At 39.7% G+C, this 278,791-nt stretch overlaps 2 protein-coding genes and 3 long non-coding RNA genes across 7 annotated transcripts; 1 reads left to right on the top strand and 4 right to left on the bottom strand.

The window, feature by feature from the left end:
* Positions 1-81,826: 81,826 nt before the first annotated feature.
* On the bottom strand, positions 81,827-93,253 carry LOC145520239 (uncharacterized). Its single transcript, XR_014064335.1, has 4 exons — positions 92,544-93,253; positions 91,434-92,034; positions 83,547-83,652; positions 81,827-82,620 (listed from the first exon to the last, which is right to left on the bottom strand). It is a non-coding gene; the product is annotated as an uncharacterized LOC145520239 (long non-coding RNA).
* An 11,523-nt stretch (positions 93,254-104,776) lies between these two features.
* Positions 104,777-220,677, bottom strand: COL12A1 (collagen type XII alpha 1 chain). 3 transcript variants are annotated; one of them, XM_081530778.1, is made up of 66 exons: positions 220,278-220,677; positions 217,259-217,366; positions 210,197-210,313; positions 208,210-208,353; positions 207,705-207,764; positions 205,165-205,428; positions 204,791-204,955; positions 203,272-203,445; positions 201,217-201,507; positions 200,167-200,769; positions 198,790-199,062; positions 195,785-196,057; positions 193,479-193,751; positions 184,008-184,280; positions 177,760-178,026; positions 177,115-177,307; positions 175,672-175,793; positions 173,790-173,939; positions 173,589-173,708; positions 173,326-173,490; positions 172,597-172,743; positions 169,777-169,916; positions 169,112-169,241; positions 167,155-167,297; positions 166,723-166,852; positions 164,894-165,030; positions 163,582-163,711; positions 160,982-161,121; positions 160,638-160,770; positions 160,499-160,525; positions 160,013-160,155; positions 157,356-157,485; positions 156,303-156,442; positions 155,744-155,873; positions 154,170-154,312; positions 152,694-152,823; positions 152,246-152,388; positions 150,271-150,400; positions 147,982-148,101; positions 146,768-146,914; positions 145,201-145,317; positions 144,909-145,055; positions 144,335-144,409; positions 142,352-142,491; positions 140,576-140,699; positions 140,267-140,410; positions 138,635-138,799; positions 137,299-137,337; positions 137,064-137,202; positions 134,329-134,471; positions 133,925-134,034; positions 128,908-129,057; positions 126,809-126,886; positions 125,384-125,470; positions 123,917-123,970; positions 122,737-122,832; positions 121,433-121,486; positions 121,028-121,081; positions 116,841-116,894; positions 115,375-115,446; positions 111,414-111,449; positions 111,238-111,304; positions 109,960-110,148; positions 108,951-109,019; positions 108,012-108,182; positions 104,777-105,813 (listed from the first exon to the last, which is right to left on the bottom strand). In XM_081530778.1, the coding sequence occupies exons 2-66, from the start codon at positions 217,329-217,331 to the stop codon at positions 105,638-105,640; spliced, it is 9,363 nt and encodes a 3,120-aa protein (XP_081386904.1). In that variant the 5' UTR covers positions 217,332-217,366; positions 220,278-220,677; the 3' UTR covers positions 104,777-105,637. The 3 variants fall into 3 exon arrangements, with proteins under 3 accessions (XP_081386904.1, XP_081386903.1, XP_081386905.1); XM_081530777.1 differs by having other exon boundaries at positions 163,582-163,707; positions 164,890-165,030; XM_081530779.1 differs by having other exon boundaries at positions 104,777-106,965; positions 163,582-163,707; positions 164,890-165,030.
* On the top strand, positions 117,325-118,750 carry LOC145521833 (uncharacterized). Its single transcript, XR_014065721.1, has 3 exons — positions 117,325-117,413; positions 117,985-118,152; positions 118,535-118,750. It is a non-coding gene; the product is annotated as an uncharacterized LOC145521833 (long non-coding RNA).
* A 48,376-nt stretch (positions 220,678-269,053) lies between the features above and the next one.
* COX7A2 (cytochrome c oxidase subunit 7A2) lies at positions 269,054-274,771 on the bottom strand. Its single transcript, XM_081530781.1, has 4 exons — positions 274,684-274,771; positions 273,062-273,151; positions 270,778-270,862; positions 269,054-269,254 (listed from the first exon to the last, which is right to left on the bottom strand). Exons 1-4 carry the CDS (start codon positions 274,699-274,701, stop codon positions 269,196-269,198), a joined length of 252 nt encoding a protein of 83 aa, XP_081386907.1. The 5' UTR covers positions 274,702-274,771; the 3' UTR covers positions 269,054-269,195.
* On the bottom strand, positions 274,150-274,681 carry LOC145521835 (uncharacterized). The gene is made up of 2 exons (XR_014065722.1): positions 274,563-274,681; positions 274,150-274,266 (listed from the first exon to the last, which is right to left on the bottom strand). It is a non-coding gene; the product is annotated as an uncharacterized LOC145521835 (long non-coding RNA).
* Positions 274,772-278,791: the final 4,020 nt, after the last annotated feature.

Below are 278,791 nucleotides of genomic sequence, written 5' to 3' on the forward strand. Positions count from 1 at the left end.
ATTCTGTTTAGAAAAAACTTGATTAATTTCAGTGTTCTAATCATGATTTTAGTCAAATGTATTATTACAGGGTATTCAAAAGATTTTAGTGAGAAATCCAGTGGTGTCTTTGTGAACTTGATTTGCTCAAAGTGTGCATATGGTAAGTTTCATGAGGAAAAGTGACAGAGTTTTGTCTTGCCCGCAAATCTAGCACAGTGCGCAACCCACAGAAAGACCTCAATAGGGAAAAATTTATAGAAAATGGTAGTGGTTTTTCAGCCAGAAAGTAATCTAAAGTGGACCTGCTGGCTCCAAGGATATGCTCATTTGAAATTTTTAAGAAGTATAGATGCCCTATCCCCAAGAAAGGTGGTACAAATTTACTTTTTTCACTAACAGGGAAAAATGTTCATTTCCTCAAATCCTCACCAATGTTCAATTCTGTTAGTATTCCTACCCTTTGCCAGTTTAATCAATAAAGCATTATAATTTGATGTTCTTATTTGCATGGCATAGATATAAGGTTGATTATAATTTTGCATCTATATCAATCTAGTATTTTTCCTTCTGTGAAGTATCTGTGTTCTTGCATATTTTCTTAATGATATGCTTACATTTTTGCCTATTGATTTTATTACAGTTTTTGCAGATATTTTTGTGAATTTAATGTGCATGTTTTTATTTTGCATTTGTACTCCCGTGCTCACTAATAGAGAATTTGTCTGAGTAGAGGATAATACACGTATACCTTGGAATATTACATGGTAAAATAAAATAAGAAGGTAGATCTTTATTCACGTACAAGCACATGTTCATTACATATTGTTGAGTTTACATGAAAACACAATAAAGACTGGTTGGAGTTTTGTTATCTTCTTTGTATAAAGTGTGTTAATATATGAGTAAGTACTAAAAGGTCAGCATTTTCCAGATTTTTTGGTTTTGTTTTCCAAAAAGGAATTCCAGTGTCATAAGTTTTGAGAGCTACTGCATGCTAACTTTTTCTTAGTGGTTCTCACAGCATAATCATATAACAGAGAGACATGCTTAACATTGTTCAACCTAGCATTTTTCAGACTTAATTGATCACTAAGTCTTTTTCATTAAAAAAGAATGTATTAATTGAACCAGAGTTCTGAAAGCAGTTTCAGAACTGTAGTATGGAAAACCATTTGGAAGGGCATCTACCAAGATGGTCGGAGTTGTTATCGTTGGATACTAGAATTTAGATAACTTTTACTTTGTTTTAATATTTTTCTTAAACTTTGGGATTTTTATGTGTATTATTTTACAGTTAAAATAAATAATAAAACTTTTTTCTTTTTGGAAAATGAAAGGAAAAGCTTAAAAGAAAACCAAATTTAGGGATCTTAAAAATTAATCACCATCAGTTTAACTGATTTGTCATCAGGAGTTTAATGACACTTGTTTTTTAAACAAAGATGTTATCAACATTGTCTGGAATTGTTTTTCCAGTTACGTGGGTGGATTTGAGCTGATTCTATCCTACTCATTTCTCATACTAGAGAGTATACATCTGTGTACTGATATAGATAGCAGTTCCCCAGCAAAGAACTGCTCTTCTGCTAGGCAAAGGGATAGGAGACAGAGAGATGAGCAAGGAGTGAGTTGAAAGATAGCTGGCAGATTAGGGTTTTTATGGACCAGTGTCCTTACCCTCAACTTGATGTCCAGCATCTGCCCACTTCCTTAAGGATTGTGTTTGTATAACCTGTCGTAGTGATCAAGTTGTTTTAAGACAGGAGGAAAGAAGGGATGGAGAAGGAAATGGAAACCCACTCCAGTATTCTTGCCTAGAGAATCCCATGGACAGAGGACCCTGGTGGGCTACAGTCCACTGGGTCACAAAGAGTCAGACATGACTTAGCAACTAAACAACAAGAAGGGATATCACTCAAGGAAAACATATCTGACATTCTCATAAAATGTCTCACAATTTTTACTTACAAAAGCTTTTTCTTTCAGTATTTGCTGAAAGTGCCTTTAAAAAACTTTCTAAAACAAGCTTCAGCTTGGATGGAAATGCAGTTGAGCCTAAGTAGCCTGAGTTCTTAGGGAGGACGTCTCTTCATCAGCATCTGTGAACAAAATCAAAGGCACAATTTTGCAAGAGATTTTGGTCATATGGTGGCACTTACAGGCATTGCCTCTTTGGGCAAGCAGCAACTTGGAAGGAGTCATGCTGATTAAAGCAAAAAAAAAGGTTTTATTAAAAGTATAGGCAAACTACAAATGGTATTCATATCAGAAGAGGTGCTGCCAAAGGCCCTAGGGGCAAGAAAAACAGTGCAGGCTGGCACCACAGTTGTGTGACTCAAGCTTAGTCAAAGAGTTATGTCAGTCTTTCAAGGTTACCTCAAAAAAATATCTAAATATCTGGGGGAAACAATTGGTTCTAGACAAAGAAAATATTAGAGCTCAAATTTAAAACAAAACTAAGATTCCTCTTAAGAAAGTCCAATGAATCAGGAGCCCATGACTCTGAGACAGAATCGTCAGCAGTAATCCCAGTAAATCACTCCACATCCCTGGCACAGAGGGGTTTTCAGTGGAAAATGTACCTAATTTTCATCAAGATGGTGGAATGTGCCAGTTCAGCTGTCAGAGACTAACTAGCACAGAGCTGAGAAAATCATGTAATGCCACACTTACTGACTTCTAACCCAGAATTGAGAATGGATTTCAGGAAGAATTCATGTTCACATTGCACTATTTAAGACCATTTGTATGTTCTTGAAGCCCAATGCTGTATCGTCTGATTTTTCCCATGGGAATGAAAGGTAAATTCTGATAATAAAGACCTCTCAAACCTCCCCTAAGAAGACTTTTCAGATTCCCTTCGGGGTTATTTATCCCTCTCAACTCTTTAACACTTTCTTGATGTTTCCATTTGGATTTGAAAACATAGATCTAATTTTTCATATCTCTGTCCCTCTCTATATATATTTTTACAGTGAAAATAAAGGGAAACAATGAACATTAGAAGTCAAAAGACAATGTGACCGAAGTTGTTCTTTCCATTTCTAGGCAGAAAGTCACTTAATCGATTCAGAACTATGTTAGGTAAAGACCACTCAGGAAAGTTGCCTGAAATACAACTAAGGCGACTCTCCCTATTTGCACATGTATTTATTCTGCTTTTTTTTAGATTGTAACCAATATTTATAATACTAGATTGAATTATAGGTAGTACACTTCTTTAGCTTGAAGAACTTGAGCAGTTACCAAGTAATAATGAGTCAACACTTACATTGTACTAGGGGCTTAGTAGTTATTACTCACAGAATCCTTACAAAAATCAGATGTGTTGGTTACTACTACTATTGTCATTTTACAACAAAGAAACAAAGCACAATGCTTTGTCATATGCTCATAGTCATGCGATTAGTAATTGACAGAATCAGGATTGGAATGTAGACTGTCTGGTCACACAGGCGGTGTCCCCAGAGCATCCTCCTGTATTTTGGCTCAACTGATCCTTTTACAAATAGACTCAGTGGGATTCACGGACTTCCTAAAGACATTCCTGCACCCAAGATCAATATTCTTGTTTTCTAAATTCGGGTACAACCCACTCAGCTACTCACAAATAATTTCCCAGAGAAGGACCATGGTATTTATTAACAAACCTCCAAAGAACAGATTTAATAATTTACAGGAATGTATGACAGCCACACTGGCAAATCCTTCTTTTCATCCAATCTGGTCGCTGCTTCTCCAGTGTCTTCACCCTCCAAGGACTAAGAACAGTATCCCTCTGCAGAGCAGCTCTTCATGGGGTGCCTAACAGGGGAAGGGGAAGCAGCCCTGAATCAGGCATCAGTATATCTGAGTTTCAGTCCTGGGTCTACACTGACCAGGTTTGTCAGTTATGGAAAAGATTCAATCTCATGTGGTATAATTCCTCACCTGGAAAATAAATGTCAGATAGATTGGTTTAAAAAATGAAAAACCCTCTGTTTTCAATAATTTGTATGACAGAGTACCTAGCACAAGAGTGTAGGTGCTAGTCACTGTTTATTGCACTAAGTAAACATTGGTCAGACACTTAGTGTTTGAGCATTCTGTTTTTACACATTCTTGTCTTCCTTCAGTCATTAATTATGTTGGTTCAGTTTTCGAGCTGGGACATCCCCCTACAGACAAAAGAGAAGGCTATAAATGCTAGTGGGAACCTCTCAACTTGCCCAACTGCGTCGGTGACATCAGTAACCACCCCTTATCTCAGAAAACTAACTGTGAATAATACTACGAATAATATTTTGATCCAAATTTCTACCATGCTGATTGTTAATCAACTAATTTTCTAAATGCTTTGGGAAGTAAAATGATATCCTTGAGATGATCCAAACTCTAGCTTTCCCCTACCTCTTAAAAGATGCTAAAGTCCTGGGAATAGGTGTCCAGTTGGCACAGTGTGTGGAACACATGTCCATATACCGAATGTCTCCGGGGCAGTAGAATAATCTGGCTGCTTTGACGCTTTGTAATAAGAGGGAAAACTGGGAATCCCTTAATGTCGAGGCCATTTACAATGGTAATTCCTCAACAGGAATTCCATGCTCTCCTGTAACTAGAAAGGAATATTGGAAAACCAAAGAACAAACAAATGTGCACTGACAATATTAATGCATAAATCCCAGATTTTCTGTAACAAAGTCAAAGTGACTAATCATTTGTTATTTCTGATGTAATATGACCTGACATATACTTGCCAGATTTAATAGATTACAATTTTCCTGCTGAACTTGAGGATAAAAAGTTTGGACTGCACTGAAATATTCTTGCTAAAGAATCCAGAATGGCTCTTTTGTTCATTGTTTCCAGATTTTCCTTATAAAATAATCCTGTTTGGAATTTCACAATCACACTAGTATATTAAAATCTGTGTGTAATTCTGCATAAAAAAAAAAAAAAAACTTGTTTCACCTGGTTTAATCCACATTTACTTAACCATGGAATGATTATTTTATTTTTATTTGACTCTGCCTGTGTGTGTGCTGGGGCTTCCCTGATAGCTCAGTTGCTAAAGAATCCGCCTGCAATGCAGGAGACCCCAGGTCAATTCCTGGGCCGAGAAGATCCACTGGAGATGGGATAGGCTACCCACTCTAGTATTCCTGTGTGTGCTAAGTCGCTTCGGTTGTATCTGACTCTTTGCAACCCTAGGGACTGTAGCCCGTCAGGCTCCTCTGTCCATGGGATTTTCCAGGCAAGAATACTGGGGTGGATTGCCATGCCCTTCGGCAGGGGATTTTTCCAACCCAGGGATTGAACCAGCATTTCTTATGTGTTCTACACTGGCAGGCAGGTTCTTTACCACGAGCACCACCTGGGAAGCCCAAGTGACTGTACTTTTTCACAAAATAGATACCATTTCAAAGAAGTATTTAACAGGAAATGCATATCAAAATCATCTCTGGAATTTTTTTAAATGTATATGTAGCTCTCCCAACTCCATTTTGGGGGGGGGGGCGGTGCAGACAGAATAGAAGATATCTGTACTTTTGAAATCTCAGGAATGACACTCACTCCCAGTTGGAAATCAGCATCCTAGAAGAGGGCAAGAGTCCTGGTGAACCCAGCATGAGCCAGGCTTCCTCAGCTGATGTGGGTAAATACTAGCCATTTTGCTCTTTATCATTCAAAACACAGATTTCTGCTCTTTTAGACTGAATATCTCCCTAATAATCTGTATATTCTAGTGCTATGCATTAGAAGGTGTACAAAATGGTAGCTATTTTATAAATAACATATAGCCACAGAGGAAAGAAATCTGCAGTAAGATATGACATAGTAAACCTGCGTTGCTATTTCTCATTTAAAAGATCATCACGTGAAAAGATAAGGTGACCTACTCAATCTGCTTCTTTTTAGAGTGAGGCATATCAGAATGAATTCTCAGAATTTTGTGGACTCATCAGTATGGCTCCTGGGAAGTGCTGTGGGTTTAGGAGCCTTGCCATACTGGAATAATGTTTCTTTCTTTCGCTGTAACTCTTTGAAGCGTGAGTTTTGTCCCTTTCTGGTTTTGATTGCAGTTGTGGACTGTTTTAGCCTTAAATTTCCTTTGTCATTATTTATTTTATTATGAATTGGAACAAGAAGATTCTACAAGGCAGATTCATTTTGGTATCTTATCCAGAAAATCTCTTAAATGTAACTAAGTTTATGAAATCATTTATATTTAATTTTATATTAACTAGTTCTTTCAAACTCAATTATTTTTCTGAAATCTAGGCACAGAGCTTCTTACATTTAACCAAATTGGAGGCTGTAGACCTTTCATTTGAAAGAGGAAAAACATGAAACCAGAAATCCAAGTCTTCTTTTGACAGTCAGTTGTAATTTTTTTTTTAAATTGTTAAGCCATTCATCTATTTCTGAGGGAATTTATTTTATTCCAGCATTGTGACATATATCTCTTCTCTTTGCTGGTGATACAAGTTTTGAGGATACAGAATACATATGGCTCAGGCTCCTAAACTAAGGACTTTCCTAACAATGCTCTAGAGCAACTGAAATTATTTTCTGCTGTATCTTCCCACTACTCGGTGTAAAGAAGTAAGGATTATATTGCTATTAAATTCTTTCACTATTTAGTTAATCGGTAAAGATAACCCTGTATGCGAGACATCAAAAAGAGACACAGATAAATAGAACAGTATTATGGACTCTGTGGGAGAGGGCGAGGGTGGGATGATATGGGAGAATGGCATTGAAGCACGTAAATTATCATATGTGAAACGAATCGCCAGTCCACGCTCCACTCATGATACAGGGCGCTGGGGGCTGGTGCACCGGGATGACCCAGAGGGATGGGATGGGGAGGGAGGTGGGAGAGGGGTTCTGGAAGGGGAACACATGTACACCCATGGTGGATTCATGTCAATGTATGGCAAAACAAATACAATATTGTAAAGTTAAAAAATAGATAAATAAACTAATTTAAAATAAAATAAATAAATAAAAGACTTCTTTTAGATAACAGCTCTATAAACTTTTTAAAACTTTTATATAAATGTAAAGAATCGTGAAATATATTTTATGTTATTGTGGTAACTCACAATCTAAAATGTGATATTTAATTTTTGATTTTTCTCCCCAAAGCTATACCCCCTGTTCTACCTATACCATAAACACTACTATGTTAGTTTCAGTGTTTGAAACAGTAGCATTCTGTCTCTACTCTGATATCTTTAAAATGAAAATTGCTTCTAAAGTCACAAATCCTGGAGCAGACCTCAAAACTTTGTTTATTTTTCAGCAAGGTCAATCTGTAGAAAAAAAATTTATTATTGCACTATTAATTTTAATTATTTTCTTCTCCCCTCTTTGCATCATATATTCTTTCCTCTTTATTTATGCTCTTCCTCTTTTATGTGAACTTCTCAATGCCTATAATTTTCTACTCCTTGTTCATAGTGGTCAGGTCATTCCAAAGCCCAACAAGGATGCCAAATAGCATATAAAACTTTTCTCTGACTTCCAAGGAAAATCATTTAGAGCATCCTGCTATAAATGGTGTTATTTTTCCAAACTCTCCTATTGTATTTCTATTGGCCCTATGTGAGTCTTGTTCTGTCTACTTATCCTCAAATAAAGAAAGCCCTGTAAGACCTGGTGTTTCCAAAAGACCTAGTACATAGCAACTCGTTGGCCCTGCTTATCCTTTATTTGGGTGCTGGTCAAACTCCCATCCATCAGCATTCTGTGGAGAAACAGGTTAACTCACACAGTTTTGAATCCAGTTCCCAGTGTCTCTGAGGTTAAATTTAGGTGAGATTATGTTCAAATCCCACTCCCCAGATGTCTGATATTCCCAACAGTTTGTGTGCATTTATAATCCACAGCATCTACTGAAACCAGGACTCTTTTTGCTTCTATCCCATCCACTTCAATTTTAAATGTCCCAGGATGCAGTGATCATACCTATTCCCCATTTTTTTCTTGCTTCCTAACCTGTGAGAGGAGAAGGCAATGGCACCCCACTCCAGTACTCTTGCCTGGAAAATCCCATGAACGGAGGAGCCTGGCGGGCTGCAGTCCATGGGGTCACTTGAGTCGGACACAACTGAGCGACTCCACTTTCACGCCCTGGAGAAGGAAATGGCAACCCACTCCAGTGTTCTTGCCTGGAGAATCCCAGGGACGGGGGAGCCTGGTGGGCTGCCGTCTATGGGGTCACACAGAGTCGGACACGACTGATGCGACTTAGCAGCAGCAGCAACCTGTGAGAGCTAAGACCACTTGTGTCCACAGAGCTTAACTATCAGAATGGAGGAATCAGGCCACAAGTGTCAACATGACTTAGTCAAGGAGGGATATTAGTAAAGGAAGATAGAGATGCAAATCAATAAATAATTTCACTGATGGCTTCAGTAAATTCCTGCAAACCAATGTATTTTTTTAACCTAAGCAAACAGCTTGCTTATTTTTATTTATTTATTTATTTTAATTGGAGGCTAATTACTTTACAATATTGTAGTGGTTTTGCCATACATTGACAGGAATCAGCCATGGGTGTCCATGTGTTCCCCATCCTGAACCCCCCTCCCATCTTCCGCCCCATCCCATCCCTCAGGGTCATCCCAGTGCACCGGCCCTGAGCACCCAGTCTCATGCATCGAACCTGAACTGGTGATCTGTTTCACATATGGTAATATACATGTTTCAATGCTATTTTATCAAATCACCCCACCCTCCCCTTCTCCCACAGAGTCCAAAAGTCTGTTCTTTACATAACAGCTTGCTTATTAAGACTCACTCAAGCTCATAATTCCATCACATTCACAAATGCTAAACTATTGTGTCATGACCTTTCAATCCTAATTCATATGCTCCCCACCCTGAAAGACTAGTTTTAAGCCACTTTAGCCCGGACGCTAACACCCTATAAGTATCCTTCCCTGACCTCCCTCTTCAGAGACACTAAGACAACAAAGGTAGTATTTTCCTTTGATTGCATTAGGTCTAATAAATACAGTTTTGACTGATTATTGGGCCTTGTGGTAGTCTTCAGAGAGTTGACATCTTCTGAAGATACTTCTCATCCTAATGAGTTTGCCATTTTTTAAGAAGGAAAAAGAAAAAATGGGAGTTGAAGAACAGTATCATGTTCCTCTAAAAGCATTAGTAGAATAATCTCTTGCCTGGTTTTCTAGCTGATTCACCACCTGGGTCTGATTTTAGACTAGTAAATCAAGGAGATATCTCCCATTATTTCAGGTATATGAGGTTTGTTTTGTAACAGTAAGCTAAATACAGCTAAGCTAGTTTATTATTATCAATCCGGATATTGACAGTCTTATAATCTTGGGATTTTTCCAAGAATTTGCAGTAGGTTATCTCTAAGAGTTACATGTAGGTTGTGTTTTGATTTTTTTACTACAATTTTATTTTTTTTTAAGTATTTTAGAAGATGTTGGAAGATACTCCACAAACAGTTTTTAGACGGGTATCATTTTAAACCACAGCTTCCATGGTGGTTCAGTGGTAAAGAATCCACCTGCCAATGCAGGAGATGCAAGAGACATGGGTTCGATCTGTGGGCCAGGAAGATTCCCTGGAGAAGGAAATGGCAACCAACTCTAGTATTCTTGCCTGGAAAATCCCATGGGCAGAGGAGCATGGCAGGCTATTGTCCATGAAGTCTCAAAACAGTTGGACATGACTTAGTGACTAAACAACAAGAACAACATTTTAAACTGCACATTTGTCCTCCTTTTCAAAACAAAATATCTGTGTCTGTTATTCAAATTTGCCATTCACTTGTTTTTGTTTTTCTTTTCCTCTTTGAAATTAACTGCTACCCTGGGCCAAGCACTGGGAAAGGAGTTAAAGATTTACCTTCCCACTCTCAAGGATAATACATTAGGATAGTCCTATACAAGACAGCTTTTATCTACCTACCATTTATGTGAGCACAGATTTTCTCCTTGAGAAGAAAAAGCTATCACATAATGAGAAATGTAATGGTAGAGATGAGCAGAAGGTATTTAAAAGAAATTCCACTTATTTAAATTAGAAAAAGAGTTTTGACTCAAAATCAGTTTTCTCCTTGAGAAGAAAAAGCTATCACATAATGAGAAATGTAATGGTAGAGATGAGCAGAAGGTATTTAAAAGAAATTCCACTTATTTAAATTAGAAAAAGAGTTTTGACTCAAAATCAGTTTCAAAAAGACCACATTTTCAACAGACTTATTTTTTTCTCAAGTTTTCTTTAGAATAGTCTTGTAAATAGTCACTTCCATAAACACCAGAGTTGTGATGCGTCCCAGGCTAGAAGCTGACCCTGACTTCACTCCACTTTCTTTTATACACCTCCTCACCAGAAGCAGAGTAGCCCATAAAAACTATGATGGACAACTAATGTTCTGTGTGTTTACTGGAAATGATTTTCAAATGAATTCTGTAATCATATCCTCAAGTCCACTTATACAAGGTTATAAATCTTACTGAAGTGAAAGTGACTTCAAAGAATTTTTAATAATGCGTTAGCTTTCCCAACTTATGTTTGACCATTTTCGAGAGTTGATGTTAGTAGCCTAAAATCCCTGTTAACTAATTTTTTAAAAAATGAGAAGGTAATGTTAGGCAGGATCTTGACTCAGAATCAATACAGAAAAAGTCAGATTTATGAAGATACGAAGGATGACCTCTAGCGTGGAATGAAATATTGCCTTAACTTTTCCAGGACGATTTCTAATTCAAGTGTTTTGCTTTGTCATCATATGAAGACTGTGTAAAATAGTTTCAAGTCAGAAATTATGATCAAAGTTCCTATATCGTATAATTGCTACAGAATGGAGTCTGCTACTTAGCATTCTATCTCCCATAGTATTGACAGATTGAAATTTCACTAAAGGTTTCACAGTTGATTTATTCAGCAATCCTTGCTATGAATAGTCCTAGTAGTACTCACCTAATGTAAATGCATTTTTCATCTTCTCTTGATCAAGCTTTTTAAAAGAGGAGTGGGGAAAATGTGTAAGAATCCTGGGTATGTGAGAGTCTTGGAATTCATATTAGAGAATACTAGACCAGGGCCTAGACATGGAGATTAAAATTATAAAAACATATATTTCGTCTCCTCAGAATTTGCCTACATTTGACCCTGCATGCAATGGCTTCTCTTTTCATGAATAGTAAGAGTTCCATATCAGTTATATTCTCAATTTACTTCATTTACTGTGCATATCAATAGCTATTAATAGGAGAATATTGTTCTCCTTTTTCTGAATACAAACAGGAGAAAGAGATTTTTAACGGTAACCTAATACCAAAGGTGATTTTGAGGAAAGGAAGGTATTTTTCTACCCCTAATTGTTGCTCAACTTTATCCCAGCTTTAGCAATGTTTACTGAGGCCAGATTCCACAAATTAAACCCCAGTCTTTGCACCCAGCATAAAAACCTCTGTAGGCAAGCCAGTTCTAAGGCCACTTTGGAATTAAAGTTCAGAACAGAGTTTGCTCAAAGTAGACCTGAGGAGTTCTTAACAACCCAACCTCTGAAATTTGACCTGGGGCTGAATCTGGAATTCCTAGTCAATTTCAGTGTCAAGTTATCCTCTGAAATGAAAGAGACAAAAGGATTTGACACCTTGTCAGTTCATATCATCCAGATGTGCCTTTAAACAGCAGGCAGAATCTTAAGAGGTATCACTAAGATGCTAGAGAAGAGCATTGGCAAAGAATCTGCATGGACAGAAGTGAGAGTTTGCCTTGGGGGAGGAAACAGCCCTCTGAAAGTCCGCTCCAGACCAAGACATTTCAGGACCTAACATTAGACTCAACCTGTAAGGGGATTGTTGTGCTGCTCACGGTCATAGTCAGTTAAGTCTTTGTGCTTTTATTTAATGCAACTGGAAACACCACAATGGACGAAGAAAAACAAGGTCAATATAATCCTCTTACATCACCGGGAAGAGTGATAACCATGCAGAGGACAAAGAAAGGAAACAGGAAGCAAAGGAGGCATCCAACCAGGAAAGGAACAGAAACTAACAGATGAGCAAGGGACTTGCAAAAAAAAAAAAAAAATGCTTCAAAATGAATACCCCAACGCTGATGTGATAAGCAAGTCCTATATTAGTTTCTGTTTTACACAGAAATGTGGCTCTAGGCTGACCAAGGGAATGGAGGAACCAGAGCCTGAGAGGAAGGCACAGATTTGAGGAGGAAATGGGAAGAGAGGCTATATATTATCAGCTTGTAATCTTCAAAGGTACAGAATCAAGTTTTCAACTTGCAGATGTTGATGGGAGCCAATCTGCAAATTCTCAAAATAAGATGTTCCTGGAAGCAGAGGGAGGAGATTGGTCACGAAAGAGGTGGAGGAATTTTATTAGCCAAAGAAAAGGCTTTCTGCAACTTGGAATTCCTTTCAGGTTAAGTTGGCATGCCAAGAACAAATTCATGCCAAGGTCTTTTCAAAGAAGTTTGCAGTGAGTTAAAAACACCTGTCATGACTCTGGTGAACCCCTCTGGACAATTTGGCCAAAAGGAAACCTCTTCCTCTGTCATGGAGAGAGTGCACCCATTTCCATGCTGTAATTATCGAGTAATCTGTTAAATAGAAGGCTTCTCAGGTGGCATCAGTGATAAAGGACCTGCCTGCCAATGCAGGAGACTCAAGAGACATGGGTTTAATCCCTGGGTTGGGAAGATCCCCTGGAGAAGGAAATGGCAACCCATTCCAGTATTCCTACCTGGAGAATTCCATGGAGAGAGGAGCCTGGCAGGCTACTGTCTATGTGGTTGCAAAGAGCTGGACATGACTGAACATGCACACACTGTTATTAAGAAGACAGACTGTATATGTAACCTGATTTCAAAGACTGACACTGGCCTGGCTGCTGAATAGTAGTATTAAATTCTATAGCCTGGGGCCTTTCTCCGTCTTTAAAAGCATGAGAAGGTCTTCTCTATTCCTATGACCTAGTTGGGAAGGCTGACTACAGCAGACAGTGCAGCACCAGCTTCACCACCTCTGTCCATGAGCCTTCTGCAAAGGGATTGACCCCATACATGATGCCTACACCAGTGAAGTCTGCAATCAGCTCACAGGCTCTTCCTAGGCAAACTCAGAAAGTAAGCAAATTAATCTCTTTTTAGCATTTCTATGAGGGAGCAGTTGCCTCAGTCACTCAAGGCCAAAATTACATGACTGAATGGACCTGGCAGCTTCCATTATTCCAGATCGTTACACCTCCTTCCCCTAAAATCATGACAAAAGTCACAACAACTGGCTGTAAGTCTATAAATAAGTTAATCAGCTTGCCAAGCCTTGGATCTCTTCATGTTTTTAAATGCTCACTGGGCTCCCCTGGTGGCTTAGATGGTAAAAGAATTTGTCTGCAATGCAAGAGACATGGGTTGGGAAGATTCCCTGGAGAAGGAAATGGCAACTCACTCCAGTATTCTTGCCTGGAGAATTCCATGGACAGAGGAGCCTGGAGTGTTAGAGTCCATGGGTCGCAAAGAGTTGGACACGACTGAGTGACTAACAAAAATGTCCATTGGTTTTATACTTCTGTATTCTAGGTAAATTTTCATTGATGAATGAGATCTGTAACTCTATTGGTGTTCCCAATTGCAGGCAACAGAAACCTGCTAAAAAAAAAAAAAGAATTTAGGAAATTTATTTAAGGGACCTAGCTCATAGGATCTTTAAAATGGCTGCAAAACCTGGAATGCAAGCTACACAGCCAGAGCAATGCCTAATATCACAAAGCAGAACTGCTCTGCTGGTGAAGGCACAGAACCAACACTGGTTCACCCACTGACACCATCAAAACTCACTACACCACCACCCTGCGCCAGAATGGATTCCACACAACCCCTTACTCTTCTTGTCACTAAATTCTTGAACAATTATAAACTGTTTTTATTATCCTAATTCTACTTATTTTTGGTCATTAGAAATAAAACTAAATTTATTTTCAAATAATCTACAATTCAGATTTTCTCACAAGTCATATTGGGCTTTTCCTCCTTAATTTATACCAAATAATTACTTTTACCTATAACTAAATTACCCTATAATTGAATAACTGTAGTTACCATCAAAAAAAATAGACAACAGAGTAAGTCCACAGCCTTCTATTAAATATCAGAGAAGGCAGAAAGATAGGAAAGGTTTGAGTTTTTTAAAAATCAGTGCTTGAACCATTGTTGTTGTTGTTCGGTCGCTCAATCTTGTCCAACTCTTTGCGACCCCATGCACTGCAGCACGCCCGGCTTCCCTGTCCTTCACTATCTCCCGGAGTTTGCTCAAACTGATGCCCATTGAGTTGGTGATGCCATCCAACCATCTCATCCTCTGTAGCCCCCTTTTCCTGCCCTCCATCTTTCCCAGCCTCCGGGTCTTTAAGCCATTATCATTTCAATTCAAAATTATGATGATTCGAGAGAAAACATGAAGTAGCTGACCTAAAAAATTGATTTAGGTATCCATTCATGTGTTCATGCAAAACAATATTTTGAAAAATATTCAATGACATGATAAAATGCTTATATTTCTTGTTAAACAAGAAGAGCAGATGTCACAGTAGCACGACTACTATGGTCTTAATTTAATGTGTGTGCTTCTATACATAGACAAACACACATACCCATGCATACAGACTGTGGGGATATGTTCCAAAATTCTTAATGCTTTTATTTTTAAAACTTGAAGTAATTTTATCTCAAAATATGTCATCTCCAAGTGGTCTAGTATTTTACATTTTCAGTTCTCTCTCTGATGGTCAGCCCAGCAAAACTATTGCACTTCACTGGCTAGATCCTTTCTAGTTTATCTTTTGAGAATGGCTTTCTCTTTGTCACTTAGAAAACAAAAGAAAGCAAGAAATCCAAGCTTATCCCTTATTATCTCTAATGCTTTCTCTCTTGACACACTTTTCCACTAGAAATTCATGGAATCTGGACTTCTTTTAAGTAACAGGAAACTAGTCGGCTCCTTAAGAATTTGGAAGGACTTCACGAACCTGCATGCAAATTTCTCAGTTTTCTCTCTGACTGCTTTGCTGCTGTCTCTACCTCTCTTTCTCCTATAAATATCCATATTTTCTAGGAAATCAATTTCTCAACTTCTCTTCTTGCTCCATGCTTCTGCTAAGATGATCCCATCCACCACTCTTCACATATCCAGAACATTCAAATCTGTATTCCCTGACCTCTCTTCCTACCCCAAGACTGACATCTGCAGTTTCCCTTTCAATCTCTTTCTCAGTCACCTAACGGAGTTCAGCATTTCACAGACCTCTTTCCCTTACTGTGTTCCTCCTTCTAGGAATTAAGCCAGCAGCATAAAGGTCATCCTTGACTCCTACTCCTCCCTTTACTCTTTTCTCGTATATAATCAAATACCGTTTCTGTGAATTCTACCTCCTAAAGCATGTGTCAGACCCTCCCCCCCCCCACTCTAAATGTGGTCAATTGGTTGTGGCCCTCTCATCTCTCACAGGGACCACCTACTCACCCTGTGTGCAGCCTACTTGTTCTGTTCTCTCTACTGCTTCCAGAGTGACATTTATAAAATGAAAGCCTCGTCATGTCTCTACCCATTTTAAAATCTCAGTGGCACTCCATAGCTTTCAGAACAATAGCCAGTATTTTAAGCATTGATGTCCATAGTTCATATTATCCTGGTCACCGCCTATCTCTCATTTCGTATTCTGCTGCTCTGAAGAATCCACTACAGGGAATAAAACCAAATAACATGCAGTTCCTCAAAAATAAAAAACTCGCTTCATATCACATGCTTATCTCCTCTCTGTCTGCTGTGCTCATCTTTACTCTCCCCTCATCTTCCTGTTGGGCTTCCCAGGTGGCTCAGTGGTTAAAAAAAAAGATCCACCTGCCAATGCAGGAAATGCAAGAGACATGAGTTCAATCCCTAGGTCAGGAAGATCCCCTGGGGGAGGAAACGGCAACCCACTCCAGTGTTCTTGCCTGGAAAACTCCATGGACAGAGGAGCCTGGTGGATTACAGTCCATGGGGTCACAGAGAGTCAGACATGACTGAGTGACAGAGCGCACACACACATCTTCATGTTACAAACTCAACTCCAGGAGGCTTCCCCTATATCCACACAAATGGCCAATGTGCTCTTCTTTTGTGCTTGCAGCATCTTTCCCATACCTTGTAATAACTATCTCCACTCTGTGTTGTAGTTTGTCTTAGTTTTCTGACTGCCTAACTGGAGTAAGAACTCATTTGAGCCCATGGACAGTGTTACAACAAACTGTTAAGAGCAGAGATCTCTTGGGTTTGAATCCTGGTTCTGCTTTTATTAACTCCATGATATGGGCAAGTCATTTAAATTCCCAGTTTCCTCATTGGTAAAATGAAGGAAATAATAACATCTTAGCACATAGGATTATTGAGGAAATGAACTTAGTTAATCCATCTTAGATATTTTGAAGAATGGTACTCTTCATTATCACCATCATACCACCTCTACAAATCTAGTGTCTAGCTAAGCACACAGCACATCAGATATGTTGTTTGTGGAATAAATTCATATTTAACAGTCTTTATGGAAGTAACCGGAGAAGGCAATGGCACCCCACTCCAGTACTCTTGCCTGGAAAATCCCGTGGACGGAGGAGCCTGGTAGGCTTCAGTCCATGGGGTCTCAAAGAGTCGGACACGACTGAGCGATTTCACTTTCACTTTTCACTTTCATGCACTGGAGAAGGAAATGGCAACCCACTCCAGTGTTCTTGCCTGGAGAATCCCAGGGACGGGGGAGCCTGGTGGGCTGCCATCTATGGGGTCGCACAGAGTCGGACAAGACTGAAGTGACTTAGCAGCAGCAGCATGGAAGTAACAGCTAGAATAGGAGGATGCTATTTTGCCCCCTGGGCTTCCCTAGTGACTTAGTGGTGAAGAATCTGCCTGCAATGCAGGAAATGTGGTCTTGATCCCTTAGTTGGGAAGATCCCCTGGAAGAGTGCATACTGCAGTATTCTTGCCAGGAAAATCTCATGGACAGAGGAGCATGGCACGCTACAGTCCTTGGGGTTGCAAAGAGTCAGACATGACTGAAGTGAGTGGGGTTGCACGCATGCATTTTGCCCTCTGCCATCCCAAAGACAACAAAGGCAAAAATATACAGAGCCAGTGAAGTCCTGAAAGGTACTCATGATTAGTAGAGGTGATACAGGGTCACAAGAGCAGAAGAAGAGGCTGTTCTGAAGTAGAGGTGATGAGGTTTAGCATGTCAGGTACAGGTTCAGAAGACAGAAAACTGAAGCAAGGCCATTTGGATCAGGGCACTTTCAGTGGAATGGGCCTGATGAGAGAGTCATGCTGCTGGAGGTGGGGAGGGTGAGGGAGTGGTGAGGAAACCTGACACAGGTATAGACCAGCTCGAGAGATCTGACGGTGCACAGGGGAGAAAAGTAGGACAGAGATTAAGGGAAGAAAGAATGCTAATGAGGCAGTTTTCCAAAAACACCAGTTGACTGGTTTTCCCTTTTCAGGGGATAAACTTTGCCTTAACCAGAGGAGAGAACTTCTCACTCTGTGGCCAATTCCTCTGTTTGCTAATCAACAGCGTCTTGCCAAGAATAAAATAGGTGACAAATTCTATGGGAATGTCTGATTTTTATTTTTTTAACTTTTTGAATTGCTCTATTTACTGGAAGAAATTCATTGTTCCCCTACTCTTGCCACATTTTAAAGCTGAAGAGATAAACCCGAGAGAGAAGAGCAAGGATGTCACCTGCTTGCTGAAACTTGCAAGGAATGAATTAAATGTTTGAGTCAGAGATAGTCATCAAGCCATTAGTCAACTTTTCGTAGTTCATCATGAGACACTTAAGTTCAAATTATCCAAGTAAACTAAACTTATTACCAAAGTAAATACTAAATTTTTAACTTTAGTATCTTTCTCCTTATTAACAAATTAAACTTCATGTGGAAACTGTAAAAAATGTAAAACATAAAAAACAAAAATTAAAACTCCTATAATCCTACCATCCAGGAAAAAAAATACTATTGACCCTTTAATATATTTCTAAACAACTTTGTTCACTATACATATGCATACGTGCACACACACACACACACACACACACAAGCAAATTCTTAACAAAATTTATAGCATACTCTATACAAATTTTCTGTACAGCCATGTTTCACTCAGTATCATATCAGGACATTCCACGTCTTGAAAATTCCTTGAAAACATAATTTATAATAACTATATAATATTCTATTTATTTTATTTGATCATCTTATTTTTGTTGGGGAGTTCTTTCCAACTAATTTGCCACTATAGTGAGGCAAAAGTTCTAGTTGTTTATTAGCATTTGATTCTAAGTCTTATAGTTTCCTAAGAATGGTTTCCTAGAATGATTACAGTGTTAAAATGCTCCTCACCAGAGAGCACATATTGCTATACACCTTTCCAAGAATTAATAACAATTGATACCAACAAAGACATATTCTATAACACATTGAACTCTGCTGGATGTTAAGTGCTGGCCTGGATGGGAGGAGGGTTTGATGGAGATTGGTTACACATATATGTATGACTGAGTCCCTTTGCTGTTCACCTAAAATTACCACAACATTGTTGACTGGCTGTACCCCAATACAAAATTAAAAGTATAAAGTTAAAAAAAACACCAGTTGACATTTCTACCACTGACATGGGATGGGGCCAGTCTCCCTGTACATGCCCTTGGAAACATTCTTAGTAGCATTTTCCATGTGAGTTGTGAGAATCCAATTTTTCTTGCATTTTCACTTATCAGTGAATTTGAATCTTTATAGAACTCATTATATCCCATTTACATTTCCTGTTTTTATGTTGCTTGACCATTATTTTATTGAAAGCTTGATGTTTTCTTAATGACATTCCCTGAAGGAAAGATATTAATTCTCCTGTCACATTTATTTATCTTTTAATTTTGATGATATTTTACATTTTTTACATAACTAAAATTTGGTACAGTTAAACTTTATACGTCAGAATGTTAATGAAGTGTAAATATTTGGCACTTTTTCATGGCTTTTATTGTTAGAAAGATTTCCCTAATCTTAATCAGATGAGTTTTATTCATAATTTTCCTTTAAAAATGGTTGTATATTTTACATTTAAATCTTTTAATCTATCTCGAGTTTACTTTGAAATATATGACAAGTTAAAATTTTACCTTTGTATTTACTAAATATTACTTAATCATCACAATGCAATTTTACTAACCTATAACCCAACATTGCCTTCTACTACTGATTTGTAAGACTGCTTTTATGGATAATACACAGTTTCTGCCTCTACTAAGATCTACTTTTCTATTTTTTATTTTATCTGATCTGTTTATTGATTCTGCTACTAGCAAAGTAACATTATAATGACTAGCTTTCGAGAATGTTTTGGTGCCTCATAGGGCATTAGTGGTTTATTGTTTTAAATCTAGAACTTCCAATGCTTTTCTTCCCAAGGGACAGACTCTATCCTCATACTGAATTCTCAAAACATTTGTAGGAAATACAAGTCTTTGATCCCAAGTGATGCTATCAAAGATTTCTAAGTGACCTCTTAATTCTTAGTAAACATTCCTTCCCTAGTGATAAAGTCATGGGAAGATAGGGCCCAGATATCTTCTTAGTACAGGTGGTTAAAGAACAAATCACCCAGGACTAGGAACGTATCACGTCAAGAACACTGCTTCCTTTGTTGTAACGATAACCCTATATGCGAGACAGAATAAGAGACACAGATGCATAGAATAATTTTATGGACTCTGAGGGAGAAGGTGAGGGTAGGACGTTCTGGGAGAATAGCATTGAAACATGTATATTATCATATGTGAAACAGAACACCATTCCATGTTCGATGCATGAGACAAAGGCTCAGGGCCGGGGCAATGGGATGACCCAGAGGGATGGGATGGGGAGGGAGGTGGGTGGGGGGTCCAGGAAGGGGAACACATGTAAACTCATGGCTGATTCATGTCAATGTATGGCAAAAACTATTACAATATTGTAAAGTAATTAGCCCCCAACTAAAATAAATAAATTTATTAAAAAAAAAAAAAAGAACACTGCTTCCTAAACTACACATGGAAAAGATGTGAATGACTAACTTTCAAAAGGAGGATCTGTAAGTTTTCAATAAAAACTAAACCAAACAGGTATCTTTTTAGACTTTCAGCCCTCCCATCATAAACCTTCATTGAATAAGAAAATTCTTCCTCTTCATCAAGCTATCTAACAAAATATATTCAGTTTGTTAATTGGTCCTCTAACACAAGAAGGCGAACAGTGTTTATACTATTATTATTATAACTTGACTAATATAGTTCCCTTCTTTAGTATAAAGAGCACAAGATAATGATTCCTACTCATTTCTCTGCATATAAGTTAAATAAGCAGGGTGACAATATACAGCCTTGACGTACTCCTTTTCCTATTTGGAACCAGTCTGTTGTTCCATGTCCAGTTCGAACTGTTGCTTCCTGATCTGCATACAGGTTTCTCAAGAGGCAGGTCAGGTGGTCTAGTATTCCTATCTCTTCAAGAATTTTCCACAGTTTATTGTGATCCACACAGTCAAAGGCTTTGGCATAGTCAATAAACCAGAAATAGATGTTTTTCTGGAACTCTCTTGCTTTTTCAATGATCCATCGGATGTTGGCAGTTTGACCTCTGGTTCCTCTGCCTTTTCTAAAACCAGCTTGACCATCGGGAAGTTCACAGTTCACGTACTGCTGAAGCCTGGCTTGGAGAATTTTGAGCATTACTTTACTAGCGTGTGAGATGAGTGCAGTTGGAACAGCAGACTGGTACCAAATAGGAAAAGGAGTACGTCAAGGCTGTGCATTGTCACCCTGTTTATTAAATTTATATGCAGAGTTCATCATGAGAAACGCTGGGCTGGAGGAAGCACAAGCTGGAATCAAGATTGCTGGGAGAAATATCAATAACCTCAGAGCAGATGACACCACCATTGTGGCAGAAAGTGAAGAACTAAAGAGCCTCTTAGTGAAAGTGAAAGAGGAGAGTGAAAATGTTGGCTTAAAGCTCAATGTTCAGAAAACCAAGATCATGGCATCCGGTTCCATCACTTCATGACAAATATATGGGGAAACAATGGAAACAGTGGCTGATTTTTATCTTTTTGGGCTCCAAAATCACTGCAGATGGTGACTACAGCCATGAAATTAAAAGACGTTTACCCCTTGGAAGGAAAGTTATGACCAACCTAGACAGCATATTGAAAAGCAGTGACATTACTTTGCCAACAAAGGTCCATCTAGTCAAGGCTATGGCTTTTCCAGTGGTCATGTGTGGATGTGAGAGTTGGACTATAAAGAAAGCTGAGCGCAGAAGAATTGATGCTTTTGAAATATAGTGTTGGAGAAGACTCTTGAGAGTCCCTTGGACTGCAAGGAGATCCAACCAGTCCATCCTAAAGGAGATCAGTCCTAGGTGTTCATTGGAAAGACCGATGTTGAAGCTGAAACTCCATACTTTGGCCACCTGATGAGAAGATCTGACTCATTTGAAAAGACCCCGATGTTGGGAAAGATTGAGGGCGGGAGGAGAAGGCGACGACAGAGGATGAGATGGCTGGATGGCATCACCAACTCAATGGACACGAGTTTGGGTAAACTCCGGGAGTTGGTGATGGACAGGGAGGCCTGGCGAGCTGCAGTTCATGGGGTCAGAAAGAGTCGGACACAACTGAGCGACTGAACTGAACTGAACTCATTTCTCAAGTTGCTATTCACAAATGGAAGCAAGTCGATAGTCACAAATTGTATTAAAAGTCTGTTCCTCCCTGGAAATAAAAATGAACCCAATGGGGGAATTCTCTTACGCTCCAATGATTAGGATTTCTCCTTCCAGCACAAAGGGTGCAGGTTCAATCTCTGGTCAGAGAGCTAAGATCCCACATGCCTTGCAGCCAAAAACCCAAAATATAAAACAGAAGCAATATAGTATTAAATGCAATAATGACTCTTTTTTTAAAAGGAGGAACACTATGATTATTTACTAAAAATATTATTTTACCAGCTGTGAAATATGATTTACAGCTCTCTCTGGTTGGTGACTATTCAGAGGAGGGGACTCAGGTAATTTCAAGAAAAAAAAATTTACATTCATGGCCATTTTTCAAGGATGTATTTTTTTAATCACAATAGCACTAATAAATACTCTTCTTCAGATAGCTTCATGTTTAAACCTTGCCAAGTCACTTTTTTAGCTTCATTGGCTAGTGCACAAACTTTGAATTTTTTCTTCCCTTAAATTAATCCAGTCTAAACATATCCGTGACTAACTCTGTATGTGCAATCTAAATGTCAGCATTCTCCACCGACTTAGTAAAGGGCTTTCTTGTAAGGAAATCCTAAGAATTCATATTCCAGAGAGATTGTTTTCATCTAAAAACATTAACACTGATTAACTCAAAATAACCCTGTGTTTGAAAGGAGAAAGAAAAGATTTTGGTTTTCTTTGAGAGGTTTGCGGTCTGTTTTCAGGTACTCTAATAAACAATCCTAAGACTTATAAATTATAAAATAAAAATGTGACATTATTTAACTGAATTCAATAAGCTTTTTTTCATTTTATTTGCAAGCAATTGGAAGAAAATTAGTTCTGTTTATTAAAAAAAAAGAAGATTAAATTCTCTCTCATGATCCAATTTGTAAGTCTTAGAAAAGACCTTGAAACTGTATTTAACATTTCTTGTCTGCATATTTAATGCCTTTGTTTAATCAGTGGACAACTCCAAAGCCAACATCACTGACCAAATCAGTAGCGATTTGTAATTTATTTGGATTGACTTTGACTTTTACTTAATAATAAAATATTCTGTAGTTTCTTCTCAAATGGCATTCAGGTTGACGGTTTGCATAAGAACTTACAAGAGATTTATAGTAACCTGAAAAATATAAGCATTGCATAGCACTGGACAGATAAAAGATTGAAGAATCAATTATTAGAATAAGTTGAACTACCAGTGCATATTTGTGGCTCAGTCATGTCCAACTTTGCGACCCCATGGACTGTAGCCAGCCAGACTCTTCTGTCCATGGAATTCTCTAGACAAGAATACTGGAATGGGTTGTCATTCTCTTCTCCAGGGGATCTTTCTGACCCAGGGATCAAACTTGAGTCTCTTGTAATGCAGGCAGATTCTTTACTGCCTGAGCTACCAGGGAAGCTCAGGAGGATAGAGATGTTAGATAAAGGAATATCTGGTGCCCAGAGCCTCAAATAGCAAGGAAACAATGGGAAAATAGGCAACAATGAGCATGTATGTATGTATGTCGGGGGTGGGGCAAAGGTAGAAATGAGGGAAGGGAAGCATGGGCTAATATATTTCAAACCAGCTTTAAAAACTGATTAACAGGTATTCATAAACATACAATAAAAGTTAATTTTTTCTTAGGGTAGTCAATGATTGCTTAGTTCCATAATTAGTCCTTACAACCATCTTAGGAATTATATATTATCTTCAAAGCAAGCACAGTTGATGTTCAATTTAATGACCAAGCATTATTTAGCATCTAGTCTATGTGAAGCTGTTTTCTAAGTACCACCCCTCTAAGGGACAGTGCACCAAATGTTCTATAGTATTCCCAGTATTTAACACTCCATGGCTTAAAATGAACACAACAATCTTTCCTATTTATGTTTCCTAATGAAGTATTGTGCTGACTCTTCTACAGCTACAGATATTGAACTTAACCCTTTAAAGATTCATTTCCTACCCTTTACCTTAAAATTCAAGCTCTACTGTATTTAAAACAAAGAGATTCTATTTCCTAAATGTATTATTATACTTGATGCCCTGAAATGAAGAGAGTGTTCTCTTGGATTATACCAAGAGGAGCTGCCCCAACTCTGACTGCTCATCAAAAGATAGAGTAAGACTTCTTGTGAGGCATAAGATAATATCACCCAAACCACTATGATATTTATAACTCTTGGCAGTCAATCACAACTTACCAGTATTCTCAAAAATATTAATAGAATTAGAGAATAAATAAACTTTAAAAATTCACAGGTGATCCAGATTTTCGAGTTATCAGTCATGGACTTTAAAATAATTGTGATGACTATTTTTAAGAAAAGAGATGAAAATGGAGATTTTTCCAAAAAATTGAAACACAGGAAAAAATGTGAAGTTCAAGAACTTTAAGATAACTAAGTTAGGAACACATTAAATTAATTTAACTTGTAGAATGTAACTGTAGAAGGAACAGTGAATTAAAAGACAGATCAGTATAATAGAAATGTAAACATACAGAGAAAAAAATAGAAAATGCAGATTACAATGTAAAATACATGGGCTATAGTGAATATTTCTATATGGTATAATTCAAGCCTTGGGTGAGAGAGAAAGAATGAAGTGGAAATAATATTTAAAGAGTAATAATCCTTATCTAGGTTGACTAGATAAAAAAGAGAAAATTTAAATTACTAAAATTATGAATGAAAGAAGGAAATCATTACAGACATTCAGAAAAAAATGTGTAAAGTAATATTAAGAACAAGCATACAGCAAACTAGATAACTTAGATGAAATGGAAGAGTTTCTAGAAATACTAATTACCAAAAATGACTGAAAAATAAATAAAAAATCTGAACAGAACTATAATAAGTAGACAGACTCCATTAATAGTCTTAAAACCCTCCCAGACCCTAATACCTTCCTTGGTAAATTCTTCTAAACATTTAAAGAAGAATTAACACCATTTTTCACAAACACTTTCCATGAAACAAGGTAGAAAGGAATGATTCCCAGCTCACTGTATGAAAACAAATATTATCCTGATGCCAAAGCCAGGCAAAGGTGTAATAAGAAAAAATGCTACAAGCCAATAGCACTTATGAATATATATGGGAAAATTCTATCAAACAAAATCCAGCAAACTACAAAAAATATCATACACCACAATCAAATAGTATTTATTTCAGGAATTCAAGGTAGAACTAATATTCAAAATTCAATCAATATGAATGAGTGACCAAGATAGTACAGTAGGAAGATCCTGAGCTCACCTCCTCCAATGAGCACACCAAAATTACTACTACTTACAGAGCAAACTTCTATGAGAAGAACCTGAAGACCAGCAGAAAATATTTTCCACAACTAAAGATATAAAGAAGGAGCCACAGTGGAATGGATAGAAGAAGCGGAGATATGGTATATGCAAGACATACACCCCTGATAAGTAACCCACAAACAAAAGATAGTCACAATTGCAGAGGTTCTCCTCAAGGGGTGAGAGGTTCAAATCTCACATCAGGGTCCCCAAGCCAGGGGTTCTATACCAGGAAGATGAGTCCTCAATCCCGGGTTCTCCAAGAAGATGAACATCTGGTTTTGAAGATCTGTGGGACTTGCATATAAGAAAGTCTGAAAGTTGTAGAAAACAGACTCCACTTTCCAAGGGCACACACAAAAGCTCACACAAGCCAAGACTCAGCACAGAGGCAGTAATTTGAAAGAAGTCTGGGTGAGATCCATTTGCTGATATTGTGGAGCCTACTAGAAAGGCAGGAGGACACTAGGACTCCCCCTGAAGACACAGACACTGGCAGCCTTTTTAGGGACCTTGTTTTACCATGAGGACACTAGTGCTTGTAAGCAACATTCTGAAATACTACCTCCAGCCTATTAGTGCCAGGGGCTTACTGTCTTCCAGCACACTTGCCTCAGCCTTGGGCACACTAGCACATGCCAAGAACCAGCCTTGACCATCAGCACGCCAGCCGCCACTGCATGAGGCAGTGCTTGACAGCCAAATGGGCCAGGGTGTAGCCCCACCTACTAATGTGCTCACAGTAATCAGCCCCACCACAACAGAAGGACCCACAGAGTCCCCATAAGGAGGATCCCTAGAGTATATATTTATAGATCTGGTGATCAGAGGGTAGTATACTGCTGAGCTCCACAGGCTATCTCCTCCACAAGACTGTGTCACTAAGATTGGAAAACATAATCTACCTACCTAATATATAGAAATAAACATAGAGACTTAGACAGAATGAAGAGATAAATAAATATTTTCCAAATAAAACCCCAGAAAAACAACTAAATGAAGTGGAGATAAGCATTCTAACAAATAAAGAGTTCAAGGTAATGATTATAAAGATACTTAACAAACATGGGAGAAGATGTGAATAAATATGAATTTATGAAAAAGAAAAACAAATAGATGAAAACAGTGAGACATTCAACAAACAGTTATAAAGAACTAAACAGAGATGAAGAATACAGTAACTGAAATAAAAATACACCAGAAGGAATCAACAATGGATTAGATGCAACAGAAGACTGAATTAATGGACTAGAAGACAGAATTAGTCTTGGAAATTAGTCAAGCAAAACAGAATAAAAAAAAAATTCTTAATGAGATAGTTTAAGAGACCTCTGGTACAACATCAAGAATTATAGGAGTCCCAGAAGAAGAGAGAAAGAGCACAAAATCTATTTGAAGAAATAATAGCTGAAAAATTCCCTAACCTGGGAAAGAAAATAGACATTTATGTCCAGAAAGCACAGAGGGTTCAAACTAAGAGGAAATCAGTAAAGAAAATCCAACCTTAAAGAACAAATTAGATCAGATGAACTTAATAAGTAAATATACATATATAGAATATTCCATCTAAAAGCAACAGAATACATGTTCTTTTCAAGTGTGCATGAAACATAATACAGAATAGATCACATGCTAGGCTCTAAAACAAGTCACAGTAAGTTTAAGAAGGTTGAAATCATATCAAACATCTTGTCTAACCACAATTCAATGAGTCTAGAAATCAAGGTCATGGGGTGGTGAAGAGTTGGACATAACTGAGCAACTTCACTTTCACTTTTCACTTTCATGCATTGGAGAAGGAAATGGCAATCCACTCCAGTGTTCTTGCCTGGAGAATCCCAAGGACGGGGGAGCCTGGTTGGCTGCCGTCTTTGGGGTCGCACAGAGTCGGACACGACTGAAGCGACTTAGTAGTAGTAGTAGTAGTAGAAATCAAGTACAGAGATCAAAAAGCTGCAAAAAACAAAAACACAAACGCATGGAGGCTAAACAATATGCTACTAAACAAACAACGAATCACTGAAGAAATCAAAGAGAAAATCAAAAAATACCTGGAGACAAATGAAAATGGGGAAAAAGTGATTCAAATTTGTGGGATACACCATAGTTCTTAGAGGGAAGTTTACAGTAATGCAAGCCTACCTCAAGAAAAGAAAGAAAAAAAGTTCCTTACACAAAAGGAACTAGAAAAAGAACAAACTGAACCCAAAGTTAGTATATGAGAAGAACTCATAAAAATCAGAGCAGAAATAAATGAAATGATGCTTTGAAAAAAAAGTAGAATGGGTTAGTGCCTGCTGCTGCTGCTGCTGCTAAGTCGTTTCAGTTGTGTCCGATTCTGTGCGACCCCATAGACGGCAGCCCACCAGGCTCTGCCATCCCTGGGATTCTCCAGGCAAGAACACTGGAGTGGGTTGTCATTTCCTTCTCCAATGTATGAAAGAGAAAAGTGAAAGTGAAGTCGCTCAGTCGTGTCTGACTCTTCACGACCCCATGGACTGCAGCCTACGAGGCTCCTCCATCCATGGGATTTTCCAGGCAAGAATACTGGAGTGGGTTGCCATTGCCTTCTCCATTAGTGCCTACTAAGAGTTAGTTTTTTGAAAAGATAAATCAAATGTATAAACCTTTGGTCAGATTCACCATGAAAAAGAGAGAGGGCCTCCCAAAATAAAACCAGAAATGAAGTTACAACTGACACCATAGAAATGCAAAGGATCAAAAGAGATTGCTATAATTAAAAACCAGTAATATAACCTGCAAGAAATGGATACATTTCTACAAATGTGCAATCTCCCAAGACTGAATAAGGAAGAAGTATAAAATATTATTACCAGTTATAAAATTTAACTAGTAATGTTTTTAAAAACCCAACAAACAAAATTCCAGGACCAGAGATAGCTTCACATGTGAATTCTAAAAAACATGTAAATAGGAGTTAACACCTACCCCTCACAAGCTATTCCAAAAAAGGAAAAATAATGCTTTCAACTCATTCTCCATGGTTAGCATCATTCTTGTACCAAAACCAGACAGACACCACACACACGCACAAATTACACTCCAATATCACAAATGAACATAGATATAAAAATTCTCAACAAAATATTAACAAACTGAAATCAACAATGTATTAAAAGGACCACCGACCATAATCAAGTAGTATATATACCAAGGATGAAGAATAATTCAATACCCACAAATAAATCAATGAGACACAGGACATTAACAAATTGAAGAATAAAATTATATGATCTCTCAATAGATATAGCAAATGCTTTTGATGAAATTCAGCATCCATTTATCATAAAAATTCTCAAGAAAGTGGGTACAGAGGAAACATACCTCAAATTAATAAAGGCAATATATGACCAGCCCATAGTTAACATTATTCACAATGTTGAAAAGCTAAAAGCATTTCTTCTAAGATTAGGAATAAGACAAGGATGTCCACTTTCACCACTTTTATTCAACATAGAATTGAAAGTCCTAACCACAGTAATCAAATATGAAAAACAAATAAAAAAATCCAAGTTGAAAAGGAATAAGTAAAGCTGTCACTATTCGTAAATAACATGACACTAATATATAGAAAACTCTAAATATGCCACTGAAAAGCTATTAGAAGTAATAAGTGAATTCAATAAATTTTCAGGATACAAAATTAATACATACAAATCTGTTGAATTTCTATACACTAGCAACAAATTATCAGAACAAGAAATCAAGAAAACAATTTCATTTAAAATTGCATCAAAAAGAATAAACTAAATAAAAATTAAAATTTAGAGTTTGATCAATTTAGTGTTAGGTTTAGGTTAGGACTAAGCCTAACCAAGGAGGTAAAAGACTTGTACAAGACTATAGGACAATGATGAAAAAAACTGAAGGTGACACAAATTGTTATGCTCATGAATAGGAAGATTTAATATTAAAATGGCCATGCTTCTGAAGGCACCCTACAGATTCATTTAAATCCCTATCAGAACACCCATGGCATTCACCACAGTGGTGGTTTAGTTGCTAAGTTGTGTCTGACTCTTGTGATGCTATGGACTGTAACCTGCCAGGCTCCTCTGTCCATGGGATTCTCCAGGCAAGAATATTGGAGTGAGTTGCCATTTCCTTCTCCAGGAGATCTTCCCAACCCAGGGACTGAACCTTGGTCTCCTGCATTGCAGGCAGAACACCAATGGCATTCATCATAGAAGTAGGACAAATAATTCTAAAATTTACATAGAAACACAAAAGACCTCAAATAGCCAAAATGATGTTAAGAAAGAAACACAAGGCTGGAGGTAGCACACTCCCTGATTATACTGCAAAACTACACTAATAAAAACAGCATGATATTTAAAAAGATACCTATATGGTCAATGGAACAGAGGCGAGAGCTCAAAAATAACCCATTTTTCATCTATGACAATATGGGCAAGAACATACACTAGGAAAAAGACAGCCTCTTTAATAAATAATGCTAGAAAAATTGGATAACTACAACTAAAAGTATCAAACTGGACAACTTTCTCATACCAAATACAAATATAAGCTCAAAATGGATTAAAAACGTAAATGTAAGACTTGAAAATATTATAGTACTAGAAAGAAAGAGGCAGTATGCTCTTTGATGTCAATTTTAGCAATATTTGGGGAAGGTGTTTTGACTCCTCTGAAAAGGGTAACAAAAGAAAAGCTATACAAGTGGGACTTCCTCAAACTAAAGAGCTTTTTACACAGCACAGGAAACTATCAACAAAATGAAAAGTTGGCTAACTAAAGAGAAGATATTTACAAGCAATATATACAATAAGGGATTAATATCAAAAGTATTGAAGAGCTCATATACCTCAAAGTCAAAAAATCAAACAATTGATTAAAAAATGGTCAGTGGACCTGTGTAAGAAGACTATACAGATAGTCAGCAGATGCATGAAATGATGTTCAATATCATTAATCATCAGGGAAATGCAAATCAAAACCACAATGAGATACCACCTCACACCTATCGGATAGCTATTATCAAAAAGGCAACAAATAGCAAGTTTTGATGAGGATGTGGAAAAAAGGAAACTGTAGTGCACTATTCATGGAATCATAAATTGGTGCAATCACTATGGAAAATAGTATGGAGGCTTCAAAAATATTAAAAATGGAACTGTGTTATGATTCAGAAATTTTACATCTGAATATTTTTTTCTAAGAAAACAAAAACATTAATCCAAAAAATTATATGGACTCCAATATTCATTGCACCATTATTTAGAACAGCTAAAATATGGAAGCAACCCAAATGTCCATTCATAGATGAATTAATATATAAACATTGGAATATTTTATTCAGCATTTTTTAAAATCTTATCATTTGCAAAAACGTGGATGGATTGAGAGGTGTTATGCTAAACAAAATAAGTCAGACAGAGAGAGATGAATACCATATGTTCTAACTTGTATGTGAACTCTAGAAAATAAAATGAATATTCAAAGCAAAAGCACACATAGATACAGAGAATAAATGAGTGGTTGCCAAAAAGGAGGTAGGTAGAAGATGGATAAAATATCTGAAGGTGATTAAGAGGTACAGATGTCCAGCTATATTATTAAAAAGTCACAGGGATATAATGTATAGCATAAGGTATATGGTCAGTAGTATTGTAATTACTTTATATGGGAACAGAAGGTTACTAGATTTATCATGGTGATCATTCATAATATGTGCAAATGTCAAACCATTATGTAGTACACCTGTAGCTAACATAATATTGTACATCAACTATATTTCAATTTTAAAAGGTCCAATTTATTGAATACACCATATTAGCAGGATAATACACAAAAAGCAAATGATCATTTTGTAGGCAAAGAAAAAGCATTTGACAACATCCAACAACATATCATGACAAAAAAAAAAAAAGCACTCAACAAACTAGGAATAGAATAAAAGTTCAACCTGATAAGGGGCATCTACCAATACCTACAGCTAACATAGTACCTAATGGTGGAAGACTGAATGCTTTCTCAATAAGATAAGAAACAAATCAAAGCATTTCCTTTCACCACTTATATTCAGCATTGTACTGGAGGTTGTAACCAGGGCAATTAGCAAGAAAAAAAATAAAGGCATTCAAATTGGAATGGAACAAATAAACCTATATTCAGAGAACACGGTGTTATATAAAGAAAACTCCAAGTAATTCATCAAGAAATAATGAGTTAGGATTTTTCAAAACTAATAGCAAGTATAAGCCATAGATTTAAGAAGCACAAGAAATCAAGCAAGATATATACAAAGAAAACTTCACCTAGCCACAGTTTTTCAGCATAAAACAAATGAAAACCAAAGACAAAGAAAGTAAAAAAAAAAAAAAAAATTTATAATAAGCCACATCAAAAATACATTATATTTAAAGAAGCAACATTAAAATTGACACCTCCCTTCTGAACAGAAGGGATATAAACCATAAAAAATACAATCATAACTTTAAAATGCCAAAAGAGAAAAAAAACTATTCAAATTTCAATACCCAGCAAAGATACCTTTTTAAATGAAGGTAAAATAAAGATATTTCCAGACAAACAAAAAGTGAAGGCACTATTGCTAGAAGGCCAAAGGGAAAAAATATAAATGAAGTTCCCTGGGTAAAAGGAAAATTATCCTATATAGAAACATGGAAATGCAATAGCAATAAAAAACAATGGGATGTGTAAATATGTATTTACTTTGTGGTCATATTTGCTAAAGTTGAATGTATGAATATTCTGTGAACTAGTAAGTCTAACCCTCTCAGAAATGCATGTTTATGTGCACCAAAAATATCGTATGAAAATGTAAAGAGTAGCACTATTAAAAACAGGCAGGTACTGGGGAAAAATCTAATGTCCATCAACAAGAGAAAAGAGAAATAGATTGTGACATATCCATTTGATGGAATACCATTCAGCAATGAGAAAAATGAGCAACTCTTACAAACAATAACATTGATGAATTTTCAAAACATAAAAGAGTATGTGCTGTGTGTCACCATTTAATAAACCTCTAAAACAAATAAGACTAATGAATGTTGCTACATATCAGCATAGTGGTTCACTCAGTGGAGGAGGACAAAAGGAGAGGTGCAATGGTTGACACGTTGATACAGGAAGTGATTATATGGATATATGTACCATGTGAAAATTCTTCCAGCTATGCTCTAAAAACTTACACACTTTTATTTCTGTATGTTTCAATCAAAAGCTGTAACTTTAAAAACACAAGCATAATGATTATTTGCAATCATATGTTATTCACTTCACAATTTTACAAATATAGGATTTCCAATGGTCTTTGCAAATCCATACATGTTGCTCCTCTGCTAACCTTTTGTAATCAAACTTGCAAGTGGCCTTTGACTGGTCCAAGATTGTTAGATCTTTAGCTCTTTTTCAAATGCCTGCTTGAGGGTAAAATGCCCAGTAAACTCCTCTTCACCTTCTTCAGAGATCAGAATCAGCCCCTCCTCAAGGTATTTTTATTTCAAAAATATCTAAAGTGTGATTTTCCTTAAACATTTGATGTAAAATCTATTAATCTTGATCCCACTCCATTGCAGGGGACAAGAAATCTTTCTGATTAAAACTGTGAAATAGGGTTCTGTATTTCTGTACATTCTCTTTAGGAGGCTACAGGATGTCAGTGGGTATTACTAACACTCACTGTACATGAATGTGGCTGATATTTATGCCAAGTTCTTGTTCACTCTGCAGAATTTGTGTTCTGTCTGCAACAGATAGGTGCTTCCTCACATCCCAGTGTTGTGCATATAACTGCAGGCCCCTGTAATCTCTCCTCATGAAGACCCTTTATTCATGTCTTCCATTTGGAATTATTTTGTCTACACCCAAATTTATAGTCAGAAGGGAAAAGAGAGAGAGAGAGAAAGAGAGGCCCATGGTTCAAGAACTATCTTTGCAGTTAATCAGGTGTGTGTACAGGCAGGTATGAGGGGCCGTGCCAAATGCATTTGTTCTGACCCAGATAATCTCGCTTGCTTTTGTGGTTGGGTATAATATATATCATCATCACCAAGTCTGCTTGTTTTGGCTATAGAAAACAAGCTCACACTCTTGAAGAGAGTAAGTTAAAGGGAAAAAAAATCCATTTCCAGCATCAGGAGAGAGCCAAACTCTTGGCTGCATTCACTTGACATTTTCTGGCTGGGGTCCCATCTCACAGCAGACAGTGTGTGGGCAGCATCAGAGGCTGATAAACCTACCAGACATGCGATGGTGGGGGCAGTGTTGCTCTGAGCATTTTCTCGTCCTCCAGACCAACCTCAGGCCTGCCTTCACGTCCGAAAGCTGGCTAGAATAATAACATCGATCACAAGGGTTTCCTGTTAGACATCACTGATGTATGGCTAAACCCAGAGATTAAACACCTTCAGTTTGAAAAACTCTGAGACTGAATCATTCAACATTATTTAACTGGACTGATATATTGTAAATTGGAATTTTAAAATGGTTTCAATTTAATAAGTTTTTAAATCTGTTTATACTGTGGAGTAGGCCAGAACTTCTTTTAAAACATCAGGTCACAACCCTCTTCTGCTCAGCACTCTCCCTGGCTTCCTCCTCACTCAGGGTGAGAGCCAGGCCTCACTATGGCTGCAAGCCAGTGAGATATGCCTAGTCCTTCCTCACTACCTAACCTCTCCCCTCACTCTGGATGCTCCCACCTCAGCTATTTGCACTAGCTATTCTCTATGCCTGCCGTGCTCCTCCCCCATACATCCTCTCCATGCTTTTATATAGCTGTCACCATCTCATGCAGAGAAAGCAATGGCACCCCACTCCAGTACTCTTGCCTGGAAAATCCCATGGACAGAGGAGCCTGGTGGGCTGCAGTCCATGGGGTCGCAAAGAGTCGGACACGACTGAGCGACTTCACTTTCACTTTTCACTTGCATGCATTGGAGAAGGAAATGGCAACCCACTCCAGTGTTCTTGCCTGGAGAATCCCAGGGACGGGGGAGCCTGGTGGGCTGCCGTCTATGGGGTCGCACAGAGTCGGACAGGACTAAAGTGACTTAGCAGCAGCAGCAGCACCGTCTCATGAGGCCTTATTCAAAGTTTCAGCACCCACACTAACCCTACACTCCTAATTCCCCCACATACTCTGTGTGTTTATCTTTTCTTACAGCGATTGCCACACCTTCAAAAATATCTGATTTACTGATTTATGTAAGTTGATTTTGTTGTTCCCTCTCCTCCAAAATATGAGCCCAGTGAAGGCAGGAATTGCTTTTTGATTGATCGATTTATCTTCAACTCCAGAACAGGGCCTGCACCATGAGAGTTGTGAAATAAATATTTTTTAAAAAATGAATTATTGAAATACAATCATTTCCTCTGAATTCAGAAACTTGACAGCTGCTAGAATTGTAGAACCAAGTTTCAAACCGTTTTCCCCATTTCCCAGTGGACTGATTCATATGGACCCTGACAAATACAGCCAGCTTTGGAGATTTTAAGACTCAAGCTCTAGACAAGATACAGAAGCCTTAAAAAAACAGTAGGAATTAGGCTTTGTTTAATGCCTTACAAATTACAGAACACTTTTTCATTAGACCACCAAAGGAACGTTTTGAAGATTACAATATCAGCTTTATTTTTAAATAAAGGAATAAAAATCATATATTCTAATTTAATTTTCCAAAATCTCTTTGTGACTAAGTGATAGAGTCAGGACTTGAAAATGGGTCTTTGTCCAGATTTTGGTTTTTCTATCATCCCCAGCCTCTCATATAACAACAACATTCTGGGGACTAAGCCAGAGATTCATACATTTAATATTTTTAAAATCATATACAAAGTTTGGTTACAGACAGCCAAGCACTGCCCAAAAAATTACATCATGCAGAATATCAACAAACTGAGCCTCGTAGCCTTGTGTTATAACCACAAGACATAACTCTGTCACCTTCCTTGCTGCACAGCAGTAAAAGAAAATTTCAGCATACTTATCAGCCACATAGCTGTTCAGTGGCAAGTCTAACTAATATCTGTAATAAATTTTTAAAGCAGGTTAATTTCTAACATGGAAATGAACTTGAGCAAATACTGGGAGACAGTCAAGGACACGGAAGCCTGGCATGCTGCAGTCCATGAGATCGCAAAGAGTCAGACATGACTTAGCAACTGAACAACAATTTCTAACAACTATGACAATTCTAGAAAATACCCAGAACTTAGCATTATAGATAATTTAATACAGGAAAAATTATTTTATACATAACAAATATAATAACTTTCATTATTTCACCACTGAACAATGGAGATATTCTGGTGCTGATAATTTAAGCATATACTTGGGATTATTGAGCTTAAACAAAAGAAATCATTTTCTGAAGTAACAGGCTAAGGTCTCTTATCTTTTACTTTACTTGAATTTAACATCTATTTATTGGGTACATCATAGATGACAATAACTGGTAGGAAAAGAGGAGCTTGAAAGCTAAGAGAAGGAATAAAACAATTACAGGCATACTTATAATGAAAAACAGCACACAGTGCTATTAAGAGATACAAAGCTCTTTGAGGCTTCCAAAACTAAAGAGGTCACATTTTGTTGAGATATTTAGAAAATATAAAAGGTATTGGTTTACTCTCCTGCCTAAAGCTAATGAAATATCCAAACAAAATATATAGAACAATAATTTTCAAGACATTTTTATTGTTGTTTTTCAGCCTCTCAGTCTTGCCCAACTCTCTGTGACCCCATGGACTGTAGCACGCCAGGCTCCCCTGTCCTTCACTATCTTCCAGAGTTTGTGCAAACTCGTGTCCAATGAGTCAGTGATGCCATCCAACCATCTCATCCTCTGCTGCCCACTTCTCCTCCCGCCTTCAATCTTTCTCAGCATCAGAGTCTTTTCCAATGAGTTGGTTCATCTCATCAGGTGGCCAAAGGATTGGAACTTCAGTTTCAGCATCAGTCCTCCCAATGAATATTCAGGGTTGATTTCCTTTAGGATTGACTGGTTTAATCTCCTAGCTGTCCAAGGGACTATCAAGAGTCTTCTCCAGGAATGCAGTTTGAAAGCATCAGTTCTCTGGTGCTCAGATTCTTTATGGTCCAACTCTGACACCCATACATGACTATTGAAAAAACCATAGCTTTGACTAGATGGACCTTTGTCCATAAAGTGATGTCTCTGCTTTTTAATACGCTGTCTAGGTTGGTCATAGCTTTCTTCTAAGGAGCAAGTGTCTTTCAATTTCATGGCTGCAGTCACCATCTGCAGTGATTTTGGAGCACAAAAAAATGAAGTCTATCTCTGTTTCCATTGCTTCCCCAACTCTTTGCCATGAAGTGATAGGACCGGCTACCATCATCTTAGTTTTCTGAATGTTGAGTTTTAAGCCAGCTTTTTCACTCTCCTTCACCTTCATCAAGAGGCTCTTTAGTTCCTCTTAGCTTTCTGCCATAAGGATGGTGTCATCTGCATATCTGAGGTTATTGATATTTCTCCTGGCAATCTTGATTCCAGCTTGAGCATTTTGCATTCCCAGCCTGGCATTTTGCATGATGTACTCTGCATATAAGTTAAATAAGCAGGGTGACAATATACAGCCTTGATGTATTCCTTTCCCAATTTTGAACCAGTTTGTTGTTCTATGTCTGGTTCTAACTGTTGCTTCTGGACAAGACACTCTATCAGATGACAAAGAACAGCAATCCAGAAGAGGCCAGAAATAACCAAGGAGAGCCAGCTGCTAACCTGACTTCCTTGAGAAAGTTTCCAGGAGAGCAGGGAACCCAGATGGAGATCTGTGGATTCTCTGAGTTGAGGAGAAAGAACTGAAAGTCTGGTATCCCAGTGGTTACAGTTTGCAGGACAGACTGCTGACAATGCAAGAGCTTAGAGAAAAAGAACTCCAAGGAGCTTCAGAGGGAAGGCATCCTCCTATAGTGTTTAGCAGACTACTGATCAGTATGTGCATATAAAGAAATTACCCTAGCCCAAAGGAAGAGCTGTCTAAGGATTAGAGGAAAACAAGACCAGTGCTCACACAAAACATACATAGTGCCTGGTTTTACCAGGCAGATAGAACAACCACATAATTCGTGGAGATTTGGGTAGGGTACTCAGAAGCGTCTTGCCTCAGTCGTAGGGAATAATTAGCTCTACACTGGTCCCATCTAACAAATTTTAAATGCAAAACATAAGAGAATTGAAGTGCCTCCAAATGTTTTAAGTGCATTCCAGAACAAAGTTCAAGAATATTTATAGATGTACAAAAATATCCAACACCCAAGAAGGTAAAATTTCAAAATATTCTGAATTTTATAAAGCCAGACAAAAAAAAGAGTAAATACTGGATACTGAATGATACTATACATTAAATGATTCTATGTGTACAGCTCTAGAAAAAGCTAACTAATCTATAGTGACAGAAAGCAGATCAATGTTTGCTTGGGGAGGAGGAGGTATAGAGGAGGCACTCTGTATCTTAAGTATCTATAGTTTAGTGTATATCAATTATAGCTCAATAATGCTATTTAAATAAAATGTATACCAGTCAGAATAGCCATCATCAAAAAATCTACAAACAATAAATGCTGGAGAGGGTGTGGAGAAAAGGGAACCCTCTTGCTCTGTTGGTGGGAATGTACATTGATACAGCCACTCCAGAGAATGGTATGAAGGTTCCTTAGAAAACTTGGAATAAAACTTCAATCCCAACAATCCCACTACTGGGCATATACCCTGAGAAAACTGTAGTTGAAAAAGACACATGTACCCCAATGTTCATTGCAGCACTATTTACAATAGCTAGAACATGGAAGCAACCTAGACGTCCATCAACAAACGAATGGATAAAATAACTGTGGCACATATATACAATTGAATATTACTCAGCCATGAAATGCATTTAAGTCAGTGTTAATGAGATGGATGAACCTAGAGCCTATTATACACAGTGAAGTAAGTCAAAAAGAGAAAAACAACTATCATTTATTAACGCCTACACATGGATCTAGAAAGATGGTACTGAGGAACCTATTTGCAGGGCAGTAGTGGAGATGCAGACATAGAGGACAGACTTACAGATACAGGGGACAGGGTGGGAAAGAGAGAATGGGACTGATGGAGAGAGTAGCATGGAAACATATACACTACCATTTGTAAAAATAGATAGAATTTGCTGTATAACTCAGGGAACACAAACCAGGACTCTGTGACAACATAGAAGGATGGGAAGGGGTCGGCGATGGGAGGGAGGTTCAAGAGGGAGGGGACTTAATGTATATCCATGTCTGATTCATAATGATGTATGGCAGAAACCTGATGCAAAGAGCTGACTCATTAGAAAAGACCCTGATAATGGGAAAGACTGAAGGCAGGAGGAGAAGGGGACAACAGAGGATGAGATGGCTGGATGGCATCACTGACTCAATGGACATGAGTTTTAATAAGCTCCAGGAGATAGTGAAGGACAGGGAAGCCTTGTGTGCTGCAGTTCATGGGGTCACAAAGAGTCAGACATAATTGAGTGACTGAACAACAACAACTATGGAAGAAACTAACACAACATTGTAAAGCAATTATCCTTCAATTAAAAATAAGTAAAATTTTAAAAATAAAATGTATAGACCCGCTTCACTAAAAATCCTTCCCCACTTGGGTCCTGTAGTCATGTGAGTTTGCAAGAGAAGAGCATGTAATTTTGCTTAATGGAATACAGACTATATTCGGGAAAATAGCAGAGGACAAGTGGAAAGGAAAGCTATGTGCATGTCCTTAAATGGCATTTTAATTGGGTAGAAAATGAGTAGCCTACAAAGGGTTTAGAGGTGGTTTTTTTCTTTTTTTAAAAAAGATATATGCTCAGCGTTAACACTTGATGAAGCTAAGTTTGCTAAATTTGGCAGTAGTGTTTTAAAGAAAATACTTTAAAAGTGTGAAGATTATTTCAGAAGCTATCATATTAGCCTGATTAGCGAAATTAAAAGTTGAACTGGAATGTTGCCTGTGTGATTTCCAAAGAGAGGATAAAGACAATCGCCTTTGCAAAAATAGAAGAGGTGAGAGAAGAGGAGGATCTGTACGATCAACTAGAAATGCTTTCGACAGAAATTATTCCAAGGAGTTGATTTAGTACCAAGTAGTACTAACTGGTTTAGATTCATAGAAACTCATTCATTCAGTAGTGATCTGGAGGTTCACTAGTGTGGTTTATCTTAGATGGGAATTCACTGGCGGGTCTATGAAGGAAAGACTGTTTCTAACATCTCAAAAAAATGATTTACTCCCAAATCATTGTCTCATATAAAATGTTCTTTACATTCATTACGTTTAGTATCACCTAAGAACTCTGTTACTCAGAATTCCTGCTTTATTGCTATCCACTCTACTTTTTCAAATCACAGCTGCCAAACATGTATAAAGTGTCTATTGAGAAGTTTATAGCATCATTGGGAGGTTCAAATGGGAGGTTAAAAGAGCTAGAGTATTTTCTGAGCAAAGAGATCTCATATCTTTCCAGGAAGAATCATATCCAAGTCAACAGATGTCATAGTGAAATAATTTTTTAATGCATATATAGAGTTTCAAACTTTGTAACTGATTTGGCAGACAAAGTTAAAAATTCTGTTTGAGAAAAACTGTGGTGAGAGAAGCCATTGAATTGATGTGTATCCCCAGAAAATTCTGGAAGGAAAAAGACTGTTCTAATTCAGAGTCCATTTAGTTTAATAAATGGAATTACTATCAGTATGTTAATTGTGTGAATGGCCAACTCTTTCAAAAAATTCACTCCAGAACAAAGAAACAAACTGTGACAAGTAGCAGGGTAACTCTGAGAAAAAGTCTGAGTCCTTAATAATGAATCAAAAGTATTAGTGAAAGACAGTTAATCATATTAAATGGCAAAGTAACAAGCCCAAGAATGAAAGGCTCCCGTTTCATTCCTCACTTGGGATTCTAACAGCTAGAGAGTTGACTAGCTCTTACTTTCTTATATGATTTGCAAAATTAACCCTGTATTTGCATTGTGGCTCAGACAGTAAAGAATATGCCTGCAATACAGGAGAGCCAGGTTCCATCCCTGGATCAGGAAGACACCCTGGAGCAAAAAACGTCAACCCACTCTGGTATTCTTACCTGAAAAATTCCATGGACAGAGGAGCCTGGGGTTGCAAATAGTCAGACACGACTGAACAAGAGGCTGCTGCCCAACTCATGAATTATGAATCTCATCATGCAAATGAATGTTGTCTTTCCAATAGTCACCTGGCCTTTCAGATTTAAGTTTTTGAAGACCTTCCCAAAACAAAAAGAAAAACAAACTCCCATTTTTAAACTCCCATATATAAACAAAGAACCACAACACACAAAGATCACAAAAAGAGGTAAGACAGGTAAACAAGTCAGCAGAGGAAAGGAAGTGCTAAACCAGAGGACTGGAGTAGGAGATACCCACTAGAAATAGACTACAGGAATCTAGTTATCTGAAACATCAGTGATGGCGGAAGGAAAGAGTGAAATAAGGCCACAAACCATAAGTGGAGATTTGAACTCTATCTATGGAGCAGTTAGATCCCTCCGCCCTAACTCCCATTTGTCAATGACTACTTCCCTTCACTATAGGAGAAAGAAATATATTTTCTACACGAATCGAATATGAAAACTAAGACATCAGGGACTGGGTAATAGGAACAGGAGGAGGACTAGAAGGAGGTGGTAGGCTAAAAACTAGTGTTGCTGTTGTTCAGTCACTCATTCATGTCTGACTCTTTGGGACCACATGAACTGTAGCCTGCCAGACCCCTCTGTCCATGGGATTTCCCAGGCAAGAGTACTAGAATGTGTTGCCGTTTTCTTCTCCAGGAGATCTGGCTTACCCCAGGGGCCAAACCCATATCTCCTGCATTGGCAGATAGATTCTTGATCCCTGCGCCACCAGGGAAGACGTGAGGTAGAGTGTACTCAGTGAAAATGTACACAGTGAAAAGCGAGATGAAACTTGCAGTTGGGAGCCTTCACCTATGTGGATCCAGAATGCCACTTTCCAGTCTTACATCATCTCTGGACTTCCACCAGATGGGAGAATCTACCCTTCTCTGGAGAAATGTAATAACTAGAAAAATGTCTGATAAGTAGGTTATAACCCCAAAGCTGGCTAACTGCCCATTTTCATAAAATGAGTTCTCTCTGCCAATGAAATAAACTACACAGAAAGGATTTATTACTGATCCTTCAAGTTCTCACTTTCAAGTGTGACTGTTCATTCACACTTGAACCAACAGATGTTTGGTTTTTATCACCAACAGATATTTGAGTAAAATTTATTACATGCAGAAGATAAATCATGTACAGTAATCAGGATGTCAGAGGATGAGATGGTTGGATGGCATCACTGACTCAATGGACATGAGTTTGAGTAAAGTCCAGGAGTTGGTGATGGACAGGGAAGCCTGGCGTGCTGTAGTCCATGGGGTCGCAAAGAGTCGGACACGACTGAGAGACTAAACTGAACTGAACTGAATCAGTAGAAAGTAAGACTACAAGTAGAAGAAAATAAAACAGCAGAAAGAAAAGAAAAATCTATATCATGTAACCTCAGGAGTAAGAGCATATTTTCTATGCATGGAGTAGGAACAGGGTATTATTTTAAGGAATATTTAGAAACTATAAAGGAAATTTAAAATATAGCAAAAGTAAAAATTATCAGCACGAGTGGGAAGATGAAATAAAGAACTCTTCCTAAAAGTAAAACATGGAGATAAAAATGAAGAGAAGATAATACTAGAGAGTTGCCATGTCAAATCTATCAAGATTTTCAGAACAGATGTAAAAAAATAGCACAAGAAATATTTTTAGAACTGGAAAGCATAATGTTCTCAATTGAAAACTTTCAGAACAATGAACATAAAAAAGTATTCATTCTAAGACACCTCACCATGGCTTTTTAGGGTAAAAAAGAAAATCATAGAAAAAAAAATAGGTTAGAAGCAAAGAATTGAGATTAAGCGTCTCACTGGACTTCTTAACAGCAATAATGGAAACAAAATACTGGAATAACATCTTCAAAATTCTTAGGAAAATTATTTTCTACTTTAGAAGTTTATGTCTTACTAAGCTATAAATGAAGTGTAAGAATGGAATGGAGACAAATTCAGACATTCATGGTCTTTATTTATGTCCTGTGTACCCTTCTTGGGAAATCTACTGGACAATGTGCCTCACCAAAATAGGAGGGAAAAAAGAAAGACAAGATATGAAACAGGAAATGAGAATACAATGCAGAAACAAAATGTGGAGAATTCCTGGAACTTCTGCTAGAGTCTAAAGATGAAAGGCATGCTCCTGCAGAGCAAATCTAAATTGAATCAAGGAAATAGACAGCACCTAAAGGGAAGTCCCGGGAAGGAAAAATGGAAATTACAGATTACGTGGCCAACTTAACCATATAGGAAATAGTAAAGGGAGGTAGTGTACAGAGCAATTGGAAAATATGTGTCAATTCAGTCTTAGGTTCAAAGAAACAGCAAATTTAAAAAAAAGAGAGTGAGAGAGAAGGAAAATTATTAACTCCAGGAAAAGTAAAAAGCAGTAAAGAAAAGAGAACAACATTAGTTGACTGAGCAGTGAATAATATTTAATATCATAATAATGAAAGCATTTAATAAAAATGTACAGTACAAATATACAAAAAAAATGGAAAAAGTGAGAAGCAATAGAGTTAAAATCTTTATGTACCAAAATAAGAAGTCAATATACAATGCATTAAAAATGCTTAATCAAGAGGAAGCATTCTACATGTATTAATACATTATTTAGAATTATGAAGATAATTTAAAGAAGAATTGATAGCTAAAAATTAAAAGTAGCTGCCTCTTCTAAGTGTAGTGGGATGAAAAAATAATCCAATAGGGATCTACTTTTTTTTTCATTGCAAGCTTTATAGCACTATTTAAATGTTCAAATTATCTTCAATATTTGAAGCTTTCATTATTTCAAAATCTTCCTCTGCAAATGGCAGCATAACCAGTAATTCTTCCTTTCAATTGTATTGAAATTGAAATTGACTAATATTGACTAATAACATTTTTTTGGTTGCTGTGGATCTTTGTTGCAAGCTTTCTCTTGCTGCAGAAAATGGGGCTACTCCTTGTTGCAGTGAGGGGGATTCTGATTGCGGTGGCTACTCTGTGGAGCACAGGCTTTAGGCTCAGTAGTTGCAGCATGTGGGCTGAGTAGCTGTAGTGTGTGGCTCTGGGGCGAGGGCTCAAAAGCTGTGGCACACAGGCTTTGTTGCTCCATGGCATGCAGAATCTTCCTGGACTATGGATTGAACCCATGTCCCCTGCATTGGCAAGCAAATTCTTATCCACTGCACCACCAGGGAAGTCCACTAATAACTAATGTTTAAATTCCCTTTTCAACTTTTGCCAAGTAAACACTGAAGTCTTGGTTTTCTCACTGGTCACAGAAATTCATTTTGTAAATTCAGAATTTTTTCTAAATACTTTCTTTTAAATGTTTGGTCAAATGTATTTTCACATATTTTATCAACTTCTCATTGAAACATTTAAATTTTTGCTATGTGATCAATATCATATTTGAAATTATCCAGAAAGCTTCATTTAAAAAGTTACATGATTAAATTTTAAGTATAAAGTTACTTTAAAAAAATTCACCAAGGTGTCTCCTGAGTTTTTTGCAGTTCTTCAGTTTTCATATACTGCCTAAGTTCATATTCATCAATAACGTTCATTGTTCACCAGCAGTATTTTTACAACTAAGTACATAATGCAACTTGTGTTCAGTTCTAACAGGGTACTAAATTGGAAGTTTCAGCTAAAGCACCAAGGTCAATGGATATCATATATCAAAATGAGTTATGAAACTAACTTGGAGGAATTCACAGTAGTTTGAACATCAGTTAGATAAATCAAATATATCTAGGTTCTGAATTGAACCGTGGCCCACTAAAAAAGATATGTTGAAATTCTAACCACACTACCTCTGAATAAGACCTTATTTGGGAATGAGTATTGCAGATATAATTAGTTAAGTTGAAGCCATACTGGCTTAGGGGGCCCACTAACATAATGTGACTGGTGCTCTCATAAGAAGATAGCTAGTGAAGCGAGACAGATCTACAGGGAGAATGCCCTGTGGAGACAGAAGATCAAAGTGGTGCATTTATGAGCCAAGAAATGCAAAAGATTGCCAGCAAACCACCAGAAATCAAGCAGAGGCAAGGACGGACTTCCCTATAGGTTTCAGAGGGAGCATGACCCTACCAACACCCTGATTTCAGATTTCTAGCATCTAGAACTGTGAGACAATAAATTTCTATTGTTTCAAGCTCCCACTTTGTTATACATTGTTACAGCAGCCCTAGGACACTAATGCAAAGGTTTAAAATGTTAAGAGATAGAGTTTGAGAGAATTGGGGGGTTTTTTTAAGATAGAAATTCCTTTCAAGAAGCCTGCTAATGTACCATGAGTTAGCAAGGGTGTGTGTTTTCTCCAAGGATAGAGGAACTTCAAAAAGTCCAGTCAGAAGGGTTGGTATGTCTTTCTTATCATATGAAATGATACATTAAAACACTTAATGAATCTAAAGTCAAATGTCTGTGACTATCAGCACAAGGTAGTAAAACAGACAGATCAGAAATATATTTTAAAACCAGTGTTTTTGAGCTGTGGTGTTAGAGAAGACTCTTGAGCATCCCTTGGACAGCAAGGAGATCAAACCAGTCAATCCTAAAGGAAATCAACCCTGAATACTCATTGGAAGAACTGATGCTGAAGCTCCAATACTTTGGACATCTGGTGTGAAGAGCCAACTCATCAGAAAAGACCCTGATGCTGGGAAAGATGGAAGCCAAAAAGAGAAGTGGGTGACAGATGAGATAGTTATATAGCACCACTGACTCAGTGGACATGAATTTGAGCAAACTTCGGAAAATAGTGGAGGACAGAGGAGCTTGGCGTGCTGTAGTCCATGGGGTTGCGAAGAGTCAGACACAACTTAGCGACCGAACAACAGCTGCACTTTCACTGACATCAGAGGCAAGTATTCCGACTCTCTCTTATGAACAATGTAGGGATACAAGGGAGAGAGAGGTGATCTAAAGTCCTTCCAAAGATAGATACCTAGAAAAGCAATGAAATCTAATTAGAAAGAGACCTTCCAAGAGACCACAAGGAAATCAGAGGATGACAGTAGAGTGCTCAGATAGAGGAAGATGTACTGACTATGATACAAGGAGGGCAGATAAACATTTAGAGTGGGACCTCAGAAAGAACTACCAAAATATCCACAAGAGAAACAAGTCATGTTAAATAAAGTCATCTTACTGCACTAACAATCAAATAAGAATTTACATGTATACTTCATCCACCTCTCTCCATCTTTTTGATGGTGGTTAGCAAAAGAGGAAAGGGGAAGGAAAAGCCTATGGCAGTGTCAGCTAGGGTTGATGGGGTGAAAGAGGGATGGTCAAGAGAAAGTTTAGCTTAAAATTGATTTCAAGGAGAACTTCTGTCTATGTTAATCTAACTTGTAGAAGACTCACCACTTCACTAAAAATAACTAGAGAAGCTGCATAAATTCAAAACTGTATGGGCTTTCCTGGTGATACAGTGGATAAGAGTCTGCCTGCCAGGGCAGGAGACATGAGTTTTGATCCCAAATCTGGGAAGATTCCACCCGCTGTGGACAACTAAAGACTGTGCACCACAGCTACTGAGCCCATGCTCCAGAGCCCATGAGTCACAACTAATGAGCTCCTGTGTCACAACTACTGAAGCCCATGAGCCCTAGAGCCTGCACATCACAACTACTGAGGCTGCACGCTACAACTACTGAAGCCCATGTGCCCTGGAGCCTGCACACCACAACTACTGAGGCTGCACGATACAACTACTGAAGCCCGTGCACCTGGAGCCCCTGCTCTGCAACAAAAGAAGCCACCACAATGAGAAGCCTGTGTACCGCAATGAAGAGTAGCCCCCCATTCACCACAACTAGAGAAAGCACAAGTGCAGCAACACAGACCCAGCATATCCATAAATAAATGTTTTTTTTTAGTGTATGTTTGGAGGTATCATGAAGATAACAGGGCAGCCACTCTCTGAAGGGTCAAGATTGTAGAGCAACTTGCAGCACAGTGAGGTGACTCCAAAATTCTAGCCTGGTTCTTTTTCCCCATAAAATATTTTCTGATAAGTGAATTGACCAAGAAAACTGAAAAGAGTAACAGAGTTTCCCACATTAACCCAGTACTGAGGAGACAAGAACTGGAGCTCAAGCTTACCGAGGCAGGAAATATTTAAATCAAAAGTTCCAGAGGTGATAATAGCAGCACCTGACATTCTGCACCTCTTTTTCCCTAGCAGCGTATGCCGATTCCTTTCTGGTAAACTCATCAGAATTTCTGATGTGAAGGACAACATCGCAAGAATAAAAGCACAGGGTAAATAAAGAGACTTTATGAAGACTGAAACCCAACTTGAATTTGTTGCAGCTTTGTACAAAGATGATCTGGTAGAAGCAATTAATCCTCTCAGGAATGAGATAATAGTCTCTAGAGTTTTATAATGTTTTCACATACACACAAAAAATCCTAGTATTAAGTAAAAAGTTGCCAAGTTACCTGAATATGGATCAAAAGAAAATAAAGTATATAAATACAGCTAACATGAATTATATGTTAGATTATTACATATAGACTTTAAAATAACTGTGATTAATCTGTTAAGAGATGAAAAGACAAAATGGATGTACCCCAATATTCATCGCAGCACTGTTTATAATAGCCAGGACATGAAAGCAACCTAGATGTCCATCGGCAGATGAACGGATAAGAAAGATGTGGTACATATACACAATGGAATATTATTCAGCCATTAAAAAGAATGCATTTGAATCAGTTCTACTGAGGTAGATAAAACTGGAGCCTATCATACAGAGTGAAGTAAGTCAGAATGAAAAACACCAATACAGTATACTAATGCATATATATGGAATTTAGAAAAACGGTAACAATGACCCTATATGCAAGAGAGCAAAAGAGACACAGATGTAAAGAACAGACTTTTGGACTCTGTGGGAGAAGGTAAGGATGGGATGACTTGAGAGAATAGCATTGAAACATGTATATTATCATATGTGAAATAGATCACCAGTCCAGGTTCGAGGCATGAGACTGGGTGCCCAGGGCCGGTGCACTGGGATGACCCAGAGGGATGGGATGGGGAGGGAGGTGGGAGGGGGATTCATGATGGGGAACACATGTACACTCATGGCTGATTCATGTCAATGTATGGCAAAAACCACTACAATACTGTAAAGTAATTAGCCTCCAATTAAAATAAATAAAAAAATTTTTTAAAAAGACAAAATGGAAAATTTTGCTGTCAAATTAGAATTTAAAAAAAATTAATCTAAAGGAAATTCCCCAACTCGATGACATTAATAACAAAATTAACTGAATTGACTGGTTTAAAAGCAGGATGAATTCAACTGAGGGAAAATGATAAACATATTCAGATGCAAACTGAAACATGAACAGGACAAGAAGATAGAAAATACATACATAAATGGTAATTACATAGTGAAAAAGCCTATCATAAATGTAACTGAAATTTTAGGAAAGAGTTGAGCAAAAGCAATCTTTAAAGAGATAATAATTAATTTTCTAAGTTTGATGAAAGTCACAAGTAACATCATGAAAAACCTCACATACTCAAAGTAGAATATAAAGAAAATGACGTCCAGAAACATATACAGTAAAACTGCTGGAAGAAGATAATCTTATAAGCAGCCATTTATTTTTATAAAAAACAAAGAAAAACTTTTTCAATATAGCAATAAGACAGACTCTTAAGCAGAAATGATGGAAGCCAGAAAATAATGGAATCATAGCTTTCAAGAGCTTAAAAAAATAGTTGCCAACTTTAAATTGTACACATTTTAGAATATATGCTTTAAAAATTAAGACAAAACTAAACAAAAATAAATGACAGCTCTTCGGACAAAGGAAAAATTATTTAAACCAGAAATATGGCAATTAAGAAAGAAACCTAAATCAATATGACAGCATAAAACAATAATAATAATGTTATATGGTATTTAAGCTATATGTAGAATTAAAATAAACAGCAAACAACAGCAATAATATTAAAGGTGGTAGGTGGTGAATGAAGTTGTAATATTATACAGAAACTGGTAAACATACTCATTTGTGCTAGGCTCTATTAAGTAAAAACAATATGTTTTAACACAGGCTAACTAAAATATAACTAAAAGCTAATTTTAAAAAATATAAAATTTTAAATGAATTGATTTAATAAATAATGCACTTCGGTCACAGAAGAAACCACAGTAGAAATTACAAAACACTTAGAACTAAATGAAAATGGAAATACATCACACCAAAACTTGTCAGATGCGGCTGAAGACTTGCTTAGAGGAAAAATTTTAGCCTCAAATGCATATTTTAGAAAATGTAGAAAGGCATAAAATCAAATTGTCTTTCACTCAACTCAAAAAGTTAAAAAAAAAAAAAAAGACTGAGAATCAACCCAAAGAAATTAGAGAAAAAGAAATGAAAAGAGTGAGAGCAGACATTAATTAAATGGATGAACTGTAGTAAAGAAAAATAAACAAGAACAAAGGAAAAGCAAAACAACTACTACAATATACAGAAAGAAATAGAAAATGTGAATATTCACATACCTGCTGCTGCTGCTGCTAAGTCGCTTCAGTCCTGTCCGATTCTGTGCAACCCCATAGACGGCAGCCCACCAGGCTCCTCCATCCCTGGGATTCTCCAGGCAAGAATACTGGAGTGGGCTGCCATTTTCTTCTCCAATGCATGTATACGTGGTAAGTCGCTTCGGTCGTGTCTGACTCTGTGCGACCCTATGGACAGCAGCCCACCAGGCTCCTCCCTCCGCAGGATTCTCTAGGCAAGAATACTGGAGTGGGTTGCCATCATATATCTACTAAGCAAACAATCCATTTTTAAAACTTCCCCTGAAGAAAGCTCTCAGGTCTCACAGAGGACCCAGTGACAGCCAAGAACCAAGTAGATTACTCAAGCAGTGATTCTCCAAGAGCCTAGAGAGGTTTAGAAAATAATTTGATAGCAATACCATGAAATAATACAGAGGTAAAAGAAAAACATAGACAAAAATAAAACTGATTTCTGAAAGTGTCTCTTCATCAATGTACTTGTGAAGCAATTTTTTTTCCTTTAAATTCAATACAGAAAAAAATTGCTTTTAAAATCTTTCGTACTTACCTAGTGCATATAAGACGTTTTGTTTTTCTATTTTGAAATTGTGCTTATAGCTAGCAAATGTATGCTGGCTGAACTTTTTAAACCTATCTTTTCAATTGTGAGGCATTTTAAGATACTACAATAAGACATTTGTTTAAGAAGAGGAGAAATGGTGATAAGAGTGCCAGAGACTATGCATAACAGTATATATTTCCAAGAAGGCAGAACAAGGAGAAATTTTCATGTGAAAGCAAGTAGGTTACATTTAACAATCTCCATATGGGTTTGCAATAAGTATTTCCATTTTTACCTAAAGGCTTTCAGCTACCATTTTGTGAAAAGGCAGTATAAATACATGTGTTAATTAAGTCTCAGATTTACCAGCTATTGGGCTAAATTGAAGGAATTCACTCTTTAATTCTTTCATCCTGCCTGGCTCCATTCTCAACAGTGGGCATGAGTTTACACTGGCAAACACATGCTTCCCACGAGAAGTGCTAGAAACATTTCTTATATTAAATACAGGAATTTTGGGTTAAATAGAAGACACTAACTCTGATAGGTTGAGAGTTAGTGCCTGGGTAAGTCAGATGCTCCTAGCCTTAAACTTTTAGACTTTGAATACAAATGATATTTTTGGCTAAACCCATGTACCATGTTTCCGTAACTGCACTTCTTTAATAAATACTTCCTTTCTGGTTGGTATGTTTAAATCTTCTGTGAATTGTATATCAATAAAACTGTAATTGAGCAATAACTTTCATATTTATTTCAGACAGTGTGAAATAAATTTACTTTACATTGACAGCCTCACTTAAAATTAATTTGATTTTTCAAAAATTTATAGGATGGTAATATTATCAGGAGAAGTCTCTTGGATTTTCTTTCAAGTTTATATGCACCATTAATGTGATGAAGCTGTATGATAAATATCCAGATCTACAAAAAAAGCAAATCAAAAAGTGGCACCCACATTAAAAAATAAAACTAGCAATACTTTCAGCTTTGCACAGTTAAGTAAGATGTGGGATGTTGGTTTGTCATATAGGGCTTTCATGATGTTAAAATATGCTTTCTTTATACACACTTTGTTGAGCAATTTTATCATAAATGGACGTTGAATTTTGCCAAAGGCATTTTCCAAGTCTAATGAGATGATTTTTATTTTTCGGTTTGTTAATGTGGTGTATCGCATTGGTTGATTTGTGGATACGGAACCATCTTTGCTTCCCTGGGATAAACCTCAGTTGATCACGGTGCGGGTTCCTTTTCACTATTGTTTAATTCCACTTGCTAATATTTTGTATAGGACTTTTGTACCTATGCTAGTGAATGATATTGGCCTGTAATCTTTTGTTGTTGTTGTTTCTTTGTCTGCATTTGCTATCAGGATAATGCTGGCCTTATAAAATCAGGTTGAAAGCATTCTTTCCTCTTCAATTTTTGAAATAGTTGGAGAAGAATAAACACTAATTCTTCTTTAAATATTTTATAAATTTCCCCAAAACCAGTCTGGAGAAAGAACAGCCAGAAATAATCATCATGAACTCTACATTATCTTCTTCAACAAAAAAGCTCCAATAAAGTGGGCAAAGAAATCCCTTCAAAACTACCTATTGAAAATAATTGTTTATTATTCTATTTTAATTGAAAATTCCATGTCCTTTAGGAATTAAAAAATTGAGGGCCAAATTGCCTTCTGCATTGTTCCAGAAAGAGATGCAGGAAACTTAAAGACCTTCCAGAAAGTCACTGGTTGCAATTCAGTTGTTTAAAACCCTAAATCTGTTTTTTGGTTGTTGGGGTTTTTTTGGTTTTTGTTTTTTTATTGTTTGCTTAACTTTTATCAGCCTGTTAGGCAGTTAGAATAGGAAAAAGGAGTCCAGAATGGTGGTGGCTAAAAGACAAGAAAGGGAAAAGCCCATGAAAATAGAACAAAGGAAGGTCCGAGAACCGAGTGAGGACCTCAGGTAGAACAGCACTCCTGGCTAGCTCAATTTACATAGGGCAGGCCCAGGAGGAGAGAAAAAACTTATAAAAAGAGGAGCCAAAGGGCCAGGGGTCTCTCTCCCTCTTCTCTTCATGTCTTTTGGGTCATCGTGCCCTCACACCTCAAGGATGTATTTTCCTTTATTTTCTAAATAAAACTGAGCTGTAACATGGAGCTGTAACACTGGTCCATCTGAGAGCTGGTCCGTCGCTTCAAATTTTTGTTGTGATGAGACAGAACTGAGGAAACTACACACTCCCCCAACAAGCCTATGACTGACTTCACTGACATGAGAAGTGTTTGTGTGGTGTGTATCTGCACATGTAATATAGATCTTTACAAATTATTTGCACCATCTGCATTTCTACTTTCTCTTACAATCTTATATGATAATCAGGTATTAATTTTTGTTATCTATGTATTCTGAAAACAGCATTTCTGTCTTCCTCACAATAGATGTGCATTTAAAGACCACAATAGATGTGCAATTAAAGACCACAATAGATGTGCAATTAAAGACAATAGATGTGCAATTAAAACTCTATCTAAACAATCCAAATTATGAAGGAATTATAGTTAACATTGTATTCCTAAACCAAAACTATATTAAGTTTAACCTAAATTAGGTTTTCCCTCATATAGCATTTTTACATTATATTATTCATCCTAGAAAATAGTTTTACTCTGAGTAAACACAGCTCTGACAGCTGTGTTTACCTAAAAGATGTCCTTGCCAAATTATTTGTTGCCTTTTGCTTTTTAAAGTTGCTTTCTTCTTACACCTCATGTTCTGAATTAATCTATTCATTCCTTTACTTCCTCTTATAGCCTCTGTTTCACTCATTTTCTACTCCTTTGTTTTTTGCCATTCTGGTTGGATTTCAAGGATTTTAAAACAAACAAAAACTACAGTTTAACTCTATGTCACTGTATACTTTCTTTTAGCAAAATCATGTTTACTAAATGGAAAGAAACATAGATTGGGACTTTAAAAATCCTCTTTATGCCTATGTTATTATGTCAGCATCCTAGCTCTTTTCCACATTACCTACAGCCTTTTGCCAAAATGCTTTTTTGAGCACTTCTATCATGTCACGTTTTTTGTAGGCAAATCTACACTAGCTGACTTTTCACTCCCTTTCCAGGTCTAAATGTCTCTCCCTTGTCATAGTAGATGGAACAACTGTCCTCCACCCAACCAGTCCAGCACTGTTTCTCCCCTGCTGTCCACCGTGTGGTTTTTCACTTTTAGCAAGGATATCTTGTTGTTAGTAAACTTGGCAGAAGCATCACTGCCTCTAGAAGATTGTGCTATCATTCTCCTCTGGAATTTCTTTATAGTTCAAGAGCTGTCTTCCATTTGAGAATCTCTCTCACTGCCTTAACACTTGAGTTTTCTTGAGTTTTCTCTTGTTTACATATTTTCTTTATCACCAATCATTTCAAGAACATTTCGTATCACCTTAATTAAATTGCAACCTATTAATTTAGAAAAAAGAAAGAAAAATTACAAAGTGCTCACGAAAATGCTGGTTAAGTGCAAAATCTGATTTTTACTGGTTGAAATATAAATTATTATGATCTTAAAGGAAAGTAATTTGTGGTAACTATTAAAGCTTAACAGTTATCCTTTGACCCAACAGTCACACTTCTCGGAATCACTGTTTTAAAGGAATAACATTTTAATATAAAAAGATGTATTTATAAGAATGTTCACTCACTGTTGCTCTGGTTTCTGTGATAAAAGTCCATAAATACCCTCAATGTCTCAGTAAGGACTGATTAAATGAATTTTTTTCTAAATCTTACTTATTTTTAAATGAATTCTTGAGTAAATGAAATGAATTGTAGTACATTCATGCTAAATTACATATAGTTAGTTTGGTCAAAGTATTTCGACCTTAGAAAATACTCACAGTGCATTGCTAAGAAAAAAAAAGCAAGCTACAGAGCTACATTAAAAAAAAATGGCTATATTTTTATAATATTTAAAGCACAAAGCATAAAAAGTAGAAAGACAGTCACTAGATTAACACTGGCTACTTGGTTAGGAAGGTAGAAAATTGAAAGGAGAGAGAAAGGGAAAACAGGAAAAAAGACAAAAGCAAAATGGAAAAATGTATGTGATGGTCGCTTATTCTGCTCACCATGCTGGATTCTCCTCCCTTTTGTACACATGAAGCTCTGAACTTCCTGGTTTTTCTAGGCTAGGGGGTCCATGTGACTAATTCTAGCCAATCAGTTGAGAGCAGAAGTAAGTTGTGGCATTTTGGACCAGAGCACTTAAATGACAATTAGAAACCTTGGGTTTCCATCCCACTACTGCAATAATTGTGAAAGTTCACTCAACGCAGAGCCTCTATTCCTTGGTTCCTGAGTGACCACAGAAGTACAGAGACTTCCATTGACTCCATTTGCACAAGAGGCATATGTATAACTTTTCTTGCATTGAGCTATTAAAATTTGAGGTTGTCTGTTACTGCAGCATAACTTAACCTATCCTGATAGATATAATAAAAAGACATCACTTTTAAAATTTAGTTTTATTTCATGCAAGCTATTATTTAAAATTCTTATAGCACCGAAAAGCTACACAACAGAAATCTTACTTCATCCTTACTGAAACCAGGTCCATTCCCCAGAAGCAACTTATTTCACACTTTTAGCAAATGTTATGGTGGTCAATTCTGTAACACTTTTGCTTCTACTGCTATTTCTGGATTTACCAATTTTAAACACTATTATGGTAAGTCAAGATGCTACATTTTTATACCACAATCACTACTCCCAAATATCATCAACAATAATAAACTATTTTAAGCTCTCCTAATATAATTATATCACATTTTTGGTCAAAATAATAATTAATGTTTACATTATTACAACTATGCAAATAATCATTGACTGGAACAACCTTCGCTGCTAGACTTCTTCTGGCCATCATCCTGAAAATTCCTTATCTCTTACTTTTCCGTATCCCATACTTCTACTTCTTATATGCTTCAGTGAAAAATCATGTAGGACAGATGATTTTTCAAGACCTTGAATAACCTAGTACTATCGTTTCTAGGAAGGATATATTTTTCCCCCATAATTTTTAAAGCATTTCTGCATTTTTCTCCAGCTCAATTTCTTTGAGCAATCTACAGCATTCTTAGGCCTAGATTGAAAATATGACATGTCATCAACCTAGATTTTTTCAGAATCTTTTACTTTCTAATAAATCTTGATGTGGGTCTTTTTTTTACTATTCTGTACATTTGATAGGCCCCTTAATCTGGAAATTTATGTACTTGTATTGGTTATTTGATGTTGTTCCAATTTTTCTGTTCTCAATTTATAATTTCCCTTCAGTGAATGTTGTCTTTTAAAGATTTCACAAAATTTAAGACTGAGTTTCAATTTTTCTTTTTTCTTTGTCTATATCTCTGTGTGTTATTCTGCTTTATTGGACATTTCTCAAACCTTGTCTTCTGCTTAATTTTAATTTGAGGTATTGTATTTTTGATACCCATGACTTTTCTGGTTCTCAGTATTACTCTTTCCAGCATCCAATTCTAATACTAGGGATGCAGTGAACTTTATCTCTCTGAGAATATTAACTCTATTCATGTTAAGTTAAAGTCTGTTTCTTTTTCCTTCATTATATTTATTTCTTTTTTTTTTCTGTTTACTTATCATAACCTCTGTTTAATGAAGGAGGTTTTTACTGAATAGTTCCTGGTGATCCTTGGATATCGGTTTATGTTTAAGGCGAGGCTACAAACAAGGATGATTCGATGTTCCCCATGCAGGCAGAGGTGAAGAGGAGAGAGTATCAGGCGCAAGGAGGAAGAGCTGTCAGTTAATGGTTTTCACTAGAGTGACCAGGCAACAAGATGGATTTCTCACTGTGATTTCTCCAAACATCAGAATGCCCAGATCCTTTCAGTTTCTCCAAACAAGGATTCTCCCATCTCCTGCCTGGAAAGTGGATGCCTGAGAACCAGCATCCTGGGAGGCAGATGCTGACAATCATGTGACTCACCATCCATGTAAAGACTTCACTTGATTCCCTTTTTCAGCCCGGTGGGTCACTCCTGTTCCCTATCTCCCTAAATCAAGAACTAATCTGGTGTAATGTTCCCATAGAAAGAAATCCCCAGGCCTCTGCACCGGTGGAGAAGTGCTCGCCAGTGCTCCAGGAGGGAACAAAGACCTGGGAGTTTGCTTCCTACACCAAATCCCCATTCACTCTTCCAGTTTTAGCCCCATGATTTTTGAAGCACTTGGTGCCTCCACCTCAGGATGGAGATGGGGTCTGCAGAAAAAAATCACCTTCCTTTCCTATGCAGTTCCTTCTGTAGACACTCTCAGCTGCATCTTTCTTTCAAATCAGTTACAAATCCTCTAACATCTAGCTTCCAAAACTTGTAGTCATCTCTCACCTGCTGTTACCTCCTTGCTCTGCCTCTTCATCCTTTTGGTTTATTCATCCTTTCTGTTTATTCTGTTTTACCTGTGCCATTAGCTTAGTAGGATTTTGAGAGAGAGTAGATACAAACACTTGTCTCAATTCTGCTTTGTCTACCCTGCAGACAAATAGAAATTTTCAAATAAAACAATTAAAAAAGCAAATTGCAAGCTCTTTGGAAACAGCTGACCCACAGCACCTCTTATAGGAAGGAGAAGACAGAAGTTAGTAAGAACTTCATTTATTTTGAGAGGAGCTTGCAGGTTAAATATTCACAGACAGTGTACTGGTATTTCAAAAACTAGAACAAAGGATTTCTTCCTTGTTCTGATAGAGCCTCTTTCTGGAGGCTTTTACAGCAAATTTAACCAGATCCTTCTCTCCCACTCATTTTTCTATTTGTTTTCATTTAGGATAAAAAAAGAACATCTTGTTTAGTCTTTTCTTCTGCAGACATGTGTGCGGGTGGGAAATGGAAAGGGGCTTTTGTTACCATTACTCACGTGGGTAGAAGTGGCCTGGGAACCCACGCACGTGTCCAGCCAAACCACAGCCTACGCACCACAGAGCGCAGTGCTGACTTTTTTCCACATATCCAATACCAGATAAATGTAGGATACATTAAAGATGTTCAAGCTGGATGGTTCTAAAAGACAACGGAGGAAAGAGAAGGGCACATTTTTCGATGATTTGGTTTTGCCCCAAAATTCACCACAACCTTGGCTTCTTTAGAACCTGACGCTGAGGCACTCCACAGCTGGAGGAATTGGCTTTCAGCTTGCCCAGTGAATTGTAATTTTCTCTACTCGTGGCCCTCAGATTTAGATATCAGAGGTGCCTGAACCCTTCATCTAAATAAACAGACCCAATTCTGGCTGGAGGAGCATATCTGAGTGATGTCTGTCTAAGAAATAGACCCCTCTCCACATGCCAATTTCACCATGAATTCCCACATATGGAACTGTCTTCTTAGAGATGGGGTTTAGCTTATTACAAGATGTGGAATCTGTATTATATAATTTCTCATTTACAAGTCAGTAAACAAAGATCTTTTCGAGAAAATTTATACCAGAATTTAATCAAAGGAACATTTTTGGACTTATAATTAAAATTCCAAAAAGAACCACAAATTCTGCTGTTTCTGCCTCAGCTCTGATCCCACCTCATCCTTTCATAAAAACACCACTATTAAGCAGTTAGTAGCTAAGAGAAAGGAAAGGAGAGAAAAAGATTCAGTTTACTATGCTCACAATGCAATCATCTTAAAGGATATGGAGAGATGAATAAGCTATTGGCTCTTATGTATTTTAACTAGATTTTATGAAGATCATATTTGGGAAGAAAAAGGGGATTTTTTCATTAATTTTTTTAATTCCCAGTGCATTAGAGGAAATAGAAGCATCCGCCATTTATTTACTGTCAACTTTGTGCCAGGAACTTTGTTGTTCCTTTTTGTAGATTCTCTCATTTAATATTCACAGCAACCCAGTAGAATAGGTGTTATTGCGCCTATTTTACAGATGACAAAACTGAGGCCTGGTTTCTAGGGTTACTCAGTTAACACGAAATCTAGCCAAGGTTTGAATCTAAGTGTTTTTGAGTCTGAATTATGTGGGAAACAGCACTATATGTGGTAAAAAGCACAGATTCTAGATCAAGATTGCCTGTGTTTGAATCCTAACTCTACCTTTTCTAAGTGACCATAAGTAAGTTGTTTTGATTATCTGTGCTTTAATTTTCTCATCAAAAAAGTGAAGATGATCAAATTAATAATCTCACAGGAATATTGTAGAAATTAATGAAGTGATGCCTTCAAAGTCCTTCAGAGCAGTGCTTTACAAATAGTAACCTTTCACTAAATGTAGGCTATTATTATTATATTATCTATTTTCATGAAAATGTTTCCCTTATTTATAATTTCTAACATAAAAAAATGAAGAAATTTCATAAATAATAGACCCAATAAGAGGCATTTTCATCTCCCAAATTTTCACTTCATATGAAACAGAAGCTGAATTTGCCTGGGCATTCAACCAAATTGGAAGTTACAAATAAGCTTAGTCATCTGTTCATTTATACATCCCAAAGGACTTCCAATATCTCTTTCCTAAAATTTCAAGTATTTTTATTGGCTCTTGACACACATATTTTGATATTTTAAAATTTAAGGCAAAAGAGCTAGTTAGGAAGTAGAGTTGGCTGACATTATGGGTAGTAAGTACTTTTTGTAACCATATTAAGAAGAAAAAAAGGCTTAAGTCTAAAGTATTCTCTTAGACTTGAGAAGAACCAGAGTAGACAAAATAGGACAGTGAAGGTAAGCTCATATTCTTAATTACTTCTTAGTTTAATGATTAACAGATTCAAAGTGTTTCCACAAACGTATTTCGAGAGTCTTTATATTCCTAACATTCTATTCTCTGCTTCTAGTGATGTCAAGCTCATTGCTCTGAAGAGGGGAAAATTGGTGAATTTAATATTTGAAAATTTTTATATCAGTCAAATTCCATCAGAGATTTAAAAAAAAATATATCTTATGAATTCCTCTTTTCTCTCTGGTTGCTGAATTTCTTGGAATTGATTAAATTGACTAAGCATTTACAGTCTTTAGGCTATTTTTCCAACCTGCAGAATGAAACTGTTCATAAAGCTCTCAGAGATCCATAAAAATTCAGCATATGCCATTTTAATGCATGTTCCAGGTTAATTAGTACATAGTCAGTGGGATGGTATAATAGGTGGCAGGAAAACAGCAGGAAAGGAAAGAAAACAAAGCAGTAGTTTTTAGAGAATTTGCACCACAAAAATGTGCTTACATATCCATATACTTGTCTTATAGTGAAAGTGAAAGTCGCTCAGTTGTGTTCGACTTTGCAACCCCAGGGACGATACAGTCCATGGAATTCTCCAGGCCAGAATACTGGAGTGGGCAGCCTTTCCCTTCTCCAGGGGATCTTCCCAACCCAGGGATCAAACCCAGATCTCCCACATTGCAAGCAGATTCTTTACCAGCTGAGCCACAAGGGAAGCCCAAGAATACTGGAGTGGAAGTAAACAAGATGTGCTCTTACAGAACATCACATCAGGTGTCTCCTGTTTGTTTAAGTGGTTTAGGTTTAAGGAAAACAAGACAAAAAAAAAATACTTCTCAGTTGTCATTTTACTTTTGTAAATATATTTTTTGAACTTTAAAAGAAATATGAATGTTCGCCATCGTATACACACTTTTTTAGTCACTCAGTTGTGTCCAACTCTTTGCGACCCCATGGACTGTAGGCCACCAGGCTCCTCTGTCCATGGAATTTTCCAGGCAAGAATACTGGAGTGGATTGCCATTTCCTTCTCCAGTATACACACTTACTCATATAGTATGTGTGTGTGTCTAGAAATTGATGCCACACCTGGATAAGATAAGCGTAGTCCCAGGTGGGGAGCTGTTTGATGAAAGAAGTTTTTAAGGAAGGAAAAAGAGTTTAGATAAAAGTGCAAGAGAATCAGAAAGAATCAGGGATGGCAGATTCTCAAAACTGGTCTTTGACTCTCTTCTGCCTCTCATACACACTAACTTTTTCCCACATACAGAACAGCCCATGAAATCGCCCCAAGATTTTTCATCACACAATGAATCTGGCTATACCTTTAAAGCACAGTATAAGGGAACTCTGCTTAAATATTTTTAGATCCAAAGATAATACCATCATCATTTACATGAGTCCTCTTTTTACCAATAGGTTTTAAGCGGCACAAAATGGGGGATGCAAAGAAGTTCCAATATCTGCCTGTCTCATCACATGATTAGCAGAAATGAACATAGTTATTTACTGCACACGATTCACTAATCTCTATATTTCATTTACATTAACATCAATCATAGCAGTTGGCCAGAGAAGTAGTTTAATATTCCTTTGAAAATAAAGCAACTGTGCATCATTGACTTTTCTTTTCCACCTAAACTAATTAAAGTTGTGTCCGTTTCTATATGTCATAGAAGTATTTTTCTTGGGCATTTACCCACCAGTTTCTATAGGGGGCTGAATTTCAGATGTGGTGTGTTTTTCAGGGAGTTCAATCAAACAATCCTGGATTGAATTCAAGAGTGAAAATGAAGAACAGTAGTATAATTCTAAAACAGGTCTTGATTTTTGTGTAATCAAATATCTCCATATTTGATTTTATTTTGTATTTTCTCAACCAGATTTGGTTGAAAAGGTCTGCCTTGCCTCTAAATTGACACATCTAGTCTCCCAGATTTTTTGCAAATATTTATTTTGCATTTTTTAGTTGCTAGTCTATGTGAAATCTATATCTGTGTGTGCTGCAAGATAATGGCTCAGTTTTCTTTGCTCTCATGTGAGTAGCCAATCTTGCAATGGCATTATTTAGTAACTAAGTAGTCATTTTCCATTGACCTGAAATACCAACCTTAACATATATTAACTTCTTCTACATAATGGGAAATATTTCTGCTGTATCTACTTTATACCTTCTATTTATTTCTATTCTTATATTAATATTTTATTGATTTGATCACAGAGATTTTTTAACATATTAGTTACATCTAAGGAAAAATATTTAAATAAATGTTTAAATTTAAAGAAACTTTATTTATATTTCCTCTCCATATCAGATATAAACATTGGTTGATATGGTTTAACTTAAGGTATTCTTCAGTGAATCAATACATGGAAAAGTCAATAACTAAACTCACTTTTACAAACCAATGCCAATCATAACATTAGTTTCAAATATGTAGAATATCCAAGCTTGGTAGCTGGCAATAACTTAAATGCAAAAGTACTTAACTTAGATGCTGGTCTCTGTGCTTTCAACCCTGGACTCTACTTTGTGATTCTATTGTAGATTCTATTCTATGCTCTGATTCCTAAGAATTGAGATTCTAATATACCATAAATACTAACGCTCTGGAGATCAAACTAGTCAATCCTAAAGGAAATCAACCCTGAGTATTCGTGGGGAAGACTGATGCTGAAGCTGAAGCTCCAATACTTTGGTCACCTGATAAGAGCCAACTCATTGGAAAAGACCCTAATGCTGGCAAAGATTGAAGGCAAAGGGAGAAGGGGAACAGAGGATGAGATTTTAAGATAGCTTCATTGACTCAATGTACATGAATGTGAGCAAAAGACAGGGAAGTCTAATGAGCTGAAGTCCATGGGATCGCAAAGAGTTGGATACAACTTAGCGACTGAACAGCAATAACTAATGCTCTGACAATAATTCTGACCCAGGTAAATGACCTTGGCAAGCAATCTGCTGTCATAAACTGAGGGCATACAGGAAAGATGGTCAGGAAAAGAAAAGCTACTGAGAATGAAGCATTGGTTCTAATAGATGTCTGACAAATACCACTGGGGCCAATCCATAAACTGGTCTCGCATTAAACTGGAAAATCACTTCCCTAGGCATCATATTTCCTAAAACAGTGGCCCTGAAAAAACCCAGCCTTTCAGAAAGATCCCCATGCTCTCCTGTAGCAATATATTCCATATGCAAGTGAGCAACAAGTTCTAGAATTACACTCTGCCTAGGAGAGCTGGAAAGACCCCAGATAAGCCTGTTGAGTCCAATTTCTTCATTCATGTAGTTAGAAATTGTCGTCACACAATTAAATGCTAATTGGTTTGATCTAAAGGAATATGTTTCAAACACTTTGTTATAAACATGCATAAACAAACTTTAATAATATTGTCTCTATTTCATAATTTAGGCATGCAGTGGTTCTAGAGGGGAAATTTTCCAGCCTGATGCCCAAATTAAATTCTTATTCAACACAAAGCTCTTATATCCAGCTTGTCAGAACAATCAGAGGTACACCACATATAAATTAGACAGGATTCCAGAGTTAATCCACTTCTTCCTCCATAGTACAGAATTTTAAAAACTGTAATAATGATATTGATGTGTGTGTACACACACAGACATATACATGTATATTTGTGTATTAGCATCCCACCGTGCTCTGAAATGGAATGATGGCATTACACAAAGTTATAGAAAATAAAGCCAGATAGTATAAATTAGAAATAAATGAGAAAGAAAAAATAAACTTAGGAATAAAGCAAATGCAAACCTTTATATATATTTATATTTGAATATAAATATTCAAATACATTTTGAATGTATTTCAAAATGTATTTGAATTCATATGCACTTGGTACCAATGTGCAACAAAGATGCACTAAGATTTCTCAAGAGCAATACTGCTATTTCGTATCTACAGCACTTTGGGTAGATTATATCACTAATGGCCTTGTGCCTACAGTGCAGATGAAATAATACAGTACTCAAATGTAGATTCTAACATGCAGGACATCATGGGACAAAAAACTTTAAGCCTCACAAAATACACTGTATGCCATGAACAGCCCTCAGATTTTTCTTAGGGAGTACTATGCAAGCATAATGTTTTAGGAATCAAACGGAATATATGTACAAATAATAATGACTTACTGAATGCTTGCTATATTCTAGGCACTTTTTTCTAATTAATGTATTACTGATGAAGATCTAAGCCAGTTATCAACGGGCTTATTTGGACTGTGAGAAAACTAAAGACTGGCAAAATGAAAGAACTCACACAAGATTAGAAAGACTTAACACTAGAGATCAGCGCTCCTTCCACTGCTGTGTCAATCTATAGATAAAGTTAATAGTTTATTTTAGACTTGGGATCACCATGAACTCCTAGCAATCCAAAGCATAAATTTAAAAAAGGGGGGTGGGTTGTAAATTAAATATAAATTGAAAGTATTAATCGCTCAGTCACATCTGACTCTTTGGACTCCATGGACTATATCCCTCCAAGCTCCTCTGTCCACAGGATTCTCCAGGCAAGAATACTGGAGTGGGTGTCCATATCCTCCTCCAGGGGATCTTCCTGACCCAGGGATCAAACCCAGACCTCTTGCATTGCAGGCGGATTTTTTACCATCAGGGAAACCCATAATTGTTTCTATTATCTGTATACAGTGAATTGTCTATTCTAAGCTTATTTTATACTTGGGTTTAATTTTCTAATCCAATTGTTTAAGTATATTTAGTAAACATTTTACTTAAAAGGATATTAAATGAATATCTATAATAGCAATGTGTATAATAACAATGGTAATAACTATAGTTTAGCATTCTTTCCAACTCTGACATTCAATAATAACATATCCTTGAATATTGTATAACAGTTTACTTAAATCTCAGCATTACTGTTAACATGTTTTGTATATTTCATACAAATTTCAGGTTTTCAGGTCAAAAAATAATTAAAAGTGAGGATTTTTCTCTAATGCATTGAAGTCTGCCATTTCCCTGACAACAAAATGAATAAGAATTTTCAAAATGAAGTCTTTGTAATTGGCATCAGAATAACTCCAAAACTATAACAAATACTTTCTTTACCTCTGTGACCAAAGTCATCCAACATATAATAAACAAGAAACCATTTAATTATTATTACTGGCAAAATAACTAAAATAAACTTAAGGAATGTTTAGGTTTTGTTGATAGGTTTTTTAAAATCCATGAATAAAAAAGTTAAAATGATCAAATGAGTCAAGAATGTAAATAAATATATTGAGGTTGATAAAAGTAAACATCATGCCAAAAACATAGTACAGAATGTTCTGGAAAAAAAAAGAATTGCTGTGCAAACTAGAAAGGCAAAGCTCTGGGGGTAAAATAAGGAAAAGGTATATTATTTAAAAATCTGTATTTTATAATGAAAAGAAGTTGTGAGATCAATTAATTCCACCCTCCAATAACTGTAAAATAGATGATTACTATTCTGCTGAAAATTAAATTGGAAGTTTTTAGTCCTGAATTTGAGCTACTGTCTCTCACATTCTGAATCTAAGTCCTCAAATCTCACTCAATGGTGAAAAATCAGAAAAGTCAGGATAAAATATTTCCCTTTGACAAGTACATAGAAACACTCACCCTTCACCAAAACAAGAAAACTACATTTGAAAATTAAGCATGACACGTAGAAGCCTTATTCATGGAACCTTCTGTAAAACTCCACCTCCCAGTAGATGTGACCATGTAGACAGAGTTGCCCATGAACATTGACTTAGTGTGAGTTAGGCACTCAGAAAAATCATCAAGGAGCAGCACTGAAAGGAATTAGAGGTTATCTTAGACTAAACCCTTCATGGTAGAGTTGAGGACACTGGAGCCGGAGGGTTTAAGTGACTCATCCTAGGTTACACAATCAGCAAGTGCAAAGTTTGAACTTGAACATATATATCTCAACTTCAGGCCTGGTCTGCTTTCCACTTACCTTCTGAGCATTCTGGTTCAGTGAAAACAGCTTCAGACCACAAATCACAAATGCTTGCTGACATTACTTTGATCATCAGGAGTGAAGAATATGATTCTATATTTTGGAGAAAAGGTAAAACACAGCCACACTCATAGTCATGTTCACCACATTGGCTTCCATTGCTGCTGTAAGAAATTACCACAAACTGTGTGGCTTAAACCACAAATTTATTATCATATAGTTCTGTAGGTTAGAAGTCCAAGATAGGTCTCACTGAGCTAAAAGCAAAGTATCATCAGGGCTGCATAACTTTCTGGAGTTTCTAGGGGAGAATCTGTCTCCATGCTTTTTCCAGCCCTTAAGAGTTTGTCGCCACATCTTGGCTCATGGTCCCCTTCTCCATTTTCAGTGCCCATAGTGTTACATTTCTCTGGCTATTCTTCCATAATCATATATCCCTCTTATTTTGACCATAGCATGGAATGATTCTCTGTGTTTGATTCTTTTGATTAGACTGGTCCCATCTGAAAAATCCAGAATAATCACTCCTGGAGAAAGGGGAAAACCAGTCCATCTCCAAGGAGAATTTAAATTTTAAATCAGAATTCTTGAGGCTCTAGCATCTTTCAGATGCCATATTTAAAACTGACTGAGGGTCCTTTCATCTTCAGTCCAAAAGCCTGTACTGCTGGACCACCATATTTCCCCTTTACCTTCTTCTCTCTACTCTCTAGAACATGCAGAAACCAAGAAATTGTATCCAGTTGAAATTAAACAAAAGCAGTAGATTCCAAGAATGTAGAATCTCAAGGGGAATTCACAGATGGTGAAATGCGATTCTCTTTCCTGTCCTCAATTTTTCGAATAAACAAACTGTGACCAGAAGTTTAAAGTTCTTTCTAGAGGCCATTCTGTGAGTGAGAGGGCCAGAGCTTGAACCCAGGTATAGGAGAGGGCTCTTTGCAAAGCATGATGCTTTTATGGGTCAAACCTCCAAATCTTTCACATTTTAGCATGTCTTTATCTTTGTTTCAGTCAAGGATCCTTTGGCTACAAGAAGCAGTAATTGCCAAGTTAAAAGAATGTTAAAAGAATGAGGGGCTCTCACAAATTTGGGGCATAGCAGATATTTCCCAGCATCACGGGAACCTGAGAGTAAGGACCGAAAAGCCTTCATGCCCCCTTGTGGGGCTAATGGTCCCTCCTTCTCATCCCCTCTAATGAATCCTTACATTTGCTTCCTTTACTCACTCAAACTCGAGTCAAGCACATGGTACAAGGTCATGCCCTCCAATCTCTTCAACATCAACTGTTGAGGAGACAAGCTTCCCTGTGTGTCCTTCATTTCTAAGTTTTACAAAATGAAATCTGATCAGAAAAGATCAGCTGTACTTGGGCACAGCTTGTTCCTCTAGGAACACAAAGGAATCAAGTGTTCACTTTTGGTTCAGTGGCCACATCTGGCTCGGTGGGTAGTGGATTAATCTACAAAGGGAGGATGGACATGACAGGAATGTTGAATTATAGTTCTACAACTTTTACTTGACACATTTTTCCCTTTTAGATGTAGAGACCAAATCTACTTTAAAGGTTAGTTTCTGAACTTGCCCAAATTTACGTTTGTATGTTGAAAGATTGAGTAGGCTCAATTCACTGCAGCTTAGTAAGACCACGGAGAAGGCAATGGCACCCCACTCCAGTACTCTTGCCTGGAGAATCCCATGGATGGAGGAGCCTGGTAGGCTACAGTCCATGGGGTCGCTAACAGTTGGACACGACTGAGCGACTTCACTTTCACTTTTCCCTTTCATGCACTGGAGAAGGAAATGGCAACCCACTCCAGTATTCTTGCCTGGAGAATCCCAGGGACGGCGGAGCCTGGTGGGCTGCCGTCTATGGGGTCACACAGAGTCGGACACGACTGAAGCGACTTAGCAGCAGCAGCAGCAGATCAGGAGACTTGAGGATGCTCTGAGAAGGTTAAACATTTAGTACTCCTGCAAACCTCAAATACATAAATCCCTTTGAACCTTTGCTTAGTCAGGTAAAAAGAATTGGATTTTTCTGCTGATAAAAATTGTATGTTCTCTGCTCACATTCAAAATAAGGAATTTATTACATGCATTAACTTCTTGTGCTTCTGAGCTAGTCAGCATCTTGGGAGGCATTTGAAAGAGTTTAACTTGAGATAATAAAACAAGCCAATTGTCTTGGGAAACAGCCTCATGCCATATCTTATTCAGTTTCAGAGTAACAACTGACTATGCCTAACAACTTTGGAAGGGGGAAGTTTCTTGTCTCTTGGTAGAGTGGCTTGGAATTTTTCCATGAAGTTTGCACATAGTTTTAACAGAGATGGACAGGCATAGATGAAAAGTGTTTAGATTTCTACTTAGGGACACTGTCTCTATTTGCTGGACCAAGACAACTGATATTTCATCAGTTACGTAAGTAGCAGTGGAAATCTGAGTTAACTGGTAGCATGTTTCTAATGTATTTTAGTGACTTTTCTTAATGCTTCTTAATCTGGCTCTTGTTCAGATTGATAATAACTTGAGCTTCTGAAATCTCTGAGTTTCCTGACTATAATCAGACCCAAATACCTTCGTAAGTGTTAATTGCCAAAAAAAACCCACAAATACAAAAAATGCTTTTCAGCAAGGTACTTGTCTATGAAAAGGAGGGTTGGTATTCCAATTCATGGGTGTCATTAATTTTAAAAAGATAAAGCAAATACTTTTGCCCCCATGAACACAGAAACAAATGTCTTGAGCTGGTTTTCTCCTTGCACAAATCAATAAAGAATCCCTTAAGGACTCTAGACAGCAGTCTTAAGTTCTCAGCCTCATAAAACAACTATTTTAATTAAATACAGAGATTCCCCAACAACTTCAATCCTCAATTATTCACGACTTTTTAAAAAGGCATTAAACAGCATTAATAAAGATACTGACAAACTCATGACCATGAGAGCAGAATATGAGTTTTTAGTGAAAGCAATGGTTATAGCTGCTTTATAATAAATGAGGCCCTATAATTAGGAAGGTCTGGGCACTGCCTCTCACGCTGTTTAAATTAATCCATAAAACCCTACATGTGCAGCTTGTTCCACATACACCCTGAAAAAATCTGACTACAGAAGACAATGAAATCACAATGAAAATCTAGGTCTACTGATAGTAACAAAGGCTCACTCTCCTTTACCCTTTGTAAAGGACTGGGATGTGCACAGTTAAGGTTAAGGTTAATAATCTGAGATAAAAAGAAACATCATCGATGCTGCTCCATAAACCTGAGTGTTCAGATATCTCTCTGCACCTGACAACTACAGAAAGAAAAGGGCAAATCTATGTACAATAATGACTCTGCCAGGAGAATTTCCTTTCCTGGTTGTAAGAACTGTCACCTCTGCACATCACAGTCACTGCTTTCTCATGAATCTAAGAACATGATTAGGATAAAAAGTATAAAAGTTACATACAGTAATTTACATAACTTTTTATTTTTAAATCCAAACTTTTTAAAAGATGACTAATTTTTAGCAACAGGAAAAATCATTTTATCCAATGTAATATTAATTGGTAAATAAATAGAATATGTATGCTGTTTTTAAATAAATGTTTCCCCAAAAGCTATTTCAACCACATAGGAAAATCCCATTGAAGGAAAGTTAATGTGGAATAAATTCAGTCTTGTTCCAACAAACACACATCAAAAGTTGGCATTCTGTAATCCTTAGGCAAAACTAGCATTCCATTGAGTACCAGAGATGCAAGCATTTTTCCAGATAAGTAAATTCTATTTCTGGTCTATTACTTTGAAAAGGCTGAACTTACTTAAGTATATGGAATGCCCTCATCAAAGAGTCTCCAAGCCACAACATCCTGGAAAAATCATATCAGTCTTTCTTTCTAACATCTATAATTAATTAAAAAAAATATGAAGTTTCTATATATTATGTATAAATCCAGATCGTAATAACAGACTACAATAACTTCATAGGGAATATTTGAAGGTTTTAAAATAAAATCTGAATACTGATTCTCTGATACTCCCTCTGAGTATCAGAGGGAAGGACATACTATATTCATAAATGGAAAATTCACTATGATTAAAATGACAATTTTATCTCAAAATAAAATACAATTTAAGGAAATTCCAAGTAGAATTTCAATGAGGTTTTATTTTGAATTGATTAAAATAATCACGTATTTCATATGACTAAAACATATATGAATGAATAAATAAGTGAAAATTGTCAAGTGTTTAAAAGTAAAAACATTGAGGGGGAAGAGACTTATTAGAGAATCATGCCTCACTAGATATTGAAATTGACTATAAAATCACTATCACCAAAACAAATTGACATGAAAATAGACAAATGGATAAATGGAATTGAGTAAGAAAGTCCAAAGAAATCTTACTATACAAAAAAATTTTCAGTTCTTAATGGATGAGCTATTTAATGGTACTGGCACAAGCATTATCTATCTAGAAAAAAGTCATGCATTTACGTGAATGAATTTCAGATGCATTAAAGCTTTTATTCGTGTGTGTTAAGTTTTTTTTTAACTTTTACTTTGGTAAGAACACTTAGCATGAGACCTTTACAGACTTTTAAGTGTACAGCTTGGTCCTGTTATCCAAAGACACAGTGTGGTGCCTCTAGATCTTATTCATCATCAGATCTCTAGAACTGGCCCATCTTCCATAACAGAAATTTCACACATGTTGATTAGGGACTCTCCATTTCCCACTCTTCCCAGTCCCCGGCAACATTCTATTCTATGAGTCTGGCTATTTTAAGCAACTCATATACCTATTTTAAATCATGCAGGATTTGTCCCTCTGTGACTGGCTTATTTAATGAAGCATGAAGTTCTCAAAGTTGATCCATGTTGTCACATATTGCAGAATCTAATTTTATATATATGTAACACGGTATATTTATAGACCTTCATCAGAAACACGAAATCTAGAATTCCCCAGAAGAGAAGATTGCCAAATCTGACTTCATTAAAATGTAAAATATCTCTTTGATAAAGATTGCATTTTCTCACAGGAGGAAGACATTTGCAGCCCCTGTAATTAACCATTGTTAAACATCTATAGTGGAGAAGGAAATGGCAACCCACTCCAGTATTCTTGCCTGGAGAATCCCAGGGACAGAAGAGCCTGGTGGGCTGCTGTCTATGGGGTCGCACAGAGTTGGACACGACTGAAGCGATGTAGCAGCAGCGGCAAACATATATAGACAAAGAGCCTCTCAAACGATGCATTTGAAAAATGGCCAAAGGGTAACTGAGAGAAGCAGAATAGAAAATTTGAATGAGCAATCAGCATATAACATGTGCTCAAGCTTATGGTCATCTTCAAAATGCAAAGAAAAAAATGATAATGAAGAGGCTATCTTTCACTCACAGATGGGCAAATATTAGGAATCACTAATGCCTGGTCTTGGCAAAGGCTCTCATATATGGGTGATGAGAATATGAGTTGATATATTTCTAGCAAGTGATTTGGTGTATCTGTTAAAACGACAATAGTGTGTAACCTTTGATTCAGTAGTTCCATATCTAAACTTCTATTCATAGAAATAAGATAATCAGTACCTAATGATGAATGTTCATGAATGCTTTCTGCAGCACTGTTTGTAATAGTGAAACCTATTAACGTCCATCCATATCAGTAGAGGAAGAGGGGGATAAACTACCACAAAATCGATAGAATATCACGTAGCTATTGGAAAGTATAGGCTTACTGATACATATTTACCAGAAAAGCTTTCATCTTATATTCCTCAGGTTAAAAAAAAATACCATATAATGTGTATAGTAGCATATTGAAACTAAAAAAAAATCTTTGTGTATGAGTATATTTGTAGATAAACAGAAAAAATCATGGAATGATACATACAAAATGACTAACATTAAATTCAAACAGTAGATATTCATAAAATAGATAACTAATAAGAGCCTATTGTATAGCACAGGGAATTTTACTCAATACTCTGTAATGGCCTATATGGGAAAAGAATCTAAAAAATGAGTGGAGATATATATACATATATATATATATGTATATATATACACACATATAACTGATTCATTTTGCTGTACAACCGAAACTAACACAGCATTGTGGATTAACTATACTCCAATAAAGCAGAGGAATCAGAGATCAAATTGCCAACATCCACTGGATCATCAAAAAGGCAAGAGAGTTCCAAAAAAACATCCATTTCTGCTTTATTGACTAGGCCAAAGCCTTTGACTGTGTGGATCATAATAAACTGTGGAAAATTCTGAAACGGATGGGAATATTAGACCACCTGACCTACCTCTTGAGAAACCTGTATGCAGGTCAGGAAGCAACAGTTAGAACTGGATATGGAACGACAGACTGGTTCCAAATAGGAAAAGGAGTACGTCAGGGCTGTATATTGTCACTCTGCTTATTTAACTTATATGCAGAGTACATCATGAGAAACGCTGGGCTGGATGAAACACAAGCTAGAATCAAGATTGCCAGGAGAAACATCAATAATCTCAGATATGCAGATGACACCACCCTTATGGCAGAAAGTGAAGAACTAAAGAGCCTCTTGATGAAAGTGAAAGAGGAGAGTGAAAAAGTTGGCTTAAAGCTCAACGTTCAGAGAACTAAGATCATGGCATCCGGTCCCATCACTTCATGGCAAATAGATAGGGAAACAGTAGAAACAGCAGCAGACTTTATTTTTGGGGGCTCCAAAATCACAGCAGATGGTGATTGCAGCCATGAAATTAAAAGACGCTTACGCCTTGGAAGGAAAGTTATGACCAACCTAGATAGCATATTAAAAACAGAGACGTTACCTTGCCAACAAAGGTTCATCTAGTCAAAGCTATGGTTTTTCCAGTAGTCATGTATGGATGTGAGAGTTGGACTATAAAGAAAGCTGAGCACCGAAGAATTGATGCTTTTGAACTGTGGTGTTGGAGGCTCTTGAGAGTCCCTTGGACTGCAAAGAGATCCAACCAGTCCATCCTAAAGGAGATCAGTCCTGAGTGTCCATTGGAAGGATTAATGTTGAAGCTGAAACTCCAATACTTTGGCCAGCTGATGGGAAGAACTGACTCATTAGAAAAGACCCTGATGCTGGGAACGATTGAAGGTGGGAGGAGAGCGGGATGACAGAGTATGAGATGTTTGATGGCATCACCAACTCAATGGATGTGAGTTTGAGTAAACTCTGGGAGTTGGTGATGGACAGGGAGGCCTGGCGTGCTGCAGTCCATGGGGTCACAAAGAGTCGGACACAACTGAGCGACTGAACTGAACTGAACTGAATAACATTTTTTTAAAAGCTTCATATAGCAGGAGGAGAGACTTCGTAAATCAGAAAAAGAAGGTTAATGTTAGATTTGTTATACATTATAAGGCAATATGGTCTCATTGTTCACAGAAACATTTCTCATCTAAAATTTCACCTGCCCCTTTGGCCTATGCATGTCCCCGCTGCTGGCATCTGGTCTCCCAAAGCAGGGGATTCATGGATAAACTGACAAAGAATAAGGCTGATTCAAAGCATTTATCTACTAAGACAGTGCCCAAGTATGACCTAAGAGAGGATGCCCAAAAATTAGTAGTGAAAAGGAAATTTCAACCTAATTTTCCCTGTGAGTAGTCAATGAAGAGGAAAGGAAATGTAAGCAAAGCTTCTGATATCTGAACACTTCAAAATTGTGTAAAACAATCTGTGATCTGAGATTTCTCTTCTTCTAAAAACCTAGCCTCAGTAGGAAGGAATCTCAAACCAGCTCAGCTATTTATCCAATTATTATCTGAAAGCATATCCATTGACACATGAGTATGTTTATACTAAAATACTCATGAAGTTTTACTTACTAAAGAATGGGAACAGACTTCGCTGGTGGTCCAGTGATTAAGAATGTGCCTGCCGACGGCAGGGGTCATGGGTTCGATCCTTGGTCTGGAAAGATCTCACATGCTGTGAGGCACCTAAGCCCGTGAGATATGCAGATGACACCACCCTTAAGGCAGAATGTGAAGAAGAACTAAAGAGCTTCTTGATGAAAGTGAAAGAGGAGAGTGAAAAAGTTGGCTTAAAGCTTAACATTCAGAAAACTAAGATCATGGCATCTGGTCCCATCACTTCATGGCAAATAGATGGGGAAGCAATGGAAACAATGACAGATTTTATTTTGGGGGCTCCAAAATCACTGCAGATGGTGATGCAGCCATGAAATTAAAAGATGCTTGCTCCTTGGAAGAAAAGTTATGACCAAACTAGACAGAATATTAAAAAACAGAGACATTACTTTGCCAATAAAGGTCCATCTAGTCAAGGCTATCGGAGAAGGCAATGGCACCCCACTCCAGTACTCTTGCCTGGAAAATCCCATGGATGGAGGAGCCTGGTAGGCTTCAGTCCATGGGGTTGTGAAGAGTCAGACATGACTGAGCGACTTCACTTTCACTTTTCACTTTCATGCATCGGAGAAGGAAATGGCAACCCACTCCAGTGTTCTTGCCTGGAGAATCCCAGGGACAGGGGAGCCTGATAGGCTGCCGTCTATGGGGTCGCACAGAGTCGGACACGACTGAAGCAACTTAGCAGCAGCAGCAGCAGTCAAGGCTATGTTTTTTCCGGTAGTCATGTATGGATGTGAGAGTTGGACTATAAAGAAAGCTGAGCACTGATGAATTGATGCTTTTGAACTGTGGTGTTGGAGAAGACTCCTGAGAGTCCCTTGGGCTGCAAGGAGATCCAACCAGTCCTTTCTAAAGGAGATCAGTCCTGGGTGTTCATTGGAAGGACTGATGTTGAAGCTGAAACTCCAATACTTTGGCCAGCTGATGGGAAGAACTGAGTCATTTGAAAAGACCCTGATGCTGGGAAAGATTAAACGGGGAGGAGAAAGGGATGACAGAGGATGAGATGGTTGGATGGCATCACCGACTCAATGGACATGAGTTTGAGTAAATTCCAGGAGTTGGTGATGGACAGGGAGGCCTGGAGTGCTGCAGTCCATGGGGTCGCAAAGAGTCGGACACGACTAAGTGACTGAACTGAACTGACACTGCAACTAGAGAAAGCCTGTGCATAGCATCGAAGACCCAGAGCAGCCAATAAGTAATTAATTTTTAAAAAAATAAAGAATGGGAACAATTTTAAAAATTGATAGAAAAATGTTACTGATGAAAGTATGCACAGGGCAAGGATAGACATGCAGACGTAGAGAATGGACTTATGGGCTCGAGGGGAAGGGGAAGATAGGACGAACTGAGACTAGCATTGATATATATACACTTCCATTCCTGCTCAGTTGTTCAATCATGTCTGGCTCTTTGCGATACTATGAACTGTAGCCCACCAAGCACCTCTGTCCACAGGATTCTCCAGGCAAGAATATTGGAGTGAGTTGCCATTTCCTTCTCCAGGGGATTTTCCTGACCCAGAGATTTAACCCAATCTCTTGCATCTCCAGCATTACGAGACAGATTCTTTACCACTGAGCCACCTGGGAAACCCATATATATACTGCCATGTGTAAAATAGATAGCTAATGAGAAGTTGCTGTATCATGAAGGAAGCTCAGCTCAGTGCTCTCTGATGACCTAGAGAAGTGGGATGGGTGAGGAGGGGAGGAAGGCTCAAGAGGGAATGGATATGTGTGTACATATAGCTGATTCAACTTTGCTGTACAGCAGAATCTAACACAACCAATCATACTCCAATTAAAAAAAGAATAGCAACAATTTTCAAACTTTTAAGCTCTTTTGTAATAATAAGAAAAAAATTACTAACACTTTTGGAAAGCTTACTTTGTGTCAGGCACCGTGCTAAGTGTTTCATACACTATTTTATTCCATTATCACAATTCCATTAAGTAGATAATATTATACACTCTGTTTTACAAATGAAGATGCTAAGGTTAGGGACTCTATGTAATCTATGCAAAGCTATGCAGCCATCAGGGAATCCACTTTGCTTCCCTATAGAATAGCAGAGGCCCTATAGAGTAGCAAAGATTTCCCTCAGAATGTTCTAAAGGCTGGTGAAACAGATCAGCCAGGGGTCCCCACATAAACAGGAACATAGGTGTTCCAAAGGAACATTCATTCTTAGGATGGTTCAAGGATAATGAGTTGTCAGCCAACGAGCTTTGACTTCATTGTCTAAATCCTACAGCAACAGACACACTTAGAGGCAATTCTCAGTGGTAACATATTTTATCCCATGTGCCAGAGTAATGCGATGGAAAAGATAGCCAGCACCATGCAGCTTCAAGTAGACCAATTTGCAGCAGGCCTGAGTCAGACAAGAACTTCCACTGGATAAGGATGATGCAGAGAAATGTCTCACTGTAACTGCTATCTATTCACCCTACTTTTAAAAGCATGCACCATCCTTACAGAAGCTTCCCTAGATCTAACCTATATTTTCCCATACAAAGAACTTTGGATGATTCTTCCTCATCTTTTAGTTTTGAGGGGAATAGCCTTTAAGGGGAGCTCATTCTATTTAGTATGTGAAGGTCGGGACTGCCCTGGCAGTCCAGTGGTTAAGAATCTGCCTTCCAAGGCAGGGAACGTGAGTTCACTCCCTAAGATCCCATGTGCCACCAGGCAACTAAGCCTGAGCACCACAGCTACTGAGCCCATGAGCCACAACTAGAGAATCCGTGAGCCACAACGAAAGACCCTGCATGTGGTAGTGAAGATCCCCTGTGCTGCAGCTAAGACCCAAGGCAGCCATACAAACAATAAATACATAATTTTCTTTAAAAAACCACACCACTTTTTTAAAAAAAGAGAGTCAAACGTGACATTAAGGTATATACAGCCATAGATAAAGTGAACTCCAAAAACTTATAGAACAGCAGTGCCTACTGGAAATACAAGGTTGACGTCCCAATTTTCCTACTGCAGGAATTTTTCTGATGAATTGATTTCAGTCTATGGAACAAGCTAACAACTATTATGGCATGGTATCAGAGAGATTTAAAAATTGAAGAGATTTGTTGTAGTGATCCTCTGTGTCAGCTGAGATACCAGCAAGAAACAGATGGAATGCTCAATAAAGAAAATATAAGAACTTGAAGAAAGAATGGTTGACAGTGGTGTGGGTAGGGTGTAGAAAAACCACAAGGGCTTGAGGGGTAGTCATACTAGTTACCACTCCTGAGCCTGAAGAGGGAAGGAGAGGCAGGTCTACCAAGAGAACTGTGTGGAGAAGACCACCCTAAAGGGGCTGGGACTCTCAACCAAGGCACACAATCAACCAATTGAAAACCCACAAGAAGGGGTGCCTCCCATGGGCTAAATCCAGCCCATAATGAGAGAGCAAGAGAGACCATTGATGCAATCCCTAAAGGTCAGCCTGCTTGCCATAGAGAAGGGCGGAGAACAAGAAAGAGTGACTCTGAAGGGACAAAAGGAAGATGCCCAGCACAGCATCTGTCTTTCCACTCACTGCCTGTGGCAGGCCAGACTGATGACGGTTTAGAACTAAGGAAGCACACAGTATCTTTTGGCATAGTCCATGGAACAGAAACAACTCATTCAGCGCACAGACTGAATGGCACAAACATGCCTTTGGCAGTTTGGTCAGAGGACAGGGGTTCATTCACTGCAAGAACAAAAAGATCATTAATTTTAGACTTGGCTTCTCCTACTCAGTTTGTAGGAGCAAAATATACTACAAGAATACATAGCTGCAGTGTCGATGTAAATCTGAACCCCCATTTCCCCAGCTGCTTTCACTACAGCACCTGACATAGAAAATTAACTGGCAAGGGACAAAACGTAAGGAAGGTGAATATTCCTAATATTACTACAGGCCACATACATACATCTTAATCATTACTTGTTTCCAGCAGTTCAAAGTGCATTGCTGATTACCTGTAGGTGAGCAAATTGTGATGGCCTCCACTTGGGCCACTAAGCATTCCATGTGTCCAAGAAGGTTCAGTTTTCAGTGTATGCTATTGGCAAGTTATCAGAATTGTATGAAAGGTTTGGACTTCCTTCCTTCTCATTGGAATATTTCAAGAGTAATTTCAACTGACATCCAGGATTCATGACCATGAGATAATATGTCACTGTAAGATTTTAACATTTAGATAGCATCACCAACTCAATGGATATGAACTTGAGCAAACTCCAGGAGATAGTGGAGGATAGGGAAGCCTGGCATGCTGCAGTCCATGGGGTTACAAAGGCTCAGACATGACTTAGCGACTTAACAACAAGTTCAATTGTTAACATAAGAATATCATCCATTAATATCTCTGTAATGAAACGTATGACAGAATATCTTTTATACTGCCTGCTTGCTGGGTTTGCAATATTTAGATAATATATAGATAATAAATTCTTGGCCCTCCTTTTCTACCCTTTTTTTTCAATTTACAGAAATAAAACTTAGCTCATTTCTTAGGCAAAATGAATCAAACTTCCAACTAGGAATTTCAGAGAAAAGTTTGCAGTGTATCAAAAAATAAAAAAATTATCTTTCAGTTACTTTGGCTTGTAAAAAAATGTTGGTCAGAGAAGGATTCACTCCTGAGGTCTCCGGAAGCATTCTTCCTGCTTGTTGTAAGATGAACTCTTGGTCACTAGGGCCCACTTCGTGAAACAGTGGACTGATGGAGAATTCCAGGCCCAGATGGTTTCACGAGGAATTCTGCCAAACATTTAAGGAAGAAATAATAACAATTTATCAAAATCTCTTCCAGAAAATAAGAGGAGGGAACACTTCTTAACTCATTTTGTGAAGCCAGCATCAACACCCTGATACCAAAATAGAGACATTACAAGAAAACCACGGCCCAAAAGTGTGAATTCTCATGAACAAAAACCAGGGATCAGCAAACTGCAATCTGTGGGCTGGCTGGCTGTAAACAAGAGAACACAGCCACATCCATTCATTTGCTATGACAGAGTCAAACAGTTGCAGATGCAATGGAAAATATGTGGTCCAAAAGTCAACAATATGTACTCTATGGCCATTTACAAAGTTTGCCAACTCCTGACACAAAACAACAAATAGCAGCAAAGTTGAGTTGAGCAATATGTAAAAGTATATAATACCTACCGACCAGGTCCACAAAGGGTATGACAAGGATGGGATAGACCCCAGAGCCAAAGCAGGGTGAGGAGGGCCCCTACACATGGGGACAGGCAGCAATGGCAGTAAGAAGACAATTACCTACACAGGGAACATAGACTGTGTGCAAGTATACAGAGAATAATCTTCTTGCTCCAGAACTAAAAATCCTTAAAAAAAAAGTCCATAGAGAATCATGAAGATATATGAGAAGGTTGTTGCTGTTGTTCAGTCACTGAGTCCTCTCCAACTCTTTGTGACTCCTTGGACTGCAGCACACCAGGCTTCCCTGTCCTTCACCATCTCCCAGAGTTTCCACAAACTCATGTCCATTGAGCCAGTGATGACATTCAGCCATCTTATCTTTTGTGGTTCCCTTCTCCTCCTGTCCTCAATTTTTCCCCGCATCAGAGAAGGTAAGAGGTGCCAGTTTAAAGAGCCTACTACTGGCCAAATTGTGGACAATTTGAGCATCAAAATAAGTGATGATAATAATTGTTTGCAATCTATTGGCTAAAAATAGGTATCAATGAGTTTATACTCAGTGCTCAGTTCAGTCCAGTTCAGTCACTCACTCGTGTCCGACACTTTGCAACCCCATGGACTGCAGCACACCAGGCCTCCCTGTCCATCACAAACACCTGGAGTTTACTCAAACTCATATCCATTGAGTCGGTGATGCCATCCAACCATCTCATCCTCTGTCATCCCCTTCTCCTCCCCCTTCAATCTTTCCCAGCATCAGGGTCTTTTCAAATGACTCAGTTCTTCCCATCAGCTGGCCAAAGTATTGGAGTTTCAGCTTCAACATCAGTCCTTCCAATAAATATTCAGGAATGATTTCCTTTAGAATGGACTGGTTGGATCTCCTTGAAGTCCAAGGGACTCTCAAGAGTCTTCTCCAACACCACAGTTTAAAAGCATCAGGTTTTCAGCGCTCAGCTTTCTTTATAGTCCAACTCTCACACTCATAGATGACCACTGGAAAAACTACAGCTTTGACTAGACAGTTCTTTGTTGGCAAAGTGATGTCTCTGCTTTTTAATATGCTGTCTAGGTTGGTCATAACTTTTCTTCCAAGAAGCAAGTGTCTTTTAATTTCATGGCTGCAGTCACCATCTGCAGTGATTTTGGAGCCCCCCAAAATAAAGTCTGTCACTCTTTCCACTGTTTCCCCATCTATTTGCCGTGAAGAGATGGAACCGGATGGCACAATCTTAGTTTTCTGAGTGCTGAGTTTTAAGCCAACTTTTTCCCTCTCCTTTTTCACTTTCATCAAGAAGCTCTTTAGTTTTTCTTCTTATAACTTTCTGCCCTAAGCATGATGTTATCTGCACATGTGAGGTTACTGATATTTCTCCTGACAATCTTGATTCCAGCTTGTGCTTCATCCAGCCCAGCATTTCTCATGATGCCCTCTGCATATAAGTTAAATAAGCAGGGTGACAATATACAGTCTTGACATACTCCTTTCCTTATTTGGAACCAGTCTGTTGTTCCATGTCCAGTTCTAACTGTTTCTTCCTGACCTGCATACAGATTTCTCAAGAGGCAGGTCAGGTGGTCTGGTATTCCCATCTCTTCAAGAATTTTCCACAGTTTGTTGTGATCCACACAGTCAAAGACTTTGGCATAATCAATAAAGCAGAAGTAGATGTTTTTCTGGAACGCTCTTGCTTTTTCGATGATCCAGCGGATGTTGGCAATTTGATCTCTGGTTCCTCTGCCTTTTGTAAATCCAGCTTGAATATCTGGAAGTTCATGGTTCATGTACTGTTGAAGCCTGGCTTCAAGAATTTTCATCATTACTTTACTAGCATGTGAGATGAGTGCAATTGTGCAGTAGTTTGAGCATTCTTTGGCATTGCCTTTCTTTGGCATTGGAATGAAAACTGACCTTTTCCAGTCCTGTGGCCACTACTGAGTTTTCCAATTTTCTGGTATATTGAGTGCAGCACTTTCACAGCATCATCTTTTGGGATTTTAAATAGCTCAACTGGAATTCCATCACCTCCACTAGCTTTGTTTATAGTGATGCCTCCTAAGTCCCACTTGACTTCACATTCTAGGATGTCTGGCTCTAGGTGAGTGATCACACCATCGTGATTATCTGGGTCATAAAGGTCTTTTTTGTTTAGTTCTTCTGTGTATTCTTGCCACCACTTCTTAATATCTTCTGCTTCTTTTAGGTCCATACCATTTCTGTCCTTTATTGTACTCATCTTTGCAGGAAATGTTCCCTTGGTATCTCTAATTTTCTTGAAGAGATCTCTAGTCTTTCCCATTCTATAGTTTTTCTCTATTTCTTTGCATCGATCACTTAGGAAGGCTTTCTTATCTCTCCTTGCTATTCTTTGGAACTCTGCATTCAGAAGGGTATATCTTTCCTTTTCTCCTTTGCCTTTCACTTCTCTTCTTTCTCAACTATTTGTAAGCCCTCTTCAGACAACCATTTTGTCTTTTTGCATTTCTTTTTCTTGGGGATGGTCTTGATCCCTGCCTCCTGTACAATGTCACAAACCTCTGTCATAGTTGTTCAGGCACTCTGTCTATCAGATCTAATCCTTTGAATCTATTTCTCACTTCCACTGTATAATCATAAGGGATTTGATTTAGGTCATACCTGAATGGTCTAGTGGTTTTCCCTACTTTCTTCAATTTCAGTCTGAATTTGGCAAGAAGGAGTTCATGATCTGAGCCACAGTCTGCTCCCGGTCATGTTTTTGCTGACTGTATAGAGCTTCTCCATTTTTGGCTGCAAAGAATATAATCAATCTGATTTCAGTATTGACCATCTGGTGATGTCCATGTGTAGAGTCTTCTCTTGTGTTGTTGGAAGAGGGTGTTTGCTATGACCAGTGTATTCTCTTGGCAAAACTCTAGTAGCCTTTGCCCTGCTTCATTCTGTACTCCAAGGCCAAACTTGCCTGTTACTCCAGGTATTTCTTGACTTCCTACTTTTGCATTCCAGTCCCCTATAATGAAGAGGACATCTTTTTTGGGTGTTAGTTCTAGAAGGTCTTGTAGGTCTTCATAGAACCGTTCAACTTCAGCTTCTTCAGCATTACTGGTTGGGGCATAGATTTGGATTGCCGTGATATTGAATGGTTAGCCTTGGAAACAAACAGAGATCATTCTGTCATTTTGAGATTGCATCCAAGTACTGCATTTTGGGCTCTTGTTGACTATGATAGCTCCTCCATTTCTTCTAAGGAATTCTTGCCCAAAGTAGTAGATATAATGATCATTGGAGTTAAATTCACCCATTCCGGTTCATTTTAGTTCACTGATTCTAAAATGTCGATGTTCACTCTTGCCATCTCCTGTTTGACCACTTCCAATTTACCTTGATTCATGGACATAACATTCCAGGTTCCTATGCAGTATTGCTCTTTATAGCATTAGACTTTACTTCCATCACTAGTCACATCCACAACTGGGTGTTGTTTTTGCTTTGGCTCCGTCTCTTCATTCTTTCTGGAGTTATTTCTCCACTTATCTCTGGTAGCATATTGGGCACCTACCGACCTGGGGATTCCATCTTTCAGTGTCCTATCTTTTTGTCTTTTCATACTCTCCATTGTTAGGTATTAATAATCATTGCTAGGTATCAATAATTCATAATGAGTTCATCAATGAGTTCATAAATAAATAAGCTGTTCTTTAGGTTTAGAAGGCCAACTAATAAGTATAGAAGGAAGAACTGAACTATAAAACTTACTGTTTGGCAGTTTTCATAGTAATAATTAATTCGGCCAAGAAACACAAATGGATATTCAAAATAGAATCATTTGTGCATTGGAGTTGTTGGACCTTAAAATTCCTGAGGATTTAACAACTTCAGGAATTTTAAGCTTAAAGTTGTTAAAATTATTGAAGTTCAGATTTTCTGACTGTGCAATTAAATTATGTTTAAATGAAGGTACAGACAGATTTGATCCCTCAGTCGTGTCTGACTTTGCGGCCCCATAGACTTTAATCCACCAGGCTCCTTTGTGCATGGAATTTTCCAGGCGAGAATACTGGAGTGGGTTGCCATGCTCTCCTCCAGGGAGGACTGGGATAGAATATGCCCACTGTAGAGGCCAGGGCCAGGTGCCCAGCCCTGGACCCAAGAAGCTGGGCCAGACTCTCTGGGACCATGTGGGCTGAGGATGATGGGAAATTTGATTCTCTGGAGGAAAACTGAGAACTAGATGAAGGAAGGGGCAGAGGAGGCGAGGGAGAGAGCAACAGTTCAGTCTTCTAGAATGTGCTAATATCCTAGGAAGCAGGAAAGAGAGTCATAAGAAAGGGACGGGGGCAGGGGGCAAAGTGTTTTATTTAGCAAACATCAAAAAGAAAAAAAACATAAAAAGGAAAAAGTCTTTGTATCCAGCAATCATTAACAACATCACAAGGGCGACTTGAGCAGAGTCAGGGACGTGGTGCTGGTCATAATCAATAGTTGATAGAATGATGGTTTCAGTGGATGGTGGGGAGATGCAAATAACAGAGACTCATTTTTCAAGAAGTTTCTCTATGAAAGGCGCAAACGAGACAGTGTGCAAAGGCGAGATTTTTTAAGGGAGAAACCTGAATATATTTAGAGGCAGACAGGAAGAAACACCTGAATTGTGCCATGTTTGAGAATGCTGGAAATTTATTGAAATAAAGGAGTAAGCTAGTGGACTACTGTTGGAGCCGTGTTCCACATGATCTCACTTTCATACTTTCTAAGAAATGCTCCTTTGTCTTGAACCAAATATTCGTGAAGGCCAGAGGTTATCTTACTTCATCGGTTTACCAAAAATGGCGGACACAGTGCCACTGAATAAATTAATAGTGAAAACATATTGTAAGTGTGCTCTGTTGAGTTAGAGGGCTCAAGATGGACAAATTGTTCTTGGATTTCAAATCTTTGATTCCAAGCAAATAGAAGCAAACAAAACAAACCTGACCAATGCAGCAAAATTCCCACAAAGAGTGACACATCCAGATAGTTTAGTCTTATACTGGAGCATCATATATCCATAAGTCATTCAACTTCCAGGAGAACATTTGCTCAATATTTATTTTTAAAATATTTGATTGCCTACTATGCATTTTAGTCATTACCCTTGTCTATAACTTGGGTTTCTATCAGTGTAGATTGAGAAGCTCTTTTGTTTGATTGTTTTCCAGATAACGTCTCTGATTTTTCAGTACTGATCTAAAAATATCAACCATGGGGACAGTCCTCCAGTTTGGAAATCTGGATGCATTCTCCAGTGAGAACACGCTGCGCCTGGGGCAGGAACTGAATCTCTTTGTCTCCTCTTTTTCTCCTTCCTCTTTCCTTGAGGGTAAGACTGGCTTAGAAGAATAATCACCCATTTGAACAGTGAACATAGCTGCCTGCTTGAGAGAGTTCTTTTAAGTCCACATCTGCATAATCCTAATGAAAAATGAGAAAGAGGAATGAATTAAGAAAAGTCCCTTAATAACAATAGAATGCCTCTGTCCCTATTTGTAGGCTCTGAGTTTCCATTCAGTCAGAATTGGCTAGGAAATTCAAATGTGTCTTCAGTGCAGCAAAGGACACAAAACAGATGCATAATGAGGAAGAGCTATTGCTCTTCTGATCTCCTGCTTCTATTTAAGCAAATATGTTGACAGGTCATCTAACAGAAATTTTATAAGCAAGTTCAGTTGTCCTCTGAATTAAGCAAAGGAGTCATTTCCCAGGCAAGAAGGGGGCTCTAAGGAACCCAATGCCCCTCTGGCTCATGGCTGCCTCTCTGTCTCAGTCAGTGACTGGAGGGGAGAATTCCAGAGTGACTTTGTGACTCGGCCGTGCCAGGGGAAAGCCTGGATTAAATAAATCCAGGCACTTCTGATCATGTCACACTCTGAGTGACTATCTCCCTCTCCGTCTCTCCATCAACTCCACACTCATCCTCAAGATAAAAGTTACATTTCTCAGCTTGACCGCAAGACCCTTTCTCCTCCCTCTGGTTCCCTTTTCACTCTCCCAACACATCTCTGTGCCCGCCCGTCTCCCTTCCCCCTTCCCTGTTCCTTCACACCTTTTTATAAGTGGCTTCATCGGCCAGAAATGCCCTTCCTCTAGAAAACAAAAATTGCTCAGTTATGCTGCAATGTTCTTGTCTGAGAAAATAGTAAACCCCCACAGGTAATGCCTCACTGGTACATCTTACCACCTATAAAATGAGACTATGTTTCAGTCTAAAGTTTTGCTTTTGATTTTTTTTAGGGAAGCCTAAACTGTTTTTGGTAATCCACTTTGAACTGATAAGTCATCAGAATTCTAATGGAAACAAGAATAACACCAATGAAACATCAAAAGAAACGTATACTCACCAACATATACGTGATAGGTGCAATTTGACTTTCAGTTTAACGGTGTGGATTGGCCTTTCTTATGCATTATATTTGCAGGCACTGTTGTTCACTTAGAGCTGAAATGCTGAAGTGACAATGATTAACATTCTCAACAGGTATCAACAAAAATTTTTAAGCAAAAGTCATTTGAAAAATTTTAATTAAAGCCTATAATTTAAAAGGAAACTATAATTTCAGCTATTGAGGCCCTTGAGGATTCAAGTAGTTAATTTCAGATCAATTCTCATGACAATGATGTATCATTTCTATAAAAGCTAAAGCATCAGAATAACTGGAAATCACTTATAGTCTACAATTTCATTTGTTATTATCATTAAGTCATATCCAACTCTTTGCAACCCTATGGACTGTAGCATGCCAGGCCTCCCTTACCATCTCTCGGAGTTCGCCCAACTTCATGTTCATTGAATCAGTGATGCTATCCCACCACCTCATCCTTTGCCACTAGTGTTATGAACATAAAGGGTCACTAGGAATTTCTTATAATCTATGATAAATATCAAAAGGGAATATCTTAATGATATTCATCAGAATCTAGAGAATTGGTGACCAGTCTCTTCTTTGGTATTTCTCTCATATATTTTTCATCTCTACAACCTCAGGAGGAACATGAGCTATAGATAAGGCAACAAGAAGAAGGAAGAAGACTGCAAAATTAAGTACCATGAATAACGACAGTATACACGCCAAAACATGACATATTAACAGAATGAGACATTTAAGTCTTGCTCTGATGTGCCAAACCTGAATAAGGATTGCTTGGAAACTTAATGTGCAAATGATACTGGCTGCATAAAAAATATCCCAAATAAAATCAAACAGAACTAATAAAAGTTGGAAGAACTTCAAAAAGAAATCCATATAGCATCGGTGTAACAGAGCATGTTCCTTGGCCTTGGAAGCTGAAGGATTTTTATACCTAGAAAAGTTATCCCCAGCACAGACATCAATTAAATGATTGCTGTCACTTTTAGTAAGAATGCCTATGCTCATCTCAAATGACCTTTCCTTTCTCATGATGAATAAAGAACAATGAACAAAATCAAGTGGGGATATTATTCCATTTGTTCTTTTTTTCAAAATGTATTAAATTATGTTAGACAGCTATCCTTGAACATTTTCAAAAATTCATTCATCCACTATTATATACAGATTTTTTTGTGAGTCATCATCTTCAGTATTGCTTTTGGAAATTTTACTTTCAAATTAAATATTCAATGAAAAATGCTCAAAATATCACTAAGATGGTTTTTCCCTCCTTCTTTGTTTAGTCAAGAAGCTAACACAATGTAGCCATCATTGTTCATTTAAGTAAAATTTAGCTCCCAGTCCCCCACTCTTTCTCAGTCTCCCTCTTTACAAATTTATTTCTTCTCTCCATCAATTTCTTCATTTATTTTTCCCTGCTTGCTTTTTTCTCCATAATCTCCTATTCATCCCCACATTTGACATCTCAGTAGCTTACCTCCTGAAATAGTTCTAATAGCACCTTAGAGCTCTCCAGGAAAGAGGAACTCTGGAAGCTGAATGAATCACTCTAGTTTTATTTAAAATTTATGTGGTTCTTCAAAAAAATATAAAGTACAGTTGTCTTTAAACCTTTCGTTTTTGTGCTCTCTGAGACCTGTGAATGGAAAATTGTTTAAAAAAAAAAAAGAACTCATTAAGAGTGACAAGTATAACCTGATATGGTCTAAAAACTGAATGAATGAAACAGTGGCCCCAGATGGGCACCTAGAAGGGTATAGAACTAGAGTCCAAGGGTTGTTCACATTGTCAGCTGCAGCTCCCCACACGTGCTGTTAGGCAATGGTGGCAACCCACCCACATCTCCACAGTGACGTAATCCTCCTTAACTACAGCATTTTGAATCAAGGAAATGGCTGCCTTGTCTCACAGGAAGTCCTTATGATTCTACTTCTGCCCAGCTTCCTGGGCCCTTGCATCAGTTTTCCTTATCTAGAGGAAATCCAGCCCGAGATTATGTGTGGCTTGAGAGAGAATTTTCTTAGTATTTTTTCCCTTACAAAGAAAAACATTTCCCCACAGCACCTGAATAGTTTCCAATGCAGCCTGTTTGCACTTGGATCTGTTTCCATTATCTAAAAACGACAAGGCTTGTCATTCAGTCCGACCTGCCACTTTCTCTTACAGCCATTTATGCGATGTATGGTTTCGAGTCAAGGAATAAAGTCCTGCCCTTTCTACACAAGGTGAAATAGAGGTTCAGAGAAGCTAAAGCATTTTCTACAGGGATCACAGAATCAGTTAGTGGCCAATCTACTTCAGATTCCACTCCAGTGTTTTTTTGCTGTTTTGTTTTTTTTAATTAGTTTATTTATCTATTTTTTAACTTTACAATATTGTATTTGTTTTGCCATACATTGACATGAATCCACCACGGGTGTATATGATTTCCCCTTCCAGAACCCCCCTCCCACCTTCCTCCAAACCTCCCTCCCCATCCCATCCCTCCGGGTCATCCCGGTGCACCAGCCCCAAGCACCCTGTATCATGCATGGAACCTGGACTGGCGATTCATTTCACATATGATAATTTACAAGCTTCAATCACCTCGTGCGTCAGTCAGCGTCCCAGAAGACAAGAAGTAGCTCCCAAAGGGTGCAAATGATATAAAGCTTGAGTAAAGAGATGATTTACATAGGTGTGAGTAAGTTCAAAAGAAAATAAATTTAGAATGGTAAAGTGTTCAGAAAATGGCAACCGGAACTTGCTCATTGGAAGGCATTAGCATTCCCAGCGCTGGAGACACACAGGAAGAAACATCAATGCGGTTGTTGTCAGAGTTCAGTAGGAGCTGGGGCTGAGGAGAGGAAGACACCCAGCAAGAGGCAGAGTGTGGTGGGACGTGGCTACTGCCCAAGATGAGACAGCAAAGACTCTCCTCCTCCCTCAGAGCTCCCACTGGTGCTTCCTGTTGCCTGAGCCCCACCCAAAGCAAGTCAGTAAAAGATCCCACCGTGATTTCCTCCCAAGGAGTTGCCTTCCACAGGCCGGGAGTGCAGGATGGATTTAGAGGTTAGGACCAGAGGGTGAGGAACAAAACAGAAAGCCAGAACACTTTATTTAGGCCACATTTGTGAACTGATGATTCTATTTTTCAAGGTATAATTCATACCACTAGAGATATGAATGACTCCCATTTTAAAGAGTCTACTTAACACCTAAATGACGTTTCATCCTTGTGTAGTCTTGCACATAAAAAGAGCGTACAACCTCAAATACTCCTAAAAACTTTAAGATTCATGGTTTCTGGCCAACCAGTCATCTAGCATCAGAAAATTCATGTTACCAAGCCAAGAGCTTTCTGAAATGAGTATGAGCCTCCCTAAGAAAGTCTACAGGCTTCCCTGGTGGCTCAGATGGTAAAGAATCTGCCTGCAACACGAGAAACCAGAGTTTGATCCCTGGGTCAGGAAGATCCCTGGAAAAGGGAACGGCTACCCACTCCAGTAATCATGCCTGGAGAATTCCATGGACAGAGGAGCCTGGCAAGCTACAGTCCATGAGGTTGCAAAGATTTGGACACAACTGAGCAATTAACACACACAGGAGAGTCTCCGTAGACCACATGAGAATTTTTAATGCTCTTTCTCATGAGAGGCTCCATGGGAAAAGGTGGAGAGAGACCTGAAAATCTGATCAACACAAAATATTGCAATTTGTGAACATTCTTAACCTCCACAGTCACTGAGTCAAATACAGCCCTAGGTCCACTGCTCCAACAGCAGAGAATACCCTTGCATCTCATCAAAGAAAAATGTTTTGTTACCAAACCCTTTATATTCTATGGATCTTCAACATGATTTATCAATACTTCCTACCTTGTGTCTCTTTAACAGTGCTTTCTCATTTTATCTTCTGTATATTTCCACCAACCAAAAGGACTACAGAGCTTCATTCTCTGCAATTTGTGTTACTAAGTAAGTATATTGAACTTACATCTTGAAATACACACATATGCTCACCCTTAAATTCTGATGAGATCCTTACCCATCCGCAAGAAAATGTTCCCCCCAACAATTGAGAATCACTAACCTAGAGTCCTTGGGCCACACAGGTGGAGAGCATTCAAGCTAAAGATATCTAGATTATACTTTGATAGTCCAATTGTCTTCTGCAAGTATTCCCAGCGCATTCTTCAGGAGGGGTTTCCCCCTGGCTTTCTGCGATTTTAACTCGACTAAGTCTGTCATACACATGTGTATCTGGTACAGCTACTGGCCCCAAGAGTCCACATAAAGGCAGGACAAAGACTTTCTTGTCCTGTCCGACCCATATGGTCTGAGGCCTTTATCTGCAGAATTCATGTCTATAAAATGTAATGCCCGAAGGAGAGCTCTAGGTTGAGCTATGGCCTTAACAACGGAAGCTTCTGGTTCTGCCTTTTCTTAGCCCTTTGCAATTTCATTCACCAAATATCTTTACACAACATCTGGTGTCTTCATAGGTTCTTCCTAGTTTTTCTAATAAAATCTTCAAAAATTCATTTACTCTAAATATAGACCACAAATATCCCAAAGTGTCCTCCACCACACCCGCCACCACCATCACACACACACACAGACAATGGACTTGATTATAAGCAATGATCAAAGGGACTTGATTATAAGCAATGATCAAAATCAGACAAGAAAGGAGCAAGCCAAACATCAGTGGAAACTGATAAGATCTCCAAAAGAAAAAGTCTTGGACATCAAATGCTCTGGATCTCTCTGTCTGACTCAATTTTTACTTTCTCGTCTTAGATTTCTGGGATCCCTCTGTGCCTTTACCAGGCCCAAATGCAAACCTCTTTTTTCCTATTTTTAAATGTTTTAAATTGTGTATCTTTTTTCAAGTATAACTAAATACAGCATTATATTAGTTTCAGGTGTGTGAGGTAGTGACTCAACATTTATATACGTTACAAATTAATCACCATGTTAAGCCCAATAACGTCTGTCACCACACCAGAGTTATTACAATATTATCAACTATATTTCCTATGCTGTTCATAAAATCCATGACATTTATTTCATAACTGGAAGTTGATATCTCTAAATTCCCTTCACCTTCTTCACCCAACTGCCAACCCTCCTCTCCTTTGGCAACCACCAGTTTGCTCTCTGTATCAATGACTCTGTTTCAGTTTTGGGTTTTGTTCATTTGTTTTGGTTTTTAGATTCACATGTAAGTGAAATTATGCAATATTTATCTTTCTCTGATTCATTTCGCTTAGCATAATACTCACTAGGTCCATCCATGTTGTTGCAAATAGTAAGATTTCATTCTTTTTTATTGCTGAGTTATATTCCTTTATATATATATATATATATCATCTTTTTATCCATTCATCTAATTATGGACACTTAGGTTGTTTCCGTATCTTGACTATTGTAAATAAGGCTGCAATGAACATAAAGATGTATATATCTTTTCAAATGAGTGTTTTCATTTCTTCTGACAAATATCCAGAAGTGGAACTGTTGGATTATATGCTAGTTCTATTTTTAATTTTTTGAGGAAAGTCCATGTTTTCTATAGTGGCTGTGCAAATTTACATTCCCACCAACAGTGTACAAGGGTTCCTTTTTCTCCACATCTTTGCCAACACTGATTATTTGTTGCCTTTTTAATAATAGCCATGGTGACAAGTGTGAGGTAATATCTCATTGTGGTTTCTATTTGCATCTCGCTGATGGTTCATGATGAGCATTGTTTCACGTGTCTGTTGGCCATCTATATTTCTTCCTTTGAAAAATATCTTTGGTGGTCCTCTGCCCATTTCTAATCAGATTTTTTTTATATTGAGGTGTATCGTTGTTCAGTTGCTAAGTCATGTCTGACTCTTTTGCAATCCCATGGACTGAAGATCAGGCTTCTCTGTCTGTGGGATTTCCCAGGCAAGAATACTAGAGTGGATTGCCATTTCCTCAGGGATCAAACCCTCATCTCCTGCATTGACAGGCAGATTCTTTACCACTGACCCACCTGGGAAGCCCATTGACGTGTAGTTTTTATATACTTCGAATATTAATCCCTTATCAGATATATCATTTGCAAATATTTTCTCCCATTCAGTAGACTTCTCTTTAATTTTATTGATGATCTCATCTGATATGCAAAAGCTTTTTAGTTTGATATAGTTTTGTTGGTTTATTTTGGCTTTTGTTGTTCTTGCTTGAGGAGACAAATCCAAAAAAAAATATTACTGAGACTGATGTCAAAGAGTGTATGGTTAATATTTTCCCCTAGTTTTCTAATATCAGACCTTATATTTGTCTTTAATCAAGTTTGAGTTTATTTTCATTTAATAGTGAAAGAAAGTGATCTAGATTCATTCTTTCACAAACAGTTGTCTGGTTTTCCCAACAACACTTATTGAAGAGATTGTCTTTTCCTCATTGTGTATTCTTGCCTTCTTTATCAAAAATTAATTGACCATATAAACATGAGTTTATTTCAAGACTCTCTATATTGTTCACCAGTTTATGTGTCTGTTTTTGTGCTAGTACCATACAATTTTGATTACTATAAGCTTTATGGTATAGTTTGAAATTAGGGAGCATAATATATCCAACTTTGTTCTTCTTTCTTAAGAATATTTTGACTATTTGAAGTATTATGTGTTTCCATACAAGTTATAAAATTATTTGTTTTGTATTTTGAATAATGCCATTGGTATTTTGATAGCGATTACATTAAATCTGTAGATTGCTTTGGATAGTATGGACCTTGTAACAATATTAATTATTACAGTCCACTAGCACTGCATGTCTTTCCCCTTACTTGTACCATCTTCAATTTCTTTCATCAGCGTCTTACAGTTTTCAAAATACAGTCCTTCACCCCCTTGGTGAAATTTATTCTTTTTTGTGTAAATGTAAATTAAGTAGCTTTCTTAATTTCTCTTTCTGATAGTTCGTTATTATTGTATAGGAATACAATGAAATTCTGTTATTAACTAAGTGTCCTACAACCTTACTGAATTCATTTATTCTAATAGCTTTTTGAAGGAGTTTTTAGGGTTTTCTATATATAATATTATGTCATCTGCAAAGTGACAGTTTCACTTTTTCCTTTCCAGTTTGGATGTTTCATCTCTTTTTATTTTCTAACTGCTATGACTAGGACTTCCAATACTACATTGAATAAAAGTGGTGAGGGTGAGTGTCCTTGTCTTGTTTCTGACCTTAGAGGAAAATCTTTCAGTTTTTCACCATTGAGTATGATATAAGCTGTGGGTTTGTCATTTGTGGTCTTAATTATTTTGAGGTATGTTCCCTCTGGAGAGTTTTTATCATAAATGGGTGCTGAATTTTGTCAAAAGATTTTTCTGCTTCTATTGAGATGATCGCATGTTGTGATGGAAACAATGTTTGATATGATTTCTTAAATTTATTAAGACTTATTTTGTGGCCTAACATGATATTTCCTGGAGAATGTTTCATGTGCAGGTGAAAAGAATATGTATTTGGCTGCTTTGGGGTGGTATGTTCTATATATATCAATTGACACTATCTAGTCCTATTTGTCACTTAAAATCAGTATTTCCTTGTTGCTTTTATCAGGAAAATCTGTCCATTGGTAGAATTGGGTGTTAAAGTCTCCTATAATTGTTGTATTACTGTCAACTTCTCCCTTTATGTTTGCTAATATTTGCTTTATGTATTTAGGTGTTTCTATGTACAGTTATTTCAAATGCCTTGTTGGGTTGATCCCTTTATCACCATGTGATGCCCTGGAAGGGATGAGAAATTCTGACTTTCTGAACCTCCCAGGAGATACCATAGTCCTTAACTGAGAGCTGGGGGAAGAGAGCTCCCTGTTCGTCACACTCACCTGAAATGCAGCCAAGTTCAGCTTGGGGACGCGAGGAGGAAGTGATGGAGCAGTTCATGGCTCAGGTGCCAAAGAGGCTTAGTATTCTCACCCAAATATAATAGATTTTCTTTCATAAATGTTTCTTCATATACAGGATGCTCTTTGGACAATTTTCAAAAGTTTAAATGGTTGTTTTTTCAATTTCACTAGTTACGGTGACTTCACTGGAAAGCAGACCCACACTGCTCCTCACACCACATTTACAGAGTGGATCTTTCCTCAGGTCTGTTTTCACATGTACTTGCGGACCCTGCCCCTCCATTGCAACAGAAGCTGTGAGAGAAGAACCTAATGCTAAAATTTCAGATGGGAGCAGGTGTGGGGGTGGGTATTAGAGGCACCTTCTTAGGTCCCCAGAAATGACCAGTCTCAACCCAGATGAAAGTATAAAGAGAAACCTTCCATCTCTTCAAGCTGGATCTGGCACCCATGGTTCCATCTTAGGGTACCCCCAGTTTCCAGAAAAGTGAGGACTGTGCTTCTCATAAAACATTTGCTAATAATCTTTTGCTTTCAGATTGAGTGGCTTTCCTGATATTTCGCTAATCTATCACAAGAGCTGAAAGAGAAAGAAATGGAGGAAAGCAAAAATAATTAGAAGAAAGAGCAGAGAGCACACAAATAAAAACAAAACCAAAGGTTTCTAGTTTGCTGAAGTTTGTAAATGCAGCTGACTGGCAAAGTGTTTTATGCAGATCTAATTGTAGAAAGTGAAATCCACATAAACCCCCAATATAATCTAAGGACTATCAGATTTGCTTCTTAGGTTTCCCAGGGGCTGCCACTTGCCTTTACTGACTCCCATGTTGGCCTGTCTCCTCCCCCACTATATGATTTCTTATACCAACACAAATTCATTTCTTATACCTAGTTAGACATTTTTTTACCAATATTATCAGACTCCTGGTACATTGGTAGCCCCTGTAAATACTTATCTACTTTATCTCCAGAGATTTCAAATATTACTAATTAATAAATTTTTGTTCATTACAATGTACAACATATATCAGGGCTTAAAAGAAAACTGACTAGCAATAATCTAGACTAAAGTAATATGAATTAACTCACGTTCTCCTTGTGTTGTGGTGCTTAGTCACTCAGTCGTGGTTGACTCTTTACGATTCCATGGACCGTAGCTCACAAGGCTCCTCTGTCCATGGGATTCTCCAGGCAAGAACATTGTATACTGGAGTGGGTTGCCATGCCCTCCTCCAGGGGATCTTCCCAACCCAGGGACTGAACCCAGGTCTCCCACATTACAGACTGATTCCTTACTGTCTGAGCCACCAAGGAAGCTCCATGTTCTCCTTACTATTACTTAACATAGATTTAGCTCGCAGGTTGTTAGAGAATAATTTAATAAACTGAATCACAGTAATTCAGTTTGGGCACTCTGAGTTAGAGATTCCTGAATTCCAATCCCAAATTTGTAAATTTACTAGCTCTGTGATCTTGAGTAAATTACTAAATCTCTTCAAACTCTGGCCTCACATTCATTTTGTAATAGATTATATATAACAGCAGATTTGTGATAATAATAATTGCCAAAAATACTTTTGAGCATTTACTGTGTGCCAAGAACTGATCTAAGTACTTTTCATGCATTAACTCTTTTAATGCCTATCATACGATTATCACCATGGTGACACATGATAAAAAAAAAACTGTAAAAGTGATTGTTATTATTAGTAATGTTAATGAATCAACTTAAATTTTGACTATCAATTAGAAAGAAGAAATAAAACAAGAGTCTATCACTTTTTATCACAATAAAAACTATCTTGTTGCTGTCATTCAGTTGCTAAGTCATGTCCAACTCTTTGTGACCTCATGGACTGCAGCATTCCAGACTTCCCTGCCCTTCACTATTTCCTGGAGTTTGCTCAAATTCATGTCCATTGAGTTGGTCTGTTGCCCCCTTCTCCTCCTGCCCTCAGTCTTTCCCGGCATCAGAATCTTTTCCAGTGAGTCAGCTCTTCTCATCAAGTGGCCAAAGTATTGGAGCTTCAGATTTAGCATCAGTCCTTCCAATGGACACCCAGGACCGATCTCCTTTAGGATGGACTGGTTGGATCTCCCTGCAGTCCAGGGGACTCTCAAGAGTCCTCCAGCATCACAGTTTGAAGCATCAAATCTTCGGCACTCACCCTTCTTTATGGTCCAACTCTCAATCAATACGTAACTACCAGAAAAACTATAGCTTTGACTACACAGACCTTTTCAGCAAAGTGATGACTTTACTTTTTAATACATTGTCTAGGTTTGTCTGTCTTGGACTTCCCTGGTGGCTCAGATGGCAAAGCGTCTGCCTACAATGCGGGACACCCGGGTTCGATCCCTGGGTCGGGAAGATCCTCTGGAGAAGGAAATGGCAACCCACTCCAGTACTCTTGCCTGGAAAATCCCATGGATGGAGGAGCCTGGTAGGCTACAGCCCATGGGGTCACAAAGAGTCAGACACGACTGAGCAACTTCACTTTCAACTTCACTAGGTTTGTCAGAGCTTTTCTTCCAAGGAGCAAGTGTCTTTTATTTTCATGGCTAAAGTCACCATCCGCAGTGATTTTGGAACCCAAGAAAATAAGATCTGTCATTATTTCCACTTTTCCCCCTTTTATTTGTCATGAAGCAATGGGACCAGATGCCATGATCTTAGTTTTTCTAATATTGTTTTAAGTCAGCTTTTTATTTTCCACTTTCACCCTCATCAAGAGGCTCTTTAGTTCTTCTTTCTGCCATTAGAATGGCATCATCTGCATATCTGAGGTGGTTTGATATTTCTCCTGGTAATCTTGATTCCAGCTTATATTGTATTTATTATTATAATTGTAAATATATTGTAATTATAGATTATTAGTACAGAATATAATCTTTCTACATATTTATTTCCAAATATGTTGTAGGAATATACAAGTATGTTGTAGGAATTTTATCAAAGAGATTTGAATAGCGCCATCCTTGACAATGATAAAAGCGAAGTCTTCTCTTTGTTGACTTAGCTCAGGCATAACTTTCTCTAAGAAGGTTCCCTCCTTTTGAATCCCCCACACTCACTGCCAACCTGGCTCAGTTGTTGCCTCGTCTTCTATGACTCTTCACACTCGAATTTAATAATCTTTTTAATAGGATTTCACTGAAGAATCAGCAGATGAATGCTCATTTTCAGTGCACTACTGATCAAAGCTTTAATGAGAAGTTGGGCCAGATTTTTTCGGAAGTTTCTTCCTACCCACAAGTTCCAGAAACAGACTTTAGATTTCATATGGAAAGTACTCAGTGGTTATGGCTGCCTGCCCACAAGAATCAAAACCCCAAACAAGATCCATTTGAAGTTCTTGTGTCCCAGGACAGCAGAGTGCCCGCTCCCTTTACCCAACCACATACCACAGTGTGTCAAAGGGTGTTTTCACTCCCAGTTGACATGTGTTATTATTTTTTTATTCAATTCTGAAAGTGTAGAATGTTTTCAGTGGTTTAGGAGATGACCAAGAGACTTTGTTCTGTTTGTAAATTATTCAGCTCTAAATTTGTTGAAGTGATTTTCTAGATATATATTTTATTCATCTGAAGGTTGGAATATTTGCAGATTGGATATGCTAGAAGTCAAAGGAATAATTCAGTCAACAATTCACTTATTGGCTAGCCCAATTTGAGGGAGCTCTCAAAATGTTTATGGTAAAGTATACAATGAGATTGCATCCAGTTTGGATAGTATTAATACAAGTAATTAACATTTTGGTGCCATTATGTGAATGATAGGTGTTGTAAGATATTTCCACTAGTAACAAAAAGTATCATTTCTTAAACAAGCAAAATGCTTTACTAACATGACATCATCTAATCATTAACATCAATTCTAAAGCTGGTTATTAGCTTCACTAACAGGCCTCTAAATTCTAGATAGATCTCTGCTAAAAGATATGCCATGACAAAAAATAACCTTACTAAACAGCCAATTAACTTAAGAGCTGAGGAGGAATTTCCAAGCAGCCATAATTTAATGTAGAATGTTTTTGAGGAAAGCTACATTTTTTTTTCCTGGCACATTCTCTCTCATACCAGTTTGCTGGTATCCTACTTATTATAATGAATGACAGAACATCTACATGGAAATAACTCTGTATCGAATATAGAGAAAAAAAAAACAATTCTATTCATTTAGAAATTTCCACTAAATTAAAAATCAATTACTATATAGCAAGCATTTATACATGTATTAACTCTACCTCTAATACAACACTGCAAAAGAAATATTATACCCATTTTATAGACTGGAAAAGCAAAACTCAGAGCAGTTGAATTACTTTCCCAAAGCAGCCGGCAAGCAGCAAACTCTAGACTTAATTCAGGCCTTCCTGGCTCCAGAGCCTCTTTTTCCACTACCACACTGCCAATCCCCAAATGGGCTGCTCTCTCTTGGTATTTTGTTCTTAAAAATGTAACCTTTGGCTCCACAACCTAAGAACACAATGTTATATAAGAAGGCCATAATTCTAATAGCTTCACAAATTGTGAAACTATTCTCATTAGCAAATTCTGATAAAGTCACCTCGTACTCCCAAAATGTTCCTATTTCATACATCTCTTCCATTTTCCTCCTCCACATTCTTCCATCTGGTTAAGTCAAGGCAAGGCATGTTAAATGCCTGTGGCATCAAATCCTTACTAAAACCTTATGCAAAGTCTTCACCATAATCCCTAAGAAGTATTGAGAAATCCAATCACACGTCAAGACCGATTTCCTGGAGCTACCTGGGTGACTAGAATGGGAAGAGAGCATTTATTCAAGGACCAGTGCTAGGCAGCAGGTCATTGTCTTTTCTGATTCTATTGATATGAGGGAGGGAAAGGATGATCAGCTGTCAAAATGTGAAAGGAGAAACAGATGTTAGAACTTAAAGTGATGGAACGAAAACTGAAGAGGCAGTAAGACAGCTCTAGCTGGAAAATGAATGGGAACAGCCATAGCATGAGCGGGAATAGCTACTGGAGGTGTTTCTAACACCTCCTTGTGGATCTGTATCTGGCTCAATCATTTAATATGGTCATGTGCTAAGTCACTTCAGTCGTGTCCAGCTCTTTTGTGACCCACTGGACTGCAGTCCACCAGGCTCCTCTGTCCATGGGATTCTCCCGGCAAGAATACTGGCGTGGGTTGCCAAATATTGGCATGAATGTTCTCACAACTCTAGAGATAGGTGTGAGGCCCAAATTTTCAGAACTTGGGAATCAGAGAAGTTAAGAAAATTATTCATATCACAGTCTAGAAAGCATGTGAGTCAGAGTTCAAACCCAGGTTTGTCTGAGAGCTCTCTTAACACCATCAGGTTTTATACACAAGATTATGACTTCATTACCACAGGTAAATAGTAATGACAGCAGAGTGGAGGAGAAAGGCACAGATTGGAAACCTTCAACAGCAGTTTAATTTTTAAAAACTTTTTCTAATCTGTACAATGCAGACAATAATACATGTAAGAACAGCTAAGTAAAGGCACTTAGCACCATGTCAGACACCAGGTAGCTTACGTGGTGGTATTATTTCCTGTCTTTAAAATATCTCTGAAAAATATTTCATAACTTCATTAGAAGTTCTATCTAACTTAATATGTCTTTGCCTCAATCACATTTTGCATTGTTCTGAAATTAGTATTGCTAATTGAGAAACTAAGAAATTGAGAGATCAAGAAAAAAATATATATATATGATAAGAAAATCTAAAGTTAACAGTATATATAGAAGAAAAATGTGTAAATTTTCTGTTAGTATAGGTGTACTTGAGTAAATTGATCAAGGCAATGTATTCCAGTGGCATTTGCCTTGAGGGATCTAAGAAGTAGAAACTTAAACTAGTGACTATATCACATGTGCCTTGAATTGTCAAACCCTGGGAGATGTTCTGATTGAAGATATTTCCCATTTGACACACTTGGCTTATGCTATTTGGGGTAGCCAGAACTACAATCAAAAGCTCCAATGATTGACAACAGTTCTTACCAGGACCTCTCTCAACAAAACATTAATTTTATAATAAACTCCGTTATCTAACCATCATGTCAGGTGCTAACTCTTGAGGGCATGGCTTGGGCAAAAGAATTTATTTTAATGGAAGAAAATAAGGCATTCTTTCTTCTCTGTCACATTTCCTAAACACCTTAGGCTTTTTTCATTAATAATTCAATGAGAATTTGGAGCAAACGCTTTATCTAATTTTCCAGGTATGATCCTAAAGAAGAAGAGAACACGAAATGTTTCCTATAGTCTAGCCAATTATCTTCCCTTCATTGCTCACATTGCCTTGAGTCTACAGGTACAGGGGTTGGTTTGAAAGCTCAGGAGCTTCCCAGGTGAAAGTTGACACTAGCCCCTGTACACAGATGGCAAGGAGAGACCAAAGATAGAGGCGGAGCACTCCAGACTGGGGGAGCAGCTTTAATAAGTAAAGGGACTTACTTACAGGGTTTGTCTTGGGTGGGCCCAAGACCAGAAGGTCTCCACATCCACCTACCAGAATCATAAGAGTTTATATGAGGCCTTAACTGGGTCCAGACATATATTCAGTCCAGATGGTTTCAACACTACCTCAGTCTCTCAAAGTTGCATCCTTGAAACTAGCTTCTAGTGTGAGAATGGTGGGTGAAGGATATATTCCACAGAAAGGATGGAGTGAAGAACCTCTAGTTGCCCAGATCCAGTGGAAGGTCAACTGGCAATCATGTCTCTCGATGACTTTCTCCAACAATAGTGTTATAACACAACTGTATAATAGCTCAAGGTAGGAGTAATCAAGGCTTCCTGTCACCTGTGGCTCTTACAGAGGGAAAAACAAACAAAAAGACAGTGGTGGCATCTGTCCTGGCTCTGCAACAAGGTAGACATGAAGTTCAATTACAGGTGCATGATTCAATCTTCATATAGTACTTTGATGTTTCAAATAAAATCTGGTGTATAAAGGAAGAGAGTTCATTCCACCTGAAAGTGTTCATTTAACACCACCTAAATACCAGTACTCTGATGGCTGCTGGAAATGTAAGAGCGAGCAAAATAAATATGGTTCTTGCTCTTATATAAACTTGTTATCCAGTGGGAAGGGCTTCCCTGGTTCAGTAGAAAAGAATCTGCCTGCCATGCAAGAGAATCCAGGTTAAACCGCTGGGTCAGAAAGATCCCCTGAAGAAAGAAATGGCAACCCACTCCAGTATTTTAGCCTGGGAAATCTCTTGGACAGAGAAACCTCGTGGGCTACAGTTCATGGGATATGACTTAGCTACTAAACCACCACCACCATCCAGTGGGAGAGGCAAATTGGGTAAGAAATTACTGGTATGATAGGCTTCCCAGGTGGCTCAGATAGTAAAGAATCTGCCTGCAATGCAGGGGAACCAGGTTCAATCCCTGGGTCAGGAAGATCCCCTGGAGAAGGGGATGGAAATCCACTCCAGTATTCTTGCCTGGAGAATCCCATGGCCAGAGGAGCCTGATGGGCTCCAGTCTGTGCGGTAGCAGAGAGTCGGACACAACTGAGCGACTAACGCACACACACATCAAAGGGAACATAAATGGTACTAATTTACACTGTAAGGATGTTGAACTTTGAAAGTGACAAACAGGCATCAGAAAAGAAGCAATTATTTCAACATCAAATTAAAGGATAAATAAGACATGACAAAATCAAAAGAGCAGGTTCCAGATAAAGGAAATAGCGCTCATGAAGGCTCATGATTAAGAAGGAATAGAGCAGGAAGTTCAGTGTAGTTGGGGAAAATCAATTGAGATAAATGAGGTATCATGATGGCAAAAGTAGGAGAGCTCAGATCCTTGGCACCTAAGTCTTGATAAGTTATCCGAACTCGATACCACCAAAAATTTAAGAAGTGCCATGATATGACCAGATTTGCATTCTTCACAATCATTTTGGCTGTTAAGCTGTGAGAAAAGTGGATTGAAGGGAGAAAAGTGGAATGAATGGAAAGAGATCAGATGGAAGACTTCAGAGGAATCCAGACAAGACCCCGGGGCCCACAGGAAGAGAATGACAGTGGGGTTACAGGGAGGTGAGCAGCTGAAAGACGCTTAGGAAACAGAAAGAAGCCAAAGGATTTGGTGATTGACGGGATGTAGGAGGTGAGAGAAAGAGCAAACCATGTCAGTCCCTGGGTTGTGGGCTAAGCAACTGAGAGGGTGGTGGAGCCACTCGCCAAAGCAAGAACTTGCAGAAAGAAGATGGTGTGAAAAAGAGAGTGAGGGATTTCACTTCATGCATAATAAATTTGAAATGCTTGTAAAACGTCCCATGAGAGAACTTATTAAGGCAATTGAATACACATGCCTTGAAGATCAGAAGCAAAGTCTGGGCTAGAAATACAGTTTTGGAATAAAAATTATATCCAAAATCAAAGAGAGAGTGTGTAAAATTTTCCCATTCTGGCTGATAATATGACTCACCTGAAGAATTATATGTGTTCTTATGCCTCCATGTCCAACATGCAGGATCAGAATCTCTAGGTCTAAATTAGACTCATTAGCTATACTTCTTAATTACCTGGCGACTCTTAAAAGTCCGTATCATCAGACCTCACCCTAGTCCAGTTAATCAGAATTTACGAGGGTGGTATTCAGACATGAAGTTTTTTTTTTTTAATTCCCCAGGTGGGTAGGCAGAAGCCAAGTGCTACAGCTCTCGGAATATGCCTGGTAATCTATATAATTATGAAAGCATCCAGATTATACAATTATCAGTCAGACTTCAGTTTCGTGCTTTCAGGCACCTTCATTCAGGTCCCTGTTCAAAGAAGCACATTCTACCACCCTACCTGAACCAGAACCTACACCCAGCAGAATCCATGCTTTAGCCCCGCTCTACCTTCCTCCAGAGCACTTACCATCCTCTAACTGTATGCTTTACTTTATTAGGTAACACTAATAAGTAAAGCGTATACAAAATCTCACTCAAAAAAAAGAAAAAATGTGAGCCCCATGAGGGTAAGGACTTTGCCTATTCTTTCCTATATTCACTATAGAATCCCAACACCTAGTTGCTTAATCCAAATCTGTGGAAGGAATAAAAAGGGATTCAGAGTTCAAAGAGTAGAGATATTCTTTTCATTGAACCAGGAGAAAAGGGTGAGTCCAGAGGCAAGTGGTTTTGTAATCTTGGTGCTAGAAAAGTGAGGTTCTAGTTTGGCTTCTCATTTCAATATGAAATAGCTGTTTCTAAAAGAAGTAACAAGAAATCGTGTGAATAGGATGAGGTACAGGGTTGGAATTTGGAAATTTTTGAAAAGAATCGAGAATATGGCTAGTCAAATTACTCTGTTGTCAGGCAAGTTGAGGTTGGTCATAATGAATTTGCAGACTTGACCATCTGCCCCAAAGGCTGATTTTGCCCTACTGTGCTAAGTACCCTGGGTATAGCCGTGGTGATCCCAAGCAGTTGGGATAATCTGGAGTTAAGGTTTTAATATATAGGTATGACAGAAGAATAAAGAAGCAAGGGAGTTAGGCTCATCTGGATAATTGGGCTATTAAATGGGACTTTTCCTTTTGACTCAGAAGTTGACAAATGGCCATAAAGATAAAAATAACCATTAAGTACCAGCCATGGTCTAGAGAGAGTCATAAAGCACATTCCATTGGGACTTCCAAGAACTCATAGAACTGGCTCTGCCATCCAAACTGTGACTCCATCACACCCAAGCAGTCTACATTTGCAAAACAAAGAATCAAGAAGAATCCATGGAGCAGGGGAACATTGGTGTAGGGCAGAGAGTTGGGGCTTTTACTTTCTATTATAGAAAGAGTGCTTCAAACCTTCACCCAGTGAGCCACATGAGAAAAGCGCTAAGAAAACAGTTCACAGAGACTGAGGTGTCTCTTCAAGAAGAGCATGTTATTCCATTGGCGGTTATGTATTACACAGTGAACTTGCTGACCTAACTTACACGCCTACGTGCTTGGATGGGGGGAAAGGCGTGGGAGGCAAAAAGGAAACAAGATGTTCTATTTGTGGGAGCAGACTTCCATTTTTCATTTGGCTTGACAAGGATGCTTGAGTCTCCTATGGTCAAACGGGTACTTAGAAAGTGGCCAGACTTGAGCCATCTTACTAGAATCCCCCCTAATAAGACTTTAGGTTTGGGGAGAGGATCTGAGAAGCAAGTAGCTATAAAAAATTCCACAGAGACAAAAGGCTGAGAGGGGGTTGGGAGAGATCATTCTAGAGATAACTGGTAATGGACAGAGACCCAGAAGGCGCCTCTGAAGGGCAAACACAGGTCCCCGATAAGAGGAGCAGCATTTGGGCACCATCATGCAGTGAGCACTGACATGCAAGAGAGGATTCTAGCAGCACACATTAAGTGGAGACAATCTTAACCTCCTTTTTCTCTAGTTCTTGTCTCCTAGCTGAACTCTGAAGAAGCTGAGTGAAAGCACTGACATACTGTCTCTACAGTTCAAGCCCTAAGTTCTGACTTCAAGGTAGAAAGGAAAAGCAATACTAAATTGGATTTGAAATTAATGGTTTCAAGTGGATTAAATTACACTGGACTGGACTGGAGTATTCATGCTTGAAATAATCTAAAAGCAATGGGCTTTGTATAAGGTACGTGAAGGGACAGAAAAATAATATCCAACAGAATATAACTGAAAAATGAAGGAAAGTAAACCTGGAGTTCAGGCAGTTCATTAAACTGGGTATGTTACCAAGACATGAAATCCAACGTGGGTAAAGAAGAGAGTGAAGATGAGGAGGTGCTGATGGATGGAAGATCATAGAAGCTTCACAGCACTGAGTGTCATGATGAAGCTGAAAAGGGCTCCAGTGGGGGAACTTGAGTAGGTGAGCTGGAAATTGAAGAAGAAATCAATGATTTCAAAGCAGTGGCAGTTTGGTCCAAGTCCAAGAACTTCAAGAGACCGAGTAGCTGAGATGAAAAGAAAATGATCGTGAAGATGAAAAGGTCAAACAGCTGAGATAATGTTCTATTTGTCATCAAACATGGATGCTTAAGGCGCCCAGAAGATGGCAGACGCTGGGGTGGATAAAAACACTGATGGCCCTCTACTAAAGCCCCTGCAGATTGGGGTAGAGTGAACACAAGGAAAATACACAACAGTTATGGGAAGCTGGGTATGAGCCCCAAAGGAAAAAGGGACTTTACAGAAGGAAGGACCGTTGGCCTGGAAACAGTGCTGAGGGGTGAGGAGGACATGTCTCCACCCACCAACTCTGGCAGGCATATACTCTCTCATGGGTATCTGCAGGGTCAAGCCAGGAGGTGCCAGGGTGGCACCCTGATTTGCGGAGACATCAGTAAACCACTTGAAGAGGGCTGAGCAGAGGATGCGACAAGGTCAGGTTGGCATTCTAGACAAATCACACTGGCCTGTGTACTTCTTTGAGGGCTCCAAGGAAAAGGTGCAAAAACAGCTGCTAAATGGTCATATCAATGGAATACGGATCTCTTGACGCATCAGGCTTGCACCTGGCAACTACAAATTGGCACTTGTCATTTTACCTCTACGATGACTCAGTCACAAATGCTTCTGCAGCTACTGACCTTCAACGTCCCCTGAGGGAGTTCAGGGCAGACAGCAAACAGGAGGCAACTCTTTGCTTGGGGCAGGAGGAGGTGTGGGCTGGCAGAACAGGTCCTCAGATAGTCAGATATTTTCAGGAGCCCATATTTGAGCTCAATTCTTGTATCTCTTTATATCTAGAAAAGCGCCAAAATCATTCACGGTGATGACTGTTCCTCATAACTAGAAGAAAGCTTCACAAGACTAGCAGAATCCTTGTGGGAAAATATGTGCTTGATTGCACAGACTCCCCCTTCACCAAAACCACATATAACCGAGTTCTTCCCTTCTGCCTCTCTGGAGCGGGTTCTCAGAGCTGAGGCGCTCTCAGGTAGGGCTCATTCTGCCCCAGATAAAGCTTAACTGACCTTCCCTGATAGTTCAGTTGGTAAACAATCTGCCTACAATGCAGGAGACCCTGGGTCAATTCCTGGGTCGGGAAGATCCCCTGAAGAAGGGATAGGCTATCCACTCCAGTATTCTTGGGCTTCCCTTGTGGCTCAGCAGGTAAAGAATCCGCCTGCCATGTGGGATTCATGCCAGCCATCCATCTACCCACTCCAGTATTCTGGCTTGGAGAATTCCACGGACTGAGCAAATTTCACTTTCACTTTTCACAATTCTCATGTTGTACATTTTTTAAAGTCGACAAAGGCTACAGGAAAAAAGACCATTTAAGAGACTGTGATTACACTCCTGATAAGAAATCCCAAGGGTCTAAAATTGAGTAGTAACAACAGGGTGATTAAGATATGTATGTAGGAGCTCAGTTAGACTTGATGAATTGGATGTGAGAAGTGAAAGGAGAAAAGAGTTTACAATGATTCTCAAAATTCTAGCCTCAGAAACTGGTGGTTGATGAGGACAATGAAGGAAAATCAGATTTATGAGGAGGTATGTTAGGATTTTAGGGCTTCCCTGGTGGTTCAGTCAGTAAAGAATCCACCTGCAATGCAGGAGACTGCCTGCAATATAGGAGGCCAGGGTTTGATCTGATACTGATAAGCTGAGTCTGTTTCTTCCTACTTAAAGCGAAGACTTGGACTGGGATGGTCTCAGGGGTCTCCTTCAACTTTAAAATGTATGTATCGGAAATTACAGGTGAATGCTATGAATTTGGTGACCTTCTTGAAACCTCCTGATCAAACAACACTATCATTTGTCATCTAGTCCTTTTGATCTTGGTCTTCAGGAAGTATTTAAACTGTATGTTTTACTCTGTGGAAAATTTTCTTTTAATACTTCTCTCTTCAATTGATGTTGGCTCTTTCAAATGAACATTGTTTTCTTTGGTATTTAAAATGATGTTATTGTGTTCATAAAAAGTACAAAAGAAGGTATCACTAAGGAATTACTCTTTTTGTAGTTAAACATGCTATTGGGTAAAGTATGGTATAGGAGAGTGAGTAAATGCATGTGAAATCATGTGACTTGTTAAAGGTTGTTTGGTTGTTTGGTTGTTTGGGGTCTCCTAGGATACTTAGTTGTTTTTCCACCAACCCACACATCCTCTACTTTCCTAATAAAGCCTTTAGAATCTGCTGGGCCTTTAAAGGCTCTCTCACTACTTTCTATGACTTCACCATATCATTAAAAATCTAACATTATTTACCATAATTTAATAGTAACAAGCTTTGTAAGCGTATCCAAGGATATGAACTTGTTTGTTGTAACAACGGCCTGAATAGTCCCAAAGGACATTAAAGAAAAAACATACCATGTCAAATTTTCAGTAGTTTTATTGAAAAATGCCTCTTTTGTTTCAGAAATAAATAATATAAGGCAGTGAAATTCACAATCTGCAGTTAAAATATAAAAGCAGCAATTCTATGTTCATAGTCTTGCAAACATTTTCCAACTGCTTTTGATAACTAAGAAACATTATGTTCTGGAAAAAAAAAAGTTCATACTAAATATACAACACAAACATGCAATTTCATCTCTGCAGAATAATCTGCAATTTGGCATAAATGTTAGCGTGTCTAAAACAAGGAGGTTTAAGGCAATATGGAACTGTATCCAGTCGATACAATAACTTCAGCTACATGGCTTAAGGTTTGTGGTTGTTAAAAGAGATGTATAAGAGCATTCTATGCCCTAATGTATGACAGAGAATAGAAGAGGAAGGTAAACAGTTGCAATGGAGTGACTTTTCCCTCTTTTTTGGTTTTACGAGGGGAACTGCTTGGATGGGGGTGTAACTGAATTGCAGATAAGTATCGGAAAAGATAAACTGCCCTCTCGAAATACACCGTCGCTCTGGGTTCCAGGACTTAACTGCTTAAGAGTTTCACTGAGGCTGCCTGCTGAGCTACCTAATTAAGGCACAAGGCACGTTCTCTCCCCGCAGCTTTTGTGAACAAAGGATCTTGCAAGCAACTTCAAGGGCAAAGGCAAAAGATTTCTACAGACTGCGCGAGCAGCGAGCTAGGCTTCCTGCAGGAGCAAGGTTCGCTAACAGTCAGAAAGGGTACTCTCCGATGAAGCAACGCCGGAAGAAACGTGGCAGGTAAGACGTCCACTGCTCCGTCTGACCTGTAAATGGGAATCCGAACACCTCCCCGCAGCCCGGCGGGTCAGGGTCACTGCCGGGGGCGGTGGGACAGGGCGCGCCGCCACCGCGCGCGGGGAGGATGCTCGCCTGCAGGCTCGTCGGCGCCGTAGTCCTCGTAGTCGTCCGCCGTCCGCTCGGGCTCCACCGGCACGATGAAGGGCTCGCGCTCGGGCGAGTAGGCCCCGCCCTCGGGCACGTAGGGCTCTGTCCGATTCAACATTACAGTTATGGCATGATTTGGAAGGAATACACACACCACAAGCTAAACCATCACCCGAGGGGACTGCACTCCAGTCTTAATCTCATGACTATAAAAGCAGAGAAATTACAACGTTCTGATTCCTTCCATTTGCAGAGAGAATCTGGTGATCTGAAATGGCACTTGTTTGTAACCTTCAGAGGTCCAGCAGTAAATACAATCATTGCACAAACAACTGGGGAGGGTCGGCGACTGGGCCAAAGAGGACTGTCAACCAACCTAGATAGGATTTTTTGGCAAATCCCCAAGTAACTTCATGACTTCGAATTCCTCAGTTCAGAGAACCATTGGGAAAGATGAGGAGGTGATGGGGAAGTTATATTGGCCTCTTAAAACTGAACTCTGGAGGTGAAAATCAATTATCACCAAGTAATATACAGTACATGACGTTTTCTGTGGCTGTCTGGCCCACAGCCTGAGTTACAGCTGGTGGGTGAGGACCACCAGTGACGACAGCGAAACAGGAAGAAAAAAAGGGATTCTAAAATTTTGGTTTGAAAAGGGCGATTACAAAAACCCAAATGAGAGTACATGTACACAAGGTAATCAGACACATCGCTAACAAGCAAGAGATGAGGAGATTCTAATTCGATGTTATTCCGGCAGAGAGCAAGCGGCAGGCAGAAGCTGATTGTAGAATTGTTAAGTGATTTTAGTGGACAGTATCACATACAAATCATTTACAAGCCATAATTAGTTTATTATTTACATAAGGTATTTCATTTTAACCAGGTTAATTGTTTTTCCCGAAATGGCATCATCTCCGCGGTTAGTAGTTTTATTATGCGCCTCTTTCACAACCGAGGCTCCTCATGAGCTGTGTTTGAACTTTTTTTTTAAATAATATTTTTCTACATTATTACTGAAATGCATCAGGCTTATAAACTAACACCACTGCTTTTGTCTCATTCAAGTTAGTATAAAGAGTCTCCACCCTCCTTTATGATGTCCACCCGGTTCGTTAACCAGATCTGTGGTGAGATTTCCATACAGACTCATTTTCTAATAAGCACGTGCGCAAACATCTCAGAAACAGGATTTTCATGTATTCAAACTGTAAGCAGCACTGGCGACTTAGAAAATTTGTTAGCCGGAACCTGAAACAGGTCAAAGATGATAGTTTTTAAAAGTTGAATTACTATGCAAAAAAAAAATATCTATACACATTCATCTAAGTATGTAATGGTTAAATTATATATGTATATATCCATATATTTCAAGTTACTCATACATACCAGAAGGCAGAGGTAATTCAAATTTCTTTTATAAAGAATGAAATTGCAATTTTGTGAATGGTTTGCATAAGAAATTTAAGATTCATGATTATTTTTGGTCATATGTAAGTATGCACATAAATATATAGATATATAGATATTTAGATATTCAACTACTCATGCACTACTTGCTAGTAGCCAACCATATCAAACAGCAGTATCATTTTTAAAACTTGCAAGATGCTTGAGGGTGCACTGATGAAAAAGGGCACTGCTGACCACTGCCCACAGCATTAATTTTTTAATTCCTATATCAGCATATTGCCTCTGTCCCCATATTCCCCCAATTCAGGCTTAAGAGACTTCTGCCTCCTGTAATTGTCAAATTGTCAAATATTAGAACTTCGTGACCAACTTTTGAAAACTTAGGTCCCAGAGTTTATAAAATACTAATTCCATGGACAAAGTAAAATAGTGAAATATTTTCAGTTGCCTCCACTATGTTATCAAATAGTCTGCCTACACATTAGATTCCCAAAACAAATTTTATATATATTCTTGGCATTCTACAGTTGTACTCCACAAATTCCTGTTCCCAACCTTTAGCCGAAAAAAAAAAAGTCAATCAATAACCTTCTTTGAACCATCAGGACAAATAGAGAAGTTTATGTTGTGATTTGATAAATGCAGAAGTATAGAAAGAAGGAGAAAATAATTATTCAACTCCTATCAGTGAAATAATGTCATAAAATTAACATTGATTCTTTTGAGAGAGACTATTACTACCTAATCAAAACACACAACTGAAAGAGTTGCTATCTTCAAGAAATCCTCAAATCAACTTTCCTTCAATCCTAGGGAACTTTATTTCCATACAGGGTTTTTTTTAATTCAGGTGAATTTGGGTCCCTATAATGGCAATAACATACCTGGATAGCCTTGTCCGTTGTATGGGATGCTGGCACACTGGGATGAGTCACAGTATCCAGGAGGACCTGGGGGGCCTCGGATACCTGAGTTTCCAGGACGACCAGGGGGACCTGGAGGACCTCTGGAACCTGTGGACCCTGGTGGACCCGTCCTCGAATCTCCTTGTGGACCTATTGTGGGTTTAAGACAAATATTGCCCCTCTTGTTAAATACATTTCCTAAGGTGGTCAACAGTACTTTGGCACCTCCAATACTTCAAGACCAGATGATTCTCTAGTATATGGTAAGAAAATATTTCCTTAGAAATCACCAATATGAAGCAATGCTATTTCTAAATCTACTGCTATTTACTCATGGTTAACGCAAATGTAAATATTTAGCCTCCAGGGCTGGCCATGGTTGCAAGGGTCTCATGGACCTTCTAGTGAAGAAAACAATTCATTCTCAATCTAGTAAACAAAATGCATAGAACAACTATTCTTTCCTTCCAAAACATCAATAGAAAACCTGTGAATGAAATCTTGGGATGTGTCAGGATTTCTAACGAGGATATATTTCCTCAATCTATTAGCAATAGTCTATTAGTCTATCAGCATCTTGAAGGACAGCGGAAGGAACAGGAAATGACACCATCCTTAACGGCTGTGAGGCCAAACAAAACAAATGGGGGGAAAAAAATAGGAATCCCATAAAAAGAAAACAGCATCCCTCTGTCACTAAAATTCAGACCCTCATATATTAAATAGAATGTGCTGAAACTTTTTTATTAACAAAAAGGACATAAAAATTAGGAGGATCAAGGGGAACTTCTTGCTCAAATATATACCATGATGATCAGCCTGCCTGAAGCTCACAGGATGAGTTTGTGCCTCTGAGGAGGGTCACCTACTCTCTCAGTATTTACATGTTCTCTTGTTTGATGTAGCAGCAAAACTTACCTGGGGGGCCAGGCAGCCCTCGAGGTCCTGGAGATCCAATACCCCTTTCACCTTTCTCTCCCGGCAAACCTAAGCAAGGACAAAATGGGAAAACACAGAGGGAAAATTATCTGGGAAAAATGTAGTTTTCATCAGAACCGATAATACTTGATTCAAATAATTCATTTCCCTTAGTAAAAGCAGAACCCAATTTTTCACAGAAGTCCACTTTCTAAGCCAAAATTCTTTCTAGACATTTGTGTAATTCCAGATTCATGGCCAAGAAACAAATCTGGCTACAAGTCAGGGGGAAAATTATTTGAAGAAAACGTCGAACATATTATTTTAGAAACAGTAATTAAGAACAGAAATCTTGAATAAAGAATTAGAACGCACTGAAGACATTTCAAAGGTACCTTAGCTTCAGTAGCACTATGAGGATGGCATCTAAACCATCAGAATTATAGAAGCATCTAGGTTTTCCCCAGAATGCTAACCACTACTTTGACAAAGTCAGTACCCAGCATGCTGAAACATCTGGAATCAGATAATCTTGTTTTTCTTCTTTTCCTTCAATTACACTTATCTACCATGAAATTAAAGCCAAATAAACACATAAGACCAGTTCCAGACCCCGAGTAAAGGAACCAGAAGGATTTGGATCTAAAATCATAAGGCTGCTTACATTCAGCTGCTGCCCAGCTCTTGCCAGTCAAAACAATTAATAAGGTTTTAGTGCCTGATTCCCTTTGCCAAGAAACAATTTTGCTCGCTAACAACAACAATCAGCAAACGGCATTGTCTTGACTGAGATCTCCTGACAAAATCTTCCTGTTTTCTAAGATAAGGATCTCTATAGCCTGCAGCTGCCTAAAAAGAAAAACAGGTTCAGGGATGCGTGGCTCTTCTGGGGCTGTCCAAACAAGACCAGTGTTGTTTGCCAAGCTCAGCCTTCCACGTGCTTTTCGACCCAGCGTCTACACTTACAGACTCCTTCCTTGATGCCTAGGCAGCAGCCAAGAATGCCTACCTCGCTCCCCCTGGGGCCCCTGCATCCCTGGTGTGCCTGGGAAGCCGGGCCGCCCCCCAGGTCCTGGTTCTCCTCTGGCTCCTGCGCTGCCGGGGGGACCTGGGGGGCCTGGAGGGCCTGGCTGGTTGCGGCTAGAGTGGTAATCGTTTGGAATCTGGTTCAGCATCTGATTGAATCTGTTCATCTGACCTAAAAAATAAAATAAGACTTATTAGTCAGAAACCCAGTAGGGAAGGGATGAAACAGATGTCTCTTAGTATTTAGTGACATTCGTCTCTGTTCCCACCCCTTCCGGCAAACATTTTAATTAGAATCCCAATCCTAAAATAAAACACTCCAGTCATCCAAGACAAAATGATCCCAGATAAAAACACAAAATATTGTCTAGTAAGCCATCAGCATTACTCTAAACATAAAAGACTTGTGAAAGTTTAATGTGGTTCTGATATGAAGCCCCAAGGTTTTGCCCGATGATGTCACTCACAAGAGAACTTTTTTTTAAATTAATAAATGACAGTATTTCTCTGTGTGTGCCTATAGCAGTGATAATCAGGCTTTAGTGTAAACTGGAATCACCTGTGGGATACTTCAAACACTACAAATTTCTGGGTCTCATCTTCAAAGAGTGATTCACCAGATTTAGGGTGGCCAAGGAACTCATTTCTCACACGCAGCATCGGTGACTCTAAAGTAGGTGCTCCTCGGAACCACCCTGGGAGACAGCTGGCCTAAAACTTCTGAAAAGAGGGGCCTTGAGTTGGAGGTCACACTCAGTTTGCAGGCACTGGGCCTTATCACTTAATAAATTTCATGGAATAGGAGAAAGAGTCCGTGAATCAAAAGGAGGCAAAAAAAAGTTCCCCATCAACGTGGACTTTTCAGGATCAAATTAATCTCCAAGGTCCTCCTTCCTTAACAGTTAGTAAAACTCAAACATCATAACTTAAAAGATGCAATGATTGCTGCTTCAGTGGATACCCAGTAAAAAATCCTAGTACTGAAACTGAAAGGCCCTTTTAAAATGTGATTTTGTATCAGAGCAAATATAAGGATAACTGGCTATTATTTTACCTTGGGTTACTGTTTTATCTTGATGACAATCATTAAAATATAATCAGCTGTATCTAACAGGATACAAAACTGACAATGTATAAAAATAAGAGGCTGTGAAAGTGAAATAGAAACATTTATCTTAGAAAGTATATATCTTAGAAAATACTCTGCATTTTCCTGCAGTTAACTTAAACACTCATATACTCAAAGGAAAAGAGATTTTACCACTTATCAATTGTTCACAGACTTGTCTTGCAACTGCTCGCATCATGTTCTGGGAAGCAATGTCTCCCTAGTGAATTAAATCAGTAAGTACGATCAGCATGTTGTTTTCATAGTTCCAGAGTTCAATGTTTAACACACAAAATAAACTTGTAAGTCAAATTTTAAGAAATACATACTCTATCGCCTTTCTCTCCTTTCAATCCGGATGGACCCTGAAATATAGGAATTTCAGATATTACAAACTGACAAACACAGTCTAAATAATGACTTCTGAATGGACATGACGAAAGACAGCAAGGTCTATTTTCTAACAAATTAGCAAAATCACACATTGTGTTCACATTCAAGTTACTCACATTTTGCTTGTCTGTAAAAAGGAATCTAATCTGTCTCTCTGTCTCTCTCTATCTCCCTCTCTCAGAAGCACATGTCCTCCAAAATAGTGCTGAGATGTGAATTTTATGATCACATTTAGAAGTTATGTATTGCGCCTGCATTTTATGATCCCCATTCACAATAGAGATCTGGAACTGAAATACACATCACATTGCCCTTGCTACCATTCTACCTTTTTTTCATGTCACTATGGCTGGGGAGCTCAGCTGGCTATTGTAGGTTAATCTTGGTTCAGTTCTAGTAAGAACCCATAAGACCTCATAATAGTAAGACCTTCCATCAATTCCTTAACTAAATATGAATCTCTAACTTCTTCTAGTGATTTTGTGTATTGGATATGAAAGGGCTACATGCTTCACTTATTAAAGAACTTAATCCCAATGGTGGTCCCACATCCAAACACAACTACAGAATGTGTTGTTGTTGTTCAGTTGCTAAGTTGTGTCCAACTCTCTGTGATCCCGTGGACTGCAGCACCCCAGGCTTCCCTGTCCTTCAGTATCCCCCGGAATTTGCTCAAATTCACGTCCATTGAGCCAGCGATGCCATCCAACCATCTCATCCTCTGCTGCCCCCTTCCCTATTCTGTCAGGCCTCTCACTGGCCATGAGAACATCTTGAAAAAGGTCTTCCTTTCTAGTGCAAGAAGTTTTTGTCTTTCTGTATATCTCCAGGCTGCCCTCTGAAAGGAATACCCACACCACTGACAAATCTGATGTTCAGATAACATCCCAAACGGCATCTTACCAAGTCTCCAAGACTCTTGCCTCAACTCCTCAACATCCTCCCAACCGGTCTTCCTTTCTCCCATTTTTGCCCCTTTCGAGTCTGTTCACAGAGAAGCCAGACTGTTACTTTTAAGAAGAAAATCGGCCCATGTCACTCTTGGCTCTAAGGGCTTCTTATCCCACTTAGAGTCTAAGCATGGGCTGGGTAGGCCACAAGATGGCCTCTGCCCAGCCACCTGGCCTCGCCTCTCCTCACTTCCTTCGCTTCAGGTGCTTAGATCTCTCTGCTGTTCCATCCATGTGCCACACTCACCCTCCCTCAGCCTTTGTTCATGCTGTTGCCCACACCTGGAATAATGTTCCCACAGACTGTTTCCAACCTCACTCCACCTGCTCAGACAGGCTCCCTGAGCGCTGCGTCTGAAACAGCCCTGTTCACACCACCATGATGAGCCCCTAACCCCTTACTGCGTGGTTCACACCACCATAATGAGCCCCTAACCCCTTACTCTGTGGTTCACACCACCATGATGAGCCCCTAACCCCTTACTGCGTGGTTCACACCACCATGATGAGCCCCTAACCCCTTACTCTGTGGTTCACACCACCATAATGAGCCCCTAACCCCTTACTCTGTGGTTCACACCACCATAATGAGCCCCTAACCCCTTACTGCATGGTTCACACCACCATAATGAGCCCCTAACCCCTTACTCTGTGGGTCTTTTTTTCATATCACTCATCATCACCAGAAACTATATTATGTATTTACATTTTTGGTCTATATCCCCCACTACAATCTCCATGAGGGCAAGGACTTTGCCTGTCTATGGTTTTATCCAGACCCTAGAATGCCAACTAGCACAGTTAGGCACCAAACAAAAGGGTGTTGCGTAAATGAATAAAAATATTCCATCAGCAGTTCCTGGAAACATCCACTATACAACATCAGGTATTATACGTTAACAGGAAGACAATTCTGCTTACAAGCACTTAATGACAAGCTAACAGTGACTGAGCTAAGTTCCTTGCTAAGACCTTTATACACGCACCTGCTAGTTTTGGTTTTAGAAACTAAACGTAAATAGAAGAGAGAAGAAAAGGAGAGGCAATTTACCACCTTAAAAGCATGGTTAAAGGAGGAAAACAGGGTAGATAACGTCCAGATAAATGTCACCAAATTGTAGTTATAAGAAAAACTGGAGCTTGACTCTCCCTTTACCAAAAGTACTGGACTTTCATGGAAGCATTATTTAGCTTGGAGCCTTTTATAAATTTCAGGGAATCTTTTTTGCATTAACTGCTACTTTGTTCCCATGTTTGTTTGTTTTTTAATTTACTGCCTCTCTGAGATTGCTCTAGTATATATGATTTAGAACTCATCTTTATTGCCAGTATCTTGAGATCTCATTTCAAGTAAAGGAAGTAGAAATTTCTTTACGGTTTCTAGCTGCAGCCATCAATTACATCAGTGATATTCTTATGTTAGATTCTATTTTGGTCATCGTAAAAAGAAACACAATTCTGAATGGGTTGAAAAGTTCCGTGTACTTTTAACTGCTCTTGTGAAGTTTCTGCCATGATTCATTAATGAAAAGAGAGTAATAAAATCATGTGCTAGAGTGTACACGGAGTATGAGGCATAACAGGAGGCCTTTCATCTGGATGCTGCTTGCTTAATTTTATGTAAACGTAGAAGGCAGGCCATGTCACATAAAGATTCTACCCTAAGTTAGTTTGACATTAAACTTTTTTTTTAAACTTGGGTTTATGTGACTTGGACAATACTTGAGACAAGTTCTGTTCAGAGAACAGTTCTGATAGGTGTGTCATTACTAATATTGGACTTCATGATCTTTGAAATAAATTTTTGCATTTCAGAATTCTCAGTTCAGTTCAGTTGCTCAGTCGCGTCCGACTCTTTGCGACCCCATGAATTGCAGCACGCCAGGCCTCTCTGTCCATCACCAACTCCCGGAGTTTACCCAAACCCATGTCCATCGAGTTGGTGATGCCATCCAACCATCTCATCCTCTGTTGTCCCCTGCTCCTCCTGCCCCCAATCCTATCCAGCTCTACTCAGACAAAAAACTGCTTAAAATAAATTCATTCTTCATAGACACAAATAGGGAAGAGCTTGTAAGGAAGAATATGGAGCCCAACAGTCAGTACAAATATGTGCTCAGTCACTCAGTCACGCTCCACTCTTTGCGACCCCATGGACTGTAGTCCGCCAGGTTCCTCTGTCCATGGAATTTTCCAGGCAAGAAAACTGGACGGGTTTGCCATTTCCTACTCCAGGGGATCTTCCCAACCCAGGGAACAAACTCCTGTCTCTCACGTTGGCAGGCAGATTCTTTACCACTAGCGCCACCTGGGAAGCATTACAAATACTTCTAATTCAGTTTTGGAGATACAAATTTGAAAATAGAAGATATGCATTATACCAGCTCAACTATTACTTTAACCAAAACATCTGATAAAAAGAAAGTTAAACTGGATATGAGTTGGAGCAGGGCAGTGTAAAAAAGTAAGATAATGGATTAGATAAATTCTTTTAATTCTGCGGCTAATGCTCTAGCATCCTCAACAGAAGGAAAGTGCGAGTGGCCTGGCTACAGGATGCTCACAAAGGGTTAACTTGTGCAGAGCATCCATGGAGGCGCCATGTACCATCATGTGTTTTTCTATCTTAAGCTGCATACCGCTCCTAAATAAAAAGAATGATTCTGCTGACCCAGCTCTGAGTGTTTATACAGTGCAGAAATATGTGTCTTGGCTCATAATCCCATTCTCCTTTTAAAGAAACCCTATGACCACAATTTTCATCCCAGAATGTTATAACTTGGAGAGAAAAATTTTAGAACTAGTACCAAGTTAAATCCATGGGTTTAGCATAGTTTCAACAAATGCTTCAAATATATTACAGCAGAGATAACATAAATATGCCACAGTCTTGCAGTCTCTTCATCACTCACAGTGGAATGACTAGGCATGCAAGCCATCCACTTACTGGTCTGCCGTGATCTCCGGGCTTTCCTGGTTTCCCACTTGGTCCTGTGACTCCTGGAGAGCCTGGGCTTCCCTACAACACACAGGCAGAGAAACAAAAGGTTACCATGAAAGAGGAATCCCATGTAAAGTAAACTAACAAAGCACGGTGGGTTTTGAAAGCTTTCAGCATATTAAGGAAGAGTAAAATCAAATTTAAGGTAACATGGAGGAAAAAAGTCTTGAAAATTCCTATTCAATCTTTATGGACTGTGTAGTTGAAAAATACATTTGAGACCATTTGAAAAATATATACATATACTGTATTTAATCAGTTTCACCATTCACAGACTGTGATCCTAGTAAATTGGCTATTAAGTGAATTTACAAAAAGCAATTTCTGTTTGTTTATTTCTGTTATCAAAATAGAAAACACATCAAAAGACAGGAGTGAAAATTTTGTTTGCGGAAGAAATTGAGAATGTATCTGAGCACCATGCGGTGGAGTTCCCCTTATCTCCAGGAAGTCATAGCTCAGCTTAGAAACTCACTTTTTCTTTGGTGCATTCGAATAAAGCATACTTCTCTTCTATTGTATCAGCACCCTCAACCCCATCAAAACCATAAGAATGTCTCCCTTTAGGCACAGCTTGAAGAAACTCTAGCCATAGTTTAGTCTATGGGGCCGCAGAGTCAGACACGACTAAGCGACTTTCACACAGCCATATTTAAGTAAAATATTTATAATATTGCTAGTCAATACATTATCTTCTAAAGCTAAAATTTCCTTAAAATGGAGTCATCAGATTTCTATAAAACAATTCTCTATTCATCAATCATATAAAGGTTAATCTCTGTAGTAAATACTTTTAAAGAAAGTTTACTGTACATTTTCAACTCTACTTGAGTACACATATATTAAGCATAAATCATTCACATCCAGCCAGAAGCCATGAAGAGCATCCATTACCTCCAATAATGTAATTGCGATCTCACCTGGATGCAGATATACAGATACTTCTTTCAGAGTCATTGGCTTCAGTATTTTTCCCAAAGATCTTAATTAGAAAACCTACTCAGTAAGAACTACATCCTCTGAATGACTTAACGCTGTTCAGTAATTAACATCCTTAAAATTCAAATATCATAAGCTACAGACTCTTAAAATTCTAGAACAGGAAATTACCAGCAAGATCATAAAAGCCACCACTTAATATACACATGGAAGGAACTGGGGCACTAACCAGTTAGGGATATTTTTCTGTTTTTCAAATATAACTTGATTAAACAGAAAGACTCTCTATTTTAACACACCTGTTTTCTCTAGCTGATTGTGATTTAGGAGAATAAAAACAAGCAGGTCCCTCAACAGTGTGGTCCACAGCACAGATGGAACATGCCTCAAAGGTCAGGTTACTGAGCTTTTCCCTAGCAAGTGGGGGTAGGGGGTCAGGATAGGGAGACGAGTGTTACCCATTCCATTCTTACCGGTGGCCCAGGGGGACCCCTGGGTCCCATTGCTCCATCTTTTCCAGTAAAGCCCTAGTGTAAAAATGAAATTAAGTGTGGATTAGTGAAATAATGACCAAGCAAAATGGAAAGAAACTAAACAGGATGATAAAAGTGACAGTGAGGGATTTAACCCAACTGAAGGTAACTTTTCAATATAAAGACAAATGTGCCAAAAAAACAATGCTTTCCATTTAAGTGATGCCTTTTACTGAATAATTCAGTTCTAAACTCAGTCATTTATAGGGTTACAAATAAAATCACTTTAAGAATCAAACTAGTCTTCTCCAAAGAAGGCAGTTTCCTATTATGAAGATACTAACTTTTGCTTTTATAAGAGCATAAAGAAATCTACAGGAAGACTAGCCCTTTCTACTGAAAAGTCAACGTCCACGAACTGGCCTGGAATGGATCAAAATAGGATGAAGGGAATGTTGCTGAGGAAACCAGGTGACATCACAGAAGATGCAGGAGAGGCCAGCCACCTGGTTAGAAAACTCCCTTCCTTGATTCCAGGCAGCCAGGAGAGGACCACTGTTGCTTCACTCCTGGGTGATTTCTCTCCTCCCCTCCAAGAAAGAGGCAAAACTACCTTAACTCCATCACTCAAAAACAAAGGAAATCCTCAGTCCTCACTTAATTTTCTAGTGGTCCATCTCTCCTCATCTCACAGATAGGCTAGACCTATACCAGGTCAGGTTGAGAGGAGAGATCTACCCAAGAGTAGCGGGCATCTCTGCACAGCTTGCACAGTGCCAGACGACCTCTGCCTGGAATGAGTCACTCACTGCCCGCTTAGTATTCATCCCAAGTGTAGACCTCTGAAATCCAGCCGAGGATTTCTGAGTCAGGCAGTTTTTTATGGTTGCTGCATTCCTCTGTCAAAGGAAATTTTTGCCTCCTTTGAGAATAAGTGATAATTTTATGCATATTCTTGGATCCTAGCAAAAAGTCAAGAACATTTGGATCACTGCCTTCATTAAGTATCCATACTCCCATTGATTTTACAAAAGAGGAAGTTTAAATTATTTCTTTAAAATTGCATTAGAAATAGCCTGTCCCTTCAAAAAAATTCAGAAACTTATAGAGATAAACATTTCAGACTGTTTTCTGGATGATCTAGGCCTGCTTGACAAAAAACAGACTCTAAGTTCATCTGATGTAACATCAACACCGCTCCTGGGAGCCACTTAAGAAGCAAAAATGCTCCGAGTATGGTTCGGACAGTTGAATGTCATCTAAATTTCCTCCAACCACTGTGGAAAACACTCTTTTTCTTTCATTTTTTAAGGTAAGTATCATGTCTATGAATAATCCTCCTTCAGTCATCCGAAGAACTTCCTGATCAACCATTTTCTCTTTTTTCCTTGCTTTACTGAGCTATAATTGACAAATTAAAATTATGTATATTTATGGTGTACACATGATGTTTTGACACATGTAGACATTGTGAAATAATTACCACAATCAAGGTAACACATCCATCACCTCACAGAGCTATCATTTTTTCTGTTGTGAGACTATTTAAGATACACTCTATTAGCAAATTTCAAGTATACAATATAGTATTAACTATAGTCATCATATGTACATTAGATCTCCAGAACTTATCTTGCATAACTGAAACTTTGTATCCTTTGTCTAATATCTCCCCATTTCTCCCTCTTTTGCAGCCCTTGGCAGCCACCTGCTTCCAGGAGTTCAACTTTTTTGAGATTTCATACACAAGTGAAATCATGCAGTATTTCTCTGTGCTTTGCTTATTTCAGGTGGCAAGTCCTCCAGGTTCAAGGCTTATCCATGTTTTGGGAAATGACAGTATTTCCCTCTTCTTTTAAGACAGAATAATATTCCATTATATACATTAAACATATATTCATATATAAAAATATCACATCTTCTTTATCCACTCATTCATGGGGGGACACTTGGGTCTAACCAGCCATTTTCTCTTAGACGTTAACATATACCTAAACTGGGATGAGGCGGATTCTATTCTGGTGACCTCAGAAGGGCTACCGCTGAGCCATCTGCAGAACTTTGTGCTGCAAATTTTTTTTTTAGTCTCCATTTTCAAAGCTGCAGCAGTTATTGCTGCTTCCCTCCATGGGAGGGTGGACGAGAGGACCTGTGGTCACTTTCACAGATGCACGTGTATGACTTGCCTGAACATGTACTTGCCTTGCTACTTTCTAACAGTCCCCAAAACTGTGGCTCATTTGAAAATCTATCTGTGCTGAAGGCAACCCAAGCCCCTTGCCTCTGACAACTCCATCTTGGCAGGACAACTTCCTTCATCAGTGTGGTCTTGGGTGTGCTCTCCTGAGCTTTATTCTCTTTCTCTCCCACCAAAGGGTTCAATTTTCTTCCTTCCTTCCGTTTTTTTTTCATTCCTTCCTTCCTCTCTCTGTCTCCCCTTCTTTCTCTTTTGGCTGAGATGCCTGCACCCAAAGTCTAACTTTCCAAAACCGCTTATGTTCCATCAGCTGTGACTCCTACTCTCAGCATTAATGACAGGAAACTGAGTGATAGGTACAAGGCTGTGATGGAAAAAAGACGAATAATTTCCTGAAAACTTTCCTCCCTCTCAACATGAGGGTCCTGGGTTGCCTCACCACAAAGCTGGATTCACAGATTAAAATGTGAGAGTGAAAAACACAGCCCTTCCCACTCCTTCACTTTTCAGGGAAGCAGTGATGGCGGTGATGGCTGCCTGACCGCCAGCTCAGAAGGAGCGTGTTGATGGGGTGGGCACTGACCACCTAGCAAGTCTGCATGGAACCCATGCTGCAAGCACGTGCCAACCAAACACGGTTTCAGCAGCAGCGGTGGCAAGGGAGGCAGCCCATCATTACTTGTGGTCGTTTTTTTTTATTTTATTGGAGTATAGTTGATCTACAATGTTGTAGTTAATTTCTGCTATACAGCAAGGTGACTCAGTTATACATATATATTCTTTTTCATATGCTTTCTTATCATGGTTTATCATAGGACATTGAACTATATTCAATATCCATTATTACTTCCTGACTGTGATATTTTTGGTTTTGTTGACTAATTGCATAGACCAACTGGTCACCCTTGCATTATCATTGTGGTCCTTTATTATAAGACAAGAATTCAAATAAAACTAGAGTGCCAGTCTCAAAAGAGTCAGAAGAATATATATAAGTAAGAGCGGGTCCCAGGCTCCCAGAGAACAGTTTTCTCTTTGACCTCATTTTCTCATAAACTCAAGAGCATTGGAGCAAATAAATTTCATTGGCAAATCATCCAACATTTGGTATTATCTGGGCAAAACTTTGCTCCACCTAATTGACCCAACTCTTCTGCCCCATGGTATCTTGGAGGTGTTAAGGTTAACAAATCAATGCGTGAGTGACAACTATTATAGCCCCGGCCCTCTCAGAGCCTGCTGCTAGTCTTATGTTCTGACTTGATTAGTCAGAATACAGACAACACTCCGACTGCTGTCTAAACCAGAAGGTGCTGAAGTCATTAGTGCCTTGGTTCTGAGCAGCTCTAAAACCTTCTATTAAAGCATCTGTGGTCTCCTATGAAACCAAATGTCTCTGTAACATTAAACAGAGCACAGAAGTCACTGTGCTTCTCATCTACTTGTCCTAGAAAAACCTGGGTCTCCTGCACTGATTTCCTCATAACTCAAGAACAGACCTGAGATCTGCCATAAATAAGCAAAATTCCTACTAAGTTCTAGTTGCTATCCATCACAGAGGCCTGTAGATGACATCTGAGTTCTAAAGGTGTAGAAAAGATGTCCCTGACCACACACAAAGTACCATGGAAATCAAGACTATTCTTAGAGTTACATAAAAGATGACTCATAAAAAATTTTTAATTTTCAGATTTAAAGCAATTTTCTAGGATTCTTCGATCTCTTTCCAATGAACCAAAATTCCTTGGTTTTCTGAGTATGCTGAATTTTTTTAAATTTCTTAAATTCTAACGACTCATTTAAAGTCCCACCATTTTGTTTCATAGACCTTGAGATTGCCCTGGTGTCAGCTGGTCCACTGATAGCTTTTCTGCCTCCTATGAGATACGTGAACTCTGCATTTCCAGCTACACCAACTGAACTATGGGGGGGTTAATTAATAGGCAATAATCATGTCCAATGTTGTTAGAGGCCGCACAAGCAAACTTACTCTGTCTCCTGGAGGACCCATTGGTCCTGGTGGGCCAGGTAATCCTGGAGTTCCCTACACAAAAGGAAGCAAACAAGAAAACACGGTAATAAACTTCCTGTGTGAGGAAAGGAATTCGTGTCCTTCTCCAAAATGTTTGGGAGAAAAGTGCAGGGGACTCTGAGAAGGAACAGAAACTCAGTAGCAAGCGCAGAGCCAGCCTGAGAGGGAGACGCTAGCTCAGTCCACGAGCCCAGACCTGACTGAGCAGCGCCAGCCTGAAGCCTCAGACCAGGCAACGGAATGGAAAACGGCCAGGCTTCTGCTCTGCGGCTTAACCTTGGTTCACCTTCTGAGGCACTACAAGGGCAACTTTGCAAAGAACACTTGCCGAGTCAAGAAAAGGCAAGGTGAAGAACAACTCACAGTCCGGCCTGGAAGTCCTGGCTCTCCGGCATCGCCCTTCATTCCCTGGCGACCCTGGAGCAAGCAGTGGGAAAACAGGTCTCAGCATTTTACAGAAATTAAGTGAAAAGGGAAGACGTGAGTCATTCCTGAAATCTCTATCACTTCATAAATCCAATGAAGCATATTTGTGAAAGGAGATGAATAAATTATTTTGGGGACTGATGCTCACTTTTTAAACTACAAATGCTGTTATAATTTCCATTTATCATGTTATGGGATCATTTTATATAATCATGGGATAATGTGCCTTTTCTAAAAGAACCCAAGTTGAAGGGAAAACTATTTTTACTATTTAACATATTTAATTTGGTGCTAACTGTAATGGAGAGTCAATGAAATGTAACATAATTTTTTTCTTTATAACTACATGCTGGAAGACACTTGTTAATAGGCAAATCTGAATTAAAGCTGATAATTTAATAGTACTAATAAGAAAATAAATAGAAATAAAACTCCCCCAAACTCCCCTGTGGATATACGAAGCTAAAAGTAGATGCATTCAACCCTGTTCCTTTTTTATAGCTGCACTGAGAGGTACGCAGGATCTTAGTTCCCTGACCAGAGATTGAACGTGTGCCCCCTGCAGTGGAAGCTCAGTCTTAACCACTGGACCCCCAGGGAAGTTCTGCATTCAACCCTTTTGAGTGAAAAGAAAAACCTAGTTCCTTCAAATGTTTCATTTCTAGCTATATCTGATATAGATTATTTTTTCTCTAAATGCCAAAAAAAGGTCTTTAAAGGGAGTTTAGACTTAAATTTAAAACTATGTAATTATCTGGATTCTTATTCATATACTATATTTGTTTTATCTTAAAGTATAGAAAAAAGTAGTTAAATAAAACACCAGCCTTAAAAGGTAAGACACTTCTCCTAAGTTCAGATTGGAATTTGGAATAAAACAAATTTTTATTGAAGTAATGACCTAGATAAATAAGTCATAAATATGAGACAGAACCCCAGAGCCTGCCACAGACTCAAAGCCATTTCAAAGCTTTCAGGATATTAAGGGATATTTGCATTACTTATTAAAATAATTTTTAAAGGTCAAAAAAGTAGCTACAATTTTTCCTACACAGTTACATATTATTACATATGCTATTTACATATCTGAAATTACAGTCACAGGAAGTCATCTCAATGACTAAACTTGTTGAGTTTTCTGAAAAAACACTTGAATTTGGCAAAATAGAGTAGAAAATGTTCCAGTTAAATTCAACATTAATCCACCATCCTCATTTCATACAGAAAGCCTTTGTGCTTACTTGTTCTCCAGGAATAGAGAGGCCATTGGGTCCCTGAGGGCCTGGAGGACCCTGGGGACCAGGAGGACCTGTATCTCCACGAGGACCGGGTGGGCCCTGCATACAGAACAGAGAAACAAGCACAGAGTCATAGACTGCCCTTCCAGTGCTGTCTTCACAACTCTAAGATACCAATCAGCATCTCTGCAGACATTTTAGAAATCTTCCCATCTACTGGGTTGACCAGAAAACCCAAACGAACTTTTTGGCCAACTCAATATAAAAGCATTTATCAATATTATCCCTTTCTTCCCTTGACTGCTCATTAAAAGAATTGGAAAGTACAATAAATTCACAAGAGCACTTAAATTTCCCAACCTCCTATTTTTACATAGGAATAGGTTTATTAAAAACTAAAATACATCAAATATATTCATATATCTATAGTCCTAGATTCATCCAGAGATCAAACCTTAAAATTCACTAGATTTGATTTCTTTTAAGATGGTCCTGATTCCTCTTAGACTTGGGCTGATTTCTAGGACTAACATATGTCTACGTCAGGCAAGGAAAGAGCAGATAAGTTCACTCTATGCTGGAGCTTCTTTGCAGGGTGTCCAGGTAGAAAAGGACAAACCTGGAGTCCGACAGACCTGGGTCCGCACCCCAGCCTCACTTTCCTGACTGAGTTAGCTTAAAGACAGTAAGACAAAAACTACACATCACCTTCATAATACATTCCCCTAAGATGCTGGAGTTGTCTTACGGAGACAGTTTTGAACCAGTAGAAGAGGCCTGTGACCCCCAGTGAAGGCAGATGTGGCCAGCTCGGCTCTTTCTCTGAGATAGATGAATCCTCCCCAGCCCCCTCTAGTGGGACTCTGCTCCTTGAGGGGTGTCTTCCAGCTGACGGCCAGGTCTCCCCCTCTGCTTGCCCATGTGAGAGCAGAGCCCTTAGGTGCTTCTACAGGTCTCCCATGGGCAATTCCCACTCCAGTGACATCCTCCGTACATTCCTTTATCTGACTAGTCTAATCTACCATTTTGACATCCAGAGGCAAGACAGAGATCATTATATTGCCTAAGGCTCACTAAACTTGAATCAACTTGTTCAAGGTCACATTACCCTGTGAGCAGAAATTTGAATAACGAGACTTCAACATATAGGTGAAAATGTAAATGCACTCTAAAATATACTTACAATTGCCCCACTGATACCTCTTTCACCTCTCGGACCTTTAGCACCAGGTCCTCCCTAAAATACATAGTAAGAGCACATTTTAGGGTGAACATAGGAAACTAGGAAGAAGCTGATACATAAAAATTGCTTTAAGAAGTAGTGCATACTCCTGACAACCAATACTTCTAAAGCTATTTAAGAAATATGGAAGTAAATACTTCCTATCATACAAATGCGTGGGAAAGGAGAATTTCAAAACATTCTTAAGGATCTCATTTTTATATTCTGATCTTTCCTTAATTGTTAGCAAATTTTGAAGTTGATTTGAAAATTTGAGGTTTACTAAAAAAAAAAAACCATTGCTTTAAATACAATTTTTAAGCATTTCTAAGGAAAAAATATATTTTGGAATTATATGAATGTATTCTTCAGGGAAAATAATATGCAATAAGAAGACTCTCTCAGAATCTCAGAACATGTAATTTAGTAGCAGGAATTCAGAGACCAAGGAACAAAGGAAATAAACATGATACTGATATCCAACAATGTTATCTTACAATTAGAAAAAAATTCCTACTTCTCAAAAAACATTGAAGTCACATTCAGGGTATAATTTTATGATTATAAATATAAATCAGGTAAGTCACTGTTAATTAAAGAAAATAAATGATGTTAATTCCAGATATATTTTGATTCCATATATGAGAAGCTGGTTTATAATTAACCTAAAATCAATTTACATTATTTGTTAACAATCTTGTTTAGTAAAATCTGGTGTTCTGAGGCTCTCTGAGCTGTTTCTATGTTAATTAACCATGTTCTTAAAAGAGGTCAATAAAGCTTAGTGGTAACACTTCCATTCTGAAAAACCAGCCTGGGTCACATGTTATTGATCAACGAGATCTAACACTGTACTCTTCAATGTTCTACGTTGCATTTTATTGGTCTCCCCTCGCCCCCATGGAGACACCTGGTCAGTCTTCTCACTCAGGCTATTCCTAACCCCAACACTTTCACCCAGAGTTTATGATATCATCACATACATAAATTATCCTCTATATGTTATTCTGTGATATGCTTGCTAATAACATACACATATCCTAGGCTATAAAGTTTTTTTGAGTCAGCCTCTCAATCATGGCTCCATAACGTATGTACAAAAAGCTTTTAGGAAATGTAAGGAATTTTCAAAATCATGTGATTACAAAGAGAAACCCAAATCCATATCTTGAAAGGTTCTTGAATGCTAGCCCATATCATTCATTCTCATGTGAGTAGAGAAATGTGTTCAAATGCTTTCAGATTTTCTTCTGGATTTACTCCAGTTCAGATCTCAAGATGTGCTGTGAAAATGATCTGCAATTCACCTTGTTCTGTCCTACAACACACCAGTGCCTGGAAGCATTTTATGCGCAACACACTGACCAAAGGGTGATTATGCCAAAGATTTAACTGGAAATACTAGAAGGACTATTTCAGTTTCCTTACTGCAGGGCCAGGAGGTCCGGGAGGTCCAACGCTGTCCTGTGTACATGTGCAAGCATTCGGAAAAGCTGGGCATTTTGCTTCATCTCTCTGAAATTTGGAAAATAATATTTATCTCTGAATTGAAAGTAAACATGGTCTCTTATCCTCCACACCCACTTATCTTATACACACAAGGAAATCTATTTCCCAACTTAAAGAAATAATTTTTAATTATGATTACAAAGTCTTATGCCCAGTCTTGCTAGCCCCTTCATGTCTTTAAAAGTTTTGCTCTAGGAAATCTCACATAAGACATGTTTACAAAACCATCATCAGGACCCCTGGTAATTTAATCCAATTTTCTCTAGTCTGGTATTAGAGAAATGCTGAGTGTTTCAGATATGGGTGCCCATTTCATTCAGAATAAAATTTAAAATCCCTTCCACAGCCTACAGGCCTTACATGGTCTGCAAAACAGCACCCTACCACCTTGCCCCCAGCTACTGCCCACCACCTCCCCTCTCCTTCACTCTGCCCCAGCCCCTCTCATCCACTTCTTGCTTCTCAGATGTTCAGGGCACCTTGTGGCCTTAGGGCCTTTGCACTTAACAGTCGCCTCTGGTTGGAATGCTCTTTCTCCATTATCTACATTGCTTGTCCCTTCACTTTACTCAGGTCTCTGCTTAAATCTCACCTTATCCCTGAGGGCTGAGGGTACTCACCTGGCTACCTGTCCTTGTACCCTGGTTTGTGTTCTCTCTATGACTTTTCACTCAATAACATAGTATATATCTACCTATTAACTCCTCCCCTCCCTCTGCCTTTCACTAGAATATTCCCTTTCACTGCTGTAACCCCAGCACACAGGATAGTGCCTGGCTTATAACAGGTGTTCAGTGAGTATTTGTTGAGTAAATAATGCACACTCATCGTGTGGGTGTGTGCAGCTCACTGTTTGCCTAGAACTTCAAATCCATCTTCAGCATTCAACTTTGTAACCATCACCACCTACACAGATAATATGGGGGAAGGCCATCACTAGAGCATTTCTACTTAGACATCCAGAGAGGTGTGATGGCTCATCCTGTAAAGGATTTAATAAGCATTTATTGAAAAATGCTGGTGCTTTACAAGCACTAGGAGGACTCTGCAGTAAATGGGTTTATCAGACATGCTGATTAAGCAGGGCTTTTCTGACTATGTCTAAACACTTTGGCTGTTAGGGAGAATTTCCAGATGTGGTCCTCCACATTCTTGACTTTCGAGGGAGGGGTCTCCAGCCTGAGCTGCGGTCGCTGATGAGCACACACACCATGCGTGTCCCTGGCTCCATCCTGAACACACAGCTGCTGAGGGCTACTTCCTCTCCCAGGCCATCCTCATCCACATCTCTTATTCCTCGAAGACTAATAAAACCATTGCAAAATTCCATTCTGTTTCACTTACTCTGGAGGGAATATCACAGCATCTGTCTCTACTGGTCCACACCGGGCTGCAGACAATATCAAAATTCTGGATTTGGAACTGTAAACAACCAACAGCAACATGAGCTACAGATGCATGAAAAACATTTCATATTAACATTTCCACATTTTAACCTCTGCTGACTTCTCACGCAGACTCTCTTGAGGGTCCAGCAATGAGAGCAATGTGATCCTTACCTCCTAAGAACAAAAAAACCTATGCCTCAGAGAAAGGGACAGTAAAGCAAAATGCATATGTGATAGTCCCACTTCTGATTCATTTCTTTGGCTAAAATGAAATGTCTCATTGAGATTTTTTTTTTTAAGAGAACATTGATTTCTTTATATCCTTAAATATGATGAGTGCATTTAATTTAGAATTTTAATTTGAAGACCACACACACTTAAATCAACTTTTAAGAGTCTACCTCTGTTAAAAAAAAAAAAGTAACATTTAAAAAAATTCCTCACTTATTCTTAAAGTGATGCTCTTCTTTTTATAAATTCTTACCTAGGGGCTAACTAATAATTTTATGTTTACCTTCAGCTTAACTATTTCTATATATATATATATATATATATTTTCTATCTTTCTACACTTCAAAAACAGAGTTCTTTGGATGAAAGAGAAAAGGTCACTTAGATAAAGTCATTCTTTTATAAACTTGATGTAATTGTTCTATTTAAATATTAAACCCAATATTCAATAAATGATTTTAATTGCAATTATATTAAATTTGCACTAACTAGTTCTTCCCTTGCGGCTCTGAGGGTAAAGAGTCTGCCTGCAACGTGGGAGACCTGGGTTCGATCCTTGGGTCGGGAATCTCCCCTGGAGAAGGAAATGGCAACCCACTCCAGTACTCTTGCCTGGAAAATTCCATGGATGGAGGGGCCTGGTAGGCTATAGTCCATGAGGTCACAAAGAGTCAGACACGACTGAGCAACTTCACTTCAACTTCACATGGTGAAAGCTAGGAGTGTTTGCAAGTTCAAGTTCTACATTGAGGGTTAAAAATTTCATTTCTGAATAGAGAAGGAAATTCTGTCCATGGAAGAAAGCTAAGCTCAGTAAAAGCAATTTTAAAAATAATAGAAGGGCTTCCCTGGTGGCTCAGCAGTAAAGAATCTGTCTGCCAATGCAGGAGACACAGGTTCAATCCCTGATCCAGGAAGATCCCACGTTCCACGGAGCAGCTAACCCCAGGCACCACAACTATTGAGCCTGTGCTCTAGAGCCCGGGGGTCACAACTACTGAGCCCACGCGAGACAACCAGAGCAGCACATGCCCTAGAGCCCGTGCTCCGCCACAAGAGAAGCCACGCGATGAGAAGCCCGAACACCACATCCAGAGAGTAGCACCCGTCTGTCACAACAAGGGAAAAGCTGGAATGGCGACGAAGAGCAAGCACAGCCAGAAATAGACAAGTAAAATTACCTTTAAAAATAACAGAAGCCAAAAATAGCAGTCTTGCTTTCAGAACAATGTTAGTGTTAATCAACATTTATTATGAACGTGGCCTGGTACAGTGAAAACCTCAGGTTTTAAAAGTTTATCAGTAAATAGCATTGTAAAAGGGTCGGCAATCCCCCACCTCAAACTTAAGCCAATGATAGTTGTGAGGCAGCTGCCACCCATCTTCCTTCTGAGGTAGGCGTGACCCCTCTGTGAGGGATCGTAGCTCTGTGACGGTCACAGAGTCCACAAATGCATAACGTCCTGAGTGCACAAAGCTGTGTCAACAGTTCCTACTTCTGAAGAGCAAAAAAATGAATTCGTTTACATTTCACTGATTCTCCTGGCAACCGTTTGTGCTGTACTCTCCAGTTTGATTCGGCTTCAAGTCGACTATATGATGTTCTCTGGTGCCCTGACATCTTAATTTGCTTCTAGCAGTAAAGCACATTATCATGTTTTGTCAGTAGCGTATTACCTCAACGTAATTTCCAGTATTTCAATCTAACCAAGATATAAAACAATTTAAAATATCATTGAGGGAAAAGAAAAAGCACCAATTACTTTGAAAAATGTCATTTCTATCTTTGTACAAGGTACCAAGAAAAATAAAACTGTTACTTACTGTGGCTGACTTCCTCTCCCCTTTAAGCAGTTTTCCAAGAATTTCATAACCATCAGTGGTGATATTTCCAGCTTCCTTGATATCCTTCTCTACAATTTCATAGCAGTCGATGTAAATCTTAACACTTTTCGAGGTCACTACGATATGAACCTAAAAAGATCATTTGTTTCCATTACAAAATTTCTACCCAGAACAATATGGCTGACTTCTGCATATGTCAGATCACACATTAAAAAAAAATGCGTACTTAAAGCTAGTCATGAAATTAAAAGATGTTTGCTCCTTGGAAGAATAGCTATCACCAACATAGACAGCTTATTAAAAAGCAGAGACATTACTTTGCCAACAAAGGTCCTTCTAGTCAAGGCTATGGTTTTTCCACTAGTCATGTATGGATGTGAGAGTTGGACTATAAAGAAAGCTGAGCACAGAAGAATTGATGCTTTTGAACTGTGGTGTTGGAGAAGATTCTTGCGAGTCCCTTGGGCTGCAAGGAGATCCAACCAGTCCATCCCAAAGGACATCAGTTCTGAATATTCATTGGAAGGACTGATGTTGAAACTAAAACTCCAATACTTTGGCCACCTGATGCAAAGAACTGAAAAGACCCTGATGCTGGGAAAGATCGAAGGCAGGAGGAGAAGGGGATGACAGAGGATGAGATGGTTGGGTGACATCACTGATGGACATGAGTTTGAGTAAACTCCAGGAGCTGGTGATGGACAAGGAGGCCTGACGTGCTGCAATCCATGGGGTCGCAAAGAGTCGGACACGACTGAATGACTGAACTGAACTGAAAGCTATTCTCATCCCAAATCAAGAGCCTCGGACTAAAAATTCAAGAACCAGGCTGCAGTGTCAATGTCATTTAATTTAACAACATCAAATTAAATGAACCACTTAACCTCTCTGAGTCTCAGTTTCCTCCCACTATTATACATCAGTATAACTTCTTATTTTTCCCACTATGTACTCTTCCTGAGATGGTCAGAGATAATATAGTAGATGAGATGACTCTTTAAACTATAGAGAGCTTTTCAAAAAGAAAAGCAGACTGACAGATACAGAGAACAAACTTATGGTTACCTGTGGCGGGGCAGGAGGGCAAAATAGGGGTAAGGGATTAAGAAGTACATAGCAGTTTGTATAAAATAAGCTACAAAGATATACTATACAATGTGGGGAATATAGTCAATATTTTATAATAACTATTAAAAAATAAATGATAGAATGTGAACTATTAAAATACAAGTTAATAAATCATTAATAAATTGTTATACTCAGAGCAAAGGAGCCTCAAATGTCTTCCACTGATTTTGCTAAATTCAGTTTTTAATTTCTTAGTCCAGAATCCCTGCCAACTCATTGGAAAAGTCCCCAATGCTGAGAAAGACTGAGAGCAGAAGGAGAAGAGGGCATCAGATGAGATGGCTGGATGGCATCACCAATGCGATGGACATGAACCTGGCAAACTTCAGAAGATGATGAAGGGACAAGGATGCCTGGCACACTGCAGTCCATGGGGTTGCAAAGAGTTAGACATGACTGGGCAACTGAACAACAACAGTCTTTGCCAAAAAGACCTTACATACCATGTAGATACCTAACATAGGAAAGGGCTAGGTTGTATCTTTTATAAAGAGTCAGCTCTGGAACTCAAATTCAAGATTCAATTTCCTTATAAGAAAATAAATATGTTGATTTACTGTTATTGGATATTGAAGATATTCAGAATCTTAAGAAATCTACTAGTACAGATAAATAATAAAACATCTATATTTTATGTAATAATGTAAAGAATGGCTGTAGGCAATCTTTGGCTTTATAGTTATGCCCATAGTTTCCACTTATCACAGCCCAAATACTCAAGTAAGTGCATGATGATTACTTTGAAAATTTTGGCTCTAAGTTAAGGAACAGAAATTCCTTTAAATGCTTTAGAGTAAATAAGCATAAGGACAGTCTCTAGAGATTTTTTTTAACAGTAGATATTTTTTCCACATAGAATCACCACCAAAACATTAATTTAGTGCATCTATAAGTAGTATGAATTACATATTGCTTTTATTTAAAAGTGACATATGACTTACTAAAAATAATTTTAAATACCCCTGGACAATCATCTAATACTGAATTCAAGACAAATATCATACAAACATTCCCAAAGTATTTATTATCTAGTAAGAACTGAAACTTATTTATCAGATCTTATATGAACAATCTCAGAGGCTAACATTCAAAAGCTATTTGAAAAATCATAGTATCCAGAAAAATTATTTCAAAATCAAAGCTTTGAAGTTTTGAAACAAAATTATTCCAAATACACTCATCACTCAATGCAAACCAAAAAGAAACACATGCTAAAAATATATTTTGCTACAATCTCTTCAGTGTGTTTTATTGCATTTTAAACACATGCATAATTACATTTCAGACTGGCTCTTCATCCGGGCACCATTGTCCCAAATAGTTAGGGACTGTTTCCCAACTGGGAAGCGTGTTGGTCACAGACCAGTAGAAAGAAACAGGAACACTCTTGTCAACTCATCACCCTTCCCAAGGTCTGCCGTTCCTTATTTTTCATCTATTCTACCCTTTTGTCTTATTACAAATTTCTCACTTGAATCTATGTCATCTGTTACAATAAGATGGAGACACAGAACTTTTCAAGAGAATCCTCCAGAAGCTGCAGTTGTCTGCCCTTCCCCACATAAGCTCTTTTAGTCTATCCCCTCTCTCCCAAGAGCCTCCTGCATGTCATTTTCACTAATTTGCTGCTTCTCTCAGAGAACTACTTGTTATTATCTCAAGGACTGAAGAACTTCAGTCCTGAAATTACATGGGAAATGAAAGAAGGGTGTTCCAAGTCCTTGGATCAGAAGAATTTAAGTAGCCAATAGAGACTGAACTCGGTACTTGAATTGATGTGATAAATGAGCATAGGTTATAAGAATGGTGTGGAGGAAGGAAGGGGGGGGAAGCATAATGAAAAAGTAGAGGAGGAATTAAAAAAATAGAAAGACATTATGAAAAAAGAAGGTAGAGAATTTGAAAAGAAAAGAGTTTATGAGAAAAAGAGAGAAGAGGCATTACATAAAACCTAACAATACAAATACATCCCTATAAAGGCAAATTAAGAAGGGAGGGTCAAAAAACAATTATCTTGATCTGCAATAATTAATGACTATCACTATAGATCTCTTCAAAAATACTGCCTTATTTTCATCAAGTAAAACAAAACGTTCAATGCAAGTTGGAAATTAAAAAATGATAGTTCCTAGCCTAGATGATGGGAATAGTTTGGGGGAGAATGGATACATGTATACGTATGGCTGAGTCTGTTTGCTGTTCACCTGAAATTATCACAACATTGTTAATCAGCTATACCCCAGTACAAAATAAAAAGTTTAAAAAGATAATAATAATAATAGTTCCTAAATGATTATCAGGTGGTTAATAGTAGGCTGAGTTTCTAATATCTCCAATGGGTATGGAAGAAAATAAAATAGTTCTCTTTAGCAAGTTACTCAAATGTAAGTTTAATAGGTATATCAATAAGCCAAAAAAAGTTCATAAGAACTTTGCCAGATTCCACATCTATTATTGGACAAGAAGCAATTGAAGCTAGTAAAAATTTGTCAAACTAGAACCTTCTTTCCCAATAAGGCATATATTTTCCTGCACTTTACCAGTAAAGTCTGTAACCTGTTGAGCAAATATGCCTTTATACTCAGAGATCTCTGTTTTTCCATCATTGTTTTTCTGCTTATCACTAATGTGCTCATTGGGCTTCCCTGGTGGCTCAGTGGTGAAGAATCCACCTGCCAATGCAGGAGACACGGATTCAATCCGTGTCAGGAAGCTTCCCTGGAGAAGGAAGTGGCAACCCACTCCAGTATTCTTGCCTGGAAAATTCCACAGACAGAAGAGCCTGGCAGGCTACAGTCCATGGGGTCCCATAGTGGGACACGACTGAGTGACTAAACTACAACAATAATGTGCACTTTGGGGTCTCTCCAAGTCCCGTGAGGAGAGTCCCTTGCTACCTTCACCAAGAATCTGATTCATGAATAATAAAACATTCTGGGAAGAAACCAAGATTCTTAGGAAGAGAAGCAGCAAGAAATTCAGCTAAATCTACCTAATTACAGGGAAGTTCTTCAATTTTCACTTGAGAAATCAGATTGAATTGGAAATATTTGTTTTCTACATATGGGGACTAATTTTCTGAGCCTCATACTGGGGAAATTTTAAAGCTTGCGCAGCCAATAGTCTTCCCCTGTTCATTTGATCCAATTGATGAAAAAATTCCATTAAAAAGTCCACTCATAACCAAGACTGTTCATTTCCAATGCTGCCTATGTCAGTACTCGTATCTGTCAATTAATTGTCTGACAGAAAGTCTGTATTACCCTTGGATCTTAAACTTAAAAAATTAAGATCATCAAGAATGGATAATCCCCTAAGAAGTTATCTTAGAAGTTTTAATAAAATGTTTCAGAGAAGTTGTGAATGTGTTCATGCAGAAGTTAATCTCATAAACAGTTATCTTACTTATGTTGGTAGATAGTGATAACTTTTGGACTGACATGTTTGTAACTTTTCAATAAATGAGCAAGCAGAAGCAGCTTACTATGCTCCATAAAAGAATACGTAATATTATCAACTAAGTACAATCCACAAAAATTAAACTTTTGAAAAAAAATTATGTAAAGGTTCAAAATAAAATAGTAGGTAGAAAAATAGACATACAATATTGTATATACTACACAACGCATATTCTAAAAAGACATTAGCATTGAATATATACTGAAATGTTAATAGTAGTTAATCTCATAGTTAGTAGAAATATCATTTTTAATTTTCTTCTTTGAAAAATTAATCAAATCTTATTGTTTTCAAAAGACATAGCTATGTTTCCACCAGTTTAACATACATTTTAATAAATAATAAATTAGTGTAAGTTTTAAGTCTATATACTTCTTTTACAAATAACCAGATAATCTTACGTTTTTACCTTATGAAAACTTCCATAAAATAATGCCTTCACTTCATCTGTGTCAAATGTAACAGTCTGCACCTCACCTCTTGTATCCTTGTTAAAGAATGATAATGTCTTGCTAGAAGCTGTAATCAACACATAATTGTTATTAAATCAATGCATGGAGATTCTATATTGAAAGTATTAACTATTAATTCTTGTTGAAGAGATCTCTAAAAAATTAATAATTCAGTTAAGATAAAATGTAATTCAAATATTTACTGACATATTTTTTAAAAACTTTAAACATAAAAGCATAATCAAGGAAATATATATATATATATATATATATACACACATCCAGAAGGTTCTTAAAGAGAAGGAAAAACATAATCAAAAATATGCATGCAAAGGCCTTAAAAGAAGATAAAAATCCTTACGATCTGCAATCACCCCAACTTGTGGTTTATAGTCTCTGTCTGTGATCTGCCAAATTGCAAAAGGATCACTGGGAGTTTCTGGCAGAAGTCTGAATAGTAATATAATTGTATATGAAGGAGGGAGTCCATTGGGATGTAGCTCTCTGTTGGATAAAGCAAAATTAATTAGTTAACCAATTAGTAAGGATTTCTCATCAGAAATAGATGATATTTAAAATTTTTGGACTGGAATCTTTTCATGACTAGTATTAGAAGCCATTTATAATAATCTAATTATAATAATCCTTCTAATAATACATTATTAGAAGGGGAAAAATTTAAGAATCAGACCTCAAAATAACAAACACTAAAGACCCATTATGTAAGCAGTAATAGTTTATTCGTAATCTGATGAAGTCAAAAAGTCTGGGAAACTGCCAAATGATTTTTCATTTTACAGTTAATAAATCATTTTTTCTAAATACATAGATGATTATAAAAGTATATAATGATTTTAGAGTGATAATCATTGTATCTATGGATATAATTTAAAGAGCACAAATCTCACTAAATATACTCAATCTCCAACATCAGGGATATGAGATCATAAGCAAGATGGCTCAAAGTTTCAATTTCTCCCTCCCTATATGCTTCCAAAGTCCTCCCTTAAAATCACATAAATCAAATAAGCTCCAGAAGGTCACACGTTCCCAGAAACAAAACCAATAATAAATGTTACGGCCACATACATGTGCACATGTTTAGTGTTGATAAACGGATGTGACTCAAGTTTCTTGGCTCTAAGGCTATTGAACTTAAAATGTGGACCCGTGTGTCCTTCGAGACTTGAGTCAATCATTGTTCTAAGGGAATCTCTGGGACAGAATTAATGGATTTTTGCCTGAGACCATTTAATAGCACTTTCTTTGTAAAGATAGGGAAGGGGCCTTGATAATCAGCTCAAGGACAGAAGCGAAGCAGCTGCTCCACAGATTTTGACAGAGGGCACAGACTGGATCTTGGGGTTTTGAGCCTCAGTATACCACAGTGCTGGCACTTCTGGAATATAATGCTGTCCTATATTTTTTTTTTCAGCTTTTATTGGCATATACTTATCTGCAATGTTGTATTTTCTTCTGCTGTACAGCAAAGTGAATCAGTTACACAAATACACAGAGCCTCTCTTTTTTAAATTCTTTTCTCATCCGTACATGGAGGGAACTCCATTCAATACTCTGTAATGCCCTCCTCCTTAAAGCATATGTTCTGGGCAAGCTGACACAATGTCTTCTGTATGTTCGAAAACCAACTATCTTCACGATGAAGTGAAGTGAGAGTTGCTCAGTCGTATCTACCTCTTTGCCAACCCAAGGACTATAGCCCGCCAGGCTCCTCTGTCCATGGAATTTCATAATATTCCACATTAAAAATAATATCTTCTCCATATAAATTCATCAGTCACTTAGCCCATTTTTCTCCTTTTAGAGTTAATGAATGGTTATGAAAAAAAAGAAGTACTTAATTGCATTTTATGCCTCTTTCAGCCACAAGTTCTGAATCTTAAGAGGATAGTGGGCTGTCTTATGTGAAAATGGAATCATAGCCTGAGGTGACAGAATTAAACACTGGGTATTTAGGCTCACTGCAAAACCTAGAACTGCGAACTAGTGTGGTTAACCATAAAAGAGTTAGGAACTCACAGTGTGGTCACACTACAACAATACAAGCTGTGCTTCCTTACAAGAAATTAGCCTTGGTTTTAGTCTGAATTTTCCGTCAGCTCTCCCAGAGCATTTCAAATTTCAGGCGTCATCATCTGACCCTGTCCTAAGTTTCTGAAAACTTTATTTCTTGGTGTTCTTTTCCCTCCATAAGGCGCCAAACACATATTTTGGTTATCAGAACCAGGTACAAGCTTTCATCAAGTTAAATAACAACATCTAGAGCTGCCCAGCAGGTCCCCGGGGCACCGGCCAGTGAAAACGAACTGCTGCCTGTCGGCTCACAGACCACAGACAGACCGCTGCAGTCTTTCATCTTCCGGAGTCAGAAACTCTAGGAAGAATGCCTGTTCTCATTCTGCACTGATTCCATCCAGCCCTTCTGCACTCACGGAGAAACGTTCAAAAGAAGAAGGTGCCTCCCTGCTTAAATAATCTCCCTTTAAAAGAAGCATAACTATAGTCCTAGCCTGAAATTCAAAAGGACTTAGTAATATTCCATTGTGTATATGTACCACAGGAAAAAAAAAAAAGGACTTAGTAATCCATCATGTGGCAGACACAGGATGAGATTCTCAGAGTAGCAGGCTTGAGTACTAGTCTCCCATGTGACCCGATAAAAGACCCTTAACTCAGCTGTGGGGCTTCCCTGATGGCTCAGTGGTAAAGAATCTGTCTGCAATGCAGGAGATGCAGGAGACACGGGTTCAATCCTTGGGTCAGGAAAATCCCCTGGAGGAAGAAATGGCAACCCACTCAAGTATCCACGCCAGGAGAATCCCAAGGACAGAGGAGCCTGGCGGGCTACAGTCCATGGGGTCGCAAAGAGTCGAACACAACTGAGCAACTGAACACACACAACGCACACACACACACAACCCAGTTGTACTTAAGGAAATTAAATCAGGTCATCCATACGACTTTTACCGACAATTCTAAAATACCAGAGTGCTAAGAAGTCAGCCAAGATTCTAAGAACCTCAAAAAAGCCTCTGGCCCATGGTAAGAAAGAGACCCTCCTGTTGTCAGACTCACACTGTAGGCTGGTTCACAAAGGCGTTCTTCTGAAGCCTGTAAGAGGAGTAGCTGGGGAAAGAGCCTGACTCCAGGGAGACTCCTTGCACAGAAGCAAAATTCTTTTCTGTCAGATTGTATGCTTCAAGCATCTTAAAACCTTCACATCAGAACAGAAAATATTGAAATGAGGTTATTTGAATTATCTTATTGCTTAAATGCTGAAATAAATTAGCCCAAGAGTATGAACGCTTACCTGGTGATGTGTAGCCGTCCAAATAAATGAGAGGGCAACCTGCAACGTACAGTGTTGTTTAAGTACAATTCACCAGCAAGGAATACTAACATTATACACTCACAGAAAGCACCTGCATCTGTACAGCAGGTAACAGAATTGTTCATTCACTTATAAAACATAACAATCGAACCTTTTCTAAGTGGTTTTGTATAGATTTTCAACTTGTAGGAGAAATTATACCGTTGAGCAGGGTAACCATGTTTTCTGGAGAGTCTCCAGTCCACCTGGAATTTTACAACGTTCTTAAGAATGGTAAGACAGAATTAAAGGGGGAAATCTATATATTTTTTTTCAATGGATTAAAGAACTTTTCGCCTAGGGAACTTTAAATTTGTGCAAGGGCAGGAGGAATTTGTTGCCAGCCAATCCTCCTCTCGGCCAAACGCTGGAGGCTCGCTCTCCTTACTGACCCCTCCAGGAGCAGGTGTGCAGGGGTCTCAACCTGGGGCCCAGAGCTGGGACAGGGAGGGCTGCATGCAGGACTCCCTGGAATGGACAGAGCAGCTGCTGCTCCCTGCTCACTTTCACTAGTGCGGCTCCAGTCTGAGCTTCAGCGCTAATTTTTACAGTAAGTCACCGATATTTGTTTACATCTGCTACCTCTAACCAGAGTTCTGATATTCTAATATAAGGTTTAATATGGGAAAACACAACACTTAAAAAGCACAGCCCTGCCAGGGATTAGGGGTTTAGATGAGCCACTTAACTATCTCCTTAGTCTAATACTCCAAGAATCAGAGTTCATGAATGGGGAGGAGGACAAATGGATTTAAATCTTTTGTCCTTCACTGTATCTTAAAAGTTAAACTGGAGGTCTCGGAATACCATGAATACACCCAAAGAAACAAATGAGAACCAAGTGCATTTCTACGGGGCACACTCGCATAAAGCTGTTTTTTCATGGCTCTCTTGAAGCACAGATGTTGACAGAACAAATACCAATTGATTACTAACAGGGAAAACCTTCATCTCACAGAAATGCTTCTATAAATGCGTTTCTAAGTTGAAGATTCATTTTCGCAAATGTCACAGGCCTTGAGATGGTGGGAAAAGGATATATACAAACATTTTATTTCCATACAAGGAATATTGCATCTTCAAGACTAAAAATGGACCACTGACAAGCACACAGTTAGCATGATCTCAATAGGAACAGTGATTCATCAGGTTCTCAAGTGGTTTCCCAGGATCTATTTATGCACAGACTTGATCTTGGTTAGGATAAGGAATGGTCTACTCAGTAGTCACTTTTCAAAACAAGTGAGACTATGGATCCATATGGACCGTGACTTACTTGAAGTGGCAGTTTCACAGACAAATGTGATGAGGTTGTCCTCTATCTTCTCAAAAGATTCAAAGTCATCCACAATGAACACATGCCGTTCACTTGGTTTGCTAGCTATGTTGGCAAGTTCATTGTAGTCAACATCAGCCACACCAACTACAAAGACACTGAACCCTGCAGAGTAATGTTTATAGAATTACACGAACTTTTGTCGATCCTTCATTGTCTAAACAATTCAAAATAAAATCTTATCAGAAATGATGCCATACTTTCTCAGCTTATGCATCAAGTTCTTTCAATTGCCATAAAGTCTCCTTAATTAATATACACTTTTTCCTATTTTCTGGCTTATAAAATTCAATTAATTGGATTTCCTAAAATAAAATCTTAACAATTAAAAGGTGAACATTTTAATAACAAAATGACTTAATGTAGCACTCATTTCCTTCCACACATCCTAATATACCCATTAATTCTGCAGATGTCTTAGGCAACATTAGCATTTTAAGCCGATGTGACTCAGAAACCAGCAATAGGCCCATTTTAAACTGAATTCCTGAAACTAATTTACTCAATAAACTCAGGCTCAAAGTCAGCACTTTGACCACTTTCAAAATGAAATCTATGACTCCCGCTAGCAATAAACTTTCATTTATTTAGGCTAATACAAATAAACAAAGTTTTCACTCCAAAAGTTTAATTCGACAGCAGGAAAAACAGGCTATATAAAGAACTGGTTACATAATTAGCTAGAAACAAGATAACTTCAGGAGCAATCATTCATAACCCCAAAGTTAAATCAGCGAGGAGCCCAACATATGAAGAAATCTGTTCAAAGTGCCTAACCACAATGGAAATAATTTATAAAAACATCAGTGCATAGAATGATCTCTATTGTAAGAAGACAGTATGACTTAGTACTAGTCATGACTCAGACTTTTAGCCGAAGACCCATACATGTGCAGATGACAAACTCCATGTAATGAAGTACTTTACAATTTAGACCACAGTAAATCATGCATAGCATAGAATTCTCTCTAAAATATGTCCACCTTGGACCCTGCCTGAGGAGTGAGATTGTTAATGCAAGTACTATAAAGATGCAGTTTCATCTCTAATCATCCAACATAACTAATTCAAAGGGCAGTGTAACATCCTTGCTACAGGCTTTCAGAATGTTTGATTGCCAGGATCTACACCAGTGATGTCTCCCCAGATGCCTCTCTGCTCCTTTGCAGTGAACCTTCCAGCAATCTGGGGCGTGAGTCTACCAAGTCATGCTAAACCTATGTCCCTCCATAGAGTGGGTTGAACCAGCATCAAGATTTACTTCTGCTACAGCAGGAAGCCTGCTTGAGGATCATCTCATCATTGCTGTCTGTAGCCTTCCAACCATTATGGGGGACAGACCCTGAGGCATGCATGTCTTACACAAAGAATACACCATGTCATTGAGCAACTGTCCAACTGTTCCATGATTAACTGTAAACTAACATTAGAAGGATGTGGAGGAGAATAGAGTCAAAGAGAAGCAATAAAGTAAAAGCCGTAATTTTGGTCTTTTGCAAGCATTCCTGAATGTTTGAAACTGTAAAATAAATGAGGGCAATCCCTGGGCGTCAAATGTATGCCTATGCTTACCTGACTGCTGGATGACCAAAGCTGCCTTCTTGACCTCATCCTGCGACCGGCCGTCCGTGACCACAACCAGCACCTTGGGGACATTCTTCCTCATGCCGCTCTCCCAGGTCAAGACCTTCTCCTTGATAAAGGTCAGAGCCTTGCCTGTAGAATGCGGCACAGAACATGTTCGTGTCATATCAGTGAAAACTACCCAAATGCCCTTAGTCACACCCAACTGATAAGAATGGGAATGTTAGAGCTATACTCAGCCCATCTCTCCAAAGGCTTTGGAGAGTGAAAGGCTAAGTATGTGCTGATGAACGGTACCTGTCCTTGTGTTTCCTCCTCTATACCGAATATTCTGGAGAGCCCCCAGGGCAAGGGCCTTGTCATTGTATGTGTTCAGCTTAAACTCAGACTTGACCTCGTCACTGTACTGCACAAATGAGACCTGAAGGAAAAGGCAGTTTGGCGGTGAGGGTAAGTCAGCTCTTTTTATGTTTCAATTTTCAAATGATTCCTCTAGTTGTAGAATGGGAAAGAGAAGTGTATTAGACCTGATGAGATATTATAAACACTTTATAGCTAATATTATAACACTGACTACCATTGTCTCACGAAATTCTCAAATTTCTGATCTTCATAAAAGTGTCAGTAATTGATAACTGATAAAGTACATGCACTGTATTTATTGTCCAGGATGTAAGAAGGGATGCGTGGAGCTAGAGAGCAGCGGGGTTCCAGGATTAGAAATGAGAACATACCACCTTGAGCTCAAATGTTGTCTAAGTAATTGTTTCTCATTTCTACTGACTACATCTATTCTTCATGGTAACATAAAAATGGCACATGTGTGATAATAATTATCAGTCATCACAAACTCAGTGGTGGTGTGATTTAGTAGAAAGATTATAGGCTTTAAACACAGGATCAATGGGATCAAAACTCTGCCGATTAATAGCTGTGTGACATTGGGCAAGTTCCCAGCGTCTCTGGGTCTTCGTTTTTTTATCAGTAAAATGGAAATAATTATACTTACTTTCTACAGTCATTTTCAGGAAGAAGAATCATATATACTAACTAGTTGACACATGGAAGCTAATAAAATATGGTACCTTTTTTATTCTTACATTTTATCAGAAGTCTTAATTCTAAATGGATTTTTAAAATGGCTTAGTTGCTGACACATTAAATTAAGAACATAACTAGCCTGACATTTTACTTGTCTTAGGTTGGAATAATATCCACAGGATCATTTGGGGATTTGAAATTTAATATATTCCATAAAACATTATTCCATAAAAGAAGACGTGATTTGTTTGCAGAATTATTTGTGGTTTATGTCAAAAGCTCTTATTTTCATAACATCTCTAAGATGTCACAATGAAGAGGTACAAACAGCCAAAATAAAGAAGAAAATTCACCAAGAGAAATGTGGAAAGAAAGAACAAAATTCCAAAAAATAATAAAACAATACAGTCTCTTGCCTTTAAGAGTCAATGATTTAGACAGAAGAGAAACACACAAATCTTGACAATATAAACGGGTATGGGCCACAATAGCAATACAAACAGAACCCTTCAGGAGTCTGGAACACCTAAAACTATCAAAGAAACTTCCCAGAAAGGGTGGAATTGAAGTGGGTCTCCAAGGTCGCAGAATCTAAATTATAAGTAACAGAGCCACAGGCCCTGAGTGTCATGACAGAGGGGACAGCAGGGTTCCACACCCCCACCAGTCACTAATCATCCCTGGATCTTCTGAGTTAACAGGGTAGGACAGTTACAATGCATTTAACTTCCAGAATACAAAATGATCCTTTGTGAAAATGGGTCCTTGTCAGAAGTTTTAAGCAGCAAGTTAGAGTTAGAATTCCCTAAATTCTTCAACAAGAACATCATCCAGCCAAGAGAATACCTAGAAGAATACTTATTTTTTCTATTCATTTTATCATTTACACCCAAGCCCTTCCCAAAAGTACATGTGTAAAGAATATAGAAAATAAAGTCAAAATGGAGTTTATACTGAAAAGTCTTTGTACTTAAGAAGTTTGGAGGAAACAGCAAAACATTACAGATGAATAACCTTTGAATCGACACCCACCTGAATTCCAGCAGGACTGATTTCATCAAAGCCTCCCACGGTATTGAAGATGAATTTTACAACTTTGTTAAAATTATCATCCCCAATACTCCAGGAAGCATCGGTCAGGAATACAATATCTGCTTTGGCCCCTTTGCACACTGGGGGAGAAAACACAAAAGAAGCCCAAAATCTCATAAATTATTTCATTCAAGTGAAGGTACAAAACTGAGAAATGTAGTCTAACCCCCTGCTACTCCTCTGTGGTTCCAGCAGCAACAGCATCACGTGAGAAGCTGATAGAAATGGAGAGTCCTGGGCCCCACCCCAGACTTCCTGAATGAGAATCAGCAGTAACAAAGGGCCAGGAATTCAAGTGCACGCTGAAGTCTGGGACGTGTTCTCAGTCTCTGCTCTGGAATTACTCTATCTGCTCACATTCACTCTGCAGACACACGCTCCCTCCACACAAAATTCTTCAAGTAGCTTCAAACAATAAACGTGGAGGAAATCAAATTAAAAACAGTTATTCACAGAACTTGAGTCATCAGCGGGTTTGGAGAGTCTATATATAATCATCAAAGACTTGATGAAGATAAGGTGTCTTTCAAATTTTAAATTAAGCCATTAGAATTGTATGGAAGGAGGAAAGGGGAGGAATAAAGAAACATCTTTAAATCTTCAGACTTGAAGGCTTAAAAAAAATCCAAAAATAAGAATTTAACAACATTTTAGTGACAAAAACTTAATGTGCAGAATATTTAACACCAAGAATGAATCCTCATGTAAATATGAACTTTGGATGATAATGATGTGCCAATATAGGTTCACAGGATGTAACAAACATCCCACTCTGGCAGCAGGGGGATGTTGAGAGTTGGGGGAGGTTTGGATGGGAGGAGACAGGGCATGTCTGGGACCTACATGTACTTTCAGCTCAAATTTGCTATGAAGCTAAAACTGCTCTAAAATTTAACTGCTCTAAAATAAAATTTAACGTCTTTTAAGACCTTAGCATGTCTTTAAGCCAAAATTATTTACTGAATTCCTTTCAAAAGTTTAATTTAAAGAAACTCATTACTATTTTATCCTATAATAATACACTTTTAATTTTACTTCTTTAATAGAATTGATAAAATCATAAGATAAAATCATATCAAAAAGATAAGATAAAATCATAGCCTTCTAAGTCTTCCAAGATTAAAAAAAAAAAAAAAAACAACCTTTGAAGTCTGAAATGCTTTCAGTTAAATGCTGGAAACAGAACTTAGGAAAAGAATAAACCAGTAGTTAATTTGTTATTCAGTCGCTCAGTCGTGTCCAACTCTGCAACCCCACGGACTGCAGCACGCCAGCTTTCCTGTCCTTCACTACCTCCTGGAGCTTGTTCAAACTCATGTCCAGGACTCATCCAACCATCTCATCCTCTGTCACCTGAAACTTAATTTGATGAAACGCTGAGCATTGCCCCAAATTACAGAGAGACCAGTAGGAATAGCTCAATATATGTCTTTTTACCAGTTCTCTGCAAGTGACAATTATGTCTCCAGCTTTGGTGAATGGAAATTTTTCAGCTTTGTGTACTCCAGGGCCTCTCAGGTCAGAAGCCAGGAATTCTGAAGTCAAAGGCCACAGGAGTTACATTGCAGATTTAGCCCCAAAGGTTCCCAGTGCTTGCTGATGCCAACAGCCAGAAGAAAGAAATGCCCACCACGTGATTATGGATTATATAAGGCATCACTAGACCTTCATCTGCAGAATTGAGGAAACAGAGTTCCACTGAAGAGCAGCAGAGGTTTATGATTGATTTTAGACACACTAAAATGTGTCTGGAGCAAGGGAAGAGTGAATGACTGGTAATCTTTGCCTTTGATCTAAAAATGCTTCAGCAGGAATAATAAATCAGAAATGTCCTATCTCAACTGTAAATGATATACAGGCTGCATAAGTAAGAAGGATCTCAGTCCCCATCAGCTGAATGAATTGACTGATAGCATCACTTACCTTCCCGGGCTGGTGGAATTGTAGGAGGAGGTGGGGGTGTGGGTGGCTCTGTAGGGGCTTCTGTTGGTTTTAAGGCTAGAATTTAAAAGAATAATTAGAAAACCACAACAAGTACATATTTCATATCACAGAAAGTAAATCTCAAGAGCCATTTAAGCCCTTGACAACAAATTAAGTATCCCTGGCACTGACGCTGGGAATTCTATTTCATCCAAATTTGGTACCATTGGCAGACACTCAGTATTGACTGCAGCAGGAACTGAAGCCCAGAATCAGAGGGAGAATGGGCAAAGGTCACTAATGCAACACATATTAGCCTTCTCACTGTCTGCTAAAGCCAGCTCCCTCCCTGAGGTCTTTCTTATGATTATACCAAGCCTAACAGGGGCAGCACAGGTTTGCTGCAGATAAAGATGTTGAGCCAGCCACAGACCCCACCTCAGGGACCTGCCATCACATCACTATTGCTGCTCGCAAGGAGAAGTGGTCACACAGGAGTCACTTCAGCCTCCCACACCCAGAGCATCCTATTCTGAAGCCTTACAGAGACTCCCCAGATTACTCAAGCACTTACTAGTACGTTCTTTGACCGAGACACCTGGTCCCTCAAGATTTGGTGTCTGCACAAAGACAGTGACGCTATAATCAGTTTCTGGTGACAGGTCGGTGAAGCAGTGACTGGTTTCTGATCCACGCACTGTGATTTCCTGTCCTCTGGTTCCTGGTTAGGACAATGCCAGCATTGTCAATAGTTATGTTTAAAGGCATTTTGATGCATCATTTTATAAACAAAATAACATCTTTACTAAAGTTTAAAATGTGACTACTCTGTGCTTCGGGTATTTTTGTTTGTCTTGCACACGTACCATCTGCGGGGCTTAGTTTTAGTCTGTAGGAAGTGGCTGCTCGGTGAGCCAACCATCTGACACAGAATGTATCCCACCCGACTTGGTAAGTTTTCAGATCCGTCACATTCAAATATACTACAAAAGAAAGGCAGAAAGAAATAGAATTACTTCCCAAACAAAGGCAAAAAGCATACTTTTAATCCTAGCACAATTTTAAAATTTTCATTGTGGCTGAAAAACATAATGCCTAAGTCTCCCATTGTTCACATTGTTTCCTTATTAAGAAATATACATGAAACAAACATGAAAATATGGTACAGTCAAAATGGATCTCCCTTTCTATCACTGATTTTCAAGAGAAGGAAGTTCCACATTCATGCGTATCTCTGAGATACTGCAGGTTTGGTTCCAGACCACCAGAATAAAGCAAATACTGGTTCAGTAAATGAGTGACATGAATATTTTGACTTTCCAGAGCATAAAAAAGTTATGTTTACACTATACCATAGTATATTAAGTGTGCAGTAGCTTTATGTATAAAAAAAATAATGTTCATACCTTCATTAAAAATAGTTGATTGTTAAAAATGTTAACCATCATCTGAACCTTCAGCTAATTGTAAACCTTTTTGCAATAGTAACACGAAAGATCACTGATCTCAGATCACCATAACAAACATAATAATAATGAAAAAGTTTGAAATATTTCAAGAACTACCAAATGTGACACAAAGACATGAAGTGAGCAAATGCTGATGGAAAAATGGCACCAGTAGACTTACTCCATGCCAGGCTGCCACAAAACCTCAATTATAGAAAATGCAGCATCTACAAAGTACAACAAACCCAAGTGCAATAAAACGATGTCTGTCTGTAGCCCCTCTCAACACAATGAATGTCCAAGATCTCATGAAAACTAATGGGAATTTTTTCTGAAATCCTATCTGCTAAGTTCTTAAATAGTCATTAAAGCATTTGATGATAACGAAATCTATCTGTGAGCTGAATCAGCAATCATGACATTTACATGAAAACTTTGAGCTGTGCACGTGTTTCCTCAGTCACTCGGTCGTGACCGATTCTTTGTGACCACGTGGACTGTAGTCCACCAGGCTCCTCTGTCCATGGAATTTTCCAGGCAAGGATACTGGAATAGGTTGCCTTTTCCTACTCCAGGGGATCTTCCCAACCCAGGGATTGAACCGCGTCTCTTACATCTCCTGCATTGCCAGCTGGATTCTTTACCACTGAACCACCTGGGAAGCCTGTGTTTAACGTCAAATGTCAAGAAAAACCACATAGTTCTCAACTCTATGATCTTACATATTATTCATGGATGAAATCATAATTCCAAAATTTTTATCTTTCAAATTTTTCAATGTATTTTATATGAAATAAACATATCTCAACATACACATTTTGCAATTTTGATTATATGGCCTAAGTATTTGTTTAGCTGGACACAAAAGGGTTACCTACTCAATGCTGAGGAAATATGCATATGTTAAGAAAGAAAATTAAAACAGACTGACCTGATCATATATACTACACTTTTTCTTACAACCACAAAAAGCCACGTGACTCACGTGTAGTGCCTTGGTCGGTCAGAGGAACACTGAGCCCAGAATCATACTGAGCATAGACATTCACGTCATAGGTGGTGCTGGGGTTGAGATTGTGTAACGTGTATGATGTCACTTCTCCAACAAAGACTTCCATGGGCTCATTGGAACCTTTCATTACAATCACAAAAATACAGAGAAATATGTTATCCCTAGTCTCAATTTTTTTCTTAAAATCAAATGACTTAAACGATAGTATGAACACTATTGATTTCATAGCCCTTACGCACTCATCCCCTGTAATACATGCTACATTATATGGTGAAAACAAAACTGTAAGCAGAGACAATCCTTTTGTTGTTATTCTCAAAGTGCAGCACAATGTCTAGCATGTGTGCTAATGAATGCAGCATGAGTGCAATTAATGCTCCTTTAATGACCAAATCATCACACAGTCAACTACTCTAGACTCTCAGGCTTCTTCTCTAAAGCCTCACTTTGCCAGCATAGTACTCTGTACACCCTAGGCACTCAATTAACATTTTTCTGTTGTAGAGATGATTTAAGAACATCTGTCTTGCATCCCATTCCTCCACTTTGAAGTTCTCTCTGTTTCTTACACAGCTCACATATCCTGACACTTGCCTTCTCTCCTTTTCCTTTTTCTGGTTCACACCCTTCCTGGGAGCATGAAAGATATCTCAGCAAATTTAGCACAAAGAGTATATTTCTTCCATTTTGCTAAACATATAGATAGAATATGGAAACAAAGATGGCAAATAATTTAATAGAGAGGATATCCATTTAGGTGAAAGTGTCAGTGGGAAGTTGAAAAGCAAGCCTGTTGTGAATAAACTAAAATACACATGCCCCAAATGGAATAATACCTTGACATAATGGGAAAAATACAGTTTACATTAATTAAGTACCCATTATTTCACAAGCATAATAACATATAGGTTGTCTGAACACAGTTTCAATTTGTGGAATTTTATGAACCAGATCAGACATCTTAGTCATGCAAATTAATGGGAGTAACATCTAAACCCATAGTAACAATGATACTTTAAACCACTGGCTTAAATACTATTTCCAGAAATGTTACCTTTGGTAGGAGAGAACTTGATGTGATAACTGAACTACCAGGAGAATCTAATCATGGAGGGTGCAATTAAAAACACCCTCATACACAAATAACCCTCTAATGCATTTCTAAGATGACAAAGGTTTTTCCTTACCCACTGGCTTATACACAATTTTATATCCAAGAACAGGAGAGGGCGAAGGATCCCAGGACACCCTGAATCTGGTATACCATTCATCAGAGATGTGTATGTTCTGAGGAGGAAGTAATCCCACTGAAAACAAATATTGGCACACATTACTGACCTTTTATTGACAAACAAGGACTAACAAACATTAATGAGTGCTGACTATGAATATTGGCAGTTCAGCCCCAGGGGAGCATATTAATAATAGCCCATAAAGTTCTGATCCAAAAAACAATTAATAAGCACTGAATGCTCAACAGAAAGCTTGGAAATTTTCCAAATTCAGACAGCAAATCAAACGGACTCAGGAACTGGTGATTTCCAGAACCAGTATGTTATATGATGCAGAATCATAGGGACTAAAATAGATCTCATACCAGTTTTTGAATGTTATAGATCAGAGCTTCTTAGAGAAAAAAAAGCAATTTTGAGACTATCTAGCCCAACCATCTTATCACAAAAATAAACTATGGTTTGTCCAAGACCACACAGCTAGCTAATGACTAAAACAAGGTTCTTCCCCAGCACCATTATAACCTCTACCAGCAAGACCTAGAGAAAATCTTCGGGCTTCCAGAGCTCAGGCTAACTCCATTCCCAGTAAGAGCAATGCTGTGAAATAGAATGTTAGTCAGCCACTGAGTTATTATTCATAGCATTACACACATAACTACTTCAACTTAAAAAAATGTTTTAATAACAGAAACCAGAAGTGGCTTTGGCCCTTCCTAGAAAACTCAAGACCTAGTAGAGATTTTTCATGTTCTGTGATTAAGCACAAAATTCTGAAATATGGCATTTCCTCCAGAAAAGTATCTAAACATATTCTGAAACCTCAGGGGGGAGTGAAAATCAGAAATTGTTCAATTAAAATTATCTCGAATTGCTAAACGGAGTCTCTGTTGGCTCAGTTCTGTAGACAACAAGTGTCAAGAAATACAAATTCTTGGCCTCCAGAGACTGAGCTGAAACACTGGTCCTTCTTTTCTCTCAGGAGCTTTCAAATGTTCCCTCTCCCAAATCCTGTAATGCTGTCAAGATCATTTAAGCAGAGAAAGAGTCTGGGCAATTAAGCATAGCAAGGACCCTGAAATCATGTTACTTAAGGGGATTTTTGCTGAATGAAGTGGAAAAGAAGTCTTAGCAATGTCGCCCAGTTAACAGAACCCAGCAGATGGACGGCCAGCCTGCCTCCAAGCTCAGCCAGAGACTCTCAGCTTTGGCTACACACTAGAACTTCAGCAGGTCCAGGCCACATCTAGACCGACTATGTCAGTGCCTCTGTGGGTTGTGCCAAGGCGTAAGCCTTTTTAAGGGTCCTCAAGTGATTCCAGCTACCAAACTAGAGAACTTGTAATCTAAATCATAAGAAACTGCCACCCATGTGGGCTAGAAAAGACACCTGAACCCTGGTAATTCTTTGTAAATGACTTAGGACTATAAAGAAAGCTGAGCGCCAAAGAACTGATGCTTTTGAACTGTGTTGTTGGAGAAGACTCTTGAGAGTCCCTTGGACTGCAAGGAGACCCAACCAGTCCATCCTAAAGGAGATCAGTCCTGAAAAGTCATTGGAAGGACTGATGCTGAAGCTGAAACTTCAATACTTTGGCCACCTGATGCCAAGAACTAACTCATTTGAAAAGACCCTGATGCTGGGAAAGGTAGAAGGCAGGAGGAGAAGGGGACAACAGAGGATGAGAGGGTTGGATGGCATCACTGACTCAATGGACGTGAGTTTGAGTAAACTCTGGAAGTTGGTGATGGACAGGGAGGCCTGACGTGCTGCAGTCCATGGGGTTGCAAAGAGTTGGACATGACTGAGCAACTGAACTGAACTGAACAATAGAAAAAAATATTAAAAAAAAAATCCTAACTTTGTAAAGGCAGAAGATGACTACTAATCATCTTGCTTTCTATGAGAAATTCAATGGTGACACGGTGTTTTTTGCTGACACTTAATTGATTAACAGCCACAGCCATAACTGATATCACACAAACTAAAACATTATTCAGTGACTAGGGAGTGGCTTTCCAAAGGATAAAGCTGTCTCAAGCAAAGCAAAATATGCAGGCTTGTGTCTCATTTTCCTTCTTCTAGTGGACCTTTAAAAAGTTAAAAACACATTCTGTTGTCATATCGTTTTGATAAAATGCAATATATGATACAAATGTTGATGCAGTATTAATACAGTATCTGAGATGCAGCTACTCAAAGACTACCAAGTTGAAAGATTATGAAAGGCAGAAGACATTTACCAGTTCTTCCATTTCCTGTCAAATGGGTACCATCTCCATCTTCATAAACAGGAATAATAGTAATTTTATAGGGGGTATCAGGCTGCAGGGGCTGGAGAATTACGTTGTTTCTTCTGCCTGGGACGGTGGTCTGCAGGGGAAGTTAAATTATGAAGTTATTACCAGCTAGAGGATTTTCAGATCAATATGTATTCCCATAAACCGCAATGTTTTCTTCCTGGTTCCTTCTTGTTGTACAGGGTTCACAGTAGGGCAAACTGTCTTCCCTGCCACCAAAGAGCAAGGGGGGTGGTTTTAGAGTCAGGTACATCACATCTCAGCTCAGATCCCACATCAGCCTGCGGCTCAGGCTGCCGGAAGGAAGGAAGCCTTGAGAATGAAAGGCAGCCTCTCGCACACACGTGACCACGCACCGCTGGGCCCTCGCCTTTCCCACCAACCCCTCTGGGTCAGTTTTATGCTGCTCCTTCCACACCTATGCACCCGGTGCCCACCACGGGCCAGGTGTAACACCTGCCACGGGAGCACAGCAGGAAGCAAAAGCAGACTCAGGTTCTGTCCTCAAGAGGGTCAGTCTGGCTGATATTAACTAGGTGAAAAAGAGGAAATGGAAAACGCATTCAACTGCCCCCATGAAGAGGAAATGAACCAGACAGAGCTCTCAACCTCTCTTCCAACCCTATGGTCTGCTTCTACAAACAAAAGGGATCACTTAAAGCAGTGAATTCCAGCATGGTGTCCCCTAAATCCGAACGGTGAAGTGGGGGGAAATTACATTTTTAGTGTTTTCAGAAAAGACAGGAAATTGCATATTTGTCAGTGGCAAAGCTGAATAAACACTAAAGCATGAGCCTCTCTGCTTTAGCAAACTAAGTGTGGTAATACTGCTTATCTCATCTTGAGCAGAAACTTAAAGACAGTTATGTGACTTTCTGATTAATAAAAGTAGGGGCTTGAATTTAAGTTTAATATTTCAAGTTCAAGTAGATAACAAATGTTACAACATGGGATCATGAAGGAAGAACTATCAAAGATGATCGCTGTTTTTCAGTCACTAAGCCGTGTCCAACTCTTTGCTACCCCATGGACTGCAGCATGCCAGGCTTCCCTGTCCGTCACCATCTCCCAGAGTTTGCTCAAACTCATGTCCATTGAGTCAAAGAAGATACATGTGACAAAATGGCTACAAAGCACAGACTTCACTGCCTACAATCAACATTCTGTGTCATATTCTACTAACCTATCACATCAGTTAACTATTAAACTTTAAAGAAAGTAGTGAGTTCATCCCTCTGTAATAGATGGATATACATACTGAGAACTAGGAAGAAGCGAGTATGTATACTCAAAAACCAAAGTGTACCCAAAAATGTTCAATTCAGAGAAAAGACCGCTTGATTAGCCTGCTGGCTCAGGGAGGAAGAACCTGCCTGCCAGTGTAGGAGATGCATTTGATCCCTGGGTCAGGAAGATCCCCTAGAGAAGGAAATGGTAACCTGCTCCAGTATTCTTCCCTGGAGAATCCCAAGGACAGAGGAGCCTGGTGGGCTACAGTCCATGGGGTCGCAAAGAGTCACACATGACTTAGCAACTAAACAACAGCAACACTTGAAGGGAGATATTGTGGAGAAATTATATTTAAAGCAAGGTTAAGATTTAAAGAGTCACATCACCTGAATATTTGGAAAACTCATGCTAGAATAAAAATATACACATTTATATTAGAGAAGACAATCTTTCAACCTGTCTTTAGAGAAGAAATGAGCCCAAAGACCCTGAGAGGCTGCGGTGAGAGAGGCCATGCTAGGCATAGGCAGCTGCTCCAGTATCACATCAGAGAAAGTCACATAGAATGTGACCATCTCACTAGAGACAAGAAGGCAACAGGACTTCCTAAAGAGGAAAGCTGATGTCCACCCTACAACAGGTAAGAGACTATAAAATAAAATGCTCAGGCGAATGAGTATAGACTCACATATTCATCAATCGGGTCACCAACAGTGGGAGAATAAATGATCCTGTATTGTTGAACCGGCCCGTCGGCATGATCCCAGGCTACTGACAGGCTGTTGGTGGTCTCCCCAAAGACTCTCAGATTTCTTGGTCCACTTCGTGGTACTAAATAAATAAATGCAACAGTTAGTTTCCAGTCTGTGATCATGGTGACCGTGGAGGGTGGGGGTGTAAAAGAAACGTCCCCAGGGCAGGTACCTCACCACTCTCTGGGTTGCTCACTCCCTTATGATGAAATACACATCTATGGTTCTCATGTGAAACCAGTAACAGTGGAAAATGCTGTATTCAGAGCTATCCATGCTGCACTTAGGCAGCTCCCAGCACCCCTCACTCACCACCCACGCCCCCCGCAGGCCTCCCACCCTGAGTCACAAGAGAACCCGGTGGAGAAAGGATGTGCGCCTCACATGTTCGGCCCTGGGCAGGGCTGGGATTCCCTTCAGCATCCGAGTAGAGCGCGACGATGTTCACAGAATAGGGCGTGTCCGGAATCAGCCGCTCCAAATGCACCGTGTAGGTATTTCCTGGCACCACAATCTGGAGGAGAGGACATGCCAGATTCTATCTGATGACAACCCAAATGCTTACCAAGTCTTTCATTAGTCAGCATAATAACGTTTACAATAAAAGCGGAGCCCAACAGAGCAGAAGCCAACTTCTGTGCTACCTCGTGAGATATGCCCAAACCATAGCATTCGATGCAATTTAGCCTCAGAAATTTCCTCTCCAAAAAAAGTTAGTTCATACTGGACCCTTACTAACTTCAATTATCTCCTATTTACGTTCACTGTAAAAGATTCTCAAATACAACATCCAGGGCTCATGACAGTTATCCAAAAGTGTCCCGAATGTTAGGTACACATAAGAGAAAGGACCACACACACACACACACACACACACAGACAAACACACTGGCGGGGCAGAGGTTTTCTATTAAAATAGCAACTCCATGCAATGGGTAAGGGCAAAGTTGTCTGAATATACTCCACACACACAGGGACATGCAAATCAATATTCTTACAGAACTCGGCCATTGTTCATTTGTTTAATCTTTGTTCATCATCAATGTTTATTTTGTAAAGACTTGTAAATTAAATTAGTTTATAAGTTTACTTTCCCATAGGTATTCTGATAATGCATGCGTGCTCAGTTATGTCTGACTCTTTGCTACCCCGTGGACTGTAGCCCACCTGGTTCCTCTGTGCATGGAATTTTCCAGGAAAGAATATTGGAGTGGGTTTCTTTTTCCCACTCCAGAGGATTTTCCTGACTCAGGGATCAAACCCACATCTCTGTGTCTCCTGCATTAGCAGGCGGATTCTTTACCAATTGCATCACCTGGGAAGCCCATATTCCTAGTCAAATTAGTAATTTCTGATCTCTACTAATCTACTTTAAAAAAAAAAAAATAGCACAGTACTATGAATTGAAGATAGATTGGGCAATCTGTTAAGAGCCAATGGAGGCAAACTTTAACAAAGTATTTTCTTAACAAAGACATGTGTATGTTATAACAAAAGCCCATATTGACAAGGCCTAGCAATGATGATTTGCATTAACTACTCGGGCACTTTTAACTTACATAGCTAATTTTCATTTTTAAAATAAAATTCATTTTTGCTAACTAATCCTACAGGTAATACTTTAATTCATCAAAAGCAATCATTTAAGCATTACATGCAGGCTTGTCTATGGCTTGCATTCTCACAGGCAACCAACCAGGACACAAACATGAGACTAAGCTTATCAAGAAAGGAAGCTTCCAGGAGATCCAGTGCCACACCAACTGACTTATTGTCCAGGGCCAGCAACTACTACAGCTGGAGATGCAGTGAAATCCGTAGCATTCTTCTGCCAAGTTCCAAGGCAACAGCATGACTTACAGATTCAGAGGGTCTTGTGCCATCCTGAGGTGAGTACACGATGCGATACTGCTGGACCGGCCCAGGAGCCGAGTCCCAACGAACGTCCAGGCTGTTTGGCGTCGGATTGTACACTTGGACGTTTCTCGCCAGCCCCCTCACCACTGAGGAAAGAAAAGCCAACACATGTTTCTTATGTTTGTTTATCTGCATTGAGTTTTTGTGATCACTTCTCCAGAACTTCCACTCTCCCATAGGATAAAATATTGTCCTCCTTAAACGTCTAATTATCCACACACAAAAGCAGATTTTCAAATCCAAATGTGGTCCAAGTTAGCCAACTATGTCTTCAGTCTATATGGAAGCAAAGTTGTTGCCAATGAAAATAAGCAAGTAAAAGCAACAGAACTGGGTTGGCCATAAAAAGGACTTCCCAGATAGCTCAGTGGCACAGAATCCACCTGCCAATGCAGGAGATGCAAGAGACACATCTTCTTCCCTGGGTCGGGAAGAAGATCCCCTGGAGAAGGAATGGCAAAACATTCCAGTATTCTTGCCTGGGAAACTCCACACGCAGAGGAGCCTGGTGGGCTACAGTCCATGGTGTCACAAAGACTAGGACATGACCAAGTGACTGAGCACTCATGGCCATAAAAGAACAGACAAGGAACAAGGAACTGAAAAGAAGGCAGTTTCCCAACACAGGTACTGGAGAGAGAGATGATTTTATAGCTCTGCCTTCTAAGGGAAACCTGGCAACACGGATGAAGCCGTCTAATTCCAAATAGCTATCGTCACCCATTCATTCCTTCTCATTCAGCAAATCGATACTGAATATCTTCTGTGATTAAAATAAAAGGCAAAAGGAAGGAGAAAAGATACACTCAGTTCTCAGTTAACTGCCTCAACCGGGACTTAGAAAAACATTCAAATTAAATCCATGTATTAACCCCAAACTCTAGTTTAGCCAATATCATCATCTTTCCAGACCACTAATCTCTTGCCAAAAGAAGTCATCCGAACTTGCTCTCTTTCAGCCATCAGCAAGTGTATTTTTAAAGCCAAAGAAATATTTATAGGTATGCCCCAAAGCCTTTAAGCAATACTACAAAGAATTGTAAAACCACTATAAACTGGTTTCTCAAGATGTTAATGGCAAATGAAAGCACTCAGATTTTCAACGCCAAAAAGCACTTCATCAGCAAACCAGAGAAATGTGTGATTAAGTAATGTGACGAACAGATTTCAAAAATTGACACTGTGAAAGCCAGTTACAAAATACTGCTCCATATAAATTTATAAAGCACAAAGCAAAGTTCATGAATTTTTGCCAGTGAAACAGAATACGGACGATTATATACACATGTATAAATTCTGAAATTACCATTTCAGAAGAAAAATGCCATTATAACTTTTCTGTTTCATACACTAAAATATTAATAGTTGGTGGCATTTAGATGATAAACTATGAGTAACTTTTATATTTTTATTCTATCATGAATTTTCCAAATATTCTTTAATGTGCCTATATGGCCTTTACATTGAAAAGCAGAGTGTATCATGAAAGAGCTACATTTTTCTGCCTTCTTACTTACAGGTCCTTCCAGTATCTGATGTGCGTCCTCCATCACCTTCAGAATAAACAGGCACCACTGTAACGGTGTATTGGGTATCCGGCTGCAGATTCCTAAGAATGGCATAATTGGTATTCCCAGGTATTGGTACCTAAAGATTTTAATAAAATGTCAAGTACTTGATGTGAAAAACTTGCAAAAGAAATAATGCTTCGAATGATACAATACTCAAAATAATCACTCAAGACCAAGTCAAGAAGCAAGTTCTGTAAAACTGGGATGGAATGATGTGCCCCCAGACGAACTGCTATAACTGCTTGTGAAGATTTCTTACACTCATCCTAGACTCCCTCCTAGAACTCCCTGGAATTATCACTCCCTCAGCTCCAGTCCTCCGCCCCCAAAACTCCCCAATCACCCAGGCACTGAGGCACCAACCTACTACCCACTCTTTAAGTTCTACTAAATGGATATGAACTTCTCAGGCTCTAAGGTAAATTTTTAACTCTTTGGCTCTACTTTGCAATCATTTGGCTGCAGTTGAAACAAACATACATTCTTCCCTACAGGAAATAATTACCAGTTCCTCCTGCCCCCCTGCCGTGGGTGTGTAGAAGAGCTTGTACTGGCGGGGATTGCCCTCTGCGTGGTCCCATCGAACGTTCAAACTGCTGGTGGAAGGGTCATACACTCTGAGGTTCCTCACGGTATTCAAAGGTTCTGAAATGCACAGAAAGCATGTCACGGTGTGATGCGAACGACCCAGTACACACAAAACACAGGTTCACTGATGTCTCCCAGAAACCCTCGAACACAGCAGGTCCCCCATAGTAGGCACCCCATAAATATTTGTTGAAGTAGTGAATAAATGAAAGGATGTCTGTGATCATCTGATGAATGTCTGTTTCATCTCTCCAGAGATATTTTGGCTCCAAGGCAGTTTTCATTTGCTTTGTCCTAGAGAATACAACCGACCCAATGGACATGAGTTTGAGTAAACTCCCAGGGTTGATGATGGGCAGGGAGGCCTGGCGTGCTGCAGTCCATGGGGTCACAATGAGTCGGACATGACTGAGCAACTGAACTGAACTGAACTGAGAGTAATTATAAATGTCTTTTTACCGTGAACAGAGACAGACAATTCCAAGGATATTAAAAACAATTGAGATCATTACCAACATGCATTTTAAAAGATTAGCAAAGCTCTGTGTCACCCCACGGTTTCCAGAGAAAGATATGATTCCATTTCCATGAAGGTTATTTAAAAAGCCACAGGACTAGGCTTCTCTGGTGGCCCAGTGGTATCAAATCTGCCTGCCAATGCGGGAGACATCAGTTCCATCCCTGATCTGGGAAGACCTTACATGCCACGGAGCAACTCAACACACGCCTCCCAACTATTGAGCCTGTGCTCTAGACCCCAGAAGCTGCAACGACTGAAGCCCACAAGCCCTAGAGCCTGATGCTTCTCAACAAGAGAAGCCACCTCAATGGGAAGCCTAAGCACTGCAAATCGAGAGTAGCCCCTGCTCACCAAAACTACAGAAAAGCCCATGTGGCATCAGAAAAGCCAAAAGTAAATAAATGAATTAATTTTTTTGTTTTAAAGCCACAAGAGTCTGGGTTCACTTACTGGTCTTGCCTCTTCCTGTCATGCGACCACCTTCGCCATCCGGATACAGGGAGGACACAGTGATGGTGTACGGAGTGTCAGGCTTCAGCTTCTGTAGCAGCACACTGTTCTGCCGTCCTCCTATCGTGGTCTTGAGCGAAACAAGGATAAGTGTCAGCCTTGTCTCTCCATCTCACTAACCTGTTAGAAAAAGCTCTTTCTACAGGGTAGTTATAGAGAGATCTTTGCCAAGATCTGGAAACATGTCCCACAGTGAAACTTGGAAATATAGCTTAGGCATAATTTTAAATGTAAAATATGCACCTTCAATCATAAAAAGGATTTTAAGCTTTAAACCTGGTGACCTTAAAAAGATATTTCAACGTGCTAGCTGCCAACACTGTGAAATTTCATCCAAAACCCGTTTCACAGATCTCTTCCCCCAAAAACGCATTAATCATAAGCAAGCTGCAAAGGAACTTTAAGATAGCAAAGAACTACACAAAAGTGGAGGCGCCACACCATTCAGTATTATTCCTACCTTTTTTACAGATATTTCTTATTTGCTTTAGAAGCACATTAAAATGATTCAGCAAAAGATCTAAAGCTTTTGGTTTTCCCCCTCAAAAACTACCCCTCTAACAGCATTAGCTGTGTAAACTAAGAGTGGGGATCCTCTGCCAGGCCACACTCCAGGATTCCAGCCCTGCGGTATGAAGCCTTCTCAACGTCCTCTGATTACAGATTCATCGCTTAGGGCCATCTCGTTATCTTGTTGAAAGGAAATTTGTATGATTTGTTAACAGTCTACCAAATTCAGATGCTTATGCCAGACTAATTCAAATCGCATGAAAATGGCATGCTGCCCACCATGAGTGCACATGCCACGGCCGGTCCAGATGTTCCCCACTTAGCACCCATCCACTCAAGTGGTCTGAGTTTCAGGGAAAACTTCAGTGAATCACTGCACTCCTCCTCAATATGGGCAAACTCAACCACTGCTGCTGCTTAGTCGCTCAGTCGTGTCCGACTCTGCGGCCCAATGGACTGTAGCCCACCATGCTCCTCTGTCTGTGGGGATTCTCCAGGCAAGAATGTTGGAGTGGGTTCCCATGCCCTCCTCCAGGGGATCTTCCCAACCCACAGATCGAACCCAGGTCTCCTGCATTGCAGGCGGATTCTTTCCTGTCTGAGCCACCAGGGAAGCCCACAGTGGCTAATTTTAACAAATTTAGTATCTGACATTATGAGAGCAAACTATCAACATATTTGATACTTAACAAATCTGAGAGCAGCCACTTAGGAGAATTAGCCCCATGAGGAAACAGACGAGTGTGCCTACTTCTTACGTCCAATTCTCCAAAATAATGCCAGCATCAGTAAGCCATCACTTTGATTATTTTATGGGCCAGCATTAAAAGGCAAATACCCCTAAGAATAACAGACTCTAAGGGACTGTCAGCTAATACTTTACAGAGGATAAGTTTAGGACACTCCTTCTACTTACAACAAACAGCTGAGGGACAGGAAAAAGAGACTCGAGGCAGCAGTTGGATGGTCAGTATCACCAAGAACAGAAATGCTAAGGACAAGTTTTACCTAAATCTGGCCCAGCACAGACGAAAGTTCTGTTTCTGCCATTAAAATATCAGTCCATTAAATGTCTTATTTTATATAAAAGCCATTTGATGACACTTGGTATTTAGTTTACTGTGATGAACTCTAAGAAATTTTTAATCCAAATGTATCACACTCCCTAAGTCAGGTTCTACGGAAACCTCAACAGAGCGGCTCACAAGCAGCCACAGGTTCAGCACAATCCACTCACTGTGCGGTTCAGAGACCTTTAACCACTGCCAGCATCCACCTCTCCTAACGCCTCCAAACTGGGAAGAGGGGTGAACCATTTGCTGGAGCTCAGAGAGTCAGGTGATTAAAAGTTAACAACTCATCTCTCCCTAAGGCTTTTTGAGGAAAGAGTACAGTCCCACAAAAGTCAACAAAATGCCAGACCTCACCAAAAGAAGTACTTGAAATAAATCAGAAAGCATCACTCTATCTAAATAAAATCACACTGCTTCCTGACCCAGGGTAATGTGTGCAGTTTGGGCCACACCTTTCATAAAACAAAGTTGGAGAAGGTTCAAAGTAAGCAAAGTGAACGGACAAGGGCTCTGTTAAATAAGGGAAGGCTGGGAAGATAAAGAAGATGAAGGCCAAGTTTACAGTCCTACCGTCTTCCTCAGGAACCTCCATTTGGATCAATGCAAACATGGTAAATAGTAGAAGTTAGGCTGAACAGGTACCCAGATCAAGAAACATGAGAACAAAGACATACATTATGACACGCAAAAAAACAGAAAAATTAGAATAATGGAAGATTAGCAAACTCTCTCAACACTTGATCAAGTCAGAGATATAACAAATGAAAATACAAATAGACTCAAAAATCTAGATATCTTCATGGATAACCCAGCCCTAATATTTTTTAAGAAAACATGAATGCACTGAGGTACAAGCCTGATGCTATGAGACTCCATGAGGGATGAAGCCGAATAATACCAACCAATACAGTAAATTTCATAACTCTCAAAACAGTAAGTCTAACTGAATACTGGGAGTGAGAGCTTGAGGAGAAAAAGAATGTAACCAAGTATCTTTTTTTCCAAACAGATTACCGTTTGTTCATTGCCTTCCCCTGTTGAAGGCTGGTAGGTGATTCTGTATTTCTGCACACGACCACTAGCAGGATCCCACTTAACAGTCAAGCTGTTAGATGTTGCATTGTACACCTGTAGGTTTCGTGGGCCACTCTTTGGAGCTGAGAAAAGATTGTTGAGAAATAGAGTAAACAAACTGAAGAACGCCTCCCCCACAAATATGCACTGTCCCCAAGGAAATGAACAGAGTTGTGTACTTCTAGACTCAGAACTAAATCTGACCCCATAACAAATGATGGTCATTGAGTCTCAAAGGACTCCTTAACAGATAGTAGCAAAAAGCAAAATTCTTCCAGAGGGACCTGTTTAAAAGAGGTCCCAATCAACACTTTACAATTTATTGTAAAAGCAAAAGGCCTATTTGCAATGGACTTTGTGGTATTTTTCATTCATTCATTTGTTCATTCTTTGATCATTCATATAATCAGCAAATTAAATTCTTACCTTGTGTTGTTAAGGGTATCAAACGCTCTAAAAAAAAAAAAAAAAAACAGAAGAAGGTGGCAAAATATTACTAATTCAGCCAAAGCTCTATTCTGTTAATTAAAAAAAAAAAATGTCCTACTGAAGGTTCAACACCTACGTGTACGCTCACTGCCAATCAGGTCATCACTTTCGGACTCATCAGGATAAATGGCCGTAACAGAAACTTCATAGAGAGTGTTGGGGTTCAGGTTTTCAAACACCAGAGTATTCTCATCGCCATTTAGGATGGTCTTAAAGAAAGAGGAAACAAAAACAAACCCACACAAGATTAAGTCACCATGTGCATCACACACTCCATGGCAGCTGGTTGACATCATTTAGCTAGATGCTCTTCCTGCTTTGAGGCATGCCATGAGCTTAAATGTCACTAGTAGGAAACGATGCTTTTCAGACAACAAAGGTCATATATTAAAAAAAAAAAAAAAAAAGAGTTAACACTACCTCCATCTTATCTGCGCTTCCTGAAGGCGCCCAGGTGATTCTATAGAGAGACACATCAGAAGCTCCATGGTCCCAAGTCCCTCTGAAACTCTCCGGTGTTACTTCAGTAATCTGTAGGTTTGTTGGGGCTGGCACAGTGTCTGTCATGAGAGAAGGCAGGACTATGTGTTTGGATATGATCTACAAACTCAATGTAATAAAACTGCCTTGTTTTATTTTAACAGACATGAGGAAACTGGCTGACAACATTAGAACCAAGTATCTTACAAATTCAGTTCATTTGAAAGTAAATATGGGAGAGAGCCCTGAGAACTGCAAGTATTTTATGCATATAATAGACTACTTAAGTCTATTAAAATGGTGATTTTTTTTTAAAGGTACCCTTTAGTCATACTATTCTAACACAGTGGTTCTTCATCGTTTTGCCCTTCACACTTTTTGAGAATCTAAGGAAAACCCTGGGCTCTTTTCCACAGCAACATGGAAGCCAAACTTTAGCCTATAGAGTGCCTGAACCTTCACGGTCCATGAAGTCTTATGATCTAAGTAACCCACAGATAAGCTTTTCCTACAGATTACTAATCTGACACACAACATGAAGCTGACTGTATCAACTCTATTCAGAGACAGGAATAGCCCTGCAATGCTGATGATGGCTGAAATCCCAACTAAGAGCCCTTCTACTGACCAGGCATCCCCAGCGAGCTTTTGGAACGTCTGCCACCCGTTCTGAGCTTTCATTGTCAATTATTTCTCTATCTCCTGGTAACCAAAGCCAACTAAACAAAAGCCAGAGCTATCAAAAATTTGTTTCTAATAATGACAATGAAAAGGCCCATTGAGATAAAGAGACTGGCCGCACTTTGACAAGCATGACTGCAGAACAAATCAACCATGAAGGATGCACTTTGGATGTGTCTAAAAGTTCCTAGGAAATCTTAAGGATTAAAAACAAGTATTAATTTAGTATGTTAAATTACCTGCTTTCACTAGTCTTTCTTCCTGACCTTCCCTTTCCCTTTACTATTCCTGTTATATTTATGCCAGTGTGCACCGATGGGCAAATTTTCATCTCCAGCCCCTACCCTTTCCAGGTAAGAACTAATGCCAAGAAGGCAGCTGAAGTTGCTAAGAGATTTCACGTGGTAAGAAAATAGCGGAGGTAGAGACTGTCTGAAGTTAAGGAGGAGGCTGTGATATTTGACAAGATGCGTTGATCATGTACAGACAGCGGGGCACTGAAGAAGTTTCTGATCCTCTGGTGATGAAGATGCTGGAAAAGTTCCGGACCACAGCACTCATCCCACCACTAGCTTCCTGGGCGAGGCTGGGAAAGTTGTTTGAATTCTCTAGACCTGTGCTGTCCACCATGGGAGCCAACAGTCACATGTAGCTGTTGAGTACTTGAAATGTGGCATCTGAGTTGAGATGCACTGAAAGCATAAATTAAGACACAGGTGTGCGTGTATGCTCAGTTGCTCAATTGTATCCTACTCTTTGCAGTTCTGTGGACAGTAGCCCACCAGGCTTCTCTATCCATGGGATTCTCTGGGCAAGAATATTGGAGTGGGTTGCCGTTCCCTCCTCCGGGGGATTTTCCTGACCCAGGGATTGAACACACGTCTCCTGCATCTCCTGCATTGCAGGCAGATACTTTACCACTGAGCCACTAGGGAAGCCCCAAATTAAGACACATCAGATTTAAAAAAAAAAAAATGTATTATCAAAAAATGTGAAATATCTCACTAATAATTATTATACTGGTAAATTTTGAAATGCTAATATTTTGGATACACTGGGTTGAATGCAACACATTATTAAAGTTAACTTCATTTTTCTCTTTGCCTTTTCTAATGTGGCTACTAGAAAATTTTGAATTACCTATGTGGCTCCCAATATATTATATTTCTTGGGAACCCTGCTGGCTCTAGACTTCATTTTCTTAAACACCATTTGTCTAGAAAATGACGTGCTAAGCAGTGAGCCAGAAACTGGAGGTTCAAAGTTGAGCAAAATACGTGTCTCAGACTTCATTAGGAGGGAGCTAGAGGGAAGTGGTATAGACAGGAAAAGACCGACAGCAATAATAATTGAGTTAAACACTGTGGAAGTAGCATGATTTCTCTCCATCCCCCTACACAAACACACACACACACACACACACACACACACACACACCAGTTAAGTACGTGGAAGATGAATTAGTTAATGACAATGGCTGGTAGAATAATAGGAGAGAAATTATCACAAAAGGAATAGACATAAGGATAGAAGATGGGAAGTAACTAAGTGAAAAACAATCTCTGATCCCAAACATTATTAAATTCTGGCAAAAATAACATTAAGAAATGCACAGAGAACTATACTCGATATTTTGTAATACATACAAGGGAAAAGATTCTGGAAAGGAATATACATATTATACATATAAAACTGAATCCCTTTGCTGTACACCTGAAACTAACACAATATGATAAATCAACTATACTTCCATTAAAAAAATAAAAAATTTTTGTAAAGAAATGAAATGACCAGTTAGTCAGTGACACTTGCATGCAGCGCTATTTTCCAGTTATCATTAAAGCAGGAACACAACTCACGGGTGGTTTCTTGTGCAGTCACTGGGGGAGACTCCCCCTCTTCGTATACAGCAGACACACTGACTGTGTACAGGGTTTGTGAGAAGAGGTCTTTAAGTGGCGTGCTGGCCCGTGACCTGTCCACCTCTACCTACAATAGAGCGGTGGAACTATTTTTACAAAGTTTAGTTTTGACATCTCTCTGTTGTTGGCTGTGTCTCTCAGCACGAGACCATAAGAACTGCAGTACAAAAAAAAAACCAGCAAAGTTTTCCAATTTGCCTAAGAGTCCAGGAACTGAAGACCGTTTACAGTTTCCAAAGTGGAAACGATGTATGTACTAGAGCCTAGTGTTTGGTAAATGATGACAGCCTAGGAATTCAAACAACCTAATCGCTTTCTCCCCATTTCCCTGTGAGTCACTGCCTCATTTTGTTCAGAAAAATTCTCTTGTGCATTAGCTTAGAAGACCCATTGGTCGTTGTACTGCTTCTGAAAATTGAAACCCAGAATGAAACGAATATGTGCACAGGTCTAAATTAGCTCGCATGCAGTTCAGAAGACCAGCACAATCTGCAACTGGGTGCTTCCAAAACTGCCTCTGAGGTTCTTACATTAGTGTCCCTTCACGGGAACATACATTTTAAACCCATTTGCTGGTAAAGCCCCTCAATTTGCTCCCACTCTGAAGCAGGTTGTCACGGAAATAGCTTTTCATCCCAACATCAGTCGCTCAGTCGTGTCTGACTCTTAGCGACACCATGGACTGCAGCCTACCAGGCTCCTCCATTCATGGGATTTTCCAGGCAAGAGTACTGGAGTGGGGTGCCATTGCCTTCTCCGAACATCAACTCAGAAACATTCAAAGCCAAAGAGACACCCTTCTGACACTGTATTCATACTTTCTCTTTGTCCGGTTCAACTGTCCTACCTCCCTATCCCCTGACAAACTCCCCCTCTTCTTTCCTGAATCCCCTTGCTACCTTTCATTTTTACGAACATCATTATGACATTTTTTTAGTCATTCATAGAATGCAGAGCATCATATTAGGCATCAGGTGGAGAGTGAAATACCATCTAGATTCTGTAACCCTTTATCTACTAAGGGATGATGTTTTAGGATTAATATCACACAGCAAAACATTTCTAAACTAAATGTAAAACAGTCCAATATATTATCAATATTCAAATAGTGCTTTGTTAATATATGACAAGTTTTCAACTCTATGTTCATAAAGTGACAAGTATTCAAAACATGCTATACCTGTTTAGATTCTTCTGTTAAACTACTAGGAAAACAAATATTTCTAAACCGCTTCCAACCTCAACCTACCTCTTTGGCTTCCTCTTCTGGGGTTTTGTAGCGAACAATGTATTTACGCACTTTTCCAGGTGCGGGATCCCATAAGACGTTCATGGTGCTGTGAGTCACGTCTCTGAGTTTCAGGTCTCGAGGACTGGGCAGAGGCACTGGAGACACATGATAAATTAGGACCAGAATTTATTCTCAACCACAAAGCTCTACAGCTTCCACACAAGCTTTCAAGCAGTCGCTTAGAGGAAACTTAAAGGTGTGCAGCAAAGTAACTAAACAAATTGGTTATGATGATAAAAGCACTTTGATTCTACGAGATACAGCTGAATTCTTAAAAAGGCTTTTTAAAAATAGGATAAATTTAAATTTTTATAACAAATCTTTCTAGTTTATAAGTTAACTTTCTCCCATTCTATTTAAATAAACTCTTACTTGCCGCTCAGCTATAATAAATCGTAATTCGCCATAAATGTACAGCTTATTGTTTTATCAAATAATAAATCAGTTGAGATTGAAATCAAAGTGTCATGCTTCCTGAAGTGTGTGATAGAAAAACAAACAGTTACAAGAGTGAAGAATGAAGATGAGTCAAAATTATGTTTTACAAAGTTTATAAGAAAAGCCACAGAAGCCCAGATGGTTAGGGGCAAACCCAACAATAAATTTTCCCCAAGTCAAACAACGCTTTACTTTGAAAAGGACAAGGAACAGGATAACTAAAGAAGAGTTTCTCTCTTGTCACATGAGGCGTATCTCACTCTTTCTAGCTGCCTGTTTGACCAACTTTCTTTGTCTCTCATTTCAAGCCTGCATATGTCTCTCCCTGAATCTGTCTCTCCACCTCTACGCTCCCTGGCTGGATTCCCACTCTTTGCACCCGCCACCAGCCCATTTCTACAAACCACAAGCTCCAGATAGGGCCTGACATGTAAAAGGTGATTATTTAATGTCAGTGACTATATCCTGCCCCACCTTGGAGCGTTTCTCTTCTCTGTCTCTTCACGCTTCTGTCTCAGTCCCGTACCACCTTGAAGGTTTCTTTCAACTTCTTAATTTCCTTAGAAATGCAGTCTGAGACTCACAGAATTTAAGCCAAGACATGCTTAGAATCCCAGCATGCCCACTTCAAGAAGCATGAAACAAAACTACCGGCTGGGTAAGACTAGGGTCCTAAGTGCCATCACTGTCCCTTTTCAAGAAAAAGCACCTAAATGCTAGTGAAACAAACCAGAAACACATAGGAGTTTGAACAACACACACAGGAGAAGTGCAAACCACGAATGAGTCGGTGTCCTCCACCCTGCCCTATGTTATTTATCGGCACATTCCCAAAACCTAGGCACAAGACTGGAACGTCACAGGTGATCAGTACATTTGGGGACTGAGTTAATTTCCTTAACATAAACAGACTTATTCAGATGTGCCATAGTTTCTACTTCAACAAGAACTTGGAACATCTTGATCTTAAACCTAGTATTTTTCTCCAACATCCCCTTCTCACTAACAGTGTAAATCATATTTACGGATCTACAACAAGATGGACTGTAAGATGCACGATTAGTTTATGCTCTGTTCCCTGACTGACACCTCACCAAGAACAATGGTAAGACTGTAAGATACCATCTGAAAAATCTGATATGTTAAATATGGAAAAATAAATGCACATCTTAACAATCGATTTAAGATGCTGCTGTAAGTCTAGAAACAACCTTGGCTGTAAGGAATAACCCTAAAACTTATGCACAAACAATCAGAATCAGTTTTAGCATCACTGGGCAAAAGAAAAGCCTAATGAATGAGTCACGTTCACAGCAATGAGGGAAGAAGGAAACCTAGCGACATCTTACAGGTGACTTCCCTTGCTGTGACGGGTTCGCTGGTGAGGTCATGCAGGACAGCCTGGACCGTAACCGCATACTCGGTGTTGGGGGAGAGGTCACTCAGCTGCACGTCATTCACTGTCGGCTCCACGCGCATCTGCAAATGGACAAGCCAAGGCGAAAGAACACGTTCAAATGAAACATTTCCACTAATGAGGGGCAGCCGATCACACCAAGCTGTGACTACTAGATTTGAACACAACTTTTAGTTTTCATTTCTCTGAACGGCATTTCCCTTTTCATACTGATTTTTTTTTTTAAGATGTGTCACAGGCCACAAATCTAATCCGTTTTCGTTTTGTGTGTAAAGCTATAAATGAGCTAGTGAGCCCCTTAATGGGGACTCGACAACAGTGAAGGCTCAAGAAGACCCAAGATAAAGAAACAAAGGGCTCCCACCTCTTTGGGTTTGGTCGGAACTGTGGCATTGATGGGCTCGTAGGTCACGGTGTAGCCAGTGGCGCCCCCCACTGGCTGCCACTGCACGTGCATGGTGGTTGAGCCAATGTCGTAAATGTTCAGGCTGACCACAGGCACCTGCACTGTTAATGAAAAAGCAGACATCCGTCTAACTCTTGTCATTCTGCTCATTTGTTAACTGCCTCCTACTTTGTTACTGATATTTGTATATGGTAAATAGAAAATGGGTTGTTGTGAGAAATCAGTGAGAGTTACTATCATCCCTTCCTCTCCCCTCAAAAACCCAATCTCATTGCTTATCGCCAACACCTACCAGGACGGCATGTGATAACTATTTCATAGAGAAAAGACATTTAAATGTAAAATGACATTCTAGTGTGTCTATATGAAAGTCGAAACAGAGACTAACTTCCTGAGATTTCAGTCTCTTTTTCTGGAACATCTGTAAGTTGACCATTTTCATTCTTCAATCATAGAATTTCATACATAAAAAGCCAACCTAGTATTTCATCTTTACTTTAAAAAAAAATAAGTGACAGCGATGCCTATTAAAAAGTGGAAGTTGGGGGATTCTTCAAAGAGAAGATTAGCCCGTGAGGCCCAGTAACAGGCTTACGTGTCCCCTTAATACCCACACAGCTTTCTATTTTTTGTCCAAAGATGGACTTTAAAGTTTTAAGGAATTATCAGATTAATCCTGTCCATTATTAAGTGTATTATTTCCCACCTAATGGTCTAATATGAAGGGAAATAGAAGAGATAAAGACCTAAGGGACTGAGCAGTCAGTGGAGTCGATTCTTGCCTTGGAGTTGCGCCCATTCCTTCCTCTTCCTTATAAGAGGCCTCCCTTCTTCCTGGAGGTCAGCCAAGAAGATGGGAGAAGGAAAGAGTATTTTCATATGGCCTCAGAAACCCCACCAGGAATAGGAGTGAGGAACATCTTTCCTCAAAGCTCTACTCAAAGCCAAAGCCATTAGAGCTTCTCTAGTAAAGGCCAGAGTCCAAAAGTCAATAAAAAAAGAGCTCTTGCTGCCAGCTGTAAGATCCGGCCTCATGCAGAACTGAACTGGATCATTCCTGCACAGCTGCTCCTCCAGATACTCTGAGTCCCACCCCCCACACGGCACCTTCCCTTAGGTGGACAACCGTGAAAGGTACTCTTCCCTCTAAGGTAAACTCTGGCTTTGACTACCCAGTGGGTCCAAAGATGGCAGGAGCAGCCAGTAAAAGCAGAAAATCAGAGTATTTATTGAGAACCTGCATGAAGTACACATTCAGTAAATGTGTGTTGCAGAGATATCAAATAAAGGAATGATTCGGAAGGCTCACAGAAATCCCACACGGTACAAATGAACTTATTTACAAAACACAGACAGACTCACAGACAGAGAAAACAAACTTATAGTTACCAAGGGGGATAGTGGCAGAGGTGAGGAGAGATAAATTAGGAGGCTGGGGTTAAAATATACATACTACTATATATTAAAAAAAACAACCTGATGCTGAAAAAGATGGAGGGCAGGAGGAGAAGGGGGCGATAGAGGATGAGATGGTTGGATGGCATCACCGACTCAATGGACTTGAGTTTGAGCAAACTCCTGGAGATAGTAAAGGACAGGGAAGCCTGGTGTGCTGCAGTCCATGGGGTCACGAAGAGTCGGACACGACTTAGTGACCAAACAACCACAACTATATATGAAATAGGCAAACAAGAACCTACTGTATAGCACAGGGAACTACACTCAGTATCTTTTAATAATCTATAAGAATCTAAAAAAAGAATGTACACATATAACTGAATCACTTTGCTGTACCTTTGAAACTAACACAATCCTGTAAATCAACAATATTTCAATAATTTTTTTAATGAAAATGCAAATTTTTCCTTTACCTTAACCAATTAAACAATGAGGTTTTTTTTGAAATCTGACTTACGTGTTTTTTCTGTGCCTTTCAGAGGCTCACTATATTCATCTTCCACTACAGAATACACGTTAACAACATATTCAGTTTCAGGCTTCAGATCTTTCAGGACCGTGCTCCTTTCCAATCGGCTCACATAAAACTAGGGAGGAAAATTTACAAATAATAACAACTTCTGGTAGAATCAGTTCCCTCTTTTCTACTGTTAATTGTGAAGTAGTTAACTTCAATGAGTTTAGAAAATATTCTTTAATGAGGCCACTGTCTTTTGTCTTTGAAAACTATCAGATTATAGTGAGATCTTGGATAATCCATACAGATTATTCTCCCAGCTGTTGTTTCCTTATTTGTAAGATGAGTGCATAAAACTAGAACGTCCTCAATGTTTCCTTCCTCCTGGATGATTCTGGTATAAACTCATGAATAAATTAAATACCTTCTTAATCCCTAATTAAAAATTGTATTGATACTGTGCAATTCTTGGAAAGCATAAGAAATTAAAAGCTCTTCCCTCTAATTAAGCCCAAATGGAAGTGCTTGCCCTGCAAGAAATGGAGAATACCACCATGGACCCAGTTCTGCCCCCTACTTCCCCCGGCCATTCCTCCCAGAGCCCTAAGGAGAAGGACCCAATCTCAGGACCAGGAAGGAGCAGGCTGTAAGGACTGTCTACTCACTTCTTGCCGTTTCCCTCCAGACACTGGGTAGTATTCCACCTTGTACCTGTCCACGCTGTCAGAAGGAGGGGTCCAGCTCACTCTCATAGAACGATGGGTCCGCTCAGAAAGAACTAGGTTGGAAGGTGCTTCCAAGTCACCTGCACGTGGAAATGAAGTACATCAACTTTTTCATTATGATAGCAAGATGGTGATATTTAAATTAGGTTGCAATGGTGTTCCTCTCCATCTTTCAAGCTTTTACACACTTTCTTTCAAATACTAAGAAGTTACAGTTGTTCTTGTACAGTTGCTAAATCATATCTGACTCTTTGAAACCCCACGGGCTGCAGCATGCCAGGCTCCTCTGTCCTCCACTATCTCCTGGAGTTCGCTCAAATTCATATCCATTGAGTTGGTGATGCTATCTAACCTTCTCATCCTCTGCTGCCCCCTTCTCTTCCTTCCCTCATTCTTTTCCAGCATCAGGGGTCTTTCCTAATGAGTCAGCTCTTTGCATCAGGTGGCCAAAGTATTGGTGCTTCAGCTTCAGCATCAGTCCTTCCAATGAATATTCAAGCTTGATCTCCTTTAGGAATGACTAGTTTTATCTCCTTGCTGTCCAAGGGACTCTCAAGAGTCTTCTCCAGTAAATCAGCCCAGTGCCCATAAGTCCTCTCTGAATGGGTGGCCTAAAATTCTTCACCCTTAGGAAATTCAAATCTGAGCTCTTGTCACTCTTTAAAAGCTGCTCCCCTCATCCTGACAGCATCACAGTTTATCAGTCACCTAGATTCAAAACCTCTGACTCGTCCTTGGATACTTTCTCTGCTCTCCCACCTTCTACATGTATCAGTAAATGACAACATGGGTGCTGACAACACTATTGCCTCCATCACCATTGGTACCGCCCAAGTTCACTGCCCTCATTATCATGTTGATTATTTATATTCATGTCTTATCTTCTTAACTATAAGTTATGCTCTATGAGGAAAGAATTGATTTCTTATTCATGTTTAGTTCCCTTTCAGGATCTAATTCAATGGTAAGAGAATCTACTTACTTTCTCACTCAGAGAGAAACAACCAAGTTTTCTAAAAGTTAGGAAGATCCTACTGCCTGTGTTTGTTTTTTTCTGTTCATAAGTGTAGGTGAAATGACGAATATAGAAAAATATTTGGAATCAATATAAATGAAAATAGAAATATTGGGCTCAATATGACTGCTAGAGACATGTCCCAAATAATAATTATGGGAGAGCTAATGCAGTGACTCCATGAGCGTGGCAAATCATTCTCATATGAACTCTTCCTACTTTCTTTGTAAGCCAAAGCTGGGAAAAAGCATTTCCATTCTTAGTATCCTAACCTTTATTGTACTTGGGTCATAATCAAGCCTACAAAATTATCAAGCAATTTTACTGTCTGGGAAACTAAATGAATGCAACTATTACATAGCTGATGTAAAAAAAATAAAGTAAAACAGATAAAAGATGTTTTCATCCCCACTCAAAGTTCTCTCCAACTAAATAAAAACTACAACTCTCTCAGCTAATCCAGAGCCAGACGCCTACAAATTCTGGCTTCCTGGCTGGTCTATTTCTCCTGGGAAAAGGTCAGTCTATTGTTCAAAATCCAAAAAGAAAATCTGCAAAATTTTGAAGAGAGAAATTCAAGAAGGAACATTCAAATAAATGCATCCTTAGTATCCAAAGCACGTGAACCATTTCTACCACGTTGTTAAACTCATTCCAACTTTCCAAAACCAAATTAATGAAAGACAGTCTTTACCAGAATCTACATTTACTTAAAAGAAATTTTTCTCGTACAATAAGAACCATCATTTATATCATTAATTTTCAAAATACCTTCAATTTAGTATTTACCATGGTTTGTCCTACAATTTACACAGATAGTAATCATTTTATACCACTTGTCACTACAAATTCGCTTCTGTAATTTTACTTCTAAATCTTAATTCCTTATCAATAGCTACCTTTTTTCAAGGACCTCTCAAAACATCTTTACACATCTGACTTTCAGTAAGTAACTGAACCTCTCTAAATCTATTTCTTCAGTGGTAAAGAGAGATGATACCCTTCCTAAAAATTCACACTAATTTGTCTTTATGTTTAGAGGTTACAAGTACAAAATATCAAACGTGATCATCTCTGGTTGGGGCATTTAATAGTAACTTAGTAGTGATATGGAGTGAAGATGCTTTACCAGAGAATAGATGTACACCAGGAAAGAAAGCACCTCTTTATTCCCTAATCTCACTTGTATGTGTGTCTGTGTGTGTGGTGCACGCATGTGCAGTTGCTCAGTCGTGTCTGACTCTTTGCGACCACATGGACCATAGCCCGCCAGGCTCCTCTGCTCAAGGGATTATCCCAGCAAGAATACTAGAATGGGTTGCCACTTCCTTCTCCAGGGGATCTTCCCGACCCAGGGATCAAAACTTCATCTCCTTCATTGGCAGGAGGATTCTTTACCACTGAGCCACCTAGGAAGCATGTGTTTGGTACAGGCACATTTAAACTAAATGTATCCTCAAATAAACTAGAAGTCATTTAGTTTAATGCCATCAGAGAAAATTCAAGAACTAAATCAATGATTCTCAAATGGGGGCAGTGTTCTCCCCAGCAGACGTTCAGAACATTCTGAAGGTATTTTTAGTTGTCATAACTCAGGGGATACTACTGGCATCTGGTGGGCAGTGTTCAGGGATGCTGCTAAACATCTCACAATGCACAAAGTAATCCACTCCCTCCCTTCTACAAAGAATTATCTGGACCAAAATACCAACAGTTCTGAGGGTGAGAACCTGGGCTAACCTTACCTGGACCTTTGACACTGTTACACAAGTTGTTGGTGAGGTCATCCACGATCCTAGAGAGTGACTCAAAATCCGCCACATTGTATGCATGGATATCATCAGGATCTGTTGCAATCATCTTTAACTCAACTTCATCAGCATTTTTAATACCTTGGGGAAAATGGATATACACAAATTAAAAGCATGTCTCAGAAAAAAATTCCTAGAAAGAAGCAAATATTTCATAGGCTACCCTTATATATTCAGTGTTAACTAGACTGTATATAAGATTTTCCCCAATAATAAAATGATTACATAAATTAAATAGAAACAAAAAATAATACAAACTGAAGGCTATTTTGTTTGGTTTCTTCTCAATGCTTCTAGCACCAATTCCCCACCAAAAAGAGTTTGGTTAGTGTTTTTTTCTGGAAAGGATTATAAAATAGTGGACATCAAAAACAAACATGATGCTGTGGAAAAACAAACAGGAATTTTTCTGAATCCTATTAATAGTACAATTGTCCTCTTGATTTATTACTCTCTTCCAAGAAGCCATTTAGTTTTATCCCATTACAAGGAGAAAAGAAGAAAACAGATGAACTTCCTGGCACGTTATTTTGATAAATCATGTGATAGGGAAAGTGTGTCTTTGTATTTTTCATGCTTCAGAAAATATTTTTAACTACAAAATCATCTTCGGCAAAAACATTTGTCACCCGTGGGGGCGTGGCTATTCTCATCCATACTTACCAACAGCAAACAGTTCCACGCCTTCATCCTTGAGTTTTTTGGAAGGTGCCTCAACATCATCCTGGGATTTTCCATCAGTGATAAGAACACCGATTTTTCGAGCTCGAGGTCTCATGCCAGCTTGGGTCTTGAAGCTCTGCTGGCGAATGAAATTCAAGGCCATCCCTAGTGGGAGTGTTAAAAGAGAATCAGCCACATCATTATTCAGTCCACGAGCTTGGACAAAAGCGAGAGCTGACAGCATCCTGGACCATTTGGCTCACCTGTGAGGGTGTTGCCTCCTTTGTAAGGTAGGTTCGCCACGGCCTGCAGCAAGCTCTTCTTGTCTTTGTGAGCATTTAGCTGCCACTCTGTTCTGGGGTCCCCACTATACTGAGCGAGGGCTGAAAGGACACCATTGGCATTAGCATATGTAAACCAACCTGATGAAGACATCTAAATGCCGTCAATGTTGTCAGACCTACCAATCTGTACTCTTTTGGGGCCAATCTCAAAGACTTCCACGATACGAGAAATGAAGCTCCTGACAGTTCTAAAGTTCGCCCGGCCGATGCTCCACGATCCATCCACCAGCAGCACGATGTCTGCTTCAGCCCTGGTGAGACACTCCATCCCTGATGCAGCAACCACGAGACAGGAGAGTATAAGAAGCACATCCTTTGTCAGGTGACTTCCCAGCACGCTTCTGCCACCCCGGGGCCAGGGTCACCTAACAATCTCAGTTCTGTGGCTCAGCGAGGCGATTGGGAGTTCAAGACGTGGAAAACACGTCCATATGACTTATAGCCTCAAATAAGAATCACAGGAACTATCCATCCCTCTAATAATTATTTCAGTGGAAAATTTTTCCTTCATCTTTGACTATATTTACGGCCACAATTACAGAACACGGAGACTTAAACTGTCATTATAAATTTGAATGGGCTCACAAACCCAAACGCTGAAATATATAAGTGGGAATGTACAGCCTTCTGACTATAAGGAAATAATAATTTTAATTAAAACTTAATGTAATTTAGACTAGATGTTGCATTTTTCTCAATATTCAGTAGTCATTAGCAGACAAGTGTGAGATGAACTTTAAAACGTGCAAGCCAGAAAACAGTTCAGTGAGCCAAAAATATCTTTTGGATTAAAGAAAACTCTCAGTAATACATATATTATTAAGGATTAGGCACAGAACTCTCGACCTTTCTGAAGTAAAGATATATTGTTTAAAAATCTGATGGCTATTATTTAGTTTTAAATAATTTAATCATCTACTACATATAACAATCAGGTAAATACAAGTGGTGAAATCTGCACATTTAAAAAATCAAGAGAGAAGGAAGACAATCTAGAAAAAAAGATGCGAACAGTATACAAATTGAGAGCTACAGAGACCACAGGCACAAACACTGATACAAAGCTAGGGTGCTTTGAAAAGAGAGAATTATCCCAAATCCTCAGTGCACAAGCTACAAAATAAAAACATAAGTCAGTTAACATCATCATAAGAGAAAAAATAGAACATCAATGCAAAACAGCAAGAGTTGAGACTTTATTTTATCCACATCCATATTTTCAAATGCTTTCTTTTCCAAGAGCTTATGTTACCAGCTATGAATTTTCCAACTACTTGCCATATTAGCATCTGATCTTTATATTATTTTTTAAAAAAATTCACTGAGAAAAACTCAATAATGTTCATTATACTACAAAGGCATCACTGGTATATTGGATGGTCCATCAGAGTGAGGATTCCCCAATGCTATCCAAGCACCTAAGCCTTTACAAGTCTGCTCCCGCTCAGCCAAGACCTACTCTTTATAAGCAAATGATGAAAATATTTAGAAGTAAACTCTACCCACCACCCTCACTACTAAAAATGGTCAAATCTAGCTTTGTGTGTATCAAAGCTGTCGTGGTAGCAGGAGCAGAAAGTATAAGGGGTTTATGTTACCATTTTGCTTCCCAAGTCTTAGCTGCCCACCTATTAACATATCAATAACCAAATACCATTTGCTCAGCCCAAATAAATACATTCTACAATTACTTTAGCAAAATAAAACTGCATTTTAATCATTAAAAAGAGAGAAAATGTACATCATCTACCCATTGAAAAACGCAGCTTTAAATAATACAGTACTATGTAACTAATGTAATGCTGACATGAAAGCTTTAAAAAATGTTGGCAAAATGTGCTTAGCTGGGTGTCTGAAGAATTTTTTAAGTATATATTACTGAAATAAATTTTAATGTAAAATTTAATGGTTGATTTTCATGGTATGATTAATCCAACAATTTGCATTTGAAAAAGTTGCATGGTATGGACTTTTCTTAGGGGAATGCAATTCAATTTCTTACCAGAGGATAAAATTGGCATTACAGTTGTGTCAGAAAGAGTCGTCATTTCTTGTCCAACAAGTGGTGAACTTTCTCCTCCATCAAACATTCCAAAAACATTTACTTTATAGGTGGTACCTGCCCTGAAATGTTAAAATATACAGTCTATATATTATAATAGGCTCAAGTGGTAGCATTTTTTTTGTTTTGTTATAAATATTCATCTTGACTTACAAACTTTCACTCAGAGGAAGTTATAATACATAACATTGCAAGAGAAGAAAAATTATTTCCGTCACATTCCAGTTTAAGCTCACACTGTGAGGTGTCAAGGGAAACTAGCCCCCAAGCATTCTAGAGAAGACTGGGGGTTCATGGCACCACTTTCCACCTGGCCTTTCCATCAGACATAGAATTCCCACCTTCCCACTGAGCAAGTCAGCAAAGGATCAAGCTCTCACTTGTACTACTGCTAAGTAATGGGCTTTCAGAAAACAATTGAAAATGTTGTAGTTGCAAGGAAACATCAAGCGCTGGCACGGTGCCCAGCACATAGTGTGTGAAAGTTGCTCAGTCGTGTCCGACTCTTTGTGGCCCCACGGACGGCAGGCAGCCCACCAGGCTCCTCTGTGCGTGGGGTTCTCCAGGCAAGAATACTGGAGTGGGTAGCCATTGCCTTCTCCAGAAGATCTTCCCCACCCAAGGATTGAATCTGGGTCTTCTGCATTGCAGGTGTATACTTTACCATCTGAGCCACCAGTGATGCCCCCTGGCACACAGCAGGCTCAACCAATTTTATCCTCCCTATTCTGATAAAAGTAAGTATTGTGCATTCAAACAGATTTCAGTGTTGTTGAATGAATAGTCAAAACAAGTCAACTTTCCACCAGGCAAGGAGTGCGGAGCACTCTGTTTTTTTCACTATAAAGAATGTAGGCTGCTGTTCAAACTCAAACCTCCTTCTTTTCCACTGCACAGCCTACAGAAAGAACTTCCATCAGCCCCGACTTCCCCAACCCTCTCAGCTGACCCCAAGCAGAAAGGCCCCCTCCCTCCCTCGCTCCTGGGAGGGGATGTACACTGGCATCGCTGGGTCAGCCCCCTGGGCCTTTCCTGAAGCACAGGAACACCCACATTTCCACAGGGCTGGCTGGGGACAAGCTGCTCTTGGTGAAACGGTGCAACGTGGATATCAATTTTTTAAAAGCGGGGTGCTATGGAAAAAAACAGCATTCCTGATCTCTTAATAACAAACATCATTAAAATAGTACACTTGTTCAGGCCTAAATCCGAATGTCTGAACCCTAACCGCAACTGCAGCCTCAACAAGAGTGAGAAAGCAACTTGGGCTGATTTTAAATATTCTGCCGGCGACAGACACATAAGTAATCATGCGTGGAAGGCCTACAAATTTACATCGGTTATGCCATCTGTGAACAAAAATGAAATAGAGTTCACTCCTACCTAAGTTCCTCTAGAACAACTGTGTTGTCATACGGTCCAACCACTAACTCCCCCAGTCTTCTGTCATCTCCCGTGGGGTGAAACGTGACCTTGTAACCTTTGACCTCACCGGGCGCAGGCTCCCAAGTCACCCGGAAGCTTGACATGGTTGGATCAGATGTTTTGAGGTTTCTAGGTGATTTAAATCGAGAAGCTGTAGAGATAATAGATATTAAAATATTATGCAAAAGCCTAGGCTCTGGAGTTTTTTATTAACCTCTACAATAATAAGTTGAATTCTAAATATCTAAGTGACACCCGTGGCAATCACCAGAAGCAGAACACTTCAAAATAAATATTTACAAAAAGGGTTAAGTCAGAAAGCACAAACAATAATGCCCAATAAAAGTCAGAATATTAGCATGCAAGCCAAGTGAAAGTATAAATACACTCACAATTCAGAGGATTAGAGTAACAATATGTAGAATCATTTTACAAGGAACTAGATTGCTATGAGGCATGCTAATGAGGCATCTTATCCAGCTATTTATTATAACGTAATTTATTACAGAATTTATTTTAGATATTCACAAATGAAGCAGATATATTAAAGCCCCCCATTAAAATATTACACATTTTCCCCCCAAAATTATTATGATTTTATACCTGTTGTTCCTGATCCTTGCCTGAGCTTTCCTTCGCCTGTCTTGTAAATTGGGAGGACGGTGATGTCGTACGTGGTCTGGGGCTGGAGCCGCTTTAACACTGTTGAGGTGACGGTGGGCGACACTTTGGCGACCATCTGCCTCCCGCCGCCACGCGGGCGGTACACCACGCGGTAGTTGGCCACTTTCCCAGGCGCTGGTTTCCAGGCCACTCTCATCGTGTTCTCTGTTTCTTCATCCACTTTCAAGGTTTTAGAGTCTTCAGACACTGTGAGATGAAAAGAAGATGACAGTGTATATCATGCTGAAAGAAAATGCTTATGGCCACCACTGCATTTATGTGAAAAGACACTGTGTGTGGTTTCTTAAAGACGTACACCCTTCCTTTACTTAGCGTTGCGATCTCTCTTAAATTCAGGATGGCGTGTGAACTTAATCTTAGTGAGGTTACAATGAGATGTTTTCTCTTTATCTGGCTAATAACTAAAAAATGGAAGTTCATATTGCAAGGATTTCCTATTTGCATTCCAGAAACTTTAGTAAAGAAAACACCCATTTCCGGAGGTGAAATTTTTAGAATTTTTATTATATTTCCATCTGTAAAGAATTCCTGTAGAAATTACAGTGTGCAGAATATGAAAAATCATAAATACGGGATCAGAAATATTCCTTGAGTCTTTTCAGAAAAAAGTACAATGCATAAATGACTAGCTAGAGTAACTATGGTTAACACCATCCTTTGTGATTGCTGTGAACACATAAAAAGATCAACGCAAAGGAACAGGAAACTCTGACACATAAAAATATCTCAGGGGCTCTGGAGATAAACCAGTACACACTGAGTGATTTTAGAAAAAACTGTATGTAAGAAGGGTTTGATTAATATACAACAAACTTCATTAAATTATATCTTATTAATAACTATATCAGAAACAGGTCAGCCAACATTCACAAATAGCCAATACAGTCCTCTTCTTATATATAATTAGAATTTATAGGCAGGATCATTTCATTCAGTTCAGTAATCTTAGCATTCAAAAATCATAAGCATCTTCTAAAAAGAGAGACAAAGCTGAAGGAAACACTGCAGACAATCTTTTTTGATTCTAAAAGAAATTTTCATGCTCAAACAGGTAAGGACCATTTGAAAGAACTAAAAAAAAAAATTCTGGGAAAGCTTTAAAAAATACACACACACACACACACATACAGACGTAGCAGCATTTTTCAGACGCTGGACATCAGGCAGCATAGGACCATGATTCTTGAGAGAAACAAATGAGAAGCAGCCTGATCATCGCCCTGACTTATTGCTTGGAGAGTTTCCAGCACCAGTACAGAAATGGGGAACCCAGATGGAGCCTGGTGATCTCCCTTAATTGAGGAGGTAGTTTTATCAGTTTGGGGAGTCCAAGGCACTTAGAACTTGCAGAGAAAGTCCTGGAGATAGTGTGATGGAGAAAAAGCTCCAAAAATCTGCAAAAGGTCCTCCCTGAGTCTTCAACCCAGTCCTACTCAGTGCACATGAATAAGGAAACGACTCAAAACCAGAAAAAGAACCACCTGGCAGGAGTAGAGAGAAAAAAGTTCCTAGAGTTCATGTGGGGCCAGAAATAGTCCCCCTCTTCAGAGTAGAAAATCTCAAAATTCCCTGAACATCGTATAGAGTATTAAGAAGGAGTCACTGCCCCAGAAGTGGAGTAAAAGAAGCCCTAAAGGAAAGGTTTCTCTGGTCTAGCTTTAACACAATGTTAATGAAAGCTTCAAAAAGATCAAACTGTTTCCAAATGAGTTTCCTACATCCCAGAACAAACCTTAAGGATATTTGTAAGAACATAAAAATATCTGACATCCAAAAAGGTAAAATTCATAAAGTCTGGCTTCTAATAAAAATTACCAGAAATGCCAATAAAGAAAAATATAATAACCTGTATCATGGACTGAATGATTGTGCCTCCCCATATTCATATGTTAATGCCTTAATCTCCCATGTGATAGTATTTGGGCCTTTAGGGAGGTAATTGAAGAAGGAAATGGCAACCCACTCAATTATTTCTTGCCTGAAGAATCCCATGGACAGAAGAGCCTGGAGCGCTACAGTCCATGCAGTCGCAGAGTTGGACACACCTGAAGTGACTTAGCATGCAGAGAGGTAATTAGGATTAAATGAGATTCTAGCGGTAACGCCCTAATCTGATGAAACTGGAATCCTTATAAGAGGATGAGGAGACAGCAGAGAGCTCATTTCCTCTCTCTCTCTCTCTCCCTCCTCCCCACCCTCAACATGCAGACTGAGGAAAGGCTACGTGAGGACATAGAAAGAACATGGCCATCTGCAAACCAGGAAGAGAGCTCTCACCAGAAACCAAGTTCTGCAGGCAGAAATAGAACTGGAAATAGCACATATGACAGAATTATTCAAAGGGGACATCAAAACAGCTATTATACCCATATTCCATATGTTAATGATGGTACAAGAAATATTAAGCATGTTAGGTAAACACAGAGAATACATAAGAAAGACTGAAACCAAACCTCTAGAAGTGAAAAATACAATGCCTAACACGAGAAACGCACAGAGTGGTATTAACATCAAATCAGAAACTGCAAAAAAAAAAAAAAAAACAGACTAGTGAACTTGATGACATGAGAATAAAATCTACCCAAATTGAAACATCATAAAAGAAAAAAGACTGAAAAACTGCAAAGCACAGAAGTGACAACTTCAGTCTAACATGTGGAACCAGAGCACCTGAAGCAAGTGAGGAGCAATAAATAAAACATTTTAAGAAATAATGGCCTAAATATCTTCAAACTTTATAAAACTATAAACCCACAGATCCAGCAATCTCAATAACCCTAAGCACAAGAAACAAGAAAAAACTACACCCAGGCACATTGTTAGCAAACTACTAAAAATCAGTATAAAAAGAAAATCTTGACACCAGCCATATAAGCAAAAGATACATTATGTATAAAGGACAAAGGTAAGAATGACAAAACAGGTAAAGAAAATCAATGTACGGTTAAGAATTATGTCTCTGAAAGATGCAAGTAATTCAACTAAGAGTATATTTTGCAACTTTTTAAATTTTAGGGTTAAAAGAAAGTAAGAGAATTCTCAGCCAATTCCATTACTTTCTGGAACATTAAAATGTATTTAGTTAATCTCTCATTCTCCATTACTATTCTCTAGGTAAGTGAACTATTAAAAGAAAAAAATACATATTTTCAAACAAAAAAAATGTGAAGAACTTACATAGGATTTTTGAAAGACTATGAGAAAGAATAGTACACAGAACAATCTATCACAAGTGTTGAGTAAATCCATGTGTGTCTAACACTTTCCTAGAAAGAGTTCTGCTAAAATACGTTTACTGACCTCCTGTTTCCATCTCTTCAACTCCTGTTCAGTAGAACAAGACAATTCTTCCTTACACAAAATTCTCAAACTCATTTCACACCATTTATAACTGAGAAAAACGGACATTTAAATCTTATGAGTGTTAGTCTAAAAAGAAGCCTATGTCCCCAAAAAGTGGGATCACAAACTTGAAAATATTCCCAAATTTAAATATGTTAATAACTGTCAAATACTGTACTTCATACCTTGAAATGCTTCAAGGATCTCAATTGTTTCCCTGCTTTTTAATTAACTCTTTAAAATAAAGGAACTGAAGTTAAATAAAGTACGATGTATCTCATCCTAGCTTTAATGGGAAACTCTGGATTTTAAGGAGGGAAAAAAGTCCTTGTTGGCTTCCCATAAGTAAAAGGCAAGATTTGTCACTCCATTCATTGGTATGCCACATGCTATAAAATGCTGTAACACTCCCATTCTAAATCCTTCTCAGTTTTAGTGCCTTTCACAAGATGCTCTCCTAAACTCACTGTACCTGGCTAAACTAGCTGCCATAATTGGAGGGCCGGTAGTTTCCCACCTGCTGGCTTTCTAGCTGCAATTCGTGGTTGTCATTGTATCGACAGTCTGCATTCCATGCCTCTGAATGTCAGGTGGCAAAAGCAGAAAATATTTCCAAAATGTCCCCCTTGGAAGTTTATAAGATACTCTAAGAGCATGGCCCAGTTATACACACCATTTTGGACTTGTCCACCAGCCAAAGACACTACATGTGACTCAGATTTCTCAAAGCATTTTCTAAACTACCTTGCTTTCCATAAAGAGAGCAAACTAAACCTAAAGCACAAAAGCAACTAAAAATGGTAGCAGATGGGGACTGGGGAGGGAGGCTCCAGAGGGAGGAGATATATATACACTTATGACTGATTCATGTTGTTGTAAGGCAGAAACCAACACAACGTTGTAAAGCAATTGTCCTCCAATTAAAAAAATTTTTAAATGGTAGCAGAAGAAGAAAGTTTCCTGTCTTTCATCTAATTTGATTAGCAGTTTGAGCAGTTGACTCATACCCTCTAGAAAATGTACCTTTCATTCCTATCTACTCTGCTCATGGTTCAAAAGAGGCCTTTCCATTTACTAAGCTTTAAATCAATCAATTAGCCAAGAAATACTGAAAATGTCTTAGATGCTCAGCTTTTAGAAAGTTTATTTAGAATTTCTACTAACATACTTGCTTTGGGCTAAAACATATCCCTTGTGGAGATTTTAAATCCCAAATGAATATCTGAGGATTCAATCTTTTCAGAAGGAGAAAGGATGGAGGAGAATTTTTGAAAAAGTTTCGCTCTAAATTTGTATTTTTTGATAATTTCTCAGCCATGTGAATTGTATCTTTATGCCTACAAATAAATTTAGCTAGATGTGTCATATGTGGCCTAAATTTACAACACAACTTCTCTTTACAACAAATGAATAACTGCCAGAAATAGAGATGAATTTCTGCCAAGTTCTTAAACTATGTCAGTCAATATATTCAGACATGGGATTTCATTCACTATCATGGAAACCAGTCATGTCAATATCTGAGAAATATGACTTTTCATGTATTTAAATCTCCTATAAGGAGTTTGATTTTTTTAATCTGTTAATTTTGACACAGACTTAAGCTTAGACATATCCAACTGAGTTTGCCAGTGATTAAAAAAAAAAAAGATGAATTCTACAGCGAACTCAGACCAAAACATTTTAATATAAGGACAACTTAAAATCAGGATACAGGACTTCACTGAAATTGCCCTTGGCATTTTCCTCTCTCCTCCTTTGGCAGAAAAATCTCCCAATTCCTCCACTTCTTCCTGCAAAAGAAATGCAAGAATACCCCCACTCTTTCCCCTTTTCCTAAAATCCTCCCAAACAAAAGCAATAAACCTTCCTATAAATTCTTAGAAATGCTCATTTTTAATAAATTGCTTTTTAGGAAAGACAATTATGAAATACAGACACATTTCTCACTAGCCACCTGATAATAAATGATGAGAGGTCACTCAAAATTTTTCACAGGAAAGAATATTAATGTGATTAAGGTAAATTTTAGCCACCAGAAAACTGAGTAGACTTGAATTAGCCTCCTCAAACACAGTAAAAATAATTTAGGATTAGTCCTGGTTGTATAACAAACATTGTCTCAATAGCCGCATCATACATCAGTCTTCTCTAAGTGGCTAGGAAGTATGCTTGGTGCTTTACCCACTGTTATTTTATTTAATGCTCAACACAATCTGAGGCGGCATTCTACATATTGGAAAACTGAAGCTCAAAGACGTTTCAAGAACTTGCCCGAGGCCATGCAGTTATAAATGTGCCTGAATTCTCTTTGTTTCCATAGCTTCTTGTCTCTTTACTAGTTGAGTCTCTTAACTAGTTGGGTCTCTTATCTAGTTGATCTTTCCACCAGAAAAAAAGAAGGGAGAGAGAGACAGAGAGAGAAACACGGTTCATCCTTGAACAACGAAGGTTTGAACTTTGAAGGTCCACTTACACGTGGATTTTTTTTTTCACTATCAAATGCTGCAGGACTACATGATCCGAGGTTGGTTTTATCCTGGGATGCAGAGGAACCTTGAATAAGAACGGTTGCCTATAAATTATACTCAGATTAACGCCCACATTTTCAAGGGTAAACTGTGTAGGTTGGCAGGGATTCAGTATTTCAAAATTTGATACAAGTTTAGATACACAACGAACTTGATTTTTAAAGCACATTCATTAAAGGTCATAAGTTTTTAGTTCTCATCTGTCACATAAAAAAAAAAATGCAAGAGGTTATCATGAGCTGATAGCTGTTAGGTAGCCCCAACACACTCAAGCCCCCTCAGAATGTTACCTACATTCAGTTATGGCTTCTCCACTCAAGGGTTCCCCTTCTCCACTACTGTAAGTTGCAAATACTGAAACTCTGTATTTGGTCTCTGGCTGCAGGTTTTCTATCACAGTATGAATTATATCTGCAGGAAGACTCTTTTCTCCAGCCTCTATATCATCATAAAGTGATTGCCATGAGACCCTGTAACCGCGAACCATTCCTGGAGCTGACGTCCAATAAGCCCCAATCGATGTGTCCGTGATATCTTTAGTAATCAAATCTCCAGGTGAACCGCGCTCTAGAAAAGAAATGAAAGGGGGATCATTTTTTAATGTCTATTAGATATGTAAATACTCCCTCATCCTGCCAGACACCCTGACTTGTTGGACTCAATTTGTCTAACTTACCCATTTCTTCTTCCTGAGCTGTCTGTCCTATTCTGTCAGGGGAACAGAAGATGGGATTAAACTTAATAATTATGCCTGGTTCCTGCCTATCACCTTGCCCCTATATGTCCAGTCAGATTGAAATGTCCTTCAGGACAAGAATGACATTCAAATATGAAGAAGTAAGTGCCTAAAGAAAATTTCAGAGAGAAAAAAAGCATCTAAATCCCCCAATTTTACAACTCAGTTCTCTTTATCCATTGTTCACAAAGATCTTTATTTCTTCACCATCATCTTTTCCTCTCTTCTTTAAATAAGCTCAGTTTCAATGTACCACTTCCAGTTACTTCAAGAGTCTTATATCACTTGCAAATCTTAATTTCAATAGTCTTTTTTTCATAGTCTATTTTCAACAGTCTATTTGTTCACAAAGCTAAAAAACCAGAAATGCAAGATTTCAATTATAGCTTAACCCTAAGGAAAATAAAAACCAACAATTCTTCTGGAAAACCTAAAAACGATTAGTCATCAAAATAAAACACACCACTTGCTCTAACTGATCGAAAATGTCTGCTACTAAAGTTTGGCTCTCTCATTCAAAATAAAAATACAACTCAAGTGGAAAAAATATGGAAACCCCGACTTAATAGGAGGCACAGATGTCTACCAATAAAACCCTAACTTTCCATAATTTAAATGTAAGATAAATATACAAGTTATTTTATACTGGCTACCTTTACTAGGGTTTATGCCACAGTATGACATAAATATAAAACTATCTGCCTCTACAGCATACATTTTACCAGTAATTGTTGTGTATTCAAGAAAATGATATATAGTGCTGCTACAAGAATGCTGAAGGCTGCTAGTTTACTTGAATCGAAGAGTAAAAATGAGTACCTTAAAAATACTCCTAATTATTTAAATTTCAAGTACATAAAGATAACAATAAATGACAAATCTTGGTGGGCAAAACCCTATCATATATGTTAGATTACAGAGGAAAAAATAAATAAAATGGAAGCTGGGCATACTACCAGACTCCAAGACCAAATGGAAAATTCTAATTCTATTATAAATAAGTTTAACTGCTGACAGGACACCTCATCTCTGGAGGGAAATTAGTTACATATTTCATTGCAACCAAGAATATTTATTTTCAAGAACATACTGACTTCTTTCCCTCAGTTCCTGAGGCGCATCTTCATTTGAAGTTCTCCTTTAATTGTATTTCTACTAAGGTCACACATCTTTATATCTTCTCTACTTACAGGAATTAAGCAAACTGTTTCTTTGGTTGGGTTGGGTTGAGTTGGTTGGGTTTGACTTGCCTGTTGTTTTTCGTTTTTTATTTTGTTTTGATGGTTGATATCCCAACTACTGGTCTTTAAGTTTTAAATATGCAGCACGTTTCCTTTGCTTAATATATACTATACCCTTTTTTCATATGTACCTCTTCTCTTAAATTTCCCAGGACGGAGTTAGCAACAGCTTTTGTGAAATAATACTTTAAGGTACTTGAAAGGGATTCGGAATTTAAATAAGCTAAAAAGCTACTTTAAGAACATTCCCCAAAAGTATAAAACAAAGTTACTACAACATGGAGGTAATCTTCCAAATTAACACTGGAGTAATTTACAAATAATAATTTCAGTTTCTAGTTTTCCCAAAGATTGCACTTCTCAGCCTATTTTTCTGCCTACTTTCTATAGTTCTGAATTTGTGACATTGTTTATTCCCATGGCAACAGACATCAATCTCACAAACACAGGCTAATGATTTCACTGTGAGAAAATAATAGGAAGGGAATTTGTGGTTGAAGCAAAAATACATTCACAAAGATATTTCTGAGCTACACACAAAAGGAGCCCAGCTCATTAGATATGTATTCCCATGGATTTTAATCAACTACATTAACCCTCTCAAGACCTGGAAAGCTAGAACAAAATATTAATAAAATTGTAATGAAGACCTTTGTAAGACTGGTCAATGTCCTGGAAAGAATCTGTAAAAACACTTTTTAAGATCCAAATACAATACTAACTAAAAAAAATTCCTGAGTTCCCATTAATGGCATGACAGTGCTAATTCAAGTGAACACTAATTATACTCTCAACTACAGAAAAAAAGGTCCTCAAAAAAATGACAGTTTCTGCCTGGCACAGAAAGGCATTACTTGTAGGTACTGGCACTGCAACATTCCATGTTTGTGACAAAACAACGTGAAATCCAAAGAAAGAAAAGAAACACCTCACACCAGAAGCCAAGATTGAAAACATAAACTGCTTCAGTGGGTTTCTTGTATGTCAGTCAGTCAGTTTGATAAGAATAATCCTAAATATAAGGAGATCCAACCAGTCCATCCCAAAGGAGATCAGTCCTGAATATTCATTGGAAGGACTGATGTTGAAGCTGAAACTCCAATACTTTGGCCACCTGATGCGAAGAACTGACTCATCTGAAAAGACCCTGATGCTGAGAAAGATTGAAGGCAGGAGGAGAAGGGGATGACAGAGGATGAGATGGTTGGATGGCATCACTGACTCGATGGACATGAGTTTGAGTAAGCTCTGGGAGTTGGTGATGGACAGGGAGGCCTGGCGTGCTGCAGTCCATGGGGTCGCAAAGAGTTGGACACGACTGAGTGACTGAACTGAACCGAACTGAAATATTAAGTGTATGCTGTTGTCAAACACATTGAAACACCTTTTTTCTCCAAAAAGTAGGAGGGTTGGGTTTTCAAGCTGTTGCATTACATCCAAGAATCTTGAGACTATGATGTTCTCGTGGTAAGTATATCTTATCAGACCTATAACCCTTGAAGTTTTTAAAAATGGAATCTCGGCTTGGCCAAATGTTAAGTTACCAAAAGAAGCAGTTGAATTGAACCCTGTGATATAACTGGCAGTCTGCCAAGAGGCCACGCTGGCCTGGGGACTAGGTGTGCAACAGGATGAGCATGCCGCTACCTCCTGGAGCCCTGGGACCCCCAGAGTAAAACCTGGACTGGACCTGATCAGATACAAGAATCACCTGGAGGGCTAAAGGCCCGGCCATCCCAGATCAATTAAACTGGAGTGTCTGAAGACGTGCCTGAGCCCTGAGGCTTTCTAAAAATCATTCCAGCCTCCTCTGTGATCCTAATTCCTCCACGATTCTGGCCTCTTTTCTCACTTAGGGGACATTTATTTGGAAGCTGTGTTAGGTCAGTGTGGGAGGGAACCCTCACCCTTGCTTTCATTCAGAAATGAGAGACAGGTGTGGTGAAATAAAACCCCATGGGGTGAAAGCAAAACTGGTCAAAACTGGTGGAAATGGGGATGCCAGGTAGCATGGTGTGATGGTTTCTCTATATCACATGGGTCTATGGCCACACACAAGTCACCCTTCTGGTAGTAGTGGCATGAGCCCAAGGCTGACCCTCAGAGAGCCGAGAAGTTCTCATCGCATCCTTTCCATCCCATTACATGAGTGGGATGTTCCCCATTCTCTCTTCCGCTCCATCCTGTGTCAAAAGGAAATGGCTTTTCAATGCTTCCTCTTCAAGCATTGATCACATTTTCCTATGAATGAGATTCCACTCAAGTGTTACCCAGCCAGCCATTTGCTTTAGTTTAATATATTGAATTGTAGGTTTTCTCAAACTACAGAAGTTCAGACATCAGTAGCTACTGAAAAAGATTTTTTGGCTTGGACTGGGAGATAGTCTATTTCTAATATACCTGGGAAGGAAGAGGAAAGAGAGAGGATTACAAAAAAGAAATAATAAGACCAGTATAGACTTCTATCCAGCAAAGGTTAGTATTAGTCATTCAGTCGTGTCCAACTGTTTGTGACCCTGTGGACTGTAGCCCACCAGGCACTTCTGTCCTTGGATTCTCCAGACAAGAATACTGGAGTGGGTAGCCATTCCCTTCTCCAGAAGACCTTCCAGACCCAGGGATCAGACCTGGGTCTCCTACATGCAGGAGGATTCTTTACTGTTTGAGCTAACAAGAAAGACCACAAAAGTTACTGTTCTTCAAAAGAGAAAGCCACAGAAACAGTGGCATGAGCAGAAACCAATTCCAGCAGACATTTTGCCACTTTGTCTCAACCTGTCCCTAAATATGGACCCACTTCTGCTCTAGCAAAGGCTCCCCTATCTTGAGCTCCTCCTCTCTGTCTGCCCACAAGACTCACAAATGCATGTTTTATGATGTTTGGGTTTGTTCACGTTTTTCACCTAAGTGATGTGGTTTTCAATAATATGTACTTGTTTTCTGCCATTCTGAACCATATGCCTGTACTTTGCATGTTACTTTTACCTCTGGGAATGGAATTGCTGGCAATCGTCTCAAACAAGTCATACCATCACCTTCTATATGCCTTCATCTCTATTCCTGTGAATCCCTCTCAACAGTTTTCCCTTCTACTCTGTTCTCTCCAGTATAGTACTAGGGTAAGTAAAAGAAAGAACAAAGCTTTTCTGTCATAAATTTAAACAAACAAAATTCATCAGTTTTTGAAATTTTGATACTCAGTATTTCTGATCAGATTACAAAGTACAGTCACATAAATCAAAAGGCAGCATTTTTGGTGGCTGCGTGCATGCGTCCCTGTGCTGCTGCTGAGGCAAGTAATTAGACAGGTGCATTTCTCATGATCTGAAGATCCACACAGGGTTGATTCTACTTTTTCCACATATGAGGCCAAAGAGCTGAGGCCTCATTTCAGTAACTTTCCTACCTTTCCTTAGCCCTTTTCCATTTGCTTTCTGAAAAGCAGATCATCATCCAATTCAAATATAATTATAACACAAATTAGCCAGTGATAACTGAAAAATTAATCATTATGAAATGAAACTCTACTTTCATCTTATAGATTGTTCCAGCCGGCTTTCATTGAGTTTCACATACCACTTTCAAAAATAGAAATTAAATTGAAAATGTAATGTAAACCCACTTCTAAATCAATTTGTCTTTTCCGATAGAGCTCCACTCAAAGTCATCCAACTTTCCACGGCAGAATAAGGAAGACCTGCTCTGGATAATGTTCATATGGAAACATACTTGATTTACAAGCAATGACTTGAAATCACCATTCCAAAGGACAAAGTTCACTATTGATCGGTTAACTTGCTTTAAGTAACACATAGTTCTTAAAAAGCTCTGAACAAATTGCCCTTCAACCTCAAAGCCTGGATGAGATTTCTTCCATAATTGTCACCTCTCCAACGTAGTTTAGATTTTTCTCTGATAAGCCATCAATTTGTGGGAAAGATGTTACTGTTTGATGATTGGACTAAAGTTCCCTGGAAACATCAGAATTGTTATACACAGAATGATTTTTTGAATTATGAGACAGCAATAAATCTAGGAAAACACAGAGGCCTTATTTATTCCATCTTGGAGACACCCCATGTTACTCAACATCTTGCAGAAGAATTCCTGTGATGTGCTAAAAACCTCATGGTAACCAAATGTCAGCTGAGTTAGCTCGGTTTGATGTATAGGAAGCCTTTCATGTTTAGGACACCAGAGGGTTGCTACAGTAACTGAAACAAAAGAAATTCTGAAAAATCATCTTTTCCACAGCCAACAAACACATTCAAAAATAAAAGAACTGTATTATTCCAATGCTGAAATTTGCATTTATTTGCAGTAAATCTCTGAATTAAAGTGGGAATTATTCATTTCTAGGTTTAAAAGAGCAGGTTTCCCTCTGTAAACACTAGCAGTGACAACTAAGAATTCTTTCAAGACTTGAAGTTCATTTACATGTACAGCAGTGTTTTAGTAATTACATTAAATCTACTTTAACAACAACAGGAGAAAAAAACAATGTAAATCAAACCTAATAGCTTGTGCTCAGATTCCTCTGAAGTTTGGATCTGAAATAGTAATAAACTCTGCCTTTGTGATTCTATTTCATACAGTACTAGGGCCAACCATGAACCCTCCCCAACGCCAATGCTAATAAATCTCTCTTCCAGGGACAGGGGAATTTTCTGATCATTGGCTGCATTTCAAGAAAGCACTAGGAAACAGATTCAAGTTAGGGATGGTTATAGCCCATGCTAAATATTTTTTTTAATTCTTTTTTAATTGAATAGAATGCACTTTAGTCAATCTATAAAATTTTCAAGCCACAGAATGCCCTCGCTGGCTGAGCCATGCCTCTGGGTGGAAGAAACATTCCTGTAAGGTCTGCTCTAACCACCTCCTCTCCCAAGAGAAAAACAGATTAGAAAAACAGCAACCCTCAAGAGCAGTCGGCTGGCTGTGTTTCTGGGCTTTCCATTCTCTGCATTTACCATCATATCCTATTCCTGTATATGGTATGTGGATTTGGCTGAGTTAACATAATAAAATGAAATGGAATAACCATGAGCAAAAAATATCTATTATTTTAATTTAGTCACAACTATGCTTTCACATATTTGATAAGTTTACCACACATCATGCAATGAGATAAATATGTGAACAAACTCAAGCTGGCAGCATTTTCTCTAATCCTTCACTAAAGTGAAAAGCTTTGGTGTCAATGGAAAAAAAATCTACTATTACAATCTAGTTATGAATTAACTATATTTTTAAAGTGAAGTTGCAAATCATCTAGCTTTCCTCCATCTCAGGGAATGGGAAATAGTAATTTTTTTAATTTATTTTACTACCTGTGTATCTCCCTTGCAGATTATTTCTGACCAGATATATGGGTGTGCGCACTCACACACACATTCAAATTTGTAGATTTTCTATACCACTTGTGCAAAGCCATAAAATTATAAAGAATTTAGCTACACACTTGGCCTAGAAAAGTCATTACCCAATAGAATGTTTGCTGTGATGTTAAAATGTGCATTTTATTTTCTAAAAATTGAAGATACATTATTCTTAGTAAAAATGCATTAATCTTTAGAGGCAACATTTTGACAAAGTGTAAGTATATTTATAAAGTAAGAAATGCAGAAGAATATCAGAAGTTTAAAAAGTGTAAGCAGAAGTAAAACTATTAAATTATTTCCAAGATATCCCTTATAAGGGAGAAATGTTTGCAAATATAAACAATCTACAACTATTCTATAAAAAACAAAAGCTCCAAAGCCAATCCTTTAAAAATCCTAGAGGAGCAATCTATGTTGAAAGCCTGTAGAAAGCACATGAGAAAGAGAATTTAAAGGTCAAAAAAAAGGACAAATTTCTCAGAAATTCTGCATGTTGCTCCAGATATAAAGATCACATGCTTTCATTGTTTGGACTGTGTCCCCCTAATTAAGGTGATTTCCATTTCCATCTCTTACTATTTTCAAAATTTTAGAGTAACCAGTCAACATCTTTGATATACTTAGAAAAGTTGTATCTTTAGATATCAGTTCTAAACTGAATGTTGTTTCCCCTTGATGAATTTCATATATGTGGAGTATTTTCCAGATCCCAAAGCATTTCACTTAACACTCTACCATTTGATCTCCACAGTAAGTCTGGGAGGAAGGGGGAAAAATGGTCATCCCCTCTTTACAGATGGATAAACTGAGGTTCAGAGGGGTTAAGAGGTTATTTCAAAGTCACATGGTAGCCAAACCAGGACTCTTTGAATAATCAGTACTTTGCACACTGGGATTTAATCTTTCATTTAAACCCTCTTCTAATAATAAATTTCACAGAGTATTGGATTAAACCCTTGATCACTATTAGAGACAGAACTTTGATTAGACTGTTTTTGTCAGTTAGCTTTTATTTCTTACCTAAGACTTAAAGTTTTAATCAAAACTGCCTCTTGTAGATCTCATCCTTGTGAATTACAGCATCTATCGTCCTCCAAGCTCTTGGATCCACTAAATCTGATATGGATATTTGCCTACTATCACTGTGATCTCACATGACAAAAGATACTTCAGATTCATTTTCTTCCTACAATTATTTTAAATAAGGCATAGAAAAGATGGTGTTAACAAAAGGAAACCTGATCTCCCATTTAGGCCCCAGCTACAGAACTGCATCATCATTTTAACCATCCACTGATACTGCTTTTCAACACTGCAATCCATTCTCATTGTAGTGAAGTTAAATTTGTGCTTTCTCTCTTTCATATGACTTACTTTCTGGTTGTGGTGAGTCAAATCTAAGCTGCCATTACAGTTCAAAAGAGCCTAAGAAATATGAAGCCCTTTGACAATGAACTCTAGAGAACCAAGGAAACAGATCCAGTCTTGTTGATGGTTCTTACTAAGTACTGCACTAATTTTGAACTTCTAACACAGAACTGAATTTTAGAAGTCATTCAGAAAACAAACAGTAACTTGGACTCTCATATTTCTCAAGCTTTTATAAATGCTTATAGGCACAGTCGGAGAAGACTCTTGAGGGTCGCTTGGACTGCAAGGAGATCCAACCAGTCCATCCTAAAGGAAATCAGTCCTGAATATTCATTGGAAGGACTGATGCTGAAGCTGAAACTCCAATACTTTGGCCACCTGATGCGAAGAGCTGACTCATTGGAAAAGACCATGATGCTGGGAAACACTGAAGGAGGGAGGAGAAGGGGATGACAGAGGATGAGATGGTTGGATGGCATCACCGACTCAATAGACATGGGTTTGAGTAAACTCCGGAGTTGGTGATGGACCGGGAGGCCTATCGTGCTGCGGTCCATGGGGTCCCAAAGAGTCGGACACGACTGAGCGACTGAACTGATACTGATATTGACAGGCACAGTGCAGGAGAAGAGGCTATTAGTCAGAAAAGGGCTCCTTTCTGCTCCTGGGTGACAAACCAACCGCGTTATCTCAGGCAAGCCAACTCCTCTTGCTCCATGAATGTTTCCCCCTGTCCACTCTGAGAGTCACACACCTGTTCTCCATTGAACCAACCCATGGCACAATAGACATATTTCCACAGCCTTACTACACACTCAGCTCCCCAGTACACTGCTTCCCAATCAAATTTAATTTTTTGGTAGCCTACATCTCTGAATAAGAAGCAGTTTTATGACTACGTATTTTTCAATACAAATTCCTTTAAGAGAAAAGATGGCACACACTCAGATTTCATTATCTGAAAACATTTTAAGCTTCCTAAGCGCAATCACAAGCAAGCTCAGAGATTTCTATAAACTAGGACAGTAATTACCTTCAAGTGTTGTCCCTTCTCCAAAAAGGGCATCTCCAGCTCCAGAGGCGTACAAGGCTGTCACAGATAAGGCATATTGCGTCCCTTCGTTTAACCCTCTCAGGACGGTACTTGCTGTGTCTCCCTTCACAGTGACCTCTTGCGTGTCACCTCCTGCCACCGGCGTGTATGTGATGAGATACTGTTTCACCTTTCCTGGTGCTCCAGTCCAAGACAGTTTCATAGTTGATGTCGTAGGGTCAGAAACTCGTAAATCCCTTGGGTTCCCTCTAACTTCATTAAAGAAACAGCAACATCAAAACTCATTATTTAATAAAATGACTTAAAAACATTTTGCTGCTTTATATATATATAATCAATGGCCATGCCCTCCTCCAGGAGATCCTCCCCACCCAGAGATCAAACCTGCGTCTCTCACATCTCCTGCATTGGCACGTGGATGGATAGATAGATATGTAATCAAATTTACATCCTGGGTGAGATTATGACTATTATAACTGCTGACTAGTCAACAGAGTTTAAGCGTCCTTAAATTGGGTCCTAGGTGTTAGAAGAAACAAGGCAAAAGCCATCCAATTTCTCTTCTGTACAGTAGTCACACAGGTTAGTCTTCCATGTTAGAATCTTTCATGTAGAAAAACTACAACATTTTCTCTAAAACTGGAACAAACCACTATAGAATGTATGTATGCTGATTAGAAATACAATGAAGATTTTTAACTCCTCTAAGAAATCGTCAATAAAATGAGTTTGTTGGAGGAAAGCTAGGAACATCTAAATGTGATGCCCATGAAACACGCTAATGTGATAAAAATGATAGATGAGAAAATAGTGCTGTCTCTAGAAAAAAAATATATGAGAGGAAACGAGCCTCAGTTCCATTCAGGGGCTGCCCATCCCTTTGCAGCTGTGATGTTTGGCTTTTCATGCCTTTCCTGGTAACGGGGCCATGCGGTCTCTGAAGCGTCTCAAGGCTCCCAACTCTATCACTGTCCTCACCCGGCACACATCCCCCAGCTGCTTTAACTCAAAAAAATAGAAGGATGAAGCATTACTGGGTCTTTTTTTTTTTTTTTTTTTGGTGCCCAGTACAAAGAGCCCTAGATCCCCAACTGGAAAGAATAAGGGTAGTGACTTCTCCAATGGAAGAGAAGAGGGCAGGTGGGGAGGGTCTTTGCAGGAGAGACTAATTAGCTAGGCAGCACCAGGACAGGAGTCATGAAGCAGTCAGTGCCGCACGAGGGCAACAAACTCACATTCACTGCTTATTAGCAACATTCAATTTCCTTAGCCTCAGCATTTTTGCAACACTAGGATAATAACAACTTCATAGAACCTATGCAGGGATTAAGTGAGATAATACATGAAAAACTCTTTGCACAGCAGCTGATGTGAATAGGTGCTTAATGGTGGTGGTGGTTTAGTTTCTCAGTTGAGTCTGACTCTTGTGACCCCTGCACTATAGTCCAGCAGGCTCCTCTGTCCATGGGATTTCCCAGGCAAGAATACTGGAGTGGGTCGCCATTTCCCACTCCAGGTCATTAATAACTGCTCCTTATTGCTAACATGGAGTTATCACTATGTTTTTAAAACTTTAAAGACAAGGAATAAAATGAAAAATATGAATGCCTTAATTTTTATCCATGAAATGATACATTAAATATTAATAACTTGCAACTAATATCAGAATCTATCCTGGAAGCCTAATCATTCCATTTAAATCAAAACAGGTGAGTATTTTTAAATCTTCCTGAAGAAATAACAGGTAATCTATCTCAAATGTGCATAATATGATTTTTAATCCCTAGTCATCCTTCAATTTATAATAGAATATTTAATAATATTATATTAAAAGAACATTTAGACTGTATCATATAACTCAGGTTTCTGCTGACACCAATAAATGAGGTCTGTGCTGTGCTTAGTTGCTCAGTGATGTCTGACTCTTTGTGACCCCACGGACTGTAGCCTGCCAGGCTCCTCTGTCCATGAGGATTCTCTAGGCAAGAATACTGGAGTGGGTTGCCATGCCCTCCTCCAGGGGATCTTCCCAACCCAGGGATCGAACCCAGGTCTCCTGTGTCGCAGGCGGATTCTTTACCGTCTGAGCTACCAGGAAAGCCCAATAAATGGGGTCACAAGTAAGTCAAATATTTGAGTAAATCAAACTAATAGGACTAGCATCTTAGATACTCCAATAATTGAGACAAAGTATCTCATGGCTTGTAGTGTCTGAATAGTTGTCCCAAGCATCTCCTAGTCTAAGATTTCAGCTGTTACCAAATAATGAGCATTATTTCTTCTACCTTCTTCAGTGGCTGCATTTCCAGTTAACGGAGACCCGGGTCCTGAGAAATATTCAGGAATTACAGATACTTCATATTTTGTGTCTGGAGTCAGGTTCTCCAGTGTTCTTCTCCTCTGATTGGCTGGAGTGGTAACTTCTTTGCTTTCTCCACCAGCAACAGGTCTATAAATAATTCGGTACCTTAAGACTCTCCCTGGAGCTTGAGTCCAGGTAATTTTAAAGCTATCCGTAGTCTCATCTGTCACCTTTAGGTTTCGAGGTGCTCCTTTCACTAAAATTTAAAAAAAAATAAGTTGATTGATTATATGTGAGAATAAAAAGCTAGTTCTTGATCACTAAATTACAGCACTTCTCTAAGCAAATCCATGTGTATTTTTTGATAAACATCCTGATTCCTGAATTCATTTGGCCAGATACTAACTACATTCTGAAATGGCAAACACACTACAATACCCAGAAAGAAACTGAGTACTGTCAACTGTTCAATCAAATAAAGAGGTATATAACAGTAAACTTTTAAAATCACAAATACTCTATAAAATTGCGAATTAATACTGACATAAAATCAAAAATAAAGACAATCTGTTTCTTCAAGTATAAGTAACAAGGCTTTCCCTCTTACTAGATTTTCTCAAAAAAGATGGAAAGTAATACTTAACACTGAGGTTTACCATATTAACCCACTTGAACAAACTGTCTTATCCAATCAGTCACACCGTTAACTTTTTGATCTGCACAGTCATTTGACTTGAGAATAATTAGACCACACATGTATTAGACCAAACACATTTGTAGGTACTTAATGAATACTAGCTGAATCTAAATCTTGAAGTTAAGTTGCAATGTAATTTAAATGAAATGAAATTTTCATTAAGTCTTAAATGAAATTTTCATTAAGTCCAAATGAGAACATCACTTGGTTTTGTGGTTTAATGACCTTTTTGTTTAAGAAGCAAATTGTTCATATGGAAAACATTGTCAGGAAAGGTGAACTAAATCCACTAGGGTAAAACCACAGTGCACTATATCTGCATGTACCTCTCATGCAATTAGAAGTTTATCTAAATGTCCAACACATCAACAAACCACTCCATGGAGTAAAAGGAATTGCGTATCTCAAGAAAAGAAAGCAAATTGCATGCAATTTGGCAGACCTATATCTGTGATTCATTTAATATGGCAAAGAAAAAGGCTATATTGGTCCAAGCAAACAAAACTGATGGATTTGAATATTGGCTCTGAAATTTAATTAATGTGTAATTTTGAGTCTCAGCTTAGCCAACAGCAAAAACGTGACTATTTGTAGGGTTATTGAGGTGGTTAAATGAGATAATCCTTGGAAACAATTTTCATAGTACCTGACACATAGCAGAAGCTTAATAATTGCTAGTTTAATAAAGATATTGAATCAGACACTTCCTTATTGACAGAAGAAAGTTTAAATCTCATATTTCACTACAAACAACAGAACTAGAAAGGCTTTACCAAATTCTATTGTAGTAGCCCACTGAGGAAAAATTAGAGTGTATACAAATATAGTTGACTGTACTAAAAACCCCTTTAGATTTCGATTTCTTCTTGAGACAAAGTTCCATCTCCATCCCCAAGTGCTGAAGGAAAAGGGCCAGGCTCATAAAACCACAATTTGACATTACAGAGTAATCAGCAGAAAGTCAGAAATAGCTAAGTGTGGACTGCTAGGTTGTACTATCACAAAAATCATAAGACAACCTTAGGCCATTTAGTCTATCTACTAACCTTCAGAAAGGAATATACCCAAACCATGCACAAAGGAAAAGTCAATCATATTTGAAAAACTCAAAGATTCTCTAGCTTTTATCAGCAAGTAGCCCTGCACATGCCTTCCTTGTCAGCAAATACTTCGTTTGTAACTATCTTAAATTCCTCATGCTGCTGTTTCAGCCTTTTCTCTGCCCAACAAAAATGGAGAACTGATATCTCTTATAATATTCACTGTACTTATCTTAAAGAGTAAACACCTGGGGCTAGTCTTCTAACAAGGTTCTTCGGAATACTTTAAATATCAAATGTAGAAAAATGTATCAGAAAGTATTCAATTCTTTCCAGTAAAGTGGACACATCTAAACAAATATCACTTAAAACATCTGGTAAACTTTGTACACTCTGAGTTCTTAGCAGGTTTATCTATAGTAGCTAAAGGATGGAAGCAATCCAAGTGTTTACTGATGAGTGACTGGATAAAGAAAAGTTGGCATATATATACGTTGGAATATCATTCAATCATAGAAGAAAGGACATTCTGACACTTGCTTGAAGCACAGATGAACCCTGAGGACACTAAACTAAGTGAAATAAGCCAGTCACAAAATGACAAATACTGTATGATTCTAGTCATATGGGAACCTAGGGTCATCAGATTCATAGAAACAGAAAGTAAAATAGCTGTTGCAGGGGGGGAGGGGGAGTTGTTTAGGAGTAGCAGTGGGAATGAAGAGTTGTTGTTTAACAGGTAGAGAGCTCCAGTTTTGCAAGATAAAAATTTCTGGAGACCAATGTGATGATGTTAGCACAACAATATGAATGTACTAATTGCCTCTGAAATGCACACTTTAAAAGGGTTAAAATGGTCGCTATAATGTTATTTATAGGTATATTTTACCACAATTTAAAAAAGGTAAAAGGTTGGTGATATATACCTGTCATCAGAGGTTTGGTAGCTCAGAAGGATTTGAAACGTGGGACAGAAAATGCTAGATAAGCTGTATCTCAAGAGCTAATTCCGTAATTATCGATGGTTCTCTAGGTCTCAACCTCAAATTCATCAAAATAAACATAGACTCTTTTACTTAAAAGCTTTATCCCTTTTGAAAAGGATTTATGAGTAGCTGTATTTTAAAGGAACTGAATCTTACAAGGGTATTCACAGTGCTGAACTATAAAGCAGATGGTCATTTCCAATGGTGACTTTGTTCTATGATAAACTATTGGTTTGGGGAAAACGGTGGGGAACCCTCCTCACACCTTCTGCGGTGGTCTCCTCTCCAGCTAAGGGGATGCTGAAGCCGTCCTCATACTCCGCGGTCACATTGACCAGGTACAGGGTCTCTGGTTTCAGGTTGCTGAGGACCACACTGGTGCTCGAGGCTGGCTCCACCAACGTCACTTCATCATCCCCAGCAGCTTCTTTGTAGGTGATGTGGTACGAAAAAACATTTTCTCCAGCAGGAGACCAGCTGGTTTTCAAACTGTTGGAAGTCACCTCAGAAAAATTAATATCCTTTGGAGGCACATACGCTGTTAAGGGAAAAAGAAGGACATAGTTAACATTTTTAAATCTGCAAAGCAAAAAATGGACCCAACAGCTACACGTTTTCTGAAACGCCTTCCATTCTACTGGAAGAGGGGTCGCTGAGGCCGACACACTGAGTAAGTAGTCCGCACAAGACCAGTGAGAGAAAGCCTCTTACTCACAGCCCTGCAAAGAGGTCTGGATCATTGGTCTTGATCATTCATAACACTAAGTTATGTTGTTTAAATAAGAATAATGAGTTAAAAAAAAAACTGAATTAGAGTTCAGCTTCATTAAGGCAAAGCAGTAACAGAATGGTCATACCCACAACTGGAATATTTAAACAGTATCAGACCTAAAATGAATCATCAAGCAAATGGTTTGACAGATATTTCTGTCATACCATAAATAGATATTTCAAAGTAATAACTTAACATGTTTTCCTAACAAAAGAATATTTATTAAACCAAATCACAGGAAGACGCAATGTTTAAGGCAAACTCACTATCCTTAGGGGACATACAGTGAAACTGGAGCGAAAAGAGAGTGCAAGGTTATTAACAAAAAAGTAGTCTATTTGAATGCCAAATGACCACAAGTGATAAGCATTATAGCACTAGAACAGTTATGAAGCTTGATGCAAGAGATGGGACTTTTAATCAAATGATGAAAAACAGAATTTGACCAAATGAAGAGAAGAGAATAGGGAATTCATTTGTGAGGAATGATGCCCAAAAATGGTCCAGGAAAAAGAATTTAAAGATCCAGGACTATACTCCAGTCATCTTTGATTCAAAGGAACTAGCTCGGCCCTCCAGACACTCAATTCACAGTTATTTAATTGGACATGACAAATGGGCGTGACAAAGCTGGTTCCCAGTCCTGTATGACTCTTAAGATAAACAGCTTTTTCACCAATAAACATCTGAACCATAGCCAGGAGAACGCCATGTCTCAGAGGTAAATGAGCTAAGTTCAGTAGTTTTCAATAACACAGAAAAGTTACTTTTTCCTACAGATAGAATTGACAAAGCAGATTATCCTCTATTTTAGAACCAAAAATGCTTTGTTCATGAAGGGATAACTTTTACTTTATAGAGCCTACTAACCTTTTTTCTTTATGGCTGCCAATTCTTGCTCAATTCTAAGGCAGATAGACTGTGTGAGTTCAAAAGATATCCTCTGAAAAGCATCAAAATCTTCCACTGTGAACACATGGGTCTCGGCAGGAGGAGAGGCAATGGCTTCTAGCTCTGAGCGAACAGCATCCTTCACACCAACGGCAAAGATTTCAACATCTGAATTCCTCAGTTTTATAGCTGGGTCTCTGAAAGCATCTGAAGATTTTCCATCTGTGATAAGAATCATGACCTTTGGGACATTGCTTCTTGAACCCTTGCTTGGCACAAATATTTTCTCTCTGACATAAGTCATTGCTTTCCCAGTGTTGGTAGACCCTCCTCGGTAGGGGAAAGTGTTTATTGCTTCAATTATATCTTCAACTTTGGTGAATTTTTTCAATGTGAATTCGGTATGAGGATCCCGGCTGTACTGGACAAGACTTATCTGTACCCTATTTGGTGAAATCTCAAAACTTTTTACAAGAACTTCCAAAAAAGCCCTAACTTTAACAAAGTTTGCAATCCCAATGCTGTAGGAACCATCAACCAAAAACACAATATCAGCCTTTATATCCACACCACGTGAGCATTCTGTAAAAAAGAAAGAAAGCCCATTAAAGTTCAAATATCAATTAATCATATGAAATATACAAATTCATAAATAAATATGAATTAATCATAAAAATATAAATACAGCATTTTCTCTGCATCCTGGGGGTGGGAATGGTTCCAGAACCTCCTTTCCCCTACCAAACTCTGTGGATGCTCAAGTCTAGTCTATAAAGCAGCACAGGCAGGTTGGTCCTCCAGATTCACAGATTTCTACATCTGCAGGTTCAACCAATGTCAGACAATACAGGTGGTTGAATCTGTGGATATGGAACCCATGGATATAGAGGGCCAAAGACATCTGGTTTTCTTAGTAAGCAGGCTTCTTTAAAAGAAACTTATCACAACTGTTTTGTTTAAAAGTAAGTCTGAACCAGAAAGGTGTACTATCAAATGGACCTTCACATATTTCAAACCCTATTAACTCACCCACTTGAACTTTCATCGGTTGAGTCTTCTCCATTATTGAAACAGGTTCACTGGACGTCAGTCCCTTCATGGCAGCAACACTGATCTGGTATTCTGTGTCTGCTGAGAGGTCACGGACGCTGAGCGTGGTCGTCTGAGGCCCCACGCTCAGAGCATGCTGTCGGCTTCCCGTGGTCATGGGTATAAGGAGAACTTTATAGCCAGTCACTGCGCTAGGAGATGGACTCCAGCTTAGCTTAACGTATTTCGATGAGACTTCCGTGGCAATCAAATTCGAAGGAGGTTCAACAACTACAAAACAACAAGCAGAAGAGTGATTAAAAACAGTGAGATGCAACCCCACTAATGAGGTCTTTATGTTTACACCTCAATTTTCCTTATTCAAATTAATCATGACCATATCAGGAAAGGGGCTTCCTGGGTGGCACAAGTAGCAGAAGAACCCACCTGCCAATGCAAGATCTTAAGAGATGCAGGTTCGATCCCTGGGTCAGGAAGATCCCCTGGAGGAGGGCATCGCAACCCACTCCAGTATTCTTGCCTGGAGAATCCCATGGACAGAGGAGCCTGGTGGGCTACAGTCCATGGGGTCACAAAGAGTTGGACATAACTGAAGTGACTTAGCACACACGCATGTCATGGCCTTTATTCAGGTATCAAAGGAGGAACTTGATAAATATTTGTTAAATCAGTGGCTTACTCAATACTTTAGAAATTTTTTCCCTTTTCATAAAACTTTAGGCATAATAATGTAATATTTTAAAGATACTTTATAATATGCCAAGAAATATAAGAAGTCAGCTGTTCTTAAATGATAAGTTCTTATAATTTTAAATAATTGTATTTCCACTTCATTCAAGGTTAGAAGAAAAAGTTCAGCTATGTTCAGATAGAGGTGAAACCACGGTGTACAATATGCATATGATAAGCAAATACTGATCATCTAAAAATGTTCTATCCTTAAGTCGATGTAGAACATAGTCATGTACTTAGCTAATAACAAAGTATCTTAAGCTATTTCAAACCAAATCTTCGAAGTTTTAGATCTGTCAATGGAATCTATTTCCCAGAAGATACAGTTCTATGTTTTTATAAGTCAGCCTGAGACACCGGATGATAAATCATGCACAAGGTTACTCACTGTCTTCTCTGAAAGGCAATCAGACATAGTCCATAAAAATGAGGTCTAAAGAAATGAGCAACAATGGGAGGACAGGAATGGACACGCCAGCTGGAAGCCTGGGCAAAGCCTGGGACTGACGCAGAGACAGTGAGGGGACAGAAGTCGCAGGCAATCGCCAGTAACAGAGAGGAGACCCCAAAGTCAAGACTGTGGACACCTGGGATGAAGCCCGCGCCCCCTGCCAGGGAGAGTGCGAACAGGGGCAGAACCAACCTTGGTCTAACCTCACACATGCACCCTAGTGAGGATGAAAACGCAAATGTTTTAAAAGACTGGGTAAGAGAAGATGACCAGGGGAAAGTCAGGCGGGGGTGGATTTTGTAACAATACAGAGTAAAAAAATCAGACATTAGGCAGTAAAACAAAGAAAGAGATTCAGAGCCCATGAGGTAATAAGAAGGAGTTCTGAAACTGAATTACAGCCCATGAACACTGCCAAAATGCTTGGGGTTTGGAGATGAAAGATTCTACACGATTGAAGATGGAGTTATTTAGAATTTATCTTTAATCAGTTATCAATTCTCAGGCTGAGAAGAGAACAATCATGGAAACTGTGATTTTTTAACGCCCCAAAGGATGTTTATGAAATGTTTTTCCTCTCTCCCATGTATTTAAAAGCAATGACTGATAAATGGGGACATTTTGCACAAAGTGGGAGGATCACACTGACTGCTCTTTGAAATCTTCTTAAGAGCTTGGAAAACACTATGCAGTTTATGGTGATAGAAAACGCTTTGCCACAGAACAGAGGCAGCACCGTGATGAGGTTAAGTTGCAGAGTGCTAAGCTAAATGTCCCCTGCTTGTAAAGCCATAGATGCTCTCAAATAATGGAAAAGGTGAACACGTGGGAACGCCCAGCAATTCTCTCACCTTCTTCTCCACTGACCAGTTCACCAAGCTGTTCATCCACACCTGAGCACACCTGGGAGATGATCTCATTCTGAATATCCACAATTGCATCAAAGTTGGCCACGTTGAAAACATGATTGAGTGAAGGTGTGGAGGCAATTTGTTTGAGTTCCTTTGCATCTGCAGCTTTAATGCCTTTAAAAAAGAAGGGACATGGTAACCAATGGGGACCCACTGTATGGTACCTGGAACTCTGCTCAATGTTATACGGCAGCCTGGATGGAAGCAGAGTTTGGGGGAGAATGGATACATGTCTATGTATGGTTGAATCCCTTTACTATTCACCTGAAACTATCACAGCATTGTTAATCAGCAATACCTCAACACAAAATAAAGTTTAAAAAAAAAAAAGGGAGTAGGATAGTTGAAGGGGCTTCCCTTCAAAAGTGGCTCAAACTTTAAAGATTCCACCTGCAATGCAGGAGATCCAGGTTGGATCCTAGGTCAGGAAGGTCCCCTGGAGAAGGGAATGACAACCCACTCCAGTATTCTTGCTCGGAGAATCCCATGGTCAGAGAAGCCAGATGGGCTACAGTCCATTGGGTCACAAGGAGCAGGACCCGACTGAGCAACTAACACATACACACACACACACACAGGATCTCTGAAAAGAGAAGTGGGTCAAATCAAGGAAGTTCTTTGCTTTCTTAGTCTTTCCCAAGTGAAGACATTTTCAAATCCTTATTCAGTCATAAACGGGAATTGCTTTGTTTCCTAACGAATGTGCAACTGTTGAAAGGACAAAGACTGCTGAATGACATTTTCTCATTTCACATAACGTGGCCACAGAGGCAAATGAGTGGTGGGTAAAACAGAGTAGGCTCTCATGCCAACCACGCCATCATTTGTCCCTGCTGCCATCTGTGAAGATAATACTTTTTTCTTCCAGAGTCCTGAATGAGCTGGAGCCCTCTGAATTCTTCAAGTGTTACATAATAGAGGAAACACATATAAAATACTTAATGATAATACAAGGAGGACCTTTATGAGAACCACTGGCCCAGAATTCTTTGAAAAGCAGAGGGTTGACAAGGAATGTGAATATCGCCTTACTTAATACATATGCAGCTCTAATGCCTTTTTTAAAAAGGGGGGACATGGGGACCTACTGTATAGTACATGGAACTCTGCTCAATGTTATATGGCAGACTAGATGGAAGGGGAATTTGGGGGAGAATGGATACATGTACATATATGGCTGAATCCATTTACTATTCACCTGAAACTATCACAACATTGTTCATCACCTGTACACCAATAAAAAAAGTTTTTTTTTAAAAAAGGAGGAGTTACATGAAAGAAATAGACAAGCAGAATTTTACTCAAAAATGATTTGGATTAACACTACACTGTAAGATGCAGTAAACCTTGCTTTCCTCCCTTGAGGAAGGATCCTTTTTGAGGAATCAAGCCTTCATCTTCTGAGCATGAAGCAGTAAAGTAGTTCTAAAAGGAAAACACTTCACCAAATGTGACCTACCCAAAGAGAAAACTTCAACCCCAATATTTCGAAGCTCTCTTGCTGGAATTTCCACTTCGTCCTGGGATTTGCCATCTGTAATAATAATCGCCACTTTGGGAAAGCCAACTCTTGCCCCAGCAGATTCCGTGAAGGTATTTTTAATTAAGTAATCAATGGCTTCCCCTGAAATGAAAAAGAGATACGTTCAGTCACTCCACACGATACAATTTTACTAAAATCAAAATCTGCGAGATTGCTTTCAAAATTATTTATCATATGATCATTTGTGCAACCCATCATTCCTTTCCCAAATAGATACTTCATTTATCTTAAACAATACCTAAATTTGTAAAAAAACAAAAACAAAAACAAAAACAAAAACAAACCAATACCTGTCATTGTGTTGCCACCTTTGTACGGGATTTTTTTAATTGCAGCAAGCAGCTCTTCCTGTTGGTAGTACTGATTTAAGTTAAATTCCGTCCTGGTGTCCGAGCTGTACTGAACAACTCCAACCCTTGTCTTCTCTTCCCCAATGTCAAAAGCAGACACGAGAGCAGCAATGAAGTCTAAGATGTACTTGAAATTGTTTCTTCCCACACTCCATGAGCCATCCACAAGGAAAACTAAATCGGTCCAGGCACTGACAGAACATTCTGAAATATATGTGATACGTTTTTTAAATGACACGCTATTAAATCTATCTAGCATTAAGGAATACAAACTAACATTGCAAAAATGTTGGCTCCTAAAATCATTTCGTTCATTAGAACATTTCATATTGTTTTTCCCCCACAACTGACATACACAAAAGAACACAAAATTTTATTGGCACACATTTTCCGGCAGGTTCCCAGATGGCGCTAGTGGTAAAGAACCCGCCTGTCAAGGCAGAAGACATAAGAGACACGGGTTTAATCCTGGGTCGGGAAGATCCCCTGGAGGAGGGCATGGCAACCCGCTTCAGTATTCTTGCCTGGTCTGGTGGGCTACAGTCCAGCGGGTCACAGAGAGTCAAACACGACTGAAGCAACTTAACACACACACACAGAAACATTTTCAGTACCTTTGTGAAGATGCATTTCTGCAACTATGACTTTAAATTGTCATATAAGACATTGTGCAAGACAAGATGAAAAGATATATGTATGACCAATTCTCCAAGAGCCTGTGACCCAAGCATTTGTGCTATTGACTTATCTATTTTTGTAACTATATCCTCACTCTTTTCTCCAAGTAAAAATTATATAAACTATCTAGGAGATATACAAAAGAAATATAAGCAAAGTGTTTTCATTCTTGGTACTTTTAGATCAATACATACAAAACAGGAACTTCCCAAGAGGTCCAGTGGCTAAGACCTGCATTGCCAATGCAGGGGGCCTGGGTTTCATCTCTGATCAGGGAACTAGGTCCCACATGCCACAGCTAAGATCTGGTGCAGCCAAATAAATATTTTTAAAAAATTACAGAGCAATTGCTGTGCCATTTAAGCAAATGCAGTAAAGCTGAAGAAAAAAGCAAATCTTTTAACATTCTCCTGCACTTTACAACGTAATGGTCAAAAGTTGGCAGCTGGTTAGTCCAGAGGGTTAATGAAATCTTAACAGAAGTAACAACTATCATAAATGTGATGCAAAATACCCATAATATCTTGTCCTAATTATCAATGTATTTAAATTTCACAACTAAATCTACTTTCACTAAAGAAAAGGCAGGGAAAATATTTTAATTTAGAAGTAAAAACACAGGTGGTATCTTTAAATCCCCAAAAATGCAATAATTGGTCTTTGTAATCAAACATATTTTTTCTTTTCTCTGTGGTCAGTTGGTGAGTGGGGAACAGGTTGGTTTTTATGAAAATCTGTACTCACAAGGCAAAGCTGAGTAAATTTTCTGAAGATATTTTTGTCTCTGCAGTCAGTTGGTGGATAATAAGAGAAATACTTGGCTCAGAAAAGAAGGAAAGGGTCCCGGAAAAATTTGCAAGCCAATACAAGTTGCCTGCCTAAATAATTTTTGCATACTATTTAATGGGCCAATATAAGTCTATTGAAAGTCAGTGTTTGGAATAATACTTTGCTTTAGAATAAATATTGATGATTCAGGGAAAATATTTGCATTGTAACTGCATGCTATAAACTTCGCTTTAGATTATTAGACATTAGAAAGAATTATAAACAGTGATCTGGAAGGGAAAATTCCAGATAAAGGGAACTTTGTGTTCACAATATTTTTATTGTTATACCGAGTCATAAATCCCATTTATAAGGTGGCAAAATTAGAAGTCCAACCACTTAAGGCTTCATCCCAGTAAGTCAGAGCAGAGTAGGACAAAAGGGGGCTAGACACCACAAAACCAGACCATAAATTTGCTTTCATTTGATTACAAATGCATCAATTTATCAGAGACATCCTACAGAGACTCTGGAAATGTTTACAGTCACCCCAAGTAAGCCCACGTAAACACCCTAGAGATGACCAGAATATACACAGCGATTTTCGTGGCAATGGAATTGCTAAAGACACCACGAGGGCATCTCCCTTGTGGTCCAACCTTCTATTCACCATGTGTCCCTAAGCTACCGTCTGTTTCTACACTTTGTCTTTGAGAAATGAGTTAAGTCCAGTGATGAGCTTTGTTTTTCACCTACTGCCAAAATACTGCAGGAAAACTTAAACATACACAAATTTAAAACACCCCCAGTAAAAAGAATATTTAGTACCTAGAATGGTTAGAAAGTAAGAACGTAGGTGTTATAACCACTTAATCATACATTACTATTACACTGCCTATACTTGTAGATAAAGCTTATAGAACTTAATACAGGAGTGAGATCAAACTATGGATCCAATTGGAACATCTGCTTTATATATTACATTTATAACTTACTTCTGCAAAACCATGTACAAATATTAGGAAAATGCTTACTTTGTATCTCTGTTTTTCCAGGTTTCTTCTCCCCTGGCTTTGTCGGGCCACCTGTTTGAACTGAGTCAAAACTTGATTATTACAAAGGGAAATGAACCCATACAAATACTTCCTAAGAAGAAAATAAGTATATTGTCTTTCACCATTGTCTTTCAAGTGTATGCTGTATTCCCAGCTGGTCAGAGAATACAGCCAAATAAGCATTCCTTTGCAAATAAATTATTTTCAGTGAGGCTTTAGATATATTTCAAAGAAAGATATTCACTCTGTAGCTTGGCAAAGTCTAATGCTTTTTAATAGTTTTCATTCATAACATTCCTGCTGCTTCCAGAGACCAAGCTTATAAATCAAGAGTAAATTATTCACATCTACTAATAACTAGGATCAGAGCAAGAATAGTTAATACTGATGTAAATTAACTCTGCATAACAACAAATCAAATTTGAAAGTTGGAGAAACCTTCTGCAAAATATAAAGTATAAAAGTACTTTATATGTGTGCTTACTTGTTAATTGGCCTATAACTGGTACACTTTCTTCTACTTCATCATATGAAGTGATTGTCACCACATACTCTATTTCAGGTATAAGCTCTGTTAATAAAGTTTCAGTGGTACTAGCTGAAAGGGTAAATTCTTTAGTGGGCCCATCTGGAAATATAGAAAGGAAAATATCAATGCAACAAAAGTTTTTTCACATATAACGTAATACAATATAATGTAATTCCCAGATATACGCAGAATCTGAAAATTCAAAATACACATTTTTTTCAGAATGCCCAAGCATTATTTTTTACTGCCTTCCAAAACTAACACTTTGAATTCTAGAAATTCAATAAATGAACTGGCATTGCCTTTACCTGTTACGATCATATTCCATATTTGTTTGAGGACTCAGGCATGCCTCTAGATTAAAGATATCTCAGAATATCAAAAAAAATCTTGCATTGTTTTTGAATACTAATGGTAGATAACAAAATTTTTATAAGTGAGATATGAAGCAGAAAATAATTTAATTTTAAATTATGTATCAGAGAGTACCAAAAGAAAATCAAGGGCTAAAAATCAACTCAAATACAACAAACCCCATTGGCTAAAATGAATGTCTACTGGGAAACAGCATTCACTTCTATAGGAGAGGTGTATCCTCCATATGCCAGTGAGGGGTGGGGCATACTCTCATGGGTAACCATGGTCCTCTGAACTGACTTAACTATCAAACATTTCAAAGTACAATGTACTGAGCATTTCCATACATGTTGACAATTACGTATTTCCTTTTAGATTATGTTAATGCTCAATTCAACAGGAAACAGTAGTTGTTAGAGACTAAATGACTTTTAAAATTCTTCACCATATTAATTTTCATCAAAACATAAATAATCAAAAAAGGGAACAAGTACGACAGAACCCTGAGAAATGCCCCAGGTTAATATGTGGAGCATCGCAGAACCAACCGGGGCCGCCATGGGAAAAGAAGACCCCAGGGCTCTGCGGGTAGGGATGGTCCCAGCGTTCGTCTTCACAGTCAGTCATTTCCAACATCTGGAAACCAGATGAACTCTTTTTCAGCTGCTTTTTGGCTTTGGAATCAATGAAATAGTTAACTGCAAATGTATTTGGGAAGAAAAGATTCAAGGAAGCAAAAGTAAATGCTTGATCCCTTTTTAAGCTCTTGGATCATATTGAAAACAGATAACAGTTTCTCAGTCTCCTGATAAATCAGCATTTAAAATCACTGGCATTTTTAAAAGCCGTAAGTATGCAAACACAGCTCTGGTGGTAAGTTATGTTGACATCATCTATCTCTTCTATCAGCCAATCAAGACCCCTTCCTACCACTTGGCCAGTGCTCATAAACATGGTTTTTTCCCCATTCCATGTTAGAAATAAAAGTTAATCAAGAGAGATTGGTTCTCCCTACTCAAGCAACATCATGAATACTTAAGAAAACTCTTGAGAAAAACCAAGAAGAGTTTTGTTTTGTTTTGTTTTCTTTTAAAGACTCTTAGCCTTAGGATCTACAGAATCTACCCAGTAAATCCTTGTCTTCCATCATGGCAGCTCACCACGATCCCAGAACACTGTGTCCTGAGCACTGAAGTATGCAGGACACTGGGCAAAGTGTAACACCTCACTTCATCACTTGTCACTTGAAGTGTTGGACAGATTAAGTGATTCAATAAGAATGTCAAGCAGTGATCATTCTATTTTATAAAATCGAAAATTACCAGCAATATTCTGATCAGGGGATCAAGTCTAACAGCTTTACACAGCGAACCAAGTTAATAAAGCTAACACTGTAAAAATATAATAGTGGGTACTGAGCTGGAAATCTGGAGACCTGAGTCCACCAAATATCTTGTGACATTAGGTAAACCCCTCGGGTTTTCTAAATCTTGGCTTCCTCATAATGAAGTGGAAGATGGGGGAAGGATCAGATTATATCATCTTGGATATCTCTGTCCGAAAACCCCAACATCCCAAAACTTACCTGTTGTAGGGTCCACTGTTATTTTGAAACCCACAATTGGATCAGGTGGTATTGCCCATGACATATGAACAGTATTTTCATCTATAATTTTAAAATTCAAGTCTGAAGGTGGTTCAACTGCAAAAAGAGAGAGTTGGTATGTTACATTTTCCAATGTCACAAAATGGTCAATTTAATTAATAAAGAATTGTGGTGAGCAAAGCTTACTAAAATTGTCTTTGCATAAATTTGTTTCCAACAAATATAAAAGATATCTTGTTGGACAAGAGTAAAATTAAAAGCTGACACGGTATGACAAAACATCAGAGAGTATACATATTACAGAAGACAGCACAAACGCTTTGGATTCTTGAGTTGCTAGGTCATCCAAGAATGGCCAGCAAAATCAAGCATAATAGAAACAAATTTGGATACAAGTACATACAGGTACAATGAAATCACATATAATAACCACATATGCAAACAATTCACATAACAATTAAGGAAATATCAATACATGCTGAGTGCATTTTGAATAAGCATGCCAAATCACAACCTGCTTACAACCACAGAAGTTAAGTTAGAACACTGACATAATACTTTTTTTTTCATAATATGGAAAGAATCAATGATCTTTTGGTTCATTCTCTGCATCATTGCCTTGTTATTAATTTTTGTTTGATAATTTTCAGTCTGTGGCAGAGATGAAAAATGTATTTTAATAAAAAGGAAGAAACACTGGTTGGAAATTTAGCACTGTTGCATTTCACAAGGAAATATACATTTAAATGTATATTTGTATTCGACTAGACCAATACTCAAAAATAGTCATAAGGGATGTCAATCATTTATAAATATATAAAGAATGATATACAGGTGTTTATAAAATTAATATTCTGCCTGTTTACACCAATTTTCTGTCTGTTTGCAAGGTGTAAACCAACGCTTATTTTCCTTTGCAGCAGGTATATTCCATACTAGAAGTGGCATTTTAAGTTAAAATGCCAGTATGGTCCTTTCCAAAAACAATGGTTAATTATGAAAAGACAACATCAATGTATATTTATGGACATTTATTTACAGAACTTAAAGAAACTAGTGAAGCAATCTGAAGACATGACCGCATAAATCTTGGAGAAGTCAATGACAGGAATAATTGAAAAGTACAGAAAGCAATAGTTTACATACAAAACTGTTCAGCATCATGCACGTGTCAATGAAATGTTGACTGGTTTTTAGTTTCCCACAATGAACGAAAGCCTCCATGTACAGTAGTCATTACACAAAGACGTTCCAGAAATATTTTATAATGATATTCTCCCTGCAATGTTCATGCCTCATCATGCAGCATTGTACTGACTCACTGTCAGTGCATGGTCGATGCATTCAAAATGATTACTCTTGAAGCAAGTCAACACAATAAGATGACTTTCTGCCATACTCTTCTTCGTTTTAAGATTGAAAGTATTCTTTGTGAGTCAGAATTTTCTGTTTTGAGAGATTATAATCTCCTTTTAGGTTTTCCTAAAGGTCAATTGAACTGTAGTAGTAGCTTGGAGACATGAGTCATAGAATTTAACTGGGGTTAGGGATTTACGTAATATTAATAGCACATTTTAATGGAAATGATACAAATTAAGCAAACATTTGCTTTAAGGAACTGCTGTTTCCAACTGTAGGAGATGGCTTTTTATTTTTACTGTATACACTAGTAATGGAATGGATGTTATTTTCCTACTATCCATACACAGGCAGTGAGATTAGACTATTAATCTACATGCATAGTTTAATTATTCAACATTCTGCTGTCTGTAGCCGTATTGCGAGGTTTCCCGGTAGTCATCACTTAGTATAACAAGCATGCAACAGATGTTAATAGGACAATAGGTATTAAGAATATCATTATAAAATATTGTTCCAGTAGCAATGGCTCAGGACAAATTTAATGCAAAGGCAGACGCAACTGGCCTGAGCATGCTTTTGAAAAATCAGTACATGGAAAAACCACCAACCTTGCAAGGAAATTGACCTGAAGCGGCAGACACTAGGTTAAAACTGCTGAAGGGCAGCAGCAGCCCACCTTGTTGATTTCCAAATGACCAGGATTCCAGAAAAACTGAAAAATTGACTGTTGGGAAAAGTCTTTAACAACTGAATTTTAAGGTGTTCATAGAAACTCAGATGTGGTGCTTGGGGATCGAAAGTAAGAAAGGATGGTTGCCCAGCGTGTGTACAACAGACAGCCCTTTGCACTTTGCTTCTTGCCACTTTCGTCATTGTAAAATCTTTTAGGCTTGCCGTTCTATGTATTTTGTTTGTTTGTTTTTTCATGAAAAAAACATAATGAAGCAAGTGTGACTGTGGACCCCTGTTGACTTGAATCAATGCAAAATATATTTTCATTAACTTCAAAAACCTTTTATTTTATACAAAAGTAATTCACAACTGTCCTTGCATCATTATAAACAGCAAAGGCAGATGCCAGAATATTTCTAATAAAACTATCTACATAGGGATAGTGATTGCACTCAGTCATAGTTGTGTAGAATGAGTGTGAATGAAGATAAATAGAAGTGTAATTATAAATAAATAAGATACCAATCAAGTATATTAATATATTCATAAAACTGAATACTGATAGTGAAGAAACTGAAGTTTTAAGTATTCATAACACTAGCAGTTCAAGTTCCTATTTATGAATAATGCTTTTTGTTACCAAAAGGCTATGCTATCAAAGCTACATTCTGATGTATCTTTTTACATAAATTGGCAGGATTTAGGACTTTTTAGTAATGATAATAACTAGCATTTGCTGAGTGTCTTTTCTGTGACAGGCAGAGAGTTGGTCACTTTCTATACTGTCTCTTCCTCTTCTCATGACCACCCAGCAGAGTGGCCTTATTATCTGATTCACAGATGAATCAGTGAAATTCAGAAGGGTTAACACAGCGGCAAATAAGCAGCAAAACTTTGACCCCCATAGTCTGACTTCAGAGCATACAGTTTTATACCATACTGGCTTATTAAATAAGAAATATTTGCATGAAAGATTAACTTTAGAAACCAATATTGATATGAATTTGGCTATTAAACATACATAAGTATTTTACTTACTCTATGAAAAACCTTTATTTGATGCCTCATCAACAATAAACATGTGCTATTCAGACATCTCCAATTCAGATACAGATAAAATTTGGTATATTAACTTTACAACTTGTTTAAGCAATTTTAAAACCAAAGTGTCTATCTTGATATACAGTTTTTACAAAACATTGTCATTCACTATGGCACTCAAAAGGAAGATATGTCCAAGAGTTTAACAACAGTGCAAGGATGGATGGACAGCTGGGAGGAGGTTAGTTTAATAAGATATGGTAAGTGTATGAAGACAAGGAAAACTAAGAACAAACTGCTAAAATATCATTTTGATGAACCAGTAAGACCTTTAGTCTAATGTTTGTGATAGCAACACTGAGAAGGGTACTACTTTAATGGTAGAAACTTTGAGAAGTGAGCAAAGTGTAGTTTTACAATATTCAGTAGGCACTAATTTTTATTTTCTGTCCAAAGCTAGTATAAATTTAACGACCTTTGTCATGATACAGATATTTATTTCATTTGTGTTTATAAGATACCAAAAATATGCAGTTGAAAAGTTCATGTTTCAGACAAGTAACAAATTATTCTGTACAGATTACCAAATGCATTCTTTCATTAAACTGACTGGGTTGACCCACTGTCAAGCAAGAAAGCAGCGCAGTGGGAGCAAATTAGCACAGCACTGGGCTGGAAGACCTGGGTCTTGCCTATGCCTTGTCCCTAGGTATCACGTTCGTTAACTGAGCCATTCAGCCTCTCAGCCTCATTTGGAGAATGAGAAAATTAGAATAGATGACTATACGTTCCCATCTAGTTTGAAATTTCTGTTGCAAGTTCGACACAGGATTATAGAAATACACATTAACTTGCCTCTTAACCTAGACATAAGATAATTAAAGCTTATGGCCTCTACTCTGTTATGAATTAAAAATATCCAATATTTCATTATATATTATGAACTAAAAATCAGAGTTACTAAAATTACAACTGTTTTTTGTAAAACACACGATCACCCCAAATACAGATTAATTAGAAAGGTGTCTAATTCTCAGGGAACACTGGCCATTGACTTTTAAATGTTAAGTGTTAAATTTTCTAAATGGCAATTAATGTATGGTATGATACAGGAACAAAAATAACTCACACATTCTAGACCTTACAGAGAGCTGGCCAAGTTATAAGGTTAACAAAGTCTATGCTGCTGCTAAAAAGTATTAAAAGAAAAAATCATTTTCACTCTTATTTTTATGGGACAAAATACTAATTATTAAAAATAAAGTTCCTTGTATAAGTAGGTAGAATAAAATAACATGACAAAGGTGGTACTCCCTATATTTTAAAAAAGGATAAACGCAAAAAGTGAATGCCAAAATCTTTTAATTAAAGGTATGGAACTTTCCACACATAAAAAAAAATTTAAGTAGAAATTGACTGGAAAATAGTATAAAGACAAGAGTACAAGTTGCAAAAAGGAAAGAAAAGTTACAATGGCTACTTTAGAATTAAGGTCAAAATGACATCTCAAGAAGCAGGGCTGCCAGTTGAAGTTTTGAAATGTATCAACAGAAATGATTCAGAGAACTTCTGTTTGCAGCCCATTGTCCCCAGAAACGCCTTGGCTACAAATTTTGTTAGCCCTTCCCAGCCTCCAGGGGCCACTTAGTTGGTAATTAACACCGGACCAGTCCTGTCCAATACTGGAGCCACAAGCCACATGTGGCTATCAAGCACTTGAAATGTGGCCAGTCTGGATGAAATGCACTGCAAGTGTAAAATACACACCCAGTTTCAAAGACTTAATACAAAAAAATGCAAAATATCTCAGTAAGAATTTTTATATTGATTACATGTTAAAATGGTAATACGGTGGATATATTAGGTTAAGTGAAATATGTTGCAAACACTAATTTCTCCTGTTTCTTTTTCCCTTTTTAATGTCACAATCAGAATATTTTAAGGTGCATGTGTGGCTTGCATTTGTGGCTCACAATATATTTCTATTTGACAGTGCCAAACAGAAGAGTGAGGCCCCTTTCAAATAAAAAATCTTATTAAAATATCATTATTAAATGCTGACCTAACCAGGTGAGAGACAAGAAGAGAAACAGCTTAAGAAAGCAAAAGAAAGAGCTATACCGTGTAGATATAAATGCAAACTTAAAAGATAAATTATGAGAAATACGGAAATAATCAGTAATGTAGATAGCAAAATGTTCTTTTCAACTGCACTTTCCTAACTATCTATTATCCAACTGAGAACTGATTTTTTCCACTTACATCATTTCCAATCCAATTCTTGTCCTAAGAATTCACAACTCTTTCTGATTTTCAAATAACTATTTTCTTAATGAGCAATAAATAGGCCACTTTAGTGAATTATCTAAAAATATCTTGAGTGGGGCTTCCAGAAGTTCCTCCAGTGAAATTCCTTCCTAACAACGACATACAAAGGAACATTAAAAGCACTCTCATCTGAATATTACTTCACGAGGCCACTCTGAAAGGCCTCTACATTCATCAAGTATTCATCAGATAAGAAGAGCCAGCAAGTTTCCCTTACTTTTCTGAACATGCTGTACATTTTGAAGACTCTGCTTTTCCTAATCTTAATTTTTTTTGTACTTGTGGTCTTGAACCAGAGAATCGAACATAACAGAAAGTTTTTGGAAAATCTCAGCGCTGTCTTGAAACCCTTCTACTTCCCCACAACCTCTAAATAAGCCTCACCCTCTGAACCCACAACCTCTAAATAAGCCTCACCCTCTGAACCCCACCCCCAACTTCCACACTGCCCCACCCAGAAGTATTGCTTTGCTCCCTTGACTCCATCAGGAGCATTTCTTTACTGGGAAAAAAAAAAAAAGTACGTTTTTAAGTTGTCTTTATGGCAGTACCCCATTTACCTCGCAGAACAATAAATCTAGTGTGTCAGATCTCCTCTGATAACTGAGGAAACACAGAGGCCCATACTGGGTTAATATCCAGAAAGGGCTTGTTCCACCAATACTGATAAATGAAGGCATCAAATGCACACAACAGTAAGAATAAAATAAGGTTGAAAATTAGCAAAAGTCCTTCATTTTCTAAGGGGTGGAGCCTATAGAGCCTTTCCAGACCCTTGGGCCCTGAGCCCATCTCTGAGCCTCAGAAGACTCAGCGCCCAGGGCTGATACTGAGGGAAGGAGGGTTGGGGGAGGTGATGCCCGGTTTGCCAGGCTCCCACCAGCTCCCTGGGTTAAGAACCTTGGCCCAGACCCAACCTGTGCGCGAGGGGCTGGGTCTGGGCTTGGGCCAGGCGTCCTGGAGCGCAGCGAACCAAACAGGGACCGCAGCGACATCCCCGCCCCCGCCCCAGCCGCTGCCAACACACCCCGGGTCCCGGATCGCTACCGACCACCCACTCCCGGGGCGATCCGGCTCCTCACGTGCCCGCACCGCCCGCCTCGCCGACCGGACTCCCCACAAAACACACAGAGGCGCAGAGCCGGCGCTGTTGGAGTCTTTTATTTGGTGCTGTCACCGAGGTCGCAGCCCCGAGCCAGGGGCTCCCCCAGCCACGCGCACGAGCGAGCGCGCCGTGCGCTCCGGGGCTCCTGGGTACCACCCTCTGGCGTCCGGTCCGTAGAGCCGGCTGCAGCCGTCGCCCCCTCCCGGACAGCTGGTCTTCGCTCAAGGCGGCAGTGGCGGTGGCGGTGTGGACAGCACACCGCAGAGACAAGCGCAAGAACACACAGCACTGTACGGAACGGAGGAAGCGGAAGACGAAAAAGAGCTGGACCTGAGAGCTGGGAGATGGACGAACCTCAGAGCAGGGGGCGTTTCTCCGAAGCAGAGAAACCCCGGGAGAAAACACACGAAGTGCAGGGGAAACAGATCGAGCAACAGTGGCAAGGAAGATTTGCCTTTTTCTTTCTTTCTTTCTTTTTTTCCTTTCTAGACTTCTACCTTGTCACGGGGGAGAAGGAGGGAAGAGCCTTTTACCTTCTGCCTCGATGGAAGACAGGAGCAGGGCCGCGCCCAGGGCGGCGAGCGCTGGGGGAAGCCTGGTCCGCATGCTCCGCCTCGGGGCTCACAGCCACATGAAGGGATCTGCCGGAGGAAACAGTGACCGCATCAGAACCCGGTCCCGGCGGGCCTGGAACCAGGTTAGAACTGAAGCCTGGACCCGGGCCAGGCCCCGACCCGCTCTGCCTTAATAACCACAGGGCCCAGCCGGGCAGAGAATGGGCCCTATTGTGGAGCAGTGGAAGTCAAGGTCGTCTGCAGCAGTTCAGTCAGGGCACTGAGAGCGAGTTGAAGTTTAAAGAGGGTCCTGTTTGCCTGGAGGCCGGACCTGCTTAGCATCCCGGGTGAAGGGCCTTACCAGGCCCCACATGACTTCATCCTGCCTCGATGATGGCTAATTCAGAGATCATCTTATCCCTGAGTCAACTAAATGTCTCTTCCAGCTGGGGTTTTTATTTGGCCAGCCTTTTTTTTTCCTAGCTGCGGAACTCTTTAGGTAACTGTACTTTAGTGGTCTCAGGGTAATTTGGAAAAGTATAATAAGCCTCTTTTACTCTCTTTTTTCTTCATTTTGTTCTGCCTACAAATATGCAGCCCTTGAAGGTCTGAAATGGATTATACAGAAACATGTACAGCCCAAGAGAAACTTGACCCTCCTGCTAGCTGTGTTGTCTTCACATCTGATAAATCTTTCACTCAAGACGAGGAAAAAACAACTCTGAAATACATAATAAAAAGGAAAAGGCAATAGAAGAGACAAAGCACTCTTGTCTGTTTTCCCAAGATTTTTTTTATAAAATTCTCAGTAAATTCTCACTTAACTGTTCATTTATCCCAGAAGATTACAGGTTTACACGCTCCAGAGGGGATACTCTGATTTTTCCTGATTCTGTAACTAGGCTATTAATTCCTTCAAGACAAGGAAACTTATTCACCTTTTGTGGCTAGTAACACATAGTAGGTAGGTGCCTAATCCATGTTGGTAGAAGGAGATCTAAAATATTCTAAGGTCCAACTCAGGGACAAAAGCTACTAGTGATGAACTTAAAAGTGGAAGACTGCCAGAGGCAAACATAAAAAGAGAGTTGATTCTGAGGTACATAAATTATTGTAAGGCAACAGACCAGGCCTCTTGAAAAACGAAGTCATGTTTGGGAATCCAAAAAGGAGCCAAAGGTTGAGCCCTCTTTGAGAAAAGAAACTGACAAGCTCCAACCATGTCTTTCCAAATTATTGGCATGATGTATCAGGGCAGCTTTCCTGGGCCCGATTGTAAATTGCATTTTAAATGTCTGATGAACATGCTTGCCAAATTGCCGGGAGCTCCTTTTTATAAGCCAAGATTAAAATTTTCCCGCTGCTCTGGAGATCCAAGGACTCTAGCAATTTCTTTCTTCCTATTTAACAACTGTTTGACATGTCTAACCCTTTTCTACATCAGTAAAAGGCAAGAGGTGAGACCGGTCCATTGTTTCCATCATCTGGCCCTAACTTCGCTATAATAATTTCCAACTCAGTTGTGTTCGTGAAAAGTTAAAGGCTGACCATCGACCCACCAAAAAACTATGTGCAGTTTTTTTTGTTTTTTTTTTTTCTTTTTTAACCGCTCAACTGGCTGTAAAAGTTGTGGCAGGGCTATTGTGGATCTAGAGCGCCACTTATTGGCTGTTTTAGCTGCACAATGGATCCTGTCTTGTCGCGGTATCTGAACATAAAGTCAGTTCAGCCAGCCAGGCATTACACCCATGTTTAAAAAGAAGAAGAAAGAAAGAAAAGAAAAGTTCTCTCTCCTTTTACCAAAACATTTATCTGAATGTTTAGCAACACTTCATTGAGCATTCTCAGACACAAAAAGTCTGAAATCGGCCGTCCCTACGTGGCAGCGAGGCCATTTCACACACTCATGAATGAAAACGAGTTGGGGGGGAGGGGGCGTAGATGGGGGGTTGGAAACTTGGATTCATCTCCTTGGGCCAACGCGTCCCTTCCCCCAACTCCGCTGGAAGAGGCCAATTCTTGCCAAGTTAAAAAAAGCAATTGCACCCCCACCCCATGGGGTCCCTCCAGATTTCCTGCGCGTCACCTACCGCCGTCCTAACCTACTGAATCCTTGACATCAGTTACCCAAGGACCACCAAGTTTAGCGCTCATTTCCTTTCTTGCCCAGTCCCTCTCCGGTGTGCCAGCACGCTTTAGAAGGCCATAGAATCTGGGTTAAGGGAAATGGAAAGGGGTCCCTGGCAAGCCCCGCAAGGACCACCTGCGGCCCCTAAGGGTACCTGATGCGGTGTACCTCTCCTGCTCCCTGGCTACACTCCCCGCTCCTTAAAACCCTCTGCGATCCCTACACTCTCTAGGATAGAGGATGGAAACTCGCGCAATGGTTCCACGACCCTGAGGAGGGCCACCCCGTCTAGCCTGGGGGAGAAGCTGTGTAACGTCGGGCCAAAGCGGAGTCCCCGAGAGCTGAACTAACCGCCCCCCCGCCCCACGCCGGGATGCTTTGAAAAGCGGCGGAAGGAGCCAGAACACCAGCCCGGGAATCTGTCTCCAGATGCCACACGCACCGGCGCAGCCTCGACGAGGGGTCGGCGGACCCTCTAAAGAATTCCGCTCCGGGCGTCACCTTCCCTACGCGCGGGCAGCCGCGTGGCCGGGGGGAGACCAGCGGCTCCAGGACCCCGCGCACCCCTCGTCAATTTCAACCACGCATCTATAGACGAAATGCTTCCTCCAGCTGGAACAGTGAAGGGGTGCTTTACGCACGCACAGCCGCCCGGCATCCTCTCTTGAGAAAAAAACTACATTTCTTTCCCCCTTTCATGTTACAAATGAACCCAAAAAAAATCTCGGAGTAGCCCAGGAGCACGTTCAAACGGCCCCCGCTCGGGCTCCTGAATAGCTCAGAGCTGAGCGAGGAAGAGGCTCGAGGCGAGTTTCCCTAGTTATCTTTGGAAAGGAAGAGGCGGGGGGGGCGGCTAGAAGCCAGACCGACCTGAGGCGGTGGTGACCGAGGCAGCGGCGGCGACAGAGGCTTCCCGGCGTCGCGGAAGCCGGCGCTCGGTGTGACCCCCCGCGCACGCCCGGGCGGTCGGCGCTGCGCTCCGGGCGCACCTGGCGGCCGCGGAGAGGTGGAGCGGCCGCAGGGCCACCGGGGAGCGGGAGGCGGTGGAGCCCGGGCGGAGCGGCGGGCGCGGCCGGACTGGCGGAGACGGCCCGGGACCGCAGCTGCCGGCGCGCGGACGCGTCTGGGTCGGCTCGACTCGGTCGAGTGGGAAGAGGCTCTGCGCCGCGGGCTCCTTAATAGAGGGCTGTTCCCAGCGCTCAGTTTACTCGGTTACGAAACGCCTGAGAAGGTGGACGGCTGCCACGGGGTGATGTATGCTCCTCCGGCGGTGAAGGAGGTCTACTTTTGGGAACGTGTGCATACTTCGAGCATTCCTTCGGCGTGAGGTGGCGATCGCCGTAGTAGCAGTGCCCTGGCGGGGGGAGAGAAGGGGAGGAGGCAGGGGCGAAGCAGAGGAAGCGGGGAGGGGAGGGGAGGGGGGAGGAGGGGGAGAGACAGCCGCGGCCGGGTTCACTGCCAAGGGAATCCGCTCTCTCCTCCGCTTTGGGCGGGCTGGGGGAGCTCGGGTTTCCCTCTCCGGGCGATTTTCTTTAATAAATTTATTTTTCTAAATTAAGAAGGAGGCGGGGGAGGGAAGTAGCGACTCTCCTGTATAGAACTGCAAGAATGTGACCGACCCCACCCCATCGTTAGCCCCAGCCCCCATCATCGCCACCTACACCTTTCTCTCCATCCGTCCTGGGGTGCACTTAAAACCGATTTACAGCGTTTCCATTAACTAACTGTCTGTGCACGCGGCGCGCCTTCTGTCTTTTTCAATCTCAGGCGATTGGAAAGCCGGATGGCCGCCTGCGCGGGGCTCGGCGGTGGGATGGTTTTCCCAGTCCTGTCTCTCTCCCCTCCCCGGTGCTCCGGGACGGAACTAGGAGGCTTCATTTGAGCCAAAAGAGAGGGCGAAGGAATGCTATGAAACCTAGGGATTCTCCGAACTGGAAGCCCGCTCGGGAACAAGTTCCATCCACCGTGGAAATGTCTCACTTGAGCCAGAACAAAACCTGGTTCGGAGTCGAGGCTTCGGAAAGAAAGCTCTGCCCTTCAAACCCTGCGGGGTCAAGGCGACGGAGGGAAGTGCGTTTCCCCCCTGATCCCCACTGCCGGGAGCTGGCGGCCACGTGGGGGCTCGTGTTCTGCCAGCGCCTTCTCCAGGTTTGGCCGCCCCCCTCCCCGCTCTGCGCCACCTCTTGGCCCCGAGCGGGGCGCCTGGCACTGAGGGCTGCCAAACTGTATTAGACGCACGGGAGGAGGTGAGGCGCTCTTACACTGTGGCATCAGAAAAGCGCTTCAGGAAACGTTCGGGTTACACACGTCAGTGCGCTCAGCAGAAGCCCTGCGCCTTTTGGCTCTTGGAGCCCGGGGGTTAGTCTGCCTCATTTAAGGTACCGGCGATGGAGACGAGGGCACGGAGGGTAACGCTGCAGCGCCGTCCCTGGAATTCACCGCCCGCGGTGGAGGAGGACGCCGGGTGGCCAATATAACCCCTTCTCCCTGTTTGATCTGACATCTGTTAATTTGGCCTTCCCCCCACCAGGCTCGATAGCCTCCGAACTTGTCTTCAGAAGGGCAAGAACACACAGGGCAAGCGGTCCCCTGCACTCCGCCCCCACGCACAGGCTGCTCTAGAGGAAGCGGGGGGGGGGGACTAGGGGGGAAGGGGGGGGATGGAGGAAAATGGGAATCGCCACCTCTGCACATTCCCCGAGCACACACAGCCCACTGCAAGTCCAGCTGGGAGTTCACACAAAGAGCCCACACACGCACAGTGCACAGGCCTTTCCCCTTCAAACTCTCACAGCCCAAGTGTCTGGCACAAACCTCCAGCGCCCCAGGCGTGAACGAACACCCCAGTGCGCGATGATCGCCAGGGTAACAGCCCTTCACCCTCACTCTGTCTCACTCCACTCCTAGGCGGGTGGCAGCCTTGGGGCCAGAGCGGGGAAGCAGAGAAGTCCCGACATCCATGGCCCAGGCACCCAGCGGTGCTGCTGGTGGCCTGGAACCGCAGGGGATGCCCCTGGGAAATCCACACCTCTGTCTAGAAAAGGGAAACTGCTGCCTTGCAAGTCAGCCCAGTCTGGCTGGAGTTTGCATTTCGCCCGGGTGGAATGTGTGTGTGTGTGTGTGTGTGTGTGTGCGCGCGCGCGCGCGCGCGGTCTTTTTCTTAATGTACTTTTTTAAAGTTGTGATGGCGATGTTGCCTAGGAAGCTATTTAACCCTAGGTGTTGATATTTGGGGATTGAAAAAAGAGTTCTCCGCTGTTGATTTGATCCAGAGCTGAAAATGCATCTAGCCGCCCGGGAATCGAGCCGGGGAGCGGAGCGCAGAGGCGGGCTTCCCCTTCTGGACGATGGAGGCGGCAGAGTCGGTGGAAGAGGCGTCCGCCCAAGACCAAGCGCCTGGCGGCGGCTGGGGACCCTCGAAGTCGTCCTCTCCGGCTCAAAGCAGCTTCGTTCCCAAATTTAGATTTAATACGTTCGAGAACAGTTGCTGCAAAGAAGTATAGGTAATGTAAATCCCCGGCTGTAAAAGTCCTCTGTCCCGTTGAAAAAAGGATCATACACAAAACTTCCTGAGTAGGATGAGAGAAGGTTGGGGACACCCGGGTCGGGAAGTACACAGACGCTCATCCACAAACTAATCCAAGCACAAGCACTCCCGGCGACACGAGTGCGATTCAAACGTATCCAAAGGTGCTCTCGGGGCCAGCGAGGGGGAGGGGTGCTCCCAGCGGGCGGTCTGCACCTTTTGGCCTCAGGGTGCCCTCCTGCTGGGCTCCCGGTATGGTGAACAGACAAACGTAAAAAAAAAAAAAAACAACTTGTAAACTGTCTTCCCCTTCAGTAGTGCGTCCAGTTCTTCATACCCCCTCGGAACCCGTTAGTTTTTGCAATAAATTAATGATATTTATGGATGAGATGGTTGGATGGCATCACCGACTCGTGGACATGAGTTTGGGTAAACGCCGGGAGTTGGTGATGGACAGGGAGGCCTGGTGTCGCATGGGGTCGCAAAGAGTCGGACACGACTGAGCGACTGAACTGAACTCAATGATATTTCTCGACAGAGGCCGCGCAGGTTGGATTTATCGTTTGCTTCGTTCCTGGCTTTTATTCCTCGGGCTCCCTCCCGGAACCTCCCTCGCCTCCCTCTTCCCATCCACTGTTCCCACCTCTTCTCCCTCCGACTCCTGGGTTCCCGGCGGGTCCCGAGCCTCAGATTTCTTGTCCGACAGCGCGATCTAGCGGTCTGCGCGGTCCCTGGCGTCTACATTCCAGAACGTAGATACAGGCGGCAAGTTGATGGGCTTAGGTGAGTTTTTGGAAAAGGTGTCATCCATGGATGAGACCCCCAGGATTGACTGAGAAGCGAAGCGGCAGGACGGAGGAACGTCTGTGGAGGTGACATAAATTTTCTGTGCGTCCATGAAGTAGTCGCCTTTAGAAATTCTTGCCGCCAAGCTGCTGAGAGGTCAGGTCAGGGCAAGGCAAAGGAGGAGGTGCTAATTTCAGTAAGAAGTGCAGATTACAGCTCCATTCTTAACTTATAAAAGGACAAAAGCGGCTTCTTCATGGATTTGCTTAAGGTCAGCACAGCCGGCTTTCCTGGCAATAATCTAGAGTTGTTTCCATCGCAAGTTCTTGCTGATTTCCTTTGTGGGAAGGAGAAACCTGGACTCAGCCAGCACGGATGTTTCAGCTCTTGGCTGTGTGCGAGCTGTCCCCAGACTGAGATTTTAAGGGTCTTGGTGAAGAAAGCCCGGGCAATTCCTTTGAGAGGAGGGCTTCCCTGGTGGATCAGTCGGTAATGAATCCACCTGCAATGAAGGAGACACGGGTTCTATCTCTGGGTACGGAAGACCCCCTGGAGAAGGAAATGGCAACCCACTCCAGTATTCTTGCCTGGAAAATCCCATAGACAGAGGAGCCTGGAGGGCTGCAGTCCATGGGGTCGCAAAAGTTGGACACAACTTAGTGACTAAGCCACCACAATCACCAAGGGTGAAGAGAGGAGGCACCCGCATGCATTCTCAGGAAAAAGGTATCCAAATCCTCTCCCTTAGATTGGGGTTCTCTAGGCAAGTGGAATCACGCTAAGCAGCACCTTCCCTGGGTCTCTAGAGGCAAGCTCACAGTAGTGGATACAAGATAACTGCACAGAGGCTCCCCCTCAAAGCTCTATCAGGCAATACCTGGGCACTTGAAACAACTTTGTGTGGCCACCCCGCCACCTCAAGTCTCCCAAGAGATTCTGCCTCCAGAATGCTTTAAAAGTGCAGAACAGCAGTATATCAGCTGAGTCTCTGTGCCTAAAGCTGTGGGCACAGGTTGAGTGAGTTACCGAACAGTTAAATAGTCTCATGGAGAACTTTCATTAAGCAGTTGTTCTTCCCCAGGCAGGTGCTTTGGAAAACAAGGGCAGGAGGCCCTGGTAATCGGAGAGCTTCACTGTCTAACACAGGCCTACTAAAACAGCCCTAACGGCAGCACTTCCCCTCAGGACTGAGGATTTAACACAAAGCTGGGTTTCACACTGACAATTCACCTATATTAATGATACCTGTTCAGTGGGGCCATAACAATGAAAGTTTGTAGTGACTTAAAGGGACACACCCATCGCTGGATCTGGGTAAGGATCCCTCAGGTAATGGCCTCACACCCAATGGCCTGGGGGTCTTACCCAGATCCCTCTCCCTTACGTGGTGAACATTATGCAAAAGAAACAGAAACAATAGCACGAAGCAGCAGGCAGTCCCCCACCAGGCAGCAGGAAAGCTGAAGAATCAGAGACCAAAGGCATCCCTGAAGGAAGGAAAAGGGGAGCCATGTCTTCCTGCCATCCTGAAAGGCTCTGCTTCCTCACAAAGGACTATTTCAGGGGGGCCCACAGGCTTGGTGCTGCTTCTCACTTTCATTACAGAACCCGCACCCCACTCCACCCCGCCCCGCCACCCCCGTCAGAGTATGAGCAACTCTGGAGCAGAAAACAGTAACTCATCTTATTCATTATATTCAGTGTCACAAGGTCAATGTCACATGACCTCAAAAAGTTGCCGTTGCATGGAAAGCTGTGAAACCAAAAAAACAGCATATCCAAATACAGTGTCTGTTTGGGATGAACCCTTTAGATTTAATGAAAGTCAAGTGCTGCTGGAAGTGGATTATTCAGTTACCTCTAAACTCCTTAAGCAAAGTGTAAAGATAGAAGACAATACATTTCCTTAAGAGTTCAGAAAGCAACATTCTGCCACTTCCTTTTTCATTTCCGTAAGATTCAACACTGAGTCATCCTTAGACCTCAAGGGACTGGGAATCTATTTAGCTTGCAACTATCCAAGTAACAGAAGGTCCAGAACTTCTAGCCAGCTCACTGCACCGTGTGTCAGCAGTGAGGACTGTGTGCTTGACATATACTTTCAGATTAGTGAAAAAATGTGAAAAATCATAGGAACCCAATGCTCAAGATTTGGTCTTGGCCTTCAAATGCACTGCATAGTAGATTGAAATGCACTGATAATGAAATTGTTGCAGGAAGGGGGACCCCTTCCAGGGCCCAAAAGTGGACTCTGTCTAACACTCGGAAATGAATTGTCCGAGGAGACACATGTGCTGACAAAGCAAGAGATTTGATTGGGAAGGGGCACCCAGGTGGAGAGCAGTAGGGTAAGGGAACCCAGGAGAACAGCTCTGCCACGTGGCTCACAGTCTCGGGTTTTATGGTGATGGGATCAGTTTCCCGGTTGTCTTTAGCCAATCATTCTGCCTCAGAGTCCTTCCTGGTGGTGCACGACTTGTTCAGCCAAGATGGATGCTAAAGAGAAGGATTCTGGGAGGTAGTTGGACATGTGGTGTCACTTTTTGACCTTTCCTGAACTCTCCCGGTTGGTGGTGGCTTATTAGTTCCGTGTTCGTTACCAGGACCTCCTGTCCTAAAACAACTCATGCAAATGGTTACTATGGTGTCTGGCCATGGTGGGCAGTTTCAGTCAGTGTACGTCCCCTAACAAAATCACAGTCAAAAGAGAGGTTTCATTGGCCTCGCTTCCTTGGTGGCCCAGACGGTAAAGCGTCTGCCTGCAATGTGGGATCCCTGGGTCGGGAAGATCCCCTGGAGAAGGAAATGACAACCCACTCCAGTACTCTTAGCTAGAAAATCCCATGGACAGAGGAGCCTGGTAGGCTACAGTCCACGGGGTCGCAAAGAGTCAGACACGACTGAGCGACTTCCGTTTCAGTTGGAGCTCCTGTGTAGAATGAAGTGTAACCAGACCAAGGCTCCACTTGATAATACATTTTATACACCTACTAATTCACTTAGCAAAATGCATGGTACACAGACACCCAGGTATTCAAAGCCAAGAGTTCAGATTTGGGATGCTCCTGCTTGTGGAATGTGCCCTCTGGTGGAGAGAGGGGAAAAGGTGGCTACTGTCTGATCAGTGAGTGTGTGCTCAGTCCCTGAGACCTGTGCAACTCTTTGCAACCCTATGGACTGGAGACCTCCAGGCGCCTCTGTCCATTTTCCAGGCAAGAATACTGGAGTGGGTTGCCATTTCCTCCTCCAGAGGATCGTCCCAACCCAGGGATCGAACCCGAGTCTCCTGTGTCTCCTGCATTGGCAGGCAGGTTCTTTACCACTGTGCCACCCAGGAAGCCCTGTCTGATCAGACTCATCCTTTCATCATTTTACCGTGAGCTTTCGTTCAGCAATTGCTGTTGCTCTAGCCATGATGTTCACTAAGAAGGGTGGGAGAATTTTTTCCTTAAGACAAATCAAAAGAAGTCTTGTCCATAAATAAAACAAAAAATTTAATGTAGTAACAGAGACTAGAAACAAACATAAGCAAGAGTCAAATGCTTCAAGAGAGGTCCGGAGACTGTGTAATTGGAAGCTAAAAGACTAATATGAAAAATAGTTTGGGTGGAAATACACAGTACAGAGAAACAAGATAATTGACGTCACAGGAAACAATCAGCTCAATCCATGATTCAGAATATTCCACAAGAAAAAAAAAATTTTTGCGCAAACCAATTTCTCTATAAATCAATCTTTCCACAAACCAACGACAAGAAAAATGGGGAGGAAAGAGTGGGTTGTTATGAAAAAGTATTTAGGATACTTTTTCTAATACTAAAAGTAACAATAACAATGATAATAGTAGTTGTCAAGAAATGTGAAGGGTCTGGAGTTTTATCTTACTTGCAGGCTAACAAGTTACCCAGCTGCAGTTTCATGGGTGCTGGCAGACAACCCAAGGAACCAGACAAAGGAATATATTACTCACAGCAACAGCAGTAGCCAGAATAGTGTGCTTCACAAGGTTCCCTGAGCTCCGGTTCCCACTGGGCGATGCAAAGAGAGCCGGCAACCTTGCATTCACAGTAACTTCATTGCAGGACCCAAATCTGAGCGTGGGGAACCCAAGACTTTTACAAGGACAGTAAGCCTGCTTGACTTTTGCCTTGAAAAGAGACATTATATTTGTTATACTGGACAGTAAACAAACTTGCCCTTTGCTCTTCCAAGGCTGCTAGTGCACAAACACCCTAGAAGAACTCATCTGGAACAAAAGCAGTCCCCCTCCCGGTGCCTCTGCTCAAAAGACATGCAGACACAGGAGAGACCCACGGAGAAATGTCTCAGCAGTGAGAACTGTTGGGAGTTCATGGAAGGGAGAAAGCACTGTGTCAAGACGGTCTCTGAAGAATTTCTGGAGGAGGAGACTTTAAAGGACTAGAACTGAGCCTTCCTAGTACCAGATTCAAAATGAGAACTTGAAAAATGAGGCAAGGTCGGGAAACGTCTTGGGCAATAAATAAAGCTGAGTTGTTTTAGCACAAAGTGTGTGAACACAACTTGGAATAGCAGTGGAACTTGGAAATAGCTGTGATTCTGCAATTAATCCTTTAAATGTAATCGTTCACAGAGTGTATTCCAGACACTGCACAAAGCATTTTGTACATATTAGTTCCCAAAATCTGAGTTTTCTCTGTGTGTTGTAGATGAGAAATTGACGCTCAGAAGAGTCGAGTGATTTGCTAGTCAATTTTGGAACCAGGATCTAAATTCAATTCTCTGACATCTAAGCTTATGGCCTTTCCATCATATGAAAATCAATGCTTGTTAAGGAAAAAATGTATTATAAAAAAAGCTTAATCTGGCAATGGAGCTTATAGTAACTTGCTGGGAAGACAGCCTCAAGCCAGGAGACAGTTGGGGGAGGAGGGTCCATGTTAGAGGCCAGGTAGGAGAAGCAGACAGACTCCATCACGGTGTTCACAGCAGTGGGGGGCAAAAAGGAAGATGACTCGCTGGAGGAAGGAAGGAAGGGAAAAGCAGTACCTCCGAGCAAATTCAGATGCCTGGAAGCATGATGATACCATGGGGAAAATTAGGGAAGTGAGGCAGACAAGCTAGCTTTAGAACAGGACGCATGGCTTTAGATATGCCTTCCATATGATCAAAATCCTTGTAGGTTTTTTCCTAAGAGAGTTTATCAGTAGCTTTCTATTGTATTAATAAGATTAAAAGGATTTCTCTGGTAGCTCAGCTGGTAAAGAATCTGCTTGAAATGCAGGAGACCCTGGTTCGATTCCTGGGTCAGGAAGTTCACCTAGAGAAAGGACAGGCTGCCTAGGTATTTTTGAGCTTCCCTGGTGGCTCAGATGGTAAAGAATCAGTCTGTAATGTGGGAGACCTGGGTTTGACCCCTGAGTTGGGAAGATGCCCTGGAACAGGGAATGGCACTCCACTCCAGTATTCTTGCCTGGAGAATCCCCATGGACAGAGGAGCCTGGTGGGCTACAGTTCATGGGGTCATAAAGAGTGGGACGTGACTGAGCGACTCAACAGAGCACAGCATAGTATCTCAGATACAAACATGGATCCGTTTTTTTTTTTTAAGATAGAGGTGTATCCTTCTCTCTTTTTTTAGGATTTTGCAAACTGTGAAAAACTACAAGTCACATTTGCACTCTGAGACAGGCAGTCATTCAAAGGGAGAAGAGTGGCATTGTTGGGCCTTGGCTTCCTGCAAGCTTGTTCATGGGTGGGTAAATACATAACACTGCTTGTGACACAAAAGCATCTGGAAAATGCTTCAACAATTTCTCCATCCTCCCCCTGTCTATCTGCTGCCTGAGTATTGGATTCATCAAGCTGAAAGTGAAGTTTTCACTTCTTGTTTAAATTGAGAAAATAATCACTTCAAACTCACATATGGCCTAGCTTTGCCTTTAAAAAAGAAAGTATACTTTTATTTACTGAGTGACTTCTTTTCTTGCAATTTTGGGGTTTTCTTTTCTGGTAGCAGCTTTGGAGCAAAACCATAAACTACACCCAAAATAAAAGATTCTGGTGTTAGAACACTGAAGACTTGTGTTCGAAACAGGGATGTAATTAAAACACTAAGGATTTCAGATCGAATTCATGTGTTGTTTTTTTTTCTTTTTAAAAAATATATTTATTTTTTAACTGAAGTATAATTGCTTTACAGAATTCTGTTGATTTCTGCCAAACATCAAGAGCAATCATGGGTTTTTATTAACACATTTCTGAAATGAAGTCTTGGACGCTTACTATTTTGATTATGAGCTATGAAAATGAAGTTGCAGTGTCTGGTTTTGCACTTTCGAGCAGGGTCCAATACTGTTTGAGTATTGGAAGCTGTGGTGAGGATCATGGGCTTTCACAAGGTGGTCACGGTGTGGACTCAGTGGTTGGCTCAGCCATATTCCTTCCACGGCTGCCCTATTGCATGGCCACCACGTGGCTGGAGTGGCCCTGGTGGGTCTAAGCCAATAGGTCTCAAGTCTGCCTGCACAAAATAATCACTCTTAGAAACAGATCAATTTCTGTCATTCTCTGTACTGATGTCTGAGCACCACGCTTACACCAGTTAACTGATCCAGACTAGGATCTGGGCATCTGCATGTTCATGAAGCTACCTGGATAATTCCAATGGTCAATGAGAGTTGACACACGCCTGTCTAACCCAAGTCCCCTTTGTGTTAAGGAAATACTGGGAACTCAGAGGCCAGCAGAAGACAGAGTAATCACCTAGAACTGGAAGGTAAAGAGGACTAACCACCCACAAGAAAGTGAGAGTATTAGTTGCTCAGTCATGTTCGACAGAGGATAGGCTCCTCTGTCCATGGAATTCTTCAGGCAAGTATACTGGAGTGGGTAGTCTTACCCTTCTCTAGAAGATCTTCCTGCCCCAGGGATCGAACTTGGGTCTCCTGCGTTTCAGGCATATTCTTTACTGTATGAGCCACCAAGGCCCATGGGGGTATTTAAATTTGGGTTCAGTGTTGGCAGCAGCAGTTAGAAAAAGTGTCATGATGAAACCAGCAAACAGAGGAAATGACGATGGGTCAGAGCGGGCAAGTGGGGCAGCAAATCAGACCCAGCCTACCAGCTTCACAAGTCTCCATGAGCCCCCCTCCACATAACAGCTGCAGAGAATCTGTCATTGTCATCAGTGGCTGCAAAGTCTAAAGCAGACACAAACATGGTCCAGCATCACTTGCTGAAGGATACTCAAGATGTCACCTACCTCTTGTTCTTACTGATGCTGACGCTAAAGTAAATGTCCAGAGGTGAAAATTTGCATTTTATTTCTTCCAGTGAAAATATTGGTAACATTTTTTTTTCCTGTTTTCATACTCAACAGTCTAAAATATGACACAAATTAAACTAGCTGTGAAATGGAAACAATATTGGGGCGTAGAGAATAGACTTGTGGTTGCCAAGGAGGAGAGGGGTGGCAGAGGAATGGATTGGGAGCTTGGGATTAGCAGCGGCAAACTGGTATATTTAGAGTGCATAGACAATGTGGTCCTACTGCAGAGCACAGGGAACTATATGCCATTTCCTATGCTAAACCATAATGGAAAAGAATATGAAAAAGAAGTTTTTATATGTAGCTGTACAACTGAGTCACTTTGCCATACATCAGTAATTAACACAACATTGTAGATCCACCATACTTCAATGTTAAAAGATAAATAAATAATGTACTCAAAAGATTAACTGAATAGTTTGAGAGAAAGGCATGAAACTGTATGGCGAAGGAAATGGCAACCCACTCCAGTATTCTTGCCTGGAGAATCCCATGGGCAGAGGAGCCTGATGGGCTACAGTCTGTGGGGTCGCAAAGAGTCGGACATGACTGACTCACACACACACACACACACACACACACACACACACACACATGAAACTGTGTGGTGGGCCCAGCTAATGATGGTGGGATTATCACAGAGTGATGGGAGCAAAGGGATCTTAGAAATCCTGCAACCTACTCCCTCATTTCACACATGCAAAACCTGGGAACCAGAGTAGCTGAGTAGCTGGTTCAAGGTCATGTTCACCTCAGCAGATCAGTGATGACAGGACTGGAATCCAGGTGTCAGCTGCCTGGTTGGTCTTCTTTCCATTCCTCTGGGTACCGTATTCTTGGGCATGTCATTAATTTTGCGAAACATGTTGAGTCTCATCACCTCACCGTCTCAAGAACAGGCTGGACTAGAACAGTGGAAAGCTGCCCGCCACCTATCACAACACATCTGCATCTGCAATCTTTTAAAGTTAAAGCAAAACAAAACTTGCCACAAATAGGCAGTGACATCTGCAATGGGATGTGCCTGGCCCACCCAGCGCTCAGCGAGCGGTCCAGCTGAAGGAGATCAGACGCCTGGAGCCGTGCGTCTGCTCCCAGAGCGAGCAGGGGAGGCAGCTGCCTCCTTGCTTCAGACATGTTAGCAGCGCCGGAGCCGTCTGCGTGTGTTCTGAGTACAGGTGAACAGACAGGCCCAGCGCAGTGACTCGTGTCCCGTGACAGCCAACGTCCGCTTTCTTCCCAGGAAGATCCTCTTCTGGGAATCCTTGAGAACATTGCCACACCCACTTAAAAAAAATTTTTTTTTAATTGATGTGTGGTTGATTTACAATATCATGTTAGTTTGCAGTGTACAGCACAGCAATTCAGTTATATATATATATATATATGTATATGTATATATATATACACAGTGTTATGTGTGTGTTAGTCACTCATTTGTGTCCAACTCTCTGTGACTCCATGGAGCCTACCCAGCTCCTATATCCATGGGATTCTCCAGGCAAGAATACTGGAGTGGGCAGCCGTTCCCTTCTCTAGGAGATCTTTCTGATCCAGGGATCGAACCTGGATCTCCTGCATTGTAGACAGATTCTTTACCATCTGAGCCACCAGGGAAGCCCCATATGTTATTATATATACACACACACACATATATATATAAAATATATATATTTTGTATAACTGACATATATGTATTATTTAGATTCTGCTCCTTTATCAGTTATTACAAAATATTGAGTATAGTCCCCTATGCTCTACAGTAGGTCCTTATTTTATGTAACTGTTAATCCCAACCTCCTAACTTGCCCCTCCCCCACCGCTTCCCCTTTTCTAACCATCGATTTGTTTTCTGTGTCTGTGAGTCTCTTTACAGCTGGCCTTCTCTTGCATGGAGGTGTTTTGCTGCCGGCAATATAGAACAGAAATAACAGGGATTGAAACACTCATGAAGGCAAGAGGTTGGCAGTCCACGGCTGAGACAGTGGGTTTGGCTCTTTGAAGTTTCAGGTAAGTTCCTTCCATCTTATGACTCCACAGATGAGTCCTCTGTGTCAAGGTATATATATACAAGACATGAAATACACATTTCAGCCAGAAGGTGAAGACAAAGGAAAATAAAAGGTGGGAAAAGGAGCCACAAGCTGATCTGTGTAGTCTTCTGAGGAAACTTCCCACAAGCTGCTCTTTGATGATTGTGATTTTATCTCATTGACCAGAACTTAGTCACTCGGTCACATCTAGCTACAAAGGAGGCTTGACGGTGTAGTTTATTCTGGTCATCCAGGTACCCATTTAAAACTCTGAGGTTCTACTGGGAAACTTCTGAAGGTCCAGTGGTGAAGACTCCACAGCAGGGGCCATGCGTTTGATCCCTGGTGGGGAAACTCAGATCCCACATGCCACATGGCTTGGCCAAAAAAAAAAGAGTAAAACTCTGAGGGGCTTCCCTGGTGGCTCAGAGGATAGTGTCTGCATGCAACGTGGGAGACCTGGGTTCGATCCCCGGGTCAGGAAGATTCCCTGTAGAAGGAAATGGCAACCCACTCCAGTACTCTTGCCTGGAAAATGCCATGGACGGAGGAGCCTGGTAGGCTGAGTCAATGGTATCACAAAGAGTCATACAGGACTGAGCAACTTCACTTCTCTGAGGTTCTATTATTATAGAAGAAAGAGAAAACAGATAATGGGGTGGGGAGGTGACCACTGATAGACAGCAATCCAGTGGTAAATATCCACCATCTGTGGTCATCGGCACTGGCCACTTGGTAGCTAATAAGTAAGCTAGGCCAAGCACTATCCAAGGCATCAAATAGTCCTGGTTACCAATATCAAATTTAACAAGACTATATTCAAAATTTGGACTTGTTCCACTCAGTCTGGAGAACTAGCTGCCAAGTACAGAGGAATCTCCTTCGCACTATTGTCTTCAGAAATTCCTTAACTCCTACAAAGTTTTGGCCTGCACACTTAGCATAATTTGGAGAACTGGCTTTACTTGAGAGCAAAAGCATCCTGTGAGCTAGACGGTCTATGGAAACAGCAGGTCCCCAGAGAACAATGAGGCCGTGGAATCATCACTGGTGACATCACTGCACAGACATGTGTTTTCCCCAGCGAGTCATTTACTCCATTAAAATTTCATTTCATCTTTCCTATCATAGAGGGCATTGAAAGGATTACACGACATTGCTTTTATAAACATTATTCTGGAACACACAAAAAGGCAAAACAAATGCAGTTATAAATAGAAAGGGAATATAGGAAAATTTCCAGGAAAATGTAGGCATTTTATAAATGACTATGACTTAGTGTCTCTTGTTAAAAAAAAAAAAAAAAAGCTTGTGTTTGTCTTAGAGACAACAGAAAAGTCAGAGAAGGATACCTGTATCCCCTCAGAAGTTAAGAAGCCTCCGTCTAGCATTTCAGATCAGTCTGAATTCCACTGCAGGCTGACTGAAGCGTAATTGGAGTGCTCTTTGATCACGGAACCTGGAACTGAAGGGCGCACTCCAGTCGTATCTCAAACCTCACAGTTTTGTTCTCTGAGTCTGAGATGGGCTCAGGTTAAAAGAAACTTATGAAAGTGGCACTGATTGCTTCCTATATAGTGTGTAGGTTGTTTCAATGGGGGCAGGAGAAGGGAGTCAATGAATCTGAAATGAAACACCATGGATACAGTAGGCAAGGGGTTAAAGTCAAAAGAAGGTTCAACAGAAGAGACTTAAAGGAGGGCAAGCAGGTTAAAAGCTGACCCAATAAAAGACACCCATGAAGGAGATATCACACTTACACTTACATCTCAGTGCAATGCCCACAACAACAGTCAGGCAATGCTCATGGAGCTAAGGTTATTTCTTCAGTATCCTAGATGAAAAAAAAAAAGAAATCTAATGTTTAAATAAGTGAAAGTCGCTCAGTCATGTCCAACACTTTGCGACCCCATGGACTATACAGTCAATGGAGCTCTTCAGGCCAGAATACTGAAGTGGGTAGGTAGCCTTTTCCTTCTCCAGGGGATCTTCCCAACCCAGGGATCAAACCCAGGTCTCCCACATTGCAGGCGGATTCTTTACCAGCTGAGTCGCAAGGGAAGCCCAAGAATACTGGAGTGGGTAGCCTTTCCCTTCTCCAGTGGATCTTCCTGACCCAGGAATCGAACCGGGGTCTCCTGGCTGTTGGTGGTTTGCTGTGTGTCTCCCTCACGCCGTCATCCCACTTCCCACTTTGGTCTCGGGTCTGGACTCAGACTCTCCATTCTGGGAATGGCTCTCACCATTCAACTCTTGCTAAGCTTTCGGAAAGTGATCCTGATAAACCCTGATGGGGTGATCCTGTCAGATTGGCTTCCTGGAGACTGAATTCTAATAAAAAATTGAGGAGGAAAAATGACACTGCCAAGAAGGAATTTCAAGTATTGCTAACCAAAACAGTGGAGGAATTATTCGGGGAGGCACTGGTCTTATTCAATATCTTTCTACCCTGGCAACCAAAAAATTTAGACCTCAGCACATCTATCCATCTATTTTGACACTTTTTTTTTCAAAACTCAGTAATATCTTACAACTCTAAAACCAAAAATCTAGTACAAGTATACTTACAATATTTATTTCCAAAGTACTAGAGAAATGAAAACTGCATAAACTGCTGGTAGATATGTAAATTGGTACAATTGCCTTGGGAAAAGTTAGCATTTATTATTATAAAATTAAGCACACGGTTACCATATGACCCAGAAATCCTTATCCTATGTACTTACCCAAAAGAAATGAAAATATATGTCTACATAAAGACCGGTGTGTGAATGTTAATAGGAGTATTATCCACAACAGTAAAAACTGAAAACAACTATAATATCATCTAGTGGATAAACACATTTAAACCATGCATACAAGAGATATTACTTAGATACAAAAATGAATAAACTACTGAAATTGGCAGCATGGATGGATCTCAAACTCATTAGACCCAATGTAAAATGTCAGACACAAAGGAATACAAGCTACATATGATTTCATTTGTATGACAACACAGTACTAGTAAAACCATAGAGACAGAAATCAGAGCAGTGATTTCCAGGCAGGCAGGGGTGGGGGGTTGACTACAAAGGAGCAAATAGAACTTTGGGGGAGTGATAGAAATGTCATATATCATAGTCATGGTGTGGTGTTTGAGATTTTTTTGAATCTCAGATCTGAGAAAAATATGTTTAAAAAAAGAATCTAGTGCATATTTTCTCTAAGTTATGTGCTTGCTGGGATCTAGGAATACAAGAAGACCTAGTCGATGACTTTAGGGAGTTTATAGTCCAGTGGAGGAGAGCAGAGGAGCAAAGCATGACATTGAGTAATAAGTGCATTGGTGGAGACACGCCGAGCAGGCTGGAGCACATAGTCAGTATTGTTTAGTCTCTGAGTCTTGTCTGACTCTTAGAGACCTCCATGGATTCTAACCCGCCAGGCTCCTCTGTCCATGGGATTTTCCAGGCAAGAATACTGGAGTGGGTTGCCATTTCCTTCTCCAGGAGATCTTCCTGATCCAGGGATCAAACCCAAGTCTCCTGCATTGCAGGCAGATTCCTTACCTCTGAACCACCAGGCAAGCCAGGAGGACACAGTAGGGTGTCTAAATCAGATTTCTGGAAATGATGGCGCCAAGATAGTGCAGGAGTTACTCAGCCAGATGAGAGAAGAGGACATCCTTAGCTAAGGAAGGAAAAACACAAAAAACAGAGAGAGAGAGAAAGTTTTCATGGATCAGCTCCACTTTTGAAGATTGCCAAAATGAATAATGTAATGAATGAAAAGGAGATAATTCAGACAACATGCCAGAAAAAAATTCCACGGCAGTGAGATATATTAAAATGTGACTTGTTCTTTCCAAGGAAGTGGTAGATGATCTTGAGCATCCAGAAAACCAAGTTCATAAAGAAACAGGACTGTGACACAGTAAGAATAAGGGTCCTTTCCTTTAGCATCATGACCTATCAATTCCTCACTGACTGAAGGGTCAGCACAGGCTTTATTAATTGTTTCATTGCTAATATCCACTACTTTACCACTTTCTGTCCTGTTTACTCCAGTTTGTTGATTTAACAGCTTGACTTCGACTTTCATCTTCCTATTGTTTTCATTAAAAAAAAAGAAAAAGTTAAGTGCACAAAAACCTAGTTGACTGCCACACTGCATTGCTGTGGGACACACAGGAATCATTTAGCACTGTGTGTTACTTCATGGTACAAAAGTCTCTTCCCAAAGAGGCAACAAAAACAATACGATCTAATGACATAAGTTAAAAAGCAGACACATTACTTTGCCAACAAAGGTCTGTCTACTCAAAGCTATGGTTTTTCCAGTAGTTAGGTATGGATGTGAGAGTTGGACCATAAAGAAGGCTGAGGACCAAAGAATTGATGCTACTGAACTGTGTTGGAGAAGACTCTTGGCGGGGGGCGGGGTACCTTGGACTGCTGCAAGAAGATCAATCCAGTCAATCAAACCAGTCAATCCTAGAGGAAATCAGTCCTGAATATTCATTGGAAGGACTGATGCTGAAGCTGAAGCTCCAATACTTTGGCCACCTGATTCGAAGAACTGACTCTTTGGAAAAGACTCTGATGCTGGAAAAGACAGAAGGTAGGAGGAAAAGAGGACGACAGAGGATGAGATGGTTGGATGGCACCACCAACTTGATGGACATGAGTTTGAGCAAGCTCTAGGAGTTGGTGATGGACAGGGAAGCCTGGTGTGCTGCAGTCCATGGGGTCGCAAAGAGTCGGACATGACTGAGCAACTGAACTGAACTGAATGATGTAAGTAAACGCTATACATAGTCTTATAAAGCGGGTTACCCCCCAATACTCCCAGATCTATTCCATTGGTCAGGATTTAGTCACATGGCCATGCCTAGTGGTAAGGGATGATGGGAAATGTAGTCTTTAAGAAGTCGTGAGCCAGCTGCTAGAAATGGAAAGGAAGGGTATTGCAGGATAACCAGTGGTCCCTGAATCAAAAAGGAGATTCCCCTTAGAGATAATGTATTTTAAAATATGGACTCTAGAATTTAATTGTCAAAATTTTCTCCTGATTGGGCACTATTTGCTTTTTCACCTAGTATTACCTGGAGCTTCACAGATTACAAAGCACTAAGGACAGTGCTTGGCAGAGTAAGTGCTAGAATGTCACTGAACACTGGGCAAGAAAATACTAAAAAATGTTCAGATTTCTGTACATCTCTTTCTGGGAACCACAGCTCAAGAAATGCCATTTTGTTGTACACCCAAGTGTTCTATTTTGGTAGATTTTTCCTGATGGCTAATTTTGCAAGATAGACCTGAGAAAACCTAGATAAGATTGCTGATCTATTACTTTTATTTTATTAGAAAGCATCCTGGGTGATTTCCACAGCATCAACATGACTGGGGACCTGGGGGGAGGGGGGTTAGAAGGGAGGAATAACTACGTGTTTCCATTAGTTGCAGTGTAATAACAAAAACTAGCAAGGACATTTCCATTATCTTTCCTTTTTTAGGAAATTAAATAGAAAACATCATCGCAGTTTACTTATAGACAAACTGTTTTGAGGACTGAACTTATAACTGGGCCAAAGACTAGCACATGAATTATTATAAGAAGGAAACAAATTTGCCTCCAAATGGCCTTAAAAAGGAGTCAGCCCAACAGATGTTCAATCATCTTCTTTAAGAAACTAATTTATCTTTTGGGACCATGGAGCGAAAATTAAATCTTCCTAAGGCTTCTTTATTCAGTAATAAAGTGAAAGTGTTAGCAGTGTTTCAAACATCTTTGTCTCACAGTGATGCACAGTCTAAAGGCAATGATTCAGATTTTATTCTGTCTCTTCTTCTTCACAAAGATCTCACTATATGAGAAGTGGCTCCATGAAAATCTTCCTTGAAAAATCGCTCTCTCACCACATTCTCTGCTTTTCCAAGTCTCTTATTCTTTCTGAGGTTCGATTGAGACCTATGGACAAACTTAGCAGCCTAATAATTTAACACCACTTTCAAACCATAATGTGTAAACATCTATTTGGAATGCAGGGCAGATGGGATGAACCTGATGGTCTATTAACTTTTAAAAATGTATGCCCTTCAACAAAAGTGGCAGTAGGTATACCACAGTGCTTTAACCTACTTAGAAATATCTCTTAAGTTGCAGTGTTTTCACCGCTTAATTTATGAGTGATGAAATGAAGGGATGAAAAAAACTGTAACTCAAATTAACATACGTCACATGTCATGTATCAGTTGTATTCGTTTGCTGGGGCTTTCATAACAAAAGACCACAGGCTAAGCAACTGAAATAATGGAAAGTTATTTCCTCATGGTTCTAGAGGCTGGAAACCCACAATCAAAGTGTTGACACATTAGATTTCTTCTGAGACCTCTCTCCCTGGCTTGCAGATGGCTGCTTTCTCCCTGTGCGTCCACACGGTGGTTTTCTATGCGCCTGTGTCCTAATCTCTTCTTATAAGGACACCAGCCATATTGGATTAGGGCCCACCCTAACCATCCTGCTTGAACTTAATTACCTCCTGAAGGCTCTGTTTCCAAAATACAGTCACATTCTGAGATGCCAGGGGTTAGGGCTGTAACATATGAATGGGGGGAGACACAGTTCAGCCTACAACAGCTGGCCATCCTGGAATGCTAAAGCCAGACAGGGACGGAATTTATTTCAACCCCTGACAGCTTTCGACTACAAAACTCTAAAAGTAACAATCTGACCTAGCGTTTCATACTTCACTTTTGGATTTCAAATTATTTTCTACACAAGGAAATTTGCAGACACTGAAGGAACAAAAACAGATTTATTACTTATTTGCTTCTACTCGCAAAAGCAGAGTCAGTATCCTGAGGGGCGGGTTGGGGGGCAGGGGTGGTGGACAGCAAAATAGGCCCTGCTTTTATTAAGTGCTAGTTCTCCTTTCAGCTTTCTTTTGTGACTTTTGGAACCAGGCAACCTCTTGGGAGATACACTGAAGGATTTTAAATTTAGAAAACAATTTTTAAATTACTCATTCCTCAGAAGCCACAAATGTCAACTGCATCAATTATGGTTTTGGCTCCAAATAAGAGGAACTCTTGCAAACAGAGGTTTAAGCATTAAGGACACTGATTATCTAACAAGAAACTCAGAGGTCTGCAGTTCCAGGTTGGTGAATTCAGCAGCAAAATGAAGACAGGCCCAGTGGTTGCCCGCCTGTCCCCTCCGCCAGGGCAGGAGTTGGTTCCTGCCGTCTTGTGGTTGCCAGGGGGGCTCCAGGCATTACCTCACCACACAAGCGCACCCGGGGGCTGGAGAGAAGCCCTAGCCCTCCTGCACCTTTGTATCAAGGGGTGAAGCTTTGCCCAGAAGTCGGCCTCTTCCACCTCATGGTGCTGAAAGGAGCAGAGTCTGTCACCCCAAAACATGACACTAGGGGCTCAGGACCTGTCACCCCACTGCATGCCGCTCTTCTGTGGCGATTGCTTTGAACCGTAGGTGCTGGAAAAACCACAGTTGCAGGGAGAGGCTTTCTCTGAACTCTCCTAACATGTCTAAAGACAGATTCTCTAGAAGGAACTCCAATGCCAGAAATCCACTGTGGGAGTTTCCTCAGCCTGGGAAGAAAGACACTTATCACAGAAGAAAGGACTGAAAGTCATCCCACATCCAGACAAACTCTGTCACCAACCATCACACCTCCCACTTGTTCTTCTAAGGGCCCTCACGTCTCCCCTAAAAATCACCTGTCCTCTTCTAAGAGGTCTGCTTCCCTCCTCTTTCCCCAGTAAGATGGTGTTTAACAAAGTGTTAATTGCTCAGTCATGTCCGACTCTTTGTGACCCCATGGACTGTAGCCTGTCAGGCTCCTCTGCCCATGGAATTCTCCAGGCAAGAGCCCTGGAGTGGGTAGCCATTCCCTTCTCGAGTGGCTCTTCCTGACCCAGGAACTGAACTTGGGCTACTACATTACAGGCAGATTCTTCTCTGTCCGAGCTACCAGGGAAGCCCAGTAAGATGGTGTTTAATCTTAATTCTAAACCACCACAAGGAGTCACTCATTTTCCCCCACGGGTCTCCCATGCACACATGAGGGTTACATGATAATAAACTTCTGCTTGTTTTTCTCTGTTAATCTGTCTTTTCTTATGGAGTCTCAGCCAAGAACTCAGCAAGGTGGAAGGAAATTTGCTTTGCCCCACTTCAGTCCCGACCTCCCCGAGGCCTGTCCTGGTAAGGGGCGACGGGATTCATTCCACTTCCTTGCACACAGATTCACAGCAGAGATGGACACGTGCTGGACTGGAGCGCTTTTAAATACGTTTCCTAGCAAGGGCACCATCCACTTTAGCAGGAGGCGTGTCGCTGCACATTTCACCAGGATTTTCAAGAGGGAACTGGAGGTTGGGGGCATCATTCTTTCAATGTATTGGGCAGTGTTCCAGTGCCTTATTCCAATTGTTTATGGCCATGTGAAAAGCCCAAATCGCATCTCAAAGTCTCAAAACAATAGTAATCATTTCTTTTGCTCACTGACTGGAGTCCCTGTGTGACTGCAGCTGGGCAGTGGCCAGTCTGGGGTCATCCTGAAGCTTCTCTACCCACCTCTGTACCTGGGCTGGGGCTCCCTGGACACTCCTCCCTCGTCCTCTCTGGGAACCACCCCCCACCACGCGCACACACACACGTGCTGACCTCCGGTGGATGGTTTACTGGGCAGCTGAGGCTCCAGAAGAGAGTGTCCCGAGAGAAACTGTCACGAGTGGCATGGCCTTTCCCACCCCAGCCTGAGATGTTGCACGGTGTCACTTCAGCTGTGTATTCCCCAAGGCAGCCACAGGACTCCTCCAGGTCAAGGGGAGGAAACAGAGAATCCACCCATGACAGGAAGACTGTCACAGCGCTGGTGGTACCCCACCAAGAGGGAGTGTGCGAAGTCGCTCCTATTGAGTCCGACTCTGCAACCCCATGGACTATAGCCCGCCAGCCTCCTCTGTCCGTGGGATTCTCCAGGCAAGAATACTGGAATGGGTTGCCATGCCCTCCTCCAGGGGATCTTCCCAACCCAGGGATTGAATCCATGTATCTGATGTCTCATGCATTGGCAGGCAGGTTTTTTACCAATAGCGCCACCTGGGAAGCCTGGGTGTAACTAAAGACCACCTAAAAGGCTGGCCCTCCTGCCACCTACTCCACTAAACCACTTTAACTACCTGATTCCACACAGACTCCTTTCCACAGTCACATCGAGACCCTCAGCTGCCTGTGGGTAGTTCCCACTCAAGTGGCACATACCCCCTCTCACAGGATGAACTAGTTCAAGGGAGAGATCGCTGACCTTTTGCAAAGGAACCAGAACATCTAGTCAGCCCCTAGCTATTCTGATAAAGCCAAAATCAACGCCACTAAGACAAAGCCACTCACCACCAGAGTTTCAAACTAGGAAACATGGAGGCCTTATTTCCTCTCACCCACTGTGGTCTCCAAAAGAAAAAACAATGCAAAGAGAGTCAACCAGCAGTGGGAGAGGGTCTCCTATGTCAGCTAAACCCAAGAGCACCTGGCTGTCAGGTCTGTCTGTCCCTCCGATGGATAAGAGCAGAGAAAGAGGAGGTGAGCAGCCCCGTGTGGGAGGCACGCCCCCCGGCAGGCCATTCTGGGCCTATCTGTCCTCCCCTCTGAAGGTGGAGGGCTGGGTTCATGTTGCTTTGCCCTCCTAACAGACGGGATAAGCGTCTGGGATCTCATCTTCCTCCTCTAAACGCCTCCCGTTCAGTATTAATCAAGCTTTCCTGGAATCTGAGATTGGAGTGAAAGACTGAAGTAATGAGTATTCCTCAGAACAACGTCACAGAGAAAAATCAAATGTTTGATGCAGGGCACCCAAGCCGGTGCTCTGAGAAAACCTGTAGGGATCAGTTAGGTTGGTAGGATAGGGGTTCAGGATGTGGCGGACACATGTTCACCTATGGCCGATTCATGCTGATGTATGGCAAAAACCATCACGATATTGTAAAGTGATTATCCTCCACTTAAAATAAATAAATAAACTTTTAAAAATTAAATAAACTCCCAGGACAGCTCAACCATTGAGGAAGAAAGAGAACCCGATATATTTTGCACATAGGGGTAGCAGGAAAGGGAAGGAATTCAACAATGACAGAGAGTCACTGTGTGGAACTAAATTATTCAAGACCCAAGTATTGTCGATTCCATCTTAATTTATATTAAAGTTACTTTGTGCATTTGTTTGTTTTGCTTTGTTTTAGCAGGAAATGTTGAAGGAAATTTTAGGAAGCTACTTTTATGCACAGTTTTGAAAATGCAAAGCACAAGGCTTACAAACAGCTTTGTTTGAATAACATAGAATTGTGCATATACACATATCAGTTACCATGAACTATATAAAAATCTTGTACTTGGTCATCACAAAATTGAATTTCTGTCTAACTGTGACTAAGATGAGGAAAGACTTATCCTGTAATCCTCAAAATTTTGTCTTACTAGTTTTTAGAACTGATCCTGATGTTATAAACATCTGTTTTTGGAAACTGCATTTGTTAAAGTCAGCTTCCCAGGTGGCACTAGTGGTAAAGAACCTACCTGCCATGCAGGAGACGTGAGAGACATGGCTTCAGTCCCTGGGTGAGGAAGATCCCCTGGAGGAAGGCGTGGCAACCCATTCCAGTATTCTGGCCTTGGAGAATCCCCATAGAGGAGCCTGGCAGGCTACGGTCCATAGGATCACAAAGAATTAGACATAGCTAAAGCAATTTAGCATGCACAGGCACATTTGTTAGTGTTGTGAGAAACTGTTCAAGGAGAATTGTTAAGATTGATTTTATTCACCAACCTTGGACAACTTGTCACTGATTTTTGACCTTGCAATCTAGCTAACTGATATAAAAAAAAGGAAAAAAACCCACTATGTATAGTTTCTTGAAATTAGAAGTATTGCAAAAGTCATTCCTACTTATAAAAAGAGTATTATACAAAATAACTTTAACAGACCTGTAGAATCCTGATTTGCCATCACCATGGCATGGACTGTTTTAGCAGGTGAGACTTGGAATCCCCTGACATTTTTATTTTCAATCATTCTGCCTGGTAGATGTCAAACTCTAAATAAGAAGCACCTGTGAAGGATAGTTGGAGGGTCAACCTCAAAAGAAAAAAGTTGGTGAAAACCTCAGAAACATGACAGAAATGAAAAGAGATATTATAGGGAACTAAGCTGTGAAATATGTCACATCTATTATTTTTTTGTGATGGTGTAAAATTTACTTCGATATTAAAACTGAAAATGAAAGAAAACTATAAATGTCTCATGAAGATTCCTAACGCCATCTTCAGAAGGTGCCGCCCACTTCTGACCCCATGCACTGTAGTCACAGTGAAGTTCAAATACGCAGGTGGCAGGGATATTTTATGACAGTTGATCCAGGGGCCTCACAAATTGACAGAAAGCTTATAAGAGCCTTGGGATGTAACAAACAGACATAGGATGCAGTCTTTGATAAGATCCTGACTAGAAAAAAAAGCAATATAAAAAAACTTTGAGGGTCAGTTGAGGCAAAAAAACCATGGCTGGTATAATGGGAAACAATATTTCATTCATTAGGAGTGAATTAGCTTTTGTGTTATGCAGGATAATATGGTGAAGCATTTTGGTGTGAAATTTCATATAGTCTACAAATTTAAATAGTTTAGTGGGAAAATATCTACATGAAGTATATATGGCAAAATAACAGTTCTCAGATACAGATGGTGAGTATATAAGTATTGATTACACCCTTTTTTCTACTTTTCTTTGTATCTGAAAGTTTTCAGAAGTGTTTTCTAAATACCTGAAAGTCATTCTCGTCCCTCAGTTTTTTAAATTCTTAAAAATAAGAAGAAAGGCATGTTGAAGTTGGCCTAAGAAGATGGGACCTGTTATTCAAAAATGAACTGGCAAATACAGTAGAGTGTTCTCCCTCAGATGTTTAAGGCTTCATCATCAGGACAAAACAAAAGGAGAAAATTGGGCTCACCCTTCCTTTCGTGGGCAGGCCAGGGCTCCGACAACAATATTCTCCGTGTGGGTAGGAGTCTGGAAGGCCCAGGAGGAGTTACCCTAGGAGCTGCCAGGTCCACCAGGGCTGAGAAGTGCTGGGCTCTCTGTTGGTTTCAGTAAGACAGATGCTCGGAATCAGCCTCCGTGCATGATGTAACATCGCCGCTGAGGAACGCTGTCAGCAGACAGCAATGCCTAACGTTTATCAAGCTTTCAGTGAAAGGCCTGATAAAGAGACAGTCAAGATGACGTGTCGATATTAGCGACAGATAAAGCCTGTAGTCGTGATGGAGAGTATGCTCTTCAGCCGAGTGTCCAACAGAAATGAAGTCTTTCCTAGCGTCCACAAGGACAGGCTCTCAAGTTAAGCACAACTGGGAGCCATAGAGGAGCTCCGCGGGCTGGGACACCCCTCTGTCCATGTGCCTCCTTCTCCCTGACTCCAGCCTGAAGGGTATCCCTCCTCCTGCGTCCATGAAAACCTCACTCACTGCTGGTGGAGGCGGCCTGCACCCGCCCTCCTTCTGGTCCTCACCTTTCAGCATCACCGGTAACACATTCACCTGCTCCACGTGGTCTGGGATAAGCATGTTCACATTTCTATTCATTATCTTTTTTTTTTTCCAAAATGGTAACAGCTATTTTTATTCTCAAAGTGACAAGTAATCACTGTGGGGGAAAAAAAAAAAAAGACAATGCAGAAAGAGGTAAAGCAAAAAGTTAAAACAAAAAAATCGCAAATCTCACCACTGGAGAAAACTGACCACCATTAACACGGTCATATTTTATTCATCATTTCTTCACAGCTCTATCAATTTTTCAACTTATGCTTCCTGCTCACGTCTGCTCCAGTGGCCGGAAACACTGCGAACTTCCTCTGTGCCCCAGGGCCCAGGAGCAGAAGGAACGAACACACTCCGAAGGGCAAGCGTGCCCTCCGCCAGCCTCCCGACCCAAGCACAGATGAGCAGACGAGCTCAGTCCCGGCGCGCGGCGGTGGGGTGGCGGGGCGTTCAGAGAAGATGGCTTCTGATATTTTAAATTTAGGTTTACCGAGCTGCCTTTTAATTCTATAGCAATGGGAAGAATGTGAACTTTTTGTTTCTCTGTACAACACTGCCCCCTAATGGTGCCGTGGCCCCGTTGCAGAGCCGCCCAACTCCCCGCTGGGGTCCAGAAAGGGACATGGAAACACCGTGTCAGCAAATCACTGCTGAAGCTGGATTGATTTGTGAGCATTTGTTTCCAGTTGAGCCTTTTTAAGTGAAGCCTTTATTTCTCTTGCTTTTCCCTTCCAGGAAAACCGTGCGTGCTTAGTCGTGTCGGACTCTGCTACCCTTTGGACTGTACCCCGCGAGGCTCCTCTGTCCATGGGATTCTCCAGGCAAGAAGACTGCAGTGGGTGGCCATGCCCTCCTCCAGGGGATCTCCCCGACCCAGGGCTCTAACCCAGGTCTCCTGTATTGCAGGCGGATTCTATACTATTTGAGCCACCAGGGAAAACCGTGTCCTGCCATAAAAATATCCTGTCCTTTTGGTCCTAAGCTTTTATTACAAGATGCACTGGGAAAAGGCGAAGACCCCCGAAAAGTGATCTAAAAAAGGAAAAGCAGACCTTCCGCAGGCTTCAGGGAAGGGCCTCTTCCTGCTCCCAGGCAGCTGTGGAGAGAAACCCCGGAGGAGCCGCGAGGGAACGGGGAAGCGCTCTGTTCATCATGCCTGGGGTCTCAATCCGACGGAAACAGGCAGGGTCCTGAGAACACTGACATCCTGACGCCTGTACCAACAGCCAAAACTCCTGTCGTGTCCAAAGTGGGGCGGTTTTGTTCTGAAAGAGGTGACGGATTTTGACATTCCTCCCAGGCAGGATCTTCCTTTCCTTGGGGAAGACCCCCCGGGATGGGCCGCGTGACTGTTCTGGACCGAGTCCCAGGCTCCGGGATATGGGAAAGGCTGGCAGGGCCACAGATAGGGTTGCAGCCTCGTGTGCTTTTGTTCCATTCACAGAACAGAAACCATCTCTTCCTAAATAGGGGTAGGGGGGTGCCTAAAACGGTTGCTCCTTTCTGTGGCTCAGGAGGGTCTTGTTGAAGAGGTGCTAACAGGACCCCAAAGCTGGGATGATCATCTTCACCAGAAATTCTGCCAACTCAAGGCCTGCGAGTCAGGGTGTATAACTCAATGAGAGCAGGGGTTTTGTTTGTCTGGTTCATAGATGTATAGCCCAGAGCCTAGAAGCCTGCCAGGTGCACAGAAGGCATTTCAGTGTTTGTTGAATGAATACGTTTTAGGGAAAGTGCTTCCCATTTACCGCATACAACCCAGCTCTGCCCTAAACAGAGCAGCGCCTGGCCATAGCAGCTGATCAGTCCAGCAGCTGGACAAGAAGGAAAAAAGGGAGGGATACTGAAAATCATATTCCTGCCCATATGTGCTATGCAGAGGAAACCTTGAGAAATGGAGGGCCCCCATGCAGACATGAGCTCTGAATAGTGGGTATTTGCACATAAATATAAATGTGACCAATAAACTGGAAAGTTCTGAAAGAGATGGGAATACCAGACCATCTGACCTGCCTCTTGAGAAACCTGTATGCAGGTCAGGAAGCAACAGTTAGAAGTGGACATGGAACAACAGACTGGTTCCAAATAGGAAAAGGAGTACTTCAAGGCTGTATATTGTCACCCTGCTTATTAAACTTATATACAGAGTACATCATGAGAAACACTGGGCTGGAGGAAGCGCAAGCTGGAATCAAGATTGCCGGGAGAAATATCAATAACCTCAGATATGCAGATGACACCAACCTTATGGCAGAAAGTGAAGAGGAACTAAAGAGCCTCTTGATGAAAGTGAAAGAGGAGAGTGAAAAAGTTGGCTTAAAGCTCAACATTCAGAAAACTAAGATTATGGCATCTGGTCCCATCACTTCATGGCAAATAGATGGGGAAACAGTGGCTGACTTTATTTTTGGGGGCTCCAAAATCACTGCTGATGGTGATTGCAGCCATGAAATTAAAAGATGCTTGCTCCTTGGAAGGAAAGTTATGACCAACCTAGACAGTATATTAAAAAGCAGAGACATTACTTTGTCAACAAAGGTCCGTCTAGTCAAGGTTATGGTTTTTCCAGTGGTCATGTATGGATGTGAGATTTGGAGTATAAAGAAAGCTGAGCTCCGAAGAATTGATGCTTTTGAACTGTGGTGTTGGAGAAGACTCTTGAGAGTCCCTTGGACTGCAAGGAGATCCAACTAGTCCATCCTAAAGGAGATCAGTCCTGGGTATTCATTGGAAGGACTGATGTTGAAGCTGAAACTCCAATACTTAGGTCACCTGATGTGAAGAACTGACTCATTTGAAAAGACCCTGATGCTGGGTAGGATTGGGGGCAGGAGGAGAAGGGGATGACAGAGGATGAGATGGCTGGATGGCATCACCGACTCAATGAACATGAGTTTGAGTAAACTCTGGGAGTTGGTGATGGACAGGGAGGCCTGGCGTGCTGCAGTTCATGGGGTCTCAAAGAGTTGGACACGACTGAGCGACTGAACTGAACTGATAAATGTGACCTCCACTGGCTCCCAAGCTGGTGTGACCTTCACTATAAGTAACACAGCATCACCCCTCCTGTCTGCAAGCAGTGCCTCCCTGTTCTCCCTTTCCTGATTCTTGCATTCAAGGGCCTTGGAGGGCAGATCCCCTCCTGAAGGAAAATGCTGCATCTTTAATTATAACTTCCAATCCTGGAGCACCTCCTCTGGCAACTTCCTTTCCCCGTCTGATTAATGAAGGTGGAAATCTAAGAATGGTGTACTGACCCTCTTCACCCATTAACCCATTCTTCTTTTAATTCTTCTCTCTTCATGGCAGTCATTCTGCTTCTCACAAAGCACATAATTTGTAAGATTTAAGTTATGGTTCAGTATGGAGATTCCTTAAAAAGCTAAGAATAAAACTACCATATGATCTAACAATCCCACAACTGGGCATACACCCAAAGAAAACCATAATTGAAAAAGACAGTTGTGCCCCAATGTTCACTGCAGCACTATTTACAATAGCTAGGATATGGAAACAACCTAGACGTCCATCAACAGATGAATGGATAAAGAAGTTGTGGTACATATACACAATGAAATATTACTCAGCAATAAAAAAGGAACACATTTAAGTCAGTTCTAATGAGGTGGATGAAATTAGAGCCTATTATACAGAATGAAGTCTGTCAGAAAAACAAATATCCTGTATGTTTGTTTAACACATATACATGGAATCTGGAAAGATGGTACTAATTATTAACCTATTTTCAGGGCAGCAGTGAAGATGCAGACATAGAAAAGAGTGAGAGAAGGAGAGGGTGGAATTAATTGAGAGAGTAGCATTGAAACATATACTTATCATACACAAAATAGACAGCTGGAGGGAATTTTCTGTATGATGCAGGGAGCTCAAACCCAATGCTCTGTGGCAGAATGGGCTGGAAGGTGGGAGGGAGGTTCAAGAGGGAGGGGACATTATGTATACCTATGGCTGATTCATATTGATGTATGGTAGAAACCAACACAATATTGTAAAGCAATTATCCTCCAATTAAAAATAAATAAAAATTTTAAAAGAACCCTAAAGAATTTGTTACTGTTAACACCTTCTGTCACTCTTATGTTTCTCTCACCCAAGATGACAATTCACTTCCCTCAGTATTTTAAATCTCACTTAGTCTATCATAACATTCTTCTCATTAGCCATTCTGTCTCTTAATATGGACACCAGTCCATCTTAAATGCTATTGCCTAAATCTGCATTTCTCCAATCATACCTCCTCCTGCCTTGGAAGAACCCCTGCAGAAAATTAAGAAATGTTTCGATGGATCTTTGAATGTCAAAATGTGACAAATTTCAGGTCCTGTACATTTCAGAATTTCTCTTTCTCCTGCACTAAATTTTGAGCAGAGGATTTATTCTAAATTTCTAGAATTAACGCATAGTTTTTCTCATCTATCAAGATATTATCCATCATGTGTTACTCTTGAAAAAAAGAACCATATCTTCAATATGCTTACCTCCTTGATTAAAGTGCTTAACTGCACTTGACCGAACACACCAATGTTAAACAGCATTAAATCTACAATCTTTATATTTATCATAAGTTTAATCTGTGAGAAATTCTTCAGAGATGTAGCTCCCTAAATAGAAAAAGCTATTGGTTGGGAAGGAGTGAGTCCTAAAACAAAAGGGACCGATTATGGTACCTTTCTGCTGAGGGATCATAGACCAGTCGGAGCCCTTTCTAGAAATTTATGAACACAAGTCCAGAGATAGCATTTATTTTCTTTGAGGTGTGTGCCCTCAAACTTTGAAGCCCTAACCCTCAAGGTGACTGTACATGGAGACAGGATCTTTATGGCAGTAATTAAGGTTAAATGGGGTCATAAGATCTGGGCTTTAATCCAGTATGAGAGGAAGAGACACCAGAGCTCTCTCTCTCCCCACACCACGTGGAAGCGCCAGATGAGAACACAGCAAGGTGAGCATCTGCCAGCCAGGAACAAAGCTCTTACGAGGAAGCAAAGAGACCAGCACCCTGATCTTGGGCTTCCGAGAAAGGAATTGAAGATGGCACAAAGAAAAAGAAAGAAATACCACGCTCATGGGCTGTAATAATTAACACTGTTACACTGTCCATACTACCCAAAGCAATCTACAAATCAAATGCTGCTGCTGCTAAGTCACTTCAGTCGTGTCCGACTCTGTGTGACCTCATAGACGGCAGCCCACCAGGCTCCCCCTTCCCTAGGTTTCTCCAGGTAAGAACACTGCAGTGGGTTGCCATTTCCTTCTCCAATGCATGAAGGTGAAAAGTGAAAGTGAAGTCACTCAGTCATGTTCGACTCTTAGCGACCCCATGGACTGCAGCCTACCAGGCTCCTCCATCCATGGGATTTACCAGGCAAGAGTACTGGAGTGGGTTGCCATTGCCTTCTCTGCAAATTAAATGTAATCACTATCAAAATACCAATGGCATTATATAAGAAATAATTTTAAAATTTGTATGGAAATATATAAGACCCTGAATAGTCAAAATATTCCTATAAAAGAAGAAGAAAGCTGAAGGTATCATGCTTTCTGGCTTCAAACTCAATTACGAAACTATACTAATAACACTGTAGGTTGCTGGGACAAAAATAGACACATAGATCAGTGGAATAGAGAGCCTAGAAATAAACCCATGATTATATGGTCAATTAATTTATTTCTGTAACTTCAAACTTGTTATTTTCTATTGGTGTATAGCCAATTAACAATATTGTGATAGTTTCAGATGAACAGTGAAGGGACTCAGCCATACATATACATTTATCCATTCTCCCCCAAACTCTCCTTTATGGTCTTTTAATTTGTGGTAAAAGAAGCAAGAATATGCAATGGGGAAAAGATGGTCTCTTCAATAAATGGTGTTGGGAAAATTAGACACCTACATGCAAAAGAATTAAACTGGACCACTTTCCTATACCATGTACAAAAACAACTTCAAAATTGATTAAAAACTTAAATGTAAGATCTGCTAGAAGAAAATCCCTAGAAAAAAAGCATAAACTATACAGTCTTTGACATCAGTCTCGGCAATAATTTTTTACTGTCTCCTCAGGAAGGGAATCAAAAGCAAAAATAAACAAATGGAACTTAATCAAACTTTAAAAGTTTTGAACAGCAAAAAAAAAAAAAGCCATGAACAAAACAAAAAGGGTGATAAGTGATGAGAGAAGATATTTGCAAACCTTATGTCTGCTAAGTGGGTTAATATCCAAAATATATATTAAAAGCTAAACTCATACAACTCAATATCAAAAAAAGCAATTCAATTTTTAAAATAAACAGAGAACCCAAATAGGCATTTTTCCCAAAGAAGACATACACGTTGGCCAACAGGCGCACGAGAGGATACTCAGCATCGCTACTCATCAGGGGAATGCAAATCAGAATCACAATATCATCTCACACCTGTCAGAATGGCTGCCACCAAAAAGACAGGGAATAGGAATTGTTGGTGAGGTTGTGGAGAAAAGAGAATCTCCGTGCACTGTTGGTGGAAATGTAAATTGCTGCAGCCAATACAGCAAAGAAAAATTAAAACTAAAACTGTCATCCAATCCAGCAGTTTCCCTCCTGGGTATTTATCTGAAGAAAATGAAAACACAGGTTGGACGAGATACACGCACCCCTGTGTTCTTTAACTAAAATACAGAAACAACCGCACCCGCCACCGGACAGAGGCGTAAAGATGCACTGTTTGTGTGTGTTTTATATAATAGACACATGCACACGTTATACATTATATATAACTACACGTGTATGTATACAATGTAAATATATCATATTATACACATGTATAACTATATATACACAATGATATATATATATATATACACACACAATGGAATACTACAATGTACATATATCATATTATACACACGTATAACTATATATACACAATGATATATATATATATATATACACACACACAATGGAATACTACTCAGCCATTTAAAAAATAATAAAGCTTTGCCACTTGCAACAATATGGATAGAACTATTATGCTTAGTGAAATAAATCAGACAGGGAAAGACAAATATTGTATGTTTTTAGTTATATATATTAACAGAATCTGGAGAAGGAAATGGCAACCCACTCCAGTATTCTTGCTTGGAAAATTTCATGGACAGAGGAGCCTGGAGGGCTATTATATAGTCCATGGGGTTGCAAAGAGTTGGACATGACTTAGCGACTGAACCACAACATTAATAGAATCTACAAAATAAAACAAACAAATAGTACGGAAACAGACTCAGAGATATAGGAGAACAAAATAGTAGCTACCAGAGGAGAAAAATAGGTGAAGAGCATTAAAGGGTGCAAGTAATTAGGTATAAAATAAATACATTTCAAGGATATAAGATATACCACATGGAATGTAGCTGATATTTTAGAATAACCTTGTATTAAGTGTAATATGTGAAAATGGAATAACAGGCAAAGTTGGCTTTGGAGTACAAAATGAAGCAGGGTAAAGGTGAACAGAATTTTCTCAAGGGAACATGCTGGTCATAGCAAATACCCTTTCCCAACAACCCAAGACATGACTCTACACGTGGACATCACCAAATGATCAATACCAAAATCAGATTGATTATGTTCTTTGCAGCCAAAGATGGAGAAGCTCTAGACAGTCAGTAAAAGAAGACCTGGAGCAGACAGTAGCTCTGATCATGAGTTCTTTATTGCAAAATTCAGGCTTAAATTGAAGAAAGTATGGAAAACAACTAAGCCATTCAGATATGACCTAATCAAATCCCTTATGATTATACAGTGGAAGTGACAAAAAGATTCAAGGGATTAGATCTTAGTAGACAGAGTGCCTGAAGAACTATGGATGGAGGTTTGTAACACTGTACAAGAGGCAGTGACCAAAACCATCCCCAAGAAAAAGAAATGCAAGAAGGCAAAGTGATTGTCTGAGGAGGCCTTACAAACAGGTATGAAAAGAAAAGCAAAAGGCAAGGGAGAAAGGGGAAAATATACCTAACTGAATGCAGAATTTCACAGAATAGCAAGAAGAGATAAAAAGGCCTCCTTAAAGGAACAATGCCAAGAAACAGAGGAAAACAATAGGATGGGAACTACTAGAGATAATATTCAAGAAAATTGGAGATATCAAGGGAACATTTCATGCAAGGTTGGGCATGATAAAGGACAGAAACAATAAGGACCTAACAGAAGCAGAAGAGATTTAGAAGTGTGGCAAGAATACACAGAAGAACTATACCAGAAAGGTCTTAATGACCAGGATAACCACAATGGTGTGGCCACTAACCTAGACATCCTGGACATCCTGGAGTGTAAAGTCAAGTGGGCCTTAGGAAGCATTACTATGATCAAAGCTAGTGGAGGTGATGGAATTCCAGCTGAGCCATTTAAAATCCTAAAAGATGATGCTGTTAAAGTGTTGCACTCAATATGTCAGCAAATTTGGAAAACTCACTAGTGGCCACAAGACTGGAAAAGGTCAGTTTTCATTCCAATCCCCAAAACCAGCAGACATTCTTTTGATTTATTGCAGTAGCCAATTAAAAAGGTATATAACTCCCTTGCTTAGACTAGCAAGGGGGGCACTCTCCATCTCTCTTCCAATGTCTATGTCACAAGCTTTCTCTGTCCCTTTTTCACTTTAATAAAACTCTGCTACACAAAAGCTCTTGAGTGATCAAGTCTGATCCCTGGTCTCAAAGCTAAATCTTCTTCGGAGATCAAGAATCCGACATGACACGTTCACTGTAAGCTATCAAGGGCATCTGGTTCCATCACTTCATGGCAGGAAAAAGTGGAAGCAGTGACAGACTTTATTTTCTTGGGCTCCAAAATCACTGCGGATGGTGACTGCAGCCATGACATGAAAAGATGCTTGTTCCTTGTGAGGAAAGCTATGACAACCCTAGACAGCATATTAAAAAGCAGAGACCTCACTTTGCTGACAAAGGTCCATACAGTCAAAACCATGTTTTTTTCCATTAGTCATGTAATGATGCAAGAGTTGGGCCATAAAGAAGGCTGAGTACTGAAGAATTGAGGCCTTCGAATTGTGGTGCTGGAGAATACTCTCGAGAGTCCCTTGGACTGCAAGGAGATCAAACCAGTCATTCCGAAAGGAAATCGACTGTGAATATTCGTTGGAAGGACTGTTGCTAAAGCTGAAACTCCAACACTCTGGCCACCTGATGTGAAGAGCTGACTCATTTGAAAAGACCCTGATGCTTGGAAAGACAGAGGGCAGGAGGAGAAGGGAGTGGCAGAGGATGAGATGATTGGATGGCATCGCTGACTCAATGGACATGAATTTGAGCAAACTCCAGGAAATAGTAGAGCCTGGCATGCTGCAGTCCCTGCGGTTGCAAAGAGTTGAACATGACTTAGTGACTGAACAACAACAACATAAAAATACCTAATAATAATATTGTACACCTGAAACTAATACAGCATTGTAGTCAACTATGCTTCAATTAAAAACTAAAATACATATAAATAAATAATCACTATAATGATCATTAAGATAGAATCGAGGTGGAAAAATGACCAAAGGGTGAAGGTATATTTTTGCGACCAAAGCAGTCACAATGTTTCATCACATTCTAATTTCCCAAAGAAGATACTCTTTTAAGAAAAAGCATCATGGGAAAATATCCAAAAGTAATGGCCATGAATAAAACATTTAGCACATTAATTGGGGCAAAGAGGCCTGGAAAGAGATTAACAAGGCCAAATAAGGACATTAGCCTTTAATCTTCAGAATAATACCAGAGAATATTTTTAGCAATTCCCCAGAGGGAAGTTTGCAGCCTCCTACAGAGAGGTCAACGAAGCTCTGACCTAATCTTGAAATTTAAGGAAACAGTCAATCTTCCATTATATGAATGGCACATTTATAGTTGAAAACCAGTGATCTTATAAGTAGAAATAAAAAATGAAAGCCATACATATATATACATACACACATTTATTCTATTGTAGCACTAAGGGTGCAAAGTTTAATACTGTGAGCTCCTCTTCCTCAGGCAAACTTTATGTGCGCTTGGAAATATCCACTTAAATAGACAGCCCTCTAGTTTCCAAGCAAGTTAATTGTAAACATGCAATCATTTCTCCCCTCTAGTAATATTATACTAGAATAAAAATATAGAAAGTGTCTGTGTTTTATTTTTCTCATCAATGAGGTAAGTTCTTCAAAATATCTCCAACTTCAAAAAGCTGATTTTAAAAAAATGATAAGTACCGATTGTAAAACTATAATTTTCATAGAGATGGGCAATCAGAGCAGATACATGGTCAGCTTCACTGGAATTGGAGAGGAGAGAGAAAGAGAATTAAAAATCAACAATTATTAAGATACAAATTTACCAAAAATAACCAGTGAACCAACAGTGTTCACACAGGAAAAAAAAAAAAAAATCTATGAGGGAACCAACCAGTAAAGTTGTCCTAAGTGTTTTTCTTTCTTCTTTGCTCATTAGGAAGTAACTTGGTACATAGTGGATTAAAAAAATGGGGTTCAGAATAAGATCTTGATTTGAAATCAGGTTCAAACATAATTGCTCTGTTTGATTTCCCCTTAACTGTATTTTCTCAGCTTCTAGTAAGTGCTAATAATAGTAACAACAACTATCTGGAATAGAATATCCACCTGCTAGTTTCTGTTTAGCATGCATACTAAGTCGCTTCAGTCCCGTCTGACTCTTTGTGACGCTATGGACTGTAGCCCACCAGCTCCTCTGTCCATAGGATTCTCCAGGAAAGAATACTGGAATGGATTGCCATTTTCTCCAAGGGATCTACCTGACTCAGGGATCGAATCTGTTTCTCCTGCACTGCAGGTGACTTCTTTACCACTGAGCCACTGAGGAGGCCCTGTTTAGACTTTTGGTTAAATCAATGCTATGGTCATCAGACTGTGTTGTGTAATATTATGAAAGCAGATTAAAAAAACAATCTGGATCCTGAGTGTAGGAACATGGTCAAATGTTACGTTGGTCACGGGGGAAGAGATAACCACTGCTGTGGTCTTTCTCTAGCTGCCTGTGTTCTAACAACACTGGTCTTCTATCTGCAATTCAACCATGCAAAACAATTTCCCTTTCCCCTCAATGCTTTTCTCCCAAATTTTAGCACAGCAGGCTCCTTCTTTTTTGGTCTTGTTTCAAATGTCACTTCCTCTGAGGCCTTTTCTAACTTCCCACTCTGGCACTTTTCCTAAGAGATCACACTGTTGATTCCTTTATAGCAGTTCCAATTGTAGACCATTATCCATGCTCATGAATTTACTTACTGTCTATGTCTGCTGTCTAGAATGCAAGTTCCATAGAGGAGCTTGCTCATCTAGTTCACAGTTGTATTCTCAGAGCCAGAACAGTGCCTCACACAAAGCAGACTTTCAATAAGTCATTGTTGGATGGATGTCTGCCAGGGTGGATGGAGAAGGGCAAAGTCTAATTGGCTGATGGAGTAAAGCTCCTCCTCTGTTCATGATCTGACCACTTTCCATTGCCTCCATGATGATCAACTCCTGCTCTTGGTCTCCATCATTCTGAAAGGTTGTTGCTGAGCTGTGAAAGATGCCGGGATTCTTGGCCTCTAGAGGAGAGGAATTCAATTTGGGGCCAGTGACGAGGCCTGATTGCTCAGAGCTTTTGTGTAATAAAGTTTTATTAAAGTACAAAAGAGATAGAGAAAGCTTCAGACATAGACATCAGAAGGGGGCAGAAAGAGTGCCCCGCTGCCAGTCTTTAGCCAGATGTGATATAGCTACTAGCAAGCTGTCAATTATAGAAAGGAGACGTCTCAAAACTCGGAGTGGCACCAGGCCCCTCACCCACAACATGCATTTTGAGATAACTTTGACACAAGGTGAATTGTCCTGGGCCATAAAATGATGGGCATTAATCTTGAAGAAAGGCAGGTTTCCAAGCAAATACAGTCTCATTAACATAGCTTAAGAGAATATTTGCATGAGTGAAACATACTGGTTTGTTGAGTAAAACATACTGGTTTGTCAAGTCGTTCTGAGTCTTAGGCAGAACTAGCTTGAGGACAGAGTCTAGGGTAAATACATAGTTCATTAACATGGCTTAAGACAAACATTTCCATAAGAAAAATGCATTGGTTAGTTAGCTCAAGGTTTGAGAAAAGTTAAGTTCAGGTGGAACCAGGTGTCGTCATGGCAACACAGAATTTTAAAAGAAAACCTCTTTTTAAATTTGTATAGAGAAGGGGAAAAAAACACAACACTAGTAGTTTGTTTCCTCCTGCCGCTTAAGAGAGATAGGAAATGTCTGACACTCACAGCCTCTTTCCTCCGTTTGGAGACCCCTGGTCTTCCTGCCTGTTACCCTCTCATTTCCTCATCTGGGTAGCAGCACTAGGCTTCCTGATGAGTCCATCTGCTTCTACCCTGGGCCCCTATGGTCTTTTTCAACACGACAGCTGAGCCAATCCTCTTTAAAATATGTCAGTCTCTCTTCTCTGAGAAACTCCGTAATGGCTCCCCATACTACTTGGAGTAAAAGGCCACATCCATCAAGGCCCTACTTGGCATGATCCCTTCCTGCCTCTTCCTTGTCCTCCCTCCCTCAGTCAGCAATAACCGCCCTTGCTCTTGAATTTGCCAGGCACTTTAGGGCATGCAATCTAAGCTGTTCCCTCTTCCTATGAGGCCCTTTCCCCACATATCTGTTTAACTAGCTTCCAGTTCTCCAGTTTTATTTAAATATAACCTTTCCATTGAAAGGGCTTTCCTGGTGGCTCAGAAGGTAAAAAAAGCTGCCTGCCAATGCAGGAGACATGGGTTCGACCCCTGGGTTGGGAAGATCTGCTGGAGAAGGAAATGCCAACCCACTCCAGTATTCTTGCCTGTGTTGCAGAAACCTGTACTCGAGAAACCAAGCTCCACACTCAGAGAGCTGGAGAACTAGGGTTTATTACACAGGTGGGCCCAGAGGAGCTAACGCTCCAAGCTCTGAGCCCCGCACAAAGGGGTTACAGAGTTTTTATACACGGACAGGCATAATTAAGGGGGTTTGCGGGTTTGCAGGGGCTTGGCAATTGCAAAGAGCAAGACAAGGGTGAGTGAGATAAACTCCACTTCCTAGTATTGTGAGTCCCACTTTCTGAGACCTATGTGATCCAGACTTTGCAAGGAGCAAGCTGAGTTACAGAGGCATAAGGAGCAGGAGGTTATGTAAAATTTTAACTTTTCCTCTTCATTCCCCCCTCTTGATGCTTCTATCACTCATCATAGAAAGCATCATCTCATGTTTTGGCAGGACATTCAGAGCCCCCCGTCGTTTAGGGGGCTATATTGAGCTTTGCAACTTTATGGATTCAATTCCAGAGGTTATGAACTGGGTAACAGCACTGAGAATACAAGGGCCAAACAAGAGTGCTGCAAAGAGCATGAGGAGAGGACCTGTTAAAGGGAGAAGCCATGATGCTCAGCTCCAGATATTGTCCCAGTTACCCCAGGAATTAGCTAGTTTCTCTCTCCTTTTTATGATTTGTTCCCTTAGCTGTTGGGCCATGTTCCTGCCTATGCCTGATTGGTTTACATAAAGGCAGCATTCTTCATTCAAGAAGAGGCAAAGTCTTCTCTTTTCACTTGTCAGTAGGTCTAGCCCTCTCCTAGTCTGAAAAACCACCTCAGCCAGGGAGTCTAGTTGGTCCTGTAATGAAAAGCACAGCAATGATACTGATTAGGGATAGAGGCCAGGGTTGACAATGAAAATCCATCGATATTTTGATAGCCGGATCCTCAAGCTTCCGCCATGCATGGACTAGTCAGCTTCCAGAGTGACTAGAGCAGGACTCAGTGTCCTTCATGGGTGAGGCCTGTTGTCTTTGGAACCGGACCTTGAAGGGGGTTTTGGGGTCCCGAACTGCTTTCCAGGTGTCCCTATCACAGGAAGTAGCTGCCTTCTTGATTCTGGTGTGGTGGCTCCAAGGGATGACACCCCTAACTTTAACAGCAGTAGGGGTTGCCAAGACGACCATGTGAGGGCCTGTCCAAACTGGCTGAAGTGTTTTTTTTGTTTGTTTGTTTTCCTAATCTTTAACTCATACCTCATCTCCTGGCTGAAAGGCATGAACCCAGTTGCCCAAAGGAATGGGTGTCCTTTCTAAGGTTTCTCAGGCAGTGTGGCAGAAGACTTCCCCAGGGCCTGGAGATGTCGGGACATCTCCAGGTCAGCTAGTTGGAGGTGGTCTCCCTTGAGCTTTTCTATCACTGGGGATCGTCTCCTATATAAGATCTCAAAGGGAGAATAGCCTGAGGACCTTGGGGTGCATTTACAGAGTGCACAGAATGATAGGCAGCTTGAGAGTGCACAGAATGATAAGGCAGCTTGTTCTAGCATTGTCTGGATGTTGGCCGGAGGATATTCTTGTCATACTACTACTTGGAGAAACAAACTTAACAAGAAAGTTAAAGACATATGGCCCAAAGATTAATAGATGATGAGGGGCTAGCCAGGAGAACCAGGTCCAGACACTGATTTGCGACATTAGTGTTTCTTTCTCTAGGTATGAGAAGATGCAAGAATTTGGACTCATAAAAATCTTTACCTGAAAACATCTGACTATCTGAAGGCCTGTTTTTCTGTGTTTTCCCAGAGCACAGAGTGCCTTATTTTTTGTCTCCACCCTGAACTCCTTTCAAGGGGGTGTTGAAGGTCAGCATCTTGTAGTGGTCATGACTTAATCTTTGTAGAGGCAGCTGGCAAGGGCCAACTTCCAGTCAGCAGGGCCCCTTCATAGTCATATTTGACCATGTTTGGGGGACATTTCATGGTCACTGTGTCCCACGGTGCTGGGAAGGCTCATTCCCAGGTCTAACAAAGATTCCTTTGACAGGCCACTCAATGTGTTGTCACTAGACCAGGTCTTGTAAGTAGCAAAAGTCTCTGGACCATATCTGTCTTACTAGCCTCTTGGTCCAGGAAATTATTTCCTCTTGTTGCTTCTTCCCACATCTAGAGTTACATTATTACAATTATTGATCTCATATGGAACTGTATATCAGCATTTTATCACAGGCTCAGTCACACATTTGGTAACATAAGAAATAATCTTCTGAAACAAGCTACATAGAAAATAATATAGCCAGTAGTTATTAGTAAGGTCACAAGCAAGAATTTAAGTCAAGAACTTTCATTGGGTATAGCCTGGTATACCCCAGGTCATCTGTCTCAGTTAAATGATTACAGCCAAGTGTTAATCTCCTGGTTGTATGTCATGGAGCATCTGACTTTTATCCAAAGACTGGTTACTGAGATAAGCTTTAGAAACAATTTTAGTGTCCTTTTTTAATAACTTAATTAAACATTTTAACAATATAACATAACAAGGAACTATCTCAGAAGTGAGTCTTAGTAAGCACAGACCTTAATTAACAAAACTAGAACTTCATATTCAGTGAAACATATTTTTTTCTTTTTTGGAGAACTCATTGTGAGGGCATTAACACTGTAGCCAGGGAAGGCTTTAACCCATCAAATAAAAATGAGGTCTGTCAGGGAGCCGGGAAAAGCCAAGTGGCCATCTTGGATTTCCCATAGCCCTGGCTCTTTGATTTTTAGCTGTTGTTTATTTATTTTTAATTTCCTGATTTAAGGGCAGACTTCAGCCATGTTTTAAGGACATCAGGATAGCAAAAGTCTAACCGTAAGGGGTTTTTTTTTGAAGCAGAATGAATTTTGTCTACATGTACCATAATCTTAAATAATGTTTATTTACTTTACCACAGTAACAAAAAGATTTTAAAAAACAAATATAAATCACTTAAAGGCAAAGAAATTCATAATCTGTTACTGAAAGCTGCATTTTAAGAAATCTTTGTTCTCTAAACAGAGAGAAGATCAAATTCCAGTCTAGTACCAGCTTACTGTTAATAACAAAATTTGTTTATCTGCTTAATCTTAGAAAGTCTTTTCCATAAATCTTGAAGAACTAGCAGTATTTTTGTAAAGGCATGAACATAAAAACGTAGAAGGCGTGTTTAAAATCTGATTCTATTGCAATTGACAAATAAACCTGGTCATAACACTTTAATATGATAACTAGAATAATAATTGACTATATTTTATCTGGGCATATCAGATCTATATGAATTTCACATAATTTTAGGATATCTATATTAGTAACATCAGCCATACAGTATAACCTGAAAAGATTTTTTTTCCACCCCTTTTACAGTACTTCCCATGTAATTTAACATGTCCAAGAACGCAGGTAGCTTAATAGCTCTTTGGGATGTCTCAGGGGCCCTCTGAAGCACCACAAAGTTAACTAGAAGTCAAGTTATTTAGGAAATTTTGTCGATAAATATCAAAAGGGTTTATAACACTCAGGTAGGATCATATAAGTCACTGTGAAATAATAGTTATTTACTTAGTCCAAGGTAACAAAAGATTTCAAAGGTAAATATAGAACTTATCAATTAAGAGGTAAATCTATTATTAAAAGCAGTTCAACATCTGAAGAAAGTATGTCCTCTTAACAAAGAGAAAGACCGAATTCAAGTTTTGTACCAGCTTACTTTAAACTCATTTAGGTAAACTTACTTAAATTTATTTTAAACTTAGCCCTAACCATGTACAAAATTTTTTTTTCAGGATCCGCTTTCCACAAACTTTTTAATCACTTTCTGTAACCTATAAGTCAGACCTACTTTCTTTTCCCTTTATAAAATGTAATTTTTATTTTTTATATCTTCTCTGTTAAAAAGATACATCCTACTTCCTTATTAGATTTGCAAACAAACATTAATACTAGATATTTAATATTGAATAGTTCCCAGTTCACATGGAATCTGAAATTTATTTAGGTTAATTTTTCTTGTATTTAGAATTGTTTGATTTGTAAGTGCTTACTTTTCTTTAGGTCAATTAAATTAGAACTTGTTTACAACTTCAACAATATTATCAGAAAACAAAACAAAGACATATCCTGAGACATACATAAATAGAGACAGACAAACAGACAGAGATCTTATATTTTTCTGTTTGAGATTTAGAATATCTCTTTGACCCCCCCTTGTTTTTTCTTTGCTTGAAGTTCTAATTTGCCCAAGACTGAGGTCTCTGGCAAAGTTGGCTGTGTATTTCAAAGACATGGAAAGGGTTGACTTCCAGCTTTTCCCTAGGCAGGCCTTTTAACAAGCTAGTTGTTTTTAATTGCATATGCAAAAATAACTGGTTTTGCAGTTTACAAAAAGAAAAACTCTCACTCTGTTCAATCAGCAGTCACGCACTCACAATCATCCAGTGGCTATCACAATGGCTCCCTTCTCCTGAGTCCCCAGGTCTCCCTATCTGATGCTCCCTTCCTGGGAGCTCCCAGGAGGTGATCAGCCTCTTCTTCTACGTGTTGCGGTAGGACTTGACTGGGGACTGGCCCTGGGGCCTTACCTGATCCTGTGGACATTCCCGGTGAGTTGGTCCGTCCCTCCAGTGAGTCCAGTCGGGGCTCGGTTGTCCGGAGAGTCGGAGTACCAGTCTGAAAGAGAACCCCAAACACGGTCAGGTGGCGCGTCTGCTTGTCATCTCGGGGTTCCTTCACTCCAGCCCAGCCCAGCCACCAATCCAGCGGTCAAGGGGCCGGCATGGCTGGAATCTCTCTGGGGCCTCCAGAAATGTTGCAGAAACCAGTACTCAAGAAACCAAGCACCACACTCGGAGAGTTGGAGAACTCAGATTTATTACACCAGCAGGCCCAGAGGAATAAACACTCCAAGCTCTGAGCCCCAAACAAATGGGTTACAGAGTTTTGATACACGGACAGGCATGATTAAATGTGTTCGTGGGTTTGCAGGGACTGGGCGATTGCAAAGAGCAGGACAAGGGTGAGTGAGAAAAGCTCCAGTTTCTAGTATTGTGAGTCCCCACTTTCTGAGACCCACGTGATCCAGACTCTGCAAGGAGCAAGCTGAGTTATAGAGGGAGAAGGAGCAGGAGGTTATGTAAAATTTTAGTTTTTCTTCTTCACCTGGAGAATTCCATGGACAGAGGAGCCTGATGGACTACAGTCTATGGGGTCACAAAGAATCGGACATAACTGAGCAAATAAGCACTAAGTCCACTTCCCATTGACACCTATCCTCATACCTCATTTACTACTACAACCAATAACCCCACCCCCGTGCCATTTGGTTCCCCCACCACCACCGAAGGATTCGTTACCTGCTAACGATAGCTTATGGTGAAAGGTATCAGATTCATGATTTCTGAAGAAGAAGATTTAGCTTTGCAATCAGGGACCGGACTTGATCACTCAAGAGCTTTTGTGTAGCAGAGTTTTATTACAGTATGAAAAGTGACAGAGAAAGCTTCTGACACAGATCAGAAGGGGGACAGAGAGTGCCCCCCTCCCTAGTCTTGGCAAGGGAGCTATATACTCTATCAATTGGTTATTACAGTAAATCAAAAGAATATCTCAAGGTTGTAAAGGTCTTACCAGACCCACTCCCACAATTTGCATTTTAAGATAATGGGATTAGAACTAACAATAGATAGATTTTACCAGACCCACTCTCTTAATATACATTTTAAGATGACAGGATTAGTCAGAATGTTCTTAAGAAGGAGAAACATGTCCTCAAGCAGGATACATTGTTGTCATATAACCATTGGAACAGAGTTTAAGGAAAAACATATCCTTGAGCAAGATGAATTGTTTTGTTGTGCAATCATCAGCTCTGGGCTTAAAGGAAAAAACGTTTGTCCTTTTCTTCCCCTTGAGAACTCCAGACCCTTATCCCCTCCTTGAGAGCCCCAGACCCCTCTCTCCTCCTCGGAGACCTCAGACTTACCAATCTACCTAGGAATTGACTCTCCCACTAACATACTGTACAATTCATCTTTATGTTTCATTAACTGTCTTCCCTGCCACCCCCTCACTCTAATGGAAACTCAGTGAGGGTAAGAATCTGCATATTTTGCTCAACAATGATTCCCAGGCACCCACAAGAGTGTCTGGCACCCTGTAGGTACCCAATATATGTTAACTTATGGTATATGTAGAAGCAAAGTCCTGGGTAGTGGCTAATGAGGTGTTGCCCTACACATGAGTGCATACAGGACCCAGGCAGTGGGAGTCCCAGGCTAGATGTCTGTGAAATCAATCGGCAGCTTTGGGGGAACTTGTGTATAACTACCTCAAATGACAGAAAAGTCGCTCAGTCATGTCCGACTTTTTGCGACCCCTTGGACTACAGTCCATGGAATTCTCCAGGCTAGAATACTGGAGTGGGTAGCCTTTCCCTTCTCCAGGGGATCTTCCCAACCCAGGGATTGAAACCAGGTCTCCCGCATTGCAGGCGGATTCTTTACCAACTGAGCCACAAGGGAAGCCCTCAAATGGCAGAAAGGATTCTGCAAACCCTGAACCAAACTGACTGTGGCAGCATCATAATTTCTGTTTGTATCACTCTTGTGTTCTCCATATTTGCATTCTTGTTGCTTTGAAGCATTCCTGTCTATGAGAAACCCATAACAGCTGCCTTATTTAAGTATATAACTTGGTTTAGAGTAAATGGTAGAGGTGTGGTCCTAGATGGTATAAGAGATGGAAAACTTAGGAAATTCTGATTTGGTTGGTTCTTGCTTGAGAAACCTACCTGAACTAACTTAAGCACAAAGGGAAACTTATTTGATGATGAAATGCAATTAAGCCTACGAGCAGGCATGGCTGTGGGCATTGGAGACAACTACAAGTAGGAACCAAGATGCCTGTAGGTCCTTCCTGTCTCCTCCAGTGTGGACTTCATTCTTTTGAAAAACAAACTGGCTTGGGGAGAGCCCGTGCCCTGTGATGAACCTAGAGGGGTGGGATGAGGGTGGGAGAGAGGTTCAAGAGGGAAGAGATATATGTGTACATATGGGTGATTCATGCTCTTGTAGGTCAGAACCCAGCACAACATTGTAAAGCAATTATCCTCAAATTAAAAATAAATTAAAAAAAAAAAAACTGACTAGGGGAGAGACAGTTACTTGCCAACTCAACACCCGGTCTCCTGTTACTGAACAGAACTCCAATTTTGCTTGGCAATAGGCCCAGCTAATACATTTCTTAGCTTCCTTGAATGCAGACAAAACCATCTGGCAGAAGATTTGGCCAAAGAGATAAAAGCTTGTCTTTGGTGGGGCTCCTGAGGCTCTTTAAACAGAGCTCGCTTGTTTAGCATGTGGTCTTTTCATCAATCTCCCTTCTTCCTGCATGAAAACAAACACAATAGCAGAAGGGAATGAAAGCCATACCCTTAGGATAGCAGAGCCTGAAGATGACATCCAAGTCATGGATCAAAGTGTGACCTGTCTTACCAGCCCTGACCAGCTCATGGACCCCGCTCTGTGCCCGGCTGACAGGGATGAGCTGAAAAAATATAGCTGTCTCTCTCAGAGGACAATAGAAGTACCTAGCGTTTATTGTACACCTGGCATGTCAGAAACAATTTTTTTGAGTTGCATGCATTAGAATAGCCATGTGCAGTAGGCATTATTCCATTTATGCAGATGAAGATACAAGTTCAGCAAGGCTAGCTACCGTGGCCATCTAATGCAAGGCTTGAAGCTGGGTCTCCTGACTTCATGATCTGTGACTAACTACAGCGCTACACTTGTTCCCAGTCTTATCAACAATTATTACTACAAATTTGAATTCAGATTCGGAGGCATGGAATTCTTGACAAAGATGAATACAGGAAATGCTGAGAGCAAAGGGAAGAATGTCAGTTTCCAGCAGAACCTGGGGTGCTTTCCCAGATTCTGTCAAGAATGAGCCTACACGCACCAAGCAGAGGAGCACGTGGCTGGTGACAAATGTGGACTTTACATCTCACGTATAAAGAGGGAGACAGGTGTTAAACAAGTAGGTGGATTGCAAGTTATACTGATAGATCAATGTGAAATTGAAAAATGGAAATGGAGACTCTACTGATCACCCTTTCTGGAAGCCTGACAGGCCAGAGGATGACAGGCCTGAAGTCTGCAGGGCACTCATACTTGCATACAATGCTTCCAACAGTGCACTGAAGCTGTCCCAGCCAATAAAATTAAACACCCAGTAAGATGAAGGATACTGGAAAGACCATGAACTTGAAGAATTCAAGATAAACCTAGCCTTGAAGTCTTGCTATTTGTATCTTTGGGTAAACTGCATGCCCTGAGCTTTAGTTTTTCAATGTAATTTCATCTAGAACAGCTAAGACTACAAATGCAATTCTGAGCACAGTACTAACAGAATTTCACTTAAATATATCTCCCATGGCATTTACATTGATGGGATATCATCATAGAATTTCTTCTGTTTAGTAGCAGATACTATTCTAAAATAGTATAGTAGCAGATACTATTATCAGGGCTTTCTTGGTGGCTCAGCTGGTAAAGAATCCACCTACAATGTGAGAGACCTAGGTTCAATCCCTAGGTTGGGAAGATCCCCTCGAGAAGGGAAAATTCTCCCAGTATTCTGCCCTGGAGAATTCCATGGATAACAGTCCATGGGGTCACACAGAGTCAGACACGACTGAGCAACTTGCACTTCACTATTCTCAAAAGGATAATATGTGGTAAAGCTACAAAGGAGATTGGAATGACAATTGTTTCTGAAGGGCACATTTTCAATACTTCTTATGAGCTCTGTTCTATGGACACTGGGTCGGTCTTTGAAATTTATCAGTAATAGTCATCTCTCCCTTACTAAATGCCAAGTGCAGCAGGTAAGTTCACAGGCTTCTATCTAGCAAACCCTCTTCTGAGATCTTGCCCTTTGTCCCCTTCCCATTTCTACTCCTGCTGACTGTGCAGAATTTGAGAGTGAAGGGCAAAAACTTAATTACAGCACTTAAAAAATATTTTGAAGTATCTTAAGCATTTAAACTACTTCTACTTTATCCAATCGTGTCATGTTAATTAAACATTTAGGCATTAAAAAATGTTTTCTCACTAGGTTTCCCTGGAAATAGAAAAGTACCTCTCACAGCCCCAAGAGATCAAAGCTGTAGAGGATACCAAGCTGGACTTCTTTTTTGCTGTACAAAAGTATCTTTCACATCATGTTATAAAAGCATTTCAAATCACATGGATGAAACTCTTTGGACAATGCTGACTGCTATGAAGGGATTCCCTCAGAGCTCAGTCAGTCAAGAATCTGCCTGCAATGCAGGATACCTAGGTTCGATTCCTGAGTCAGGAAGATCCTTTGGAGAAGGAAATGGCAACCCACTCCAGTATTCTTGCCTGGAGAATCCCATGGACAGAAGAGCTTGGCAGGGTATACATACAGCCCAGGGTTGCAAGAGTCAGACACGACTTAGTGACTAAACCACCACCACAATGCTGATAAATGTAACTAGTTTCAAAATATTATCAGTGGTTGCTTTTTTGTTCTGAATCATAGAATTGGACCAGATTCCATGCCAACTTCAGACCTTCCTCAGAATTTAGAAATGTCTAACGATACTCATTCCACTCCTTTCAAAAGCAGTGTTGTCTTCTGTTAGTAATGAGATTCTGTAAGGGGCTGGGCAGACTACTGCATTCAGTAGCAAGTTAGGTATATGGCCTGCCAAGATCTGACTGCCGAGATTCAAGGCTAAACATCTTTTATCAGGTACCTCTTGAGATGGATTTGTACAATGTTTTAAAAGGCAAAGACTTAGTTTGGCTATTTCAGATTTGACTTCATTTTTCTAAATATATTGACTTTCTCAACTTTATCCAGAAATTGAAGTTTAGAAACTATTGCTTGTAGATTACCCCGAGGTCTGACACACCTAGGCTCATCTTCATGAGTGTTAAAAGCGCGCACCTTCCAGAGGAGATGACAAAGTCTGACTCCTTCTGTCCCCGCCGAAGATTAACTGTGACAGATGAACTACGTACTTTAAGGAAAGGCACACTTCACATTATGGATTAAACATGACAGAAGCCCACTCTGACAGCGAGAAGAACAAATGCTGGATTATTTTACAGCTACTCCACCAAAGCCTATTTTACACTGCAGAATACATCCAATATTCTTAACCATAAACACACACAGCTAAGAGAGAGAAAAAAAACTGAACCCCATGAGCCAACAATAACCTGCTTCCACTAACCTCAGATACTAGCATATCCCAGGATACAGTACAGCACGGAGGAGGGAGAGGGAAAGACTCAAAGACTCTCCACGTGTCAAGCTCTTTTAGCACTGAAGACCATCCCCTGTTGTAATCTGAAGCTGCTATAAATAAACTGTCACTAAAATAATACCACAACGGCACTTTACATAACCTAATGACAAAAGAATCATTTTTGCTCCTTACCTAAGGTTTATAAGGCTAACATTACTGGTATAATGTATCTTAAACCGATAAAATAAAACAAAGCATGGTAAAGACTGCTTTATTGGTGGCAGCTAGTACAAGTCAATAAATATTGATCCCCAAAGAACTCGGTTATGTATCAGATTACTGGTCCACAGAGAGCTGAATGAACTGAACCAACTGATGGCTGGAGGATAAACTGAAGTCAATCCTGCTTCTTGGGAAATGAAGCCACAGCCAGTTCATACATGGCATATGCCGTTCCTGAAAAATAAAAAGAAACAAAATAAGAACTTAAGAAATTTTGAGGTTTAAATGTATAAACTCAATATTCCAGCTAAAAGTTGAAAGTTGGTATTAAGACTACTTTTATGAGAACATGCAAAAGTATTTTGATAGATGCTGACAAAATTTAAAATATATATATATATATACAAAATACATTTAATATAATTTCAGTATTAGTTAACTTGTATAGAAAGTATTAGACTCAGCAAAATACTGTATTTGTTAACTTAATGGCATGTAAAAATTTAAAATAAGATTAAGAACATACAACCTAAGATTGCCTGAGAAATGCTAAGAATGATTCAATAGCCAAAAGAGGTCAAATATCCAAAGCCTTCTCTAAAGTGTATCATCAAAATAAAACCAAGGAATATAATTTTTAAATAATCAAATCTATCAGTAAGAATTTCTAATTTAGGACTTTACCTTAATAAAGCTCAAATGTCTCTCTGGTTGTACATAACCGCCCCTTCACCACATTCAACTCAAGCCAAAGAGGCACCTTGGCACAGGTAAGGGGACTTTGTGATTAGGGTTCAAATATCAGCCATTCCAGAAAGAAGTGATATTTTCTTGGGTAATTAACATAACGCCTTCATGGGCCGCAGCCTTGTCTCAGCGAAGGGGCTTCATAACTCAGTGAGTCTATGAGCCAAGCCATGCAGGGCCACCCAAGACAGATGGGTCATAGCTAAGAGTTCTAACAAAACCTAGCTCACTAGAGGAGGAAATGGCAAACTACTTCAGTATTCTTGCCTCCACCATGAAGGGAGCTTGGTGTGCTGCAGTCCATGGGGTTCCAAGGAGTCAGACATGACTTAGCGACTCAACAACAACAAAACATAACTTCCTCTTTAAAAGGAGGATACATTACAGACTTAATACAAGGGTTACAGAAATCCATGTATGTGGCTTTCCTATCAACAGAACGAGCACACAGTAATCACTAATATTATGTTCCCTTCTCCAACTCTGCTCCTAGAATACCAGTTTGTGATACTCCATTGTTAATACTGTATAATGGACCCACCCAATTCACAGAAAAAATATCAAAGCACTTTACATGTAGTAAAAGAAAGTACCGTGTTGCACAAAGTTTTATTTCCATCGTAAATACGTATGCACATGGTTTACACGTAAAGTGTGTTTCTATTATGCATCACAGTCAAAATACGTAAGAACCCCTGTTACATGAGACGGGGTGCAGCAGCTATCTGAATCCTCCAAAGGCCTGCACAGCCACCAAAGGCACATTCCAAAAGCCACCTCTGTCACAAGATACTCATCAAACTTCACTGGCTGATTTTTTTTAAGGACACTAAACTGTTCTTATACAATGTGTATCAATCATCTTCTTGAGTCACTGCATGAGAAGCAATTAAGACCTCAGGTCCTGGGGACAGACTGCTTGTGTTAAAACACTGGCATAGTGAGAGCAATGACATTGTTAGCTATCCCTACTACGACTTTGCTATAGAGCAAGCATTCCACCAACTTACCACCAACTGTAAGAATCATGGTAGCTCTATACAGGAGGGCATCAGCTATCCCACCCTTCAGATGCACTGGCATTCCATTATCCTCCTAGGATAAATAATAATAATAATACCAGTAAAGCTGCGAAAATATATTGAGTTCATCAATTTTAAAAATGCAATAATCATCAAACTTTAGATTTGGTTATAGGGATCTTCCTTCCCTTATATAATGGGGAGAGTGTTTTGGTTTATAACCCTAAATTACATCTTTAATCCCCCCATCCAGCACCTGGTATATAGTAGATATTTTATACATCTATTAAATATATTTTATTTTTTGTAGCATGCAAGATAGAACTTTTTTTAACCATTTAAAATTTTCTTTATGAAAAACCAGAGATCACAATAAAACAAAAAATCACTAATAACTACATATAAAAGGTAAACTGCTATGTCCCATTAAGTTTTTCCTCATAAGAAATCCACTATTAACAACGAAATACATACCCTTAATTTTTTAAAGCTTATATTGTCAAAGCTTCTAAATTATGCTCATACTTCTTAAATACATGAAATGAGACTGTGCTATATAATGATCTATCACACTATTTTTCACTCAATACTTATCTTAAAAACCACTGTTAGTCCATTTAAATCTACTTTGTTCCTTTTAATGGCTACACAGCATTCCACTGTGTAAAAAATGTCATAATAGCCAATCCTTTATTAATGCGTGTTTAGGTTGGGATTTTTTTATATTAAAATCCCATAATGAATAATAGCCTATTTCCGATTTTTATATATTTTTGCTACTATTCTGTAGGAAAGATCCTTTTTTTCGTGATTTTTTACTTTTTGGTCACGCCTCACGGCATGTGGGATCTTAAGTTTCCCAACCAGGGATCCAACCCATGCCTTCTGCATTGGAAGTGCAGTTTTAACTCGGGACTGCCAGTAAATTCCCTACGTAGGAAAGATTTTTAAAATGGGAGTCCTGGATCATAGCATATGTAATTTGTTTCTAATGATACTTTCAAACACCCTGTAAAATTTTTGTACCAATACTGCAACCTGGCATGTATCAATGTACTGTATAGGAATATACATATCTCCCATACCTGGCTATCATAACCTATTTTAAATCTTCTAAAATTTTGACAATCAATCAGGGGGAAAAAGTAGCAACTTGTCATTTTAATTTGCATTTCCTACTGATTTATAGCTCTCTGTATAATAAGGATATTGACTTTTTGTTTATTTTAAAACTTTTCTCTCAATTTGTCACTTAGCTCTTGTAACCATAAGTACATTTGAAATTTTCATGTCACCAAACTGTGCAATTTTTCTCCTTTACAGCTTCTAGGCTTTGTAAAGACTTTCTTAGGATGGCTCCTAAGATTAAACATGATTGTGGTAATCATTCACGGATATATTAAATATAACAATGTACACCTTAAGCAAAAATCAGGTACAACCTAAACACATACAATTTTTACTTGTCAAACATACCTCAGTAAAACTGGAAAAAATTCTCCTATATTATCTTTTAGTATTTTTTTGAGGGAGAAGTATTTATATCTAAAATTAATCTTTTAATATAAAATATAGAAGGGATGTAACTTTACTTGCTTCATAAGAGCCAATTTTTCCAATATCAATTTACTGTAACCTTTCCCCACTAATATGAAATAACACCTTTAACATGTATCAAGTTTCTATGCATATATCTCTTCTGTTTCTGAGCTCTAGTTGTCCTGCTACTGCTGCTGCTGCTAAGTCGCTTCAGTCGTGTCCGACTCTGTGCGACCCTATAGACAGCAGCCCACCAGGCTCTGCCATCCCTGGGATTCTCCAGGCAAGAACACTGGAGTGGGTTGCCATTTCCTTCTCCAGTGCATGAAAGGGAAAAGTGAAAGTGAAGTCGCTCAGTCGTGTCCGACTCTTAGCGACCCCATGGACTGCAGCCTACCAGGCTCCTCCATCCATGGGATTTTCTAGGCAAGAGTACTGGAGTGGGGTGCCATTGCCTTCTCCGCTAGTTGTCCACTACTGTGCAACTACCCCAAAGAGTACCAACGCAAGGTGACTCCTCCAAAAGAAATTGCCTTGAACTTGACCCTTCCCCCTTCATTTCTTCTGCTGTCTCAAGGGCCTCCTGGTTATAGCAAATGCCCAGTTAGCTATCAATAGGCAGTTTCTTATTATTCTTTTGCTAATACAGCAGGATCGCTAAGAAGATTTACCTCCTACCTCCAACTTTCAGTCATCTAATTTTACAAGTAACACCTATAAAATACTTTAATACCTGAAACAGCTTTTGTTTCTCTGCAACCTTATTTTCAAACTGCCTGCGTGAAGCAGTACTTATGGTCCTCTTAGTAATCTGACGGAGAGCCTGAAATTTAAAAATCCGTTTGTTAGACTTAGGGCTTAAAGGAACCCTCAACCATTTCTAATCTTTAGTACTACAGAAAAGTGAAACTGACAGTTAAAACATATCTGATTCTGAAAGATGGTAACGATAACCCTATATGCGGGACAGAATGAGAGACACAGATGCATGGAACAATTTTATGGACTCTGAGGGAGAAGGTGAGGGTGGGTCGTTCTGGGAGAATGGCATTGAGACATGTGTATTGTCATATGTGAAACAGAGCACCATTCCATGTTCGATGCATGTGACAAGGGCTCGGGGCCGGGGCAGTGGGATGATCCAGAGGGATGGGAGGGGGAGGGAGGTGGGTGGGGGGTTCGGGAAGGGGAACACATGTAAACCCATGGCTGATTCTTGTCAATGTATGGCAAAAACTATTACAATATTGTAAAGTAATTAGCCCCCAAGTAAAATAAATAAATTTATTAAAAAAAAAAAAAAACATATCTGATTCGTCAATAACAAAGCCATAGACAAGCACTGAGGTTTTCCGCTTTGTTTCCTGGCCGCTGCTCTTTACACTGCATTCTGAATCTCCAAATACATTTAGGAAGTAATTCATGCAGACTTTGAGCGAAAAAACTCATGACCTTTACCTGAACTGAACCAGTAACAATATATGAGGAAAACATACTGATACATAAATATTATAAAAATAAACAATGGTTACAAAATAACACTAAGATCAAAGTTTTTTATTTAATACTGCATCAGATTATTAAAAACCTATTAGCTGGTGTCAAATAAACTGGCATGATACCTAATTAAAATGCTTCCCTCATTACATTTTTCCTCAAAAATCAATAGGGTATATATCTTTTACAAGAGAGACTTGCATTACATATCCAGTTGAATTAAAACAACACATATGCACTCCATTTTCTAAAATAAACAGTATATTGAGAAGATCAAGTCTTACTGGATAATTACCAAAGAAAACGATCACGGTTACATTTTCCTTTTCTTTCTCAAAATTTGGGGAAACTATTTCGCATGCTCCAAGTCGGTGGAGGGGTGAAGGACACTGCAGAAAACCGCCTGGTGACAGCAACACGACGCTTCGGCCATGAATGCTTCTATAGCCCCACCCAAAATTGAACAGCTTGTTTTCAAACACCCATAAAGCTCACAGCCGCTGAAACTCAAACCTTTCAGTATCAGAGGACAGACACATCTTTCCGAGGCTTCCGGGTATCAGAAACTTCCCACCCCGACCCTCAAGACCAGGGGTGGCAACTAAGAGCCCCAGGCGTCCGTAAGGCACAACCTTCTGGTCTCCTCCCAGCTTCTCCTCTCCCTACAGCTATCCAGCACAGCTTGGGGCGAGAGGGATGCACGGAGAGAAGGAAGGTCAAGCGAAAAGGACACCAACCAAGGTGACTTCCGAAGCCGCCCTCTCCCTTCCTTCCCAGGAGTTTCCCGTCGTGACTCTCCAACCTCCGCTCCCAACCCTCCCGCCCTACATCACCATGGCTAGCCGAGAAACTCCTCACCAGAAGATTCCGTAGCATCTTGGCTCAGTTACTGCCCACCAACGGCGACAACCGACCACCAGCAACGAGAACTCCGCACGCCGGAACCGGAACTACCTTCTGGCCTTGCGCAGGCGCCTGGAACCCAAATAGTTCCGGGCGGAGGCGGGGCCGGCGCTCCTAACCATAGAGAGCAAAAGGAAAGAGAGGGCTGGCCGCCTCTGCGCCTCGGCCTCCGCCCTGGGCGGCGGGACGGCCGGGGAGCTGAGGCTGGGGAGACACAGACGACTTTTAAGACCGGAGAGGCAAGCAGTGAGGAGTTACGTCCTCTTTTTAACTAGCTTAGATAAAATTAATGTAAGGACAGGCTATGAAAGAAAGTTAGTGTGTGTATTTTGAACAAGAAGGCGTAGAACTCTGAGCAACCTGGTTTGGCTGGATAAAATACGAAACAAGAAGGGTTAACTCCTCTTATACAGATACAGTCAGTTGTTCTTTTTTTCCCCCCACTGTCGTGAGAACGTTATTGTTCCTTGAGCTGAGTATGTGCTGTGCAGAGCTGCGTCGGGATACCAGTTTTTACCTTCCTCTACCTTTGGATGATGCAGAACTTCCCGTTCATGAAACTCTCCCACAGGGTCGCGAAATTGTGGAAGCTGTTCGCTTGTTTCTCTGAGTCTGGGAGAACGCTGGAAAGAGGGGGAAATTTTAATTGGGGGGCCAGAAACGAGAGGGCAAATCTAGACTCTTGGGGCTTGCTGCCTCAGGTTGGCAGGGCACGTTCCGTGATTGGACTTGCTAAGCACAGCAATTATCGTACAGATAGCAGTCGTGCTTAAATAACCCCACATGACAAGTGTCCACCCCCAAGCGGCTATAAATATAAAAACAGCTACCCCATACTACAATAAATATCTGTCCACCTTTTCACACACATAATTCCATTGTCATTTCAGAAAGAAAGCTGATGATATATGGGTTCAGCTAGGTGAAATGTGTAGATAAAATAAGTAACTGAAATTCCGTCTAGTTTTTAGGGTTAGACCCAAGTTACTCGTTCCCAGTTCTTTTCCTCACCAATTTTAATACCCAATTATTTATTAATTTGTATATTTATGAACTATGAATAACCAATTCACCTCTTGCCTAGATTGGGACTGAAAGGACCTGGTTTATTCTCCACTCTGAATTATGCGCTGTAATCAATACTTGAGCATAATTACCAGGGGTCAACAGCTGGGGCATAGCGATTTTTTTATGGATTGTCTATAATTTGTAACTGTTAAAGTTGTATATGCTCTTATGTTTTCTCCATTTAGCCAACTGGATAGTAATTAAGAACAGAGATTATGTGAATTTCTTACCATTCCCCTGGGACTGCTTAAAGGGGGTAACCTACTAGCCGTTAGATGAATTAATGATATATCTAGGAGATTTACAGTTTTGTCCAAAAAGAACCAAAGAGGCACATAAAATAGATTCTAAAGTAGATGTAAATCCTTATATTCATGTCATTACAATTTTCCCCTTATTAATGTATCATTCCATGAGCATATAAACACATTCCCAAATTAAATCTCCTATGAGTTCAGTTACCATAACATTTCTCTTCTCCACCATAAAACACATATTTCCTTATACTTTCTTCCCTTCCACTCCTAATGGTAAAACTGTCAGTATCAATTTTCCTCTTTTCCATCTATCAGCTACATTTAACACAGTAGATCATTCCCACACAGTATCTCTTCAATTTTTAATTTGGAAATAAATCATATAGCAATACAGTATTAACGTGTATGGTTCGAAACGTGATCCCAATGAGATTTTCACACACTCCTCCTTCAGTGGTTCTATTTCAGAAGCTGCCACTATTAGTTTCCTTTCTTGGATCCTCATCCTCTCAATTTCTGAATTTCAGATTACGACCTTTTTTCTACATTCATCCCTCTTGTGATTTCATCCAATGCCATGAAACATCATTTGTGTGCAGACAGCTTTACAATCTGACTTTCCCCTTGCACTCCTACTTAGATGTCTAATGGGCATCTCAAACTTAACGAAACTGAATTCTTACTCCTTATTTCTAAGCTTTCTCTGTAATTTTACATCAAGCCCCAAACTTGGGCTTTTTTCTATCATATCCTGTAACTAATCCATAAGAATATCCCATTGGCTGCACTTTCAAAATATATGAATCTGAGCACTTCTTGTATCTCCACAGCTACCACCACTCCAGGCCAAGCCAGCATCTATTGCTTGCATTACTGCAAAAAAAACCCTTTTTAAATGGTTTCCCTGCTTCTACTCTTCCACTCAGTCTATCTTCCACACAGCAATGATCCTTTTAAGGACTTAAATTAGATAATGACTCTGCTTAAAACTTTTTCTTCACTGTTGTATCCCCAGCACCTAGAATTGGCATGTTAGAAAACGCTCAGTAAATACTGGTTAAGTTAACAGTACACTGTACAAAACAGCGAATTCATTTTACTGAGTATAAAAATTCACAAAATCTTTCTTAATGCTTGTACTCCTTTCAATCATTTTTCAGCCCCAGGGTTCCTCACTCATTGTCCCTTGGCTCTGTAAACTGACTTTCCTGACAGGAAAACACAGCTGAAATTTGCCTGGGTGCCTATCAAACTTTAATTTTCCCAGGCACACTTGAAATTTGGTACCTGATTTGTAAGTTTATTCTCTGAAGCAGAATATTTATTTTCAAAATAGGTTCTTTTCCAAAACATCAGTTTGGGGTTCTTTTGTAGTATCAGAAAATTATTAGAAATGGCTCTTTCATTGAAAATCTTTCCTTCTGAGAACTCTAGAACTTCGTAAGAGAACTGGCAGAATGCTATTTAGATATGTGGAAAATCTGAGGTGGGTAATGGTTAATTTGACTTTTGCTGTAAGATACCTTTCTGGACATAGATGTGAAAGTACTATGTGAAAAAATTTCACAGTTATTGAGGCAAAGTTACCAAATCACAGTTAGCTCAGTCGTCTTCTTTAAAACAAAAAAAATGACAACACTTACTTTCATCCTGCCTATAGCTCCTCTACATAAAAAGCAGAGGGAAGCCAGAATAGAGTTTTGTGTGATTGGGATGTATTTTAACTCTGGAATCACCCTTAAACCACTTAAAGCTTTACAAAAATAATGTAGCAGAATGGCTTCATGTGAAGTTTAATGTATTAACAACTACTAGCTTGATAAAAGATAGTATTTCTATATAATTTCATATTTTCTTTGATTATTACATAAGAATCAGGAAACATTTGGCTGTCTCAACTACTGTATTATTTTATTATTAATTTCTCTAACTGCAAGCTGCAGTCTTTTCATCATCAAAGTTAGGGATTGGGCTAATGATCTTTATCCTTGGATCTAAAATCCTGTGTATGAAAAATACTTTCATAAAACCACAATATAAGTTCACTCCTGTTGAACAATTTGCTTGCTACCCCCAATAAATTATAATTATTATGAAGGTGACACTTTGTGATGTGCTCGTGATATAACTTTAAATCCCTGACCTTTAATAATTACAAAGATAACACACACATATTATGATGCAGACAGAATGACTCTCTGGTAACTGATACAGGGTTGCTACAGGAAACTTAAGGAAAGTTGTGTTCATTAGGAACGTTTTTAAACGATTGAATTTTTGCAAGGTCTGGTAGAATTAAAACAAATGGGGTAAATATTAAAAGTCATTCCACACTTAGGGCAAGAACAGGATTAATAACAGGTATAATAATCATCAAGCATAATCTACTACAGGAACTGTAAAACAGAGGCCTGGATGGGAGTGAAAAGAGAAAAAAAAATATTACAAGTTAAGAACCTGGAAGTTATATCCTGGATCTGTCATTTAATAATAATCTCTCTCTCTTTAGTCGCTAAGTCGTATCTGACTCTTGCAACCGCATGGACTATAGCCCACCAGGCTCCTTTGTCCGTGGGATTCTCCAGGCAAGAATACTGGAGTGGGTTGCCATTTCCTTCCTCAGGGGATCTTCCTGACCCAGGAATCAAAGCTGGGTCTCCTGCATTGCAGGCACATTCTTCACCGACTGACCTATGAGGGAAGCCCTGAACAGTAATATGAAGGAAGGCAAATTTCAC

Source organism: Giraffa tippelskirchi, chromosome 9 (genome assembly GCF_054371585.1).
Source record: "Giraffa tippelskirchi isolate mGirTip1 chromosome 9, T2T-mGirTip1v1.2.pri, whole genome shotgun sequence".
Lineage (NCBI taxonomy): Eukaryota > Metazoa > Chordata > Mammalia > Artiodactyla > Giraffidae > Giraffa > Giraffa tippelskirchi.

Bases quoted from the DNA above. Each gene is read 5' to 3' on its own strand.
- COX7A2 (XM_081530781.1), bottom strand. The intron at 270,863-273,061 runs GTATTAAAGTAT...TATTTATCCTAG, and splicing joins AGAAACAAAAGCTGTTTCAG to GAGGATAATGGAATGCCAGT. The intron at 269,255-270,777 runs GTAAGTTGGTGG...TTTATTTTTCAG, and splicing joins CATGATTCTTACAGTTGGTG to GAACGGCATATGCCATGTAT.
- COL12A1 (XM_081530778.1), bottom strand. From the start codon at position 217,331: ATGCGGACCAGGCTTCCCCCAGCGCTCGCCGCCCTGGGCGCGGCCCTG. The intron at 161,122-163,581 runs GTGAGTTGTGTT...CTCTCATGACAG, and splicing joins GACTGCACAAGAAACCACCC to ACACTGTGCCAGCCCCAACA. The intron at 125,471-126,808 runs GTAAGTGAAACA...TCCAAATTTCAG, and splicing joins GCTGTGATATTCCCTCCAGA to AGAGATGAAGCAAAATGCCC.